This window comes from Phodopus roborovskii, unplaced genomic scaffold (assembly GCF_943737965.1).
Source record: "Phodopus roborovskii unplaced genomic scaffold, PHOROB, whole genome shotgun sequence".
Classification (NCBI taxonomy): Eukaryota; Metazoa; Chordata; class Mammalia; order Rodentia; family Cricetidae; genus Phodopus; species Phodopus roborovskii.
The window spans coordinates 12,149-300,506 of NW_026126424.1; the positions used below are offsets into that span (position 1 = coordinate 12,149).

General features: G+C 40.0%; 3 protein-coding genes and 1 non-coding gene across 4 annotated transcripts; 2 read left to right on the top strand and 2 right to left on the bottom strand.

Moving 5' to 3' along the window:
• Positions 1–40,359: 40,359 nt before the first annotated feature.
• On the bottom strand, positions 40,360–171,712 carry Tbck (TBC1 domain containing kinase). The gene is made up of 25 exons (XM_051185487.1): positions 171,507–171,712; positions 163,480–163,552; positions 147,367–147,481; positions 144,849–144,922; positions 139,422–139,563; positions 137,803–137,863; positions 135,505–135,566; positions 134,325–134,386; positions 133,408–133,556; positions 130,051–130,192; positions 127,951–128,050; positions 127,058–127,107; positions 126,776–126,905; positions 123,619–123,717; positions 121,488–121,550; positions 121,053–121,179; positions 119,902–119,952; positions 118,032–118,115; positions 112,527–112,612; positions 96,906–96,942; positions 95,566–95,727; positions 85,243–85,418; positions 67,189–67,364; positions 54,657–54,816; positions 40,360–40,886 (listed from the first exon to the last, which is right to left on the bottom strand). Exons 1-25 carry the CDS (start codon positions 171,697–171,699, stop codon positions 40,776–40,778), a joined length of 2,685 nt encoding a protein of 894 aa, XP_051041444.1. The 5' UTR covers positions 171,700–171,712; the 3' UTR covers positions 40,360–40,775.
• On the top strand, positions 66,212–66,284 carry Trnav-uac (transfer RNA valine (anticodon UAC)). Its single transcript has one exon. It is a non-coding gene; the product is annotated as a tRNA-Val (tRNA).
• A 4,611-nt stretch (positions 171,713–176,323) lies between the features above and the next one.
• Aimp1 (aminoacyl tRNA synthetase complex interacting multifunctional protein 1) lies at positions 176,324–202,685 on the top strand. The gene is made up of 7 exons (XM_051185488.1): positions 176,324–176,402; positions 184,332–184,465; positions 187,567–187,680; positions 188,960–189,124; positions 193,739–193,950; positions 198,311–198,479; positions 202,449–202,685. Coding segments are annotated over exons 1-7 (963 nt in total). The 5' UTR covers positions 176,324–176,400; the 3' UTR covers positions 202,616–202,685.
• Positions 202,686–215,802: 13,117 nt separating this feature from the next.
• Gimd1 (GIMAP family P-loop NTPase domain containing 1) lies at positions 215,803–228,731 on the bottom strand. The gene is made up of 3 exons (XM_051185478.1): positions 228,634–228,731; positions 226,136–226,530; positions 215,803–216,072 (listed from the first exon to the last, which is right to left on the bottom strand). Exons 2-3 carry the CDS (start codon positions 226,526–226,528, stop codon positions 215,812–215,814), a joined length of 654 nt encoding a protein of 217 aa, XP_051041435.1. The 5' UTR covers positions 226,529–226,530; positions 228,634–228,731; the 3' UTR covers positions 215,803–215,811.
• Positions 228,732–288,358: the final 59,627 nt, after the last annotated feature.

Genomic DNA, 288,358 nt, shown 5'->3' on the forward strand with positions numbered 1-288,358 from the left:
CTGAGTGAGGTAACCCAGTCACAAAAAGACAAACATGGTATGTACTCACTCATATATGGATTTTAGACACAGAGCAAAGGATCACCATCCCACAATCCAAACCGCCAGAAAAACTAAGAGAGACACACATGGTCCACTGGAAGGGTAAAGGGACAAGATCTCCCAAAAAAATTGGGAGCATGGGAGGGCGAGAGGGAGTTAGGAGGAAGAGGAAGGGAGAGGTGGGCATGAGGGAGCAGGAAGATTGAGTCAGGGAAAGAATAGAGGAGAGCAAGAAAAGAGATACCATAATTGAGGGAGCCATATAGATTTTAAGAGAAATCTGTCACTAGGGAAATGTCCAGAGACCTACAAGAATGACCCCAACTAACAATCTAAGCAATAGTGGAGAGGCTACCTTAAATGCCTTTCCCTGATAATGAAATTGATGACTACCTTATATGCCATCCTAGAGCCTCATCTAGTAGCTGATGGAAGCAGAAGCAGACCCCCACAGCTAAATACTGAGCCGAACTCTTGAAATCCAGTTGCAGACATGGAGGAGTGATAAGCAAAGGGGTCAAGACCAGGCTGGAGGAAATCCACAGAAACTGCTGACCTGAGGAGCTCATGGACTCCAGTCTGGAGCTCCAGTCTGGAGTCCAGCATAGGACCGACCCAGACCCCCTGAATGTGGGTGTAAGTTAGGAGGACTGGGCAGTCTATGGAGCCTCTGGCAGTGGATCAGTGTTTATTGCTAGTATAAGAATGGACTGTGGGAGCCCATTCCACATAGAGAGATACTCCCTCGGCCTAGACACATGGGGGGAGGGCCTGGGTCCTGCTCCAAATGATGAGACAGACTTTGAAGACTCCCCATGGAAAGCCTCTCCCTCCCTGAGGAGCAGAGAGGGGATGGGATGGGGGTCTGCACCCTCTCATCCTCCTCTGTTCTCCCCACCAACCCTCATCTTTTAAAACAAGCTTGTTTCAAATTTAAAAGAAAAAAGTACAAGACCTTAGCATGAAGATAGCATTTCAGTGTTAAGCATACAGATTCCTACCTTATAGGCTGCAGTTCACCTTTCCCCACATTTCCAGATCACACCCCTCAGTGTCTTGCAGAGTTTCCCCCATGTGCATTATATTAACCTAAAGCAGTGTATGCTAATGACCTTCGACATTCAATGATGCTGGTGAACAGTTTTGGTTATCACATCTTTGGGGACTACTGGTGTCTAATGGACAGAAATCTGGTCTGTTACTAATATCCTGTAAAGTGCAGGACAAATGCCACATAGTAACAGGTTATCTGGCCTCAAACAGCAATGGTGCAGAGTTGGGAAAACCTGATCTAAATCAGTGATTTACGAAGCACTGTGGTTTGCATTTAGACTGGCTCCTGGGGGCTTGGTTTCCTTGGTGCTGTTGGTGTTGGGGAAACTAAGCCACAGGGCCAGAAGTCGGTAACATCACTTGGGGTGTGTCTTGGGGGGTGGTGGAAAACCCAACCTTGCTTGTCTCTCTCCTTCAGTATCTCCTCTGCCGTAAAGTGAAAAGCTTTACTCACTTCTTGGCCCCTGCCCCTCTGCAGGCAAAAAACAAACCCACCGACAGAATCGTGGACTGAAATTGGAGCCCAGATGTTTTTACTTTGTAAGCTGATTATCTCAAATCCTGATTGACTCCAAACTGTAGTCTCCTATCCGCATCAGAACAGGAATGTGTCAGAAGTGCAACTTCTCCACCTCCATATCAGGTCTACAGGAAGCAGAGCTTGAGATGGGCGTAAGTTCTATAGGCACTCCTGACACAGGTTAGCCTGAGATTAAATTTACTTGCCATCTCTCCACCACCCATGAAGGTGACGGCCATGACACCTACTCCCAACCCCTGGTTCCTACTACAGCATGACTCGTCTCCTTAAATGCAGTCTCCAGCCACACCTAGCAGGGGCATTTGGTAGTTGTGATCTGTACTTCATAATCCTTGTAGCCTCTTCTCCCATGGCATTGATGAGCCAGACTCCCATAGACTGTGAAGTCAATGTAGCTCGAACTGTATTAGTCACCTGTTAGTTATCTTCCCCAAGCCTCTGTCCCTCTCCTAATTGCTTCCTTCTCTGAATGAAAATACTATTTCATTAATTTCACTGATCCTTAAATCTGCCTATTTTCTACTTTCCTTATTTTTAATCTACTTATGTCTATGACAAATTCTGGAAGTGTTGCCTCCCCCAAATGAAAATGCATAATATTGTCACTATTTTTCATTCCAGAGTTGAAAGAATGAACTCTTCCATGATGATTTAAGTCATAGCTATTTTACATAAAGGAGCAAGTGCCATCACATTCATGCAGACTAGAGTTTTCCTGTTACCTTCTGTAAGGAGTGTATTTCAGCACATGGTTTCAAATCTCTTGTTAAATAAGATAATTTTGGTTTTTTTGTTTGTTTTATAAAATACTGGTGACATATTATTTATGATTTAATAAAGCTTGCCTGAAGATCAGAATGCAAAGCTAGCCACAGCCACAGAAGCTGAACAGTGGTGGCCACACCTTTAATCCCAGGACTCAAGAGACAGAGGCAGACGGACACCTCTGTGAGTTCAAGGCCTCCCAGGGTTACATGAGAGTGAACAGATGAACGAGGAGGTGGGAAGCTTGAGATTTCACAGTCATCAGAGAACCATTGCATGCCTCTGTGTCCCCAGTTACAGTGATCGACGACATGAGCCCCACCTGTGATGTGCAGCCCACCTCGGGCTGGTTGAAGGGAAATTTCCATAACAAGGCTCCTCAGGTGATATCCATGCCCAAGGAGGTCTTTGAAAGTCTCTCATTAGCACATATGGCTTTTCTACGGAGCGGGCTCAACCCTCTCCCACCTGGTTGGGCCCCGTGGAACAAGCATAACCATCCTTACCAAGCCAGTGTCTGTATCTGAAGCCTCAGCAGCACCTAGAGATGTGTTAGAAGATCCTCAAGCTCAGCCTGGACCTCCAGAGTCAAAGCCTAGAGCTGAGCAACATTCTGGCTTTAACAGCCTATCGGTGAGCCTGATGCTGAGGATCATGTCGCCTAAAGCTTGAGACCCATACTTTGAAAATGGCCGCTCTAGAGTACACACATGCAAATGCTCCCTACCACCTTCCTCAGTTGGTGGAGCACCTTCCCCAGTCAGCCCTGCACCCACGCACCATGAATGACCTGAAAGTGTGAGATTCATCACCATGATGGGACCATCTCTGAATCTGTAGACCTGGGATTGTTTTGCCATTGGTGTGACTCTCAGCATTTGAGATAGTCTTTGATTTAGTGCTGACTATAATCAAGGACATAGAGACTATTGCTTCCCATAACAGACGAGATGGAGTGGCTTGTAAGAACATGTTGACATGAAAGGTGGAGTGCTTCTAGACCCTAAGGGACCCCATACTAAGTTCTACCGGATGTTTCAAAGGTAAGTGGAGGTGATATTTCTGGCATCAGGGTGTTTTTAGATCTTTGGGTAAATTAATTGGAAACATGTATATTAATCATTACTCAAGTGTAAAGAGTAAGGATTTTCCTCCCGCCACTGGTCTTTTCCCACTGCCATGCCAGCCCCAATTAACACACTAAGATTCTGTATTTGATATAATGCTGTTGGCCAGTTACTAGTTTCTTATCAGCTAGATTTGTCTTAAGTATTAACCCATTTCTGTTATCTATGTATTCCCATGTGGTCTCATCTTATTGGGGAGTGGGGCAGGCATCTTGTCTACCCAGTCTCTCCATGCTGACTCCTCCTTACCACTTCCTCTTTCCTCCTTGTCTCCTAGTCCCTCCTATCGTGCTTTCCTATTGGCCAACAGTGCTTTATTCATTAACCAGTATGAGAAACATATTTACAGAATGACATCTCCCCATCACTCAAATAAATTGCAATCTACAACTTTATAGGCTCCGTATTAACACCAATGAGGGCAACAGTCACAAATAAGGATTTGGGAGTTTCGTTGCAAAATACCAGCAACTTCAGTTTGAATAACAAAAACCCAAGGAATGACCACCATTTATCTGCATACCCAATGCAATCAGACCCTGTGCTTTTTCTACATCTTCCTGCATGTTTTCAAATCTTTGGCGAAGCAACTGGTAAATGTAAAAGAACAGTAAAAGAACCATCTACACCTACAATGTGACCAAGACACATACCTTCCCCTTTGTCCTTGGCTCTCCCATTTATGCTAATGTTCCTCAAGGAGTCTGTTGTTCATGGTCACAAGGGCAGCCGTGAGTTTGTTTTTATTAACATGCCCGGGTTCGTTTGACGGTGGCCTCAGACCACCAGTCTTGTGGGGGCAATCCTGGGAATTGCAGAGAATCTGGCTTTCATTTGCTGCTGTACTCAGCTATAATTCTTAAGCACTGTGACCGGTGACCACATTTGGCTATAGCTCAGGGCACTTTATAAACTGTTCCTTCATCTTTTATACCGCTTTCCTCAGATGTGGTAGCTAATGCTTTAGTTAAACAGTGTGTGGTAGAGGGATAACTAGAAAGAACATTCGTGAGGCAACTAGGGAAATCCAATTTGGACACCAGCCTCTCTGTCAAGAATGAATGATCATGCCTGTCAGATGCCATCCCGACATGCTGGGCTTTAGCTTTTGGCTAAAGCTTTTGTCCTGTGTGGATAACAAGGAAATTGGAAGCCAGCTATAAGAGATTATTTCAAAGTTTGCAAGTGGTTTTCAGTAACACCTCATTTAAAAGTAAAACTTGGTCACTTGACTGTAGTGCTTAAATATAGATAGTCTTAAGCCCTTTATATCATAGACAAGAAATCAGCATCATGGGGTTAACTGAATCCACAAAGGTCAAGTAGACAGTGTGAACTAGTAAACTATGGGTTAAATCAAGGCCTGTTTTTTTTTTTTTTTAGTTTCTTCCCCATGGCAGAGCCAACAAGGCAAGTCCTCAGAGCCCTGGGAAAGAGGCCTCATGTCTAAATATGCACATGTTTATACTCAGAAAACCTAGTTTCTATCTTAGCAAATGCAAAAAAAAAATGATAAATACTTATTATGGAATGGTGAACAATTCAGAAAGAAGGGGAACTCATACCTTAGCCTGGTAATCTTGGCTAGCACCTGGGTGGACACCCATCTGAGAATTTTTCTTCTCTTAGTTCCTATGCTATCTAAACTCACTGGGCATAAGTACACCTACAGAATCCATCTCCTTGAAGTTGAACCTGGGTCTACTACTTCATGTTAACAGCAGCATAGAAATCTCTGGAAAGGATACAGCACAAACGTGACTTCTTTTCTCGGGGGACTTTGGCCTATCTCTGTAGACAAGCCCTGTTAAATTCCAGAAACCTAATGATGCTTTGGGACATGGTTCACAACCCCATTGTAATTGCTGGCCTCTTTTCTTTCCTGGTCTTGCTCCAGTGACCCAGGAAACATTCCCTGGAGGCCCCTGGGATGTAGCGCAGTAGGTCAGACCTGAGAGATCCTTGTCCTTTAGGAACAGAAATGGGAGGGGGCAGATGTCTAATGGCATCCACCCAAAAGCATTTCATTATCCCACCCCCCCACACACAGACACAAGATAAAGAACTTCAACACTCCCATCTGCTCAGTGATCCACAGAGGGGAGTCAGCAAAAGGGCAGCTATGGGGTGGGTTTCCTGACTCCATCTAAGCTTGATGCACTATTCTCTAAGCTGTTGCTAATTAACACATTACAGCACTGAGGCTAAAGTCAATGTTTAGATGCCCTTGCAAAGCTTCGTTCTGGAAGACTGAAAGCAGGACACCTGGGAGGCTAACCAGAGAAATCAGCTGCATCTCTGACCCATCCCAATCCTGGAAAATCACTCATACTTGCATCTCAAATGCCGTGGCGCGCTCCCGATAGCCAAAATTCAGCAGACTGGATTTGCTTGAAAATAGCATTTTATTCCAACAAGTTGCTGGATATCAGAAACCCCACAACAAAAACCAAAACCAAACAAACAAATAAAAGAGAAGAAAAAAGTGGCACATGATCAGATGCTGAGAATTCTTTAAAAAGATCAGGAAAATGGACAGGAGCTTCAGGTTTATATCTGAAAACGATAGCAAAGACAAGCCAACCCTTGCCTTATTCCTGGATGTGGATTGGTTTCTAGCTGAGGAGGTTTGCACAGGGAATTAGAGGGGCTAGGGAGGCAGCTGGCTCCTTCCTGAGCCACTTCTGTGCATTCTGCAGCGAGAGCACCAACAGGATGAACTGACACCCACAGCATTAAAGCTGGAGTTGGTACTTTAGCCCCCAAACAATGCAAACTCTAGAGCAGTGGTTCTCACCCTCCCTAGTGCCCCAACCTCTTCACAAATTAAAACATGGCCTTTTCATGTTGTGGTGACCCCCAACCATAAATTATTTTTGTTGCTACTTCATAACTGTCATTTTGCTGCTGTTATGAATCGTACCGTGACTATACTTCTGGAGATAGAGGGGTGCTAAAGGGGTCGCAACCCACAGGTTGAGAACTATCATCTTTTGCAAAAATACTTTCTCCAAGGTTGGGGGAAGCTTAGCTGTCTTCTCCGCAGAGGACCGAGAGAACTGGGTCTTTGGAGACTCGGATGCCGGTTCCCTTACCCCTCTGTGTGTCTCTTTCACTGTCTGGGCCAGGCAGAACGTTTGGCAGCATTGCTACTGGATTGTTCTGTCTCTCAGGGCTTGAACCCAGCAGAGGCCACACTGGAGAGAGAGAAAACAAACCATGTGTAGTTAATCAGATAAGCCGCTGCAAAGGAAGCAAAGTAAATCCCCTGTGAGCATTGCAGGGAATGGGAATATAGACACTGCTTTTGTATTCATTTTATGGTGTGTGTGTGTGTGTGTGTGTGTGTGTGTGTGTGTGTGTGTGAGAGAGAGAGACTGGTCATCTTTCAATGTGCTTTTGAATGGGGGTTTAAGAGTACGGATGTTGGAATAAGATAGGTAGATGAGGTTCCAGATCCAGCCAGCATGTGGCAGAGAACTTGCTGGAGTCCCTTCTCTCTCCACAGTGTGAGCTCCTGGGAATTGAACTTGGGTCTTTAGTCTTGCCAGCAGATGCCTCTACCCAATGAGCCTTTTCACAGGCCCGGTGTGAAAGGAGTAACTAGAAAAGAGAGGTGAAGTGGGTACCTTTTGGCCGGCCCTGCCGAGGTGTGCCACTATCGAACACACCATGCACAACAAAGTTAGTATGCGAGGTTTCGTGGGGAGGGGGAGGGGGAGAGCAGAGGGTGGGAGCAAAAGAGTGAGGGCATGTCCGAGTGGCGACACAAGGGAGGCAAGAAAGGAGAGAGGATGCAAGAGAGAGGAGTAAGAGGCAAGAGAGACAAGAGGCAAAGGAGCAAGCTGTGCTCTGGTGGTCTCTTGCTCATGTAGCAGAGCTGATGGCGGAAAGGCACCTGGCATCAGGTAACAATGTAACTGCTTTGGCAGCTGAGGCAGGCTGATGCTGCAGTGGAAACCAACATCATGGTTAACTTTCTGTTTGTGATCCTGTCTCTGTATTCCTGGCTAGCCTAGAACTCGTGCATAAAGCACTCTAGCCTCAAACTTCGTGGAGATAACCTGCCCTGGCCTCCCAGGTACCACTGTGAAAGGCAGATGCCACTGCACTCAGCATAAATACTTCTTAGCATCTTTGTTTTTCTTTTGGGTTTTGATTTTTTGAGACAGTCTCACTATGAAACCTTGGCTTTGAACTCACTTGTAGACCAGGGCATCATAGAGATGTCTCTGCCTCGTGGGGGGCTGAGTTAAAGATGGACAATATTTCCACAAATGTCAGCTTCACACAACACATGTTAATTATCTTTCTTTGTCGAAGCATGCTGTAATTGGCTTCTCCATTCCAGGGTCTTTGTTTTCTTTGTAAGATCTTACAAGGCCACCAATATAGGCACAGACAGGGCTGTGGCCCCATATAAGACTCGATTGTACCAAAGAATGGCTTCTAAGCTCAGCAGGGCTGACAGGATTTAGTTTCCTGCTCACCTGTATTTTCCTTGTCTTGTCAAAAATGGCTGTTAACTCAAAGCTTCCCAAGTTTCTGCCACAGGGTTCCATGCTTGCTTCCTTAGTCAGCCAAAGAAGAAAAGACCCAGGAATATGGGCACTAATATCTTGTGTTACATACATACATACATACATACATACATACATACATACATACATATGCCACATACATATAAGCACCCAGTTGTTCTTTAAATAGGCCAGATTTATAACACAAAGACCTTCCCCAGTTCTGCCCTAAACAAGCTCAAGTGGATCCCTGGACTGTGAATTCTCCATTCCCTTTAAGATCCGGACAGACTTTGTATGCAGTGAATTTCCAAAGGGCTCTGGTGATCCTGGGAGAAAACTGCAAGCTAATGTTTCTCCTTTGCTATGCTAGTGTCCCTCCACATTCAAAGGCAAACGTCTCTCATTCATGCTTTTATGAAATCACTAAGGAATAAGCTGCCATGACTGTCTCCTTAAGTGGGTCACACTTACATGCCGGGAGTATCAGGTTATTTTTCTGAAATTTAAATCTCTGGATATTTTTAAAACTGCTACTAACGGTGCTTTCTACCCACTGTGGCCTGCTATTCTTAACAAGAGTGCATCTTGTCAAGTTGATTCCATCTTGACTAATCCAGGAAGATTAGCCAGCTGTTCTAAACAAGTTCCATTTTTGCTTCCAAGTTTGTGTGACCTCATCAGAACACTGCTAGGGAGGAGGACACAGTGTTGAGTGCTGGCTTGATCCCAGCCTTCTGTTCACCTACTATAGAAACCCTGTGGTTTCCTGGGCATGAAGGATATCCTCACATTGAAGGGAGTGGTTGGCAGCTCCCGATGTGAGGTCACTGGCTATTTTGTCCCAACTATAAGAGTTCCATTTCCAGACTCCCAACATTTTTAAAGGCTATTAAAAGTTCCATATTGAGACTGGTGTCTAGTTATATTTAAAACTGATATGTAAATGAATAATGAAGACACAGTTCTTAGTTTATATTCCATAAAGCTCTTTGCTGTTTCAATAAATAGTGTTAGTGATTTCTTTCTAAGTTGCCATCTTAATGGAGCTTCTAAAAGATGTTGTGAGCAACCATTTCTTGTTTAGAAATGCCAGCCGCTCGGCTCTTGCTCCTTCCTTTACACAGTGAGTATGTTTGGGTTGTAGTGCATATGTTTGTTCATTTAAAAACCTGAAGAGACAGTGAGCACTTAACTTCTCTAAATTGTCCCTTCACTCTGTTTAGTATTTCTCCAAGAATGTTTGTGGTGTTGTGGTGCACATGAGTGTGTGTGTGTGGAAGCCAGAAGACAATCTCAAGTGTCTCTACTCGGGCACTGTCTACCTTGAAACAGGGTCTCTCACTGACCTGGAATTCACCAAGTAGACTAGGATGTCTGGCCTGTGAACCTCAGGGATCTGCCTGTCTGCTTCCTGGTACTGGGATTATAAGCATATGCTACCATGTTTCCTGCCATCCTTACAACACACACACACACACACACACACACACACACACACACACACACACGTTCTCACTTGCCTCTGGACTCTTCCTTTTCATGTAAGACTTTATATGTGTAGAAATGGTGGTGGGGTTGTAACTGGTTATTTTCCTGCCTGGATTTCCATCAGCCTGCAAATTTAGCAAATTCTTTTTTGGGGATCTGGCTGCATCCCCCATCTCGTTTCTCTCTGCCCCTATAAGGATAGACCAGTGACTGTTAATGTCTCTGCCCATGTGTGGTCTATGGTTCCCTGTCCAGTGAGACTAATGAAGCCTCTTCTGCCTCCCCATGAAGTCTCCACATGGTTTTGGTTTATGCCCAAACTCTTAAGGCCCCAGAAAGGACTGCCCAGGGAAGAGGACAGTCTTGGTGTCTATAATTGCCTAGCTGTTCTGGCCAAGAGTATGTCTGAGGAGGAAGCTGTTGTGGTTGTAGATCCAAGTTGCATTCTTAAATCACTGATGTAACTAGAGAGTTGGGCTCTGATTTACCCTTTTTCATTTTATTCCTTATACATAGGAAAGGGGTTCTATTAACTGAGATCCCCAAATACCCACTACTGTCTCCTTTCCCTCCCAGGGAGCCTGATGAAATGGAATAAGGAATTCTGTAGGCAACAGCATTTGTGACTTCCTAGGACCTCGTCAGGAAGGCAGACAAAAAGCCGGATGTCCTGTGAAATGAGGGCACTTGGCATGTGGGCCACCAAGCCAAGATTAGTTCTTCCTGCTTCCAGCCAAATTGCAGAAACCCAAGCCAAAGGAGCTTTGGGCAGGAAGCCAAGCATGAGAAGCCAACTAAAACCATGGCTGGAGGGTGCCCAGGCTGACATTGTCTGTGACTCATGCTGTTGAAGGTCAACTGGTCATGACCTGAGAGAATCTGAGCTGACTCAGCCATAGTTCTCTGGGCTCCAGGGTCTCAAAGGAGGATCCAAGGAGAGAACCTAGACCTCTGTTAGGGAAACCAAGAATCACAACTTTGAGCCAGGTATGGTGGTTCACACCTTTAATCCTAGCACTCAGAAGACAGAGGCAGGCTTGTAAGTTCAAGGCCAGCCTGGTCTACATGGTGAGTTCCAGGATAGCCAGCACTACATAGTGAGACTCTGTCTTAAAAGAAAAACCAAGAAACAAAGAAACAAACAAAAAGAATCACAACTTTGACAAATAGACTCCCTTGAGGTGACCACATTCCTTTTCACCGGAGCTCAGAGAGTCCGCTAAAGGATTGGGGTGGCCTATTTCATAAGGAGAGTGGTGTGGATAATGGGTGACATTGAGACCTGGCATCTTGTGCCACCCAATGAGCATTTAGAAGAGTGCCCTCCAACCTCTTGTTCCATTTATTAGGTTGGCTCCTCTGTACACTTGAGGTTTGGGGACATACAGAGGGGGCCAGCAAGTGTTCGTTGTTCCTCCCAGGCAATGCGACAGGCACGATGAGAAGGCAGTGTGTGTCTTCAGAGGCTTCGGGGAAGCCTCTACCAGCTCTCAGCAACGGCAGAATCCGTGGCCATAGCAATGCCAACACTATAACTGCTACAAATGAACGGAACCTCCATTTCGGCTCTCTGCAGGCCCTGCGTCTTCTCTTAGAGGTCTGTATGCGGAAGGGGTGGTGTCTGGGAAGTTCAGTATGGCTTCCCACCTCTGGTGTTTCATTTTCGTCTTGTCACTCTTGCCCTATTAGATCAGGGAACTCAAGAAGCCTGTTCTTACCCGTCTTTACAGCCGGGAATCCCCAGCTGTAGGACCTGGGCAGCTGATTTGGCCTCTCTGCTTAGTTCCCTACTTGCTGTACTTCTCTGCAGAGTTTATATGCAGACCAGTTTGAGCATTAATGTGTGTGTGTGGCACTTAGCACGGTACAAGGAAGTTATTTGTCTTATTACTAACACTGTGGTCATCAGACACTGATTTAGATTGTATTTACTACATATTTGGAGGAAATACACGTGTATATATCCCTACATTTACATTCCAGTTTCTGGCTCAAAACACATCTCTAAATGACTCGTTGACACCAAGAGGCAAAGAATACCTACATGATGACTGGAAAGCACCTGTCACTTTTATTAGAGCAAGAGCATCATACAATGCCCATCAACCCCTAAGCCTAGTCTGATGATGAAATCACTTGCTTCTGTAGTACAATTGTATGAGGAACAAGATGAATGGGACCATTCAGCCATCACTCACTGATCTACAGGTCAGTCCAGTAGGGCTTTGGCGATTCTCCAGGGCAGGGGACAGAATGTTCAACGAAAATAACATTATATGGCACATTTGTGGCAAAGAATCCTATTTAGGAAACAGATTCGGGGCAAGGAAATCCACTGGTGATCATGAGACCATGAATGCTTGCTCATCTTTGAAGTAAGAGGGCCTTGGAATAGCTGTGAGTCAAAAGGCATGGGGAATCCAAAACCCGTCTAGGGTTATGGGGCTCAGATTCCTAAAGAGAATAAACCTTTGGCATCTAAACTAGATAAATGATTAATTAACCAATAGGGCAAAGCACAGTTTTTGAAATGAGTTAGATATTTCTCCTGCTTAAACCTAGAAAGGGTGGCATGCACAAAGCCAGTGTACCTACCACTTGCTAAAAGCCAGAACAAAATATGAAAACCACACTGGTTCAGAAACTATGACTACTTACAACTATTCATTGAGAGCTCACGATGTTTCTTTCAGTATCCCATTTTAGGAAGATATGTTATTTCCTGTATTCTATAGATGAGAGATGGAGACCTAAGTGTTTGGCCGAACCGCACTGTTGGTAAAATCAGGTGGACTCTGGTGTCCACTCTTTCCAGCATGGCACATGCTGGATGCTTTTCCTCTACCCACTTCCGGGTGGCTCAGAGTAGTGTGGTCAGCCAGAGTGTGGGTGGGAGGTGAAGGGGGTGGGTCTCCAGACAGCTTTCCATGCTCTCCCAAGAGTCCTGCCCACTGGAACCCTGCAATTGATGCATTTACGACCTTGAGACCCATGTTTCAAAGCCATCCCCGGGCCCCTCAGTTAGATGACTTTGAAAAGCATAAACTCTAAATACTTTCATTTTATTAGACATTTCATGCCTTAAAAGACAGTATCATTTTCCAGGCCCAAATTTCAAACTCAAGTAATGAAAATGGCACCAACAAATGAAGTCATCATCCACTAGTCTGATGTGCCAAGAATGAAATGCGTCTCATTGAATGTAGTCCTGGGCTTACCTGGCCACAGTGTCATTACCCTCACAGCCTTCTCGAGCGAAGATGTTAACCTGCATGAAGTTGCATTAGGGGCAGGGGGCGTGTTACAAACAGATGTCAAATTCAACCCAGGGGTTCTACAGGACAGTAAAGGACTATGTGAGGTAACAGCTGCATTCATACCCAGAACCAGGGACCCCTATGGGACTGGCAAGCCTGGAGTTCAGGGAGGTTTCTCCTGCTCATTGTTTGAAAATTTCCTCGCTGCTTTTGCTCCATACAAAGGTTTCTGCCTTTTACACTTTAGAAACAGGGCTATTCAGGAAGCAGGAAACCTTTAAACCACAGTAGATACCATCGCCAGCACTGGATGGTGGCCAGCCAGTCTCCAGGGAACAGCAGAGCTGCAAGGTCATGAGTAAGGGGGGTTGGGGGGTGGGGTGGCCTCTGGTTCTTCCATGCACAGTAACAATAAGGATTGCTATGTTGTTTTATAGAAAAGAGAAGCTAAGGCTACAAACATTAGCCCAGGTCTCCCAAGCTCCCTGGGTTAGCGATGTGTGAAGCACCCAATGGTAACATTGCCTATGTAACATCTAAGGAATAGTGATTCCTATCTCCAGCCATGCTTCAGTTACTATAGTCCTTCCCCCTAGCGACCTTACCTCACCTCCTGATGCATCTCTGTGTCCGTATGTCACAGTTGTGTCCAGAAGGACCTCAGCCACTGTGGGTGCTACAGGACTGAAGATTCTGGGTCAGGCAATAACCTCCACTTTGATTTCCCTAGATTTCACAGCTCCAGCTTGCTTTTCAATTCTTTGACTCTCTCAGTTTTCTTAGAGCAGTGGTTCTCACCCCTATGGGTCATGACCCCTCTGGGCTCATGTATCAGATAGCCTGGATAGCAGATATTTACATTACAATTTGTAACAGTAGAGAAATTATAGAGTAGCGCTGAGATAATTTTATGGTCGGGGGTCACCACAAAAGGAGGAACTGTATTAAAGGTTCCCGGCATTAAAGGTTCCCGGATAAGAGCTGCTGGCCTAGGGTGAACCACACCCTGAGTGGCACAGGAATCTGCTGAAGGAGAGCTCCGGCTGGGCATGAGGTCTCTGTGAAAAGTCAGTGCCTGCTGGTTCAGACCACTTGCTGGTCTTGCAGGGGACCTGCGTGGCTTATTATCATCTCTAACTCTAGTTGTAGGGGAATCAAGCATTGCTTTCTAGTCTTCCGTGGTACTAGGCACACATAGTGTACATGCGTTCATGCAATTGAAACACTTCTAAAGTAAAAACAAATATTTTTAAAAGAAAAAGAGAGAAAACAGGGACTGGAGATGGCAAGTGCTTGCTGTATAAGATACATATTGACATTCAGATTCCTGGACATAGAAACAGGGATTTCTGGGGCTTGTGGGGACTGGGGACATGGAAACAGGGATGATTTCTGGGGCTTGTTGGTCAGCTTCAATAGGAGCTCCTGTCTGAAAACAGGACACAAGAAGAAAGACCTCCTTTGACTTCCAGGAATGTACATACCGATGCACATATCTACATACTTGTACAGAGCATACCCCCACCACACACACACCAAATTTTATTTTGAAAAGAAGACCTGAGACATGAGTGTGCCCATGAGTGGACCGGCCACATACAGCAGAAGGAGTCATGAGATGGCTGCTTTTGCTCTCTGTAAATATGCCCATCACCAGGCCTTCAGAACAGCCTGCCCCAAAGCCACCTTCGAAACAGGAACTGACCACAAAAACACTCACTAACTATGATTAACAACAGGATGCCTGAATCAAATGTAGTCAGTATGAAGGCTGAACGAAACGGTAAAGACGACGACAGACTCTGAGGAGGACCTGAAGCTTGGCTCACATTAACTACCTTGGTCCCGTGGGAGAGCAGCTTCTCAGTTCTTCCCTTTGTTAAGTGTGTTAGAACCAGCACCCACACCGTGAAGGATGAATTGGTGTAGTACAGCCCAGGCACTTGCCCAGCGGTGAGTGTCGAGTAAAGGTTAACTGGGACTATTACAAATCCATAGGCAAAGTATAAAGTACGGAACTACACCATGGTATCCAATCCTTTGTAACATGCGCATCAGCTGTAGCTTCGTGTCTTCACCTAGAGATAGAAAAGTTAAAGAAATATACTTCTTGTGTCTTAGGCAAAAAGATGATATATGCGATTAAGAATGAATGTGACTGGTCTGTAAAACTTTTTAATCGTATACATCTTTCCCAAATGAATAAAAAGTTAAACGTTTCACCTGCATTTTAAAAAAGCCAGTGCCTGCGTTGTGCCACCCGCCATTCCTGAGTGTGCAGGGACAGCATCGTTCTAGAAGTGTCACTTTCAGCACTCGCTCCGGGGACATTTTCTGGTTGCGTCCTTATGTTCCATTCCAGCTCTCTAGATGATGGCGGCTCTGGTCTAACCTGGTGAGACCCTTTTCTCTCGTGTGCTTTGGGTGGAGCTGTCCACATTTTACTTGGCTTAGGGACGCAGGCTCCTCAGAGCACTCTCTTGCCATTCTCTACTGGTAGAGGTGTGAGCATTTACTACTCATGCTGCTTCTAACCAAGCAGGGCTCCCATCAACTCCTAAGAAAACCCAGAGACCCCCCCTGCTTCCCTGGACTGCGTGGGGTGAAGGTGACTCTCACACACTGGTGGCAGCATCTGAAGGGGAACTATCTGGACCTGTTGAAGAGAGAGAACTTGGTCAATGTGGCTGAACCTCTCGATCAAGCCTAACTTAGAGCCTGACTTCCCTGTCCTTTTCCTTATACCAGTCTGAAGCGTTTATTTAATTATTCTTCATCAATAAAGAGTCGGAAGTCAGATATAAGGGTAAGAACCTGAAGCTGTAGAGAAGCCACCAGTGCTCTATGTCTTCCCACTCCTCCATCCAAGAGGGCAGAGATCCTCTCTAAGCCCTGATGCGCTACTCCTGTCTCTCTATCTGTCCTCAGTCCTCCAATACCTCTCTGCCCTCTGACTCAAAACAAACTTTATTGTCAGAATGCAGCCAACATATCGCACAACACCAGTCAGTTGTGTTTGAGTTCTAAGCCCATTTTTCTTCCCTGTACCACTGGGGCCTCACTCCGTCTTATAAGCCGATTCCATGTCTGCCAACCGTGTGCTTTGCTTACACTAAGGCTCAGTTAATGTGTTTTGAATGAATAACCCAAACACGCTTTGCAAAATAAAAAAAAAAATTTAATTAACTCAGTGCAGCTGTGAAATCATCCTGTGTTGATATTGCTCATATAATTTCCTTTGGTGCACAAAATGTTTTCATGCCTAGACACATGACAGTAGCCTGCCAGGATGAAGCTGCAATGCTTGCCATTTTCTGATGCCCACTAAATGCTGTAGGTAGAGGCTGCATGATACAGGGGAGGTTTGTTGTCTGCATCATATTGTCCCCAGGAGGGACTATTGTGGTTCACCTAGCAAGCACTTCGATGACCAGAGAAGGGATTAAGTGATTTTTAAATTTTAGTTTGTAGATATAAAAAAAAAAATCCCTGGAAAATTCTTAAGGTTTTTCCATATAATCTATTACTGTGATGAATCTTGACACCCAATTTTAGTGAACAATGCAGATAATGTGGTGTCTGTCACTGAGGAATACTTGTAGCTTTTTATATAAAAGGACTGAAATTTTGTTGCATTTAAAAACCCATGTCACCTTGAACAGCACACAGCATTTCTGGGCAAGTACTTCTGTAAGAGGATAGTTAGTCCCCATAGCCCGCTAATTGTCATCATCACAGGTCACTGGTGTTATGAAGATTCTGGATGTGAATCTAACCATAGCTTGGAATTTTGGGGACATGTAGTCTGTGGCATTCACTGAGAAGCAGTCAAAGAAGACAGAAGGCAGCAGCTCTGACTTTTGCATCTTCTTTGTCCTTTGGAGCAGCTCTGCTTCCATTGTGTAGCCATCATTCAGTCCGTATTTACTGAGGTGCCTGCCATGGGTCCAGGGATCAGCACCAGTGACTGTGGAGTTAAGATGTATGCTGTGGAGGTCAGATTTAACTACCCTAGAGAGCCATTTCTTCTCTGCCTGGTGGATGAATAGTGTAGAGTGGTTTGGAAGCTGGACATAGACAATGAATAACCCTTCCTCAGGAGAATAGCAGCTAGGGTGGTCTCTGCGATCACAGTCACCAGCACATGTTATATCAAGGCCTAGATGAGTCACGTCTACTTAACTATACCATAGCAGCAGCCATGACTTTCTTTTTTATTCCATCACAACTTGCTGGAATGGGTGAATGTTGCAGATGCTCAAACCAGAATTCTCCAGCCCCATCTTCTATCAACTATGCTTCACATGGTATTTCACATCTACTCTGTGGAAGGGCACCCCTAAATACCTGGAGAGAGGACAAGAATGACAGAAAGTGACACAGTGTACATTAGATATCATCAATGGTGTTTTCTTCCCCATTCAGCAGTCTTGGTGGAGACCCAACATAACCTCACTCATAGAGTGGTCTATGCTTTACTTGAGCTAAATTTTCTGGAGTCAGAAGTGTATATGACCCTCGCCTCAAGGATCTTGGTCTCCTCAGGTAGCTCACCTCAGAGAGCTCACCTCAGAGACCTCAACTCAGGGAGCTCAGTCTCCTCAGGGAGCTCACCTCAGAGAGCTCACCTCAGGGACCTCAACTCAGGGAGCTCAGTCTCCTCAGAGGGCTCACCTCAGGGAGCTCACCTCAGAGAGCTCACCTCAAGGACCTCAACCCAGGGAGCTCAGTCTCCTCAGAGGGCTCACCTCAGGGAGCTCAGTCTCCTCAGGAGCTCACCTCAGAGAGCTCACCTCAGGGACCTCAACTCAGGGAGCTCAGTCTCCTCAGAGGGCTCACCCCAGGGAGCTCAGTCTCCTCAGGGAGCTCACCTCAGGGAGCTCAGTCTCCCCAGAGATCTCACCTCAGGGAGCTCAGTCACCTCAGAGAGCTCATCTCAGGGAGCTCAGTCTCCTCAGAGGGCTCACCTCAGGGAGCTCAGTCACCTCAGGGAGCTCATCTCAGGGAGCTCAGTCTCCCCAGAGACCTCACCTCAGGGAGCTCAGTCTCCTCAGAGGGCTCACCTCAGGGAGCTCAGTCTCCCCAGAGATCTCACCTCAGGGAGCTTATTCTCCTTAGAAAGCTCACCCCAGGGAGCTCAGTCACCTCAGAGAGCTCACCTGTACAAACACAAGAAGCAACAGTAAACTAAGCAGGTCATAACTAAGTGTAAAAGTTTGTGTTACAACAATTTAACATGGCATTGAGAAGGTAGAAAAGGACAAATGCCATGACCTTCACAGCTATGGAATTGCTCTGACTGGAAATTAAGGCGTGCCAGATAAATGTAAAGGAAATCTGGGATCTAATGGGTTGTGTGTTCTGATGGATACACACTAGAAGTCCAGGAATCTTGTCACATTATTCTATAATGCTGGCTGAGGAGGTGGGTCTATTGTATCGAACACAACCAGGAGACAGCTTAGCTAATTGGTGGAGGGAGGGTCTTTGTAGGGACAGTCTCAGGCTGCAGTCACCAGGGAGGAGAAAGCCGCACACAATATCAACATCTGTGCCCTGAGGAAGTATTTGTCATCCCCATGGGGCTGAGGCATTGGGCCCTTAACCTGGCTGTGTTCATGTTATGCACACTCACTTAGGACTTCATCTGCTCCCCACAGACTAGGGAGATTTGCAAAAGGACACGAGGTGGCTTCTAAAGGATGACTTTTGGAAGGCATGTGTGGTAGGGTAGTAAAGGTGAACCCTGTGTTAGAGGCTGCACTCTGCCTCCCTGCTGACAGAACACTAGGGCTCCTGCCTCCATCGTATCTTCAAAGCTTTTGGCTGCTGTGGAAAATCACCACTCACTACAGTCACAGTATCAAAGCCCCAACTTAAGCCTCAGCTCCAAGAATGTGTGTATTTCCTGCATGTCAGGGCATCATCATGGCTGGTTACTTAACTCTGTCCATTAGGGAGCTTGTAAATAAATAAACCCTTACATTCCAGATCAATCCATCCAGCCTCTGACAAAACTTATGGCTTGTACTGCAAGGTTAAAAATTATCCAAGGGCACCCAGTGAGCTTGCTCGATGGACCATCACCAGCCATGAGCATGGCTGTGGACAGCCCCTGGATGGACTCTTAGACCTGAGACCAGAAAGTCTGGGAGGAAACAAAGCGATAAAGCTGCTTGGGAGTCACAGCAACCTGTTCCCCGGGATGAAGTGGGGATCAGTCCATCTTGGTCTGCTGTGATCATGGGGAATCCCTGTTTTAATTTGCATTCGGGTAACTGCTCCGACAAGCAGTCATCATAAGCCTGCTCCATTTCTAGGATGCCTTCTAGGATGTCTGTGACATTGCCTCGCTGATATTAAGTTTATGGGGCTGGGGGCATGACCCATTTCCTTTCAAGCTGAGGAAAACAAATGTTAAGGGAAATGTTCTTTATTCAGTCATACAGATGAATACATGCCTATTCACTCAGGGAGCTGGAAAAACAAGTCTGAGAATGTGTCCGTATAGCCATCAACAAGACACTGTTTATCCTGACTAAACGCTTCCTGTGCCTGAGGCTTTCCAAACGGCATCATGGCAAACCACAGACTGCAATTATAATATTAGCATCTATGAGGAAGCGCATCTATGGACTGAAGAAGAATCCATGTTGCATTGCTTAGGCGGGGAAACAGTTCCCTAGCCGAGAATTCCAGGGCCTCCTCATCAGTGTAAGATGGAGATGGAGGCTAGTTTTTGCTTGTTTGCCTTTTTTTTTTTTTTTTTTTTTTTTTTTTTTTTAAGACAGGGTTTCTCTGCACAACAGTCCTGGCTGTCCTGGAACTCGCAGGCCTTGAAGGTTGTTTTTTACTTACCTATTTTTATTGGATTGGGGGAGTCTTCCAAGTTCTCCTGTTTGAGATTTTGTGTTTGAAGAGCTAAGAAAAAAAACAAAGGTGACTGGGTAGTGGTAGGCCACCCCTTTAATTCCGCCACTCAGGAGGCAGAGGCAGGTAGAGCTCTGTGAGCTCGAGGCCAGCCTAGTTGGTCTACAGAGTGAGTTCCAGGTCAGCCAGGGATACACAGAGAAACCCTGTCTCAAAAACCAAACAAACAAAGACACACAAGAAAAAGGAACTCTATCAAAATTGTGCTTTATTTTTGCTGAAATGTTAATCTCCCTGAGTTGTCTCAGTGACCAAAATTTCTACTGCTATCAATTTTTCATGTGTAAACCATTTAAAGAGACGTGAGCTCCAGGGAAACACTATTAATCTACATCCCTGCAGCTCAGACATTCAGACTGTCTGACTTCTGCCTCAGGCCTGCAGAATAGCATCAAGCCAGAAATCGGTTGGGACTATGGAGGGAGTCAGGCGCTGGCCAGGACAGGTTGTCCCAGGTAAGACCCGAGAGCCAGAGGATCTGAGGAGGGGGGCAAAAGTAGGCAGACCCAACAGAGAGACTGACACTTCTGAAGGTTGGCTCCCCGTGCGTGGAGTGGGAAATGAGATAGACAGAATGGTGGCTTCAAAGGGCCTTGCAGAGTCTCAGCTGCTCTCAGATCAGATTCCAGTGTTCCACTGTAAATGGCAGTAGTTTGGGTATGTAAAAACATCTTTTCTGGCTTCCGGTAACATCAGATTTTGGATTAAAGTCTGGAAGCATTCAGAGATTGTCTAGAGGAAACTATACTTGGAGGTGCATGAGGGGCGTGGGGAAGACCACAGATGTGGGAGGTATCAAGGTTCAGCTCTGTCCAGGGACAGAGAATTCGCCGTGGAGTCCCTGGGCGATGTTTCCCTGACCCCTAGAGGACTTGCTGCTGTGGAGCACGTTGGCGTTGAATCGCGATTTTCCACAGCTGGCAACAAAAGCATCATGGGGGATCTACCCATATTTAATGAGCTTGCATGTGTGCCAGACACTTTGACTCTGTGCATGTTACTTCATCCAGTCCTCACACAACCCCAGACAGACACACCATTGTCACACCTGATTGCAAAATGAGGCTCAGAGGCCAAGGAAGGTTAGAAAACCTGCCTGGGTTACACACGTGCTTGGTGTGTTTGTATGAAGGCAGAGCTTCTGACTCCAGGGCAGCTCCTTACATGTTTTCAGTGTAATATCAGGTAACATGTATGATTGCTTGGATGATACCTTTGTCCCAAGAAATATTAACAGATGGCCAGAAAGTATCTGATGGTAATTCTAGTTGTGACTGGGCATTGTGTTCCGTACTCTGCACCTACCGGTCTCTGCAGAGGCTAACTGTGGGGAGAGGATTACAGTAGAGCAGAAGGTAGGAGATGGACAAGACAGCCCTGAAAGCTCTGCTCCTGGGCCTGGGCTTTGTGGTGTGAGACATGGAACCATACAGAATCACCCTCAGCACGGGTTCTGAGTGTAGGGCAGGCGCTAAAGAAACCTCCAAGGTGAACCTCATATCGTGAGTGGATGGGAGCCAGATGAGAGACAGTACAGGGGAGTGGAGAGGGGAGGTGCAGGGCAGGCCCAAGTCAATTAGCAACATGAAATCTGTTCATGAATTGCTTAACATCAGGTCTGTCAGTGTGCGCCTGCTTGACGAGTGACAATGCTGTCCTTACTATAGAGCATTTGAAATACAGTACTTGCTTGTTCAAGTGCAGGGTCAGTGCTCTCTGTGAACTCTCAAATGGTCTCCTGAATGTCCCCCAGCTCTCTTTATGCACATCTGAAGAACCCCCGTCACACTCCAGTCCTGTTCTTTGGCATTGTGGCAGAAATGCCAGCAGTCTCGTGTCACCGTGGATGGCCAGTGGCAGGTTGCTTTTCCTAGGGAATCTGGTGATGTTTCTGGGCCTCAAACACTCATGGATCCTCAAGGGGTCTCGTGACTTTTTAGATTATGTGACACGAGGAAGAGGAATGGAAGAATTTAACAGCTGAGTGTCCTGTCCACAGGCATCTTCCTGACGAAGATGTGTGGTGCTCTACCAGCCGTCTATGTTTCTTGGTGATAGTGGGTACCTTGCTATGCATCGATGATAATTCAACACAGTTTCTGAGTCTGATTCTATGCACCCACAGACTCCTGGGACTTTGTTCTCAGAACAGCACTCAGAGGAGCAGAGAAGAACACACAGCAGCATTCCTCAGATGGTACAGCTCACTACGCCAAAGGAAGCCAATGGCTGCTTCGCCACGTGTAGTGAAAGGACAGCGGAGCTGTTCCAGCTGTGTTAGAGGGGCTGCTTGCTCTGAGAAGCTGTGAGTTGGGCCAGATAATGAGTACACTACGCCAGCTTTATAATCATGCTTCATCAGGTCAGTGAGTGGCTCTGTGGGGAAAGGTAGTTGCTGCCAAGTCCGAAGGCCTGAGTTTAATCTCCAGGGTCTATATGGTGGAAGGAGAGGACTGACTCCCGGAAGTTATCCCATTACCTACACACACACACACACACACACACACACACACACACACACACACACTCACACACACACACTCACACACTCATGCACACTCACACACATATACACTCACACACACTCACACACACATACACTCACACACATACACACACACTCATGCACATTCACACACACACTCACACACATACACATACTCACACACACTCACACACATATACTCACACACACTCACACTCACACACATACACTCACACACACACACTCACACACACACACACTCACACACACACACACATACACATACTCACACACACTCACACACGCACACTCACACACATACTCACACATACACACTCATACACACATACACACACTCACACACCCTCACACACACACTCACACACACTCACACACTCATACACACACTCACACTCATACATACACACTCACACACACTCACACGCACACTCACACACACTCATGCACACACATACACGCACACGCACACTCACACACACATACATACACACACTCACACACATACACACACACTCACACACACACACACACACACACACTCACACACACACACACACACAGTGACATACCTAAAGCCATACATAAGTAAGCACAAATGTAAGTACATAAATGTACTGTAGGATGACTGCTAGTCACCAATGCCTGAAACAGCCTGGTAGTCCTGCAACAGAGAAGGGACCCACTGTGCCACATAGTTCATATGTAGTGCATTTTCATAGTTCATACCGACCCCAGACGTAATGAGAAAGGTCTGTTATGCTACAGCCAATGCTGTGGACTTCTTGTTGTACTATACATGTTGGGCCAACTTCGTGAAGACAAACAGTGTGATTTAATTCATATAAAGTTCAAAATCAAGTACAATTTTATAGGTGTGCTCACAGACATTGTGAGTCAGGACACTGCGGGGGAACCTGGAAACTTTTGGAATCTAGTAGTCTCCTGTGGCTTGACCTGTGACATGTTACCTGTGTGTTTTGTAATTTATTATTTGTTCATTTAAATTTTCTTCACGTTTTCAGCATGTGATTTTACAGGAGAAGAATGTGTTATAAAAGCTATGAATCTTTGGACAAACAGTGGCTGGTAGAGCAAATCATTAATAAGATTATTGTCTAGTGGACTTCCAGTGAGAAAATGTTTCTTAGTGTCTCTCTGGTAGATGCCTAACTTATTTCTAATCCAAGCCCTCCATCCCCTGCTGGTTTTACTATAACCAGGGAAGACTTCTTCCAAATAACTAGCTCTGCTCCCCGGAATACTTCCGCACGGCACTGGAAGGAAGGGTTTCCCTCTAGGATAACCTGTTGCTTATGTACAGATAACTGGCGTGATCTGGTGTGGGCGAGAAGCCAACAGGTCTCTGCAATAAGGGTACTTATTTCTAGAGAAACCAGAAACATTCACCAGACTTCCCAGGGACAGGCTGCCTGACTGAGACTTTATACCTGAGACAGATTAGAGGCAAACTCTGAGACATGCCTATAGGTGTTTATTCTCTTCTAGCTTTCAAAATACATTAAATGAAATCAAATTAAAAGCTGAACTAGACAAATTTTCATGCCGTTGCCTTTAGCCGTGTGCACTATGGATGGGCCTTGCACTTGTTAGGACTATATGGGAAAAAATAATAAAGGCTGTGGAGATGGTTCAGAGGGTAAAGGCACTTGCTGTGCCAGCATGAGGGCCTGAGTTCAGAGCCCTAGACTATGTCTAAAAAGCTGTGTATGTCCATGCACATCGATAACTCCCATGTTGTCAAGGGGTTGAGACAGGAGGATTGCTGGGGCAGGCTGACTAGCCATCCCAAAATAAAAAGTAGTGAGTTTTCTTCTGTGTGAGACCCTGGCTCAAGGCAATAAGACAGGGTATTGGAGTAACAGTCAGTGCTGTCTTTTGATCTCTGTGCATGAAGGTGCTTGTGTATTTCATAGCCTTGCTATTGGAAATGAACAAAAATTTTGAGGCACAGGGTATTGGATACCTGGATTGTTTCACTAATACAAGGCCATGAAACACAAAGAATAGTCTTTAAACATACATATCATTAAAAATATTACACTTTAAAATTGAATTGTTGATGTACACATTTAATATTGCCAAGGACAAAAAGCAGAGAGTGACAGTCACAGCAACTGCACAATGAGTGCAGTCAATAGAGGGGCTGCCCAGTTCTCTGCCTTCCCATCAGAGAAGCCAGTGGGGATGTACTCTCACAGGAGGACTTTTAGAAGCCTCTGTGCAGTTCCTTACACCCCTGGGTTCTATAGAACCAACGGGACTCCACTGTGTCTTCCACCACACAATACCCCTGTGAAGATGGTGTTAACACTCAATAGCCAACAGTCCAGTGGCATCTGCGAGGTGATGAGGACCTGGAAACAATAATTCACCAGGGACTCTAGGGATGGGATAGGGCTGTGATGAAGCAGCTGGCTCAGAAGATCTGACCGAGTCCTCAGTGTGCAGAGGGGAGGGCGGGAGTTATGTAGATGCAGGGAGAGACGCCCCAGCATAGCAGCAAGGCCCTGAGTTTGGAATATTCTTGGTAACTTTGAGCCAGGACTCCAGTCAGCTGGAACCCAGTTTGGTATGCTGAGGGCCAGAACAAAATAGGACTGCTTGTTATAACTTTGATTTCTTATTGTGAGTCAACTGGGAAGCTGTTTGGAGTGTAATTTATACCATCAGGCTTCTTTGCCTGTGGTTGTGAGGAGAAATGGGCACGGAAACGTGAGAGAAGCTACCGGGAGCAATGGTAGATGGTTCAGGGGGATGAACATGATGGCATTAGACATTGGTTTGCAAATGTGTGTGGTTTATGCGCGCTGGTAAGGGCTGAGCCAACGGGATCGGCTGGCTGATTGCACATAGAACGTCTAAGGTCAGGCCTGAGCAGTGGAGAGAACTCTTCATTGCTGCTGAAGTAGATGAGAAGGGGCATGCTATGGGAAGATGGGACCTTCTGTGATACGGTAGTTTGAGATGCCAACTAGACATCTAGCTGAGAAGCTACTAGAATTGCATGGTACATTGGATTGAGTGTTAGGAGGAGGGGTCTGGCTTGGACACAGTCAGGGGCCAGCTGCCACAGTTGGAAAGAAACATCATTACTATCAAATTCAGGAAGGAGTCCAACCCTCTCTTCACCTGAGGGTTATATGGAAACTCTTCCTAATCACTAAGAGTCCTGCTCTTTCATTGTTCATTGACAAAGTTGGAGTTAAAATAACAACAGAGAATTGAATAGTATAGAGTAGAAAAACAGACTGGATAAAGTCCAGGAAAGGCAATGGCTGGTGAATGCCTGGAATTTAATGCAAAATAGGTGATCAAATCCTTACAAGATGACTATCATCGCCTCCAGTTTAGGGACAGAAAAGTGACTTCCAAACCCAGTCAGTGAACTGTGGCACCAGAGCCCACATGCTTTCTGTCAAACAGCAGGTTTAGGAACAATAATCATAGAAAGTTCTGGGATGGGCGTTCACTCCTTTATTCACAAAGTCAAGCTTCACATCCCCAGAACTGGTCTAGACTAGTTTCTGTGAAATGGAGCCTAGGCCTGCAACTGGAAATGCCCATCACTCCAGAGCAATCCCATTGGGCCCAAAGCAGAGGGTGCTGTATATCTCAGCACCAGGGTTACCCCAGATCACAGATGAGCTAAGTGTGGTTCAGATTAACGAGGGAAGCATGGGCAGGGAACCCAGCTCATTACCTCACGTTATCATTGGCATCGCGCTAAAAAATCCCTTTCATTTAAGGACACCATGTTAGCCAGTGTACACGGTGACCTAATGTGAAGGACTCAGCTTACCCCCTCTCCGCCCCGTGCTCCTTTCCTGGAGGTCATGAAAAACATCATGATGTTGGGTCACCTTTCTGGGAGGCAACTATGGACACTGTCAGCAATGGCTCTGTATATCTCCATTATCTTTTCTCCCAAGGAAATTCTCCCCCTACCCCTCTCTTTCTCTGTGTTTGTGTGTGTCTTTAAAAAAAAAAAAGAAATCACTGTTGGAGTAGTTCAGAGTCAAGTGTCAGTGACATAGATATGGGGGACAAGAGAACTCATTCAAGGTGTAACGGATGATACTGTGTGGTCTGCTTATCACACAGTACAAGGAAGGGAAGGAAGGAGGCAAGTAAGATCCCGGGGCAATGTCCCTCAGTAGGGAGATGGGCAAGCTGTGCCAACAGCTTTCCCTTTCCAGAACGCCAAAGAAGCCTTTGTTACCTGCCCTGTATTTTGGCCTAAACAGGAAACACCTGATCCTGGTTTAAAAGCTTGAGAGCTAAAGCAGTCTGCCCTAGGTGAAAGGAGCTGGAAGGCATACACACTTTACCCACTCACAGGGGAGTGGCTGTATACGTGAATACGGCAGGCTGCCTGGGCAGGGGCCTCCTGTACACACCGCAGCTCTGGATTCTTTGCATTTGGTGATGGCCAAGGCCCCTTCATTGTCCCCACTGGCTCTGTTCCCGCGAGTCCCCTTTCTGGCACCACTCGCCAGACACCTGAAGGCTCCCTGCTGTGAAAGGGCTGCCTAGAGTGAAATCAGGCCCGTGGGACATTGCTCCAGGAAGATGATGACACTGGAAAATAGTTTCGTCCTTTGACTTTCTTCCTCCGTGTCACAGGAAACTCAGCTACAAAAAGATAGCAAGCAAGACAAGGCTTGTCTTCCAGGACCCGGCCAGCACAAAGCCAAGACGGACAAGGAAGAGTAGGCTTGGAGCCATTGATAAGAATTGTGGCATCCTTGTCTCTCAAGGGCTGATCTCTTGATGCCCTGGGGAATTGATGCTCTCCCGAGAGACTTGTGCCAATGAGTGCTTCCATCCTAATTTTGCCAGGGGTGAATTAATAGAAGACCATCCAAAGTAAATCTGAATAATAATGTGAATTTTAATGTGACTTATCAAAAGTTATTTTTAGAAACATGTTTTAGAAAATGCCTAGATACCCCGCAGCTTAAAGAGCCCTCACATGGGGGCTGACCTGTCCTCCGGAGGTGGAGACGGCTTTACAGAGAGAGCAAAGGTTGAGTGTGAGCACTAGCCATACCTGCCATGTCAGCATAAAATCTGCTTGCTGGAAGCCTGCCCAAGAGCCAGCCCACCTCTTTGTTCAGAAGTTCAAGAGGGTGACTAGTATCTACGACTCAGGCTTAAGAGTCTTTAAGTTTCCTGGGGCTAAACAAGGAGGAAAGAAAATGGCGATGCCAGTGTTCAGAAATTACCATCTTCAAAGAGATGGCCTAGCCCAACCACAGGAAGGCTGGCCAGAAATGTGATCTCTTTTGGTGATAGCACAGGGAAACCCCAAATTGCCAGAACACTGTATATGAGGTGGTCCTGGCTAGGAGGACTGCTTCTAGAAGCTTTTGCGTGGCTTGTTTATTTTCCTGGGGCTGAAGCTGATGGGATAATTGGGAGGGGAGGCTGTGGGTTTGATTGATGCTTGGACAGCATGCTTTCATGGTCAGCCAGGAAGCCTTCAGCGTTGCCCACAACAGTGTGCCAAGGAGGACCGTGTGTGTGTGTGTGTGTGTGTGTGTGTGTGTGTGTGGTGTGTGTGTGTGTGTATGTGTAGGGGGCTGTAGCTCTCTTGCTTTTAAGTATAAGCCAAAACATTTCTCGGCATGGTGTGGACACCACAAAGTCATCAAGGGCATGAATCAACATTTTCTGTGCTGAGCCCACACAAAGATGCATTTCCTTTTCTCCCAGAGCCCAGGCTTCCTCAGGCTAACAGGGTTACACAAATGGCAGCAGCCTAAACGTCCCCAGTCCCTGCCCTACTGCAAGCATGCAGGTCTAGAAAGCCCAGTCCCATCAGTGTCTTATCCAGGCTTGGTTACTTCCTCTGTGAGGTCTCATGTGTTTGGAAGAACAGATTATTTTTTTTAATGCTGTCCTTTTTAGGATTCCTAGCAGGGGGGCAAGAGGCCCCCTGATGGGATTGTACCCTCTTTCCTGAGAGGCTCATGGTCTTTGCAGCAGTCTAGATGTCGAGGCCATAAATGGCGTTCGCAGTGGTCTAGATTAGTGGCAGAGAAGGTGGCAGGGAGCTGCTTCTTCTTCCGGACTCTCACTGGAATGAAGCCATGCCATCTCCTCCATGGCGGCACCTTTGCCCCCAAGCCACCATCATGCTGCCATGTTATGAGCACTCTGTGGAAGCATGCCCCTTCTGTCCTGCCCCTCTTAATGCGTACAGATAAAACACAGTGCTCTACAACAGTGCTTATCATCCTGTCACAGGAGTTTGGGTGCCACTGTCAAACCTCCTGATTTAGTAAATCTGTGTAGAACTCAAGGTTTCATACTCACAAAATAGCCTGCAGCTACCGTTGTGGGAAACATGCTCAGAACAAGAGTTATGAACTCGAATCCTGCTGCCCCATGGTGTCTGTCCCATTGGCTTGGTGCTTTTGCCCACATGACTAGGTGCATTTATTCAGAGCTTAGGAGAAGGCCCAGGTTATGTGTGGGCTAGTGCCCCAGTCACTGCCTGTATGGTCATCAAAACATATTGGTATCCCTAGGCTTGGCTTTCAAAGCAGATTTTTCTTCCCAGCATTAAGACGATGGAGACTTTAACTCATAAACTACAAACTAAGTTCTATATATGAGTTACTGACAAAAAAAAAATATTACGGGCATGAGGGTGAGTTTTCCTTAAATGCTGAAGAATGACCACTGTGAGCCTTCTCTCCGATTGCAAGTATTATATTTTAGGGATGGAAAATTCTCCCTCCTTTTGGTGGGGAGGGGTGACTGGCATGTCAAGTAAGATTGACAGGTAACATCCAGGATGCCCAGCCAAATTCAAATATCAAGTAGGCAACAAATAATCTTTTAATACAAAATATGTTTCGTGCAATCTTCTGAACAGACATTAAAAAATTCTCGCTGAATCCAGGCAATGCACACAAGTTATGAAAGAGGACATAAAGCTAATTGTTTTCTAGTTCTAACTCTGTCATGATTTTGTTTGTTTGTTTGGGGGAGTGAATAAGTACATAAAATATATTCTATGTTTAAAAAACAAAGTGTAAAATCCCAAGTGAACCGCCACAGCTTCACAATGGCTGTCAGTATAGAAGGTCACTGTGGTGCACATTCTTCGGGTACGGTTAATTTCAGTGTGTGATATTTTTTATTTGCAAGTTGTTTTACGATAAGGCTCAGAATTCGTAGTTCATCTGAAATCTTGGTTTAATGAGGAAGACTGTATTTTTTATTTGTTAAATCTGATATGCTAACTGTGAGAACCTTTGGTACAGCTGACCCGGATATCTGAGCAGGAAATGGCATGAAAAGCCTCAGATGCCAGGTCGCTTGGCCTCTGCACAAGAACAAGGGACAGTGTTGCTTCCAACAGTTGCTGACCCAGCAGAGAGCCCGGGTTTCTACTATACAAGATGAGGGGCTCAGACAGCAGAGGCCAGTGCCTGCTTCCCCTTTGGAGAACCACAGGCCAAGCTTAGTTGTGAACACTGAGCAGTGTTACTGTCATTTTAATGGACAGAAATGCCAAATAATCTGTTAGGTGTGGGCCAGTTCACAGACCTCCACCCCACCTTCTTTTTGGGGGCTCTCACTTGCATGTTCTTATGTTATCACAGCCCCCCCTCAATGTAGACATGTTCTTTCTTCATGGGACAGCCTCAGGAGGTTCTGTAATGTCACCCACTGGTGCACCATGAAACATGGCTCTATGATGATTTCCTTTCTTTTAATGTATCACCTTCACCGTTGCTGACAATATGTGTGTTTAATCTTCATCGCCGACAGGGAATGTTTGTGATTTCATCTTAGGAGAATCAAAGGCACGTTACAAAATGTTTATAATTAGAGTGGGAGAAGTGTTTGGTAGAAATAGAAACGCTGACTCAGACACAATGTTTTCCTTGGCTATTCTAAAAACCTGGGGTTCTGCTCTCTTCCTCTGCATTGGTCATGCTAGTCGGGATTAGGTCTGTTTGGGATGGAGAAACAAAGGTTGACAGAACCATGGCTTCAACAACGCAAACCACTCCTTTCCAGAAGTCAGCCCCCTTCCTGGGGAGGCCAACCGGCTTCATGAAGAGGCCTCGTTGGGAGAACTCAGGGACACAGCCAATAACCTCCGATGAGTTCTCAAGTACACTTGGGGCTGTTTTAGCTCCACCTTCCAGAGCATTCCAGCATCCCAGCTTCTACTCTGAAAACTCTCTGGTCTATCTACTAGGAACGATCTGGTCACACATAGAAATGTGGTAATCACCATGTTAGCTTGTTTTAAACCACATTCTCCTCCCCTCTCTTTCCACTACCATTTTTGCACTGGGGGCCACCATTACACAGTGCAGAACATTCCATTCCTTTCTACATTCACAGTGAGTCAGGTGCTAAGGTGGGGCTGAGGATTCCAGAGAGAAAGAGCCCCTCCCCTCTAGTCATCTCTCTTCCCATTCCTAGCCAGAAAACCCAAAGCTTCATTGTTCCTTTTAAGCCAGTCCCAGCTTCCATCCCTCTCAAGTTACACAGAAAGCGGAGACTAGTATTTATTCCTTACCGTGCCACATTGCCAAGTATATGCGGCACCCCCATGCTACCTCCCACAGTACCCACCTTGTTTTCTGGCCATTGGCCAGGTCCTAGTTTCTGCCTTGCCTCTCATCGGGGCTATGAGCTTCACTTTTCCTGCTACAGACACAAATCTCTTCATTTCCATGAGATAACAAACCACACAAGCCCTCTTTGCCCAGACATCCTCTCTCTGGCTTCTAAGCCCTCTTGTGACCTTCACAGTCAAGCTTCTAGGTTGTGTTTTCTAACTTCCAGTTTGCACCTCAATCCGCCGCAGCCTGGCTCCTGCTCCAGTAAACTCACTCATGACCACGGGAATCTGAGAACCTGCTTTTGTACCAGTGCCACACGGAGAGCTAACCCTTAAGATGTGGAGGGGCCATGGCCATCCCAGCACCCATTGTAGCTTACGGTCTATTTGGAGAGGCAGTTCTGAAGCAACTTAACTTGGAGACAGATACGCAGTTATAAAAGGGATGGAAAAGGGGCTGTCGATTTTAACTGGCCCCCAGACAAGGAGCCTCTCCAAGAGGAGGTGACATTCAAGATGATAAAATGTCACTTCTTAGTCCCTTATATGGCTTAGCCTTTCTGCAGTTTGCTACTTCCCTTGCACTGAATCCCTGGCTCTCCTTGCTCTGGTTTCTTGGTTCATCACCTCTAACTGGTGCCGTCACTTGGTGCTGTTTGTGACTCTGCTATTAGCTTCTTGTCTCACTTAATGTCCTCTCCAGCCAGCCTCAAACCATCCGTAGATTCAGGCTCTCCCCAGGTACAGAGGGTCTCCTCTCACGTTTGGGGGCCCTTCACAGGTGATCCTCCAAGCACTTGGCCTTTATCCATCGGCCTTCTGGGCAGTTCCACATGGGTTTGCACCAATCAGGTGGAGTCAGAGTGTAACAGAGTCTGCCCCTTCCTACTCCGCATCATAGTCACTGAAGCTTCCTGTCGTAGCTTAGAACAAAGGCCAACTGCATTCTATCCCGCACCCTCACCCATGCTCATTAAAGACACGGCTGAGAGTGGCGGACTCTATGCTCCGAAGGTCTTGGCTCCTCTGCTTTTACTTATAGCCCCATCATTTATCTGCTGGCCCAACTGAGGACAAAAGCCACTGGCTGCCCTTTTAGCTGCTCCATTCCACTGTCAGATGGATGGAACTGCTGCTCGGAATCCTCAAACGCCTTCCGTTTAGGTCCTGCTCAGATCTGTCCCCGACACCCTGTCTCCCCTTGACCATGACTTGGGGCAGGAGGCTCTACCCGACCCCAGGCATGTGGAAGCTCGCGTTCCTGTCCTGTGCTCACAGGCAGAAGGGCTACCATGTTCTTGGTCAGACAGTTAGGAGCGGGTGGTCCATTTCCTCATAGCTGCTGGGGACTTTGCTTCTGTCTGCAGTGTCCTCCTTTTGTACAGATCAGATTAAAGCTCCTAGCCCTAAGTAGCTATCAGTGAAAGTCTCTTCAGTGGCTGTAGCAGCCGGGCATGCTTTCTGCAGCTCGGACACGCCCAGCATGGGCGTCAGCTGGCACCTTCTCCATTTTCCTTGAATTTCTTAGCCCATCCTGCCATTTAGACACCCAATAAAGGGAGTCATCTCTACAAGCCAACACGCGTATCTTGCTTGCTACTTTCACCGTGGCTTGGCTTGCTCTTCCCTGGCGAGAGCATTTAGAAGCGACTCAGCCCAGGTATTGTCAGCATTGACTACTAATTCTTGCCTCTGTGACAGTTACTGTGATCTTCGCTGTAACCTGTGAGGTAAAATAATTAAACCAACATCCCAGAAGTGGACATGGGGGTTAACTGGGATAAATTATATGCCTGAGAACATATAACCAGCAAAGGACAAGCCAATGCCCCTAATGACTGGATTAGAGTTTTCTTTCAACTTCATGCTACAGCAGAGCCACCTATCTGTGTGGAATGTATACTCAACCCTCTTTCCAACTATTACCGTGCATAAACAAAGAAAGAAAAAATCCAGAAGGCCAAGCATGGTGGTGCATGTCTTTAATCTTAGCACCCAGAAGCAGAAGTGGGCTGATCTCTAGGAGTTTTTAGGTGAGCCTGGTCTACATAGCAAGTTCCAAGCCAGCCTGGGCTAGAGGGGAAAAGAAGAAGAAAATAAACTGAGAAGTGCTTTTGGGGGAGCAAATGCCATTAAGAGAAGGTCTGAAGTCTGAAGAAACATTGTAGATAAACAATTGTCCCACTGGATTTCAGTTCTAATTTTATTTAGTGTATTTGTAATAACACATATGTTTACAGTAGTTTTAAAATGGAACGCTCAAGTGGAAAACTTGTTCTAAGGAATTGGTTTCTTTTGTTTTGGTTTAGGTTCTTTGTTATGGTTCCTTCCAAGAAAGGAAGGATTGTTACCATTGTGATGGAGAACGACATAAAAAGACAAAACAAAACAAAATAAACAAACAAAAAACCAAAAAACAAAAAAAAAAACCTTAAGCTTATGAATCCTCAGTTAGAATAACTAACTGATTACTACTAGCAATAATTAGGTAGCAAGGGAAAGACTTATCTGTGCTCAGTGGCACGAAAATTGTTTTCTAACTTTTGCGTTATGACGGAACTATTGCTGAGCCTGAGGCTCCTGGAAGACACATGGTGGCCATCCCCTGTAGTAGGGCTGGCTGTGGCTTAGGAAGCAGATGCATGTAAAGGACAAAATGCCCTTTGAGATAGCAAGGCAAAGTGCTGACAACCGGCAGCCGCTGCAAGGGATTTAGGCTGGCAGCTCCAAACAGGACCCGCGCTCACCCTTTCCCGGCTGAATCCCATGGCTCTTTGCAGAAGCCTGGCAGAGTGTTTCATTCAGACAGTGGCAGAGCTGCAGCAGCTGGCCAGAGCCCGGCAGCTGTCAGGATATCTGGCAAATAACCCCAGCAATGAGGTGCGATTTCCTAAGTGTTCAGCAAGAATCGCACAGGATTGCACAGTGCCCACCCCGCTAGCGTTTCCCCTGCCCGGCAGCCTGGATTTGGAGCCAGCGGTGGGAAGGAAGGGCAGTTTCCTTTTTTCTGGCTTGTCACATGCCTGCTGTGAATCGGTGCCTTTCTGCTTTAGTTGGTTAACTACTTAATAGGTGGAAAAAGACCCGAAGCGTGGAGAGTTAGGAGATTTACTGTGCTTTTAAGGGCGAGCCAATAATTAGGTGAAAAGCTCTCCTCCGGGAGGGTAGTTATACACAGCACAAAAATAGCTCGCTTGACTAGGATACAAGGTGGAGTCTAAGAGATTCATATAAGGTCCCTCACAGAAGGAGGAAGGGACAAGCTCTCCAGAGCACATGGGGATTGAGGGGGGCAGTGAGTGGAGAGGGAACTAGAAGAAAGGGAGGGGGAGGAGAGGAAAGCACATGGGACTAGGAAGATTGAGTCAGGGGAGGAATAGAAGACAGGGGGAGAGAGAGAGAGAGAGAGAGAGAGAGAGAGAGAGAGAGAGAGAGAGAGAGAGAGAGAGAGAGAACATAAAAGAGGGAGCCATTATAGGACTGAAGAGAAAACTGAACTTAAAGGTCCAGAGACCTACAAGACTGACTCCAACTAACAATCTGAGCAACCGTGGAAAGGCTACCATAAATGCCCTTCCCTGATAATGAGATCAACAACTAATTTATCCACCATCCTGGAGCCCTCATCTAGTACCTGTTGGAAACAGAAGCAGACGCCCACAACTAAACAGTGAGCCGAGCTAGAACCCAGATGCAGAGAGGGAGAGGACAAAACCAGGCTGCAGAAACACATAGAGACAGCTGACCTGAACAAGGAGGAGCTAATGGGCCCCCAGACTGATGGCTGGGAATCCAGCACGGGACTGACTCAGACCCCCTGAACATGGGTCTCAGCCAGAAGGACTGAGCAGTCTAAGGGATCTCAGACAGTGGAACCAGGATGTATCCCTGGAGCACAAAAGGACTTTGCAGACACATCCCCCATGGAGGGACAACTCCCTTAACCTAGAGACAGGAGAGAAGCCCTAGCCCCTACTGCAAATGACCTGACAGATGTACATGACTTCTCCTGGAGGGCATCACCCTACATGTGGAGTGGGGGGGGATGGGAGGGGAGGGTGGTCAGGGCGCATGTAAGGGGGGGGGGAGAGAGGGAAAGAGAGAGGGAGGAAGAGGGAACTGGGATCGATATGTAAAATAAAAATAAAAAAAGAAAATAGCTCTTTTCTGTCCCTCCTTGTGGGTTCTCCAGTTGCCTCCCAAACATTTTCTCCCATAGACCTCATACCAAACCCACAAAGCAGGCATTAATCATCCCCATTCAAGAGGTAAGGAAACTGAGGCTGAAGGAGACAGAGCAACCCGCTTGCCCTTGAGAAGCCCCCATAGGAACAGCCTCGGTCCTCAGCTTCTCTTGTCTGTGTAGACTTAATTACCATCCACACTGGTCTTTACCCTTGTCAGCCGTCCAGCTAAAGCCCACTCAATTCAAATAACATCGCAGGGCCTGTTAGACTGTGCTCTCAACGTGCAATTCTGTCAGTTATGACCAGTGCAGAGGGAGGTTTGCTTTTATTATTGTTTTTAAAAATGATCGCTTTTAATAGCATTTTGCTTTACACATCAGATATTAGTACTTTGATAAGCTACTGAGTAATAAATGTTTGTATCTTGATGTGTTTTACCCCTTTACAATAGACAGCCCTGTTCTGGATTATGCATACACGATTTTTCTCTCTCATTCCCTCCTGTCCTATTCTACCTCACCCCCTCTAATTCTTCCCCCTGCTCCAACTCCCCCTCCCTTGATCCAACTCACCCCTTTCTGCGCTCACCCCCACTCTAACACAATCTGGGTGTGTCCTTTCAATACATCTTTTACAATAGTAGTAACTCGAGAGTTTGTCTGACTTGAGGGACTTAGAAAGCAATCGCCATACTGAAGCCATCTCATAACAAGATCAGCACCATGCAGAAGCTATTTTCTATAAAAAAGAAAACAAAACCAACTGTGTGACTTTCTGAAATGGGTTAAATTTGTCCTTCTTGATTAGGTGAAACTATATCAAAATATACATTAAAGTTAATTGCCAGCCAAATTCTGTTAAATTTGAGTTAATGAAGATATTAGTTTCTGAAATTATTTAGCCACTTTAAGAATTACATTTATTTATTGTACAGGGGTTGGCAGCGAACGTGCCACCATGGGCAGGTGGATGTCAGAGGGCAACTTGGACTCTTCATGCTGATTTTCATAGTGACTGGACTAATGAACAGTCCTTACCCTGTCATATTGTCATACTTAAGAATAACTCCTGATTACAAGGAATTTTAAAAACAAACAAACCTCCACTACTATTATAGTGGTTTGGATGAGAAATGGCCCCCTTAGTCTCACATACTGGGATACGTTGTCCTTGCTTGGTGGCACTGCTTGGGGAGATTTTTGAGCCTTTAGATGGAAGAGCATTGCTGGAGGAAGAATGTTGCTGGGGGAAGTCATTGAGAGTGTAGCACCTTGCCCTGGATACACTTCACTCTTTGCTGTGTTCGTGGTTACAGCCATGATCTCTTGACTTCTTGCTCTGGCCACCTGCTGCCTTGCTTCCTCACCATTGTGGATTCTCCCTCGGAAACCGTAAGCCAAATGAGCCCTGTCTTCTTAATTGTTTTTGATCATGGTGTTCTATCACAGCAGAAAAGGAACCAGTAACTGTAAAAAGTAACCAACAAAAGTAACTGAAAAGTTTGCTTTTGGATGTGCATCACTCTATAAATCATCCTTCTGACATATGGCATTGAGACAGTACCATCAATCTTTCTTTCCAGTAATCAATGACTCTAAATGGGGGGCATGGTACGAATGTAAACTGTATGGGTTTATTAATGACTTTAAATGACCATGCAGAAAGTATCTCTCCATGGGGAATGGGCTCCCAAAGTCCATTTGTGCACTAGGGATGGTTACTGGTTCCACTGTCAGAGGCCCCATAGACTGCCTAGGCCTTCTGAGACCCACATTCAGAAGGCTTGGTTTGGCCCAATGCTGGTTCCCCAGTTTTATGACTGGGGTCCGTGAGCTTCCACTTGCTCAGGTCAGCTATTTCTGTGAGTTTCTCCAGCATGGTCTTGACCCCTTTGCTTATCCCTCCTCCCTCTCTACAACTGGATTCCAGGAGTTCAGCTCAGTGCTTAGCCACACTTTGTCTTTTTAAGGAAGCTATATCCACATGGTAATATTTTCAAATGTTGACCACCTTAGTGTCAGAAGTAATATTTAGAATCTGATCTAATGCTTTAAATGCTTTTATTGTGGTTCCAATACCAGTTTGAAGCCAAGATAGGGTGGGGTTTTAACTCCACCAACCAGAGGATTAATGTATAAGTCCTGGAAAGTTGGCAGTATAGTGCCTGGTACCCATCCATGCTGTTTGTTGACTACAGTGAACATTAGAACAGAACAGCATTATTGAAATGCTGTAGACAGTGCCAGCTAAAAATATACTGTCTTAAAGGGATGTGAAATTAACACTTAATCCAGGAGGAGACGTTAGGTCTAATTGCTACAGTAGGAGCTATGTATGCCATGGTCTACTGACAGAACCCATAATTTGCCAAGTTCTAAGTTTAACCTTCATGTGACAAATATCTGTCACAGGGCTTCAGCAAGGAAAACACCCAGGGATACAATAATGTTTAATTTTTACAATTTTCAGTGTGCCTTATTTGTAATATATGAGATGAAGTTGTATTATAGGCAAATGAGAGTTGGTAGGTCACCAACTGTGTATGCTGTGAAATGTCAACCATGAGATGGGAAGGTTTGTGACTCTTCCACACAAAACCCAAATACTTGTAAAGGGCTTTTTGGTCTTCAGATTGAATATCCAAACACAAATATATAATACGAATTAGCTTGTTTCTCCCCTTTACACTAATATTTGTCAAGAAAAAGGGCAGGGTTTGATTAATGGTAGATGTGTTTTGAGGTTGCATATACAGCTGTGGGATTGGATTGCTGCTTGTGACAGAAGTATATAGCCAGCCCTGTGGTGGCAAGGCAGTAGCCATCTTACCTTCGTGAGTTCCAGTGCAGAAACAACTTAGAAACTCTTCTGGGGATGTTGGAGAACACTCAATATAAAGTTGGAAGAGGAAAAGAGATGGGTCATACAAAGGTCTGGAACTATATTTTCTGAGTTTTATGTAATGTATAATCCTCAGTTTTAATAGTCAATAAACGCATGCCCTAGTGCCCATTCTGAATCCATCTGTCTACAGTGGGCTTATCCTCCTACACTGAGAACTTCAATGTCAGTCTCTTCTGTAGTTTCTCTCTTTGGCAGACAGTTCTTTCTAATCAGGGCATGGAGCAGAATTCTGTGAGTCTGTCACTTCTTCACACGAACTCCCTTTCAAGAGGATCAAGGCTACGCTTTGTGTCTCTGTGTATGCTACAACTCAGCTCCTGCATTCTCTGCTGGAACCTGGTATGACAGGGATCTCTTGATATTCTCCTGGTTCTTTTTCACTTCTTCCCCCCCCCACTATGTGTACATTTTTATTCTGCATATACTCAATTTCATAATAAAACAAAACAAACAAAAACTCCACAATACACAATACCCATCCCTGCTATTCTGTGAGAGGGGATTTTCTTGCCTTACAGCACAAGGACAGAATAGAAGAGACCTTTTATACATGAACAGAGAGCCAGGAGGATCAGGACCAGTTAAGGCTGCTGGGGGAGCCACAGGAAAACTATGCTCAGGGCATTAGAGACCAGGGGTCTCTAATCAATTTCTTCCATGCAAAGGCATACTTATGACTCTTAAGTGAGGGCAGGAACAGCAGCCCTGGTCTCCTTTGCTGTCAGCTCATCTTCATCAATGCCCAGGCCTAGTTTGCCCATGCAGTAGATGCAGTTAGACTGGGTCTGGGGATCCTCAGGTGAGAAAACCAAATAAGATAAGAGGTGTAAGGTGTATAGTTTTTTCTGCTGGCTGCCGCTGGTCTTGTCCTGCCGCCGCGCCAGAAGGGTAAAGATGATGACACCGTATGCACAGGTACCAGCACCCACACACGTATGCACACACACACAAATGAAATAAAGGCAGTAACAGTAAGAATGACATTATGGCCCAGAAACTTGAGGTTCTAGTATACAGGTTCAGAGTGGATGATCTTCACACTGAAGAGGAATTGAAGTTACACAGAGTTTAGTACTAAAGGATGTATTTCACCAATTATGATGTATTCCCATTTCAGAGAGCTGGAAAACATCTTTCTTTTATAAATTATGAAATGTCTTAGTTTTTCTGATTATATATTTGAGGCATATACAATTCTGGTCTCCTAGATTCAGTAAAGCTCAGGATTTAACTTTTCAGGCTCCTGGCTGGCTCTCAGTACATGGGTTTCGGAGCTGGGGAGATGGCTCTCAGCCAGAGGCTGTAATCTCAGCTTCCCTTGCCATTCCTTGGGTGCAGCCATATGCATACAGTCTGGCCACCGCTGTGACAACAGAAGGAGAAAGAAATGCCCTCTTCCTTCCTTGCTCATGTCCCCTCCTTTCTCTCCTGTCTCTGCCCTCTCTGTCTCCCCCCATTCCTTTCCTTTTACACTGCAGACAAACATGGGAGGTTTTTTTTTTTTTTCTTAATTAAAAATATTTTTTTTCTTCATACACGATTTTCTGACTATGGTTTCCCCTACCTTATCCCCTCCCAGATCTGCCCTACCCTTCCAACTCTATGCCTTCTTTTTCCTCCATATAGAAAAAAAAAAGGCAAATAAAAACAAACAAGATTAAAACAAATAGCGCAAAGAAACACACACACACACCCATATATACCCATATACACATAAATGAAACCTATAAAAACACAAAATCAGAAACAGTAATATATGTAAGAAAAAAAGTTAGGTAAGAAATGTCCAAAAGAAACAACATCAGACAAAACTAAACCAAAACACACCCCCATCAAAAAAACCAAAAAAAAAACCCAAAAAACAAAACAAAAAAAAAAAAAAAACAACAAACTCCAAAAATACAATTGAGGGTTGTGTTAGCAGTCTACTGGTGGGCCTGGGGCCTGACCTTACGTGTGTGATTTGTATCCCCAGTGAGACTCTCCTTTGGAGAAACTAATTTTGCCTTGTGAGTGGTTATTAACCAGGGATGGCTTCTTGCTAGGGATGGCGACTTGTGTCCACTTGTGCTTTCAGTGCTAGGACCCACCTGGCTTATACCTGAGCATACTACCAGTCTGAGGAGCTTTAGTTACAAAAAAGAATGCTGTTCTGTGGCGTAAAGGAGTAGGAGATGCCGATTCTGCATCATGGTGAAGGTAAGATTATAGTCTCTGCCTGTGCAGACTTGTATGTACTAGACCAGCTGTTGGGGTCTCTCTGAGTTCCCTGCTACAGAAGTGGACAAATAGGTTATCAAATATGGTTGCTTTCTGAAATCCCATTCTCTGAGCGTGCTGCTACCATTTCTCACAATGGACTAAACACACACACACACACACACACACACACACCCCTTGTTTGTGAGTTACCAAATGCCATATTTATTATGAAGAGCTTTCTAATTTCTGCTGTCATGAAGAGGTGGCGATTTCATACAATAGTTCTGAACAGTCTGCTCGGTCCCATGGACGTGGCTTTCTCAGAGCATCTTGGATTCTTGATAATGCTAAATATGCCCTGTCAGCTGAATTCCTCTGGCTTTCTGTGGCACCGTGGTAAAAATACATGATCAGATTTCACTATTATGAACACTCTTTCAGCAATACATGTACAGTCAAGTTTCCTGCCTAGACAGGTGAACATTTGACTCATGGGATTTACAAAAGTATCTCATGACAAAACTTGGCATTGCAGTTGTCTGGATGGCCACTTGGGTCTCGGTGTGACAGACTGTGAAGAGCTGTGCCTCAGGGGGCGATGCCACTCTGTCCTTTGTCAGCCATGCACCTGGTCCTTCATATCTGAGGAGAAGGGACAGTGAGGAGTCCTGTTGGCTTAATCTTATTAATGCCACCGTCTAGAATGCAGACTCTTGGATATTTCATCTTCACAAGATGAGCTGCGAACTGAAAAGAGAAAGTATCACAGAGATCATTCCAGGATCTCTTCACCATCCCAGTCTTTATCAGGCTGTGGGAGACAAAGGTGTTTTTATACCAGTAGTTGCTATTGTCACTTTTGTATAAGTCACTTGCCTTTTAATATATACTAAATCACCTATTTATTGCCAAGAAAGCTTCTTTGTGCAATGGGATACATGGATAGCTCTGTTCCTTTGTGCTTCAATGAATAACTTTTACGGGGAGATATAACCCTATAGGTTACAGGGAGAGTAAGCTCCTCCTAGTCCATTAGTCTTTTGCCCAGGGACTTACCACCACACCTTTCTGTTGTTGTTACTTTGTAACCTTCCTTGACAGCTAAAGCAGCCCCAAATCTAATCTGAACAAGTTTTGATATTATGGCAAAATTATAGCTTACAGCAGTTCTGTGTAAAATGTCTCAGCGAGGATCACACTCTGGTTATGCATGTTTTTGAAGCAACCAAATGAACATTTTGAGATCGTCAACTTGAACTACAAAAGGCCTCATCCAGGAGACCTTCTAGATGCCTGGCTCTCAGGACTCTGTAGACAACCTCTCCTGGGTTCCTGATCACCTTTGCCCATTCACTGTACTCCCAAATAAGGCAGGGCTGGCCTGGTTTCTGGTCACCATCTGAGATTGGTTCCCCTATTAGGGTTGCTTTTAGCTCTCAAAGATTCTTAGTTGATATCAGTCTTGCCAAATGTATTCAAATGACTCATCTTCATAGCGTCTTTACCAGAGTGTGACCGCCTTGAGGGAAGTGGCTTAGTTCTACTTCCTTTTGTTCATAGTGTCTGGCACAGGCCTGAGGTCAATAGACATTTGCTAAGTTGAACTAAATGATGACAAATAACTACTACACCTGAGGAAAAAATATTGGAGGGAGGGTTTGCTTTGGCTTCCCAACTCGTCTGCCTCTCCATTCCTTCTTCCTGGTTGGACCCCTTCCTTCTCCTAGGCCACTTATAGCCTACACTTTTCTCATCAGAAAATCCCGACCTCAGGTACTTCCACAAAGGTGGTTAGTGTCTGCTCGTGGGGCTACTGCTTCCTGTGGACATTTGAAGTTTAATAGCTGAAACCTAAATAAAGCACAGTGGTCTAAACACAGGAATCAAAAAAGCAAACTGAGTTGTTTGGTCAGGATATATTCTAGGCTTCAGTCCCAGAGACTAAGCTCTATTGACCTGAGATTCCAGGATGTACACTTTAAAAGGTAGCTCCCCTATGGTTCACAAGCCCACAAAGACACACAAAACAAACAGGTGAATATAAAAGATAAATAAAAACCCCCAGACACCTCCTTAAATTATTTCGGGGACAGTTGTACATAACACTGTCTTAAGACTAAAGGATAGTAGGTGGTGGTGTGGCGGCGGCGGCACATGCCTTTAATCCCAGCACTCAGTAGGGGGAGTGCAGAGGCAGGTGGATCTCTGTGAGTCCCAGGATAGCCTGGTCTACAGAGCTAGTTCTAGGACAGCCAGGGCTACACACAGAAACCCTGTCTCTGAAAAACAAAGACAAAAGGACAGTGGTGTCAGCGTGTAGTCAGAGTATATATTGCTGGGATATGATTGCAGCATTCCACATAGTGAGTCACATAAATGGATGCCAATAGTGCCGACCACATCCCTTTCTCTATCATTCTCCAGTCCCTAGACTCACGTGGCCATTTACATTTCAAATCCTGTGCTCCTTTAAGGTAGGTACCAGCTGGAAATCTTTCTTTAGTCATAACTGACGTTGGAGAAAGTGGGCTACTGTGTGTTAACGTGTCACACAGGCCACAGTGAGCGCATCTTCTCCCTGCCCTCCTTGTCTTCAGATGCTAGTCCTCAAGGACAGTGGCACCAGATCCATCCACCTGAATGTACAGGCAGCAGTGTCCCACAGTATATGATTACAGACACAGCTGCGTTTTCCCACACGCAGCAGTACAATTACCATGGAGGCTGGAAATCCTAGATAAACATAGCATTGCCGAAAGGCCCCATGGGGAAGCACTCGGCTTTCAGCACTTAAAAAACACCTCAGAAGTAAGAAAATGAGCAGGGAAGGACTACTGCACATTTAACTAATCTCTTAACTGATGTTGCAAAGCTGTAAAGAGTTCCTATTATAGCTGGACGTAACAACTAGGTTGCTGTAAAGCTGGAAAATTGGAATGGCAGATAGGTGTAGGGAAGCAATCAGAAACAACTGTGTGGGTGGTCTGAAAAGGGAAGCGGAAACAGGAGATAGAAAATGTAGATTGCCTTGAGAGGACCCAAACTACATTTCAGTAAAGAAAAAAAAAAAAGAAACAAAAAGCAACTGTGACCAGACTGGGAGCTCTGCTCTGACTCATTGTGGCTCCAATCACCCATGTTAAATACTGCTCCCACTGCAGAACCATGGCTACATCTTTTCATCTTTCCCACTCCAGCCTTTCTTCTGTCCCAGCTGCTCATTTCCCTGAGCATCTGGTCAGTAGGTATTTATGAGTGGAGGAGATGGTAGTCAAACTATTGACACAAAGCAGTATGGGATTGCATAAGCAGTTGTCAGGGCACTTAGTAGCCATTCTGACTTTAAAAGATGTTGAAAAAGCTGTCCTCCCCCCTCCCCACCCCACCCACCCCATTACCCTCTCATTACTGACCCCTGGAGTGAATAGAGGCTCAAATTACATGATAAAAGTTGCTACACTGATCAGACAGTATTTTGATAGGTTAGGGGATAGAAAAGGTTTTGAATATGCTGGCTGAGGCTTTCAATGTGATAAGAAGTCAAGTCACATATGGAGAGTAGCCGGGCTGGAGAACCTCCTATGGTGGCATTCATTGGTTCTAGCCTCCCCTCTTCAGGGGGCAGACCTTCAGCAGCCTCAGCAAATGCTGGGGGCACTCTGCACGGAGGGAAGGCATGGGAAAAGCACACGCCTGGACACACTGAGCAGTTACCCTTGGTAGAAGTTCAGGGTGCTCCAGAGGGCTGTGGTAAAGCCAGCAGAACTGGTGGGTGCTTTTAGGAAGCAGCAGTAACATGGTCCATTCCAGACCAGAAATGAGTTTCTGAGGCTGTGCTCCAACACCATTTTATTTATTTATTTGTTCCAGCCCACCCTAGCTGATGCCAATGTCAGCCAGTAGTATTGGATACTGGGATTCACTGCAGGGCAGTTAGAGTCTGAGGCCCAAAGCTGTAATTCTCACAGTGTAGTCCAGTGGCAGAAGAATGGGGCTGTACAGCCAAGGTCTATAGCAAAGAATCCCTAGCGACCTGGAAATTGCTGGGAGGTTTAGGGATGTTTAGACTGCATTTCATGTGAGCTCTATATCCATGCAAAGAGGATGAAGGTCTTGTGTTTTTATCACCGATCTGGTCAGTACTCTCTGGTCATGGTATGCGTGTCTAGAGCTGGGTAAGCACACCTCAAACCACAGCACATGGCAGGGTTTTGTAGGTGCCATTCCATTTTGTTTTCTTTATCTGGCATATTTGCTTGGGCTAAGAGATGACATGTTTGTTCAAAGGAAACCAAGTTCTGTGTAGCAGGAAAATGAGTGAAGTGGGATTTTTGGGTAGCCACACAGTACTGGAGGTTAAATAAGGCCAGGAAACGATACGCTGAGAGTAACTACAGTGTAAGGGGAGCACTGAATGGGGTCATGCAGAAAGCTAAATGATAACGAGCAAGCAGAACAAGTAAACAGAAAGCCCAGAGTTCAGCAAGACTCAGGGGAGAACAGAGAGACCATTCTCATTCGAGCTACCACAGGACAACTAAATTGCTCAATTTAACCTTTGACTTTATAAGTCTGAAGTTCATACAGGAGACAGGACAACTAATAAACAAACTTCTCAGACCCAGAGAAGTCTTATGATCTTAACTTCCTCAATAATGCTACATTTTGTAGACGACAATATTATTTCTGGATGGGCATGGTACTGAGTGGGGGAACTTGAAAGAATACTATAATGCGTAGCTGTAGTTATACACTTATTTGAGTTGTGGCCTGTGCTGTGTTAACCTCATGAATCCTCTTGGTATTCTGGAATGCTGAAAATATGGCCCACAATTGGTAATGCTTACAAATTGTTTAACCATTTTGTAAGAATTGAGTTATACAAGTTTGAGGAAAGAAAAAGATTTCTCTGTGTTGACTTGGAACAACATTCTGTGACCATGAATCCTATGGTCCTGATGGTTAAACACATTCTGGGTGTGTCCACAAGGGAACTTCCATAGATGACCGAGAAGGGTGGAGCTGCCCTGAAATTGGCCAGCAGTATCCTACAGGCTGAGGGGCCCAGAAGTAGAAGAGGGTATCTGTCCTCGGCTCCCTGGGCTCTATGCTGGGAACGGTGCTGCTCAGTCAATGCCTTCATCACACACCTCTAAATCAAATAAGGAATTTGCCCTTTGATGTTCTCAAGTGTTCACAACAATGTTTCTCAAGTCTTTGCCTAGAACAATGTTATTTTGCCTGGATTACTGGAGACACTTGTGGGACTGCTCCTGAGGGTGTGGTCAGCAGCACAGGATAGCTTACTAACAGCAATGGAAGCATGTGAGATCTGACAGTGATCAGAGTAAGAGACTGGAATACCAAATACTATCTGGACCTCTCACCATTGGTTTTTAGCCTCTTCTATCTTAACTTCCTTCATCTTAGGAAATGGCACCTCATTCTTCCAGCTAGTTAGGTAATAAAGCTGATATTCTCATATATGTGCCCCCATACAGTTTAAACCCTCAAAAACATATTCAGAGTGTAATCATTCCTTATCATCTACTACCCTGGAGTAGCCCAAGTGGCCTATTATTTGATCCCTAGATTGTAGCCATTCAACACTCATACTCATTTTCCAGCTTCTATCCCTGCCTTCCATGGTCTAATTCCTATACAATGGGAGTAAGCCTTTTTTTTCCCCTCAAGATTGTTTTCATTGTCCTGGTCTATAGAAACCCCAGAACCAAATAGTTTCCTTCCTCTTCCCTTATTTACTTTCCTAAATAGAATTTACAGTTCCAAAATTCAGCAATTATACACATTCAGATTTTCAAAGCAAACAAATGAGATAGAAGGTAGTATTTGGTGAATACCTGGATGCCCCATGATGAGGGCTACACCCCATGAGTCTTAATAGTTATTACGTTACATATCCCTTTGCCAATCATAGGATAACTCTCTTTTCCTCAAAAATAGCATACATATTTTTTCAACAGGTTCAAAGACCTCTCCAACTCACAGCGCACTTTAGATAAAAATTTATTTTATAATAATTTCATTTACAAATTTAAGACACTCACTTAACACTTAGCTTTTTTTTTTTTTTTTTTTTGTATGATGGTTCTCTATACAACCCTAACTTATTGCTTAAAAATAGTTTATACAGTCAAAGAACTCCCATCAGTCTTGTATATAGAGAAAAAAATTAAAAAGTAAATATGATAGCAATGTTATTTGAAATAGTTCTTATTCCTAAGAAAATGTATACTGGCTCATGTCAGAGAACAGCATTTCTGATAAAATTCCATCATGTAATAACACTGTGTGTCAGGAGACCTACAGACTCTCCTGCTATATTTCCTTTAGATCTGTATATTTTGGTAGTGAATTCAGCAATAATCATCTATCATTTTGTTTACACTAGACAATTGAGAACAGTAGGCCCCTGGTCATATTACACGATGTTCTGAGAAGAATGTGTATGATAAAAACTCAGATTCAAACATTCAGGGCTGTGATGGACTACAGCCAAGCTCCATCCTCTGCAGGTCAGGAAAGAGGGCTCCTGTGCTTAGTTCCTTGTTCAGCCACACACATTCCTGTGGTCAGGAGTAATTAAGTGGTGGGAGGGCAGGGGAGGTAGGGAGAATAACACAGACTGGGACAAGATAACTTTTCTTCTTAGCAAGACATGGATGTAAGTGTCCAAAGGATGACTTGGCAGTTGCTCTGGAAAATGGCAATGAGCTCGCTCTAGGGGCTGACAGTACCTTAGACAGAACATACTTCTAGTAAACATGGTAAGTAAAATGGTCAAAGTCTGGACCAGGGATTATGGTTTCCATCTGTGTACACGATGAGGATGCTTTACTCCATAAAGCTTCTGGAAAGCTATGAGGATAGTAGCTTCTGAGTAGCTACAGGACAGTTTTCAGTTCACAGGTCTACTGACATAAATTACTGCCCGTCATTCAGTTAACCAGGATTATATAGAAGAGTTTTCACTGTCAGCTTTTATTCAGTGTTCAAGCTGCATTAATATTTAAAACTTTCCTTCTTATCTGGTATAAATCCACAGGCTGAAATATTTAGTGACAAGCATGGCATGGAAAAAGTCAAGTCCAAGGCTAACCACAGCTAACGTATACACAGGTTGATTGAGTGGGAAGGAATGATCTGGAAATGATAAGAGTTTTGCTTCCCACTCTTTATCTAGAGGTTTGAGAACAACTATAAAGGCATGTATTATATTTTCTAAAAACACCAAAGACCACATAGAAATTATGTTAAAATATATGAATTTGAAGAACTACATGGTGATTATCTGGAATTACAGAGGTTTCTATAGAGAAAATCTGTATGCTCAATTGGCTTTAGTGCTTTAAGAGTCATTTAGTTTTCTGAGCACACAGGTGTAGTAGGATAATCTCTTAAAGACTAGGAGGAAGAGTTTGAACAAAAGGAGACAGTGCTAATAAGAATATAATAGTCTGGGTCTGCATTGTTAATTTGTTCACATTTTCATAGATGTAGTGAACACATTATGAGGAAAGGCCTAGGGTAGGTGATGATAACCTAGGGTAGAACTCTTAAAATCAACTGCCTGCATGTCTGTCTGTCCATCTGTCCGTCCGTCCATCCATCCATCATCTCCACCCACCTCCATCCTAGGAAATGATCTCAGGACTTCATGGACACTAGGCAAGAGCTCTACCATTAAGCTATACCCCCTAGCTTTGGTGCTCTTATGAAACAGAGTTTCCTTACTTCTTTTTACACTGTGAGAAGAGGACCATCTATGACTAGTAAGCAGGCCCTCACTAGACACTGGATCTGCAGGGTACTGGACTTTTCATCTTTGGAAGCTATTTAATTTGGAAAGCCTGGCTGTTCTGGAACTCACTCTGTAGACCAGCCAAGGCAGCCTCAAATTTGGAGATCTGCCTGCCTCTGCCTCCCAACTGCTGGGATTGAAGGCATGCACCCAGAGTAAATCTCTGCTTTTAAAGCCTTCCTACTCAATATTTTGTTATAATATACTGAGTACAATTATGTAACTTTCCTCATTTACTGCTCTAGTTAGTGGTATAACCCTGGGAAAGAAGGGCCTTAAAATGAGGTGGACTAAAGTCTCACACAATAGCCAACTTCACTCAGAGCATCAGACAATTTATACTCTGAGGGTTCACGCCAGTCTCCTGAGCAAAGTATACAATCACAGGGACAAGCATCGTGTGACCAAAACATGCTTTTCCATAGAGACACATGAATAACAACAGCTGAAGTAAACTTACTCCTATTGGCTACACATTCCAAGAACAATTCCATGTTTTAAAGAAACTGAGGTCACAAAACTCTTGTCTTGAGCATTCAGAATTCTCACAAGACCCAATTCTTGGACTGTGTTCTGATATTTCCTTAAAGTAGAATAATTTTGTTCATAGCTAAACAGCAATTTTATGCTTACATGTTTTCTTCAGGACACGGTACAGTAGACTGACTAGAATCCATGTTGGGGCTTTCATTTTCTTCTGGTGTATGGTGCTGGTCAGTTTTCCAGTGTGAGACCCATTACTGTCTCTAGAGTTCTATCCCACAGCATTATTCCCACACAGCAGGGAAAGAACCCCCAAACAAGTTCCAGTATTATACTAAGTTGTCATTCTCACTAAGCAACAGCTTCTTTAAGGAAAGATGGATTCACTGTGGGGCCTGTCAAGAGATTTGAGACTTGGGTTGAGAGTAGGATAGTATGAATAAATAGCTGCCATGGATATTGAAAAGCAAACTTCCTTTGTAAAGTGTCTAGTGTCAAAAATAAATTCCTTTGAGCAATTTGGGTCAAGGATGTAAGACTTTCCCTTTAAAACATTTAGTCAATTATAGCATGACACAGATGACAGGCTGTATAAACTATTGCTGTATCAGATGCACACTTGTCTGGAACCAACTGAACACTTTCAGTTATATAGGAGATATCTGTGCTTTCTAAGATACATTTTATTTTCATTGTGTGTGTATGTGTCTGTACATGCATTCATCAGGCTTTATGTCCAGGGAATGGACTGCAAGTTTAGCAACTGCGAGTTTTCCCTGTGAGTTTTGGAAAATATGCTTATTTTTTCAATGGCACAAATGACAGGAAAGTGGAACTTTGCTGCAATTTTCATTTTAAATATAATGCCACTTTGGTTGACTTTAAGCCTTTTGGTACAACGATCTTCCTAATCTTATAAGTTTGACCAATATAGATGCAATCTATACTGAATATATTTAGTATATGGTAATATTGATACCCCTATACTTATAATACACAAAAGTCCTAGCTTGTATGTCAGATGGGCAGTTTTAATGTTGCCAAATACTATGGAGGTAGTTTACTTAGTCTTCTTTGAATTATTTAAAAAATACTGTGCTACTTGTTAAATTCAAGTTTTTTTTTTCCTATATTGTTTTGGCCATTCTGGTATCTAGAAATTTCGTATGAATTATAGGATTTTTTTTTTTTTTTTTACTTCTACAAAGTGCCATCAGAATCATGACATTATCATGCTAGCATTTTCATCAAAGCAATAGGAGATCTTCCAGGCTATGAACATTTAAAGAATTAGGCTGGGCCTGGTGGTGCACACCTTTAATTCCAGAACTTGGGAGGCGAAGGTGGGTGGATCTCTGTGAATTTGACATCAGCCTGGTCTACAAAGCAAGTTCCAGGACAGACGACAGACACAGAGAAACCCTGCCGTGAAAAACAAGCCCCCCCCCCTTAAAAAAAAAAAAAGAAAAAGAAAAAGTTAGAAAAATTCTCTCTTGATTTCTTCATTAATCCATCAATTGTACTGTATTAGAAAATATATATATCTCACTTTTGTAAATTTTGTTGAGAATAATTTGTTGCTTATTACATACTCTATGTAAGTCCGTGTGGCCTAGTGGTCTAGGGTGTAATTTAACTTCACTGTTTATTTCTTAACATTATTTGGTGCTCTGAGGTGCTCTGATATTGGGGACCACGCATACATACATATGATTGTCATTTTGTCTTTGAGTTGACACTTTTATCATCTGTTGAATGTACTTATTTCCTCAGACTGGTCTGATAAGAATATGTGGGTGGGGGAATGGGTTAGGGTCACCTCATCCGTCTATGGCCAAACCACCCTGACCACAGTGGATCTTGTCTGAGCTCTGAAGCAGAGCAGGGCTGAGACAGTCCATACCTGTTTTGCTGCTATGCTCCTTAACTCCAGAACTTTTATAATACTCATATGTAAAGGTAGTGTAGTGGGCGATATTATTAGGTTCCTTAATTAACTTGACGTATCTTGTCTAAAAGCTTTACATTCATGCTGAGGTTGAAATGTTATTTTCATTTTAGATTCGAACAAATGGGGACTTGAATAGGTCAAATACTTGCCCAAGTTAACTCAGCTGGTAAGAAACTGAGCATAGACTGAAGCTACGCTTACAAAGCTCACATCCTTTACATATTATCATCCTTCGACAGCTGGGATCCTAACCTAACCTTAGCATGAACTAAGGTGGTGATTAATTACAGAGAGCTACAGTGGACAGTGCTGACCAATCTAGCTTGGCAGATTTGTTACCATTCCTGGGAAAAAAAGAAGCCAGGGGTTCATGTGAGAACTGTGGGGAGAGGCCATCCTGGAGAATCACTGTTTTCAGCAGTGACACAGCTGGCCTGAGGTCACTATTGGTAAAGATGCAGGAGGAAAAATATGCTGCTCCCTTCTCAACCCATAATTTATCGGAACGCCTCACTTGATGAACTAGGACTCAGAACTCACAGGCATTTTCCTTTGTGGGTTGGAAAGAAGTGTGAGGAAGAGTAGAGGATTGATCTGCAATGGCAGTGGAGAATAGAGAAGATATTCAGTACAAACACAGACAGTGGAATTCCAATCCCTCTAGCTGACATGCATTTAATTCAGTGCATGTGGGGGGAGCATCTGTATGGCTGTACATATCCGGGCAGCAGAGGGAAATAGGAAACCATACAAATAAGTATCTGAAATAGTCTTTTGACCTTTCATGAGAAAGCACTATTAAAGATAGATCGGATTCCCAATTTAAAACTATCACAAATGAGTTACTGTTATTAGATTGGAGCACTAGTAGCTGTGCATATGATTTGTTTAGTCATTATTGTCTATAAGTGAGTCAGCAAAAAGGATGTGAAGAAAAAAAGTAATTGACAGTACCTGACTTCTAGTAAGCATGACACTAGTTTAGACTACAATGGTTCAGTACTGCTAAATATCCTATACTGCATGTGGGCATTCATTTGTTCTATATTTCCTTCATATTCTGAGATCATAGACATTGGCTTGTACACAGTAGACTTTTAAGTTAATGGCCTAATCAAAGACATAATCTATGTATTGATAGATAGGTTTTACCTGTATATTAAAATTAGATAAATGACATTGATTAGTATGATTTTAGGATGTTCGGAAGCAGTTAGAAGTTTAAAGAGTTTTAACCTCTAAGGTCTACTTATTAAAAATTTTCTTTCAAGTGGTGAATGTTTTATGAAAATAGAGCCATCATCTGGTAAAGTTGGTTTCAGGTTTTGGCTTCATGCACTATGTTGTGTGTGAAGTCATAATAAGCATGTTTTAAAGGCAGAGCACATGGCAGCGTTCAGACTCCAAAGCCTCCTGAGGGGAGCTAATGGCAGAGTTTACAGAGTCATACAGCATATGTTCCTACTGTGGCTATGGGCAGGCACATTAGGTAGACTGAATCCATGTTTGAGATGGGTAGGATGATTCTCCCTTGTTTAGCTACCTTCCCTGTTGCGGTGATAAGCACCTTGACAGAAGCAATGAAGGAAGAAAGGATTTTAGTTTTGACTCACCACAGTTGAAGGGAGTATAGTCTATCATGTCAAGGTGGCAGGAGATGGAAGCAGCTAGCCACATGTGTCTGCAGCCAGGAACAGACACCCGTGAATGCAGGATGCTCAGCTTCCTTTCTCCATTCACACAGTCCAGGAGTAGCATATCTAGTGGGTGGGCCTTCCTATCTCAATGCAGAAAACACACACACACACACACACACACACACACACCCCTATACACTCCCTTACAGACGTTATAAAAAACAAGAGCAGATAACACATGTAATGTACTTATCCCAGCACCTCTCATGTAAAGGCTAGCCCATAACTTGGATTACTGTCACTGTTGGGATTCCTTCCTAAGGCTGTATACTACCTGGAGCCTACAGGTACGTGTTCTAAATAGTGGGGATGTATAGAATGACATAGCACCTCTAACTAATGTAGTAGCAGTCATAAAATGATATTTACATCACGATAATACAGCTACAATGGCTGCAATTATGTATGTTGTCACTGTTCTGGATTATGGATTTAAGTGACCAATTACTTACTCTACTAACTTTCTTGAAAAGGGTACATTCTGTTACACATTATATATTGTCACAGTTTATATTAAAGGTGTGATTTATGACATAATTCAAAGGTAAGTACTCTTCTTAGCCCTGCATTTCTAAAATAACTTGTATTTATTTTAAATGTTTTTGTGTATTGGTCATTGTGTGTGTGTGTGTGTGTGTGTGGGGGGCAAACACATACACATACATGTAGAGGTTGGAGAGCCATCTATGGAAGTTGTGTTTCTTCGCCCACCATGTGGGTTCCAGGGATTGAACTCAGCTTATCAGGCTTGAAGAAAGTACCTTTACCCACTGAACCATCTTGCCTACCAAGTTTTGGAAACTTAAAATGTCCTATAATCAAAAATCTTCAAGACCTCACATGACTACAATTTTAATACCCACATTTATGGTTTGTCCATTTTACAGAGACATAAAGGAAACTGGATGGGAATACTTAACCTCTATTCCTAATTTTCTCAGTGAGAAAAATTTCCTAACACATTGCTGGCCCTTCTTCGGTCTCCTTTCTCATTCTGCCCTAAAAGCCATGGGATTCATCTAATTGGCTAATCTGGGAAAGCCCAGCCTGTGTCCCCAAGAAGCTAGTAACTGCTCTTCCAAGGTATGGCTCCTCCCAACTTTAGGGAAAGGGCTTGGATGGGATGGGTTCTGCATTTGCTCAACACACAAATGTTCTCTACTGGCTCTGGGGATGTCCTTTGTGACCACACTTGGCTCTCATATGCTGTAGTCTCTGGTCCTTTTCTTTATCTCTCTCTCTTTCTTTGAGACAGGATTTGTCTACATAGCCCTGGCCCTTGCTATACTTGCCTTTGAATTCAGAGCTCCATCTGCCCCTGCCTCCTGAGTGCTGGGATTAAAGGTGTGCGCTGCCACACCAGGCTCCATTTTCTTTTTATGGTGGTGATTTTTATCAGTCATATCTACTCTTTATTTTTCAGTTCCCTTAGACTATAGCAATTCTTCTCTCAATCTGGAGTTCAACTTTTTGTTTCACACACCCAACTCTTGAGTTTCTAGGTAAACAAATCTTATCAAAGCCCAACAATGCCACCCAGGCAGCTTCCAGAGTCTATGATCGAGCCCTGATTCTCTGACAGAAGTTCAGCCTATATTTTTGAAATGTCAAAAAACAGCTAAAAAAAAAAATCTCTGGAAACCTATGCTGTCATATTAAGTTATCTCTCATTATTATGGTAGATAATTTTAAGGTGCGTTACCTTTGTTTATGTTGGGTTTGCTTAACTCTGTGAAGCTGTGTTACTGTGCCTGTCTAAAACACCTGATGGTCCTAGTCCTAATAAAGAGCTGAACAGCCAATAATGAGGCAGGAGCAAGGATAGGAGGGGCTGACAGGAAAAGAAAAATAGAAGGAGGACATCAGGGGTCAGTTACCCAGCTATGCAGCAATCCAGGAAGTAAGACAAAAAGCCCAGCAAAAGGCAGATGGGGATAATTTAAAGGTAAGAAAAGCTGGCTAGTACAAGCCAAGGCAGGGCATTTACAACTAAGAATATGCCTCCATGTGTGATTTACTTGGGAGCTGGTGGCAGGCCCCCAAAAGAGTCGAAACCTCAAAAAGAGAACAAAATAATGCAGGCATCTAACTTCATAAAGAAAGGAGGCTTAGTTAGCTCACAGTTGCAAAGGGAAGAAGCCCAAAGGCCTACAGTCAGTGCCCACTGTGGACGGAGGTTTCCTATGTGGAGGAAGAGAGCAAATCTTGGCATCAGAAGTCAGCACCTCAGTCCTACAGTCCCTTCCAGAGGCACCTCTACTGGCCACATGACTTCCCATGAGGGCCGCCTCTTAAAGGTCCCACCTTTCAGTACCATCAAACTTAAGTTCCTGACAGACTTTTGACGAACAACATCAGCAGCTACCATCTGGGGTTTCCAAGCCTCCTGATGCTGAAAACTAGAGGTGGGGTAGCAGAAGGAAGGAGGCGTCCATAAGAGACAAATCTAGAAAAGAATACAGACAGCTGGGTTTTCCTCTGACTCTGAAGAAACGTTTTTGACAATCTGGACAGTAGGCAGGAACAGTTCAGAACACGTGAAGGACATTTCTGAGGACACTTACCTCGGCGGTGTGCTTTGCCACGTGCCCCACGATCACAATGACCTTGCCCTTGAAGTTCTGAAGCATCGTGGTGTAAGGGCCCTGGCTGAGCTCTCCCTCCGCTGTGAAAGCAGCGCTGAACGGGACGTTGATGCTGCCTGCAATGTGACCTCGAAGAAAGCTGACAAGGGAGTTAAGGAAAAGTGCTTTCCTTTTCTCTTTTCTTTTTTGTGGAGCCTTGAGTGTCTGAGAGAAACAGAGGAAACTCATTCCTAGACAACAGTACTAAACGTTCCCGTGTACACCTGAGTATTTTATCTAAAAGAGTAATGACCTCTAAGAAGGAAGCGAATTAAACCTGAAGATGAAAAGAAGGAAGGGCAGCTTGAGATGTAATCATCAGTAGAGACTGAAAGTGACCCTGGCCCACAGAGGCCAGTCACCAGCTGGCTGCCAGCTGTGTGCCATCAAGTTCACCAGCATAACCAGGCTTTTTAAAAGCACTGGCAAGTGGCGTTCTCAGGGCAAATTTGATACTTGATGCTAAGTCCGACTCCACCAGGAAATGTTAGAGAGCCTCAGCCCCAGCTGGAAACTGTTCTGCAGGTTAAGGTGTCCAGAAAACCTGGGCAGCAGATCCATTATTCTGCCTTTATAACCCCCCCCCAAAGGGGCCATGTCTGATGGTCTGACTATTATTGTTAGTTTAGAAAATAAAGCTATCCATTAACCTCCAATATTTAGCAATGACATAAGATCTTAAACATATATGTTCTAAGTTATTAAAAGCATGATTGGGTGAACAAAATTAGAACTTTGGAAATGAAAAAGACAAGGCTACATGCAGAAAACCATAAGAGAGATGTGTGAGATGTTGTTGTAACAGACGGCATCCAGTTGGGAGGACGGGCCGGGGTTTTCACCGGTGAAGTGATGGCAAGATCAAATCCTGAAGAAAACAGTTAAGACAAAGGAATAGAATGGAGGAGGGGATGAAAAGTTTAACAGGGGGCAAGCATATGCCCAATTAAGGGCCAGGAAGGGCAATACTGTGGAATTTAGAGCACAGGATAAAAAAGGAGGTGGAGGCTAGACTGTGCTGGTGTTGTTTATGATAACGATCTTTATTCTGCTAATAAAGTGGAAATATTTTAAGCAATGCTGATTTGCATTGGGGCACCACTGTGGGGAAAAGCTCAAAGGAAAGTAAATGTTCACCCAGTTAAGTTTAGGTTGTATCTCCACTCCTTTATACTCACCGATGAAGACCACAAAAGGCTGTTTATGCATTCAACAGAGCCCCTCCCCAAACTTCCACTTGAGAGACTTAAAAGTGATAGTTTTAAAGGTCATGACGTGAGCAGCTTATGTTTTCACTCAAACATCTGGCTACAGAAGCGAATACATTCTAACTACACATTGAAACGGCAGTTGCCACTGCTTATTCTGTACACTGAAAGGACAGTTGTCACAACTCATTCTGTAGCTCGTCAGCTGTTGCACTTCCTCCTCTGTCCAGCTCATTAGTGGGAAGAGGAGAGATCCCAGGCTCAGTGTTTCTAGAACAAGTGGGTAGCAGGAGGAAGAAAACATTCAACACTAATAATAAAATAATTAAATATATTCTGAAAAAACTATGAAAGGTAAAATCTACACTGGGATTTCAGGAGACATTGTTTAGAGAACTCTAGAATGAGGACACTATTTGTAAACACAGGTAAAGAACCCTTAAACTTTTCCCATGTGCCATCACTGATGGGAGATGTCATTCTGTAAATGTTTCTCATATTGGTTAATGAATAAAGCACTGTTGGCCAATAGGAAAGCAAGATAGGTGGGGCTAGGAGACAAGGAGGAGAGAGGAAGTAGTGAGGAGGAGTCAGCATGTAGAGACTGGAGAACAGAGGTCCGGGCCCGCTCTCTGGTAAGATGAGACCATGTGGAAGTACCTAGATTAATAGAAATGGGTTAATATTTAAGACAGAGCTAGCCGATAAGAAACTAGTAACTGGCCAACAGAATTATATCTAACACAGGGTCTCTGTGTGTTATTTGGGGCTGGCACCGCGGTGGGACCAGCGGCGGGGGAAAAACTACTCACAACACATCACCACTCGGCTGACATTAGTTTCTCAAACATCATTATTCAGTAGTCTCGGTGAGAGTCTTCATGAGCAATGGGGACTTTAAGAATAAGAACCTTGAAAATACTTGAAAATATTTAAGCAATTTTGTTTTCAGTAAAGAGGCCTTAAAAGTGATATTATTACTACCAACCAGGAGTCCAACTGCTCATTTCTCAGCAGGCCTGAATTGGCTACCAGAAAGAACTTCAGACAGCACGTCTGGGCTGTGAACAGCTTTGCTTTTAGTGGTTTTATAGCAACAAATGCAGTGCAAATCTATCCTAGTCAAGTGCTGGGATGGACAGGTCCATACAGCACACCTGTTCTTTGTTAGGACTGTCTCAGACACTGCCCTTGGTGTTTGCTATGGTGTTTGCAGTAGATAAGCCATGGCTGGTGGAGAGGAGGACATGGAAGGCAGAGCTACATGCCTGATGCAAACTGGGCCAATCTTATTTCCTCTCTCAAAAACGAGAAACAAAAAATAATGCACACATGGGTTAAGTTTTTGAACATAAAATCCCATTTGAATGCCTCTATATAGAATGTTAACCACATACCAGAAAAATCACAATCACCTACTCTAGAAGAAAAACTGCTTAAAGTTACATTCTGTGAATTCTTGGTTTTAGAAAGTAAGACATCTGAATATAAATGTCCAATAACATTACTTAAAATCACAGAAACACCTGGACAATTTTTATACTGCTACTTAGAATGTATTCTTAAAGGAGATTTGTCTATACTGCTTTTATTAACTTGCTATTTTTCCAGAATTTTCTGTTTTGCTTTATGGTTTAATTTTTTTAAAATGGAGATTGAACATTAAAATGCTTGACAAAATATGATGAATATAAGAGTTTTGGAGAGGAGGAAAGTTCTGCCCAAACCCCCAAATACATCAAGTCTTCTGATTGTACTCTGGAAGACAAATCATGAGGGAGCAGAGCCTTAGACCACAGTTCCCTATGGTGCAGGCCTGGAAAGCATCTAAGAACACCCTCCCCGGAACACTCTGTCAAGAAGCAGAGACTGAGTAAGTACAGATGTTTGAACACACAATGCTGTCAAGTCTCTACATCTTCCACCCATAACTGCATCACTGGCAAACGAGGAGAATGAACCTGGCCTCCTTAGAGATCCGTGCATTCACAAGCAGTCTCTCTTGTTTTTGTACACTTGACAATGAAGAAAACAATTTTACTTACTGAAGGACCTTTTGTCCTTGGTGATGATGTTTCATTGTTCACAGCACAAATCCTTATATGGCTGACATTAAGATGAAGTAGAATGACTCTCCATTCCATCAGGCAGACCTAACCACAAGCCACCAGAGACCAGGGAGATTGCTCACCTGTCCTCTATTTGATGCCCTGCCCCCACACTATCTTCAATCCCCTCTTCCAAATGGATCTAACAGATAACTATAGAGCACTTCACCCAAACATGAAAGAATATACCGTCTTCTCAGTACCTCATGGAGCTTTCTCCAAAGTTGAACTTATACTTGGTCAAAAAGCAAGTCTCAACAAATACAAGAAAAGTGAGATACCCCCCCATGCACTCTGCATCGTATCAAACCACCATGTATCAAAGCTGGATTTGAACAAGTGAAACAACAGGAAGTCTATAAACTCATGAAAACTGAAAAACACTCTACTGAATCATTACTGGGTCAAGGCAGAAAAAAGAAAAAACAAATTAACTTCCTATAATACAATCACAATGAATTCACAACACACCCAAACTTATGGAACACAATGAAAGTGGTCCTAAGAGGAAGAGGAAAATTCAATGCACTAAGCACCTGCTTAAAAGACTTGAGGTTTTCGGCAATTTAACAGCACATGTGAAAGCTATAGACCAAAAAAAAAAAAAAAAAAAAAAAAAAAAAAAACACAAAACCAAACCAAAAACAAAACAAAACAAAAAAAAAGCAAAAAAAAGCAAGCCAAGCATACCCAAGAGAGGAGGAGATGGCAGGACATAACCAGAAGGCTGAAATCAATGAAATAGAAAGGAAGAGAACAGTATGTAGAATCAATGAAACAAAAACGTGGGTTCTTTGAGAAAATTGACAAGCTAGACAAATCCAAACTAAACTAAGTAAAAGACAGAGAATATCCAAATTAACAAAATCAGAAATGAAAAGGGGACCTAACAACAGAGAGCAAGGAAATACAAAGAATCATTAGGTCATACTTTAAAATCCTGCATCCCACAAAATTGGAAAATCCAAAAGAAATTGACAGTTTTCTCAATAGATATGACTTACCAATGTTAAATCAAGATCAGACAAACACATTAAATAGGCCTATAAGCCCTAAGGAAATAAAAGCAGTCATTAAAAGTCTTGCAACCAAAAAAAAAAAAAAAAAAAAAAAAAACAACCCATGGTCAGACCATTTTAGCACAGAATTCAACCAGATTTTCAAAGAAGAGTGAACACCAATACTACTCACATTATTCTACAAAATATAAATAAAAGGAATTGCCAAATACATTTTAGGAGACCACAGTCACTCTGATACCCAAACTACACAAAGAATCAACAAAGAAAATTACAGACCAGTTTCCTGCATGAACATACAAAAATACTCAACAAAACACTCACAAACCAAATTTAAGAACACATAAAAAAGACCATTCACCATGATCAAGTAGGTTTTATCCCAGAGATGCAGGGATGATTCAACACACAGACATTTGTCTGTCATCCATCATGTAAACAAACTGAAAGAAGAAGGAGAAGAAGAATCCACATGATCATCTTATTAGAGAGATTAGAGATACAAGGGCCATACCTAAACATGAGAAACACAATTTACAGCAAGCCTATAGCCAACATCAAATTAAATGGAGAGAAACTCAAAACAATTCCACTAAACTCAGGAACAAAGCAAGGCTGTTCTCTTTCCGTATTTATCCACTACACTACTTGAAGTTCTAGCTAGAGCAAAAAGACAACTGAAGGGAGTCAAGGGCACACAAATTAGAAGTAAGTCAAACCTTCACTACTTGCAGATGATATGATCTTACACAAATGCAACCTCCACCCGCCAAACTCTAGCAGGAACTCCTAAGGCTGATAAACACCTTCAGTAAAGTGGCTGGATTCAAGATTAACTAAAAAAATTCAGTAGCCCCCTTATATACAAATGACAAATGGACTAAGAAAGAATTCAGGAAAACAACACCCTTCACATTAGCTACAAACAATATAAAATATCTTGGAGTAACCCTAACCAAGTAAGTGAAAGACAAACTTCAAATCTTTGAAGAAAGAAATGGAGGAAGATATCAGGAGATGGAAAGATCTCCCATGTTCATGGACCCGCAGGAGTCACATAGTAAAAATGGCCATCCTATCAAAAGCAATCTACAGATTCAACATGATCTCCATCAAAATTCCAACACAGTTCTTTCCAGACCTTGAAACGACAATACTCAATTTCATATGGAAAACAACAACAAAACAAATCCAGGTTAGCTAAAACAATCTTGAACAATAGCACAACTTCCAAAGATACCACCATCCCTGATTTCAAGTTCTACTACAGAGAAATAGTAATACAATCCACATGAAATTGGCATAAAAACAGACACACTGATCAACAGAATCAATCGACTCAAAGACGCAAACATACATCCACACACCTATGGACACTTTTTTTTTTTTTTTTTAAATAAAGAAGCCAGAAATACACAATGGAAAAAAGAAAGCACCGTCAACAAATAGTGCTGGTCTAACTGGATGTCTGTATGCAGAAGAGTGCTAATAGATCCATATATACCATCCTAATAGATCCATATATACCAACAAAACTCAAGTCCAAGTGGATCAAAGACCTCAAAAGAAAAGCAGATACAGTGAACCTGACAGATGAGAAAGTAGGGAATAGCCTTGAACATACTGGCACAGCAGGCAACTTCCTAAACAGAACACTGATAGCACAGACACTAAGATCAACAACTAATAAATGGGACCTCATGAAACCAAAGTACTTTTGTGAAGACAAAGGACCCTATCAATGGGACAAGACAGCAGCTTACAGAATGGGAAAAGATTCCCCCAATAGCTAAATATATAAAGAACTTAAAGTAGACATCAACAAATCAAATAATCCAATTAAAAAAATGGGTACAGACCTAAACAGAATTCTCAAAGAGGAATCTCAAATGGCTTAGAAACCTTTAAAGAAATGTTCAACATCCTTAACCACCAGGGGAATGAAAATGAACACTACTTTGAGATTCCATCTTAACCCTGTCAGGATGGCTAAGATCAAAAGAACAAGGGCCAGCCCATGCTGGTGAGGATGTAAAAGCAAGGGGGACACTCCTTCATTGGTGGCGGGAGTGCAAATTGTACAGCTACTTTGGAAGCCAATATGGTGGTTTCTCAGAAAACTGGAAACTGATCTACCTCAAGAATCAGCTATACTACCCTTGGGCATATCCCCAACCGGTCCTCCATTCTACCACAAGGACACTTTCTCAACAATGTTCATAGCATTTACTCATAATAGCTAGAAACTGGAAACAACCCAGATGTTCAACTGAAAAACAGATAAATTATGGTACATTTACACAATGGAGTATTACTCAACAGTTAAAAAAACAAAACAAAAACAAAACAACATGAAATTTGCTGGTAAATGGACAGAAATAGAAAAGATCATTCTGAATGAGGTAACCCAGACTCAGAAAGACATGTCCTCACTCATAAGTGGATATTAGCTGTAAAATAAAGGACAGTTATGCTATAATGTATAGAACCAAAGAGGCTAAGTGACAAAACAGGGCTCAAGGGGAGACATAGATGACCCTGGGAAAGTGAACAGATTATGTGGGTGGACTGAAGGCTGGTGGGGATGAGAAGAGAAGGGATCATGGTGGGGATGGAGGGATGGGGGGAGAGAGTACAGGGAGAGAAGACTGGAATTGGGGCCTTTGGGGGAGACGTGGAAACGTGGTGCAGTGGAAACTTCCTAGAACCTATGTGGGTGACCCTAGAAAAGACTCCCAGTAATGGAGGCTATAGAGACTGAACTAGATAGACATCTATGACCAGGCAAGGCTTCCCATGCCCAACACTGCCTGGATGGGCAGGAACCAGAAGCTGGATAGCCCAGAGGCCTATGGTAGAACCAAAAGGACTGGAGAAATACAGAGTCCACAGCCAGGCGACAGTGAGTGCCCTGCCCACAGCCAGGTATCCTTCCTTTAAGTTGCTTCTTGTCAGGTACTAGGTCACAGTGAGGAGGAGTGTAGCTAACACAGTATACACAACAGTATACTAAGTAGTTAAAGTGGATAGAAAATTTAAAAACATATTCTGGGCATAATGCAATTACATCATATAGGTAAATGAGTGTTTATATCACAGGAAATGCTCTTATCACATGTCTTTACTTCACAAAAATATCAGTTCCTTTCAAACACATGGTCAAAATTCAACGCAGGGTGATCTCATACTTCTGAATCCTGACAGACACAGTAATTTTGTTGAGCACTGTAGTAAGTGGTACTAAAGCCTCATTATCAGACCATATCAACCTCACCAAATATGAAATCCTACACATCTCTGTGCTGGCCTGCTTTCTGTGTTGACTAGTTTAGATAATGCAACAACATCTCTTCAAAACCCATTTGAAGGCAGGACCTTTACTAATAGCCCCAAAGGAAACAGAACTAAGTCTATGGTTTCGCCATATATAACTGACAGCATTAATTGAAATAAAAATATGTTCAGACATCATTTTCCTTAGAACTGCTATTACATATCTGAAGTGATATCAGCAGGACCCCCATCATCCAAGTTTAAAACCTTACTTTTAACACCTCACCAGTGGCCAGGGCTAGCAGCTTCCACTTTGGTGAATCTCATCTTCCCGGAACTATCCCTGCAAAGGCCTGCCAATGTAAGACAGCACTTACCTTGAGCTCAGAGTATTCCAGAAGTAGCTGTCTAAAACTGTTGCTTTTTTTTTTTTTCTCCTGAGAAATCCATTTTATTCAAACTTTTCAACCAAGGAAGTGTCTAAACAAAGTGGCCAGATGACAACATTACTGTTGTTCAGTGGCCCAGATCTCTCATTACAGCCCTCAAGAAGCAGAATCTGATAGTTCCCATTTCAAACAGAACCATTTGGCTGCTTTTCTGCCCGGTTCATGCAATTTTTCTCTGCCTAAACACTTTAATTACTTAGACAGGGCCTCTGCATCCTTGTCCTCCCTTGCCAGCTTCCTGGGCTAGCACTAAGGTTACAGGCCTGAGCTGCTGGTTCCTTTGTATCTCCGTGTAATCTCTTAAATGTGTCCTTGACCTCTCTGGACCTGATCCTGGAAGGACTGTGTTCTTACTCTCAGATGTCTTCTATCCCTTTCCTCACCCAATCTACGTGAACTTTAGAAGCCACCACGTGGTTCAGGTTCTCCTCCTTGTATTTCTATGACATGTGACTCATTTCAGTGTGATGCCATTTTCTATTTATTTAAAAAGTCCATTCGACTGGAGAACAGGGGCTTGGATTTAACTTTGTATCCCTGTTGCCTAGCAGATGTCTTTAAACAGAACCAACTGGTTTGGATACAGGGCTAAAACAGCAAATGGCACCAACTGCTAAAATGCAACTCTAACAACTATTAGTCCAAGCAGTGGAGATATTCCTCAGCAGTAGCTACCATACGCCCCACATTACGGGAGACCCGTTCAGACATGGATGGAATGTTTGGTTTAGATGGACTGAATACAAACTTACATGGGATGAGCAAAATCTCGAAGAACCTTATCTCCTTCTTCTTATCACAGCTTCTCCATAGGACTTTGAAAATATTTTTAGAAATAAATTCTTAAGGAATATTGAATAAAATATATTACTAGCATTCATTGAATATGGTGAATAATGAAAACAGCTGGGGCTGGTTTTAGAGTGAGTGTAAGCCTGAAGTTGTGTTTCCCATTTTTCTTTTACTCTCCTTTTTCTTCCATCTTCCCCTCCCTCCTCCCTTCCCTGCTTCTTTCCTAAGAGCCTTAGGAATAAAGTTGTAAAACTCAGCCTTTACTTGAAGCAACTTGAGATTAACATTCCTTCAAAGTATTTCTGTTTACAGATGACGTCAGTTGGGCCCACACTTGCATGACTAAGGCCACCTTTAACATGGACTACAGAGAAGTTGAAACTCTAAATATTTATAGCTACCAAGTCAACAACTGAGCTGGGTATTACCTGTGAAACCATTAACATTACTCATAAAGTTTATGCGCTACACAAGAAACATTTTCTATTGCCTTTCTCCAAAATTTCCATGGATATACTGAAAAAAGCTCTACCTAGAAACACTTCATGTTTCTTCCTTATAGAAACAGACAGAAGTAAAATATTATTTCAGCAGAAAACAATGCTGTTTACCTCTATGGAGGCTCTGGCAGTCATGTCAAAGCTTTTGTGGGTATTTCTATGTGTTTGGGGTTGTGCTTTACTGCCTAGTGTGTGCAGTCTGGCTACAGCCTTCAGCATTTTGTGCACCCCCTACTGTTTGCCTTTGCCATCCTCAGACACAGGCAGGGGCAACTGATGCTGGTTTGCTAATGCACTTCTCTTTACATGTAATCACAACTCTTTACATGTAACCACAACGCGGACAATAGCTGTGACTGCAGCATCCATGGACTCCCAACAGCCGTCCTAGGCGATTTGGAAAGGCAGCTCCTGGAATCTACTGGCACACAGTTCGTTTGCCTAAGAGTGCCTCCCCGACTTCACATCCAAGTGTCTCAATTATTTTACATAGGGAAAAAAAAGATGAGACTGAAATGTAATTTTAGAAATGTATTATCCCTAAAACACAAATGAGGAAAAATGTTTACGTATTTGGGTAAGACTTTTGTTTGATAATCTCTCACTTAGTTGGCTTATAAAACAAAGCAGAAAGCAGACATTGTGGGATCCCAGCACAGGAAGGTACAGGCAGTTTTAGTTCTAGGCCAGCCTGGTGCTCTGCAGCCACTTAGAGGCTGGCATGGGAGACCTTATCTTCCAAATTAAACAGAAATAGAAGCTAGGACAATATGTGGAGAAATATCACTATTTCAAAACTACCTTTTGTTTGGTCATTAATTTGACAGACTTTGAAGACTCCCTGTGGAAGGCCTCACACACTATGGGGAGCAGAAAGGGGATGGGATGGGGGGTTGGTGGGGGAACAGGGGAGGAAGGAAAGATGCAGGAAATTGGAATTGACATGTAAAACAAGCTTGTTTCAAATTTAAATAAAAGAAAAATAAAAATTTTAATAAAAGAAAAAAAACCTACGCATATCATGTTTTTACCTTCTCTAAACTCAGGCTTGTATGACTTGGAGAAAATAAAAGGGAACATTTTGAAAAAAGATTGAGTGGTGTGCTAGGTGTGGTGGCAAAGTGCTTTCCCTCCCTCAGGAGGCAGAGGCAGGAGGATCTCTGTGAGTCAAAGCCAGCCTGGCCTACAGAGTGAGTTCCAGGACAGTCAGAGCTAACATGTGAGTCTGTCTTAAAAAATGAAATCAAACAAATAAAAAATTGAATTATATTTGAAATCGTGAGCTTTCAAATTGTATTGTTAAGTCACCTAAGATTTTCACACTGCTTTTTAAATTCTGAGAAAGCATGGTTTGAATTTTATTTAAAAAATAGACTGAAGATATGCACTTGAAAATATGCAGACTTTGACATGTAAGATTGCATCAATAGGGTATCCCTAATTTATTGCTTTTATACTTACTACATGCTGTAAATGTGAAAATTTAAAGGGACTATATGAACAAGGGACAGAGAGTCAGGATCATGATGGAGAACTCTACAAAGAGAGCTGAACCAAGCTGGTAGGAGCTCATGAACTCTAGACAGAGAGCTGTGGAACCTGCATGGGTCCGAACTAGGCCCTCTGCATGTGGGTGACAGTTGTATAGCTTGATCTTTCTAAGGGACCCCAGATCCCTGGGAGTGGGACCAGGATCCATCCCTGGTGCACGAACTGATTCTTTGGAGTCCATTCCCTATGGTGGGATACCTGCTCAGCCTTGATGGGGGTTTGGGGGGAAAGGAAGGTTGGTCCTGCCTCAACTGAACGTGCCAGGCTTTGTTGACTCCCATAGGAGGCCCTACCCTTTCTGAGTGGTGGATGGGGGTGGGTGGGTTGGTGAGGGAGTGGGAGGGGAATCTATGGTTGGTATGTAAAATGCAAGCCTGCCTACAAAAAGGTAACCAAAAAAGTTACAAAATTCTTCATTTCCTACACCTTTTCTTAAAAGAAAAATCCTGTTTAAGAAGGGGCTGGTCTGTTAAGAAAAAGTATGGGGCTGGCGAGTGCCTCACAAGTGTCTGAAAGTCCAGTCCCACTCACATGCATTTGGGCAAAATGCTCATATACACAAAATTAAAATATTAAAACTAAAAGTGTGAGTGTGGGTTCCACAGTGTAGTGGTTATCACATCTGCTTTACACACAGAAGGTCCTGGGTTCAAGCCCCAGTGGAACCATGACAGAAATAAAAGTATGATGGCTGTATCTGTAGATCAGTGTCTGTAGAGAGTGTCATAGGACAGTTAATGTCCTGGCTTTGATCCCCTGTATTTTTTTTTTTTTTTTAATAAGAAGGTAGGATAGCCATTTAGCTAGACACTAGGGAATAATCAGTGTATGCATCATGGGATTCTGACAAGATGAAAACATATGGAGAAATTCATATATTCATAATGACTCATACCTTATACCTTAATTCAAAAACAAAAAAAAATCACAGAGTAAGTTATAGTAAAATCTTCCTAAAAACATTTGTATTCCATTTAAGCACATACTCTCTATAAGCCAATGTTTTCACCATTTTAGTAAATATGAATTCAATGTTGCGATCTGGTCACTCTGGTTCTGAGGTAGGCAAAATATATAAAAAAAATACATACTCTGTCTTTGCTCAAATTCCAATCGAAACACTCATATACACAAAAGGAAAACAGATATTAAAAGAAAAAGTGTGGGGTTACTGACATAGGCCAGTGGTAGAGTGCTTCCTAAGATCATCAGTACCCTGGCTCTCTAGCTTTGATCCCCAGCATCGCTTTTTAGAAGAAGAAACCAAATGATATATGGAAGCACATTATATATCAGAGAAACACACACACACACACACATACACACACACACACACACAGAGAGAGAGAGAGAGAGAAAGAGCACATATCCTACTGTTTGGAAAACATTTTTATAACTTTGGTCTAGTTAATATGCACGGCCATTCATTGCACATAGTTTCAGAGTTACTTAGCTATTCAAGTCCAGAGGCATCCCAGAAATGTTCACTACTCTCACCACACACCCTGTATAAAGAAAGAAAAACACAGGAGAAGGACAAATCCGCCCTTTCAAAGCACTAGGCAAGGATACTCTTCACTGTTTCGGATGTCGACCACCAGGAGCTTTGGCTTACTAGACTTTGTTTTCTTGGTGGGGGTCTTGAAGTGGCCTGTCATGGTGAGCTCACACAAATCAATCAAGTCCTCTGCTGAAATCCGTGGTGATACTTCTGATTTTAGGTCATTCAAAGTGATGGATTCTCTTGACTGAAAAAAAAAAAAAAGAGTACAAAGAACAAAAATATTGACAATTTTACAGAGACAAACTACAGGCATTTTATACCATTAGTATAACCCAAGGGGAAGAGGACTCGAACTCATTTTGGTAATCTACAGTGTAACTGTGATTCTTACTAAATAGCCATTATACTGTCAAACTAGGAAACTGGCCTCATCTTTAACCTGTTATATGGTACATGACTAATCGACACCAACGACATCAGCAGTCATTCTGTGTTATTTAGTAGAGAAAAGAATTATTCCCTCCCATGCATGAGGGTGCATGTGTGAGTGTGACATCCAGAAGCCAACTTCAGGGGTCACTCCTCAGGATCTAATGCCTTGTTTTCTGAAAGAGTCTCATTGCTCTGGAGATAGAGAATACATGAGGTTGGCTGGCTAGTGAGCTCTAGGGAATCCATCTGTTTCTGCGTCTTCAGAGCTGGGACTCCACGGGCACAGCACCATGCCTGACTCTTTAACTTGTACCCTGAGGACTGAGTTTAGGTCCTCATGTTTGCACACCAGCCACTGTATGGACTGGGGTATTTTCTCAGCCCCTTTCTTCGTGTTGTGATATGCTATTGCTATGCTGCTCAGCTTTCTACCCCACCTCACTTCGAGCTCACTAATGCACCTCACTGGTGTGACTGAAACAGGAATTTTATTAAGGGTCTTATTTGAGATATTTACCCTCCAAGTTCAATTCACAAGTGTCTAATCAGTGTCTTGGCCTCAAATTCCCTGCTCTGTGAGTCACTGACACAGAGATCTCAGGAGTCAGTAGGTGCTCTCTCAGATGAGTCTGTATACTTGGTTTTTGCATCTCACAAACTACCAGAAAGTTGAGACCTAGTAGCTACTAAGGAAAACTGGGTGAATTAATGGAAAAGTAAAGGAAGACATATGAGATGAAACACAAGAAAACAGGTCAGGGGAAAATATGATGAGCATATCTTGGCTCTAAGTTTTAAACATGAGGCTTGGGAAAAGATAGTTACAGACAGTGGGTAAGAAAAAGGTAAATTCTGATTTAGACATGTGAAATATAGCATGACAGAGTAAACCACACTGAAAGTATTAAGAATATAGCTAGAGATGGACACAGAAATTTGTGAGAAATCACAGGTGGAGGTTCATATTAGATATCAGCATAGAACTGTAGTTAAGTTCTTAAGAAAAGTGAACTAATTTAAAAAAAAAAAAAGAAAAATTGGCAAAAACATTGATTTTGGTAGTCATAGCTCTATACTGCTGAGACAGTTTTAAATGCTGTAGTATTAGAAGAGAGAGCTGAAATGTTTTCAGAAAAAAATTCAATTCTTATTTTTCTCCCTGTAATTACCAAATAGTCTCTGAAGGGCTCAGTAGTTCAAGTGCATGTATGAAGGACACGTAGTTCAAGTGCATGTATGAAGGACACATATTTCAAGTGCATGTATGAAGGACTGCCTTTTGCAAAAGCTTCAGACATAAACTACCCTGTTTGAGCTTTCAGAGAAAAGTCACTGTAAGAATATTACTCTGAAAAGCCCCACCATCTGCAAAGGTATTTTTTTTCTGTACATTTAAAACAATATATTGCTCCAGTAGCACCTTTTAAGTTTATCTTTCTTATTTTTAGAGGAACAGAGGTTACTGTTTCTAAGATTCAAAAACGGCATCTGCAATAGAGGTTGAAATAGCTGTTCTGCTCTAGAGGCTGCATAATGCATTTTTCACACTGGAGAGGTTTTGTTCCCCTAAATAGAAGAGAGATAATGTATGTGAGTATGAAATACAAAGAGACAGAAATTTTTTTCAGTGATTTAGGATTTCATGCTAAAAATTTCACAGATGTGCTGTATAAAAACTAAGTGCGAACTAAATTTCTTCAAAGGTAGTAATTTTCCCTTTGATTTACAATATCAGCTCGGGAATAGTTCATCCTTTGGGCCTCAGTTTTTTCCTGAATAATTGAAGAAAGAAAGGCTAAATGACACCATTATTTATTTTAACTCCAGTGTTCTGTGACTTCATTTCTGATAAGCAGGAATACACTCCCAAATTCCTCCTTCCTCCCTTGAACAAAGGTGAGAAACCTGCTTAGTACTGCTCTGTTATTTGACTTTTGCTTCAAGAAGCCTGGTGATCACTGTAGGCCTCCTCATAAGCAGGACACACCCACACAGGTAGATCAGTGCAAACCTAGCATCCAGAACTAGGTCACACACACCCAGTTAAAGTTGTCTGCAGTGAAGAGAGGAGAGATGGAGGTTTTAGTATGAACAGCTTTAGTGTCAGTGTTTTCTAAGGTAAAGACAAGGGCAAGGAGACAAAGTAGGTGGGCATGGGTGCTGCTTGCTTACTTGGAATGACTTTCGAATAGGAGGAGAACCCGGTCCATTTCTGATGTGACATGTAAAGAATGAAAAGGGTAGCATGGCTCTACTCACCCCGGGGTGGAGCCTCTGACTCCCGCCAGGTGCTACTTCCTGCTGCTCCACACAGCAGGGGCATGGCTGGCCTCCCCTGCATCCTGAATAGAACCAAAGGTGACTCTGGGGCCAAGTCGCCGAATGAAATTGATGACTTCATCTCAAACGCTAACCCCACAAGGTGCGGGCATTACTGAAGTGGGGCTCTGGCCTCAATAGTTGTCTCTCTCACTCTTTTCTTACATGTCAAAGTGCTTAGCAAAACAACACATTTGTTAGGCTGTTCCTTGTTATTCTGAATATTTTTCATCACTCTGCTCACTATGTAATCCAAGAGTACCAAGTAAATGGTCTAAACAGTCTCTAATTAGAAGCTGTGGTATATGCTTGAGAAGAGAGTCTGTAGTTCTACCCATTCGTTCTTATGACCACACCAAGAACAAGGTGGTCAGTGAGGTCAATAAAAGGCTTGCATTGTTATTACCATGACTAATTTCTGGTGAAACATTAGCTGGCTAGTTTTTTGTCATCTGTGAAACTGAGAATACCTTTGTCAGACTGGCCTCCAGGCAAGCCTGTGGGCGATCTCTTGACTGAAGATAGATGTGTCAGGGCTCATCCCATTGTGGGTGGTGTAGCCCTGGTTGGTGGTCCTTGGTTGTATAAGAAAGCAGACTGAGTAAACCACAGGGAGCAAGCCAGTGAGCAGCACTCCTCCATGGCTTCTGATTTAGTTCCTGTCCCCAGTCCTTGTACTGACTTCCCTTGATGAGGAACTGTAAGCTGAAATAAGCCTGTCTTCCTCAAGACACTTGTGGTCACGGTGTTTACCACAGCAATGGGAAGTGAAGTAGGACACGATGTTTACTCAACGTCATATCAGCCAACCATTTATAGCTGCATATAACAAGTACAACTCAAGTGAAAAGAAACTCGGGGTTTCAGCAGAGAACACAGGAAGCAAACCAAGTGGGGATACTCCGCTGTTTTTAATAACTAAGTGCTTATTTGAATGCACTATAAAGAAAGGCCAGGCGATTCTCATGAGGACATTGAGTACGGAAGCATCAAAGTCCATCATGTACCTAGCTGTATTTCTAACATCTTTCAAATACGTGAAGGCATTTTGATTTTAATGAGCTCAGCAAGGCTACACATATCACACCCAACCCTAAAACCAGAGAACATGGAGATGTACCTTGAGTTTGTAACATAACAAAGCATATTCCAGAACATGAGATAACAAATCTGAAGTCCTCCTTTCAGTAAAGCTAAATTGGCCCTCATGTTTCATATTTTCTCATTGAAGATAAAAGAATTTAAGAGGTAACCTAATTTTACAGTTCATTTAATCTCTGAATCACAAATTGAGAATAAACAAATATAGTTGTTGTGGAACAAAGGAAAATCTGTATCGGGGGCAGGGGATGAGAGACTGGAAACCAGCTAGGAGGTGGCACAGCTCTAGAAAGCACTGAGTCAGAAAGGCAACCCAGATAACAGCAACACAATCCGCAACCCCCACCATCTCCCTGGTTCGAAGCCTTCAATGCTAAGGAAAGGTATACACGAAATTGCAGTCCTCACACTCAGCATCAGACCCATGGTCCCAGAACAGAAGTCTACAGTTCTTAGAGGCTCTATGTCTAGTCTGGGGAGCTGGCTGGTCTGAGTGTCTTTTCTGTCCCAAAGAAGGACTCCTCTATAATGGTACTGTTTGATATCACCTTGCCTGGCTCTGCCAGCAGCTTTGGAGCAGTGGATGTCTCACTGGACCCTCTCAGCATCTTGTAGTTTCGGCACAAGAGGATGCCTTTGCTACATGCCCAGGTCCAATATGAGCTGGACCTGCAGGTATTAGGGAAGTGTCTTCCACAGCTCGAGACTGGAACACCTAATGCAAAGTTCCAGCTTCACCTACAACTGTCATTTTAGCGTGGGGAAAGGCACAGCTGCACTCTGCAACAGTAGTAATTTGACTAGCAGAGGTCCAGTCAATCCTTGGCACCAGCAGAACCCACTCAGTGGGGAATATGGAAGGTTTCTGTTCTACTCTACAGCCTGAAGATTAAAGCTAGTACAGAAAGGCTTGTCTGTCTCCAAAGTGGGGACATGTGCCACCATGCTGAGTGACTACCTTGCCGGGTGACCACCAGGCCCGGTGAAAGTCTGTGGTTTTTGAAGAGGCAAACAAGATGACACATTCTCTGCTAGATTAACAGGGGAGACAAGGAAGACTCAAGGTCTGAGGTGAACACGAGGGTTTTCACAGCACAGAAATGCAAAGAGCCACAAGAAGCTGCTACTAGAAATTATTAATAAAAATGTGGAATGCCCAGAAAAAATGGATAGATTTCTGAATGCATGCTGTCAAAAGTGAATTGAAATTAAGTGGAAATCTAAATATACAAATAATGAACTACAACACTGAAACAATAATTAAAATCTTACATCTGAAAAAAGCCTCAAGAACATGAGCATTTGTTGCTAAATTATATGTCACACTAAAATGACTTATTCCAATTCCTCTTAAGCTTCTGCTCTAACTGGGAAGAACGCTGCCAAACTATTCTTCTGGAGCCAGCATTACCTGAGTATCAGGACCATACAAAGGTCTCACAAAAAGAAAAACTAAAAACACATACCTCTAGTGACTGTAAGTGCAAATGTTCTCCCCAAAATAGCAGCAAACCAAATTCAGTAGCACCTTACAAACACCAGACAACATGCTCAAGCATGACCCATCACAGGGATGAAGAAATGATTCTAAACCCACAAACTGATTAATGACACAACACCCTTCAGAATGGAGATCTTCTCAATAGATACAGAAAAGGCACTCAGTAAGATTTAGCATTCCTTTATAATAAAAATTGTCAGTGAGACTCGGTGGTATACACTTTTAATTCCAACACTCAAGAGGTAGGTAGATCTCTGAGTTTGACATCAACCTGATTTACAAAGTGAGTTTCAAGGCAACCAGGGCTACATATTGAGACCTTGTCTCCAAAATAAAGCAAAGCAAAGCACAACACTGCCAAGACATTAGGACTAAAAAGACTGTACCTCAAAGCATTAAAGGTCAAAGATGAAAAAAAACTATAGTTATTCCTGTAGCATCCCAAAAGAGAGTTACTCATTTTCATTTCTCTTAAGATAGAAATGTCTTTAAAAGTTCAATTATCAAAACAAAGAAATATAGGTCATTAAATTATAAAGCATAAGGTTAATTTGTTCATTTTTGAAGATGACATGATGTCATAAATAAAAATCAAAATCCCCCATCAAAAAGTTAGTTGAATTAATTTAGTGAAGTTGGACAGAAAAATCATTTTTCAAAAAGATATCAGGAATACAATCCCACTCATGACAATTACAAAATAAATAAAATATTTTCAAGTAAGCAAGAAACTGAAAAAGCTGTAAAATGAGAGTTAGGAAGTACTGATGTGAAAAGGCTAAAAAGAGAAAGGCAGCCAATATTCATGTTGTCCTATGTTTATGGATTAGAAAGCTTACTGTTGCTCAGATGACCATAGTACTCTGTTGTTCAAAGCAATTCTCATGAAAATACTGACGACTTTTTACCACAGAAATAAAAAACAGCCCTAATATTTACAGAAAGGACCAAGACAAGGTACAAAAATCTAGGAGATGGGAAAAAGGCATCACAATATTTGACTTAAAAACATTTTACAAAACTATTGCAACCAAACAGTATGGTACTGTTATGCTTTGTACACATATACATGAACAAAACAGAAAAGATTTAAATTAATTTACTTTCATATAGCCAAATAATTTTTAATAAAGACACCAAGAATATCCAGTAAAGATACAATAAATGCTCAGTCTCACAAAAACCATGGAAAAGCAAATTAAAAGCTGGGAAAGCATTGGAGCATTGGTGAGTTTTAAGCAGGCAGGTGTGAGTTCAAAAGTCCCTTGGGTTACACAGTGGGACTCCATCTACCTCAAAAAACAACAATAACACAAACCACCAATACATGTCATCCAATGCCAATTAGAGAGGCTGTTATCAAAAAGGCAAAATTAGCAAAAGACAATACAGATGTGGAGGAAGGATGGTGAGAATATAAATTAGTACAGATTTATGGAATACTGTATAGTATTCCTTAGAAAACTGAAAGTAGATGTACTATAATGACAGTGATTTTACCACAGGAACATATTCAAATGAGATAAAATCTTCGTCCATCCCTATGTTCATTGTAGTGCTGCTTACAATACCTAAGATGTGGACTCTGTCGAAATGCTCTGAGTAGATGAATCAGTAAAGATAGTGTGTATATAAATGCAATAAACTATTGCAGTTAAATGAGAATCAGGATAAACAAATAGGCCGAATAGATGTTTATTCAGGGAGAAATAACTTACAACCTAGACAGATGAACACCAGGGAATTCCACCCGATGCTCTCCTGTCCGAGTCACGCCAGAAAGAGAGCTTTTCCCGGCTCTCTCTCCAACCTCCTTCCCCAGGTCACTTCCGCCCATGGCTCTACCCCCCAATGGGTGTGGTCAGTGCCACAGAAGGACTATCTCACTACAATAAACTGTTGTTTACTGAGCCATAAAGAATGAAATTATTTGTGGCAACATGGATAGAACTAGCTAAGTTAGAGTCAGACATCACGAATTCTCATTTCTGTACATTTCTGTAGGTCAGTGTCATAGAGAAACGGAATGGGACTGTGGTCATTGGAGACTTGGATGGGCATTAGAGAAAGTGAACCAGAAATTCTGTAAAAAGACACTACACCACAGCTGGGGGGCAAGAATTAGTTCTGGGTTCTCTATTACACAGAAGGGTAAGTGTAGGTTCAAATAATCAATGCTATATATCAAAATGACCAAAAGAGTATGAAACTCCAACATATGAAGATGGTTAGTGCTTGAAGAAATGGAAATTATTATCCTGATTGTATTACTATACATTATATACATGTATTTAATTACTAAAAATGTACTGTATAAACACACTACAAACACTGGCCCAATAAAGGGAAAACTCAATAAACTATTTCATATACCAAAGTCTATCAAACAGAACAGAAATTCTAATTTAAATTATCAACTATAATGTAATGAGTGAATTAAATCAGTACTTACCTTACATAGTCAGTTTTAAAGCTATTAAACTAAAGATCTTCATATCCCCTTTGGTTTAAAGCTTAAAATATCATAACATGCAATCCAAGACAGGAAAATATTTGCTGAAAGTAACAGGTAATCATTTTTTTTTGTAATGAAGTAAATCTTTAAGACACTATATTGCTTATAAAATGTCAACATACATTTGATACATATATCCCAATAATTTAAAAAATTTTGCAAAATTATGAGTTGCTTAAGTGTGTTTGTATTTTACTTATAGAAATAGCTACTCTGTTTTAAAAGCAGGCAGTAATTCATTGGTTAACATGCACTAAGAAGGACAGAAATCACATGATAACCTCTATCAGGTGATGCAGAAAAGGCATGCAACAAAATCCTTGCCAAGTGTTTATTTTGTTTGATTCCTATAGGAATTCTGAACCATAACTCATCAGACACACACACACACACACACACACACACACACACACACACACACACACACGCGCGCGCGCGCACACACGCGCACACACACACACGAGAACGAGTCAGGTGAACTTTATTTGGGCTTGAAAGAAGGAGAAACCCTCACAGCAGTTGTGAGGGAGAGCTGTAGATGAAGCCCTGGTCTCAGGTCTCATTACTGTGTTAATCTGTGGGCAAAACAGGCTAAAAGTCAAATTTAAATTTTTACACATAGGTCTAAATGTGACTTTTGCACTCATGCCACAGAACTTGTTTCTTTGCTTTGCATACCTTATAGGTAGTGCTTAGGGGTTGAATAAACGGGACATTTATGGCCGAAAGTTTGAAAATCGTTAAACTTCCTGAATCCTGTGTATAACGGTGTCTCTCGTTGCCACACTGTCTGTAGAATCGTGCCAGGATCCATTTCTCTTTAAATGTCACAGAATGCCAGTGATTCATGAAATGACATCCCTGAACTTTGAGCTTGTGTGAGGAACATGTCTGTGCAAGACCCCAGATATTCATTAGCTAGCTGGAGTCAGGCGGCTGTGCCCATCACTCTCCATGAAGAAAATGTATTCTGTAGACTCGCTGGTGGAAAACACTGCTAGAGGATCTGTGTCAGATCGATACTGAATTAAATCAGGCTGCACAGGAAAGCTGTCACCACTGCAGCCTTCCTAGCAACTGCATGCGGGTATGCTGATTAGGTTCTGTGAAAACAGCACTGCTGCCTGGGAGAAATGTGCCACTGGCTCCCATCAGCTCAGCTGCCAGTCTGGACCACCCAACTTTGGACAGTCTACCCTATATCATGTCAATTGTTACTTTCACCAAAAATAAACTAGCTCTTATTTTCTTCTGTTTCCCTTTAAAAACTCTCCTAACTCTGCTTCTATCACCCCTTGCCAATCTTCATCAACTGTTTATTCTATAATTCTCTCTGTCTGGCCATGGGCATATTTTCTATGTTCATTTCACTTGTTGCACTTACAGGACACTGCTATTTTTAGAACATACTCGCACAAAGTAAAGGCAGAGGGATGGTGTTGACAATGTGATGAGTCAGAATGACAAGGGTCAAGGGTTTCTGCACCTAGGGAGGAAACATTTGCCATGCCATTACAAATTCTGTTTTCTCCAACATAATTTCACAAATAGATAAAAGTAAATGTTTAAAAAGGCAGGGACAAAACACCAACTATAATTTCTAAGGTTTAGATGGATGCAGGGAAACCATTAGATCTATTAAAAATGAGGAGAATATGGAGGTTCACTGGGAAAAGCAATGATGACCAAACACTGCTAATTTACAGTTCGTTGACCTGGAAAGAGGGGCTCATTCTTCAGTTATTTGGTTACAATATTTACTTAAACTAGTCTCATTTCACAAAGGCTTTGTGATAACTTTTAGTTCAACTTACAATCCAATACATGTTTGTATTTTTATCCCTTGCTGATACATCATTTCCATCTGCCAAAATAGTTTTCTGGTGCACTGAATTAAGTGATATCCCAAATCTGGAACTGATATTGGGAGAAAGGAAGTTTATTTAAAATGATAAAAATCTTGCTAACTCTAGATTGAGGAGCTCTGTTTTAAATAATAACTGGGTTCAGAAAAGGAAGAACACAGTTGTGAACGAGGCATGGCGGGCACGGCAGGTCGTCCAGTCCACACTGACACTATATTCCAAACCACCTTCCTTCATGTCCACGTATTTACCAAGGTAACTGGAACAGATACCGTCCACATGAACGTGAAATGAATCAAATGCCTAGCATGCGCGCAGCTACTTCTCCAGGTCCAAGCTAGACTAAAAGACTCCTGCCAGGAAATTTACAAAACTCGAGCTATAGGCCCTCTCTCAGTGGTCCCAACAGGAAAAGGTGGGAACTAAACACAAACACTAATCCATCCGTGTGCTTTGCGCATCACACAGCCAACCACTCCTGACCACGTCCGGTCTCATCAACCACAGTGGGGCGGAGTTTGCCTTGGCTATCCACAGCCCATAAAACAGTTAAGACAACCCCACATGCAAAGGTTCTGGGAGCCCCAGAGAAGAAAGAGCATCCTTTAAAAGCACAGCTAGACCAGGACCATAGAGAATAAGGCAGACAGGGCTGGAAAAGAAACTCTTTGCATCATTATTAGTGAAAGCACCACACACACACACACACACACACACACACACACACACACACACACACACACACACACACACACACACACACACACACACACACACACGATAAACAATACACCAAAAACCAGAAAAAAAGTCAAGTCACAGAGACAAGCACAACAGAATAACAGCAGACTTTTCCATCTGACCATGGAAGCAAGGGCTTGGACATGTATTTCAAACTTTGAAAGAAAGCAAGAGTATAGGAATTTATAATCATGAAGCTAGTCCGATAGAGGATACTTCCCTGGGAGGAGTACTTCAGCCAGAAAGAGAAATGCATCCAAGAAACTACAGAATATAGGAGGAAAAATAAATGATTCTATGACGCTCTCTAAACTAAACTAAACTAAACTAAACTAAACTACAAAACAAAGGGAGCAATATACACATTTCAATAATTACCATGAACATCACCAGTCTCAGTTTACCCACAAAAAAGGATGTAGACTAGTAGACCGAATTAGAATCCTACTTTTGGCTATCTCTGAGAAACACATCTTAATTTAATGATAAGGACATCTATTCCAAGTAAAGAAACGAGAAGACACTGTTATTCTAATATCTGACAAAACAATTTAAACCCATTCTTGTCAAAAGAGATAAGGATGGTCAGTTGATACCGATCAAGAAAACAACCCACTTAGAAGACATTCAATCTTAAATATATATGCATCACATAATAGGCTCATCAGATGATAGATTTTTCTTTTTTCATAAAATTAAGGATTTCCCATTTTTACTTTTAAAATTATTCCTTATTTCAAAGAGTTAAGTGGTCTTATTTTTTGTTTTATTGCTTCCCTGTTTCAACCAAATAATATATAAAATTTATGAATCATTCATTGCTTAGAAAGAGAGTCTTGTAGGTTCTGGGGTATCAAGAGCTCACACCTAATATTTAAAACCACACACTTAGACTGTAAACAATTTTATATTAAAATTGCAGCATCTCTATGTCAGGGCCTTGGTAGTAAAAACTATATCCAAATCTCCAAAGCTCCTATTGGGTTATTTTTTTGGTTTAAATGAAGCCTACAGTCCGGAGTCACTTGAGTTGTGAGCTAATGTCTGATTTTGAACTCATCTAGAGGCCATAAAGCCCTGTATATTCCCATCTTTGGGATTCCTTAGATATTATGCTGACATATAGGAAATGCATAGACACCTTGTGAACCCACCCTGGCCCAGATGAGGGACTGACCCGGGATATTGGGTAAGCAGCACTGTAGGAGATAACTACTGAGATACAGAGGGAATGGAGGGCATCACTATTGAGAAGCAGCAGGTTAGAGAACTCTGGTTGTGAGCCCAAGGTTCTGGCTAGCTTCCTGTGAACTAATGTCAGTGTCAGGACCACAAGCCAAGTACCCAGTGGTTTCTTGTTGTCCCATTCTACAACTGTACCATGCTGCAATGGCTGTTATAGAAAAGGTGGAGAGGTAATCCTGTACTTTCTACTGATAACTGGTTTGCAGGGCCTTAGGCAGGCCTTGGACAACTCTAGAGCCAACCATTAACTTACAGCAGTAAACACTGCTGCTAAAGGAAGAAAACTTTTGTTTTCAAACCAATAACAACAAAAACCTTTGATCCACAGCCCTGGGTGCACAAGGAAATTCACGCATACCAGTCAAGACAAGACCCTTGACAAATGCTATTGCCAGCAAAGAGTAACACTATGGCTTCTGTGTGCCTTCTCATTTATACAGCTTCCATTCCTATACTTGGTCTAACAATGCATTGAAGTTAGGACTGGATATGAGCACCACAGAGGTAGGGGCATGGTTTTTATCAATGACTCTTTAGCATCTGGACCCGAGCCACTGTCTGACCGAAGGGCAAGTGCTTTAGGACTCCCAGCACTGCTAGGGCTGTCAGCATCAGAGGGCCTTGCTAGGAGCACAGTAGAACCAACAGGGCTTGATGAAATTCTGGTTACCTGATAGGGCCCGCTATTCCCACTGCATGAGTAAACATACAGTGAGAACCACACAGCCATGGCCATCAGCACCACATCTGCTGGACCTGCAAGGGTCCCCATTTTTGTGTGGCTCTTAGGACAGTGTGGGTTTCTGAGTCAATCTCAATCTGCATTGTGCCCAAAGTCTTTAATCATAGCCAAGGAAGCTATAGGGGAACTACACTGTGGTGCCAATTTAGAAATGCAGCTAGAATTGTATTCAGATTAGCCAATCTGACAGAAAAATCTCTGTGCAGGAGCACAAGAAATATGAAAACTCAAGGCAACATGCCTCTAAAAGCATTCAGCAAAAATTTGTTGGTAATAGATTTCACACCTGTACAGAAGAAATATACCATGAAGAATATTTTTAAATGGTTATTTAAAAGTTTGATGAAATTCAAGAGAAAACAAACTATTCAATGACATTAGAAAGATAACTGGGATATGAACTAGAAATTCAGCAAAGAAACATATTTTGAAATTCTTGGATATTAAGAGATAAATACTTCAACTAAAATAAATTTTGTTAAAAGCCCCCTTAATAGACTAGATTATGTAGAAAAGAGAACATTTGCACTGAAGCCAAGTCTTCTGAAATACCTCTAACCCCAAAGAAAAGATGAGAAAGAATGAAGTATGCATCAAAGACCTTATGACACCATTAAATAAACAGATATTCACATTTTTTTTTGTTTTTCTTTTTGTTTGTTTGTTTTTGGAATAGGAAGGCAAAGAGAAGTTAATGGCAAAGGGAGTAGAATGTTCTCCAAACTCTGGGAAAGACATGATAGCCACATATAAGAGACATACAGAACACCAAATAGACAAGACCAGAAAAGGTCTCCATATAGCATGTTATATTCAAACTGTCAAAAGTTCAGAAAAAAAAAACCTTCAAAAGTTGTAAGAGAAGGCACCAAATTGTTTCAAAACAAAACAAAAACAAACAAACAAACAAAAACCCATAAAAACTGTATTCCAGGAGGAAATGGAAAAGCATATTTCAGTTCTGAAAAAGAGAAATAAATTGTCACCGATAATACTACACTCAGCAGAGATATCTTTCAGAACTGAAGGAGAAATAGAGCCTTTCTAAGAAAAGTGAAACAGATTTATGACTTTTTGATCAGTCTTATAAATCAAAGATAGGTATCATTGATTCTTGGCCTTTTGGCTAAGATCAGTTGTAAAACAGGTACCATCATGGAAGAATATAAAAACCATGAGAAGAACAGATACACAAAAAGGAATGAAAAGACTCAAGCATTATCAAACCACAAAGATGAACAGGGAAGGAATTAAAGAAAAAACATCTCAAACCAAGATAACTACAGACAAGAGTAAGTTCTTATCTATCAATAATAATAAATGAAAATGGACTGAATTCTTCAATGAAAAGAAACAGACTGGTTCAAGATATTTAAAAATATAACTTAAACCCAACAACACACATTCAGGAATTTTACATCACCTCTATAGGCACAGAGATGGAAAGGAAGGAAAATGATATTCAAAGCAAAGGAACCCTGAAGCGAGCAGGAGTAGCTATACTCACACTTCAGGGTAAAAAATTGAATATGAGTCCCAAAGTGCACCATCCAATAATCAAGGAATCAACTCATCAAGACGACATGGTGAGTTACACCTCTGGTCTGAGCATCAAGGTAAAGACAGCCTACAGAGTGGGAGGAAACATTTCCCACAATTCACTTGACAAAGGACTGATAGCTGGAAAACACACACAGTAAAGAGAATGGGTGAAAAGCTTCTCTAACAAAGTTCAGTCAGACTTTAGGTCAATATTTTACTCTTGATATTATGTTAGCAATATGTATATTGTATCACATATTGTGCTTTTCTGTGCACTTCACTGTGAACCATGCATCTTGTTTAAGAGTATACAACTGACATCTGTAAATGTCAGTGTTCACCTAGTGAAACTGAAAAAATAATGGAATCTTGAGAAATTATGACTTTACAGTACTAAATGAGATAGATTATATATATACACATATGTATACATACATACATACATACATACATACATTTTTAGAGATTAGTTTAGGGGAAGAAAATATACCCAAATACCTGCAAACTACAAAGCCCTGTGAGACTATTTTTTTTAATTGTTCAAATTATATAAAGTTTATTATTGAGGTTAAAATTTTCACACTAGTGTTTATATTTGATGTTTAGAAATTATTTCATAATAAAATATAAGCATTTAGTTAACATATAAAGCATTCCTAATAAAGTTGAAGACCACTCAGTGAATGTTCTGTTTTACTCATGACAATAGTATGTGTACATAGTTACCACTGCATGTGTTCTTAATCAGGCTATCTTGAAAAAGAACAATAATTCTTACTTTTTCACAGATTGCATATAATTAAATTATACTGTTCATAAACAAATTCGTATGCTGATCAAATTTGTCAAAGAGATACAAAAATATCCAAAGTTAACTACCATCTTTTCCTAAAAAGCACATTCAGTTAAAATCCATTTCAGCCAATGGCTGGGAAAGTGCAGTTGGCAAAGGCTTAGGCTCGCAAACTGAAGGACGGAACCATCCCGGGCACCTTAAGAGCTAGGCTGGGGCACAGGGGGTGTGGACTCAGGAGGACATCTGGCCAGCTAGCTTGGGGTAAACTGGTGAACTCCAGGCCCCATCAAAAGAGTTTGTCTCAAAATGAGATGGAACAGCACCCAAGGTTGACCTCTGATTTCTGCATTCACACCCTCCCCTCCCCAAATGAAACTGTTTCATCCTTCATCAAAGTTCATACCTTTACTCACTGTTCTCTTCAATTAGTAAACGATGACCCAAATTCTCTAGCAGACTTCTCCCTCCTCCCCTTTTTTTGCTATTTAAGGAAAAAACTGGATGGGAGAGATCTTGGCAGGAGATGAAATAATTCTTTTGGCAATTCTTTAGTGGCTTGAAAATCAAAACGGCATTAAAACTAAGAAGTAAAGGTCAAAGTGAAATTTTAAACTGAAATTACTAGGGTAAAACTGCCAGAAAGATTCGTTCTCTTGAAAACCAGCCTCCAACTCGTCCCCTGCCTGGCTGTTTGAGCCCTTGGAACATAAAGTAACAGTGCTGCTGCGGACACAGCGGAGAGATGGAATTCCAGAACACCACCTCATCATACAAATGATTTAGACTGAAAAGACCACCGTCATAAAGTTCTATATAGCTTACAGTGTTGACATTTCTATTCCAGAATTACTAAGCATGTAAAATTAATTGCTACTAGTTTAGTCTTACTATATATATCATGTACTGAGTGGATACTTCACACATTATTTGTAAAACGACTTTGCTAAGCATAGGTATCATGGCGTGTTAATCTCGTCAAATTGACTCGACTAAGAAATGCATAGAAGAGACTGAGGCATGCTGCTTGGCATGTTTGTGACATTTCCAGAGGTGAGTAGATAAGAGCTTCCTGAATTAAGCCACTGGTGGGCCCTGAATTAGTGAATGAATTAAACCACTGGTGGGTTAAAACATACTGCCATTGTGAAGGGTGGTGACAGCGGCTGGCAGGGCCAAGGGGGAAGAGGTAAGTCACCTGGGCTGTGTCCCCGGGCGGTGCCTTGACTGACCTCTTTCTGTAGCCCTCTCTCCCTGCTGCCTGGCTTAGCACATGGACTACTCTGTTCCACTGCATAGCTCCCGACGTAACAGTAACACCTTTGAAATTGCAAGCCAAAATACATTTTCATTCTTGAGTGTCTCTGTATTTAGTCACAGAAACAAGGTATATAACACATGTGTTAGCACTTATAAACAGGTAAGTGGAGACCCTGTGGATTATTCAATGTTATGCAACACAAGGAGGGCCGAAGCCAACTCTATGAAACAGTGTACATGTCGTTTTGCTACTATAAGAGAATTTTAAAGCATCTAACACAAGTTAGGGATGGAGCTTTAGGACTTTAATCCTAGTACCTGGGAGGTAGAGGCAGGACAATCTCTGTGAATTTTAAGCCAGCCTGATCTACATAACAGTTCTACATCAGCTGGGGACACATAGGAAAACTTTATCTCAACAACATCAGCAACAACGAAAAAAATGAAAAAGAAAGGGAAAAAGTAATACAACAGTATGGCATTATATGGATCTAAATTGTGACTACCCTAATTTTAGTGAATAGTGAGCAAACATACTTTTTGTATCTACTTTACATTAACATTTAAATTTGAACTTTCCAAAACATAGAAAAGAGGACAAACATTTTATATGGGGGCTGAAGAGATGGCTCAGCAGTTTGGAGCACTTGCTCTTTCATATAATTGGGGCTCAATTCCCAGCATCCACCTGGTGGCTCAGTCATCACCCATAATCCTAGCTCCAAGGGATCAGACATACTCTTCTGACCTGTGAGGTATGAGGCACACATGTGGTACACATACATACCAGCACGTGAAACATTTATGCATATAAACAAATTTAAACATTATTTTTGAAATAAATATTCACCTTTTATCACAATAAATGCCAATTCTCTGGTGAGGCCTACTCTACTTTTGGAAGATTTATTTCCTAGTATAGGTTCTTAACCTTATCAGAAACACATAGAGATAGCTGATCTGAACAAGGAGGAGCTAACGGACCCCCCAGACTGATAGCTGGGAATCCAGCATGGGACTGACTCAGGCCCCCCTGAATATGGGTCTCAGATAGAAGGACTGAGCTGTCTAAGGGACCTCTGACAGTGGAACCAGGATGTATCTCTGATGCACAAAAGGACTTTGGGAGCATGTACCCCATAGAGGGATACTCCTTTAACCTAGAGACAGGAGAGAAGCCCTAGTCCCTACTTCAAATGACTTGACAGATTTACATGACCCCACCTGGATGGCATTGCCCTACATGTGGAATTGGGGTGGGGGGATTGGTCAGGGTGCATGTGAGGGGGCAGAGAGGGTAAGAGGGAGGGAGGAAAGAAGAGAGATACAGGGAACTGGGATCGACATGTAAAAAAAAAAAGATCCTTTACTAACTTCTTATAACTGGTTCTCACATATACTCATGGGGTTGTCACCTCTTTATCATCCAGGTTCCTGTCTGTTGTTAATAAATACAATTTGGCTGCAATTGGAAATGTGAAAACGTTTCTTTTCACACATTAAAGTCTACCCTATTAAATGTACTTGATTATCACTAAAACAATGCATGCATATTAACTAGAATTTAACCTCATGAAAGTTATTAAGATAATATAAAATTGGAATCTTCAGAACACGTAAGTTGTAAATAACAAGTAGGTTGAACACATTTTTAAATTTATTTGATAAGAAGGTCAATATTGAAAAACGTAATGGGATAGTTTTCCAAATATCATTTCCTTTGTTATGAACAAGTAAATCCTATTATACCAACAACTCAACACTGCTGTATTAAAATGTTTTTCTTTTGCTTCTGTAATCTCATATAACAAGTTGATGTATTACTATTTAGTATGCTATATGAAAAATAAAATAATGTTTGTCAGAGGAATGTGCCCAAGCAATCTTCCTCAATATAACATCAAAGGAGACTGAGGTCTCCTGAAATAACCATGTGAACACAATCCTATATTGGGAAATAGCAACATTAAAAGAACATAAGCGACACTATTATGAGCAATAATGATGCAAGGACACACCAACAATCCATACTTTAGGATTTGTAACTGGTATCTGCTAATACCTACCAGGTCTGTCTTTGGAGGATCTGTACAGTCAACAGAGAAGTAGGGCGCTGAGCTTCGAACTCCACTGCTCTCAGGAGTCGGTTTTGGAGGCTGAGCATGCTGTCTGTATGTAGCACTTTTAGGAGTCCAACAAAACAGATTGACTGACTCTCGTACACAGCGTTCAATGTCAATTTCTAGACAGAAAATAAGAAAATGAAAAATCTATAGACTTTGGAGTGCATTGTTAGATTAAAATATTTCTAAGTTTGTACATGAATAAGATAAAAAATAAGTAGGAAAGTCTCCAACAAAAAACAAGGTAGACATTAATGAGCATATTCATGATTGGAAGGCTATGAAATATTGTTTATTATTATATGCATATCTGTATTTAAATATATACACCTGTCATTATGTGTGGGTTTTATTTGACATTATTTATGTATGCATGAACATACTTGTGTGTTTTAGTAGATCATCTAAATACCATAAAATATGTTTCATTTAATAATCTTATAGATTTACTTGGATAAATGTTTCTCCTTTGCAAAGTAAAATAGGGGCTTAGATGTAAGAACAGGTAAACAAAAGACTCAGATATTGATTTACCACAGCTTGCAGTAAAATATAATAAAAGTTTCAGAGCTATTTAGTAAATAAAACATAATAAATTCAGAAAAATATTGATCAAACCTCAGTGAAGGCACACTCCCATCATATTTTGTGAGTTAAATGAGGTTTTACATAGAGGTCAAATGCACTCTATTAAAATGACTTTTAAAGGAAAAGTTTTCATCAGTTTCCTTTTTCTTCCCCCTCAATGCAGAGGCAGTGCACATATGTGGTCATCACTACTACAAACCACTGTTTTTGACTGGACTGTCACCAGGAGGCTAACAATTTTAACAAAGAATCAACCACTTCTATGAGGAAGGGAGAGCAAGGCAGTAGGAATTCCAGATAACTGTGATGGAGTGTATGTAGCATTGGCTAATTTTGCTTACTCTTCATCCCTAAAGTCAGGAAATAGAACCATTCTCACATTGTCTGCAGAACTTCAGTCATGTCAGTTCAGATAAACAACGGATAAAAATATGTGTGTAGAATTCAAACAGGTAAGTTTTCTATTTCTCTTTAAGGAGAAGAGGAAACAGTCATGAAACAGATTTGGTGGATGGGGATGGGGAAACACCTTAACTGATAAAACACACTTCTGATGGAGGCTAGTTGGCGAAAGGTGGTCTGGCAAGTCTGGAAGGACATTTAATCCCTGCCCTTCCCCTTGCTCTCCTTTGCTATTTCCTCTGCTATATATTTCCTGTCATTGATGCCCAACAGGCCCAAAGACAGCAGAATCAAGTAACCACAGACCAAAAGCTCAGAATCTGTGAGCCAAAACAAAGACTATCTCTTTAAGTAATATATGTCAAGTATTTTGTCATAGAAGCAGGAAGCTACCATTCATACATTCATGCCTCATGAATTTAGAACTACTTGTCATCATGAAGTAGAGAATCTCCGGGGAAGGGAAAATAGCCCTTATTGGGTCCCTACCATCTAACACGGGTTTATATTATATGTTCTTGGTCTGTTTAATTTTTTTCCAATGTAAGTCAGGCCATTCCCACTCCAACCATTTCTGTAGGGAGAATGAGCTAAGACACTTGGGAGCAAAATGACTGTTAGGGGTGTTGGTTGGGTAGGATGTCTGAACTACTAAAGGATTATGGGCATCCTGATTCATTTATATTTGGAATACAAACAGCAGTTCTGAAAAGATCAGCTACTCAATTAACCATTACTTTATCTGCCCTTAGAAATTTTTGTCAGCTTCACGGATGGTTATTTCCATGGCTACACAAAGACGTCAGATTTTAGATTTCACCGCTCCACATGTTATTACTACCATAAAATACTATAAAGAAGATTTAAAACATAAGTGAATTTATTTGAATATGATGCTGATATAGTGAAATGTGTTTTTTAAAAAAATTCTACCATTATCAACCTGAAGACAAACATCAACTAGAAGAAAAATAAAGTTTTAAGAGCTGTATTCATATATTTACAAAGAAAGATGAACATTTTAGAAAACTCAACTAAAATGATTGAGATTACACTTATTAGCTAACGAGAAGAAACGATCAGTTATATAAATTTTATTTGCTACTATGTAGTCCACGAACAAAGAGATGCAGCCCATAGGTTTTTGTCTCTCCAGTCTTCCAATCAGTTTCAAACATCTGTCATCCAGCAAAAGCTTCAAACTAAGTCAGTGATCCATATCGGTGGCACAGTTCCACCTGTCACTGGCAAAGGAAAATGCCAACCTGCATCTGATTCCACAGAATGCTCCTAGCTCTGCATAAGGTGTACAGAGAGCCCTCAACATCTGTGGAGGGCCCATCCGCTATGACTGTTTGTCAGAACTGGTAGATGCCCCATTCTCCATTCACCTAACTTGTCCATATTTAAGTCTTCCCAGAGCATTTTCCCACATTAAAATAAAATGCAGACAGATCTTAAACACTGCAAGATATGCATTTTTATAGAGCAATCTCTCCTCTACAGCACTGGTATTTTTTTTTAAACCTTACATTTGTAAATTAAGCATGAATCCTGGTTAGGGTCTGTCAGGTTTGAATCAAGACTCCAAGGTTTTTTGACTGAGTGAAATAATTTTTCTAACTCTCAAGTTTCTTCATCCTCAACCATCAGTATCATTATCTCTCAGAGAAACTGAAATATTTTTACTATGATAAAAGCACATTTCATTTTTTTAAAAAAATTGATTCATTCTCTTTTTATATTTGTTTTCTAAAGTCGAGATAGAAAGCTACCTCTCTTTAAGCTCTCACCTCTTTTGTCTGATGGTAATGAACTGTTTCTTAGTTCTACTGAATCCCTGCTTCCCTGACACTGTACTATTATCTAAGACTTTCCTGCTCTCTTCTATATGTAATTCTCTCTCTCTCTCTGACACTGGAACAGGGGTAAGACATTAATTTTATTGTTTCCTTCATCTTGATAGACCTCACTTTCTAGGAGTCTCTCTGTGAACACACAGAAGGTAACATACCATGGTATCTATTTTGCCTCTGAGGATGGCTTCACTAGCCACAGCACTTCAGGGTTGGATCCTTTTCCGTCCGAGTCATGAAGGACTCTTAACGTGTTCTTTAAGAAGCAGGTGAGACTTCAATTTGAGAAAATTTGCAGGTGACTTATTCTTTTTTGTATGCTTTCAAGATCTCTGCTGTCTCAAATTTCATAATGATTAAAAAAAAAATCTCCTTCACAGAGTATGAGTTTTATGTGCATAAACTTTAAAAATGATTTAAAGTTGGCAGAAGTAGAGAATCCCTACATTGCCAAGAATTTTGATTCCCACCATGGTTTCTGAAGAAAGGAGAATTAATGTTATATATGTTTGGGTGCAAGTCTAAATGCTATTTCTCCAGGTACACAGGAAAAGGTCACCTTACTGCTTATTTAGTGAGTTTGTATAGTATCCAATGTGTATTACTAGTCCTTATGAAGAGGACTAATGGCTCAGAAATTGGAGAATTTGATCCAGATTTGAAGTGAGCCTCTTAGTTTGATCTACAATGCTACATTCTTGGTCTAAGTTTTAAAAACTTTAAACCAGACACATACTAGTAAAGAATAAAAGCAAATAAAGACAGAAAAACGGCCCATTAGGTATTTAATACCCTGGAATAAAGACCAAGCTCTTTAAAGGGAAATGATAAAAGCCAGACTATGATTTATGTCTATCAATACCAACTATAAAATCAACAATGATACACAAAGCAGAAAATGTAATATTTGTTTCTTATAATTGAGAAACAAAGAGAAACAGAACAAAAATTATCTAGATATTGGTCTTGACATAAAAGAGTACTAATGTAATTGTAAATACATCCAGGGCTTAAAAGGAAAATACTCAAGGCAAATGGATAAATCTAAAACAAAACAAAGACTTAAACCACTGCACATTTACCTGAAGTAAATGAAGGGACTTGAAGGAAAATGAAAGGACTTCAGTGAGGGACAACAGTCAAACTACCGTAGGCCACAGACACAGCAGCCCTGAACCTACTAGAGACAAGGAGGAAAGAGGAAGTAGCAGGGAGGAGTCAACATAGAGAGACTGGAGAGAGCAGAACCACCGGCCCCCTCTCTCCAGTAAGATAAGACCACGTGGAAGTACTTAGATTTAATAGAAATGGGTTAATAATTAAGACAGAGCTAGCCGATAAGAAACTAGTAACTGGCCAACAGCATTTATATCTAATATAGAGTCTCTGTGTGTTAATTGGGGCTGGAGTGGCGGTGGGACCAGACTGGCGGGGAAAAACCTTACTTGTAACACTGAACCATCTCTGGTCCCACAGCTTCAGTTCTAATACAAAAATATGTTAGGCTATTAAAACATGTAATAACCTACTAGATTCAACAACTGTTTTTTCCATTTTTAGTATTTTTATTTTTTGAAGATTTCATACAGTATATTTTGATCATATTCTTTTCCCTCTCCTAACTCTTTCCAGATCCTACCCTGACTACCTACACACCAACTTCATGAATTTTCTTAGAAAAAAAAAAAGGAACAAAGCAAACACAAATCTACATGGAGTTCATTCTGTTTTGGCCAATTCCAACTGAGCATGAGGCAGGCAGTGAGTGTGCTTGCTATTATACTGGTGTCATCCCACTGAAGAAAACTGATTTTCCCTCTCCTACCCTCAAATTGCAAATCCCTTGTTGGCTAGAGGTGGGACTCTGTGTCCACCTCCCCTGATCCTTATTGGGATTTTGTCTGGCTTGAACTTGTACCTGCTTTGTCACAGTCTCTGTATGTTCATATGGGCACCAGTCCCTCAACAATTAACATTTGAAACACAGGATTTGTAAAAAGATAGTACAAACTCTAAGTGCTGATATCTTAAGACATGAAAACATTACAAAAATACAACAGGACTCTGAACTATATATATATATATATATATATATATATATATATATATATATATATAATCTATCTATCTATATATATATATACATACATATATATATATATATATATATATATATATATATATCAGGCTTAACTTACTAGAAGAGAACGCAATGAACAGAATAAAATATGCACACCAGAAGATACCCTCCACACAGAAAAGTGCATGATACTGAGGTTGATAACACCTTTGCCATCCTTTAATGTCTTCAGATGAAGAATAACTAAAATGAATAGTTATAGTACGATAGAGATTCAAAGAAAGAATAACCTGCAGGAGCCCAGCTATCTATGTTGAAGGACTGCTTATAAGGTCTGTCCAGTGAGGAGAATGAGCAAGGACAGAACATCACATTAGGGAAAGAGCATCTCCAAGGCACTGTAAATCACTCAAGTAAGATCTATTTGCCTCCAGGCAACCTAAGATAGGTAACACACGACAGAATGTGTTTTCCAATGATATCTAAGGCTGGAAGGTGAAAGAAAATAACCTAAGACAGACAGTCATCTGTCTTGTGTTCAGAAATAGAGGTATTAACTAATTAAATTTAGAAGGGGGAATTGTCAGGACTCACAGAAATGGCCCAGCTTCATCTTGACTTAAGATCATAGAGTTAAAAACTATCTTTACCTTTCAAGGTTAAAGTAATAAGACCTAAAGTTCTAAGGTGTGGCTACTAAAAGATGTTTGGTCTACCTAGTATTCGTATCCCACTTCTGACACAAGATATTGTGGAATTATAAGGATCTGGAAAAACAGATAGGCTGAATAGATGTTTATTTAGGGAAAAATAACTTACAACAAAGACAGATAAATGCCAACAGGTTCCTGTCCCAAGGATAACTCCAGATGTTCTGTCTCCATCCAACAAATCAGAAAGTGCTCCGGGGTCCCCTACCTCAGACCTAGTTACCCCCAGGTCACATCTGCACCTGTCTCCACCCCCATTGGGTGTGGTCAGAGCAACAGGTGGGGACAGAGTAAATATCTCACTACAGGTCTAGGGTGTGGATATCTTATCTAAATAGCAAGGATGTTTGGTCTGAGGTGTGGTTATTAAATGTTTGGGGAATTAAGGAAGAAACTCTGATCCTTGTGTCATGGTAAAGAAATCTTTTGTCCTTTTTCCCTTTTTAGTTGGCGTATAGAAGAATTTTGACCAGTATTCACTGGAATGCTCTTCCAACTCTATTCTGTGTCTGTCTTTTCCTTAGTATCTTTAATTTTCTACCTGCTGCTTCTCAGTCCACACTCTCCCATCTCAGGTATGAACCAAGCAAATCAGCTGGATCTGACCGAAGCACCCCAAAGACAGGTAACCACAGACTAACAGACCTTACCATATGATGAGTTAAAGTTATGGAAATTTCTATACTAACTACAGTGGTCCAATCTAGTTTCACCTGATGCTGTGAAATGCTCAGTATTTCTCTCACAACACCCTGCCATTTACACTGTATGAGAAACGCCAAAGACTGATTTCATGATTTCTGCTAGTGCTGACATGGTATACATACAAAAGTCAACGAAGTTCAGGGGGAAAAATTATTTGTACTTAATTAGGAATATAAAATGACACTACTTCATAAACTACAAGGCAATAGAAGTTTAAGAACATTTCTAGACAAGACAAATTAAGACTTTCTGCTGAGCTTTTCATGCAAGACAAAGTATTAGCAAAACGTGATGTAAGGAACTGAAAAAGGAGCACTTGGTGTTTTAAATTCTTTATATATTCAAAACATTAAGTGATGCATGTATTTAGAAAAACTACCTGGGCATACTTCCCTTTGAGGTTTATGCCAACTACTTTTTGTATATTATTTTAGTAGTCACCATAACATTATAGCACGTTATCAGCACTTCAATGAAAGCTTCCTTTTGTGTAGGCTTCTCTTTCCAGTGAGATTAAATAAGTTTTCATAGTTCACATAGTGTCTTAGGGTTACTATTACTATGATGAAACACCATGACCAAAGCAACTCGGAGAGGAAATATTTACTCAGTTTATGCTTCCACTTCACTGTTCATTATCAAAGGAAGTCAGGACAGGAACTCAAACAATGGAAGAATCTGGAGGCAGGAGCTGATGCAGAGGCCATAGAGGAGTGCCATGTACTGGCTCACTTCCCATGGCCCACTCAGTCTGCTTTCTTATAGAACTCTGGAATATCAGCCCAGGGATAGCACCAACCACAATGGGCTGTGCTCTCCCGCCTCAATCACTAAGTAAGAAAATGCCCTACAGGCTTGTCTATGGCATGGTCTTATGGAGGCATTTTCTCCACTGAGGTTCCCACCTCTCCCATTATGCTAGCATGTGTCAGGTTAACATAAAACTAGCCAGTACACATGGCTAATATGTTGTGATATGAACATAGCTGCATGTCACTCTGCAGACCATGCTTTTTCACAAGCAGCATCATACTACAAGTTTCCTCAACACAGGTTGACGATGATGGAACTAGACTTAAACTCAGGCAGGTCTTGAGTTCTATTGAAGGTTTAATATTAAAGGTAATTTCTCATTAGCATTCTGTACCAATGGATTCTTATGAATGATATTCACTTTCAAGAACTTCTAGAAAAAGCTAAGAAGGGAGATTACTGCATTTATATTATTAAGAAGAAGGCACATTATGACTGAATAAAAAGCAAGAAGCATAATAATAATAATAATAATAGTGTTAATAACATTCACAATTCATATTGTTTGTTCCCTGCTGCTTTAAGTTCTTCACCTGTATTGACTTAGCACCATGGTCTACAGGCAGGAAATATTGTCATCCTCAGAGTCAGGGATGAGGAAACAGCCACAGAGATTGTGCTGCTTTTCTAAGGGTGCCATTACCCAGGTGGTGATGGTGAATCTCAGGGCCAAACCAGGTGACCCCGCTGCACTGCATGTTCCACACTCTTAACCACTTGGCTGTTGGGGAATTCTTTGTAGAAGGAGCTAAAACTGATGACTTTTCTGTTCACAACTTACCAATGAATAGTTCTCTACTACTATGGATAAGCTCTAGAATGATGAAATTTAATTCACGAGTCTGTAGTTAATTTATTTTGCTCACTTATTTAAATTCTGTAGGATTTCCCTGCAACACAATGTAATTAGTGAGTTAAAAATCAATGTTGACCCTCGCCTTAAAATTAGAAAGAGTACAATATAGTTAACCTATCTATCCTTTGTAGGTGGACTAGAACAACAAATTGTTCTAAAAAAGTGTTCAACACTTGTATCATCTAACACTTTGTGTGTGTATGTTGGTCTTGGTCTTCATTCATACTTTAGGGCTGTCCATGTCTGCTTCCAAAGTTCTTAAGGGACAGATGATAAACCCAGTGTGCTGAAAAACGAAATCTCTCTAAATCTACATGAGAAAAACATCCTGCCCAAGTAAAGTATGGTTAAAAACAAAACATGGGTTATTAAGGGTAAATTTTGTACCAACTTTTTATGCTTCTTTAGAAAGGTCATCTAATTGTTCCTAGCTCTTCTCTGTAAGAAGAATCACATACAGTGACTAACAGCGTGCATCAGGGCAGTTCACACAGTAGAAAGCATCTCGTTTTCAAAGGTCAAGAGAATTTTACCTTTTCAACTACTTAGCTCTAACAAATGTAAATGCCAACTTTCCAACTTCAGAGATTGTAGTTGTGCTAGCACTGGTTACTATATGCCCACAAAACACTATCAAAGACACGTTCACCAGCATTTATAGGAACACTTATGCTTTGAAGGAACTAAATTCACTTGCTTTGAAAATGCACAATCATCATTTCCAATATACACATTTTTATAACTGACCAGAAATATTCCTTTAATCCTAATCAATCATCCCCTGTTTACTTTGGCAAGCTGGGGATGACAAGAAAACATCTGTGGAGCACAGACAGCTTCTGGGTTTGTGAAATTTTCTTCCTTGTTTCTATTCAGACCAATTCCCCAAACTCCATAAAACCTTGATTTCCACCATGTCCCAGAAAAAAAAAACCCAGAACTATTATTTGTTAATATAAGAAATAACTTATTTTAATTAAATTTCATGAATTGGATGACATTTTAATTTGTGAAGAAAGGGTGAGTTTTAAATTATTCCAAGGCATTTTACTTATTTTTTTCCCTCAAAGATGAGAACCTTTAACAGAAAGATAGTAGAGTAGAAAATACTCGTTACATACAAGCGAAGGAAGATGGCAGATTCCTTAATTGTCTTGGAAGTACCTAATCAATACATAATCTCAAAGTATGTATGATCATTAGTCTTTTGCGTGGTGTTCAGGGGCTTCAACCTGGACAGTTTTAAGTGTGATTACTATTACATCCTTGTGCCTGCCTGAAAACATGGAGGGCAGCAGTAGAACCAGCAAAAAGCATGGTACCAGAAATTTGCTGTGAAAAAGTAAAATTTGCATATTTTTAAAGGTTTATTTATTGTTATTTTATATTTTCTGTTTATGAGTGTCTGTTTGTATGTATGTATGTGTGCCACATGCATGCTAGGTGCCCACAGAGGCACAAGGAGGGCATTAGATCCTTTAGAACTGGAGTTACAGATGGATGTTAGCCACATCCGGATCCTCTGCAAGATCAACAAGTGTTCCGTTCTTCTGAGTCTTCTCTTCAGCCCAAGTTTGTATCTTAAAAACATTTATTTCTTCACAAAGTAGCTCTCCCCACTTTATAGCTAATATTACACCTTAAGCAGTCACACAAGCTTTATCTTTTCAGCATCAAGAATCAAACCATAGTTGCTTCTGTGGTTTTTCGTTGAAACATTCTGCCCAAAGAGTTTCAAACTTCCCTTGTGAATACCTTACACAGCCTAGCCAATATCTTCTATTACATAATATATTTCTATAGTATTTGACTTGTTTTCCTAAAAGGACAGTGTTTCCTTTTCTTAAACTGTCAAGCTGTTACCAAGCAGCTGTGGCTGGAAGGGAGCAAAGTTCCATGTGAATACCATCCTCACATAAACACATTCTCAAACACCTTCCTGAGTTGCCTTTATTTACTCTCCATCAGCTGAAGACAAATGGCTGAGTCCTAAGCAAAGGGTAAATATGTTGCTCCCCCACAGCCATGGCCTTTTACCCTTTTGGTGGTATTACTGTGATGGAAATAATCCACAGTGGCTTAGTATGACCCACATTATGTCTGCATTCCTGGGCTAGCAAAGAGCACTGATAATCCTAACAGTGAACACAGGGTCCCGGCAGAAGAGATTCTTAAGCTGAACGATTCTCTCAAATGGCTGAGACAGCACATTACAGTCAAAATTGCTTTCAGTGATTTCTTTATTTAGCCACATACCTGGTAAGTCAGAGAAGAGAAGGATGCATTCATTGAAGCCATTAGCCAAAAGCCGGTCCCGCAGCTGCTGAAGGATGGCTACTCCAATGCAGAATGGGAAAGAGGAATTTCCAAGTAGTAATGTATCCCAGAGGTGGAAAATTTTGTGCAGTGGAAATACATCTGTAGAAAGAGTTTTTAAAATGTACTTAAACAAAAACCAAATTTATTAGAAAATATAATAGCTGCATTATTAAATATATGACCATTGTTACCTCGAGGTCAAGATTGTTACTTAAGAGCTAATGTGTTAAACTGTGCTGATGAAATGCTTGACTGTAATGTTTTTTAAAGATTTTTATTTGTGCATGCAGGCATGCGTGCCTGTGTGTGTGTTTGGGTGAATATGCACGTGCACATGCATGTAAGTGTCTATGGAGAACGTCAGACTCCCTCAAGCTTGAATTACAGGTAGCTGTGAGCCACCCAAAATGGATATTGGGAACCAAACTGGTTCTCTTCAAGAGCAGCAATTTCTGGTAACTACTCAGTCAACTCTCTAGCCCCTGACTCAAATTTATAGGCTCCTAAAGTCCTTTAATAAACTGTTATCCAACTGGTCAGGCATTACATTTTCTGACTCCCATTAACAATTGGTATATTTATCCAAGTCAGAATTTCTCCCAGAACTTTTAGTAACAATGTCTACACAAGTTTCTATCTGTAGATGAACTTTAGATTTGCTTTACGAACAATAAGCTAATAGTTCCATTGGGCATCATAAACAACTGCTTTATTAAATTCCCATCAAAATTCTATTAGTTAAAAAAGTGTAACTTCTTCCTCACTTAATAGTACTGTGAATATCTTTCTTGGCCAACGCAGATAGACTATTTCAGATTTTTCCCACTTATCTGTGTACTGCATTTCAGCATGGCTGTCCACTTCCATTATAGTCACACGATAACTGACTAAAGCGTTACACAGTCATATCACACAGTTAATTACTAGAAGATGCCCAGTCTAGGAAACGAAACCATGAGTAAATAGAGAACGACTGGAAAAAAAGTCAATTCAGTTGAAAACTGGCCTCAAAAAGTCAATGTAAATGCTATAGTTGATGTTGAATTCTCTTCTTAAGGAGCAAAGCTATACATGACATGCAAAATATATTTTAGTTCTTTCCAACAGTCTTTTTAATTTTAATGGCAAGAACTCTTGAAATTATTGTTTATAAAGTACATGATTTTAGAATTTTATAAAGATGTACATTGCATTTACTTAATATTCTCATAAATTTAAAACTCTGAGAAGAATGAGGTGGTGCTTTAGCTAACACTGAAGGAGGAAATGGTACTTACGCGTGAACATCGTAAGAAACCAGGGGATGGCGTAGAGCTGTGAGCACACCAGGAGCACAGGGCATGCACAGAGAGAAAGTAAAAGGCCTCATTAGAATGATCACCATCAAGATTAATGGTTTTAAACACTGTTTTGTTCTATTCCACTGAAGAAAATATGAAAGAATGCATGTAACTATAGTTATTATCACAAGAACATTATTATATTTAGTAATAAGTATGCTTATGACCATGGCCAAAGCAACTGCAATAATACACACATTTTAAGTGCATAGTTTATAGCTGTAGAAAAATTATTTTTCAAGTTTTAATGTTCTTTATGACAGTCAAACTTTTGTTTTAAATTGACAGAATTCAACACAAATTCTAGTTGTCCTCAATAATAAAAGCCTAGAGACATGTATTGGGGTTAAAGCTAAAGATCAGAGAAGCAAAGCAGCCAGCCATTAGAGAGTTCTTACCTCTACCAAGGCTCAGATTACATCTCCAGATTGCATCTGTTTCCACCAAACCTCAGACTGCAATGAGCTCCTGACTCCTCCCACCTTATATTCCTCTCTCTGTCCAGCCATACCACTCCTGTCTCCAATTCCCTAGTGCAGGGATTAAGGGTGTGAGCTCTGCTTCTCTTGTAGACCGATTCCCTCCCATGTAGCCCCGTGTGGCCTTGGGTTCACAGAGATAAATCTAGCTCTGTCTCCTGAGCGCTGGAATTACAGGTGTGTAGCACCACTGCCTGACCTCTATGGCTGTGGCTAGCTTTGCACTCTCATCTTCAGGCAAGCTTTATTAGATCATAAACAAAGTATCACCCCATTAGGATGCTCAGATAAGTGAATACACATTGTTCTGGAATGCACTGCTGAGCATGTTTTCAGGTGGAACTGAGTTTTGAAACAGGGCTTAGTGGACTGTTTACCCAGGGTGAGTAGGGATCACCCAGGCCACTGAATACCCTGTAGAGAAGGAGGGTGCATTAAGAATAAATCCCCCTTCATGTTCTGCCTCTCTGCTTGAACTGAACATTCATTTGATTTGCCCCCGTTCTTGGACTGGGGCTGTTAATTGCAAGTCTTAAAAATCAAGGTAATTTGTGAGTGAATACAGGTTACACTGAAACATAGGCTTAGACCACCCATATAAACACCCTTTTAGTGCTTATCAATTATAAATTATGAGGGGAGAAGCATGCCGTCTTGGCATTATATACACAAGAGTACGTATGCTATCAAAATAAAAGTAAAAGCACGGAGATCATTAAAATATAAATACTATAGCAAAACAATGCACATAGATTTCCACATCATCACTGGCTTAAGATGACAGGCTGATGATCCTTTCCAGATATGTTACAGATGAAAAAAATAAAACAAACAAAAAACCTCAGATGGTATGTGGTTCATAACAACTAGTGTGCATTATACAAAATAATAAAATCTGGAGCAGAGTAAATCTTAATTTAAATTTTAAAATGAGAGGGAGGACAAGACCAGGCTACAGAAACACATAGACAGCTGACCTGAACAAGGAGGAGCTAACAGACCCCCAGACTGATAGCTGGGAATCCAGCATGGGACTGACTCAGACCTCCTGAACATGAGTGTCAGCTAGAAGGCCTGAGCAGTCTAAGGGACCTCAGAGAGAGGAACCAGGATGTATCCCTGATGCACAAAAGAACCTTGCGGGCACATCCCCCATGGAGGGATAACTGCCTTAACCTAGAGACAGGAGAGAAGTCCTAGTCCCTACTCCAAATGACTTGACAGATTTAGATGACCCCACCTGGAAGGCATCACCATACATATGGTGTGGGTGAGTTTGGAAGGGTGGGTGGTCGGGGGGCATGGGAGGGAGGGAGAGAGGTAAAGAGAACTGGGATTGATATGTAAAAAAAAGTAAAAAATAAAAACAAATAAAAAAACTTAAATAAGGTGGACTGATAGACATGAAGGAACAAAACTGGCTCTCTCCACATGAACATTAAAATATTCCTAGATTGATGTGTCTGTCTATATAGTCATCTACCCATAGAGATATCTATCATTTTATTGCTGGTTAAGGGCCATATTCTTTAGACAATCATCTTAAACTTTAAGTAAAATTTCATTCCTCCAAATGTTAGACAAGAAATGAGAAAGATTTGGAATAAGTGCACATAAAATGTGGCAGCCAGACACAACCCCCTATCGTGGTTAAATAAGGATCAGGATAAATAAATAGGCTGAATAGATGTTTATTCAGGGAGAAATAACTTACAACCTAGACAGATGAACACCAGGAAATTCAACCCGATCCTCTCCTATCGTCTCCTATCCTCGTCACGCCAGCAAGAGAGCCAGCAAGAGAGCCCCCCCCCCCCCCCCCCGCTCTCCCTCCGACTTCCTTCCACAGGTCACTTCCGCCCATGGCTCCACCCCCAATGGGCGTGGTCAGTGCCACAGAAGGACTATCTCACTACAACCCCCCCTTAAAACACATATTTTGAGATATATGATTTTTCAATTTTAGGTTTGATGTTTATTCAAGTACATCTTGAATAATGTACTTTATTCTAGCTTCTGTGGACCATCAGGTACACATAACATTCTCAATATAAAATGTATTCAATGGTAGAATGTTTTTTAAATAATTTTAATCACACAAGTATATAGGGATGATATCAACAGAGGTACTGTTTTCTGTTACTACTACTAAGAAACTTTGTCATTATATTTAGACTTTTTTTCTTTCTGTTAACTAATGAAGTCTTCAAATAAAAAAAAACATGAGGGTGATTTAATCACATTAGTTGACCTTTAAGGACATAATATTAATTATATTACCACTGACCATTTCAATGAGAGCCAACAATTTGTCATTAAGAATCTTTGGTCAAATTTTAATAGTGCAACTATGCTTTGTATAATTCATTCTGAGTACTGTCATTCACTCACCCAACGTGAAATGTTTTGTGCTATATACAAAGGAACCAGACATATTTCAAGAGACTGAAATGCTTTGTAGTACTGAAATGCTATGTGGTACATCAACAGAGGTACTGGCCAGGGTGGTAATGGCAAAGCTGCAGAAATCGACGGCCTCTTTTACTAAAGACGGTAACTTTCTTTGGGTAAAGGTTACTTTTTTATCATTCATTCAACAAATATGGACTGAACACTTACTACATGCCAAGACTGTTAGCAAACACAGCGGATGCGGCAGTGACCACAGAAGTCCTAATTCTAAGACCTATGGAGCTGAGAGCGAAGTGCAACATTTATTTATGTCATAGTTTCTCATTTCATTCCAATCAGGTCTGGGGCTGTGCCCACCAAAGAAACAGCTGTCCTGGCCATTGCTGGCTTCCATGTTGCCAAATCTATTAACCCTTTTTAAAAAAAATCACTCAGTAAGGTCAGAGAATATATTTTCTCTTTACTTGGCTTCTAGATAACATATTCATCTAATTTTCTTCTAACTTTTTTTTAACTGCTGCTTATCCATTTTTTTTTTGTTTGTTTGTTTTCTGCATCTCCCCTCCCCCAATTTTCTCTTCCTTTTTTTCCTGGTTTTTAAATGCAGGACTACTAGTTCAGTTCCTAGAGACTACTTTTTTTTCTGCTTTTCTTCAAATACTAATTGTACTATGAAAAGTGACATATTTTCAACTCTAGTCCAAGCCCTCTGCCATAAATTCCAAACATACATTTTAAAATGCCTATTTATATTTCAGGATATATGTCAAAATCCATCCATCCATGCATCCATGCATCCATCCACCCATCCGTCCATCCATCCATCCATCCACCCATCCATCCATCCATCCATCCATCCATCCATCCATCCATCCATCCATCCATGCAACCATCCATCCATCCATCCATCCATCCATGCATCCACCCATCCATCTTCACTTGAACTCTTGAGGCTTCCTCCAAACTGTAGCTCCACGCACACATCTCTACATCCAGTGAAGAGCCTCTTTTCTTTCCACTTGCTAAGATAAAAACAATTCCGCAAATGTTCTTGACTGTCTTCTTAAACACCATGTACCTGCTACCCGCAGTCTTGCTGTTCGACCCCCTCATCTGTGAGTAGTGAAAACTTCTCATTACCTCTACTGCTAATATCCAGATTGGAGCCACCGCCATCTCATGCCCCGCTTACTCCATAGCTATGACAAACCTACTACATTTTATCCTTCCCTGTTCTTGGATTTCAGCCAGCAAGGTGCCAGAATGATTTTGTTATGTCACGAAATTATCTTGTTTTTGTGGTGCTGAAATAAAGCCAGTGATGATGATGTTATCTGTAAGACATGGAGCCCTCTCCCTTCCATTCCAGTGATGATGATGATGTATCTGTAAGACACGGAGCCCTTTCCCTTCCATTCCCTGCCATGTGGCTGCATGTTTACTCATTATGCCCCATTTACAGTGACTGGATAGTCATTTAACATCTCTTGTATACATTAAAATGTTTTATGCATGAAAATTTTGCCAGGATGTGTCATATGCACCATGCAAGTACCTGGAGGCCGGAGGAGAGGGTCAGATCCCCTGAATCTGGAGTTACACAGGATTGTAAGTCACCATATGGGTGCTGGAAAATGAATGTGGGTCCTCTGCAAGAGCTAACTGCCAAGCCATCTCTCCAGCCCTCTTATTTATCTCTTTATGTTTTCACAAAAATATGAAGGCACAGGTTTTTTTTCTTTACCCCTTTAATGTATGCAGGGTATAGACTAATACATAGTGTATAATAGGCCACAAATATTTGTTTAAACAATGAAAGAAACACAAAGTGGAGAGATCCAAATGACAGAACCAACTGCTCCTGAGAAGTCTGCAAACAAGCATGCGAGAACAAGGGAAGGGCCCAGACTCACTGCTCTATTGGGAAGAATACCTTCACACTAAATAGCAGGAGTACCAGAAACATCATCAAATCGCCTTTTATGGACACACACTTCATTAGCAGTTACTTTTGAAGGGTTTACAATTAGGAGTGTGAAGCTTATTCCAATGCTATTAGAAAAGTAAATACAGATTCAATTACCGTACTTAAGAAACTCAGAGACCCTGAGGTATAGTTACTCGCACCAATACTTCTTACCAATAAAATTAAGACCAGGGAAATAGATAATACGAGAGACAGAATTCCTCTATCCTTTCTATATTTTCCCATTTTAAAATCCTTAGTTTTTAATTTTTCTTTTCTGAGGCTGGTGTCTGGACTTAGGGACTGAATCCAAGGCCAGGAAAGCACTGTGCCATACGCATATTCTTAGCCTTCTTTTAACCTTTTATTTCTCAGACTTGCCTCACTAAGTTGTCTAGGCTGCTCCTAGTCCCAAGGTCCTCTGTAACGAAGGGAAATCTTTTAACTTTTGAATCTTTCCCCTCAAGCTCCCAAGTATCTGGGATAACAGATTTGTTCTATGATTCTGAGCTTAATTCATATCTTTTGTCTTAAACAATTTCTCAAGCTATTAGTATAGTTTAAAATAGCATCTGATATTCACAAGGATGCTGGAATACGGTTATTTTGAACAACAGATTTTATTTTCTAATAATTCTAAGTGTTGAGATACTTCATTATAAATACAAAAATACATGTAGTCTCAGCTATTTCCCAGTTTCAAAAGTGAGAATAATAAATGTTGGACATGTTTAGAATAGTCTCAGGATCACAAAATTGAGCCTGACTTGGTAATGAACTTGTCTGTAGCTGTCAGCTAAGCAAATGCTGCCCCCTAGCCACAGCAAGCAAGAACTGGGAACAGCTAGCCATGGTACTGTGCAATGCTGGCAAAAACAGGAGCAAGTGGGCTCATAAATATTTTTCTATATTATCAATTATTTAAAAATGAATATAATTCCTTCTACCTTGCAATCATAGATATGGCACCGTCTATAAATTTGTAAGTACTTTCTTAAAATATTAGTGATCTAATTAAAACTATGTTGTGAAATATTTCATTTTAGTCACATTGGAATTATTTTATCACCACCGATAAGTTATTTGCAATTGTGATTAAAAACATAGAGTAACAAGAAAACAGGAAATGAAGTTTCTTTGTTATTCTAAAATTGTCTTGGTCCATTTTATGTTCCCATGACGTAATTCCACAGGCTAGGTAAGCAAGCACAATCTTGGGAGCAGCAAGGTTGAGAATCAGGTGCAGCTGGCTAGGAACTTTCCTTGTGCCCTAACACCTGGGAGAAATGCTGGCAGTAGTTCTAGTCGCTGTTTCTACTGGGTTGGCATTTATGCTAACAGTGCAAGGGCTCACGTGGATAAAACAGCAGAAATGAAGACAGTGGCCCCCAAGCATAAGTTATGCTTGTAGATGGGTAAAAGTATGACTCTTTAAAGTTCTTCGCGAACTTTTGGTGAGATGATGTGGGAGAAGCCGTGCTCTGCTCTGGACTGTGAGGAGAAGCTAGAGGACCACACGGTGCTTTCTTTAAGAGACACAGTTTTTACTGAAAGAATGACAGGAAAATAATGCTTTAAAGCTTGGATATTTTGGTCAACATTTATCAAAAAATGAGTAAAATAAACCCATCACCTCGAGAAACATTTGAGCTGAGACGAGGACTGTAATGTTACAAAAAGGGCTGGACAGACAGGTTAACAGTTAAGAGGATGTTGTCCTTCCAGGGGCCCTGAATTCAGTTTCCAGGACCATAACCCCAGTTCCAGGGGATCCAACACCTCTGACCTCCATAAGGACCTGCACAGCCAGTCTGTGGTGGAGCACACCTTTAATCCCAGGACTCAGGAGGCAGAGGCAATCAATCTCTGAGAGTTCAAGGGCAGCCTGGTCTACAGAGCGAGTTCCAGGACAGTCAAGGCTACACAGTGAAACTCTATTGCAAAAAACAGGAAAAAAAAAAAAAAAGACACTCCCCCAATGCACATATCACTCTCTACAGACAAACATACTAAAAATAAAATCAATTCAAAAGAATACTACAAGACTGTTTTCCAGTACTTATGTGACTCTGTGTGTGTGTGTAAGTTTGTGATGCACATGCATGTGGGGGCTAGAGGTTGACTCTGTTACCTTTTCTTTGTTTTTTGAGACAGAGTTTCTCTGTGTAGCCCTGGCTGTCCTGGAACTTACTGTGTACACCAGGCTGCTCTCAACTCAAAGACATCCACCTGTTCCTGCCTCCCTAGTTCTGGGATTAAAGGCGAGATCCATCACTGCCTGGTTGATACTGGCATCTTGATGCAGGCTTTCCCACTTGGATCCAGAGCTTGTGGGTGTGGTTAGTGTAGGATGCCCGGTATCTGCTTCCTACACAACTGAAATCACAGAAGGATCACCATGCCCAGCTGTCAGCTAAGTGAGGGTTTGATATCTAAACTCTGGTCTTTTTGGTAGCACACCCAATGCTGTACCCTCTGAGCTACCTCCCTAACCGTTTAGTGACTTGTTATATGATCAGTGATGACATTAACAAATATGATTATTTTGGAATTTGTGCAATGAAATGTTTCATAGTTGGTAGATATGAAAACTCAGTGAACCAATATTTTTCAAATTGCTGACACACAATATTACAACATCATTCATGGGTGAAAAAGATATTGAAAATGCAAGGCAGACTAATGGACTGTAATGGAACACAGGATGAAAAATTCACTGATACAGTTTTAGACTGTACATTTCAAGTCAGCTTAAGATGTGCTTTGGTACACTTGCAACCAAACCAGTGAGCGACAACAAACTGAAGGCGGAAGTAGATGTGGGGATCCTGCTGTTTTAATTTAGAAACTTGAAAAATTAAACAACAGCACTCTTCTATTTTGGGGGAAACAGTTATTTATATACAATTTTACTTAGCAAGTTATTATTATTGTTTTACTTTTGTTTTTTATTTGTTTTTAATGTGTATATGTGAGATACTGTCTTGCTATAAAGCTCAGATCTTGGCCTTGAACTCCTCAGACGTCCAGGAACTTGAGCCACCATGCCTAGCTGGTTATCAGTCTACATGACTCAATAGTTACTGATCAATGAAATACACACACAAAACTTCTGCAGCTTCTCGTTAATTTTAAGAAGACACAGTGACCATGTGTTGTGATTAGCTGTGGAAAAACCATATTCTGTTTCCTTTTATTTGCCCATTAACAGTATGATTAGATCAGAAACACTACACACCTGAGGATTCAATAAGGATTTACTGAACAGCACTTGCTAGATATTTAAATTACAAGTAATTCTTTTAAACAAAAAGTTACTAAACTATTATTTTCTTTTATATATATATATATATATATATATATATATATATATATATATTCTTTTCTGGTAGGTATAATAAACCTTTGGTGTCTAAGGCTTGCGTTCTTGCTCTAAGGTGGTAGTCAAGCTTTCCTATGAAATACAGCCTAGTAAGTTATTTGCATTCAAAGGATACAAGCATTAGAGCTAAAGCAGGCTCATCCCAGCAGGTAGACAAAACCAAACCAAACCAAACCAAGCCAACCAACCAAACAAACCAAAAACAAACAAAAAACTCGTCCTTTAGGACTGCAGATATTCCTCTTTGGGGTGTCCTAAATAAGGTATTATCTTCATGGTTTTTCTGCAGTATATTTTGATAAAAAGTCAAAAGCTCATTTTCAGTAGTCTCTTTGAATAAAAGCTAAAACTTGTTAAAGGCCAGAAATAAATGAAGAAACTAAAAACATTCTGGGCTTTCTGTTGACATATATAAACCCTGACAAAGATGATAGCAAAAGCTTTTAAAGAGGGAGAAAATTAGTAGCAATGTGAGCATCTTTTATCACCTGCAATTAAGTGACGATGCTTAACCACTGTACCAAGGACTGTGTTAGTGTTATCTTCAGCTAGTAGAGTCAGAGGATATGTGCTACTGAGAGTTAGCCAGTGTCATTACTGTTAATGGCCACTGGACAACTGTTCATAAGAGGCTAACTTAATGCTATTCTGAATATTTTAGAAAAAAAATCTGTTCCCTTAAGAATGAGGAAGCATACTTTTCTCATTTTTAAGGACCTAGTATATTTACAGAAGCAGAAATGCATCAAGAAAGAATGATAAAAATCACCCTGGCCTCGACTTCTTCAAATACATATTACCTACTCTATTTATATGTAAATCACATAACTACCGAGACTTAGATAATCTAGGCATCACATCAGTGCACAATATCCCAAGCTACTTAAGCTTCAGCCCTGCTCTGTGCTCAGAGTTCTGTGACCCACAGCAAATGGGAAGGGAGCCAGAAATCACAATCTCGCCTGCAACAGGAGCCTGCATTTCAACAGTGGTGGAGGATTAATGAAGGCTTGCTTTGATAGGATTAGTTCTTGAGTGGGAACTCAGTTTGGGATCTCATTATCACTGAATCCACTCTTCCTTTAGATGAATCCTAGCCCACAATATTGTTAGAGGCATAGTCACAATTTTCTCAAAGTAATATTAAAGGAAAAATATTGAAGATAATAAATTGAAGAGAAAAAAATAAAAGAATGCTGCACACACATGCTGATGAAATGCAAATAAGATATTAAATAAGAAATGTCAGAAAAAAAAACTCCCCATTTCATTGCCATGCACAACTAGTCACTGTCAAAGATCTTTACTAAAACTTCAAATATGGTTACAAGGTTAAGTTTTGTTCTTTAAAAAGCTAGTTTACTTCCATGGGAGGCCCCACCCACCATCTCTAAGCCTCTAAGGAGTGGGTGGAGGTGGGGTGTGGAAGGTGTGGGGAGTGAGAGGAGGGGAGAGAGGGAGAACTGGGAGTGGTATGTAAGATAATAATAATAATAAAAAAAGATTGTTTTAAAAAATGTTAAAAAAAGAAAAAATTTAAATTTCATATACAGTCTATTTACAGTATTTCCCTTCATCCACCTCTTATGGATTAATACATACACACAACCTGCTGAATTCATTCATTATTGTTACGCTTTAGGTCTGACCAACATGTTGGATAACAATCAGGGGCTCATCCATGAGGAAGACCCATTTGTCCTCTCTCAGCAACCACTAATTTGCCAGTTCTTCAAATTAAAAGACAGGAGTTGCTGCTGTTTTAAAAACCATGCAGCTATCATTTCCTCTTTATTTTGTAAAAAGTTTCATTTGCTCACTTTCTATGACAAGAACAGTCATGGGTGGGGTTTCTCTAAGGGTTAAGATACAGTCAAAAAAACAGTGAGAAGCCACTACCCAGAGGGCACTTGGAAACAGATGTAGAGTAAGTTCCTAGAAATGGCATGCAGAAGCATGATTAGAGGGTGGTGGCTATTGGAAATGTCCAGAGTTTGCCCTGTATACTGTAGACTACTTCAAAGAGTGCCATATTCCATCCACAGGGTTCATGAGGGTCTTACTAGAGGAGTCACATTTGTTAATATTATTTCACTTATACTCCACTATTATACATTTCAAAAATATGTGAAAATGTCTTACTAATAAGGAGGTCATCAATGGAAAGAACATAAGAATGTATTATATAAAAACTACTGAGCTAGTGAATAGATGCTCACTGTGCAAAGACAAACAGGACGAGACTATCAAAGGACTTCTCAGATTTAACAAGATTCAACATTTTGCCACTTTTCAAAAATATTTTAAGTCACAACAATAAATGATCCATACCATGTAAGTCCCTTGTAGGACTCCTCACTTCTAATTCTTCCTTCAAAACTTTTAATGTACTTCCATAACTGTAGTCATTTTTCATAGACATATTCTAACCATGACATCTCACATTTAGGCCTTTTAGAAGATCAATAATTAACTATGTATGGTGAGGTAATGCTTTTACACTCCATCCTTAGAGTTAACCATTGTACTGGGGTCATTTACTCACTGGTTCTGGTGAACCTTGCTAAGGCAGGGTAAGACAGTCTTTTGAATATTCCTGCAGGTATTCTAGGCCTATAGCCAAAGTTGATTGTCCCAACACTAAAGAGAGACTTTGGGTAACTGTCCAGGTACCAGTTGTTTCTGTCACTTCTTGCATTTTTTGGAAGTTGCCTGCTTGTATTTCCTGTTTACTCAGGTAAAATTATTTTCCTCCTCAGTTCTTTGATGGGGTTGAAGACTACATGGTCACAGCTACTATCCTCTCCTATCTTAACTCAGAGCATATCAGGTACTAAATTCATATTCTTCAGGACAGAACAGCTATTAGAATAATTTCTATAATTTATCATTCACCTATGATCTGGACATTTAGTATGTGTTTCTCACTGTTCTTGTTGGTTGTAATTCAATTTTTGTTTGTTATTACCTTGTATTTCTTCCTCCTGGGCAATATTTGATAATTGTGGTGATATCTTTCTTGCACAAATAAAGTCTGTCTGGGGGTCAGAGAATGGAGCTTGCCACTAACTCTGGCCTTTTAGTATCTAGACCAATTAAGAACTCCATTTGCAGATAATTATCCTTATTGTGCATAGTTTTGCATTAGGTTTAGAACCTTTTTATTTAGACAAAAAAGGAGAGGTATAGCGGGTATTCACTCTTCCCATGACCTTGGGCTATCTGGCCTGATAGAGGCGGTGCTTCTTGCCTGTCAACGTGACTTCATAAAAAGAAAGGAGGGAAGGGGTCATACTCTTTTTGGTGGTGAAGACCAGGTCAGGTAGCATGAAGCAGCATGTGATCGGTCCCCAGCTTTCCAAGGAATCTACAACTGGACTTACCACATCCTGTAATCACGAGTGTATTTTTTTCCTTTTTCATATCTTAATAAGTCATTGTTACCCCTTAAACAGATGCATGTGGACTTCTCACTACAACTATTGGATTCAAAGCCTATTCCAAGAGATAGAACTAATGCCTGGAACTGTTCAGGTGACCAAGAACCCCAGAATAGATAATGGGCCTAATGGAAAACCAAAACTATTGTTGTGCTAAAGAAATGCGGCAATGTATGGGCTCCAAATGAAATTCTGCATTGTGATCAACATCAGAAAAAACTTCTGCCTGCAGTATATGGAAATATATATGCAGTATATGGGAGTATGTATGCAGTATACGGGAGAGTATATATATATATATATATATATATATATATTCAGTATACAGGAATATATATATATATATATATATATATATATATATATATATATTTGGCAGTAAGGGAAAACAAACACATAGTCTGAGGCCCATGCTGCTAACCCTGAGTGGGAGACTCTTCACCTGATGTATGAGTCTTGAGTGTTCTGGTTGTGTCAAGGAAACAGTAATAGGATAATTTATAAACTTGAAAGTAGGGTCAGATCAAGTTCTAAACATGAAAGGATTCCTGACTCAATGTCAAAAAATATAATGTCTATTTTAGCTTTCCCTTAAAATAATAAGAACAACATTACTTAACATTTTAAAAGTGGATTCTCACTAATCTTTCATCAAATATTCTTATTGTTGTCTAAAGTCTTATTTCCATGTTACTAATGTTAGTGTTCGGGCATCTGTACTGGCCTGTCTCTGGGGTTCTGACAGGAAACACCCTCAGCTGCAGCCACTAAGAGCACCACCGGTGCACATTCACTACGTTCCCTTTTAAAAGGGCCCTGCCCACCTCCCATCCTTTTTTCTTTCCTTCTCTCCGTCTGTCTGCTGTTTCACCCTCTGTTTTCTCTCTCTCCCCCATTTCCTCTCTCCTGCTGCTCCCATCCCTGGAGGCCAGTCTCCTCCCTCTCCTTTCCCCTTTTTATGATCCCTTTCTCTAATAAAAAACCCCTCTGCTTGAACCTTGTCACATGGCATCTTTCTCTCATGTGTCACTCTTCTTAAATTACAACAACTAATCCTTCCCAAACTGGCATACAAAATAAACATTTAAGTTATTGTTTATAAAGTTGGTGGTTTTGATGAGTCATTGTATTTAAGAGGAAAACAGTACTAGTATACAGTAAATAAATACTATATTCATATTATGCTTTAACAGTGTTTTGTTTGTTGATTGGTTTTCCACTTGTTAAATCACTTTGAATTCAGTTTTTTATTTTACTAAAACAAAGCTAAATATTCTTCCTTTGATGTTTCCCTAGTAACACCTATATTCATGATTATGCTTAAGAGTTTTGATCAAACTACATGTATAATTTCATTCAAATTAGTCTACAGATTTTCTATAGACTATAGAATATAACTTTGGGGTAATATAATTTTTACTTTTACTTGTGAGTATATCTTAGCCAATTTAAGTGAATTTTTTGAAAATAATTATTCTGTTTCAACCTGAATTTTTAGTCACTCGTAGCCTTTATCCTTTCTGAAGCAGATCACCACCACTAATGTAGCAGTTACTTCCTTTATAATTTCTACAGTTCACCTAATCTAGGATTATCTCTCAAACTTATAAAATGTAGGGCAAGACAGTCATATAAAATTTATAGCAATGAAATTTAATAAAATGAATACTTAATATGTGCACTGGTTAGATTGCTTCCCAGAGGGATTTTGTTTGTCTTGCTCAGTGATTATAGCTGTCTTTGTATTGTTTGAATTGCATGTATTCTTTTTAGCCTTTAGTGAGTTAAGTTTCACACTCAAAAGCTGTTTCTCTGCAAATCTAGTAACACCTGCCATTGGTAGTGGGGGATGATATGGTGGGCTTCCAGAATCTAATACAAAGCAATAGAATTGGAGAAGATATACTGTTTTTATTTTCCCAATAGAAGAGGTACCAGACTGGATGCTGAGGACTGGGACCAAGTGATAAGACACAAGACACACAAACAGAGATACAGATATACACACACAGATACATAAATAAACAGACACATGCAGTACATTAACGATTCTCAATTTTTTGTGTCTTGAGTCTCAATATAAAACACAATTTTCCTATATTATGGCAACGTGACTTACTAAATAGTATTACATGCTTTAAAATTTTGTATTATAAATATTGTGACATTTGAAATGATAGTAATTTTAAGCTATACTTACTCCTCCAAAAATAACCACCTTAAACTTCCTTAACCAAAGATAATCAAAATTAGTATTATACAGTATAACTTTCAACTGTTTCTATATATACCTTCACATATATTTCACTTTATAAAAATAACATTAATACCATGCCACCTTATAAAGCCTTTTTCCTTTTTTAGCAATATACAGCCTCAACATTAGATCTCCTTACCAATAACTTTTCAATAGAACAAATCTCTGAAAACATACTTGCAGAAAAACCATGCTTTATCATTTTAAGTATTAAATGAGACATTCAGATTATTAAAAATAAGTTATAAAATAAAATGAGCCCCTATTTTGCTATTATTTAAATGCCCTTGGTAAATGTAACATGTTATTAGCTTTTAAAAGTTGAACTAGAATCCAGATGCAGAGGGAGAGGACAAGACCAGGTTGCAGAAACACATAGAGACAGCTGACCTGAACAAGGAGGAGCTAACAGGCCACCAGACTGATAGCTGGGAAGCCAGCAGGGGACTGACTCAGGCCCCCTGAACATGGGTCTCAGCTAGAAGGACTGAGCAGTCTAAGGGACCTCAGACAGTGGAGCCAGGATGTATCCCTGGTGCACAAAAGGACTTTGCAAACATATCCCCCATGGAGGGATAACTGCCTTAAACTAGAGACAGGAGAGAAGCCCTAGTCCCTACTTCACAGGACCTGTCAGATCTACATGACCCCAACTGGATGGCATTCCCCTACATATGGAATTAGGGTGGGGGTATGGGAGGGGAGGGTGGTTAGAGTGCATGGGAGAGGGCAGAGGGTAAAAGGGAGGGAAGGAGGGAGGGGGAACTGGGATCAACATGTAAAAAATAAATTAAATAAAAAAAAGTAAAAAAAAGAAAAGGAAAGGAAAAAGTGCCTGACATCCATGACTCTAAAAGTTAGAAATGATTTTAATGCTGAAGTAAACAAAGGAAAAACCAGAGCAAAGATCAGACCTGGTACGCTAAGCCACATCTTAATTAACTCTTGAATGCTACCTTTGAATTTTACTTGATGTGTACTACAGAGTAAACTAAGAAAGCCAAAATCGGGCAAAGCTTCCAAGGTAATACACCAAGCCAAACACCAAAAGTATTCAGGAGGAAATGTTTAATTTCTCAAAATCTAGCCAAAAATCTTAAAAGTCAAGGTGAAAGCCCTACCAAGCACAATGTAATGAAACACCTTTCTCTTGTAGGCTGACCTGCTCCACCCTCAAGGTTATGTGGATGGCACAAACCGGACTTGATGAATTCAGAGAGGAGAGGAGGAGGGAGAGGAAGTGACCAATAGTGCACACACAGAGTTGGATAGGTAGGGAGAGAGAGAGATGCACCTGGTAGGAGATGGGAGAGGGCGTTAATATGTCCAAAATGCATTGCATGAAAGTTGTGAAGAATTCATAAAAATATTAGTTTAACCCAATCTTCAATGGGTTTTAAACAAACTGTTAATGGGAAGTATGCCTAAGAAAGTGAAACTACCTTCTTTTACATGATAACATGGGAAGCAACTGAACAAACACAAAGCTATAGTTAGTTTCAGGAAGTTGTGCAGGCATCTTATGATCAGCAACAATTTGAGAGTACCATCTTTTATTCTGCCATTTCTGCCTGGCTTTATCACGTTCAGCTCCTATGTTGCTATGCACCAGGTGTACTCACATCAGGAATGAAGCCAATCTCGTTGAGATGATTACTCAGCTCTGGATCGTGGAACGCAATCATCTGAGAGAACACAGTCAGGTACTCTGAAAGGACAAGGAAGACCATCACTGTCCTCACCACCACCTCAAAGACTTAAGTGAGCGAGCCATAAGCTTATGCTGAGTGAAAATCTAACTGCTCCCCCAGGCAAGGCACTTTAACGTTTTTCCCATTCTGTTACTACTTGAATCACAATGCTAAGGATTAAGCAAACACACCAATAAACTATGTCACAGTTTACTTTCAGAGCTATGTTATTTCTTCAGCCACAAATCAAACACAGGATGACTGATGACTTCCAACCAAATTGTACAAATACACTTTCTCTGGCAACAGTAAACCTGTTTCTCATTGCCTGAATGTTAAGAAGATGGAAAGGACCCAGAAGTATGGAACAGTGAAAGGCAAGCAGTCACAGGGAAGTAGACCCCAAACTTGTTTTTATATTCAAATTTCAGCATCTTATCTAGCTGCAAATTTCTTCCTACTTACAATTTGATGTTTGGCATATGTAGAAATATGAACTTAATTAACTATAATTAATGGAAAGTAGGTAAACAGTAAGCAATTGAATTTTTGTTGTTCCAGAGAGAAAGCTTTGTGGGTAAACAGATGGTTCAGTGAGAGACCCTGTCTCAAAAGATAAGGTAGAGAGTGATTCAGGAAGACACCTAACTTCTCTCAGTATCCACCGGCACGTACATGGTTTAACATACCTGCATGCACATGTGCATACACCACACATACACACACTAGTGGGTAAAAAGGTCCTTGTGCACACAGATAAGTCTGGAGATGCCAGGAGAAGTTAAACACTTAGATTTATCTCTTCAAAGGAAAGATATATTTACCAGTCTTCTTCCCTGATCACCAGGAAAGGTAGTTTACAACCTGGTGATCCTTTGCTATCTGTAGGGCCAGGCTTTACCTGAATCCCCAGAATATTATGCTTGTTTACTCCAGACTTTCCCTACTAAATCTTGAGCATTGCTGCTGAGTTCATAAGACCATCCTTATGAGAGATGTCACTTATGTTTCACAACAGCCTAAGTGACTTCTGTGCTATCACAGGCCAGGCCAATCTTGATTCCTCACTCATTCTCCCAAGACCCTATCGTGAACATTGTTTCTTAGTGATTGAAAATCATCTTTATGGAAGAAGCCATATGTACTCTGTAAAGAGTTCTAAAGTAGACACACCTTTAACTGTGTTGTACATATAGGACTGAGTTAGTAGTTGTCATCAGAAAATATTTTTGTCAAACTATTCTGTGTTTAAACATGGCTAAAATAAATGATCTGATATCAGACTTCTTAAGTTTGAACCAGTAATGGCTAACTAAGTTGAATTGAACTGAGTTTCATTCTTGTCTATGTGGATAGTTTTGCTGCTAGCTGTTGAGCTTGCAGGAAGCCCCCCTCCCCACTACAACAGAACACACACACACACACACACACACACACACACACACACACACACACACCTTATTTATTTTAATCCTATTACAAACTGGTTCAGTATGAAGAATATATTCACAATTTCCCTATTGTTTCAATAGTTCACTATTTTCAACAATTTATTCATGCCATACTAATGGACCTAAGTAAGATTGTGGTGGCAAGTGTTCCCAATACTGAAGTCTGTGATCTCAACACTTTGGCAGTAAAGGGAAGAAGACTGTGAAATCTTAGACATTGTGCTGCAAAGGAAAGGAAGGAAAATACAGCAAGACAAGTGAGCTCAAGTTCTTTTTTAAAATTGAAATCACAATAACTTAATAGTACAAAAAAAAATCTTTGATAATTTCAATTTTCCCCCAAAACACCAAATTTTAAAAATGAATTATTTGTGAAATAATCTCTAAAAATGATGTCTCCTTGCTTTATCAGTTTATACAAACACTTGTGTTATTTCAAGAAATAGTAATTAAAAGTTACATATTTTTTTCTTAACTAAAACTGTTTCTAGTACTTGCTTATAAACACTGAGTGTGCTTTTAATAGGCAGTATCAAGTCAAGCAAAGGAAATGTCAATGCATAATCAATTCAAAGGTATAACTGAATCACATCACTGACCTACCATGAACATTATCTACTCATTCTAGATAAAGAATGGGATGCTCAATTAACACTTTTCTTGATTTACTCTACATTCTAGTACAACAGATTTCAATTTATCTAGTACCCCGCCTTTTTTTCCCCTCTCAGAACAAAATGGTATAATTTCAATTAGCTTCTAAAGTTACAAATCAAATTGAAGCTCTGGGACATGTTGGAAGGCACTAGGAGTCTTTGACATTTACCTTTTTTATAACTGCTGTCCCGCCTTCCTTTATGTATGGTTTATCTATAGTTTCAATTTGCCCAGAAGCTAGAAGTATGAACATCAGTCCCACAAGTACTCAATTGTATATTGATATGCTATAGTTACTAACTTCCAGCATCTAAAAAGCATGTCTCAATTTAAAGCAGAAATTCATGCCTCAGGCAATTTTCCACAGCTATGCTTGGGTTTATTAAACATCATTCATATTTAAGCCTGATAAACTTAATTACTATGAGATTTACACAGCTAATTAAGGACTTACTGAAGAAACCTCACCCATATTTTCCTGGTGTTCTGCCAAACACCAACGACTGGATTTATACCAGCATGCACATACTTACATACAGAGATATACAAATACACCATTTAGGTATTATTGTATTGACTGCAACTTCACATAGCTAAATATAAGTTATAAAGCTGGCAAAGTTTGGGCTATGGAGAATAGCTTTCAAATGAGGCTCAGTGTGAGCTCTTTATTTTAAGGGGAATATGAAAGAACATGTGTAAACATGTTTAAGCATATCATGTTACATGTTCTCTCCTAATAGAATTTAAAACTCCCCAAAGTAACCAAAAAAAAAAAAAATCCAATTGCAGGTATCCTTTGATTTGCTTTGAGAAGAAAGATAATGGTAGTTATAAAGAAATAGAACGATGGCTAGATTAAAATAGAAGATTCTATACATTTAATATCACTGATTCTTTTTAAATATGTATATTTTAATGTCTATGGATATTTTGACCGCATAGTGTCTGTATAGCACACTCATGCCTTGTGTCTAAGGAGGTGAGAAGAGGACGTTGTTTCCTGTTGAGCTGGAGTCATATGGGTGCTGGGGGCTGAAGCCAGGTCTTCTGGGCAAGCAGTGCTCTTAACTATTGAGCCATCGCAGTGCTCTTAACTATTGAGCCATCTCTCCAGGCCCTACTAACCCATTTTAAAGGGATAATAAAATGCTAAAGCGCTATAGTTATGAGATACAAAAATGATAACAACATGGATCATGGTTCTTAAAATCGTCTCAAAGACAGCATTTTCTAAAGGTGAATAAGTATTACTCAGTTTTTAAAAATGAAGATATACAATCATCCCTACAACCTAGTGTAGTTTCTATACTAGTCCATAAAACCACATATAAACTTCCTATATTTTAATAAGAAACCTTACATTTTCAGATTTTCCAGTGAGGAATGTAATGATAATGAATTGTGCTTTCTAATTCCTATGTGTTAAAAATTACTGCCTTCTTTTACTTATTATATGCTCTGCAATTACAATCCCCAATGTAACTGATGTAAGAATTTTACCTGATAATATCATAACTTTTTATTGCTGTTTATAAATAAGTTATATTCATTTTTTAAAGAAAGCTTCATGGAGTGCATGAGAGATAACTCCCATGTCTCCACATAAGTGTCGCCTTGGCTTCCTCTCTGCCTAGCTTCTCAGTATTGAGTCTCTCAGCTGGGGGAAGCAGAAATGAAGGACACTGGTGACAGGTTCAAAGCAAATGGCTGTGTTTGCTTGCCATTCAGAAAGGACACTCAACTTGCTAACCGTTATCTTCCATAAGACTGCCAGTTTATCCTGAAGATGATGGCAGCATCAGCGGGCAGAGAGATGTGGCCAGTGGTCCTGTGTACTTCCAACTCCAGCATGCCAGAGGTAGGAGGAACAAAGCCTGCTTGAGAGCTACAAACCAAGTTTCAGCCTATAGACTCAAAACCCAACCCAAACAAACAAAACGGATACAAGGCATGTGGAGTCCAGCACTCAAGAAGCAAAGTTATTTCCACGAACAAGGTGGCAGTAAAGCCTTTTCCTCCTTACTAACGTCAAAGAACAAGCACAAATCTTTATAACTAAATGGAATGAGGGGAATCAAAAGAGGAGAAAGATAAAAATGATTTTTAAAAAATGTTGTGTTGGGAATTGAAACTGGGCCTCACACATGCTAGGCAGGCACTTGACCACTAAGTTATCTCCTCAGCCCAAGAGAAGTAATCTTGATTTAGGGTTAAATATGTGAACCTTTTTTTTTTTTTTTTTTTTTAAGTAGTAAGCAAGCTTATCTAGTAGCCTTTCTAGTTAAAACAGAACAGTTTCAATATTGGGGGGGGGGGGAGGAGGAATCTTAGTCACGTGATACAAGACATTCTTGCCAGAATCAACACTTCATACGTTCCTTGCTTTCTCCATATATCCTACCATTAAAGCTAAATATCATGGATGTTCATTAAACTGGCTTTTCTAAATCATGACCATCAAAGTGATTTGACAATCCCCAGCACACCTTGTGTACAGGAGAAAGGGGACTTGCTTACATCATACTTGACAGTTACAGTTTTTATGTCTTTCTTACCCCCTTTCTCTACATCAAGGACTCGCTGAATGTCTGTGTGATGGGATCATACATCCTAGTTTGCATTGGTCTGGCACACAGAATCTGGAGTAGTTACTGCCATATTTAGCTTTCAAAACCATCTGAATTTAGTCATCTACTAACCTAAAGCAACATGGCATTGCTATAAATGACAGGAACATCACTGTGAAAACAGTATTTTCCTTTCCCATAAAGGACTTGGAAAAATATACACCTAAACAGAAAACTGGGGAAATGTTATACCCTAGGCTTAGATGGCATGCATCTTTTCTATGCTGTCTTTTTAACAGCCTTATCTTTAAGGTGAGAATACACCTCAATCTCATAAAACAACAATTCAGAAATGATTTATGTGCAAATGTCATTGGCTAACATATGCCCATACTGTAAATTATAAAAGACTCCTCCAAAATAGCTTGCTTTTGTTTTAACTGGTAGAGATAAAAAGCAAACTCCATATTCTTAGACTAACATTCTGCATCTGAACTGAACTGAGAGCAGATATTAAATAGTCATTAAGGATAGTCATAGGAAGGACAAGAATCCTTTGTGAATTTGGAGGAAAATAATTCCTCATCTTTTTTCCTGGGTTTTGGTAATGAACCATCATCATATGCTGCTGGGCCGAAACTATTACCCTGAAGATTGGTTAGTTTTGATAAAAATGTGTTCCTATATGAAGACAAGACTGGGTTATTATTTTGATAGAAATTTGTCCTACACGAAGACAAGAAATGCAATTTGCTTACCTTGTATTACATGTGAGTTGTCTTTCAAGAAGAAGTTATACAAGTATTTGGGAATGAAAGCAGACATGCATGCATAAGCTAAGGCTAAGAAAGAATAAAGCAAACACAAAATCAGTTAATAGGGCAATGGCCAGCTGTTATTCACTCAGTACCAATTTTTTGAGTCTATATTTAAACAACAGATATGGTAATAAGTGCTGGAAAAACAAAATTACAGGGGGAAAAGCCTATGCTATTTAAAAAAATTGAGACAATAAAAGATAAACATTCTAGTAATTTCAATTTCAAACTGCTATAGCAATCATTATCCCATAGAAGTAAAATCTTAAATGCCTGAAGTTCATTTATTTTAATTTCTTAGCACTCATTACTAACAAGGGAACATGAACCTCAGAATTAATTAATACTAGTACAGGTAAGATTTCTGGAGTTAGGACTACTAGTCATAACCTGTACTTTCCAATACAGATCTTTTATCATTCTTGGATCAGTGTCTAATGATTGGATATACCTAAGTAAACACAGTGAAAGCTGAGGTCTACACTAATGACTGAGTACATCAGACCTGTAAACTGTAAAATCATTCAGAGACAGAAACATATTCAGAATTTTCTGTTGCTTACATTATGATTACATGACAAATGCAGATTCTGAGGTGGGATACCTATATATTAAAGTAATATAGGATAGTGTACTCCATGTGTGATGTAATTCAGAATTCTAAATTTGATTCTTTTGAAGCCACCAAGTACTATTCTACAAATCTACTATAAAAGGTCCTAAAACACAGGGACAGAAAACAAAAAACCTGCCATTAACAAAAATACCATCAAACAAAGTTTGTCAGAACTAGCTGTATGAGAACAGAGCTGGAAGCACTAAAAAAATGGGTACCAGTCTATGAGAACCAAACAGACACAGACCTAGTTCAGAAAGGGAACTAAGAGGTCTTCATTAAACAAGTACAATTGCTAGAACGTGTGCGGGATACATAATGAGGGAGAAACCTTGCTGATATTGTTTAGTTTATAAATTATTTAGAAAATATATTCAGTTTCTAGAAAAGTCAAAAATCTTTTCCCAACATCTATAAAAACGCTTATCAAAGTAGGCAAATTAATTTAGAAGAATTAGCCTAATTTCCACCAAACTTTTAGATATGGCCTGGTGACAAGGGATACACTTCTATACTCAATTATTTTCATTGTCTGAGAGAAATTAACTACATCCAGTAGCTGTTGGAAACAGAAGCAGACACCCACAGCTAAACACTGAGCTTATCTCCTGGAATCCACTTGCAAAGAGGGAGGAGTGATAAGCGAAGGCTACAGAAACCCACAGAGACAGCTGACCTGAACAAGGTGGAGCTCATGGACCCCCAGACTGATAGTGGGAATCCAGCATTGGACTGACTCAGACCCCATGAACATGGGTCTCAGCTAGAAGGCCTGGGCAGTCTAGAAGGACCTCAGACAGTGGAATCAGGATGTATCCCTGGTGCACAAAAGGACTTCAGGAGCACATCCCCCATGGAGGGATACTCCCTTAGCCTAGAGACAGGAGGGAGGGTGTAGACCCTACTCCAAATGACTTGGCAGATTTTGGTGATTCCTCCTGGAAGGTCTCACCCTCCCTGTGGAGTGGGTGGGGGATGGGATGGGAGGAGGGGTTGTGGGGGCATGGGAGGATGAGGGAACTGGGATATATAAAATAAGAAAAAATAATAAATAAATGAAAGAGAAACTAACATTATTTCACAATATTTTATGATACAAGGTAAAAATAAAAGAACTTTAAGACAAGAACTACTTTTGAACCTGATATTTAAGAATAATATGCATAATGATTTCTGAGTGATAAAAAGGCTTACCTTCATTGTTGAAATTCAGATATAGGAATGGAGCGCAGAGTGAGTCAAGACCTAATGCAGACGAGTTGAAGCAAAAGAGAAAAATGAACACATCCAGTCGAACCGTAGACATCTTACCCTATTTCATCCCTCCCAATTGTAGTAAACATTGTAAGTACATCTGCGTGGATGCATGTTCTGTCAGTACTTACTATACAGAATAAAAAATAGTATCTGACATATCATCAGTGTCCAAAACAAGTCAGTTAGTATCAATCATCTACATGACTATGAAGCAAAGAGCAACACAGCAGCAGTGGCACAGAAGTATGTCAGAGGCTTTAATCACAGTTCTGACTCAAACCATATGTGAGTTTGGCAAGTACTTGGCCTCTTCAGGTATGCTCTTATTTAAGAGATGTATCTTTGCCCTATAAGCTGCTTTTCTTCAGAATTATGAAAACACCTGTATAACTAGTGAAAAAATATACAAACACATTTATTTTATTGATAATAGTGCTATTCTGTTATCATGCTGAAAGAATTCACAAAATATACCTATAATGGGTTCAGAGTATATAGAACATTTCTGAAATGCATTGGGTAAAAAAAATAATCACAACTTTACCAGTAGCAAGTAAGCAATATGGTACTCAAAATCAAAAACCGCTGCTCATAACAAAACACTGAAAAATAGGGTTGGATTGAATAGGTTTCTCATTTATGAATTAATGGTCATAAAGATACTAATGGCAAATGCTAAAAATCCAGGATTAGAGACATTAAAGATACTAGGGAGAAAAAGGAAACAAATAAAATGAGCAATTTTTAAGGTGACATTCCATTCCTAATAATTACAATAATTATGTATTAGGAATACTTAAATAGTAACATTCTCAAACAGCCTAAAGTCTTTTATGGTATAAGTTATTTCACTACTTTGATAAGATTAAAATTGTTTCCACGAAGATTAGACTGCTTTTCTAAAGTCTCTGCAAGCTGCTTATCTTTAAATATCATATAAAATGTTATCTTCAAAGCATTTAGACCAAGTTTGTTTGATCATTTATGTAACATTAACATCTTCAAATTGCACTGGAATTTTAGGTTTCTTTCCTCTCCAAATGAAAGACTAAAGACTTGAAGAAAAGTACTAATATCTAAAAAGTTACCTTGCCAGTACACAAGATCAGGATGAGAAACTACCCAAGCTTTCAGTACACGTCGGAACTTTGCATGACCTTCTGGGGATGATAACAGTTCATCATACTGATGACAGCGAGGGATATCCACTTCAATCTGTAACCCGCAAACATTAAGGCACACTGTAACAGATGATCCCTACAGACTTCTAGTCCTTGCTTCTTCAACACATGAGAGAAGGAATATGCTATAGAATATTTCACCTTTATAATCTCCTGATAAAAGTTTTTTGAGTTTTTAAATTAATCTTTGGAAATATCACACATTAGTTTCTCAGCATAATAACTCCTTCTCTAGCACCACATATATCAGGCAGTGGCAGAACAGTCATAATGAAAGAAGAGGATTTTCTCACTCCTTTTAGCATTAAAAGAACTGGCAGAACTGCCTTAGGAAAACCTTACTTGTCTATCTGTGGGAATTGGAGTGTCTTTGTCAATTGCATCATACTTGGCATGAATAGCTCCCTGCAAAAAAATAACACATTAATTTAGTATATCCTTAATAAAATGGCACTACACATTAATATGCTAGGATCTTAAGTATTTCAACTTTATAGTTTTTCTAATTTTGGAATATTTGCATAAAATTTACTGGTACAGTAAGTATCTCTAATCTAAAACAATGTAAAATCCATTAGTTTTTCAGCAAGATGTCAATACTCAAAACTTTTAAACTTCAAATGCTTGTGTTAGAGATGCTTAGCAGGAGAAACTTGTTTCACGTATATACTTATTTTTCAAGACCTACCCAACTATGGTAAACTCAAATCAGTCTGCAACTTAGAAATTCTCTACCTTTTGACCATGTGTATGATGGTGGTCTACAGTAAGTGACATTTGCCATTTTGGTGAGGTAGACCTTCACCTAGTGTGTTGGTGCACACCTTTAACATTCAAGGGGTACAAGCAGATAGACAGCATGACAAAAGCCTGAGACCTCACCTCAAAAAGAAACAAGAACAACCAGAGGTGTCCCTCTGGATTATATATACCAAAAGATAAATGACATAAGTCACTTAGCTAGAGAGCACACCAAAACGTTGTTTTTCTATGCATTAGTAAATTATAAATTAAAAATTTCATAAAGAAGGTATTACTTTAGAGTGAGATTTGTCTTTAACAGAGATTTTTCTGTTAATGTTGGCGAGGCAAATAAAATAATTTTCTTTCAGAAGAATGATAGTACTAGGAATGTTTGGGGTAGGGTGGAAACTCTGTAATTATAGAAACATTAGGTGTGTTAACATTTCTTAGGTACAAAATGATATTTAAATACAGCACTTTTGTTCATGTTCTATAGGATCACACATGAAAAACTTACTTTTATGACTTACTATAGTAGTAGGAAAAGCCAAGGATTTAGTAAAATTATTTCCTGGATCAATTTCTTTGGGCTACCCATTAATAACAGGCTTGGAAAATCTGATGTAAGTCTTTCTGGACTACAGTACCAATTAGTACTATGGAGGTAAGGAACAATAGGCAGTCTTGTGAAGTAACAAATTCAAAGTAATTTAGATGCTCATTAAGAAAATCAAGAATAAAGAAAAATACTCTGCCAACAGGAGCCTGTAAAGATTAAAAGTACTTGAGGCTACACTATAGGGTAGGGCAGGCCCACATCTAGGAGCACTAGGCCAACATAAAAGGACTCCATTGTTTTTGGCACTTGTTTTGTTATTATTATTACTTTTTTGCCTTACTGACTTTTGTTTGATCATTTGATAGCCTGTTCTGAGGTGGTTTTATTTATTTATTTATTTAGACAGAGAGCACATTCTCAAGAATGAACAGAAAGTAGGTAGGTGGGGAGGATCTTGGAGAAGTTGGAGTAGGAGGAAGAAAATGATATAAATATGAAATAAATTTAAATAAAAATTAAAAATGTTTGCGGGAACGAAAGTGGTGACATGTATCTATGAGAGAATACAGGAGGACAGAATGAAAAAGAAATTGTTAGGAAATGGAACACTGTGGCAAGGATCCTTCACCATCTTGATATGTCATGAGCAGCCCCGTGACAATGCCCTCTACCTCATGACCACAGATCAGGTGTAGCAAACAAGGCCAGTTATTTCTCTTAGCAGCTTGGACTAACTCAAGCAGCTATGTTAAAAGCCACTAAATTACATTCATGATTTTAACAAGACATAATTGGAATAAAACATTTATCTATTTGCAATAACTTATACATTGAAGTTATATTCAAAAAGGGGTATACTTCATAAGGAGGATCACATACTTATAATTTTCATATATTCACTAAAAACATGTTCATGTATTTTTCTATTTAAAATTGTCAAATATTCTGATGTTAATATTTCAACATAAAATTTTCTACCAATAGTGTAAAAATTAGATGGATATTATAGTTTTGCTGAGACTGGGTTACTCCATGTATTCCATACTGGTCTTGAACTCATAATCTGCTGCCACAGCTTCCCAAGCATTTGAAAGGTAAATATGAATCCCTATACTATCCATTTTATATTCTTATGCATTACTCATCAATTTATAACCTTTGCCTTCTTACCTCTACTCCCAGAAGAGCAGCCCAGGTTAAACCCCTCATAAGTGGAGGGATGTCAACTCTTGCTTCTTTCCAGATTTGATTTTTTTTATATGGATAAGCCTATGATAAGATAAAAATAGTCAAAAAGGGTCCGGGTGGTAGCTGAGCTGGGCAGTCTGTGCCCTCAGGGTCATTGGTTCACCCTCTCTTGTGGTGAAGGGTAGGGCCATCTCTCCTGAGTGCAGGGGTCAGTTCTCCTGTGAAGATCAGGGCTAGCTCTCTTGCGGTAGTATCCAGCAAGAGGCAAGGCCAGTTTACCCTGAACCAGCAAAGGGTGGGCGGGCGCAACGTGGCCTTCTGAATTTCATCTTCCTAAGGTCCTCTGAGGTGACACAGGCCTTCAATTGGCCCATGCTAACATCAACCTCATTTGGACTTGCTGGAGTTCATGAAGGGACTGGTCCTGTGGAATCATACCCTCAGGACTGGCAAGACTTGGGGCAGCCACAGGCCATCCCAGAGGAGATCCAGTAAGGATCCAGTGATGGTAGTGTGCCAGAAACCAGAGGCCTTGAACCAGACCAGTGACTCACGGCAATGAACATTTGCCAGTAAACTGACAAAGAGGTGCACATACTATAAGGCACACTGAAGTCTCCATCGCCACCAGGATGAATGACGAGTTGTTGGAGGGTTGGGAAAGAAGGAGAAGCAACGAGGTTTTGTTGTTGTCTTCTGTTTTATTTTTAGTTTTTGTCCTTGTTTTTGTTTGCTTGCTTGCTTACTTTATTTTGTTTTCTTTTGTGTGTGGGGGTGCTCCAGGGTTGAGGGGAGGATATGGGGGGACCAGATGTGAAACTCCCAAAGAATCAATAAAGAAATTAAATAAAAAGTAAAATCATATCATGCATATTTATCAACCACAATAAAGTAAAACTAGAAATCAGTGAGCAGACAAAGTTTGAAAATAATAGACACATAGGAACTCAACAGGATGGAATTTCTTCACAATCTTAAAGACAGACCTGTCTGACTGTTACTAGTTACTTTGCTTGTCACTGACAGAATGCTTCACAGAAACAACCCAAGAGAAGTGAGGTTTGTCTGGCCCACGGGTTGGGATGATGCCACCCATTACAGTGGGAAAGGCATGTGATGTTTCAGTGCACAGCAGCTACTTGTTCCTTGGTGCCAGCAGGAAGCAGAGGTGGGGGCCAGAATCAGGGCTGACCTATAAACTTCAGAGTCTACTGCTAGCTCTCATGGCCATCAGGGAGGTTATACCTTTCACGGGTTCCACAACACCCTAAAACAGAGTGACCAAGTGTTCACAGACACAAGCCTGTGAGGACATTCTATATTCAACCTGTAAAACTTACTATGATCCACAAATTACAATTCTGGGAATGAATTCAAATGAAATGGAATCACTATGTCCACAAGACAACTGGACTGACATCTCTATTAAACTACCATGATTCATAATATGCAATAAATAGAACAAAATTTTGTCCATCAATGATAAGTAGAAACATGGCATATGTTGTAAATGGAGTGTTATTCAGCTCCAAAACATGAAATACTATAATTTTTGAGAGCATGAATAAAACAAGAAGATACTATGTTAAATCAAATAAGCCAAGCACAGAAGACAAATACATATGGTCTCCCGCATATGTGAATCAGAGAAGAGAAACAATTTACAAGTTCAAAGTAGAGTTCAGTGTAGCTAGTTGAAGCTGGAGAGGAGAGTGGTGAAGGAAGGAAGGAAGGAAAAGTTGCTCAATGTGTGCAGTTAGGCCAATGAAGTAAATTCTAGTGTTCTGTTGCACAGAAGCGTGACTATACATAATAGTACAATGTATCTTACAATAAAGTCACAAAAGTGATAACTATTTTGCCACAAATAAATGTTAATGTTTGAAGAAATAGATAAGCTTATTTTGACTTGAGGATTGTACTTTGCACATTGGTACCTCATAAATATGTACAGCTATATATGTCAGTTATGTATCTGACATATGACTAAAAGGGAGTCAGAGAAATGCACTAGCCTGATGATCTGAGTTTGATGTCTGGGATCCATGTAAAAACAAGAGGAGAGAATGAACCCCACAAAGTTGGTTTCTACATGCACAATGTCACAGGTGCTCACACATATATAATATATACATAATAAATAAGTAACATATCATATACATACAATAATAATTTTAAAATAATAATTAAAAGGAAAATAGCATCAAGGCAAGAAATAGGAAATGTTTCAAATCACCAGATGTCATCTTCTAGTATGGACATGTTGAAATATATATTGGTGACAGAGCTGAAGTGTCCTTTAATACATTTCTAAGATTAATATCCACTAGGTCTGGCTTTATTTATATAAATAAACAAATGAATCAACCCCTAACCATTTCTAAAAGTTGAGTAACAAGATTAAAACAGGAGCTAATTCTACCTGTTTTTAATCATTTCTATCTGTTTTGTGCTCTGGGCAGATTGTAAGTGACTGAAAATGAGGATTCTAGCATTATAGGATCAAAAATATATGCAAGAACCTTGTAAAATTCTTGTGGTGTAGAAAGTATGCACTGAGCATAAGCAACTGTGACTTCTTGTATATCTAGTACATTTGTCCTTCTATAAATCCATAATTTGAAGTGATTTCTAGAAGATTATTATTAGAGCACACAGGATATGTACATGTCTTAGGTAATTGATAAACACCTTAAAATTGCTTTGCAAAAATGTTTCCAATCTGCTCTAAAAAGAGAAGACCAGTCTTTACAAGCCCATGCTAGTCTTGTTAATGACATGGGACATTCTAATGACATACACATTGTAATTGTGTATTATCATTTCTTGTAAAGGTCAGTTCAGTTTATTTGTTGCCTAATTGGATTTATATTTTATCCTTTATTTCTCTCTATCAATATTGGTACTTTCCCCCATAGACTTTTGTGCCTTATTTTAAAATTATGTTAATTCTTTATCTAAGATGATCTTGCACATATTGTCATCTTCGGAATGGCTATCAATGCTAGAAATTTGAGAAGTTCATTAGAAAATAGATCATAAGAATTATTTTCTCAAAATTTCAAGATGTAAGACCTGACAGCATTAAAGGAAAACTCCCATGGACTGTCACTAACACTTGATATGCTAGAATTCCTACCTTCAGCAGCCTGTCGAAGAGAACAATTCTGTTTAGTTGATATTCTGTATCCCTCTCTCTGATGATTAAAGGCAGGGTAGCAGCTGCAGATAACTCATTGTTGCTGTTTGAATGAGGTAAGTTTGACTGGCTGTAAAGGAACAAAAAGTAAAAATAAAAACAAAGACAATATTCTAATAAATTAAAGCACTGCTTCCTAAATGTTCTATTTAAAAATCTACAAACTTTTTATTACTCTAATAGAAACAGGAAGAAGAGTCAAATAAAGCAACATAGACTCACTCATCTTCAAGCAATGGATAAAATGCTTCTCCTCCAACATCTTTTAATCTCTGTAAATTTAAAAAATGAAATACTTATAAGTCATTGTATTTGGTGGCAAGAGTAATATCTACTTAAAAAGAATAGCAATGTAAACGTTATGAATTCAAAACAGTCCAAATAAGTAAGAAAATATAATCTAAATATTAGTTTCTTTCATGAACATGCAAACACACCACACTTCTGACATGGGTTAAGCACAAGCAAGATCTTCCCTTTCCTCCTCTACCACAGGTGCCATTCCTACCACTTCCTTACGCACAACACCAAATCACTAACATCAATATGAAATATACATGTGAAAATATCTCAAAATGAATATTAAAAGAGGTACTTTTACATATTCATGTATTAAAGATTATTTAAAAGAGGTTCTTTCCCATATATTCATTAAAGATATTTGTGTGGATCATCATGACATCTGTAACATATTTGTAAAAGTTCTTAAACAAGAACTCATTCAGAAATACTGATGAAATATATGAAGTTGTAATGTACAGAGCAGGTGTGTAAACAGCTGAACCTCACAGCTGCACTATAATGAGGGGATTGTGGTATTAATGTACTTTAAGACATTAGAATCTGGTCAACTAGAATTATTTAAAATTCAATATCATGCATTATCAAATAGAGGAATAGGCAGACTCAGCTGATGCTGATGGAGAGATAAACAGCGTTGTGAGCAGTCAGTGTGTGTGATGGCTGAAGTCACACAATCTCTCACAGTTCTACTCACTACAGACGCTCTCTTGTGTATCAGGAAATGAGGCACAAACACAAAGTGTCTTTTGCTATCTTTGAGGCTTTAATATTTTAAAAACTATGAAGCGTGTCTGATAAATTTTCATCCTTACGTTTCTTAACTGGCATAACGACAATGTCACAGTGGTATCATCTAAGAGTGAGCTTCTATCTCGATCTTGCCCAAAACTTTCACCATCTTCAAAGAGAAAACTAAGATTTAAAAAAGGAAAGAGTTGTTATAATGATCACAGAAAATCCATTTCATATTTTCTACAAATAAAATTTTCCTATCAAATCCCATTATTAAGAAGAAATAAAATTCAGACTAGACAGTTAATTTTAAAAACAAAGCCCAGCATGGTTGGTGCACAAGCCTGGATCCCAGTGTTTGGAAGGTAGAGGCAGAGGCATCAGGAGTTTGGAGATAGACAGGGATACGGTGAGTTCAATTCTAACATGGGGTACATGAGATCTTGTCCTAAAAAAACAAACTTTTCAAAAACTAACTACTAGTTGAAGTTTCTCCAAACAATTCTCCAAACAAGGTGAAGTGAGTGAGTATGTGTGTGTGTGTGTGTATGTATGTATGTATGTATGTATGTATGTATGTATGTATGTATATCTCTGATTAGTTATAATCTGGTATATGCTGTCCTGGTCAGTTTTAACATTCACTTTGACACAGTCTAGAATCATCTAAAAACCCCAGTTAGGGAATTGCCTAGATTGGCACGTGCATATGTCTGTGGCAGACTTTCTTGGTTGGTAATTGATGCAGAACTGCCTAGTCCAGAATGGGAGGCACACTAGGCAGGTGCAAGAAAGCTAGCTGAATATAAGCTAGACTTTGAGTCAGCGGGGAAGTGTCATGTTTCCTGTTTCCCTCTGTATGTCTTGGCTGTCACGTGAGTTTACTAGTCAGAGGTGATGCTGTCCCTTCTATTTCCTGCCCTGAGTTCCTGCCTTGACTTCCTCAGAGATGCCCTGTGACTGCTCTTGGTCAGGGTATCTGTCATAGGAACAGAGATGAAGCTAGAACACACACACAGCACTGCAGGACACAAGTGTGATTTACAGTCTCTCTTCATGCAACTGCAGCAGTAAAAGGCTGTCTTAACAGTATTGTGTTCTTGAGAAAGTGTGTGCCGGTGGAAACTAGAAGGGAGGGAGAAAAAGCACACTGGCTGATAGGCTCTCAGAGCGAGCACAACAGATCCTTGGAACTTGGTTTAGAATTTCAAAAGCCTACTTTTCAGAATCTATTATTCAAATAATTCTTAATTTTCTATAATTTATTTCTGATTTTACATTTAACTCAATGTGTGAGTGGCTTAATAGAAATTAATGTCTAAAACACTGCTTTAAAAGGGGCAGAAACAGATAATAATGCAGTTTAGTAGCAGAATACTTCCCTTGCCCCAAGTGCAAAGTCCTGGGTTTGAAAACCAGTACAAAAATGAAAAGGAAAAAAAGAAAAAAGAAAAGAAAAATTTAAAACAGGGAAAGCAGAAAACTTATAGTCTAAGCTAGATAAATCATCATTTAACAAAAATAGTGACTGTCAGATAATTTCTATCTCTCTTATGGTGGTTTGAATGAGAAATGTCCCTCATAGGCTCCTGTATTTGAACCCCTGGTCTTCAGTGGAGCTGTTTGGGAAGGTTAGGGCACTTTTAGGAGTTGCAGACTCTTTGGAGGAAGTGCATCACTGGGGGCTCTGAGGTCTTACAGCACTTCCTGCTCCCCCCCTTCTTTCTCCCTGTTTCCTGTGTGCACATGAGAATGTGGCCTCTGTTTCCTGTTATCATTCCTTCCAGACATTAGGGACTCTCCCTCTGGAACTGTAAATCCTATATTATGGGACTGAAATTTTAACAGTCAAGAAATATACACTGATGTTTCTACATGAACCGTGATGCTATCATCGTTTGGAAAATCACTGATAATATATATTTTTATTAATATTGTATGGTTTTCAAATAGATAACAAAGTCAATTACCTCTTACAAAACCATTTTTTATAAGAAATAATAATTATTGATGGAAACTCTGCAATTACAAATTGTAGCTCATCCAACAAGGTGCAGAGTTCTAACTGCTTTATTAGAACATCTACTAAAATTAATTAAAAATATAAAGTTCAAGAAAAATTAAAAATCAACAAAAATTTAAATTGTTATTATCAGAATTTTTTTTTTTATTTTACTTACTTGGGGAGTGTGCAGATAGGTGGTTTGGATCGAATAATTTCCTTGTTTGTAAGCTCCTTCTCTAGGTCCCCTCCAGCCAAACACCACAGGTAGTAAACCTCCTCAATAGATCTCTCGGCCAGGTGATCACTGTCTGTATCCACTAATGGGAAAATATTTAAAATTACCATTGCAGCTTCTGTCTGTAGTAATTGCTGATAGCAAAAAGTATCTGGAGGAAAGGTCATCACTTCTGTATGTAAGGACTTTGCAAGTTGCCAATGCACCTAACGATATAACAGAAGAGACTGAAAATCAGTGGTGTGGAGGCAAAGTACTACCCACAAGACAGAGAAGGGGACGGGGAATGCAAGGAGCCACAGAACAGAAAGAAGTCTCAGGAGCCACAGCTGGAATAGCGAAAGCTGAAACTATAATTGAAAAGTTGCTGCAGGCTCAGTGTGGACAAGTCAGAGTTTAACACCCTGGTGGTAGACTAAGGGGACATACTGGCACTTTTACTAGCTTTATCACTAGGAGGCTGACCAGTTCCTTACAGTAAATACTGGAGAAAACTGGCCTGTGCCAATGTGAAATGTGGTCAGAGGACCCCTTTCTTCCTTACATGGCTAGTCCTCAGAAGTCAGTCAGCGCCCAAGTGACCTGGGAAGAGGGAACACCTCTAGGTAAGAAGGAAGGAAAGCATCTTGCAGTCCGACAGGCAGGTCACATAATTTAATGAGCTGTGCCTCTGGACAGTGCTGGTCACACAGTCTCCCTGCCCAGAGTGAAACTGGAAGGCGAGGAAAGACTGCAGTTGGGTGCTTCAGCTCTCAGCAGTGCTCACCACTAGCAGCTTTTGGTTCTTCTTTGTAAGGTGGAATTCCTCCTAACCGTGGCTTATGCATAATGACAGCTGAGGGGCCTGGGCTTCACAAAATTCTGGATGTACTTTCTACACTCAGAATGGAAGGAGAAAGGGTATTGTAGGATCTTTTTGTCAATAAAGCATTCTCCCCATAAGAGAAACTCACATCCAAAATAAATGTCCACTGTGATCCTATTAATCAAGTTTAGTCACAAGCCTGCTTCTTATACCAACAGAAGCTAGAAAAAATTGGAAAGCTGACTTCCCATGATAGAGGTGCAGAACCTGAATTATTTATTTATTTTTTATTTTACATGTCGATCTCAGTTCCCTCTCCCTCCCTCCCTCTTACCCTTTCTGCCCCCTCACATGCACCCTAACCACCCTCCCATCCCATCCCCCCACCCCAATTTCACATGTAGGGCAATGCCATCCAGGTAGGGTCATCTAAATCTGTCAAGTCATTTGAAGTAGGTACTAGGACTTCTCTCCTGTTTCTAGGTTAAGGGAGTATCCCTCCATGGGGGATGTGACCACAAGGTCCTTTTGTGCACCAGGGATACATCCTGGCTCCACTGTCTGAGGTCCCTTAGACTGCTCAGTCCTTCTGGCTGAGACCCATATTCAGGGGGTCTGAGTCAGTCCCATGCTGCCTTCCCAGCTATCAGTCTGGGGACACATTAGCTCCTCCTTGTTCAGGTCAGCTGTCTCTATGTGTTTCTGCAACCTGGTCTTGTCCTCTCCCTCTGCATCTGGATTCTAGTTCGACTCAGTGTTTAGATATGGGTGTTTGCTTCTGTTTCCAACAGGTACTAGATGAGGGCTCCATGATGGTGGATAAGTTAATTGTTGATCTCACTATCCGGGAAGGGCATTTATGGTAGCCTTTCCACAGTTGTTCAAATTGTTAGTTGGCAGCAGTCTAATAGGTCTCTAGACCTTTCTTTAGGTTCAGTTTTCTCTTCAAACAATGGCTCCCTCTTTTATGTCTCTCTCTCTCTCTCTCCTTCTCTCTCTCTCCCTCTCTCTCTCTCTTCTGTCTTCTATTCCTACCCTGGCTCAATCTTCCTAGTTGCATGTGCTTTCCTCTCCTCCCCTTCTCTCCTACTTATCTCTCCATTCACTGCCCCCCCCACTTCTCATGTGCTCTGGGGGGACTTGTCCCTTCCCCCTTCTGTGAGGGACTTTATATGAATCTCTTACCATCTTACTCCTGCCAGAATGGCTAAAATTAGAAACACCAATGACAACTTCTGCTGGAGAGGATGTGGAGAAAAGGGAACACTCCTCCACTGCTGGAGGGAGTGCAAACTCACACAGCCATTTTGGAGATCAGTATGGCAGTTCCTCAGGAAAATGGGAATTAGTTTATTATAGGACCCTGCAATCCCCCTCTTAGGCATATACCCAAATGATCCACACCCATGCAACAAAGACATGTGCTCAACTATGTTCATAGCAGCATTATTTGTAATAGCAAGAACCTGGAAGCAACCTAGATGACCCTCAACTGAAGAATGGATAAAGAAGATGTGGCACATCTACACAATGGAATACTACTCTGCAGAAAAAATAATGGAATCTTGAAATTCGCAGGCAAGTGGATGGCACTTGAAGAAACCATCCTGGATGAGGTAACCCAGTCACAAAAACAGAACAGGAATTTTTATACTCTGCAGCAAGAAAGGAACATGGGCAGGAAATCCCACATATCAACATCAACAAAGTGTTCCTTTTCATGTTTCAAGGCAGAATATGATGGTATGGACTTCCTACTGATAATAAAATTTTAACATCACTTAAAATACATTATATGGAATATTAATTTACAGTCTAAAATCTGACTTATATTTCGAATATTCTAGAATCTGTTGTGGAAAATTAGTTTAAGATATGTTACCTTTGTTTATGCTGTGGAATATTAGTTTAATGATATAAAGATATGTTGGATTCTTTTATGTTACATTTGTTTAACTCTGTAAAGCTGTGTTACTTTGCTTGTCTAAAACAACTGATTGCTGTAATAAAGAGCTGAAAGGTCAATAGCTAATCAGAGAAACAGTTGGGGCTGCCAGGCAGAGATAATAAATAAAAGGAGAAAAAGAGAGGGAGAAAAAGGGGACGAGGAGGACACTGGAGGCCAGCCACCCAGCAACACAGCCAGCCAGGAAGCAAGAAGAAAGGTATAGAGAATAAAGAAAGGTAAAAGCCCTGAGCCTAAAGATAATTTAAGAAAAGCTGGCTAGAAGTAAGCTAGGCTAAGGCCAGGAATTCATAAGTAAGAATAAGCCCTGTGGATTTACTTGGGAGCTGGGTGGCCAGCCCTCAAAGAGTAAAAAAACAAAACAAAACAAAAAAACAAACAACTACAAGAATCACCATTTAATTCCCTGGCTATTATCCACCGAACTCCATTAATGTAATACTGTTACTAATGAATTCAAAAGTAAACAGGTTAAGGGTCTTCTTTTGGAAACAAGGCTCATATCACACGCTTTATTCATCTTTACCTTTACACAAGTCATCGATATCCTCAGGCAGTGTTAAGTCAGCACATCGCAGAGAAGATGAAAACAGACTGGCAGGTTTGATGAAGGGAGTGTATAAAGGTGACACGTCACTGAACACCTGGTCCTTCATTAATTCATCAGGGGTTGGCCTTGAGAAAAACAATTTAAAATACTCAGCATGGATAAGGGTCACAAAAATTTCCCTACAAAACATAATACACCCCAAGGTGAGAGTTAAAAGTCTTAGATAATTCCTCAGCACAGAGACTAGCAAAGGAGCTCCTTTCAGCAGAGTCTAGCTCTTGTGAGTAAATAACTGCATTATTCTCATGTGATACTGTTTGTGCCTTATGTTCTAACAAAAAATCATTTCATAAACACCCCAAGTTCTACATATAGTGCTATCCTTTGCCCCTACCATGGCTTGATAAAGTGCCTTTTCTAATGACAAATTAGAATATATTCTTTTCTAGCATTATACTCAGGAGGCTTAGGGATAGCTAGGTAATTAAAAGTGATCATGAAAAGAAAACAAAATGTCAAGGAAATGCATCTCAATTTTTTTTTATCAGCAACTAAAAACTTAACATTCTGTCAAGCTCAGTATATAATACATAATGGCAACAGACTTTGTTACTGTTCAAATATCATTACAGCTAAGAGAACTGACATTCCTGATTTTTCTCCTTGAGGCAGAGAGATCAATTACAAACTTTTTTGTTATATGCCAGTTTTCTGAACATGATTTGACTTCTTTTATAGAAAAAAAAACTCTGAATAACATTTTTAATACTAGTATCAATTCTGTACTGCTATATATGCAGCTATTGTCCCTTACTCATCAGTCTCCTACCAAATACTAAATCAACTCTACATTAAAAGGATCTTGGGAGAAGCCAAAAGTCTTAAGGAATCACCTCTTAGAAGGATGGAAGGTGAGGCACTTCTTCAAAACATTTATCACATTTTCAGGAAGTTCCTGGTAAATAAAGATTAAAAAATAGACAAATGATCAATTCTATGAATATATTTTACCAGAATATTTAAATCTCATGTGTTAATTTTTAAAAATCTTTATTTGGACTTTAAAAATATAGTAATTCATCATTCTCTGGAGGAAAAAAAGCCGCATCTGTAGAGAAATAAGTACAGCTTTAATAGCTTGTAACTGTATCCTGGTGTGAAAATAAACTTCCATAAACAGACTGTTCTGGTTTGACTCTGCCCCTTCCTAAATTTGGGGCTTTAAACTTAATGCCAGGCAGATGACATTAGGAGATGGGTTGCTGGAGTGAACCTGCTACTATTATTCTGCTAAATGGGCCCAGAATCATATGGACCTCTAAATTCTTCTCTCTCTACTGAAAGATTAGTGTAATTCTCAGACTACATCAGAAAAGTTTCTTTGTGCAGCAAGTGATGGTTTAGGCAGAAATTCACAATCGGTTAAAGTGCAGAGTGTAAGCCATACGGCATAAACCCTCTGCAAGGCTCGATGTCCACCATGGAAATGTGGGTGGAAAGACTTACAGAGACAGAGCTTGAGAAGCTAATGACAGTGAATGGCTCCCAGTGAAGGGAGAGTCAGTTATTTGTAAGGGTTTGGCTCTTGGTAGATAGACCATGCTCTAGTGGACAAATGCACACTGAGGAGCATATGGGCCACAGGACTGGACTAGATGGGCTGTGAAGAGATAGGGCATTAATCTGGAGGGTAGGGAGACTAGGGTTGATCTAAGAGGCGTTACAGAAAGGAACTGGGGTGCATATCATCACAACCTTGTAAGGGATTTATAAAAATAAAAACAAGCAATAGTAAGAGAGGTGGGCCTATAAAGATGGTTATGTCACAAGGGCCCCCATCTTGGGAATGGGATTCTTACTTACCAAACACACTTCACACATCCACCACATCCTCCACCAGCTTGCTTTTCGGCTCTTGAGGACAGGGTCCCCCCCCCCCCCATCACAAAACTGGGCCTCTGGGCACCTTTACCTTGACGTTTCCAACCTCAAAACTGTGAGATGGTACGTTTTGTTTTTTGAATGTGACCAGTCTCAGACTGTCAGAACGGTACAGACAGACACACAACGAACCTTAATAATGTCCAGACAACCGTGTTCCTCAGCCAGAACTATTATAGTGTCATCTACACAGCCTAAGAAAAAGGAAAGAAAGTCAGATCAGTATGCACTGCTGTATAATCTATCCTCACAACCAGGAAAAAGAAAGAAAGAAAGAAAACTACAATAAAACATTTCCAAATATCATAATAAATATCATAATGTAGTTTTGGTGCTTAAGTTACTAAAACTTTTTAAATTAACTTTCCTTACATGTTTTGAAAAAACAGAGCTTACCCACTCAATTTAATTAAGCACAGGTTCTAAAATATAGTAACTTAAACACAGATACAGAAGAATTCTAAAGGAACTCTTCAAGGCACTTGATGGGAGAGGTTATTGTATAAATATGTTTCTCGTATTGGTTAATGAATAAAGCACTGTTGGCCAATAGGAAAGCAAGATAGGCGGGACTAAGAGGAGAGAGGAAGTAGTAGGGAGATCCAAGATGGAGGATAGAGAGAAGAATGCCAGCCCCTCTCTCCGGTAAGATGAGACCATGTGGAAGTACTTAGATGAATAGAAATAGGTTAATAATTAAGACAGAGCTAGCCGATAAGAAACTAGTAACTGGCCAACAGCATTATATCAAATGCAGAGTCTCTGTGTGTTATCTGGAGCTGGCTTGGCGGTGGGACCAGACTGGCCAGCAGGAAAAACCTTACTGCTAACAGGCACTGTTGTTTATTAAGGAATATTTGTACACTATGTGAAAATGTGTTTTTTTGTGACTGGTGTAATAGAAAGCTGAATGGTCAATATTTAGGCAGGAGAGGATAGGTGGGAATTCCAGTCAGAGAGAGAGAAACTGGGAGGAGAAACCGAGGTGTGAGATTTCACCAGCAAAAACAGAGCAAGTCAGATGCGCCTTACTAAGAGGAGGTAACTGAGTCACGTAGGTTAATAGAAACAGGTTAATTTGAGTGGTAGCTATCTGGAGACAAGCCTAAGCTAAGGCCAAGCATTCATAATTAATAATAAGTCTCTGGGTCATTATTTGCAGGCTGGTAGTTCAAAGTCAGTCTGATAAGAAAGCTTGCTGTAGTCGTTTTTTCATGAGGACAAGAATAATTTATTTTTATTATATGAAGTTTGAAGAATGAGAAGAATGCACTCGCATACCTCTGGGTGGGGATATAAAGTATAAATTTAACTTAAAAAATGTTTCAAATTCCTTGACAGCTATAGTATCTATTCTTTGTAAAGAATCTGTGGTAGAATATTACTTCAAGGTGTGTGACTGTAATTTATACCGCATTTGTTTAACTCTGTGAAACTGTGAGTGTCTAAAACACCTGATGGTCCTGAACAGCCAATAGAGAGGCAGGAGCCACAATAGGCGGGGCTGGCAGGCAGAGTGTAAATAAGAGAAGAAATAAGGGAGACAGGAGCAAGGAGAGGAGGTGGTCAGGGGCCAGCCGGCCAGCCACCCAGCCATCCAGCCATGGGGTAAAAGGCAAACAACATACAGAAGTAAGAAAGATAAAAGCCCAGGGAGAAAAAAAATGTAGATGGGTCAATTTATGATAAAACCTTGCTAGAAACAGACCCAGAGAAGGCCAGGTATTTATAAGTAATGATAAGATTCTGTGTGTAATTTATTTGGGAGCTGGAAGGTAGACCCGCCAAAAGAGTAAAAGAGCAAAAACATTTCAAATAACAGAATCCATGAATCAGATAAAATTTCATGCAATTTAGTTAAAATCCGTACTTAGCTCTTTCCACAAGTTTTATTATTTGTGAACTCTATTGCTGTTGTTGAAGTGTCATTGCTTTACATGAAATTGACTATCAGGTTTTCTCTTATTACCACACATTTAACTTATTTCACTCTAAATTGGATTACATATTTGTTTTTATAAATTTCAAATGTAATATACATAAGCCAATTATAAAGAAAAAAGTGCATTTTTCCAAAATTGTTATTCATATACAACTAGTCACATAGGAAGGTAGCTCAAAATTTATATATTATTATGTTGGAAATACAATTTTAAATCCTATTAGTTTGATTACACAGAATAATTTACTTGGCTAAATCATGAAACTAAGATTTCTTTTTATGCAAGTTCAAGTCCCTTTATGAATAAAAAAACTGCTACCCATTTAAAAAAAAAAACAAAACACTTTTAATGATGCCTTGTGATGCTCACCTCATCATCAACCTGAAGACAGACATTTCACTGTTCTAGGAGAGTACTTCAACACAGATAAAAGCTGTTTTTAGAGATTATATTACAGTTGAAAGATAATCAAATGCATGAAACTTACCCAAAGTAAGTAAAAATTTTAGTCTTTCAGAAATATCCAAGCTCTGAAACAATTTTCTTCCCTAAATAACAGGAAAATAAATTCTTATTAATATTTAGAATTTTCTCTCCCCAGGTATCTTTTTGTACCATAACCAAAGACTTCGGTTTTACTGGAGGTCAGACCCAAGGTCCCCTAAATCCCAGAGAAGAGAGACACCCTACTGGACCTGCAGACTCACCAGTCACAAGAACCTTTGGCTACTTAGGCAAGAAGAACAGAGAAGAAACAGAAACCAAAGGACAACACAGCCATCCAACAAAGACAAACATTAATCAATACCTAGACCTATCATCATCCCAATTCCAGATGCCTTAAATGCCAGTGTAAGAACAGAATCAGTAACAGAAAGGGAGGGCTCACAACCATCTGTAATAGAATATGAGCCATCATGTGGTTGCTGGGAATTGAACTTAGGACCTCTGAAAGAGCAGCCTGTGCTCTTAACCACTGAGCCATCTCTCCAGAAGGAAGGTTGGAATTTTAATTGTGAGTAGTGGCATGTAACTATAATTCTAGCACCTGGAAGAGAAAAAAAAAAAGTGTTTGGAATTCAAGATCAGCTTCAGTCATGAAAAATGTTTGAAGCCAATCTGAAATACCATGAAACCCCCCTTTTTTTTTAAAAAAAAAACAAAACAAACTAACATCACACCACACAGCTATGACTTAACCCAGAGTTGCAGATTTTCTTATTTCTATCTAATTAGATCTCAAATATACAAAATGAAAATAAAGTCAAACTAGTTCTTAGCAATGATAAGGATAAATAAATGAGTTACCTATTATTTTCAAAATATCTGGGAAATCCCTTAGGTGACAGAAACAAAACAGATGGGTGTTTTATGAGTTTCTCAGTGCTATGACAAAGTATCTGTGACAGCAATATGGAAGTAGAGAAGATTTAGTTTTGGTCAGTTTCTGAGATTTCAGTTGTTGCTTGGCTTGTCCCAAGGCTTTGGGCCTGAGGTAAGACAAAATATCATGGCAGCAGGAGCATGCAATAGAGGAGGATGCTCTTACCTCATGGCAGCCAGGAAGCAATGCAGGGCAGGGGTGGGGTGGGAGACCCCAGAGGGAAGATTCCCTCAAAGGCCTGCAACCAGTTACTTAGTTTATACAATTAGTAAAAGTCTGAAAATATTGAGATAAAAATTAAGAAAGGATCTGGAATGGGAAACTGGAGAGATGGTTTAACAGTGAAACTCACTGATGCTCTTGTAGAGGACCCAGGTTTGGTTCCTAGCACTCACATGGAAGCTGACCGCCAACTATAGCTCCAGTTTCAGAGGATTTAATGCACCCTTCTGGCCTCTCTGGGCACCAGGCACACATAATAATCACATAGGAATACTTATACATCCAATCTATCTATCTATCTATCTATCTATCTATCTATCTATCTATCTATCTATCTATTATCTATCTGATCAAATAGAAATAAAGTCAAATTGAGAAATAAGGCTTTTCCATTTATATCTAGTCATTTTGTACAGAAAAATAATTCATTATATAAACTTTCTCTCTTAAGTAAATTCCAATGAATTTCTTTTATCAGTTTAATATTTCTTTATACATACCACACAAAGCTCAAATAAAATTATCCCAAGAGACCATACATCTGATTTGGGGCTGGAAGGCAATGGCTTTTCACTTGGCACGTGATCAGTAGTTTTGCAAATTCCTTGTGCAATTACCTCAGGTGCCAGATATGAGGGATATCTGTAACACACGTGAAAATAACAAATAATTATGATGAGTGACCATGGTGATAGGAACAGTAACACATTCTTACATTTAGTGCATAAGATGTAAAGACCCCACTCAATTAAATCCAGGGATTACTAGAAAGGATCTTGAACAAATTATAGAAATATATGTCTTTATGTCTAGGAATTGAAACATGCAAGAGTCCTAAATTATTTTAAAAAACATACATCTCTGTGACATTAGTTTGTTTTCTTGCTCTTCTCTGTAAGTATATCATATTGCCATTACAGTAAGTCTCTAGAATTTCAAGTGCTTTCCTTCCTCCTACTATTGACCTTCTTTTAATGGTGGATTGTTTCATCGTTTGACCCTTGAAATAGGTATTATTTTCAGCAGTGTCTTAATTTGCTTTGCTGTTGCTAGGATAAAACACTACTGAAAGCAACTCTGGCAGGAAAAGGTTCATGCATTTTACTATTATACTCCAGCAGTGAGGGAGCCAGAGAAGTTGTTCAAGCATGAACTGAAGTGGAGTTCATGGAGTAAAGCTGCCTTCTGGTTTGCTCAGCTTGCTTTTCTATAGCAAGACTGATAGTGTTCAGGCATCTGTACTGGTCTGTCTTGGGGTTCTGACAGGATACGCCCTCAGCTGCAGCCACTAAGAGCAACACCTGTGCAATTCACCACATTCCCTTTTAAAAGGGTCCTGGCCACGTCCCATCCCTCTTTTTCTCTCTCCCTTTCTCTGTCTCTTCCCCCTCCTTTTTCTCTCTCCCCCCCTTTCCTTTCTCCTGCTACTCCCACCCCTGGAGGCCTGTCTCCCTCATTCCCTTCCCCCTTTTTATGATCCCTTTCTCTATTAAAAAACAAAAACAAAACCCTCTGCTTGAACCCCGTTGCATGGTGTCTTTCTCTTTTGTGTTGCTTTCCTTAAGTTACAGCAAAGGCTCAGGAGTGGTGCTACCCATAATGAGCTGGGCCTTCCCACACCACTTGTTGAGAAAGTGACCTACAGAATTGCCTACAGGCAATCTTCAATTAAGGTTTCCTTTTCTCAGACGTCTCTAGCTTGTGTCAAGTTGATAAAAGTACAAATGACCCCTTGTCAACTTGACACATAAAAATATCATTACTAAGCTATAACCTTTCCTTTCTTGTGTATCCCCAAGATCTCATTTTAATAATGCAATATAAAAACAGTATAATTTTAAACGATCCATAGTCTTTAAAACATTCCAAACACTTGTATGTACATATTTTCAGGGATGTGCACTTAGTGCTGGATAACCAATTGGTGCTCTCTTCTCTGGGGAAGACTAAGCCTGCTTCCAGCATTTCTTAGCTGTTTATAGTTCTGTGTTTAGGGTTCAGACCTCATGAGTTTTCCTCCTTCCCTGACAGCATGTCTATTGGCATTATCCTTGTTCAAGCCATCTTGAGACAGCCCTGTTGGTGAAACTTCATGTGTAGAGGATACAGACTGATCAGGCTATATTTATGCATTTAGGAACTGATACATACACAAACACAAAAACACATACATATGTAGCAAAAATTAAAGAACAAGAGGCTGTGATTTTGAAAACATGGGTTGGTAGTACATGAGAAAGTTTGGAGGGAGAAAAGGGAAGGGAAAATATTGTAAACATATAATCTCAAAAATAAAAATTAAAGGTCTTTAAAAGTTCACTCTCTTAAAAATCCAACATCATTTTAAAATTCAAAGTCTCTCACTCTGGGTTTCTATAAAATAATAATTAAGTTATATATATTTCTTATTCCATGGGGGAAGAATCAGGGCATAATTATAATCATATCCAAGCAAAACCAAAATTCAACATTATAAACATTTCAGTATTGATACTATGAATCAAGAGTTGAATTATCAGGACAGACTGTAGGCGTTTTTCACTTTAGTAGCGTGTGTATATGTGTGTTTGCGTGTGTGTTTCTCAAATTTAGTCATGAGCACCATAATCTGGAGTATTCATTTCATTTACATTATTTTACAACAATAACTGTAGGCAAAACATGTCCAACTATATGTGACATCCCATCCTCATACTATCATTACCAGATGACATATACATTTATATGCAAAATATAACTCATTCAAATCTGGATATATAACAAATAAAACTAGTTCATTAAATTGCTAAATCATTCAACAGAATGACGAATACTCTTTTAATTTACTTATTTATTCCTCTTATATATAAACTTGTAGGTGATATTTTACCCACAAGTGATAATAATTAATAATAATAATAACCACAACACTGCTTTTCTAACTAAATGTGTGGAGTCTGTCGAAGTAGCTGAGGTCTAATGAAAGAGCCCCAGATGTAATGGTCTCTTTGAACCGTGCTGTTTTGTTTGGAGGCACCAGAGATGTGTGCACGCTCTGTGATTGTTCTGCCCCTGAACTTTAACCCCAACAAAACCAGTGCTTTAATTTCAGTAAAATCTGACTTGGCTTTCTTCTCCTGTAGAAAGGAATGATAATGCCCACCACACAAAACTGTTGTAAATATTAATAAAGTTGCTCTGTAAAAACACATGATACAAAGTCAATGTACTTTTATTATTGTCAACCTCATGCTATATCTAAAAGGTAAATTATTCATTTCTACTTCTGACTTCCAACATATTAATTCAAAATCATAGTACAGTTAGTAAAAAGCTAAGCAAATCCATAATTAAATTAGTATGACAAAACTTTGGACAGAAGCACAGAAGTAATCCTGTACTAAAAATTAACCAGACAGAAATTCATAAAAAAAAAAAACTTAAATTGCTCTTTAATGGAGGGCATCATCTTCCAGCAACTTTCTCTTAAGTTTCTCTAACACTCAAGAAAAATTACCAGAACTTTGCTTTGAACGTGGCTGGTAAGGTAAATGCAAGTGGCTTTCATCATCCGAAGTTTGAACAGGGCATTAAGCTACTGTCCAATCAAAATGAATGCCCAATTTCTAATTCTTTCCAATATTTTGAAGCAGATGGTAACACTTACATTCTTTAATATCTGTCACTGGAATCAGCTCAGAGCCCCCTCTGATGTAAAGGCTCTTTCTGGCCTTACTGTTTGATCCCTTATTTTATTTTTCCTGGCTAGCGTTTCACGCTTTGTGTTTTATACCTTCCAGTAAGATCCTTTGAAACTCAGACTTCAAAGCAAGTTGTACTGAATGCTAACATAAGCTCATGTCTACAAAAGGAGATATGCGTTAAAAAACTCTCTTCTATTTATCAACAGAACCTAATGTAATCTTAAGTATAAGTCAGAAACTTAAAGTAACTTTTGTGTTGATTTTAGTTTTCTTTCATAGAAATTGATTTAGACAAATGCAGATGTAATAGTAGTCATGTCTACCATAACTCTTTACAGCAAATGGTAACAATCACATAGGAAGAAGCATGAACTTAACCAAGACCTTATAATAAAAAGGGATGTTTTCTTCCACAAGAACTTGTTAACTATTGTTATAACATTTTTATCTTTATGAATAAAACTGTGCCCTACCATTGAACTTAGGTGAAATGTTAAGACTATGAATTTGTACATATTAATTTTAAAAAGCTGTCAGTACAGAAAATTCATCCATTGAAGAATGAGTTGCTTGAGGTCAAGAATTAATATTAGCTTTGTGCATAAAACAGGCAGAGCAGAAAGAGCTCAATAAATGTTTCATTACTAAGTCTCAATAGCCTGGACTATACAGTAGTTCTGGGCCAGCTTCGGACAATGGTACAAACGGACAAAACAAACAAACAAACAAACAAAAAGAAACCTATGGGTCAGGCATAGTGGAATACACCTTTAATCCCACCTCTGTGGAAGCAGAAGCAGGTGGATCTATGTGAATTGGAGACCAGCTTGGTCTACACAATGAGTTCTAGGACAGCCAGGGCTATGTAGAAATAAGATCCTGTCTGAAAAAGCCAATAGAAAAAAAAAAAAAAAAAAAAAAAAAAAAAAAAGAAAAGAAAAAGAAAAGAAAAAGAGAAAAGAAATCTACAATATATGTTTTAGAAAAGGGGGAAATCTTTAAAACATCAAAAAATTTAAGCAATATTCTACCTTGAACGTCTTCCCCATGACTGTCTATCATGACTCCTGGGTACTATGTGGTAGAACTAATTTTTGAGAGCCCAAGGAACAAACATAAATGCATGCTACTAAAAACAGCCACACTGCTGGGCAGTAGTGGTGCATGCCTTTAATCCCAGCACTTCCGAGGCAGAGGCAGGAGGATCTCTGTGATTTCGAGACCAGCCTAGTCTACAAGGCTAGTTCCAGAACAGGCTCCAAAGCCACGGAGAAACCTTGTCTCAAAAATCCAAAAACAAAAAAACAGCCACACCATAGCTGAATAAATATGATGAAGATTTCTAGGTTAGATAAATTTGGTATGCTCGCTTTTATCAATATTTTGAACTTATATAGGAAAAGTCCCTACTATAAAATATAAGCTTAAGTTTTAGGAATAAAAAGTCAATGTCTACTCTTAGACAGCCACAAAAATATCAGACATGCACAAATTCAATCGCAGAAAATGAGAGACAATCTAAATACACTAAAATGTTATTAGAAGCTGAAGAACATTCACTAATTATTTTTCTTACTTTTGTCGAAAATAATGTAAACTTAAGGAAAATAATTACATTATGAAATGGTTCAGAGAAACCACACAATAATATAGCAATCTCTATCAGAAACCTATTTAAATATAGCATGAAATAAAGTTCCATTCATTTCTTGGAAGGCAATGTAGATATGAATTTCACACTAGAGGCAACTAAATACATAAATTTCTTTACTACACTTCTCCATATAGAATTTGTCCTATTACCTCCAATATCCACAGTGAATCAACTTGAATTTAAAAATACAATTCTATTTTAGAGAATAAGGAACAAAACAAACAAAATATTAAAAGTACAACAAATGATATTTTCTAGTTTATAAATGAACACACAGTATAATTAAGAGTCTGGTCATATTTCTTATTTTAAGCTACTTAATTATAGTTAAATGCAATTAATTAAGGAATATCATAATGTAAACACAGCCAATGCTTTGTGACTTTGTATCTGTTCTGTTCAAAAATCAATTCAGGAATCTTTGTGATACTGGGAAAATACTCACTGTCTACTTGTCAATGAAGTATATAGAAAATGAAGATGTTTAAATCAAGAAAGCTGTCTTCATGTCAAAAATCACTAACCAAATATAGATTATCAAAGTTCATCAAGGTTAAGATAGAATTCAAAATAGAGAAAACAACTCTTACCCTATTGGGAAATCGACATCATCACCATGAGCTGTCATGTGATAAAGTCCAAACTTAGCCAGTTTAACATGACCCTACAATGAGAAAGGCGAAATCACTATTAAGCATCTTAAAACAATGGCCAATGAAAATTATCAATATATGTTTTATAAATGAATGAGAAAAAGAATAAAACGGAAACGGCATGACTGGTTCTAGGTATGGTAGAGGAGAAGGTCTATTGCAAATAAAAAGGAGAGCATGGTCAGAGGCAGAGACGTCTGGGCGAATCCAGAGTGGACATGACCAGACTGAGCTGGGCCATATAGTGGGGAAGGTGGGGGGAAGAAGGTGCAGCAGCCAGGAGGCCTGGAGGAGATGAAGACAGGTAACCAAAATCTTAATTATATCAGGAAGGACAGCAGGGGGAAGGGCAGCCCAGCCGCTGGGTTGGAGAAGTTTAGGGTACAGGTCTGGGTATGCCAGCCAGGAGGCCCTGTAACAGGTAGGGACTGAGGGATAAAGGGAGACCCTGATGGCCAGTGTACTTTGATATATTAAACAGGCCCCTTAGCCATTTGTCCTAGTTTGAAATCTATCAATAAATGTTATGTAATTCAATATAATATTTTTAAAGATTTACTTTTACACACACATACACACACACACACACACACACACACACACACACACACACACACAGAAGAAGGCATCAGATTCCTTGGAACTATAGTTAGAGGGAGTCATGTGAGCTGCCTGATGCTGGCTGAGGGAACTGAACTCATCCTGTGGACAAGGAGCAGTGTTCTTAACCACCAAGCCATCTCTCCAGCCACATACATATAATATTTTACCAACATACTACTATTTAAGATTTCATAAAACACCATAACTCCAGGCAGAATCATCTGTCAAAATTTAGTATGCTTTACTCTCATTACACGTGCATGAATGCTTGTGGGTACATGTATACATATATAGTAAGATATATCAAAATGTCTAGAGGTGACTCAGGGCTGAAAAGCACTTGTTCTTCTTACAGAGGATCCAGTTACCAGCACTCCCATGACAGCACATCTATAATTTGAGTTCCACAAGGCCTGATGCCTTCTTTTTGTCTCTGTGAGCATGAGGCCTGTGCACGGTACACAGACACACATGCAGGCAAAACACCAGTATGCATAAAAGTAAAATTAAAGTCTTTTTATAATAACAAATCAAAATTGTCTTTGCCATTTTTGTTATTCACATTATCAAGGCACCAAGACTTTTTCTCTTTTCTTTTTCTTTCTTTTGCTTGAAAAGACATTTGTTGTGAAATGGTTATTCTTCCCGTGAAAAATTCACAGTTAAAAAAAAAAAATCAAGATTTTGATACATTTCTTAGATTCCTAAGTATCTTTCTGTTGTTTAAGAATAACAATAATAGTCACTAATGCGAGCTCAATAAAAGGCAAGCATAATTTTTATGTCTCTTAAAATGTTCCTTTTTAGACATGGATTTCTTTTTTGTGAAGTTGATTTTAGACATGGTTTGTCCACTCAAGAATTGTTCAACATCGCCTGGCATTGGTGCACACACCTTTAATCCCAGCACTTGGGAGGCAGAGGCAGATGTGAGTTTGAGGCCAGCCTGGGCTACAGAGAGTTCCAGGACAGGCTCCAAAGCTACACAGAGAAACCATTAAAAAAAAAAAAACAAAAAAAAAAACAAAAACAACAACAACAAAAACTGCTTAATATTACAAACTGTGCTTTAAAATGACCATGCTTGGTTATGGTAATGATATGTCACTGCTATGAACAAGAGATTAATGAGTGCTGCTTTTTCCTTCATGATTTTTAATCCCACAGGTTAGCCATATGAAACTTTAAGACTCAGGGAATAATTATATAGGAACAACTGTCCCCCAAGTTTCCCAGAAGCTCTTTTTACACTTATGGGAAAAATAAATTATAATTACCCACGAAAATATGCCACTTGGCTACCCATTAGCGTAGGGGGAGAGGGGGTTACTACATTATTAATCTTCTGTAAGATTTGTAAAAAGAGAAGAAGTAATCCTTCAGAAAAGGGGGCTAGGTATGAGTAGACAGCAAATAAGATCTATGAAACAGAGTAAGGAAAGGCCATGAGGTAAGATGATACATCTGTGTAGGTGATAACAGCATTCCCCATGAATGGCCAGCACTGTGATCTTAGGATGTAAGTAACTGAAGAGCAGGGACACCCTGGGAAGCCATGAGATATATCCTTAGTGGTTTCTGTCAGGTATGGGATATCACAATTCATGTAAGACATAGCACTTTGGAGAAACAAAACAAAACAGTAAGCTAGGAAATGAGCTGGGTGTAGTAGAGAATAATCCATCAATATAATTTTAAAAGTGTTTTGTTTGTCTGCCACAAATACATCATTTTCATGCAGTCATTACAAATATTCTGAAAACATTAGTCTGTATTCCTCTGATTAATGGAGGATTTCAGTAGCTTTCATTCTCAAGCAACATAAAAATATCTGTTATTAGTTGAAAATTACCTTTCGATCCAACAGGATGTTGTGAGGAGACAGTGCCCGGTGTACTATGCCATGCTTGTTCAAGTACTGTAAGCCCTGAAGTACCTCAAATGCTATGCACAGAACCTTTGTATAACTACAAAGCAAACAAAGAGTCAGAGATCAATTACAGGGAAAATACAGTCTGTTTTAAGGAGAAAATTGAGACAAAATAAAAGCATTCAGTAATTCTTTGTTGCACCTCTTCCATCCAGAGAAAGTAGAACATGCATATCTTCAAAATATGTTTGCTTGGAGGTGGTGCACACCTTTAATCCCAGCCCTTGGGAGTCAGAGGCAGGCGGATCTCTGTGAGTTTGCAGCCAGCCTGGTCTACAAAGTAAGTTTCAGGACAGCCAGGGATACACAGAGAAACCCCATCTCAAAAGCAAAGCAAAGCAAAGCAAAACAAAACAAAAACAAATAGAGAAACCCAGTCTTGAAAAACCAAAACCAAACAAACAAAATACCAAATGTGTGGTGTGTATACATATATTTATGTATGTATATGTGACATATGTATACACACACACACACACACACACACACACACACACACACACATATATATATATTTACTTCTATATATTTTGGATTTCCTGATTATAGCAAAACTGATGAGCTATGGAATCTTACAGTTTGGGCTACAATAAAAACTGTTTTTATTTTTTCCCAGGGAAAGATTTTAATTTGGGTGGTATACACTATTTCTAGCAGAAAAAGATTTATTTGCCACTGACTGGTTTGGTGTTTTACCAAATACCAGTAATATTTAAAATATCTGGACCAAATCAATGAAAACTACTAATTCTGTCAAAATAAAAATAAAACCACTAAGTCCATGAAAATGTAATATATTTTATAAACTATATAGACATTACATATTTTTATATGAACTCAAAATACAGCTTCTAGCAATTCGTGATGTATCACTCACGTTAGTTCTTAGCCTGTCCTCTCTAAGCCAGTCACAGAGATGCCCATTTCCTTTACCATTTTTCCTGTCTTTCTCCCATTGCTCTTCCCTGAGTTTCTTTAATATGTACAGAAAAGTGCAGAGAAATCATTCAGTTCAACCTTCCAACTACCAATACTTTTTATTAGTTTTCTTCTAGCCATATTTTATTTTTAAAATTAATGTAAGGATGCAACCACAAAAAGTAAACTTTCATAAAGCTATAGATACCAAGATTAAGTGAAAATTTGAGACAGCTTCTGTGTGTTACTATCCTGGATGTCCTGGAACTTTGTAGTCCAGGCTGGCCTCCAATTCACAGAGATCTGTCTGCTCCTGCCTCCTGAGTGCTAGAATTAAGGGCCTTCAAAATTATTAAGAATTTTTAAATAGGAAACATGAGAAAATTAAAGAAGAGCAAATAGCAAGTAATGAATGATGATGTACACACACCAATTACTAACTTAAATGCTAATGGTGCTATTCAAGCAACTAAAAGAATGAACTTGTTAAGCCAGATAAGAATTGAGGAAACACTGGAAAAGATTTAGGTTATAGGACAATGAGTGATTAACAGATCATTAGTTACCATGGACTTTGGGGAGTACAAAGGAGCATAGGGAAAGCTTGAGGGTATTGAAATGGCTCTATTTATAGTTGATGACACTTTGTTTATCAAACAGCTTAGGCTAAATTCTATGATATGAGAATTAAGCCTCAATAAAATGTATTTTAAAATAGTAAAGTGAATACTTTTTTTTAAAAAAATGATTACTGAAACTTGACTCTCTGAAAGTAAAAGAACAAGAAAGAAAAAGAGATAAAGAAGCTGAAATATTCTCTTACATCCCTTCAGATCATGATGTCCCCGACAGGAATCACAGGCTCACAAACCTTCACAGGCAGGAGAACCCTTCCATGCTGCTGGTGAGGGCAGTCCAGCTCCCCAAACAACATAGGCTATCGTTTCCCTGGAATACCTCTCAGTAGCTGAAGGTAAACCCCTATTGCTCAAGAAACAGCACACTTAGAACATAGGACTCAGTTCATTCGAGCTGGATCTAACATGAAAGTCTCCCCCCTGTCAGGGTCCAGCTTTCACAGTACCAGGAAGTACTGTGTAAGGTGCCAAGGGAGGAACACAACTAATAGTTCTGCCAGCTGTGGCACCCCGACCATAATGATTAATAATAGCAAGATATACGTAAAGGCGCAAATCTTGATGGTAATCGACAGCTGTCTAAGTGAAGCACTCAACAGGAGAATAATGTCTAGTACTGAAACCTAAGGCAACTACCCAGGCCTAGTGACCCTGGATCCTAGAAGAGAATCTACCACCACCACTTTACTAGACCAGCACAATTCCTTAACCACACTCTAAAAGTTATCCTCATACCAAGACATACATGTAGCTCTCACTCCTCATAAACAAAACAAACAAACAAGAAACCTCCTCTCTACAGACAATGGAGCCCATTACAGAAACTGGATACAATGCAGCGATCAATGGATTGGGGCAGTCTCATCTCCAGTGAACGTGGCTACAGCACTGCTCCTGAGTGTAGATGACCCAGGAATGATTATTAAAGAAGGGGATGGATTTTGAGGCCAACTCAAATGGGCTGCATGAATAAGACCTGAAAATTGACAGTACCAGTAGATATGCTAATGAGGAAGGGGGAAATTTCATGGGGTCCCAGCCGTAGACAGAGAATGACAGGTGAGTGACTGCCGAGAGAGGAAGATTTAGCCTCTCTCAGAGATGACTGCCCTTACTAGTATCTAATATAACTTAGTCCACCCTGAAATCATATACACAGAATAATAATAATAAAACAGCAGCTGTATTTATTAATTGTCCATATATTTATATGTAAAAATAATAACTTAAAAAGAGGCTGTCAATTTCAAAATGGGGAAGACAAGATGGTCTGAAGGTAAGAAAGGAAAAGGGAAAGAGATGTAAATACATTTTAATTAAAAAGTTAAAATAAGAAAGTACTTTTAAATTGAAAAATTAAGCAACCCATTTGGCTCTATAAATTAACTTTAGCTTCTCTTATTCTCTCTCCGCTCCCTCCCCTTCTCTCACACACCACAGTCTCTCTCTCTCTCTCTCTCTCTCTCTCTCTCTCTCTCTCACACACACACACACACACACACACACACACACACACACACACACACACACTAACATAAATCAATGCTATATTCAGCAGCAACACTAGAGGTCCTCAGCTGCATAGGATTTCAATAGCGATTTCTTATGGAGTTGTACTCAAATCTTTAAAGTGATTGTTTTCATTAAACCAATTTTTAAACAGCCGAATACAGAACTCGGTCTACTTTCTGAGTGTTTTTAATAAATTGTTATTAGGTTTATATGTCAAAAATACAGTCCCGTTAAAATGAAGGGGTATGTATCTAAATAAATTGTATTCATAAATGTTTAAAAATTAAAGTTTGTGAGCTCGGTTAGCTATCTCTTGGCTACTGCTTGAGACTATAGGGAATCAGTTAATGGGCTCCATGTCTTCAAACAGAACCAAACTAAACCAACCTAAGTCACATTTGCTTTTTTGCTTCTTTATCCACTTAGGGTTTAATTTTTAAAATTTATTTTGAAACAAAAAAAAAAATCAAAGGGAAAGAAAGTATTACTGTGTTAAACACTGAGGACAATGGTGCATGTTAATTTTGGAACTTGGTATACTTGTTTTGTTTTGAGGGATTCTGGGGGGAGGTTATTTGTTTTTGAGACAGGGTCTCACTATAAGGTCCTTGCAGTCCTGGAACGTCCTCTGTAGACCACTCTGATACTGAACTCAAGAGATCCATCTGCTTTTGCATCCTGAGTGCTGGGAGTAACGGCATGTACTACCCTTACTTGTTTTAAACCCGTTTTTATTAATATGATAATGAAATACTTTTTAAAGCAATGTAATTATACTGTAACAGTAACATAAAAATAGCTAATAATTAACAAACTACTCTGTTCACTTGTGTGCCCTGGCACATGGACTCCCTCACCCCCAACAAACACACACACAGTGTAAGGCCTTATCCAAATCACACAACTCAAGTCAGAATCTTGTAAGTAACTAACATTGAGCATCAGTTTAAGTCAGTAAATTTTAGTTTCTGTGGTATGGTTTGCAGTGATGTCTTACATATATGTTTGGATCATTGGTTCCCTCAAATGGTAACAATGTTGTGTGTCAATGGGGCACACAAGGCAGTAAGATAGGTTGACAGCATTACTTCCCAGTTTGAAAGCTCCCAATAACAAATCCTCCTCGTGATGGATTATACCTCCTGACTCATCAATCAAAAGAAACTCTTTTTTCACTTAAGTCATTTGCCAGACATTCTGTTAGGGTAACTAGAAAATAACTAATACTGAACATCAGTACCAAGAAGAGGAGTCTCCATGATAAGCCTGGCCGTGTGTTTCCAGGCCTCTCGAATTTGTTCGTGGAAAGAATTTGTAAGTTTGGAATTACATGCTAGAGAAGCCTGAGAACGCTGGATGGACAGCTTAACAGATGACTCTGATGGGAGTGCGAAGGACCAGAATGTTCACAGAAATGAGTCCCATCAAGTTTCAAAGAGAACACACATTCAGCCTAGAGGCCATTCATGTTACACTGGCAAATCATCTGGGCGCATGCTTGTCTGTGTTGAGGATTTGAGTGTGGCTGGATTAAAATATAAGGGGCTATTTAATTGGATGTCTCTGTCCCACCTGCCAGTTCCCAAGATACCACACAGAGACTTACAGTTGGTGTAAATGCTCAGCTGGTAGTTCAGGCTTATTACCAACTAGCTCTAACACTTAAATTAGCCCATTTCTATTAATCTATATTTTGCCATATGGCTCATGACTTTACCTACTATCCGCTAGCGTGTCTTGCTCCTCTCTGGCGACTGTCCTATCTCCCCTGATGCCATGCTTCTTCCCTTCCTTAGTTTGGTTTTTCTGCCTATTATCCTGCCTGGCTGTTGGTCAGTAGGCTTCTTTTTTAAACCAACCAGAGCATAATTCACACAGTGTACAGGAATATTCCACAGCAGGACTATTTGTTTAGAAGAAGAAATTTCAAGACAAGACAGCATTCGGGCTGTGGTGTTGCTATATCCACTGCATTTAGGCAGATTTACAGTCACAGCAAGTTTAGAAAGTAAAGCAGAAAGAGGGGCCAATGACGCCTGAAATGTGCAGTTTGGTGTAGACGGGAACATGAACCAACTTAAAGCCACACACAAGGTGAGCATGGACACACAGCTACAGTTGTTACAGTTCCATTAATAAGAACCCATGTACTTTCTTTACACTTTGCATGGGGAAACCTGTAAAGGTTCCTTGAGACTAAGATGTCACCCTTGTACAGATCTGGCGTATAAAACAGAGCCCCCAAACAAGTGTTTTTTCATGGTGAACTAGTAGAAAATAATTGCCTAGGGAATATTTTCTGAGATTCAGCCATGAAGGCATGCAGATGGCATTGCAGCAATGATCTAAGGGGCTAGACTACATCTTTTTTTTTTTTTTTTAAGATTTATTTACTGTGTACAATGTTCTGTCTGCATCTATGCCCACATGCCAGAAGAGGGCGCCAGATCTCATTATAGAGATCTGGTTGTGAGTCACCATGTGGTTGCTGGGAATTGAACTCAGGACATCTGGAAGAACAGACACTGCTCTTAACCACTGAGCCACCTCTCCAGCCCCTAGACTACATCTTAAGCAGCAGCAGCAGCAGCAGCAGCAGCAGCAGCAGCAGCAGCAGCAGCAGCAGCAGCAGCAGCAGCAGCAGCAGCAGCAGCAGCAGCAGGATTTACCCCCATCCTACTCCGTACTTTGTATAGGCGTACAGAACGCAACAGAGGAGTCATGGAGGCTTGTTCCAAGGTTCCAAAAGAAATGCTGGTGATACCAGGTAATGTGTGGCAGGGTCCTATTTCTTACAGGGCAGCCCTGAAAGGCTACTACCATGTAAAGCTATGAAGGTCAACCTTGTGTTGCTATGTAGACCTCAGCAAGATGCTAAAGATGATACGCCTTCAAAGGAGAGCTCCAGGTACCAGTTAAAGCAAATCCTAGAGGAAGTGCATGCCTGCTGCTGGTGGGAAGACCAGGGACAGCAAGCAAGTCTACTGGCCTCTGATGACCGGCACAAGGGGCCCTGGTGCCAGGGGGAGCTGCAGAGTAACACGGTGTCCTGCTCTGCTGCAGTCTTGGAATGGGTTTGTTTACTCTGTGCCATTTTATGGAAGTAACTTAAAAATATGTCTTGGATGGAGCCCACAGGCTGGAGTCTCAGAAGAGACTGAACAGTAAAACTTTTATTTTTGAAGTTGAAATCAACGTATTTTGCATTAGGAGACACCTATTGGTTTAAACACTTGGTAATTAGCTGCTATAACTATTGGTTTTTTTTTTTTTTGGACACTGTAGGAATAGTTAGTGGTATAATGACTAGTCTATAACCCTGTAGTACTTGGGTAAATTGTAAATTAGATTGTTTTTGAAGAGAACCTTAGTTTCATTTTATCCGGATGCTGTGATACAATATTCTTGACAAAGCATTCTCCAAAGAGAAAGTCTACCTGACTCCCAATTCCAGTCTTTATTCCATCATGACAGGAAAGTCACAGCGACAGAGCCTGAGAACTGGCTATGTTATATCCACAGTCTAAAGCAGAGAGCAGAGAATTAATGCATGCATGCTAGAACTTAGCTTGCTTTCACCTCTCTTACGCACTCCAGGACCACAAACCCAGGTAATGGTGTCACCCACAGTGAGTGTGTCCTCCTGCATCAATTAGCATAATTAAGATAATCCCACACAGACATTCTCAGAGGCCCTTGTCTCAGGTGATTTTAGATTCTGTTAACTTGACAAATAAGCCACCAGTTCCCTCAGGTATTTGCAATGTTTCCAAGAAGAGATTCTATCCGAGTGTAAGAAATGGAGGCCAGGGAAAAGAACCAGAGGTCAGGGCTGCTGAAATAGATTTGGAACTCACTCATGTAGAAGTGTTAACTAAAACCACACATGCTATTTCCTAAAATCAGTGATCCATGACATTTCTAAAGGCCACTGCATAAGCCAAAACACACATACTGTCAGCAAACCAAGGGGGAAACAACTCAAGACTGTAGAAGTTCAACATGTTTTTTCACCTTATAAAAATCCTAATCCTTTCCATATACATTTACCTTTGGTAAAATTTTCTTGGTATCAGCCAAAGGTAAAAAGTTACGAAAGAGAAAACAGAAGAAGTATATTTAGCTATTATATGATGTAAAAAGTGGAGAGAGAAAAATACTGCTGACTAATGTAGTGGGATATTTATTTTGTATCCTTCTGTGGCATTGACCACATCTATTGGGGGTGGAGCCAGCGGCGGAAGTGACCTGGGGACTAAGTCCTAAGAGGCGCAGGTGATCTCTTGCAAGCCATATGGGGACAGGAGGACTTTTGGAGGAATTCTTGGAAGCAGGAACCTGTTGGTGTTCACCTGTCTATGTTATGAGTTATTTCTCCCTGAATAAACATCTGTTCGGCCTAATTGTTTATCCTGATCCTTATTAAACCACGATAGATTAATACTCAAATAATATTGTATAAAATTGTATAGTATAAAATTCTATTTAAAGAATCTCTCACATACTTTTAAGATTTAAAAAAATCCTCTTAATATTTATTAGCTTATAAATTCAGTATTAGAGGACAGGGTGTTTTCAATGGTATGCTAATATATTTGGAAATTTTAATTGGAAAATATCATGTATTTAACAGCATTTTAAAAGAAATTATTTTAAGATTTATTTTTAAAACGTTATGTGATGTGTGTGTAACTGTCTTGGGTATGTAGATATGTGACCATTGGTGTCCACAGTGTCCAGAAGATGGTGACTGTGGAGCTGGAGTTGTTGGTAGTTGTAAGCTACCAATGTGGGTACTAGGGACTGATCTTCTGTCCTCTGCAAGAGCAGAACCTGTTTCTAACCACTGAGCCACCTCTACAACCCCAGAGGAAAGAGTTTCAAAATTTGAAGAACTTCTTTGGCTTCTGAGCTTATGTATTTTATGCTAAATTAAGTAACTCAGTTTTTATTTTAAAATAACTGAAGTTGAATATTGTAATCTAGAATGCTATCAATTGGCAATGAGATACAAATGGAAAATCATCTTTCCAACCTAAACACTGGGTTGTAACGCGTACGGTTTTTCCGCCTACCGCCGCCCGGTCTTGTCCCGCCGCCACGCCGCCAGCCCCAAATAACACACAGAGACTCTGTATTTGATACAATACTGTTGGCCCGGTTACTTGTTTTTTATCGGCTAGCTCTGCCTTTAATTATTAACCCATATCTGTTGATTTATGTATTTCTCTTACTGGGAAGCCGGCGGCATACTGCTTTCTCCAGACTCTCCATCTTGACTCCTCCTCCCTACTTCCTATTTCCTCCTTGTCTCCTAGTCCCTTCTATCTTCCTTTCCTATTGGCCAACAGTGCTTTATTATTAACCAGTATGAGAAACATATATACATAATTGCATCTCCCATCACTGGGTAAAAGTTTTCTTCTCAACAAACAATTAACTTCCTAAGATCAAAACACATGTGTAAAACATGGTTTGGTTTGATAACAGAAGACTCCAAAATTGACTTGCTATACTTCCAAATGTTCTAAATCTAGCTCGCTTCACTGCACAAGTTTACAAGGTGAGGAATATGCAGTAAACAGGAGCCAATGATCAGTGGTCTCCTGGCAGATCACAAGCCTCACTGTCTTAAGAGTAAAGCAAAGCACAAGATCCATTCCTCCTGTAAACTCCTGGGGTCTGTAAAAACAATGTAACACTATGTTGTTCCATTAAAGTCAGTACATTATAAATTAACAACTATGTCTGTATTCCTCAGTTTTCCTGATGTAAAATGATCAGCAAAATAGTGTTCTCATACTTCCATGAGAATAAAGTCATCATTCAATAAGTATGGGTATTTTTGTCATAGAATAAAAAATAAAATGTTGTCAGACATTTTTGTCTTTGAAATAATTTTATTATCATGACACAGACACACTAAAATTTTATTCTGCTATAAACATTTTAATCTTATAAAAAGGCATCTATGAGAACATTATTGCAAATACCAAACATAATAGTAACATGCTGAATATTCTTCCTTAATATTTGAAACCAAGGAAATATGACTACCAGTGTTTGCATTCAGTTATCTAGCAACAGTCCAATTTTGTGAAACAGATTAAAAAAAAAAAAAGCCAGAATGACTATTTTTTTAAAATGACTTTTTTTTTTTAAATAAAGGAGTGTAAGCATATTTTAGTTAGTGATAATATGGTCACCTACATTAAAAAAAAAAACTCTTAAGGAAATGTGCAAGAGAACTATTGGAACTAACACTAAATTCAGTTCTGTACGGTCATAAGAAAGAAAACCATACTTGAAAAAAATCCACTTCTATTGTGGAAAAAAAGGAAAATAAAATAATTTCATACATACTCATTGAAAACAAAATATTTAGGACTGAATTTAGCAACAGGAAAAAACATAATATTATAAACTACAAAACACTGCAAGGAGAAATAAAGCTTTATAAATTTAGAGAGTCTACTGGATGACTAGAGATCATTAAGATGCCATCTCTGCCCAAACTGGCCTATCAGTATAAACAAACCTCAATTATAATATCAAATAGAGACTTCTGAAAACTAAAAAGCTTATTATAAAATTTATGTAAATATAATTCAAAGAACCAATTATAGCTAAAGAAATCTTGAAAGATGCCAATATTGGAAACTTGCATTGGCAGCTTTTAAAATGTACTGTGAAGCTACAGTAATCTACATAGTATATGTTGGGCCTAAAAAGGCCTGGACTTGAGGCCTAGTGGAACTTCCTGAGCCTGGTTAAAGTTTGACAGCCTGTCTTCAGCCTGTAATCTCCATGTGAGAGTGACTCAGCAAGACCTGACATAAGACTGCCCCACCCCACCCCATCCCGGCCTCGCTTGGTGGAATATTATTGACCTTTACTCCTCATATACATTACCCCATCCAAGGGTTCCTACCTCCTACCTCAACCCTATGTAAGTCCCTGCTTGGAGATTCTGCTTCCACAGTCTCTCAGCTCAGCACATTTTTCTCCCTAGTATATAGACATGGGAGGTCTGAGTCGTCCACACCCACCATCCTGCTCAGCCCTGGGAGGAGACTGGCTGGACCAGCCCTTCCCCAGCCCTACTGGCTGGAGGATCTGGCAAGTATACAGCCATCATATATATGGAAAAATAGGTAAATGAAACAAAATAGAAATCCAAAAAAATAAATAAACCTATAACTTAAATGGCCATTTGCTTTACAATAAAAGCAACAAAACAATACAAATAAAGTCTCCTACTACAGCCGAAACAACCAGCTATCTATATGATAAAAACTGCCCTGATCATCACATACAAATAATAAATGAAACAGACCACAGATCCAATCATATCTAAGGCTTTAAAATTTTTTATCCATAATGTACAACAAGACTCATCTCTCAGCATCTAGTTTTAATTCCCTTACTCACTGTCAGATAAATTTTATCTGAATTTAAATTTTCTTCAACATTATCTATCAAATTAGTTATGTCCTGAGTGATGTAATTACTTGTAGAAAGTGAACTACAAATGACTACCAGACAAGTAGCAGCTTACAGTGGCAGGTTGTATATGAGGAGACAAGTGAACATAACTCTCAAATAAAACCCACGAAGAGATTTCTTTCTTATGAGTTCAGAGCATGGAAAACTAGTTTACAAGCCTTAAGAATATTATCTCACATTTCATAAAGAAGCTACAGAGTGATTAAAATGGCAGCACATGAAATGTCTTCTGTTACTAGAGACAAATGTAATCTCAACAAGCAGAAGCCAAGCAGTTCTTAACAAAATGAACTTAAATGTGTCAGGAACAACTTGGAACTGAGGCTGGCTGACTTTTACCAGAAGGCAGGAAGTAATGCTATATTCCACAGTTTACATGGAAAATACTAACTTATAGCCTTGACTTAGTATTTTTTCTCTTGCTGTGACCAAGTACCATGAACAAGGTAACTTAGAAAAGTTTATTGCAATGTCTTCATGAGAACTGTATTTAAACACCCGTGTAAATAAAGTCTTGTTTTTAATCATCCTTGTAACAAGCCTGTGTGGTTTGAATACTTGGCTCCCAGTTGGTAGAGCTTTTAGGGGGTGTGACCATCTTGGAAGAGGTGTGTCACTAGGACTGTGTTAGGAGTAGACCTAACCCCAGATTGCAGCCAAGCCTCACTAGCCACTGAAGACCTGTAACTGGACTCTCTCAGACACCAAGGGTCTCTATAACCTAGGCCCAAGATCTTCAATACCCTCTGTGAGAGGAACTTCAGAGTCCAACATATGAGGCCAGGCAGAAACTCCAACGGTAGGTGTTTACTGCTGCTGTTGCTACAGCCCAGGTTTTCACTATTTTTTAAGCACCAGGCTGCCAGCAATCAGAACAGAGAGCAGGCCACCTCTCCCTGAGCACCTAGAACCTCTCTCTCTCCCTTCTGTTATCTTGCTGCAGCACTCTGTAAGCAAGTTCCTAAAAGATGCTTCAGGTTGACCACCTTGGTAGTGACCTTGACCTCAGAATAGTTTGGAGCTATAGTGAGATAGTCCTTCTGTGGCACTGACCATGCCCATTGGGGAGTAGAGCCATGGCGGAAGTGACCTGTGGAAGGAGGTCAGAGAAAGCCGGGAAAAGTTTTCTTGCTGGCAGGACTCGGACAGGAGAGCATCGGGTGGAATTTCCTGGTGTTCATCTGTCTAGGTTGTAAGTTATTTTTCCCTGAATAAACATCTATTTGGCCTATTTGTTTATTCTGATCCTTATTTAACCGTGATATCTGGTGTCAGAAGTGGGATTAGGATTTTCACGGGACCTGGGTTTCACCCAGGCGGCAGACGCCGCTCCCCTCCCCCACCTTCCCCAACAGGCAAGGTTTAACCAGGTGGACTCACCACAGCTTTGGGACCTGAGCCAAAGCAGACCTGAGAAGGCACTCACCGCTTCTCATTTTTTGCCCATTCCGCACTGCACTTTGCATTCGCGCAGAGCTGCTCGGCACCCGCCCTGCTTGCACGTTTTCCCGCCCTTAGTCTTGTGTTCCAACAATCCCACAAGTCTCCTTTTAACAAAGTTTCACTTGCCATAGTTTGTTAAGAGCTATTCTACAGGGACCAGGGACAATATTTGGCGGTACACTTCCGGGCAGAACCGGGATCAGACAGGCCTTGGCGGCTAGGCACTATTTGGTGGTACACCTCCAGGCGTAACTACCACAAGCTGAGATCTACAACTAAAAGCATCAAAAGGTAATTGTAACATCCTTTGTAATTTAAGCTGACATAATATCTGAGATCAATTGTTCCATAACTATGGCAGATAATTTTACAATGCAGGACTTTAGGAATTATTTTACTTCATATATAAAAGGGATTTTAGCAGAAGAAACTTATGACTGGACCAATATATACTTTTATTTTGTAATAGCAATGGATTTCATCATTAACATGATATTCTTAAAGAAATGGTTTGAGATTACAACAAACAATAAGGAACTTGTACAAACCATAGGAGACTTAGTAACAAGGATTCGAAACATTAAAAATGATAGAATTCAAAGCATAGAAACAAGGATTCAAAACATTAAAAATAATAGAATTCAAAACATAGAAACAAGGATCCGAAACATTGAAAATGATAGAATTCAAAGCATAGAAAGTATAAAAAAAAAAAAAGGTTCAGAATATAGAAGATGGCGTTGGAGAGCTGACAGGTAAAATACAAACTGTGGAACATAAAAATGACCAAGTAAAAAACAGAATTTGTTTCATGCCAGATACCTCAATAACCAGAACAAAAACAATACAATGTATTGACACGTTAGCAGAAACAGCTCGTTCATTCCTGGTCGGAGGAAGCTACTAATAAGTTTAAAAAACTGGACCATCAGATAAAAAGACTAGATGATAGAATCTCTTCCATGTCTGAGGATAATGACAAGCTAACAGATAGAACATTGTTTCTGGAAGGCAGTTTACATGCCATTCAGATAATAACTAAGGATGAGAAGATTAAAAACATGGAATCATTTGTAGTTGGAGAAAGTAAGAAACTGACTGATGCAATGAAGTCTCTAGAAAGTTATTTGATTCAAGAAGTTCAGACACTCAAAGAAACAATGGTGAATAGATTTCAGGCTTTAAAAGACCTTCAGTCTAATACATCAGAAAAAGAACTACAGGTAACAGGGCATGAAAAAGACTTAAAATTTTCCACACCATATAGGGTCAGGGGAACTTTCCCTGTATCTATTAATGAAAAACCAGCAATGAAAAAACACCCAAAGGGTGTCGTTGCAGAAACCTCAGAGTTTCATAAGAAAACCTATCATCAAACAGCCAAAAGACACTGAACATGTAGGTACCTACAGAAGAGAAGACAGCTCTTCAGAAACAATCACTTAATGAAGCAGAATCTGATATATGATTAAAAAAATATTTAATTGTAGTAAACTATTTCTATACAGAAATCTATTTCTCTTTACTATCTAGTATTCCTGAAGTCCCAATTCATGTAAACCAATGCTGGCTTTGGATTTGGATTTGGCTTTCCTTCTCTAAATTCAAGCATGTTGTTAAGATTAAATTCATGGTTTCTGCCTTAAATCAAGAAGCCAATTAGTGTAAGGCAGAAGGTGATGCTTACACTCGGGTTTATCTTTTAGACAGTAATAGGGAGTGGTTGGGAAAGGTATGGTTTAGATGGGATATAGGTAGATTAGCCTATTTTCTGGTGAATTTGAGTTAAGAATGAGATAGTATTTTACAGCTTACATTGTTATATATTCTTATATGTGGTAAACTATGTAAAATTAAGTTTATATTTTGTTATATTGTGTGAAATCTTTCCACTTACGATGTTTTATGCACATTATTTTTTACCATATTCTATGTATGTATACTTTTCTTGTATTCAAGACATTTTGTATATTGATACAATTTGGGATATTTATCATACTGCCCTTTATAGTTCTACCTCTTGTCTTGACATTTCTACTCTACCTCTATTTTAGGGACTTATATGTATGTATATGTATATAGTTATATTGTTTAAGTATTTGTTCCTGCTTTACTCAAGGAAGTTTTAATCAGTTTTTTAGGTAAGTTCCTGAGTATTACAGATTATCTTCATTCATGTTTCCTGTACCTATGAGATTAGTCAGATATAGATGCTTAATCTTCAATCACTTCATAGACATGCAGAACATGGCATTTAAATGTTTAATATTAGTACTCCGTTGACATGAGACACTGTTGCTCCTGACAGCACCGTGCACTTTCCAGAAAATATGTTGGATACTGTTGTTGCTCCTGCTGGAGTTCATTCTCGCCTCAGCTATGGCCTGTTGGGCAAAGAATTGCCCCCACCTTGACCACTGATTTGGACATGCAGTCCTATGTGCTTGCAGGAGACAAATATAGAAGACTGCTTGACCTTGCCAAGTCAGGGTAAGACAGCCATTCTACCTCCCTGCTGTTGTTGTGCTGCTGTTGTGTCAAGTTCTCTTGGCCTTAGCCAAAACTGGGTGTACCAACGTTGCTGTGAGACCTAGGGTGACTGTCCAGGTGGCTTGCTGTTTCTGTCCTTGCTGCACTTTTTGGAAGTTGTCCATCCGCACTTCCTGTCTACTCTAGTATCGTTATTTTCCTTCTCAGGTCTTGATGAGGTTGGAAATCAAACTATCACAACTATTATTCTCTCTTCCTAGTTATATATATTAGGTACTAGACTTAACGTTTTCCAGCTTAGGACAACTCTACTGTAAACTCCATTATGCCTTCACCCTAGGACTAGATATGTAGGTCATTTTGTTCTCGATTTTCCTTAGAGCACACTTGTTATTCACTGTTTTGTATATAGTTTTTTATTAAGCCTAAATCTTTTCTTTAGACTAAAAGGGGAATTGTAGTGAGATAGTCCTTCTGTGGCACGCCCATTGAGGGGTGGAGCCATGGGCAGAAGTGACCTATGGAAGGAGGTCGGAGAGAGAGCCGGGAAAAGCTCTTGCTGGTAGGACTCGGACAGGAGAGCATCAGGTGGAATTTCCTGGTGTTCATCTGTCTAGGTTGTAAGTTATTTCCCTCTGAATAAACATCTATTCGGCCTATTTGTTTATCCTGATCCTTATTTAACCGCGATATGGAGCTTTTCCTTGTGTCTCTTGACATTACGTTTGAGACCTCCAATCATAGATAGGTTCAGGGAATGAAGTACATAATTACAATGTTACAAAGACTCAGGGTAAGCAATTTTTGTTGACTTAATATATTTATACATTTAATCTTTTATTATTTAAAATAATTTTGAGCCAGGCATTGGTGGCAGATGCCTTTAACTCCAGCACTCAGGAGGCAGAGGCAGACAGATCTCTGTGAGTTCGAGGCCAGCCTGGTCTACAGAGCTAGTTCTAGGACAGGTCCCAAAGCCACACAGAGAAACCCTGTCTTGAAAAACAAAAACAAACAAATTTTTTTTTGAGTAAATTCGTGAAAAATTGTTTTATACTTGTAATAAAAAAATCAGATAACACACTATTCTGGCTAAGAAAACATACATTTCTTGAGTCACTGAAATAACTGACTTAAGTTCTATCATTAAGTTCTACCCCAGTCATGATTACTACTTCTGCCTATTCTTCAACCTGCCCTTTATGTAAAGTTCACTGTTCACCTGGGACTATTGGTGTACACCAAGAAGCTACCATGGCCCCTTTCAGGAAAATAATCTTGGCTAGTGGAAAAAATTACCAGAACCAAGATGCCAAATATTTCATATACGTACATGCTACTGAGGAATTTTTTTCAACTGTGTAGAATGTTAACACTGAATTTTTATGTAGTAAGTGAATTAAAGTTCTTAAAGTAAAAACTTACATTGAATTTTATCATTACACAATAGCAAAAGAAATCAATGCCCTTTTCAGTGTCCAGTTACAATGCTCCTTTGTTTGCCAACCTGTCACGTGTTCTACAGTACCTCACAGGCGTCCTTTCCCGAAGCAGGTCTTCCACACTCCGTTCACAGTGCTCAGCCACCACCACCAATCGTTCTGAGAGGAACAAAGCAAACCCACTCTACATTAATGCACTTTAACAAGGTCACATAGCCCTCAAAGTTGTTAACACCTAACACAACTGACAGTATTTGAAAGCATTATGTATTTTCACCCTGTGCACGCATGATCACTCTTCCTTCTGACTATTGATCAGCACCCCATCTACTCAAACTGAAATGCTACCCATCATTCATTGGTCTTCTCACTGTGCTTTCTCCTCGTCTACTTCTTTCTGAAAAATGATTATATTTTACACCAACCCTGGAACCTTGAACCACGGGCATTTAGAGCCCACCTTGGGCTTCAGTAGAAAACTCACTGTCCGGCTGGATTGGCAGCTCAGCTGGTAGAGAACTTTCCCAGAATGCACAGAGCCCTGCACTGAATCACCAGCACTTCATGAACCAGGGTGGTGCCGCATGCCTGGAATTCCACTACTGAAAGGTGGAAGGAGAGACTAGGACTTACAGGGCCATCCTTAGCGATGCAGCTAGTTAAGAGGCCAGCCTGGGATAGACCGAAACTTTGTCCAAGAAAACAAACTGGAAATGAATGTCACTAGCAACTCAAGAGAAACAAAACAACATATAATTTTTCCCTTTCTCAAACCCACACAGAGTACTGCTATTTCTATTTCCCAGGTGCTTCCAGAGCCTACAGAGTGTATTCTACCTACTGCAATCAGGATCTAAGCCAGCATTAGCTCATTGTTTCCATGGCAATCTCTTAACTGTTCTTTTAACCTGAATTAAGATCCTCCTCCCACATGTTTTCACACTAAAGCCCAAGTGATAGGACAATGGTTAAGGAATTCCTTCTCTAGTTTCCAGTATAGATTTATCTCATCGGCTTCTGAGCACTCTCATCCTTTGGGGAACCAACTTGGGCTCCCATGTCTGAAATGATTTACAGCTTAACCTTTTACAAGAACCTTACAAGACCGTCTGTATTGCCTTTATTTAGTGTGCTCATGCCACTGTGTATGCATGGAGGTCAGACGAACTCGCAGGAGTCCGTTTTTTCCTTCCATCATGTGGGTCCTAGGGATCAAATTCAGGCTGTCGGGTTTGGTGGCAAATGCTTCATCTGTTGAGTAATCTTGATGGCCCTTTTTAACAAAGAATGTATTTCATGTATTCTGTGTATAAGCAGTTCACAGGCATGTGTGCCGGTGTACACATGCCAAGTGTGTGTTTGGAGGTCACAGAACAACTTGTGCAAGTTGGCTCTCCACTTCTATCATGTGGGTTCCAGGGATCAAACTCAGGTTGTCACATTTTTCCACTCAGCCATTTTCCCAGTCCCTTTCATTTCAAACTTTTATTTCCTGTCATATTACATGGTGCTTAAAAACAGACTACTTTTCCCAATCTCAAATGATAATTTTACCATTCATTAGCATAAGACCTTAGGATCTCTCTGCCAGTTTCTTCTGCAGAGCAAGAAAATAATATCCACATAACACTACGATAAGGGTGACATGAATTCACATATAAGTAGGACTGAGAATAGCTCATGGCACAGGGCCAGCACTGTTAGCTTTTACTATTATTCCAGTTAGACCTCAGTAAACATGAATTCCTCAGGGCTTTTATGATCTCCCAGAACTGACTCACTAGTCTTAGAATGTATTCTACACAGTATTTTTCTTTTATATCACTTATTTAACTCTAAAAATGTACATACATTTTTATCTAGTGCCATTCTTCTCTACTTAGATAATACATCTCGTGAATGCAGGAACCATGTTGGTCTTGTTTGGACTGTAATACAAGTATCTACCATTAAGTTGAAACACATAGGTACATACTAAAATTATATATGTTAAACTATGACAGGACAAGACAGGGAAAAGGTTCCTCCAGTCTGTATTCTTGCTGAGGCCATTTCAGGTTTAATTAGAATTTGATCTCCTTGATGGAGAATTACCCAACTCTATTTTAGGAGCCCAAGATCTGGATGTCCCAGCTAATTTAGCTTCTGTTAAACTGCCTGCTTGTGCAAGCCTCCTCCAGTTCGCTGTTCATCTTAGCTTCTGCCAAATTGCTTGCTTAAACGAACCCCCTACTTCACGCACCCTCCCCTCCACCCTGAACACCAAGCTGAATGCCAGGATGGTCACAGTTTTCTCAGGGGTACACCTAGGTCCCTGAATTCCTGGGTTTAGTCCCAGAAGGATGGAATAGAGACTTTCAATTGGCTATAAACTGTGACTGAGTGGTCATCTCTGGCAGGATCCCCATAACAAAACAATTAATTACAGCAAAGGCATACTGGGACATCAGATATGATGACAGCCATCTAAACAGATTTGTTCTGTGTTCAAAGTACACAGAACTAGATATAACTAGATATATCTAACTAGATATAATACTTTAGTACAGAAATTAATGCACAACCTGTCAGAATTTATTAAAATACACACATTTAATTAACCACCCATCTACAGGTAGATATGCGTATGTCTATCTGTAAGAGACTAGTATACCATGTGGCATTAGGCTGAAAATTTTCAGGTTTCCTCACGAAACACCTTCAGTGTCTCTCAAGGCTTTAAGATTCTATGGAATTTTAAACACTGTTTTAGTAAGGTAGAGCCATACCCTTGACAGAAAAAAACAGCATTAAATCAGCATTTCTCCCAGAGGTAAAGAAGTATATACTGAAGGAATATTTCCATTGTGAATCTCTCGTTTTTTTTTTTTCAAGAACTCATTAGAAATATTCATTCCAAAATTGTGTATCTGCTTCAAAACAGTTTGTTTGTTATAGAAACAGTCTGGCTGAACAGAATAAACTGTTGGTTTTGGAATTATAATGTGCCAAATAAAAATCAGCAACGCAGTGGCATTATTTATAAATAACAAATATGCAAGGCTGGAGGCACGGCTCAGTACTTAAGAGTGCACATTGCTCTTCCAGAGGAACCAAGCCAGGTTCCAATCACCCACACCCAACATTTCACACCTGCCCATCATTGCAGCTCCAGGGAGACTGGAGGTCATCTACACTAATGTATGTGTGTATCCCTTTTCATACATGTATTATCATACACACATACTCATGCTCATAGAATAATTAAAAAGTTCAAAACAAAGTTTTAAGATCTTTAACAAAAATGAATTATAAATGCCTTGTAATATGGCGTTATCAACATATAGTTCCTGCATGATTTCTGTTAGTCAAAGTAAAAACTAGCTCATTAGAAGACTAGCTCATCATTTTAAAATGTGATATTTAAATAAATGTTTAAACAGTAATGCCGACAAAGATCACAAGTCAGTTTTAAAAGTCACCTATAGCCCTCAGGTATTCAAACAAACTCTAGTCTAGTCAAATCCATGAGGAAATTATATGAACAACTGGGTTTCTAACCAGGGCCCTTAAGAAAGGTTATCCTAAATAACATGGGTGGATCCTGACTCACAAGCTGAATATCCTTGAGACAGACTGAGGATTCCCCCAAAAGGCAGCAGTCTCAATTCCTGCCTAAATTTAGTGTCTCCATGATGGCATGCCCTATGGTTTGGGCTGGACTCACAAGAATCATGCATTCCAGTTCTTACCACATAATCTCTTCACACACACAAACCCTACAGGTTCTTTTCTGTGATATAACCCTGACAGATTCATACATTTAGACTGAAATGTATAGGGTATACAGACAGAATAAATTATACTATGTCTTTAGAAATGTTATTTATTCTGACTTAAATTTCAAATCTATGCAGCAAAATAATTTTTCCTCCGTTCCCTCTCACTAGCAATCACAGAAGCATTTCTAGATAATCAATACCAACCACAAAGGGCCAAAGTACCACTTAAAATCTTCACTGCAATTCTAAACTCTGCTAATATTTCAACTCAATAGAAAAAGGTTAAAGTTGATAAAAAATCTGTATATTCAAGCTTTATTGGCTTCGTTTAAATATATTTCATTAGCTTTTAAAAAATAAATCGTGCTTCAATTTCTAATAAGATGTCTATATTCTTTAAAAACACCACCCTGCTGATTTACCAAGAAATAGCATCTCCAACCAATTTGGAATGAACTCCAGAAAGCACTGAAGGTGTGGGAAACTATCTGTGAAAGTATGATGTAAGAAAACAGACCACATGTCACAGCTCCAAGTACAAGGAAAGGGAGTAGTCATGGAAGAACCACAAATAACAAAATGTGTGCACAGCAAGAATGAAGAAAAGGAAAAGCATAGATCCAAAATCAAAATTCATCAGGATTCTCCATGAAACAATGAAATGCTCTTAAACCATGGTCATGTGCTGTTCACTAAGGAGATTACCAAATACAAACGTCAATTCTCCAATTAGACGCAACCAGAATAAATGAAATTCCTCAGAATAAGTGTATTTTTAAATAATCACTTCTTGTAATCAGTTATGAATGCACACATTTTTCAGGCACTGAACACTGCCAATATAAACAAGAAATCAAATTCTCTAGTTTGACAGTCATTGATACTGTCAGTCCAGGCAGGCAGGCTTATGATATAGGAATCTTTAGTGTTCCCATCTCCTCTGGGACCCTCTGAGAGAACTGCTGAGATCTTGGAGCTGGGAATTCAGGGAAAATAGAGTGACTACTGATAATAACGTTCAGGGCAGGAGACTAAGCACACTGCTGGGCTGCCTTCAAGACCAGGGTGGTTCATAAGGGGACCCTGCACTGTCTGGCACTGACAATCAAAAGAGGTTCACGAGTGAGAGTGATCCTCACAAAGGGTTCTGTTTGGTTACAGCCCAATTTTCACGCTGATAGAGGTCATTTGGTTAGAGGAAATAAAACTGGAGCAGGTTAGAGGCACTAGAGAAAGATACTGGGGTAATGAATTTACTTTTTGATGGGTAATGAATTTACTTTTTGATGGAAGGAAGCGCATGAAAATTAGTCAGAGAGCAAGGCCTGTATATATAGTTTTTCAGATGCAATAAGAAGAAACTAAAGTCACTTTAGGAAACAAGAATGAAGTTCTAGGAACTAAATAGGGTGGTAAGGGTCTGAGGAGAATGTCCTACTCATTATGATCACCGGCCCAGGATAACAATATACTACACTGCTCAGATTTCCTTGGAGTGATTTGAACTGAGAAATCTTGAGATTGCAAGGTCTTGTTTAGATGCTCTACTGAATTGCACGGGACTGTAAAAGGATAACTATTGGAACATGCAGGGGAGGACAGTTATCTATTCATTGTTGGATGATATAAAACACCCTAAATGATTCTCACAATTTTCCAACATCAGTATTATTGAAGTAATACAACACATAAGAATACTGGGCACAAGTTAATTTTAACAATTAAAAAACTTGTTCTGAGTTCCTTATTGAGCATTTTGCAAATGGCTGGAAGTGTCCACTCCCTATTAGAAGGATAGTTACCATTAGTTTCATTGTTGTCTTTAAGCCAATTGGAATCAAAGTGCCCTTTCTTCCAGAACTCATCACATAACACTCATATCACATTAGCCCAATGTAGTGAGATATTCACTTCTGAACAAGGCAGCCTTGCTGACTACAGCCAGGATTTCTTCATCTTCTTAGGATCCCCCATGACAGCGCCCCCTACCAGCAGGAAGCACTTTGGAAAGAATGACACCTAAATTCCCATATATTGTTTATAAATGTTTGTTTTCATTTAAATGGGGTTGGTTATAAATGGTTAATGACAACAACCAATCTCTTTTTAAAGGTGAGAAGGGGATTATAGTATAAATATGAATACTTTGTTTTAGAATGGATTTTCATTTATTGATACAATTTAAGATCAATTTTCTGATATGTATATTTCTCCTTTTGTTTAGGTATTGTGTAGAAATGTAATGTATAATTCAATACAGATTATAGATAGTACCTATGATAGTCAGATCTTATAGTTAAGTTAGTTAAGATTTCTAGATATACAGACATGTATTTGAGATGGATAGGCATTCTTCAAACCTTTCAAAGACCTACAGAATATGGCATTTAAAATGGTTTAGGGTTTTTCTTGACAGTGATACATAAATGCTACTGGCAACACCACCAGCGTCAGAAAGGAAGATGGACATTGAAGAAACGTGTAATTAAGTTTGCTTTCAATATGGCAAGACTAGTCATCTGGGCAAGATACTGCTCTTGCCTGGACTGTTTCACTTTATGCTGTATAAACTGGACATGCAGGACCCACAGGAAAGTGACTGCTAATACAAGAAGGACATTGCTACAGAGTTCCTGCTTCATGGAACAGTCTGACAGACAGTCTGCTGCACACAGAGAAAAGTGACTGACAAACTGCCAATACAGGTGGACAGTTTTAGTTTCTTCCTTTGCTGAGGAGTCTGCCAGACACACTATGGCCTATGGGCTGAAGACAGAACATTACAGAAGAACTTCAGGTGACTGACCAGGCAAGATGTCTTTGTCATTTCTAGAGTTTATATATTATCCTTCTATGGTCTTTGAAGGAGTTGAAGACTGATAGTTATGGTCATAGTTTTCCTTAGTTAGGATTAAAGATAAGTTACAATAGGACTTTAGACTCACAAAGACAGGATAGATGATGAAATATTTTCTTTAAATGTTGCTAAATGTTAATGGACTAAATATTGTGATTCTTACTTGATAAGTGTTGTGTGATATATTTTGCTATGTTAATATTAAAACCCTCCTTTTTATTTTAGACAGAAAAGAGGAGATTATGGGAGATGTCATTCTGTAAATATGTTTCTCTTATTGGTTAATGAATAAAGCACTGTTGGCCAATAAGAAAGGAAAATAAGAGGGACTAGGAGACAAGGAGGAGAGAGGAAGTGGTAGGGAGGAGTCAGCATGTAGAGACTGGAGAGAACAGAGGTCCGGACCCACTCTCCGGTAAGATGAGACAACATGGAAATACTTAGATTAATAGAAATGGGTTAATATTTAAGACAGAGCTAGCCGACAAGAAACTAGTAATTGGCCAACAGAAGTATATCTAATACAGGGTCTCTGTGTGTTATTTGGGGCTGGTGCAGCAGTGGGACAAGACCAGGCTGGCGGAAAATCTACTCATAACAAGATACTGTTGTAATTATAAAAAAGCAGTGTGAGAAAGATGCCACACAACAGAGTTCAAGAGGAGGGGATTTTTATTAGGGAAAGGGTCATTAAACAAAGGGAAAGGGGAGGGGAAAGACCAGCCTCCAGAGAGACAGGAGCATCGGAAGAAAGGAAAGAAGCAGGGAGAGGCAGAGAGGGAGAGGGAGGCAGAGAGAGAAAGAAAGAGAAAAAGAATGGAGGATGGGAGGCGGGCAGGGCCCTTTTAAAAGGGAACATACAGAATGTGCACAGATGGTGATCTTAGTGGCTACAGCTGAGGGCGTGTCCTGTCAGAACTTCAAGGACAGGCCAGTACAGATGCCTGAATACTAATAAATATTTTATAGAAAAAAATGGCTGAATGTCAGAAAGCATAAAGGTTTGACTTTGATGCATTTTTATATCTCCAAATTATTTCATGTTAGAAAATCAGGCACATTTTACTAAAGGGCATTTAAGATAAGCCCAAGACATAGAACTTCAGCATGCCATTAAGATTCCTAAGCAATTCTAGTATAAGCACTGTCATCATCAGCCACTTCAGGTGTGGAGGAACGTAATTATATGATCACAATGGCAGCTGTCAAGCATTGGCCTTCAACCAACTACTTTAGTGTGTGTGTGTGTGTGTGTGTGTGTGTGTGTGTGTGTGTGTGTGTGTGTGTGTGTGTGTGTGTCAACTGCAACAGTAAGAAAATAATGACTCCCTTTTAATTTTAAAAGTCAAGTTTACTTTGAAACATAAAAGAAAGTTCATGACTGCATGTCAACATATATTAATTCTGTATTTAAAATTGCATCTTGAATTGAGGCAGTAAACATAAAAACAAACAAACAAAATAGAACACCAAACAAACCAAAAACCAAACTTACCATGCTTTCCTCTAGAAATATCCACATATTGGCAGAGTCTGGGATGGGTAATGGTCTTAAGGATTTGAAAGCGTCCTAAAATTTTGATGGAATTTGGTGTGAGAGGAAGTCCGTTGCTTCCGCAAACATCATGAGGAAGAGCTGAAGCGAAGAACGTAAAAGCACCCATGTCAGCATCCTTCAAAGGAAACATATCTGGAGGCCTGTGTCCTAGGAAACAAGATAATTGCTCATGACAGACTGACCCAACATTAACCCAGCATTTTCTCACTTGAAAATTAATACACAACTCAGAAAAAAAATGCCACTCTGAACTATAAAAAAAAAAAAAATGTAAGAAAAAGACATCTAAGCCTAAGTTTATATTACAGCTCAAAATCGAATTCAAAGATTTTCAATAATGGAAGAGATGACTGGACTTGGGGGGCATTTCCGGGGCGAGACAGAAACCCTGTGCACTGGAAACTCCCGGGAATCCACAGGGTGACATCAGTCTGAAGCAGCTTCTCCTATACCCAGGGAAGCCTCCCCTGGAGGAATCCGGGCACTAACCCAACCTACAATTTGTCCTGCCTGCAAAGGTGTGCTCAGAACTTGTGGGAGTGGCCTTCCCGTGACTTCCAACTTGAGACCCATGTGTAGTTGGTTGTTTTTTACTCTTTGGGGACTCCCCGCCTGGCCTTAGCTTGGCTTGTTTCTAGCAAGCTTTTCTTACTTCAAATAATCTGTTTCTCTTCTTCTACATTTCACCTCCAGGCTTTTTAACCTTTCTTTATTGCATGTCATGTCTTCCCTCCCTTCTCACTCCCTGGCGGGCTGGGCAGCTGGCCCCTGGTGTCCTCTCTTCCTTTTCTTACTCCTCCTCTTCCCTAAATAGCTCCTCCTATTTATTCTCTCTGCCACCCAGCCCCACATATCCCTCTCACTGCCTAGCTATTGGCTGTTCAGTTCTTTATTAGACCAGTCAGATGTTTCAGACAGGCAAACACAGCTTTACAGAGTTAAACAAGTGTAGCATAAAAGAATGCAACACATCTTTGCATCATTAAACAAATACTCCACAGCATAAATGAATGTAACACATCTTAAACTAATACTCTATAACACCATCATCAGGAGAGTGATTCCATGCCTGACACTGCCTGGATGGCCAGTTAACAGAGACTGGACAGTCCAGAGACTTAGGATAGAACCAAACATGACTGGCAAAAAAGTTAATGAAATAATTTCTAATGACTCTCTGCTATACTTGTAGACTGGAGCCTAGCACAGTCATCATCAGAGAAGCTTCCTCCAGCAAGTGGGTGAGTAAGGATTAGAGTTCGTGCGGTCAAGGACACCACTCGAAAATGACCCAACTAGCCAGGGCTCACAAAGACTGAACCAATGATCAGGGAGTCTGTACGGGTCTGAAGTAGGACCTCTGCATATATGTTATGGTTGTGTAAATTGGTGTTCTTGTGGGTCTCCTAACAGTGGGAGCTGGGGCTAACTCTGATCTTTTGCCTGCTCTTGGGGCTCTTTTCCTTCTATTAGGTTGCCTCATCCAGCCTCAATGAGGGGATGTGCTTGACATGCAGTTTTGGTTGATATACCTGGGAGGCCTGCCCTTTTCTGAATAGAAAGGAGGAAGAGAGCAGGGACTGGGAGGAGAGGCAAGAGGGGAAACCATGGTCAGGAGTGTAATATATGAGAGAAGAATAAACAATAAAGAAAAGGAAACAAGGAAACAAAAAGATAGAAGATTTCCAAATTATATACCTGCAATTGAGGAGGGGTGTGTTTTGTTTTCTTGCTTTGTTGTTGTTGTTGTTTTGTTTTGGATACAGGATTCTCATCTATCCCAGGCTGGCCTCTCCTCACTACCCTTGAACTTCTAATGTGCCTGCCTTTACCTCCCCAGTACTTACATACAGCCGTGTGCATAGCAACATCCTTGACTTTTAAGGGTAGAGGAAATCAGGTTCTACATTTTCGAATTAGTGAAGTTCCTCTTTTCCCTAAAGCTTCACTAACCTACTATCCTACTAGTGTAAGGACTTCAGGAAATGATGACAAAGTAAAGTGTGTACAAAAGCACCACCACAAAGACAGAAGCAAGGACAGTGTGGAACAGTTAGAGGTCAGCTTGGCCTCTTCAGATTTGGGGCTTTGCCTTTGAGAGCCTGAACAATGCTAAGCAGCAGTCAAAAGAAAGGCTGAACTGGAACGGTGATGAGAAATACTGAAATATTAGAGCAGTCAGTTTGGCTATCAGCTCCGCAGTAGACACAGAGAGCCATTTATTTTCTATGTAAAAGAAAAACAGATAAGAAAGTGGGGGGGGGAGGAAAGGGAAATGGAAGTTAAGTCAAGTAAATGAAATGAAACTAAAGTCTACCTGCCATACACACTGGGAAGAGAGGGATAACGCTAGGAAAGAGAAAAAAGGGGGATTCTCCATTCTGGAATTTTTAACACCCCATTCAGTCAACAATCTTCTGCATACACATGAAACACCAGATAGCCAACCTTAACTCCTAAACACTGAACTTATGAGAATCATTGGGTAGTTTAGAAGAGACTACAGGATAAAAACAAAGAAATGAGTGAGAAATGAAACAAATTTCAAATATATCTAGAGAGATTTGAGAACATTACATCCATTAAGAAATGCAAGAGAACAGAAAATAACACTTCATAGAAAAATGGCCAACAGATTCATAAACAGATTTCTTGGTAATCAAGAAATTATGCAGTAATGTTGCACTAGACTTTATAGCTATAATATAGTAAAAATCAATAACTTACACTCATGTAGCTATTTAAAAATATCATCCACACAAAGGCACTACCAAACAGTTCAAGTTGCCATACAAGAAGCATCACCTACACACCTATTACAAGCACATTTTTCTAGGATGTAATTTAATAAAACAGAGGGAACAAACAACATATGTATACAAGACAATTTACACAGGACTTTAGTAAGAATAAACCCAAAATGGATAGTGTCCAGAAATAGTAAGGCACTATTTGCTTAAGCAAAAAACCATTGAATTCTAAGAGAAATACCTTCAAGCAGAAGTATGGAATGGGACCTCTATATATGCCATAGAAAAGATTAGAAAACTTGCTGAAGAAAGGGCATGTACCCTTTCTCCAAAGAGAAACTGAAAGGCAAACAATAAAGTAAGGGAGCTTATAGGTGCTGGGTGGCTGTGGCGCACACCTTTAATCTCAGCACACAGGAGGCAGGCAGGATCTCTGTGAGTTCGAAGCCAGCCTGGTTTACAGAGCTAGTTCCAGGACAGGCTCCAAAGCAATACAGAGAAACCCTGTCTCAAAAAACAAAACAAAACAAAAGGCAAAGGTTAAAAGTATGTCCAAACGTGCTACAAAGTATGCTACAAAATCAAGCACACTTAACTATTGGAAAGAAAGAACTGAATTAGGTTCGGTATTACAAAAATGCTCATGGAGCCAGAGCCATGGTATTAAAACAAAAGGAAAATGTGATCTGGCACACTGCATGGGTCTGTACTGAGAAATAATGATAAATCCCTTCTCCTGTGAACATTTGCTTTCAACACATAAGACAAACTATCCACTTAGGGTCTATAATCAACCGTGGGAAGTATAAGTAAAGGTGCAACAGAGGGAAATGCAGGTGTCTCTAGACTACACCAGGTATTGTGATAGCTCTATTTGCCAGACCACACCAGCTAATTAGTGATAGCTGTTTGCATACAGATGCCATTCACACTCAAGACTTAAAAGCCAGGTACCCATAGCCACAAGTACCCGATGGCCAACCAGGAGAGAAACTCCAGATTGCCTCAATCTGGTTTGGGCACCATTTTGACAATTCAAGTGAATCTGTGCTCTCTATGACAAAAAGGTTACACCATTAGTGCCACCACGGATACAATTATGTCCAAACGAGGGAAGGAACTTGAAACTCCCCGGCTAAGTCTGATGAGTCTGTAGCTGCTTGAGGACCACAAACAAGTCACACAGTTTCAACGAGCAAGGCACAAGACAAACTCCGAAAGGGCTCGGAGATAGATGGAACGGGCTTAAGTGGGCGGGAAGTGTCAAAAACTGGGAGGAGCGGGGCTCGTTTTACGTGCAGTCACATCGCATTTGCATGGCAAAGCAAGCGAGCGCGTGCTTCCGCGGGGAAGGAATTTCGGAGAGGCGGGCAGCAGCGCCGGCCCGCTCCGTGCACCCGGCCGTCCTGCGTCCCACCGGCCCCACCCGCTGCCAGGCAGAAGGCGGGGACCCCGGAGTACCTGCCTGCGCCTGGGGGCGCAGAGAGTAGGGGGCTGAGCTCCTACGCGCGCCGTGGCTGTGCCCGGCGGCGCTACTTAGTGGCCCGCGTCCTGCATTTCAAGCGCGTCTGCAAGGGGCGGCTGACGGGAGGTGACAGCCGGGGAGAGCGGCCGCCCGGCCCCGGGTTCGCAGCTCAGAACCTGGCCCCGAGCGCGCGCCGCGCGCCCCCGTCAGCGCCCAGCAGCCCCTCCCCGTCCGCCGCCTCGGGTTTCGGCCACTACTCATGACGTCACGGCCTCGAGACGCAAGCCCGAGGAAAGGACCCCCCACCCCCCCACCCCCGGCAACTTCCGGCCGCCTGTCCTTTGCCCAAACAGACAGCGAAATGTAGCGAGCGAGAGAGAGATGAGGGGGGGCTTGGAGGGGGGAATGGAAAATGAGAGCGTGGTGTGGCCCGAGGAGAGGACGGGCGCAGGAAGCGGACGGCTGACGTGGGGGAGGAGCTGGGAAATTTTCCGGCATTCGTCAGGGACAGCCCCTGGGTCCTTCTCCCCCCCCTCACTTCCCCCGCCACGGACTGCGGATTCCGTCTCTTCCTGTGCCCGGCTGAGGCTGCTCGGAAGCTGCGCTTCGCCGCTTCATGTGAGTGTCACCACAGGGCCTGGGGTAGATTGGGTGCGATCTGAAGTTGTGCTTCCCTTTCCTACCGGGGAAGGAGAACCTGCCCTTCCGAGTACTAGGAGGAAGCGTGGCCATACCCTCACCCGCGTGCACGACAAAGCAGGACAAGCTTGGCCTCTTCTGACTCACCTAAGTTTGGGAAGTGAATAGATAATACCTGGCTGAGGGAAAGCATGCTACAGGAGGCAGGGATGGATTCATGGGCTTGTTTACTTTTAAGTGAGTGTGCAAAGGATTTCCAGTGTTTGTTCGTGGCGAGATGTTACAGAAATTGATGGATTCAGCAAGTACTAGAAACGCCAGCTATCACCACACTCCAGGCAACGTTTTAGTCATTAGGTAAAAATTCATAAACAGAGTACAAAGAAAAACCAACAGAACGGATAGCAGGTCCAGTTACTGCCTTTCAGCTTAGGTTTTATTGTTGAAGTACAGCCTTAAAGGTAAGTTATTAATATTGACTTAGTTAATGGGTGTGTGTGCCTGCTTGACTAAGTTTCTGTGCAGGTGACCATGGAGGCTAGACAGCACCAGATCCCCTGGAACTGGGTTACCAGTAATTGAGAGTCCCTGATGTGAGTGCTGGGAACTGAGCCTGGGTTCCCAGCAACAGCAGTAAGCGCCTTTAACTCCAGCCCCCATACCATATTTCAGATTGTAAGTGCTGATCAGTGCTGTACTGACAGCAAAGAAAGGTTCGTTATTTGGCACTAATGTGGCCAAAGAAGAAGGTATTCAAGGAAAAGACGGCTTTCTAGGAAGAGGATGAGGAAATGCCATCAGTCAGAAGGCCCAGCCATCCCAAAGTCCATGAAATAGAAACTTAGCAAAATATCAGGGAAGGTTCGGGGCTCCGAATTGAGAGAAGGAATCAAAGATGCAAACAGTATGAGAGACATCAGGCTGATTATCGGGTGAAGTGGGTGGGGGGGCACTGGAAGGATTCTAGTAGCCCAATGAGAAGTAAGAAAGGAAATTAGGAGGCTTTTGTTTATCCTCAAAGGAAACTAACTTCAAGACAGGTACTAAGATGTGTCCAGTTATATTTTGGGGGTATCCAGGGAACATACACAAAGGAACTATGAATGGCGGTTTACTTTCACTAAGTAGGCTTTCGGAAACACTTTAAATGAACTGTAAATTTCAGAATGATGACCGTAAGTTAAGATCGTGGTTTTGCCATTTGATACTTGAAGGAATCTAGACAAGGCATGCGATTTCTCCCAAGTGTATAAAGTCAAGATGATGTCTTCACAAGGTAAAGATTGAATATCAGATGTAGGTGATGTCTTCCATTAAAGTAGTGTCTTACTGCACTCTTGAATTAGAAGTAGATGAGATGGTGTGGTTGAAGCTTGGTGTGGTGGCTCACACCTTAATCCCAGCACTCAGGAGGCAGAGCCAGGTGGACCAGGCCATCCTGTTCTACAGAGTGTGTTCCAGGACAGGCTCCAAAGCTACACAGAGAAACCTTGTCTCAAAAAAGGAACAAAACAAAAATTACCTGTGGGATTGATGCTAATTGCTGAATATAGTTTGTTTCTGAAGTATATTGTTCTCATTATATTTAATTGTAGTACTTATCTTTAAATTCTGACTTTTGATACATTGTGTTAATACGAGAAATTTCAAAATCTATAGGTACTGTACCATGTTTCTGTCAGAGTCCAATAACTTTGCAATTAGATTATGAAGCAACTGGCGGATGGAAGGTATAATTAAGGCTAAAGTGAACAAAAGAAAATAACATACTGCTATGATTGTATGATTACTATTAGTATTGAAACACTTTTTTCCTCACATTATGTATCTTTAATTGGGATGTATTTTAATCTTATTAACATCTTAAGATCACTAACTGGTGACATAGTTTTCATTGTGTCCTTTATGAATAATTCATCATAAGTGTTATTGTTGACATTAGTTCTGTTGTGTGTCATGTTGGTATGTAGCTACTGTACATAATTTTTTTTAAAGATTTATTATGTGGTGTTCTGCTTGCATGTACCCTTCCTTGCACACCAGAAGACGGCACCAGATCTCATTACAGATGGTTGTGAGCCACTATGTGGTTGCTGGGAATTAAACTCAGGACCTCTGCAAGAGCAAACAGGGCTCTTAACCTCTGAGCCATCTCTCCAGCCTTGCATAATTTCTATTTTATGTATATTTTTGGTGATTATGATTCAGAATTAAAATGAAGTTACTGTGTATTCAGAAATACAAGAAAACTAAGTAGTAATATAAAGTAAGAATGTTTTTCAGTAAATATAAATTCATTTGAAACATATTAGAATGGCTTACAGACGGTGGCCAATGGAGGGTCCAAGAATCTAGTAGTTGTTCGGTGCATGATGCTGAATGTTTCAGCTGACCTTAAGTGTACAACAGAATTCCAAAGAAAAACAGGCTCTAATGCCAATGAGGGAATGGATTTGCCTAGTGAGAACAATCAGACAGAGAGAGCAAGCTTCCTTCTTCTATGTCCTAACGTAGGCTGCCAGCAGGTGTGACCCAAATTAAAGGTGGATCTTCCCACTTCTGATGATTTCATTAAAAAAAATTCTTCACAAGTTTACCCAGCTGATTATAATTAATTCCAGATGTGGTCAGGTTGAGATCCAACATTAACCATCAAAATGTGTCTAAGGAAGGGATAAAGAACATTGGAACCTACCATCTATGTGTAAAGGGATTTCACCTGTGTATGCTGTTGCTGTATGTATAAGTGAAATCACAACAATAGAGCATCTTATGGAGCCATTTTATACTTGACGGCATTTGTAGATGTGTGGAATTGAGTACTGAGAAGTAATATATCTAAGAAAGTTGTGTGTGGTTTTACATCACTGTGAGTCTGAAATAATGAAATTAGGAATTGGAGAGAATTAGAGGGGCATTTCCAGATTTGTGTACAACTCTTATGCTATAAAGTAAAATTAAAAGTGCACATAAATCTTTCATTTCCATTAACTTTTGTTTAAAAAAAAATGGTTTTCTAACTTTTAGAACTTGATGCCAGAGTAGTTGGTAGTTAAAAGAAATCACAGGCAGCTTGGGTGAAGTATGAATTTCAACTAAGGAGATGCCCAGGTGATGAAAAATACAGCAAAGATAGGAATCTCTAAAAGTCATAGCTTATGTTGTGTTTTCTCTTCTCTTTGATGTGTGCTGTAAAGTCATGTGTTTGGTATTGTGTAAGGAGCATCATATGTTTAATTGCTAACTGTGTTTCATGAAATGTGATCACAGGTTAGGACAAAATTAATGTCATGAAACAATTTACATAATGCCTTTCCAATTTTTTTATTATTAGTAAAAAAAAAAACAGGTCTTTGTTTTCATCAGTAAAGTACAAAAATATATTTGATGCTTTGCCTTCTCTGCCCTTTTTCTCCACAAAGTTCTTATGTGTGTGTGGATTGTTCATACAGTTAAGTGTTAAATATATCTTAAGCTCATATTTTTTAACAAATTGCCATAGAGAATAAGTGTCTCTCAAACCATCTAGACAATACAACTTCCAATAAATGCTAGTGGATGCTGTTCCCTTCAGGTTCCATCATTAATTAGGTTGGAAAATGCTTGATAATTATGCTTGGAGATATTACAGACATTGCAGTATGCTCATTAAAAGAGTTAGCTCCAGCATCAGCCAACTTGGGGTTTCAATCCTCATTTCCTAAATAACTATACTACCTGGGCAAATAATTGTAAGTCTAGTTGTTTTCTGTACTAAATCCTCTATAGGTATTATCATCTGTGAGGAAGGTAGTACATATTAGCATATTAAAAGCTCTAAACACACTTTTTGGAAAGTATACCGAACTGATCCACGGTGTTCAGGCAGCAGGTGAAGAAAAGGCCCCATGTAGGGGCAAGAAAGCAGGTGAAAGGATCCTAATATAAGTTAATAAAGTGAGACAGGGAGAAGTTGGACACATAGTCTGTTAAGTGTATTTTTCGCTTAAGGTTTGTGGACTGTGGCCACCTTTTCTAAGAATTGTATTTTTCTTTCGATGCTGCATATTGCTAGTAAACACTAACGGGAAACACTATCTGGCTGTGACAAAACATTGACCAAAAGCAGCCTGGACAAGGAAGGTTTGTTTTTGCTCCCCTTTCAAGTAGCAGTGAAGTCAGAGATAGACCTCCCGTTAGGAACTATAGGAATGGTAGGAACAGGAGGCAGAGACTTGGGAGGACTAATACCTCACTAGCTCCTCCCCTGTTCTTCATTGAGCTGGTTTTCTTACACAGCTCAGGACCACCTACCCAGGGATAGCATCTTGCTACACAAGTTCAGATTGCAGTCTCTTCTGTTTGATTCAGTCCAGTTTCCCCTCTCCAGTAGTTTGCTCGGTAAGTTCAGATCTTTCTAGTCTCCACAGTCAAAAGGCAATTCCTGTTTGCAGTTAAGTATGCAAAGGTTTTCAAGTGGCTTCCTTGTATTACTAAGGCCAGGACAACTCAGGTAAGTTAAGCTCCCTGCCTGAACTAGTGCAGGGATAACTTAACAGATTGACAAGGGCAGAGGCAAATTCTATCAGTCTGGAAGTTACATTTTCACTATTTTTGACCTGAACTCTTCAGAAAAACATATTAACAGTAACTAGAGGACTAGAAAAAAAAATAACACTAAGCAGCCCACTGTGTCCTAGTTTTCGTGAAGGTGTAGATTGTCTGGAGGGCTGGAGAGATGGCTCAGCGGGTAAAGGCTAGGCTGACAACAAAAAATATAAAAGATTGTCTGGATACCTTTTTTTGGTGTGTTCTAGGAAATTTTCTCTGTGCCCTACATATGGTGGGTTTAGCCACCATTTTTCTTCCATGCACCAAAAATCTTAATTAGTATTATTTATGCCATTTTGCCTTTTATCAGCATGATGATACACACATGCAGACACACACACACCTCTCTTATAATGGCGAACCTCAGTGGTTAAACAAATTGTTCAAGATCACTCAGCTGTTGTGTGTCACAGGGGCAAAGAATAGGCTTGTCTGTTACTGTCGCAGTACATTTTTATTATGTGTGAGGAGTGACAATAGCACACTATCCCTGTGCTCAAGTGCTCATTGCTATGTGTTAGCAGCTTGAAGGCTGCGTTTACTGAGTTATATTATTTGATTGTTATGGTCAGTGTGGTTTGAATAGGAATGCCCCCATAGACGCTTGTATTTCAGTGTGTGGTCACAGGGAGTGGCGGTACTATGTGTGCCCTCGTTGGAGGGAGGGTGTCACTGGGGATGGGTTTCAAATGCTCTTGCCAGGTCGGTGTCTCTTGCTGCCTGCTGACCCAGGTGTAGAACTTAAATGTTTTCTTTACGAGTTTCCCTGATCACCGTGTCTCCTCACAGTAGGACAGTAGACTAAAGTGGAAAAGTAAAAGATTGTCGTAAATTAATAAACTGAACTTGAGAGTATTATCACTTCCCCTCAACTTCATATATCCATTTCCTTTTTCCTCTGAGACCCCAACTCTGCAAATATTTGAGAAATGACCTTGTATTGTGTTTATTTTTCTTAAAATGGAAGAATGAAAGGGCTATCCTTATTTTGAATTTATGTACATTTTTGTCTGTTTTTAATGGCTAAAATAAGAGCTTGTAGAGAACATTCTGATTACTGTTGCTTTTCCATATTAAATTCTTGTTTGTATATTTTGTTATTATCAACTTGTTTTATAGCATCTTATTTTGGGTTTTTCATTGCCCCATCATATATTGTTAATCTTAGGGTATTCGGGAGGTTGATTTTTCTTATAAAAATGTAAACATTTTGAACATTTATAATGTAGGGTTGGTATTTAATGGTCATTTGACATTTTAAAGCAGTCATGTGTTACTTGTTGAACAGTTTTTATTATAAAATCATTTAGTGTGGTTTCATTCATTGAAAATCAGGATTATTTCTGTAATGCTTTTGTCGTTTTATTTTTTAACTAGAAATTAGAAGTGAATCAGGTAAATAAGGATAACTTACTGTTAATAGTGCTTAGTTCTGAGTGCATGCATCTTAACAGCAGCCAGTTTAACACTGAGTTCATCTTAGAATGCTCTGTTACATGCATTTTACTGCACTAAACAGAATTATTTTTCTTTGCATTTATTTGTAATTGTATTTGTAGATTACAAATAAATAAAAAAATGTAAAATAATTGTAAAAATTCTAAATATGTTACAAAGGTCATTGTTAGGTCTCAGTAGGGTAGTCCATATATCAAGTGAGCTCAAGTTAGTCTATAGGAGGATCTCTGGCGTAATAAAGAAATGTTGGGTAAAAGCCTGTATTCTTCAGGAACTTGTGAAGTGTCCCATCTGCCACAAGTTGTCATTTTGCTCAACTTCTTGCAAAAGGAACATATGGCTACCTGTGGAGTCTATCAGTGTATTAAAGTGCATGCTGGCCTCCAGGTTCCCTCAGTGTCAAAGTCCATGCTAGCATTGCCCTTCGCTCTGCTCAGCTCCTTGTAAGGAGTATGGTTTTTCCTCCTGCCGCCGGTCTTGTCCCGCCGCAGCGCCAGCCCCAATTAACACACTGAGACTCTGTATTTGATATAATTCTGTTGGCCAGGTACTAGTTTCTTATCGGCTAACTCTGTCTTAAGTATTAACCCATTTCTGCTGATCTATGTATTTCTCTTACCGAGGAGCCGGCCCGCATTCTGCTTTCTCCAGACTCTCCATCCTGACTCCTCCTCACTACTTCCTCCAATCCTCCTTGTCTCCTAGCCCCGCCTATCTTGCTTTCCTATTGGCCAACAGTGCTTTATTCATTAACCAGTATGAAAAACATATACAGAATGACATCTCCCATCAGCTCCTAATCCTGTTTATAATCTACATTATTTGTCCACCCCCAGGCACACACGCTTCATCTTTTGCTGTCTGTCCTCTTTCTCTCTCAGTATGCTTTATTCTCTATCTTTTGCTATCTCGATGTCAACCTTACTCTCCCCTTTTCTCTCCTGCTTCCTTGACCCTGGCCAGTCTACTCTCCCTCTACTCTGGACTCCTCCAGGTGCTCCCAGATACTTTGTCTCATATTCTTAGTAAAATCCTTCCCCATGGTAATGGAGTGGTCATGACCCTCAAATTCTATCTACCTATCTATCTATCTCTGGTTGATATTTTCCCTAACTTTTGAGTTTTACCATTTAATAATTAATTTTTCTTTTTCACACTTGTCTGGAAAATTTTTTAGTGCACACAACTCGACAAATAGTGAACATATCCAGTATAGGAAAAGTGCAGCTAGAGGAGGGAGGAAATTGGCAGTCGGATTGCTTTAGAACACAGGCGTGTACTCACTAGCTCAGCGAATGTTACTGTGTCCTCTTCCTATAGTATAGGGGACCGAGCTCATTTTATGGTACTGTACAGCATTTAAGGCTCTAAAATTTTCCAGCCTTAAATCTGGTTAAATTGCATTTATTTTCTGCACTGAAGGACAAAGTACATTTTAAAGTACATTACTCTTCCAAACAGATATAGGCATTAGCTTAACATTTCTGTCCTTTTTTTTTTTTTTTCTTCCTGTTTTTGTGTGTGTAAATGTGGTGTATGAGCATGTGAGTACATGTGATTCTACAGGTAAGGCTTGTGCGGGACAGATTTCCTAGGGTATCTCCTGCCTCTTTACAAGGCTAGGATTACAGGTGGCTGCTCTGTCTACAAGCTTGTACATGGGTCCTCTTGTTTGTGTGACTGTCACTTTGACCACTGAACCATCTCCCAGGCCCTGCTGCTTTTGTTCTCCATAGGAAGCGTGATGAAGGTACCGATTATAGGAGAAAATGTTTCCCCTCGGTTGCTTCCTCCGTCTCCTGTAAAATAAGTGTGTGCTTTCCTTCCACAGTATGTTCATTACTGTCGTTTTTGATTTAGGATTTTCTGCCGATTCTGGGCAAAGATGGCAACCAACGATGCTGTTCTGAAGAGGCTAGAGCAGAAGGGCGCAGAGGCGGACCAGATCATTGAGTATCTCAAGCAGCAGGTGGCTCTTCTCAAGGAGAAAGCAGGTAAGAACATTTACATCTTCTAGGGAAATACCTAAATTCTAATAATGACAGTTAAATGTTTACTATGTAAATTGTAACTTGATCATTCTTATTATGGCTTTTAGCATCCTTTAATTTTGACTTTAAAAGTATTCTAGGATTATGATAAATTAGAGTTGATATATAGTAAATGTCATGATTTGCTTTGTTATGATAAAACACCAAAAGTGACTTGATTAGGAAAGGGTTTATGTCCGTTTGCAGCTAGTATCTCCTCTATCAGGAAGGGAGGAGGCAGGATCCGAAGCAGAGGCCATGAGAACACTGCTTATTGACTTGATTTCCATCACTTGCTTAATTGTTTTCTTGAACAACCAGGACCATCTGCCCAGGGGAGGCACCACCCTTGGTCAGGCGTTTGGCTCTCCCACACTAATCATTAGTCCAGAAAATTCCCACAGTCCAGTCAGAGGAGGCTTTTCTCAATTGAAGTTCCATTTTTAAAAGTTATTCTTTCCTGCTTTTTGTTTGTTTGTTTGTTTGTTTGTTTTGACACAGGGTTTCTCTTTGTAACAACCCTGGCTGTCCTGGAACTCACTCTATAGATCAGGCGGGCCACAGACTCAAAGAGATCGACCTGCCTGTGCCTCCTGAGTGCTGGGATAAAAGGCATTTGTTGCCAACACCTGGCTTAACTTGTGTCAAGTTTAGACAAAAAACTAACCGAGGCAGTAACTGTAATTCCCTATAAAATCAAAAAGCAAATCACTTCTAATGGCACAGGAAATTACCATTCCAAAAGGAGCATAATAAGGCAGTACTGGACCAAAGCAAGATCAAAACCCTGCTGGGCACACTTTAAACTCTGCATCATCATGTCTGATATCAAAACACTTGTCACCTCTCCAAGTCCTTTTAAGTTTTGTTGACTGCAACACAATTCTGTCATTTGGGATGGTTCAATTCCCTGTTAGCAGCTTTCCTTAGTAGGTATAGTTAGCATCCAGGCACAGCTTAGCCCCGCTCCTTAGGAATCTGACACAATGCATCACCCCTCTGCACATGGCAAGCAGTACCCTTGCTCTTCGAAGCATGTCATGTCCAGACCGGCGGGAAAACCTTACTCATAACAACCATGATCATGGCAGTTCTTATAAAGAAGAACGGCTAATTGGGGCTGGCTTACAGTTTGAGAGATTTAGTCCGTTATCATCATGGTGGCAGGCAGGCAGTGATGCTAGAGAAGGAACTGTGGGTTCTGTAGGAGTAGATTGTCACACTAGGCCTAACTTGCCTGATAGCCTGCCTCCACATGACACATTTCCTCTACCAAGATCACACCTACTCCAACAGTGCTGTTGGTGCTGTTCTCTATGGGTCAAGCAAGAGTCTATGGGGAACATTTCTATTCTGCATCACAGTGGCATTTCATGCCAGATGGTGGTGCATGCCTTAATCCCAGCAGTCAGGAGGCAGAGGCAGTATGACAGGTCAGCCTTCTGCTACAGAGTGAGTTCTAGGACAGCCAGGGCTACACAGAAACCTTGTATCAAAAACAAACAAACAAACAAATCAAGACTATTTCCTAGAGACTTGACAACATTTCAGTGTTTCTAATTAAAAAGTAAAGAATCATTCTCGTTATGTACTTTCATTTTTCTTTGTACTCTAATCCTGTCATTCCTAGCTTATACCCCACGTTATAATACTTTATAAAATTTTCTTTTAAATTTCTTAAAGAAACATTTTTAATAATATAGCCATCTTTAACTTAAAGGTTTAAGTCATAACAAGCATATATGTAAGAGAAAAGGAATTTCTAAGTAATGTATATTTCAATGAAAAGTATCTCAGCATCATATCGCGTACTCGCAGGGCGGGGCACCGTGTGCTGCATGGTTAACACACATAGAACCCCCAGAATGGTGTCAGCTAATTTGAGGTATATATTTAGTCTGCCTTTGCTTAATATCTCGTGCCAGATGTGGTTTTGTATTTGATTTACTCTAAAAATAAAGAATATAGGCTAGGGTGTGACTGGGTGGTAGCCCGTATAATACATATTTGGGGCCTTGAATTTGATCCTACCATAAAAGAGGAAAAGGATGAATGGATGAGTCTTTACATCAAGCCTTCAGTGAAAGAGAAAGCACAGTGTACATTTTCTGGTACTTGAGTCCTAAAAATTCAAGATGTAACAAAAATGTTTTAAAATACATTGTTTGTATATGTGGTAGCTAGGGTCCAGCCTAAAATAACTATTTATGTGGTTTACATGTATAAATATACAATTGCATACAGCAAAGTCCAACTGGAGTTGGGCGGTGGTGGTGCATGCCTTTGATCCCAGAACTCAGGAGGCAGAGGCAGGCAGATCTCTGAGGTCAAGGGCAGCTTGGTCTACAGAGTAAGTTCTAGGACAGCCAGAACTATTACATAGAGAACCCCTGTTTTGAAAAACAAAAAAGGGGTGGGGGAAGAAAGTCTGCTTGAACCTCTCAAATCCTTAGCTCCTGCCTAATAAATTACAGAAATAATTTCCATTATTGTGGCAACCCAAAATAATCCCATGTAGGGGATAGTTCTACTTCTGCTAAGAACATACATACACACATGTATGCACATGCATACACACATATATGCACGCACATGCATACACACATTTATATACATGTACACACACGCATACACACATATATATACACGCACTCACGCGCGCGCACACATGCATACATACACACACATATATACACATGCGTACCCACACACATGCATACACATACATACACGCACACACATATGCAGGTAACTTTCTGTCCCACTTTTTATACATTTTTTTCTCTTCAGTTAATGAATGCGAATCAGATATATGAATGGGGGAGGAAGTGTGCACTAAATGTATAGATTAGAGATTAAATTCTGTAGGACTCTTACACCAATTTCCCAGTGATTACTAGGAGATTGTTAATAATATAAGTAAATAGTAAATCTTCATAAAGCAACTGGCCAAATATTTGTTCCTATTGTTGCATGGCTATAATTATACTTAACTATGCTCTTTTCAAATAATATTCAAATACAACATTTGAAAATAATGTTTAAATGAATTTTCTTAATTCTAGTTTTGCAGGCAACTTTGAGAGAAGAAAAGAAACTTCGAGTTGAAAATGCTAAACTGAAAAAAGAGATAGAAGAACTAAAGCAGGAGCTAATCCAGGCAGAGATTCAGAATGGAGGTGAGCATAGAAATTCTAGGATGCTTGATTTATGATTGCAGAATTTATTAAGTTTTCTCTTTATCTTCTTATCCTCATATCACACCCACCATACATTCCCCCTCCTCTGCAGGGGAAAAAATAGTAGACGAAGAAAAGGCAGTTGATCTTACCTGAGGTCACAGAAGGTGGTAAAGCTAGTATTCAGCTAACAGTGCCACTTCCTATGGGCCAAGCCTTCAAACACATGAGTCTGTGGGGGCCGTTCCTATTCAAGCCAATACATACATTTATATGCTTGTACAGCGGTCAGCTATGTATCATTTGTCAGTGGAAAATGTGAGATTGGTTGTTATTTTCTAAGACTGGTAGATTTGGAATGCAGCTAAAGAAGTAAGAATACAGCCACAGAATTAAACAGATAAGGTTTTATAAGTCTAAAACTGCTTTTCATTTCTCTCAATGCTAGAAAATTACTCCAGCCCACTTTACAACCCCTCGTGAAAGTGAAATATACTTTTCCATGTTCTCTGGTGATACATATGTTGTTCTTAATATTTTAAAGAATTGCTAATGTGCTTTGCCTCTATAAATAATGCTCTTAACTATTGAGCCATCTCTCTAGCCCTGTCTATAAACAGTTGTCTTTTTTCCTTTTACATAGAAATATATACACAGATAATGCTGTGTCTCTGTTCACTGCCAGTGAACAGATTATTGATTTGTAGATGGCTCAGATTTATTATCAGTAAAAGAGTGATGTGGAATAAAATCTACTTAGGAAGTCTAGGAGAATCACAGGAGGTGTGGACAGTATTTAATATATAGTATGTGCATGATGAATGTTAGGTGCCAATGTTATCTGCATTCTTTAGTTGCTAATGAATAAATTGAAATGAAAATTTTTGTGGCCTTAGTAATTGTTAAAGTATATTTAATTTTTGATATCCTTTCTATAGCCTCAGATAATGGATACTTGATAGCCTTCTGTATTAGATTTTCCTCTTAAAAATGGTTCATATTTGTGAGCCAGGCATTTGTGGCGCATGCCTTTAATCCCAGCACTCAGGAGGCAGAGGCAGGACGATCTCTGTGAGTTCAAGGCCAGCCTGGTCTACAGATCGAGTTCCAGGACAGGCTCCAAAGCAATACAGAGAAACCCTGGCTCCAAAAACCAATAAATAAACAAACAAACAAATAAGTAGATAAAATGGTTCATATTTGTGACTTACAAACCTATTGTTCCACCTTGTTTATAAGTTGAACCTGAGAGACACTCTTTTCTTTTTCTGTATGTCAGTGAAGCAAATTCCAGTCCCATCTGATACTCCCCTGCAAGCTACCTCCGCAGATTCTACAAGTGTAACACAGTCTACATCTGTATCAACCATCTCTTCTAGTGTAAAAGAACAGATTAAAGGAGGGGAAGAAGAAAAGAAGGTCAAAGAGAAAACTGATAAGAAAGGTATTTTCCATTATTAATCTTGTTTGACCTTTAACTGTTTTATTAGACAATATTAATATTTATGATAATAATGGTATCAAAAAGAAAGTCCAAACTTTTAGGGGCTAAGACAAAATTGAGAACAGTCTCACTAGGATATAGAAATTGAATCCCAAAGAGTGTGTGAATGTTGACAACATTGATGGGGTAAAAGTGACTTAAGTTATGTAGAGGGATCAGCATAAATAAAAACATCAAAAGATAGATGACTAAAACTTCAGTGTATATTTGGACCTTTGTTCCAAAGAAGTCAGAGGTTAAAGTTGGTTTACAGTCATTTAGGAAAAATGGACGTGACATCTAGTCGTCTGCACTGAGGCATGGGGATGTTAAGGGACTGATAAAAAGAACATGGCAAAGAAATCTGTCTGTTGGGCAGTGTGCTAAAACAGTGCGGGCGGCCATACCTATCCCTTTCCTTCAGTCTTCAGATCCAGTCAGCCAACGAATTCTGTAATTCTGTCACTAAGTACGTACGTCCAGCTTTAGCTATGCTCCTGGTCTGTGAGGTGCTACATTGGTTCAGGTTTTTAAGATTCCTTCTTTTACCCTTATAAGTTGCTATCGAAGCAACTTTTCTAGTAAGCATCTGACTTCATTCCCTAGCTTTGTCTATAAATATGCTTTATGATCCATTCCTTTATATGCTTACAGCGTACTTAACACTCATTTACAGTTTTTTGGAAAATTCAAAATGTCTAAGGGCTTTTGACCTGACATAAAAGCATCTTCACATCCAATACTTTTTTGGTTCCTTTGGCAGATACCATTAGGCTTTGTCAGAAGTCTGAAGGGCCAGTGAAAGCCAGTCAGCACAGAGATATAAAATAATCCTATGGCTTCTTGACCTTACAGATTTTGTTTACTTATTACTTTATCATCTAACTATTAATCTAATACTATGACTAACCAACTTTTAGTCAGTTTAGGCAGCAGTCCTAGAGACAAGAACACAAAACTCAGTTGTACTGTGTCCAGTAAATCGTTCTGTGTAAGGAGTACGGTTTTTCCACCTGCTGCCTGATCTTGTCCCACCGCCGCACCAGCCCCAATTAATGCACAGAGACTCTGTATTTGATATTATGCTGTTGGCCTGTTTCTTGTTTCTTATCGGCTAGCTCTGTCTTAATTATTAACTCATTTCTATGTATTTCCACGTGGTCTTACTGAAAGTGGAGGAATGGCGTTTCTCTTTTCTCCATTCTTTCCATCTTGACTCCTTACTTACTACTTCCTCTTTCCTCCTCATCTCCTAGTCCCACCTATCTTGCTTTCCTATTGGCCAACAGTGCTTTATTCATTAAACCAGTATGAGAAACATTTACAGAATCACATCTCCCATCATCTCCTCTTTTCTGTCTAAATAAAAAGAAGGGTTTTAACCTTAACATAGCAAAATATATACACAACAGTTATCAAATAAGAATCACAGTTAACACTATTTAGTCCATTAACATTTAGCAAGATTAAAAGAAACTATTCTATCATCTCTCCTATATTTGTGAGCCTAAAGTCCTATATGTAACTTATCTTTAAGCCTAACTAAGGAAAACTATAACCATAACTATCTGTCTTCAACTCCTTCAAAGACCACAGAAGGATAGTATATAAACTCTAGAAATGACAGAGACATCTTGCCTTGTCAGTCACCTGAAGTTCTTCTGTAATCTTCCATCTTCAGCCCATAGGCCGTAGTGTGTCTGGCAGACTCTCCAGTAAAGCAGGAAACTTTAAACTGTCTTCTTGTATTGGCAGTTTGTCAGTCACTTTTCTCTGTGTGCAGCAGACTGTCTGGCAGACTCTTCCGTGAAGCAGGAACTCTGTAACAATGTCCATCTTGAATCAGAGTCACTTCTCTGTGGGTCCTGCATGTCCAGTTTATACAGCACAAAGTCAAACAGTCAAGACAAGAGCAGTATCTTGTCCAAATGGCTAGTCTTGCCATATTGGGAGCAAACTTCATAACAGGTTTCTTCAATGTCCATGTTCCTTTCTGACTCAGGTGGTGTTGCCAAGAGCAATTATGTCTCACTGTCACGAACACCCTAAACCATTTTAAATGCCATATTCTGTAGGTCTTTGAAAGGTTTGAAGAATGCCTATTAATCTCAAATACATCTCTGTATATCTAGAAAACCTAACTAACTTATCTATAAGTTTTGACTATTATAGGTAACTATCTATAGTCTGCATTAAATTATACATTACATTTTTAAATGAGCTATATAAATACAATACCTAAACAAGAGAAATATAGATATCACAAAATTGACCTTATATTGTATCAATAAATGAAAATCCATTCCAAAACAAAGTATTCATATCTATACCATAATCCCCTTTTTACCTTTAAAAAGATTGGTTGTGGTCATTAACCAACCCCATTTAAATGAAAACAAACATTTATAAACAATATTTGGGAATTTGGGCGTTGTTCTTTCCAAACTACTTCCTGCTGGTAAGGGGCGCTGTCATGGGGATCCTAAGAAGACGAAGAAATCCTGGCTGTAGTCAGCAAGGCTGCTTAGTCCAAGCCGTTTTGAATGTTGGATCACCAGGAACGCCGTTTCAGGGGGTCTGGCTTGATCAAACCACATTAGTCTGGAAGGAATCCACAGCTTTTCATTTTCTATGGAAACAAAAATAGAAATCCTTTTCCCCAGTAACTTGTCCTTAGACTTAAATTTTGGAGTCAAAGATTTTTAAAATATATAAATTGCATTGATCCAGCAGCGTTTGTTTTAACAGTTGTTGTTATTTCCTCAGCAGTCAAAAGATACACAGACAATATAACACCATACAGTAACCAGATTCTCTCTAAGCTTTTCATCTTTAGGTGGCTTTATTATTACTCTGTTTCTTTTAGTTTTTATTTTTTGGGACAGGTTTTCTCAGTGTAACTCTTATCTGTCCTGGAATTTACTCTGCATACCAGGTTTACTTTGAAATCACAAGATCTGCTTGCCTCTATCTCCCGAGCACTGGGATTAAAGGCGTGTGCCACCACACCCAGCTCCTCTTTGTCTTTTTAAAACCATTTTTTTATTCTCTCCCAAGCCTACGTATTTTTTAAAACACACTGTAAACTTTTAGAGGTTTTTCTTAATATGAATCTGTCTTTACTATAAATCTTTATCTTTTTCTGGCCACGAGTCTTTTATCTGGTAAACAACAACATTGCTAAAATGAAATTCATAGTTGTTTCTGCAGCTGTTTATCAAACATGGTGGCAGCTATATTACCACCGCACTGAGAGCTGTGGTCACCACCTTTGTCTGCGCTGCCATCCAGCAAGGATGCTGCCAGCTTGGAGATGTGGTCACTGCCATTGCCATCTCTCATACACACCAATACATTGTTAGCAGAGTTATTTAAAAGCCTTAAGGTATTTGCAGCTTATGCTGATTCAGGAATCCTCCCTTAAAGGAGCTGTGCGAATATCTGCTTGTCTCTCACAATGCAGAGTTCAACCAAGAAAAACGCTGCTACCAAGAAACCTTGCTTGTCTCTGTTCTTTTGTTTCTAAAACTCTTTTTAAGCTTTTGTTAAATTTTAAGTGGAAGTTCTTATTAGCCACGTGGGCGCCATATGTAAGGAGTATGGGTTTTTCCACCCGCTGCCTGGTCTTGTCCCACCGCTGCTCCGGCCCCAGTTAACACACCGAGACTCTGTATTTGATATTATGCTATTGGCCAGTTACTAGTTTCTTATCGGCTAGCTCTGTCTTAATTATTAACCCATTTCTATATATTTCCACGTGGTCTTACCAGCGAGAGGCGGCTGGCGGTTCTATTCTCTCCAGATTCTCCATCTTGACTCCTTCCTTACTACTTCCTCTTTCCTCCTCATCTCCTTTATCTTGCTTTCCTATTGGCCAACAGTGCTTCTCCCATCAGTTCTGTGATGGCAGTTATATACTATATGTTGTTCCTCAGGGTAACCAAAATCTAAATATGGCTATTGAGCATTAAAATTAAATTTGTGGATATAGGCACATTGTTATAGTTTATAATGCAGTATAGTGAATTGTGTGTAAAGAACATGATTTTGGTGTTTTTTAAATATGTATCTGTTCATTTTATTATAAAAATCTTTGATCCATAATTGAAAAAGTGAGACTAAAAATGATCCATATTTAAACTACTGTATCTTTTTTTGTAAACAACCTGCATAAATGGTGAACATCTTTTCACTGGATCCTCCTTTCCTGTGTCATGCAGGATCATTTTTCATGCCTCTGTTCCTTGTATATCTAATGTTAACACATGTTTGTTATACAGTGGTACTAACCCTCTATCCATAGCTGATCTTAGAGATTTGGCAGCATAAGAGATTAGCAGTGATGATAATAAAATAGAATGATCAAAATAATGTGCTAATGTTTTGTTTTAGAATACAGTATTTAGAGAAATGGCTGGTTATGTGGGTTGTATGACTTGAGTATCCTTTTGATGGAAAGGAAGTTTTTTTTTTATTATTATTATTCTTGAACTCATTGGCACTGGTCCCAGAGGTTCTCCTGGTGCTTTTGTTTGTCTGTCTTATTTCTGATGCTTACATATTCTTAATCCTTAGGAGAGAAAAAGGAGAAGAAGCAGCAGCCAGCAGCAGCAAATACTGACTCGAAGCCAATAGATGTTTCTCGTCTAGATCTTCGAGTTGGTTGTATCATTACTGCCAAAAAGCACCCGGATGCCGACTCGCTGTATGTAGAGGAGGTGGATGTGGGAGAAGCCACCCCAAGGACGGTCATCAGTGGACTGGTGAATCATGTTCCTCTAGAGCAGGTGATCTGTCGCCCTGAAGTGCACACTGCTTACATGTGTCCCCTTACGTGATCTACTCATATGTGATGCTTTCAGTGATTAGTGGATGAGTTTCAGAGTGATTAGTGAGGTGAGAGCGGTGGCTCGGGGGTTAGGAGCACTCACTGCTCTTGGGGAGTACCAGAGTTGGGTTTCCAGCACCCACATAACAGATATGAAGCCACCCCAGACTTAAAGGCCTGTAAGATAAAATAAATTCAGTAGCACAGAAAGGAAGTCATTTTCCCCTTGCGTGTTCCTGTATATTGAGTGTGGAGGTCAGGGACAGTCAGGGGGGGGGGCCCGGGTTTTTGTGGGGGGGGGGGGGGGGGGTGGGGGGGGGGGGGGGGGGTTGGACAGTCTAGGGTGTGAGCCCCTGCTATTGAGTGTGGAGGTCAGGGACAGTCTAGGGTGTGAGCCCCTGCTATTGAGTGTGGAGGTCAGGGGACGCGGGGGGGCCCCCGGACGCCCCGGAGGCCAGGGACAGTCTGGGGTGTGAGCCCCTGCGGTGTGGAGGCAGGGCGCTGTTCACCTTTTGTCAGCGTAGTACCTTTCGGGGTTTCTTGTTTGCCACTCCATACATATGGAAGGACGATGCTGGAACATTTAATTATCTTCCATAATGTTTAAAATAACTGTGTGGAATTACCTGTGAAAATATGGGTACTTAATTATTTAGAACTTGGAGCTGAGTTTTTCCAGCATTCACTGCTTTCTTGAGGCAGAATTGACAAATCTTAGTATCTCCTCTGCAAAGCAGTTACTCAGTGTACAGTTTCAACCTTGGTATCATTGAGGTGGAGGGTCAGCTGAGTGGGAAGTCAGCTGTAGCTGGGACTTATTGCAATGCTTGTAGTGTTGGATGCTTAAGATGACAGCAAATTATGTATAGTGTATTATGTGCTAGTCAAGCAAGGATGCTACTATTCTACCTAGCCGCATCATTTCTTTTATCCTGCGGGTAATGGGTTAGCTCTAATCTGAGTTGTTGTGCACTACTAAGTTTAGAACTGCTAGAACTTTGTACAATCCCCTAACCTGTCAGCAAGAATGGAAGGACATAATCTTCACTTCCAATGGCACACACTCATTCCTTTAAAATTTTAGTATAATTATCTGAGACAGTGAAGATTGAGTTTTGAATACTGCATGGAAGAAATTTAGTTATGAGGAAGGTCATATTTTGACATTCCAACATTTTCTCTGTTCTTATAATTGTTTCACTCAGTAATGTGCTTTTGACATAGCGTAGCTACAATTTCTATTAGTCCATATTCAGATGTTAATTATACTCCAGTAGAAGTAGAGCTGGTTATTTAGAATATGTGAAAGTAATTACAGTATGTTTTATGAAGTGTTCTTTCATGATAACCATTTTTAAATCTGATTCATGCTCTATGCTGATGGCCTTCAGAGCAGGGTTTCCTCCCTGCTGGGTTTTCTGGCCAGGTACTCTTAAGCTCTTAACAGTTTATTTCCTTGGTTTTCTCCCTTCATTTTTGAATACCACATTCTGAAAAGTTAGGAGTTGGTTTTAAATCTCTGTAATAGCAGCAGAAAGAATCAGGGCAGCATCCAGTTTGGTCTTTCCAGATGTCTCCGTAGTGATGTGAGTCGTCTGCTGATTTCGTTAGTTCCTGCTGCTTCAGAGCCATTGCAAAGGCTGTGGGCTCAGCATTGATTTGCATTCTTCTGCCCCTGTCTGTTTTACCCTGAATAAAATTATACCATGTGTTCATATTTCTAGATGCAAATATGTATTGGACACCTAGTGTGTGCAAACACTGTTCATGTGAAAGATCAGCAACAAGTTAAAAAAGATTAGTAGAGAGATAGGTTACTTTTAAAGGAAAAAAAATCCTACCTGTAAGAAATCTACTTTTTTAAGTGAAATTTGCTTTATTATGAGGGTATCAAAAATATCAACATATAAGGGAGTCAGTAGCATATTAAGTAGAGATAAACACCAAGAAGAAATTAGGAAAGACTGTAGGCTAAATTAAGGTTACAAGGTTATTACCATTTCTACAAAATATCCAGATAATAATAGTTCATGAAGTGTATTTGAGTAAAGATGGGAGAAAGTGGAATAATGAAGTCAAGTGTTCTCTGTCAAGCATGTGGGGCATCCCAGTGCCAGGGAGACTAGAGTAGAGGTCACAGTGAGGAGTTGTGGGAGATGAGATATAGGTGCTAGATGACAAGGTCTTCACAGATATGAATAAGCTAAGGGCCTTTGTTGGCATTTTGACCAAAGTTATAAGGCACTGCCTTACACTTTAATAGGATTGTTCTTACTACTTTATTGAGGGATGGATGTGTGGCAACGAAGTATTTTTGTTCTTTTAAAAAGTAATTAATTTGACTCATTCATTTGCCTTTTGTTTTGTTTTTGTTTTTTTTCTTGTTCTTGTTTTTGTTTTTCAAAACACAGGGTTTCTCTGTGTAAGCAGCCCTGGCTGCCTGGAACTCTTTTTCTAGAACAGGCTGGTCTTGAACTCAAAGAGCTCCTCCTTCCTCCACCTTCCAAATTCAGGGTTTAAAGGCATGTGCCACCATGCCCTGTGAGATGGGGTTTCTTTATGTAACTGTCTGAGCATGTACTCCCAAAGATCTTCCTGCCTCTGCCTCCTGAGTGTTGGGAGAATGCACCAGCACAAGCAGCTTTCCTTTGTAAGTCTTTATAAAGTAATTTTTTTTTTTTTTTACCCTTAGACAATTTCTCTGTATCCTTGGCTGTCCTTGTAGACCAGTTTGGCCTTGAACTCAGATCCTCCTGCCTCTGCTTTCCAGTACCTGGGATTAAAGGCTTTCACCACCAACACATGGCTTCAGTTCTCCCCTCTAACATCTGAGCCATTTCTGTACTACAAAAAGTAGTCTCTTAAGAGTCTTAAAAAAAGGAACCTTCTAGTCTTAACAAGTTCATATTGGAAAAACTTTACGTAAGGGTTTCGTCTGCTCTCTGGAGTTAGAGGTTTTCATAGCCATTAAGCAGGGCTGTTTATATGAACATCTGTCTAAACCACAAATTCAAGACAGTTCTAGTAAGCATTCTGTAAGGCAGGACCACAGTCTGTAACGTGCTGGCACCCATTTGTCTGTTTTATTTTTCTAAAGAGAATGACTACAGTTACATTTGATCATGCAAAGACTGCATTTAACTATTTCGCATACTGTTTTTACTAGGTTTGGTTTCTATAAATTGTTATAATGTGTTATTTTCAAGTGCTGAAGGAGTAGCATTATCCATGAAGGGTGTATTCAAGTCATGGTTTAGTTGTTGAATCTAGAAATAAATTTGCATCGAATTTGCCTTCTTTTTATCTAGGATTCATCTTTTATTTTCTCCCTGAAGCAGTTGTCTTTTGTTTTAATTAAGCCTGGAGAGGATGGGCATAATTGGGAGAAAAGTTAAGGCATTTCAGCTCCGGAAGATTGACAGAGTTTCTCTACAACGAGCTGTGGCAATAGCCCCAAATGTTGATGGTGATGTGTACAGTGCTTGGATTATTGAGCTGTTAGTTTCTTTTGAAGAATGGCCTGATGCTGCTGCTGAGGAAGGGAGCACCAGTCAGTTCTGTGCACATAGGTTCAGTCTCCAGAATTGCAAGAGGAAAGGAGAAATGTTGTGTAGTGTTAGAAGTGGCTAGGTGGTACTGAAAAAAAGTTTATGGAAGTTGGTTCATTTACTTTAGTTGTAATACTGACCCAGATAATATGCATGCTTATTGTAATTTGATCGTGTGACAGCTCCCGAGTTCCCTGATTTTTCACTAGTTCAAGGAAATGGAGGATCAACTTTATATATTTGTAGTTGGTTGTAACTGAAATTTTCCACCAAGCTGGTTCACTCAGTTATTTATTCTTTATGTAAATATTTAACTGAAATTTCTTCCGGTCTGGGCAGATGGCCTGGTGGATAGGAACATACATAGGCTGTTTTTTGCAGAGGTCCCAGGTCCTCTTCCCAGTGCCCCTATGGAGATTCATGACCATATACAACGCCAGTTCCAGGGATTTGACACTTTCTCCATAGACACTGGGCACAGAAGTGATTGCAGGCAAAACACCTACATACCTTTGGAAAAAACAAAATACCCATATACATTTGAAAAAAGCTTCTACTGTTGTGCTCATGCTTTGCCGATTTGAGGGATTTTCTTTTCCTATGTATACAGGGTATCAGCCTTCATTTTTATATAGGACTTCCTAGTTAAATATATTTTAGCTACACAGTAGTTAACATCCACAAAGGTAACATGTTTGGTAAGTAATGTGTCAGTGTGCCTGGAATATCCTACATGTGATTATTCTAAATCGCTCCGTTTGTTCTGCACAGATGCAAAATCGGATGGCGATTTTACTTTGTAACCTGAAGCCTGCCAAAATGCGGGGAATAACCTCTCAAGCAATGGTAATGTGTGCTAGCTCACCAGAGAAAGTGGAAATTCTGGCCCCTCCCAATGGGTCTGTACCTGGAGACAGAATTATTTTTGATACTTTCCCTGGTAAGTATTAATAGTTATTTAAGTAGATTAGGAATCAGTTAAGTGATGCTTATAAAGCCTAGAGGTTAAAACCAGTCTCGTGTGTATCGGGTTTTTCACGAAATTTGCTTATGATAGCACAGTGAACATAACATAACCTTCCTGTCCATAAAGTCACATATTACACGATGTACTGGAGAGGTTTTTTTCCCATATAAATTGCTCATATTCATACCTATAGAACAATATGACATAAATATGAATCAAATTGCTGTGCAGTAAAATCACTTAAATTGCAGATGACAAGACAAAGGCTAGTGATGGAAAGTGAGTTCCTTTTAAGTAGTTTGTTTTCTTCAGTGTAAGTGTTCCTGAGACAACTGAAGCATCATCCTACAGGAAGAATAGAAAGGATTTCTTGCCTTGTTCTGTTACATTTTGAGATAGTACCTTGTGGAGTTCCATTTGTAATGAGACATTTTTCTCCACCCACCAGTTCCCAAATACCCAGCAGCTGCTTCCCAGATTACCACACAGAGGCTTATATTAATTATAAATGTTCAGCCAATAGCTCAAGCTTATTCCTAACTAGCTCTTACATTTTAAAATTATTCCATATTTACACTTTGCCATGTGGCAGCACCTATATTATCATGACACAGTCATCTCCTGCTTCCTCTGCGTCTGGCTGGCAACTCCTCCCTCCAGCCTTCTATTTCCTGTCATCCTTAGTTGTGTTGCCCCATGTCTACTTCCTGCCTGGCTACTGGCCAAACAGCATTTTATTAACCCAACTTGAGTGACAATTTTTACAGTGTACGGGAGGATTTTTCACAGCACTCCTTTTTCCATGAAGTCTATTGGCCACAAAGAGCTAGGGTAATTTACTTAATTATACAGCAGAAATAGTGTTCCAGGAGCAGTTTTAGCGAGACAGAGAGAGGAGAGATAGGAAGGTTGGTGCAGAGGCTGGGCTATCACCTAATTTACACCATGCTCCTATCATAATAGCTAGATTAATGGCAGCATCCCTATGAAAATGGCTAGAATAATTCACTTAATTACCATATGGGCATCAGTGAAGGGCTTTTTGCAGGGAACTGTCAAGGGTCATCCTTGAGATAAGTCAGGCATCCAGGCCTAGAGACATCTTCCAGATAAGGCTAGGTAAAAAGCAGGAAGCTCCCACTAGGAGGGAGTCTTCCATACTGTCAAACTCAGACCTTGGTAGAGTGCAACCTCTGACCGCCAGGTCCTTCCAACAGTATCTCATCTATAAGCCAAGCCATCCTCCTGCTTTCTCATCCAAAGGGTTGGGATTATAGGCATGAACCATCATACCTAACTTAAGAAATAGATCTTTGAAGCAGAAAAAAGAATGCCTGCCAGATATAGAAAATGTTTGTAAAAGTAAGAGACTGATTAGCAAATCTTATCTCAGGAGGAATGGTCTGGAAGAGGCTACCATGGCTGTTTTCTACACATACTGTCAGTATCCATACTTAAGTAAGTTTTCCCTTTAAGATTTAGCATCCATTAAGAAAAATATAAATAATCCTGATTGACCTTTCCATATTAATAGTTAACCTATTTATTATTTGAAGATAAGAATTAAACTGGATGGGATACAGTATACTGTGTAATTCCAGGACTTCTTTGCTTACATGTGCTTACATGTCCCAGGGTAGAACAAGTGTTCCCATCTTCTTTAAAGATTAATTATTTTGTGTGTGTGAGAGAGGCATCATCATATTTTTTGATACCTATACAAAAAAGGAAAAGGTTAGGAAAATACTAGAATGACATCACATAAAAATGAGAATAGACTTCTTTGTAGGATACAGTTTAAGGCACTTGAAGTATGTTTTCTTACATTGTAGTGCATGTGCGCACACACATGTGCAAGTATGTCTGTACTCATACCATGGGTGTGCACATGGACATCCAAGAGCTACTGGTAGTCACTCCTTCCGCCATGTGGGTTCTGAGAATCAGTCTCAGATTCTGGGTGTGAGTTTACCTGATGAGTCAACAAGATGTCTCAAGGTTTATTCCACTTTTGTTTCCAACTAGCCTTGTTATCTGTTGACTAGTGCATTATTAGGAGACACTTTTGGTAAAGCAGAAAAATTAACACTGAAATCAAGACTTTTTTAGCCTTCAGGGTTCCTAATGCAAAAGGTTTTCATATTAACATTTTTTGTGGTATGAAAATTTTCAAAGAATAAGTGAATGAACCAAGATACTCAGATTTGGTTCTAGACCATACCCATAGGATGAATATCTGTCCCATGAACCTTTTGGTTTTCTGTTACGTAGAAAAGTTATGTTTGGGGACCGGACTTTATGTTGTGGTTGCATGGGATTTTAAGTACTTGGAAGGCAGAGACAGGCAAATCTCTGCATTCAAGGCCAGCCTGATCTATAGAATAAGTTTCAGGCCAGTCAGGGCTATATGTTGAGATCCTGTTGGAAACGAAAGAAAAAGGTTACGTTTACACTGTGAGTAGCATTATGTGTAAGATGGAATGCAACACACTTGAGCTAAAAATAACATAGTGCTAAAATATTCTGATGATTGCTGAGCCTTTACATGGTACCATTGTGCTGCTGTAATATGTCATACTGTTGGAGGCTTCTGATTGATGAGGGTAGTCGTTGGCAGAAGCTGAAGTGGCTGTGATGGTTTCTTAAAATAAGATGGTGAAGTTCACACGATAGCCATTTCTATTTTCATTACTTGTCTCATGGTGTCTGGACACGAGCAGCTTCTTACCCAGCAGTTTTGTGTGAAATTGGCATGGTTTGAGCTCCTCCTCAGTCTCCACTTGTATTCCTTGTCCAGAGTCTGCAGTTTCTTCCTCTACCGATGTCTCTTCAGAGCCATCTGTGGGGTTGGAACCTCCCTCTTCCAAATCTGTTTGTGTTGCTGTTTCAGCTCACTCCATTACACAGTTGCGTGGTCTGCTAGAAGTGTGATATTCATTAACTATTCTGGTATTTCAGAAAAATGTATTTATATTTGTAGACAGAGTTTTACTTTATTTTTGTTTTTCTTAAATTTTTAGTCACTGAAGAGCTATAAAAAAGAACAGACATCAGAACCAGAACATTCTGCATTTTGTTATTTGCATGCATATGAATCTGTGGGGGGAGAGTACGGAGCATAAACTATTACCAGTAATCAGATAGTCTGCTTCCCTGTTAGGTAGAAGAGTAATTCGGACTCTTGCTTATCTTTACACTTACAACAGAGGTCCTTCACTCCTTGTCTTCTGTTGACTATAAAGCACACACTGCCCTTACTGAAAACAGGGAGCAGGGATAGTGTCCACTGATCCTAGGGACATCTGTTCCTGTTATAAGCCACAGTGTGTCATCTCAGGAGGCCAGGTGCTGTCCCAGAAGTATCAGGCTGTGACGTCATATCCTGCCTGTGCCTGCAGCTTATCGTCTCTCTCCTTGTATTTCTCCGTGTGTCTTATTAGAATCAAGGTTGCTGTATGCATTTCAGGCAACAACATGTGTTTCTGGTGTTTAGAAAGTGCTCCCCCACGTTCTTACTGATCCTCATAAACTAAAAGTCCAACAAATCTGAATGGGCTCCTGTCTTCCTCTATTTTCTTTACAATTTTCTTTGAGTAATTTGGGGCTGGGGATTTAGCTTAAATGATAACATGCTTGCATAGCAGTCATAAAGCCTTGGGTTTAATCCCCAGTACTTCGGTAATAACAACAATGATGATAACCTATTATTAACCTATATTATCTGTAGAAATACTTGAAATATATGTTTAGTGTTCCTAAGGAAATGATAACTGTTTTATTTTACCAATCAAGAAAGAATATACACTGCTGATGTAAAGTAAGGTTAAATGAAAGGCGTCCGATTAAAGCTAAGGATCAAGCGCTGTAAAAATGCATGGGAACATTTCAGTGTCTGCATGTCCACATGTTGCTTATGTAACTTGCTGGTTTTTCTCCGAACAGGAGAGCCTGACAAGGAGCTGAACCCTAAGAAGAAGATTTGGGAGCAGGTCCAGCCTGACCTGCACACCAATGCTGACTGTGTGGCCACATACAAGGGGGTTCCCTTTGAGGTGAAGGGGAAGGGAGTTTGCAGGGCCCAAACCATGGCCAATAGCGGGATTAAATAAGTGCTCTGTTACTGAGGGGTATGGAGAAACCGTAGTAACAATAAAGAGGAGTATATTTGTCACACACAAATATGTGAGGTGCTCTTTTGTGTGTGTGTGTGTGTGTGTGTGGACTTTTTTTTCAAATCCTGCTTTAAGTTTGTTTTCTCGGATACTTTGTCACAGCAACAGAAAACTAATTAACAGAAACATGGTACCCAGAACTAGGGTCACTACTATAATTATGTCTGACAATGTGGTTTAGAAGCCTTTTGAACTGGTATTAAAATATATGTTTATGCCACTTAGAGAAAGCCTAAAATGAAAAAAGGGAGGGGAAAAACAAAAAAAACAAAAAAAAACAAAGATGCTTCTGCTGGGACCTCAGAAGATCATTCATGCTGGTCAGAATGCAGACAGTAAAGACTGCTAACAGGTCTCCGACAGGAGCAAGAACTGTTTTGGAGTAGGACTAGAGGCCATTCTGTTAAGGCCCTGAGATTTTATGTAAAGCAGAGTTTAAAGGTGACAGGCTAATGTGGAGAAATGGTCAGGTCAGCACAGCACTCTGGGTGAGGCCTGGGATAGCTGCTTGGTTTGGCTGGATTGACAGCAGAAATCATAAAGCTCAACTGCTAAAAGAATTTTAGTTGAATTTTTCAGGTTGACCAGAAAAGAAATCTGGGGTCATGGAAGGTGTGGCTATTGGAGAGATTCAGGCCATTCAAAGATGCTGAGAAGTAGGAAAGGTTCCTCCTGGAGGGTATCTCTGGAGCTGCTCAGGTTGGAGGATGTAAACCATTAAACTTTTTAGAGGGTGCCTTGCTGTACAGAACCCCCTAGGCCATCAGTTCTTAACCTGTGGGTCAGATATCATACCCTACATATCAGTTTTTACATTATGATTAATAACAGCAAAATTACAGTTATGAAGTAGCATTGAGATAATTTTATGGTTGGGAGTCACCACAACTGTATTAAAGGATTGTAGCATTAGGAAGGTTAAGAATCACTGACCTAGGCAGTTGTTTCTCCCAGAATTTCTTCACCCTATTGAGCTATCCAAGTACTTTGAAGCCACTGGAGCCATGCATAGTCCCAGATAACTGATCCTGCTATCAACAGACGTTGGCATTGTCCCTTTGATGCTGATTCTGCAGAGATGCAGAATGCAAGGGTTGTAGGACCACAGAGGCTTCCAAAAAGAAGGCTTGTGAGAATCGGTACTGTGTAGTGTAGCAGGGCCAAGATCTCACAGCACCTAGCCCTAAGAGGTCCGTGGAGGGAAAGGTGATGGAGACCCAGGATGTTAGAGGTGACAGAGTTGTGGAATGTCCACTGAGGAAGCATGAGGCAGCTCAAGGAAGCATGTTGGCTGCTGCTGGAAAGACCATAGAGTAGAAGCTGCTCAAGCACAGTGGCGTTTAAACCACACCATCATATGTACCTATGAGGAGCAGAACTGCTGAGCCGTGAGAACCTTGGGAATGAAGATGTCCACATGAGGTTTGCCTTTGGAATGTGCTCACTTTATTCACACCATGCTGTTATAAAGGTTACAGGAGTCTCATGTAAACAGGTATCTCACCAGCTGGGGATGGGCAGGAAATAACTGCAGGCTTCTACTGGGAGCCCTCTGGTGGGCCCATGTCTGCGGTGGCAGGGTGACAGCCATGTGTGAACTCAGCCAGAGCAACACAGTGGCCAGTCTGTAGTCCCATTGCAGACAGTATCAGCACAGAGGCTAGAGATGCCATATCCCAGTTGCTCTTGGGACCACTCCTAGGTTCCGGTTTTGTAACTGTCCAGTGGGCCTTAAAGCTTTGTGACCATCACCCACGGCTTAGGGCATTTTGTCACTGCAGTTGGCTCATGCATGCAGTTTCCTGGGCAGTTGTATTAAGGTCTCTAGTGGAACAGAATTGGTATAATTAATCTATATATTAAAAGGGTAGGTATTGGAGTGGATTACAGGCTGTGGTCTGGCCAACCCAAGGATGGCTGTCTCCTTATGGAATGACCAAGAATGTGAGACTTGATCAGTTCATGAGGCTGGGTTTCTCATGCAGTCTTCACTCTATGTTGGAATCCTGAGGAATTAGATTCTACTATCAGTGAAGTAATGGCTAGCAGCAGGATGGGCTAACAGAGTAAGGGCAAGCCGGCAAAAAGACAAAGCTTCCTTCTCCCATGACTTTGTATGCTCTGCCACCAGGTGTGGCTCATGTTAGGGTGGTTATTCGTGCTTTGAGCCAATCAAGACAAACCTCACAGCTTTGCCCAGGTGCTTTGCGCTTTAGTTAATTTCAGATGTAGTCAAGTTGACAATCAAGGTTAGCGATCGTAGCAGGCATTATTGGTTATATAAGAATCAAGCTGAGTCATAAGCAAGACAGGAAGGTGTGTTCTCCCCTGGTCCTTGCCTCAGTTCCTGCCTTGTCCCACCCCTACCTCCTGTAATCTGTAAACCAAACAAACCCTTCCCAGGTTGCTTTTGGTCTTTTGTTGCAGAAATCAATAAGAAGCAAACAGGGGAAACTAATACCAGGATCTGGGCTATTGCTGTCACAGAACTCACCATGCTGTGGGAGATTGTCGGGGTTTGGGGGTTGGCAGAACAATTGAGTCCTCAGTTTAATGAGCTGTTGTGGGAACTTGAAAGATGAAGCTGAGGGAGGGAGATGGTGGCCTGGCTTGTGAAGTTTTAAAGGGAAGCAAAGACTATTAAAGTAATTCATGTACTGTTTTGTATTGAGAATCTGTGGCTCTGGTCAGCTGGAGTTGGATCAGCTGTGGTTAACAAGAGACCAGAACTACCGTGCTGGCCAGCTGGTGCTAAGAAATTGGTAATTAAGACAAGATCAACATCATTGAAGTGAAATTTTCTGGTGGTGTTTCCTTGAGGTCTCCCCTCAGAAGATGTGGTCCATGGGGGCTTTATGGCTGCTAGCTACTAGCTGGATTTGGTGATGTGTAAAACTCACCCAGCTGGTACTGGTTTTGAAGACCAGAGACTCAGTCATGGAGGACAGCTGAGACTTGGTACTGTGTGGCCTAAAAAGCAGCCAGGGGAGGCCACTGGTGAGGGTGCAGCCTCACTCACTGTGGAGATGCCAGCATATTGGAAATGCTAGGTGTTGTAATTTTTTAAAAAGCAGCACCCGAGAGAAAGATGCTGTGTGAGAGGGTTTGTTTTGTTTTGTTTTGTTTGGTGGGGGATGTTACCATAGAAACCAGCCTCCTGGGACATGAGCAGCAGGGGAGAGCAAAGAGGCAGAATGGGAGAGGAGAGAAGAGAAGGTTAGAAGAGGGGAGGGAGACAGAGGTAGGGAAAGAGGGTGGGAGGTACACAAGGCCCTTTTAAAAGGGAACTTAGTGAATGTGCACAGGCTGCAGCTGAGAGCATATCCTGTTGGAACCCCAAAGACAAGCCAGTACAGATGCCTGAATACTAACACTAGCACTGCCACAATCGCCATGGACGGCAGCTGCTGTGGTGTGTGTGTGTGTGTGTGTGTGTGTGTGTGTGTGTGTGTTCAGGCTTATGTTAGATGGAAGGATGAAGAAGTGCGTCTTCTGGGTCAGATGATCCTAAGTGGGTGGGAGCTGTCAGGCACTAACTATATACACTGTTGAGTTGTGGTGTTACTTTGATTTCATTGTGACTGTACTCTGCTTCTTCCTGCTTGGACTAAGAAAGTATACACCTTAATTTTGATGTTTTTCTTTTTTTCAGGAGCCCACAGTTGGGAAATTTTGGCCTTCTAAATAGATAATTAGATATTTTATAGGCTGAGCTTTTTGAAGTGTTTAGATTTTTTAAAAATCTGTGGGATTAATTATGTTTTATATTGTGATATTAATATGAAATGTTGGGGATAAACAAGAAAGGAAGGTGTGGTGACTTGAATGAGAATGGCTCCATAGGCTCATATATTTGAATGTTTGGTTCCCAGTTAGTGGAATTGTTTGGGAAGGGTAAGGAGGTGTGGCCTTGTTAGAGGAGGTGTGTCACTTGGAATGGGTTTTGATATTTCAAAAGTCCATGCCAGGCCTAGTGTCTGTCCCTCTCCACCTACTGCCAGAAAACCAGTGTGTAAAGCACCCAGCCACTGCTCCAGAGCCATACCTGTCAGTTCCCCGATAATGGTCGTGGACTCACCCTCTGAAACTGTAAGCAAGCCCCCAATTAAATGCCTTCCTTTATCAGTTGCCTTGGTCATGATGCCCCTTCACAGCAATACAAAAGTAACTAAGACAAAAATTGGTACCTGGAGTTGGGCTTCACTGTGACAGGTCTGGCCATGCTGTTGTTTGCAGGACTTTGGAACTTTGGACTAGGAAAGCCATTGAAAGTTTTAAGTGGGACTTAAAGGGTCATCTTTTGGGTAAGAAAACCTAGCTCAAAAAGTTTTAGAAGGGAATAACATTAACATGAGCAGCAGGATTGCAGACCATTCTTGTGATATTTGAACAAAGAGTGTAGCTACTGTCCCAAAAATGTGCCTGGAGCCAAACTAAAATGATTTGGATTAAGGTTATTGATAGAGGAGCTTCCAAGACAGCCTCGTAGTGACTATCATGTGGTTATTATATCTTAACCAGATCTGCAATACAAAGGAGAAAACAGGGCAAATGGAAATAGTAAGTGTACATTTTGAGAAAGGGACACCAGGCAATGTAATGTTGAGCTAAGTCCTGTGCTCAAGGGAATGGAAGGTTTAAAGAAAGGCCTGATTCAAAATTAATAAAAGGAGTGGTGCCCTCAGGGCAAGATCCCACCAGTTAAGCTTCCAGTTTATAAAAATGAATAAAAGGAAAATTTAAAGCAGCAAAGGAAACCATCAACAATAGAAAGTTTATGCAAATATGATTCAAGGAATGGGCCTGGTCCCACCCCCAGTAAGCAGAAGTTGGCAGCTTTGGCTGGCCCTGTGATTCCAGCTGTAGAGTTAAGAAGGATATAGGAAAGGAGTTATAGAATCTTTCTCCAAGATTATAAAAGCTGCCAAGGCCAGCCGTGTCACGGGGGAGTGGAGGCCTGGAGAGGTCACTGCATTGCAGGAAGCTGTGAAGGTGAACCCTGGTTTGCTTTGGAAACCCGAGTTGTTGGAGATGCAGCACCACGGGATATACCTGCCAAGGAGAGCTGCTAATAGGACCTGGATTGTTGTCAGCAAAGCAGAGTTTGGAGTTTTCCCTGCTGGGTTACAATATTGTTTTGGTCTAGTATTTCCTCGCTTTTCTCTCTCTCCTCTGTTTTGGAATGGAATGGTAATGTATACTCTGTGCCACTGAATGTTAGAAGTATGTGATCTGCTTTTTGCTGTTGCTTTTATATGGGGTTACAGTTAAGAGATTACCTTGAGTCTCAGAGGAAATGGACTGAGTGTATTGTGCATTATCATATGGCTTGAAGCCTGTGGGGACCAGGGAATGGAATGTGGTACTTTGAATGAGAATGAGCCCCATTAGCTCATTATTTGAATGCCTGGCCCTCAGTTAATGGAACTGTTTGAGAAGGGTTAGGAGATGTGGCCTTACTGGAAGAGGTGTGGCATTGCTGGAGGGGTGGGCTTTGAGGATTCAAAAATCCAAGCCAGGCCCAGTCTCTCCCTGTGGTTCTGTGTCTCTGCCCCTCCCTCCTTCCCTCTCTTCCTCCCTAATGCCTGATGATCAGGATATAAAACTAACTGCCATGATGGCCATGGATTGACTCTGTGAAACTATAAGAAGTGTATAATTAAATGCCTTTTTAAGTTGCCTTGGTCATGGTGTTTCTTCATAGCAGTAGAACAATAACTAAGACAGAGGGTTATGGTTTAATAGTAATGTATTGCTGTGTCAAGTTGACAAATGGTCACTTGGCCTGTTTGTTTTTATGTCGATTTATCACAAGCTATAGTTATCTGGGAAGAGGAACCTCAATTGAGAAAATGTGTCTGTCTGATTGCCTGTAGGCAAATCTGTAGAGCATTTCTCTATCAATGATTGATGTAGGACATCCCAGCCATGAGGAGAAAGCCAGTTGGCAACATTCTTTCATGGTCTCTGCTTCAGTTCAGCCCCCAGGTTCTTGTGAGCCTGTCCCACAGAAAGTTAATGATTTCTCTCCTAAACTTGTATGCCTTATGGCCCTTTTCTCATAGTTTTCTATCAATTGTATGAAGACTGCCACACACTTGACAGGGAAAAACCATTGTTTTCTCTCCCTAATTTGGTCAAACTTAATAATTTCTGTTTACAATTTTTTTTTTTTTAGAATATTCTGTTTTCCAATTTCCCTTGGAAAGTAAAGGAATGGATTTTGACCCTAAGTGACTGATAACAGAGTCACTAGGTTTAAGATAGATGGATGCATGGATAGATAGATAGATAGATAGATAGATAGATAGATAGATAGATAGATAAATAGATAGATAGATAGATAGATGACTTTTAAATAGGAACAGCTCCTTTGGGGTATGCCCAATCATAGCTGGTTCTTAGTTTTTCAACAGGAAATCTCTGCAGAGCATGTTGAGGTGCCAGCTGATTGGAACAGGGTGGAACAGCTTGCTCACACTTGTTTCCTGTACTGTAAAGTTGTGGGTTTTCCTCTGAATAAGTCTTGGCAGTGATGATTTGTAGGAGTTAACTCCAAAAATATTTGGAAGAAAAACCTGGAACAATGAAATAATTACTGATTTGAAAGCAAGCCATCTGGATTTTCAGAATGTGAGTTAATTAGGAATATTGTATGTATTCCCTTGTTTGTATTTTCTCCTTTTATCCCTAGCTTCTACTCCCCCTCCTCCAGAGACTCTATTCCCAGGTCTCTAGATCACATGTGAAGTGTTATTTTTTTGTCTTCATCATCATCATTTACTATCTGGTGAGCGATTGTCATTAGCAACAAGAGCAAAACAAGCCTGAGGCTCAATAATCACAATGAATAGTCCTCTTTGATGAGGGGTGACTAGTCTTGCTCTCTCATGCTATACAATAACCACGGAATTGTCCAAATATCAGTTCATGTTTGCTCATCTGCCTTCGGGGCCTTTCTGGCAAGGCCACTCCGTACAAAGTGTCACATTTGTTTTTGTAAATTGCCTCATTAGAATATTATACATCCCCATAGAGAAATACTTTTGATATATACACCCCCTTAAGATTTTAGCCTTAAGATTACATAGTTGGCTGATACTAGTTCATTAAAACCCTCTCAGATTTTCACACCTGGGAAATTTGGAAAGAGCAGGGAAGAGACATCCAAAATCAACATCACAACTGAGTTCCTCTTTTTAAAGACTGATGAAAATGCAAGCTAAAAGCCACTTTCAATAAGTTGACAAAAGAATAATTGTGGTTGAAATAACTTCTTCCTATAACCTTCATTTGTTATATGAAAAGATAACATTTTCTCCCCAAAGATGAGCATACTAAAAAACAAACAAAGCATGTGAAAGAAAATTTACTTTAAAAAATAAATTTGGAAGTAGCAAATTTTATTGGTGCCTGTCCATCCTACTACCAGATGCCTCTATAAAAACAAACAGGAAGGCAGAGATGGTCTGACTCTTCTGCCCACTGTCCCGGGATGTACATCCTGCATCCCTATTACTACACTAAAAGGTACAGGAAGGCTGTCCCATCTAAGTGAGAGCACCAAGTGTGAGTGAGTAATGGTGACTAATGCATCTTCCAGAGATGTGTTTACTTTTGTATCTACCTCAGTTAAGGAAAAATGTTGCTTCCTAATAAGGTTCCTCTCCTTTATTAATTAATTTTCATTTTTCCTCTAATTTTTAGTTTGTCCTCTTATAATAATGCTTGAAATTTTTAGCCTTATGTGAAAACAAAATATGGTCCAAAAGCTAGTAGGCTGGTAAAAGGAAGACAAAAGGCTGTGGAGACTGAAGAGATGGCTCAGTGGTTAAGAGCACTTGGCTGCTCTTCCAGAGGTCCTAAGTTCAATTCCCAACAACCACTTGGAGGCTCACAACTTTCTGTAATTCCAGTCCCAGAGGGCCCAACACCCTTTTCTAGCCTCTGAGGGCATTGCATGTATATTGTGCATAAACATACACGCAAGCAAATACACATCCATACACATGAAATAGAAATAACATCTCAAAACAAATAAATAAAAGCCAGAGTGAAACAAAATTTATGTAAAGAACCTCACCTTCTACTGACCCTTCTGCAAGGCTGATGAACTGGATAGAACTTAAGTGATGTGAAGAAGTTGGAATGTTGCAAGTCCAGAGCCAAGTTGGGTCACCTTTAGCCCACTTCTGAATCATTAACTTTCCTCCTGACCCGTAGGTAAATCCTTTGGAATGAAGAAGCAGATTCCTAGTTTGAAACCAACTAGTGACTAAGGTTGTTGTGGGCTAAGGACCTACAGAAGAGGTCCTTCTTTTCTGTGACCACCTACCTGTTGCCTCCACTATCTTATTGAAAGTGCTCTGAATTATGACATCCTTTGTTCTGTTACCATAAAGACATCATCAAACTGTTACCACCTTGGAACATGGCATTTGGGGTATGAAGTTTGTTTCTGGGCCATTGTCACTCTTAGTGAGCTCCATGATTAAGTATCTCTAAGGGATGCACTTTGAGGAGGGAATGGTAAGCTTTTTGCATCTACAATAACTTAAAAAGGAAAAATACAAAAAAACAGAAATCAAGTCAGAGATTATTCCTTGAGGTTTTATATCGAGACAAATTGGCCCAGTAAGCTTTAGAGCTGGTTGGTTTGGATCACTAAGTTCCCAAAGAGCACACACTAATCAGGCTCTGACCCCAGTCTCTCAAAAGCACCCAGTGCACTATGCTTTGAGCTTAGAATTTCAAGTATACTGTTCTGTGAGTTTCAAAATGTTCAAAGAACAAGACAAAATGGCTCCCTACACAATGGGGAAAGGTCTTCACCAATCCCACATCTGACAGAGCGTTGTTGTCCAAAATATAAAAAGAACTCAAGAAACTAGAAATCAAACTACCAAATAATCCAATTAAAAAATGGGGTACAGATCTAAACAGAGAATTCTCAACAGAACAATCTCAAATGGCAGAAAGATACTTAAGGAAATGCTCAACATCCTTATACATGAGGGAAATGCAAATCAAAACTACTCTGAGATTCCATCCTACACTAATCAGAATGGCTAAAGTCAAAAACACCAATGACAATTTATATCCTGGAGAGGATGTGGAGAAAGAGGAATACTGCTCCATTGCTGGTGGGAGTGCAAACTTGTACAGCTGCTGTGGAAATTGATCTACCTCAAGACCCTGTAATAGCACTGTTCTCTATTCACACCACAAGGACATTTGTGCAACTATGTTCATAGCAGCATTATTTGTAATGGCCAGATCTAAGAAACAACCTAGATATTCCTCAACTAAAGAATGGATGAAAAAATATGGTACATTTACACAATAGCACTACTCAGTGGTAAGGAACAATGGCATCCTAAAATTCACAGGCAAATGGTCAGAACTAGAAAAAAAAAATCATGAGTGAGGTAACCCAAAATCAGAAATACAAATATAGTATGTACTCACTCATAAGTGAATACCAGACATAGAACAAAAGATACCCAGCCTACAATCATAGAGAAGCTAGAACCATCTTCTAGAAACATATGGAAGTAGATGCAGAAATCCACATCTAACCAATGGGCCAAACTCCTGGAGTATAATTGGCATGAGGAAGGAGTAATAATATGAACAAAGGAGTCAAGACCATGATGGGGAAACCCACAGAATCAGCTGACTAAAGCTAGTGAGACATCACTGACTCCGGTCTGACAAATGGGGAACCTACACAAGACCGAAGTAGACACCCTTAATAAAGGTGACAATGGTGTGACTGGGACAATATATGAGGCCACTGTCAGTGGGTCCAAGATCTAACACTAATGCACAAACTTTGTGGAGTCCATTCTATATGAAAAGATACCTTGCCCAGCCTAGACACAGGGCTGCAGTGGTGGGAAGGTACCTTAGTCCTGCCTCCAGGAGCTAGGGGAGGTCTTACCCTCTCTGTGGAGCAGATGGGAGGAGGGGTAGGGGAATGGGAGGAAAGGAGTGAGGGAGAACTGTGATTGGAGTGTAAAAAATAAATTACTAATAAAAATCTATATATAAGCGAAAAAATGTTCAAAGAACTCTCCAGTCTAAAATTTAGCAGAAATTTGTGGTTATCCAGAGGAGGCTAGCATCCAGACTGGATATCTGAAGAACACAAGGGAAGGCTGCAAATAACAATAACGGGCTCCACTAGAAAAGGCAGCAGGACTGCTGTCAGATTGCCATTTATTTTGGCTAGAGCTAATTCTTCTTCTCACATGGTTCTCTTGCTAGTTGCAATTATGTGGACACATTTTTTTCCTATGTTCTTTATAGTGATTATTATGAAGACCAGGGTTGCTATTGCTTAGTACTGCATACAAGGATGTGCTTGAGATTTAATGTTGAATATGCAGGAATGCAGGGTATGTTAGAGGAAGCATTCACTTGAGACATTGAAGAAGATGAAGACAAGAGGAAAAGTGATGAAGATTAGAGTTTCTAGTATTGAGGGGAGTCAAGAGTGGAGGGAAAAAGGAAGAGTCAAACCAACAAACACAAGTTTTATTTGAAAACATAAGGGCATTTAGTATTGTGCATCCTGAAAAATAATTTTTAAAAAGAATGATAAACTATTAGGAGTGTGCAGGTTAAGTGATATAACCTGCTATTGAACCAAAGGGACAGCTCACAAGAGGAAGTCTTGAATTAGTTGCCCCTGCAGAATCCAATTATGAGGGGAAAGAACATTCCTAAGCTATCTTCTACGGGAGTATGGCAAAAGAGAAAAGAGGCAGAAGATGAAGGTATCCTGTAGGTGTTAGTTTCACAGGGATGGAGGCACCCTTAGTTGAAGGAATGACTAGTGCGGTATTTCTTGGTTGAATAGTTGTTATTCTGTTATCAAACAATGGTAGGAAACATATACCTGATTCCTTTTACACATATAAATTCTAAAGGAACTTCCAAAACATCACAGACATAATAACACTATCAAGTTAGGAAAATTAGAGAAAATAGTGGGAACATACAAGAAATAACAGAACCATAAATCAACAACGGCAAAATAAGGAGAAGCATCCTGTGTGCTTTAAAAAAGGACATGATTTAGTAATGGGATGTTATTTGACAAAACACTTGTACACCCAAACTACAAAATAAATGTAGGAAGTGTTAGAAAAGTCAATCTGATAATACCAGGGAATCTTGTAAAAAAAGAAAAATAACCCTGAAAACTTGAATTTTTGGGAATCAAGGAGTGAAGCAAATCAGTTTGGGAAATCCTTTATGTTCCTCATCTAGTGCAAGATAACAACATTATAAATTATGACACATTCCCTTCCCGCCCTTTACTAAAGCTGCTGTGTGCCACACATACATGAAATGCATGCCCATCACCTTCAGTCCACCCCTTCCACCACCACTGTCAACCCCCTCTTCCCAAAATTCATTCCATTTTGTTGTTTTGATTTTTGCCTCGACAGGAGTGCATCGAGGGCCTCGTGCAAGCTAGACAAGCACTCCACTATTAGGTTACATTGCTAGTTTATCTGCGATATATTTAAAGTTGATTTGAGAAAGTCAAATGTTTATTGTCCTGATTTTATCATTACATATTCTATAACATGCATCGAATTCCCACAATACATTGTAAAGACATTCAAATGTTATCTATCAACATCCATTATAATTAAGCCATTCTGGTGCCCTATAATAAAGACAACAATTTGTTTTAAAAAAATGGGAGAGAATTTTAAGGGTGAGTCTCTGACACTGTCTGTCTTTAGCTGTCTCCCTAACAAGTAGGACGTTTATTTAATAAATGCCATCTGAGCTAGAGTTCAAATAATAGTGAGCATAAAAGTAGCCTTTTGAGAACTGCTATTGGAGAAAACCCATCAGTTATCATCCTCTTTCTAATGGAAATTACTAGCTGGCTACAGGCTATCACAGTAAGAAAAAAAAACATGATTTAACTTTATGAAAACAGTTTATGAATTAGTGGTGTTCTGGAAAGATTTGTATATGATCACATATGAAGGTGATATGATTCTGCCTTGGTGGTAGACTTGGCTCTTGATAACCAGAATTGCTTTCTTTTCACTATCACTGTTGTATGAAAGCCACCCTGGAGATTGCTCTCAAATGGCAAACCATCCTGAAGCTTTGTAGCAATACAAACAAATGACTCAAGTCCTTAGTCAAGACTGCATTTCTAGTCAACCATGATAACTATTGATTTGATGAAGAGCTAGCTCTGAGTTTTTCTTAATCTTTCTAAACCTTCATAGGGCCATGAGGCCTCACTAAGGCAGACAGGAATGGTAACACCTAGTCTCTATCATACTCCGATTCACACAATTGTTGCCATGACTACGGAGTATGTGTTCCAAGAGAGGAAAAATACCCAGGAAAGGTTTTACAATTTTCTGCATTTTGTGTCGAATAAGCAGTGAGGTTTATTTCTTAGAAATGAAGATTTATTTATTTTAACATGTATTCAGATATAGTAAGGGGCTCGTAAACTATAAGAAACTTTGCTCCACTTTCCTCACAAGGTACACACCCTATGAAACTGTGTCCAAACCAAGAAATGGCATTATCAAAATCTCTGAAGCTCCAGAGCATTCTTTTGCTCCTCTGGTCCCCATCACTTCCACACTCAGAGTAGTTAGATATCATTAGTTTTGACTGTTTCTGACTTTTATATAAATGGGATCATAACACATATTTCATGTCTGGCTTCTTTCTCTTGACATTGTAGTTAAACAGTTGTTTCTACTGTTACAGACAATTGACTTTGCTCATTTCCATTACTGCAATGTGCTAATATACTACAATTTTCACATCATTCCATTAATGAACATTTGGTAGTTTTCAGTTTTTTTTAGCTATTATGAACAATGACACCATGAGCTTTCTTGTATATGCATATTTCTTAATGCACAGATGTATGCTTTCTGTTGGATAAATAACTATAATTCTGATATTATATACTTGCATTAGAAACCTTAAATCCTTGCTATTAGTTTTTATTTATAATTTTCCAAAATGGCTGTAGAGCAGTACAGGGAATTCTCATCCTCAATATTCATGTGAACAAAGGTTTATTTTAAAAACAGATTTCTGACCCTAATTGATACCTAATCACTTAAGTTTTATGTAAAACTAAGAACTTGATAATGATTTTCTTTTATAAATTCGATGATTCTTTCTAAGATTTTAATTCTTTGTTCATTGCACGAGTTTCCTGTTTCATGCAGGAAAGCATACCTCTGCTGAATGGAATTTAGCAGAGTTAACAGGGTATCAGAAGCCTCATGCAAATATTCATCTTCACTGATCCCTGCTTCTTCTATTTTTTCTGAATGGGTAAAAAGAACAGCAGTGTGATTCTTCCAAGAATCTCCCAGAAGTTCCTGAAAGAGAGAGAAGTTAAATGACTATTTGCCTTGGACTCTATTCCTCAAAAAATGAGCAAAGCCATCATTAAAGTCCAGTGTCATTAGCCAACAGATCCATGTGTCATGATATTTCTGAAAGCTGATACATGTAATAGGAAGTGGCCATGAGCTCAAGGGTTGTTAGCACATCAAGGAAGATGGATGGAGTTTCTGAACAACAAAAGGCTTTGGTTTGCTGTTTTACTCTGCTGTTATAATTGATTTGCAAAACTTAACACTGCAGAGCATCTGGTACACTGAATGTAATATGGCCAGCACTCAGTGGTCGCGTATACTTACTCCACAGCCAGACCCTGTTAATACCACTCAGTTCCTTTAATTCCTGGTACCTTGAGCAAGGCAGTTGTTACAGCATGTATTCTTTTTTTAATGTTATGTTATCACCACTAAAGTATCTACTAAGGGATTAAAATGACATAATCTGGTTATGTTCTGTTGATTAACTAGATGACAAGTAATGGAAAGGCTAAGATCAAAATCCATTTGGTGAGTTGGAACCACTACACAAGATTACTGTAACCCTCATGTTCCTCTTGCCACATTCCTGGAATCAAAGGCAATTTATCAAATGGCTTCTTCTAATTTGCTTGAAAAGCACTCAAGACTGTTGTCCCTTTGTTTAGTGATATGTGTGGGTTGGTTGTGCAATAATTCTTGTTTGATTAGTGAAAACTAGCTGATATAAAGCAGAAACCACGGCATGTGTCATATTGTCCATCCAATGCAAAAGGCATCTAGGAATAACCATTTAACTTTTGAATGTTTCCAAACTTACATGAAATTGTAACCACGTGATAGTAAAGTAACATTTTCTCCCTTCTATATGCTCCCATGATTGAGATATTTATCAGTTTATAACACTTTTTTTTAGAAAAATGCAAAATGTCTGTAAATGAATATAGCAAGGGATAGCAAGAACTTCTATCTAGAAGAAAGCAAACAAAAAAATGAAGAATTAGTAGAAGGTATTATGCTATGCTTTTTTAAATGGGCACTCTCTCTTAGTCATCTGCCTCCTCTCTCAATCCCCTCTCTCTCTCATTTCAGGTTAGTTTGGTGCGGTTTGAGTTTTTTGGAACAGAGTCTTACTCTATTCCCTCAGGCTGACCTCAAACATACCAACCCTGCTTTTGCCTGCCCAGTGCCTGCCCAGTGCCACCATCATGCTTTGCCATGCATAACTTTTTGATGCTCAACACAAAGCTTTGCCATCGTACTATTACTATTCCTGTTGTGGCATCAAAAACCAACATGCGAAGAGGTTGAACTATGCGTTAGTAATGTTTTCACTGAAACAGTCTGAGAAGCCATGTCTCAGTGTATGTAACAAATACATGGTTGGTATTTATGGTATAGTAAAATGAAGGGAAGAGTGGGAGGGAAAGAATACGGAAAAGAGGAAGTAAAGGAAGGAACCAGGACAAGTGGGTCTAATATGAAACCACTTATGAAAACTCTGAGACAGGGGTTTCAGAGATATCTGTGTCTTTGAATATTAATTACAAATCCTGGGAACAGTCTAGCTTTTATCAGAGCCATTTATTTATACCTGCGTTACTGAAACTTGGCAGTGACCTCTCTGAAGGCACATTCTGTATCTGATTGTCAGTCATCCTAGGGTTCCAGCGTGCTGTAAAGTCTCAGCAATATCTGCAGACGATTTTGGATTTGGATCCTCTTGACTGAGTCAAATTGCAGACTTAGTGTGCTTTTGAGGGTTCAGTTCTGAATTTTATTCTCTGGGACACAATCCTGCACTTCTGAGTTTTATAGCTCACTGTGGTGGATTTCTTACAGTCTGTGCTTTCACTCCACAATCAGAGCAAATTTCTGTAGGGATGAGTCTGCCTGTTTGCTCTTACCTAACAGAATGTGTCTACCTTCACCGCAGGCTTACAGGTTCCCCTAACATCCTCTACCTCATCAGAATGTGTCTACCTCCACCACAGGCTTGCAGGTTCCCCTAAAACATCCAGTTTCAAGAAAAGAGCTGACTTTTGGAAAACAGTGTACCAGACGACATGTCTTAACAGTAAATGCACAAGGGTTGTCCAAAGCACTGCTTCAGTTATAACATTCACATGTGCTTTTAAATCCCAATGCATTTGAAAACTCAGGTTTGCTCAACCATTAAAGGTCATAGCTCTATAGATCTAAGTATCCATATGATGCATAAGACCCATGGCATGGCAAAGACATTTGTAGGACTGTGTGCTGGCCGTGTGTTGTACATATCTCTGGTAGAGAGGAGACACGTGCTGCAGTGTGAATGAACAGTGTTATTAGGGTTGAACTGTGTCCTCCCGTAATTCATATGCCAAGTCCTAATCCTCAGTCCCTCAGACTGTGACCTTATTTGGAAAGAGTGTCATAAAGATGTGATTAATTTAAGGAAAAGTCGTTAGGTTAGCTCACGGTCTAAAGTTATTAATGCCCTTATAAACTAGGAAAATTTGAACAGAGACACAAATATAAGGAAAAGGTCATGGACCCTCCAAATAGTCATGTGCAGGAGAAAATAGTTCAGGAGAAGGCCTGGAACACATCATTTGCTCACGGCCCTCAGAAGAAACAAACCTTGCCAATTCTGTGACTTCAGACTTCTGACCTCAAGAACTAAGAGACAATAAATACCTATTCCTTGCTGCAAAGGAATTAGCATGGGCCTCCAAGATGGCTCTGGGGTAACAGTATTTAGAGTTTGAGCCTATATGTCTGAGGCTCACTGGAAGAAAGCTTGTTCTCATCAAAAGAACAGGCTCTTTTGCCTGTGTAGACACACAGTGTCCCAGCTAGGCCAGGCCATGGCACCACCTCTTTGGAAGGCATGCTAAAGCAATAGGTGGAATCAGTTTCTCTTTAATGAACTCCTGAGCCTTTCCTCCCCAGTCCCCAACTCACTAAGATGTTGCGCTTCCACAGCATCTGGGAATTCTCCTACTCTTTCTCTAAAGCATCCCTCCTGCCAATGGCTGCTTTCCCACCCTGTGTCTGACTTCTACACCAGCTTTAAGAGCCTGTTTGTTGTTGTTGTTGTTTTGTTTTCCGTCTCTCCTCCATAATGCTCCTTCAAGTAGCTGCTAAGATTGGTAGCTTACCTACTCTGATTTTTTTTTTTAACTCTAATAAAAATATCCTTGAGCATTCTTATATTATTGAGACTAGGAAGAAGGGACCGAGATTTCCTCTGTATCATCAGACAACCACGAAAAGCGTCCCCAAAATTCAAGTAACATGATGACCTGAGGTAGATCCTTAGAGTCCACATAAAAGCCAATCCCAGCTGTCTTCTGACCTCCATACTCATGCTGTGGCCCCTGTGCATGCGCACACCCCCCCCACAGTCTAATAATGATGATAATAGGTAGTAATGAAATTCAAAAAGAACATAAGAGTAGGAAGACCAAGTCAGGGGAGGAATACACAAGAGAGAGAGAGAGAGAGAGAGAGAGAGAGAGAGAGAGAGAGAGAGAGAGAGAGAGAGAGAGAGAGATTATATAAGAGGGAGCCATTATAGGTTTGAAGAGAAAACTGACTCTAGAGAAATGTCCAGAGACCTACAAGACTGACTCCAACTAACAATTTGAGCAACCGTGGAAAGGCTACCACAAATGCCCTTCCCTGATAATGAAATTGATGACTAACTTATCCACCATCATGGAGCCCTCATCTAGTAGCTGATGGAAACAGAAGCAAACACCCACAACTAAACACTGACCCAAACTGGAATCCAGATACAGAGAGGGAGGACAAGACCAGGCTACAGAAACCCACTGAGACAGCTGACCTAAACGAGGAGCTAACGGGCCCCCAGACTGATAGCTGGGAATCCAGCATGGGACTGACTCAGATGCCCTGGACATGGGCCTCAGTTAGAAGGCCTGGGCAGTCTAAGGGACCTCCAACAGTGGAACCAGGATGTATTCCTGGTACACAAAAGGACCTTGTGGACACACCCCCCATGGAGGGATACTGCCTTAACCTAGAGACAGGAGAGAAGTCCTACTCCAAATGACTTGACTGATTTAGATGACCCCTCCAGGAAGGCATCACCCTACATGTGGAGTGGGGGTGGGGTGGGATGGGAGGGTGGTCAGCGACATGGGAGGGTGGAAGAGAGGGAGGGACAGAGAGGGAACTGGGATTGATATGTAATATAAGAAAAAATTTTTAAAAGTATGGATTGTATGATATTAGGATTTTATTTTCACTCAGATCCAAGTATCAATCCTTGACCACACTCATATCTGAATATTTCTGACATTTGGAGCCTACGTGTATATTCCTGTGCCTTACTGATTGTCATACTACTAAGATGTTTATGTACAAGTTAGTAAGTAACTGATGCTGTTAGTCCTTGAACACCAGCAAACTAACCAGCCTGGTGGTTTTAGCTGGTACCTAGACTATACTTGCCATGAAATATTTCTGAGTTATCATCATAATAAAAGGACATGCTAAAATACTATTTTGTACAACATCCCTTTCTAGAGGTATGTATCATAGCATAATTCTTTTCTTACTAAGTTAATCCTTAAAAAAGTAAGTAGCATAACTCTCTTTATTTCCGGTTTTCTGTAATGAGCTCCCCCTTTTTATTTTCCTTCCTGTAGTTTTTATACTTCAAAGTTATGTCCCTCAGGATAGATTAGTGGAAGCACTGAACGCCAGGACACTCACAAGCCCACGTGTTCAGCCACAGGGAAGTCTTTTAAGACTTTTTATTTTTTTAATGAAAGGATACTTATATCTTCAACTGTGAGAGAAAATGCACTTTTGAGTTACTGCCCAAACCAGAAAAGTATGGCTGATTTACTTTCTAATCTTTAGATTGGTCTTTGTCCAGAAAATATGTTTGAAAATAGTGTCACTTGGTGATAGTCATCATTTCAGTGGCCAAACATGTTCTCTGTGGACTTAAAGAATGAACAATCATAGTTGATTGATGTCTCAAAAGAAATTTAAGAGCAAAATAAGTAGAAGTAATTTCTCTAGTGTTAATAATTTAAATATAGTATTAAGCTGAATGGAAATGCTACAACCACAGATTGTTTGGGTTCACAATACACAGGGGTGTGAGTCCATCTAGTCCTTTTGGGACAGCTAGCTAGAATATAAACTTGTTTGCCAGGAATGGTTCATTTTCTCAGGACCTCACCAGCCCTGCCCCATTTGTTTGTGGTTGATGAAATCATAGCATCTGGACATTTTAGGGGGAAACTTTAGAAAAAAAGCCAATAATTACATCAGCTGAGAAAAAAGTTATCATAGAACAGGAGGATCATACGTGTGTGTGTGTGAGTGTGTGTATGTGTGCATGCATGTGTGTCCATGCATGTGCGTGCATGTGTGTGTGAGTGTGTGTGCATGCGTGTGTGCGTGCGTGCATGTGTGTCTATGCTATTTCCTTACTCTCATCCCGCTTTGAAGTGCCACATTTTCCTTCTCAGACTGTCAAAGATGAATGACAACACCTCAAGTCAGGTTCATGGAATATTCAACACTAGAAAGCATCTATTCAAATCTCCTAATTTTAAACATGAGAGTGTTGAGGCTTTGTGATGGTAAGTGGCTTGATGGAAATCACATGATCACAGGGCCACTACTGATTATCAGTAGAAAAAAAAGTTCCCTGAGTGTCAGAGCCTAGACTAATAATAATATAAAATAGTTCCCACAGCTAAACATTTATGTTGCATTTATATGCCAGTGTTTCGGTTAAAGGATTTACTACTGCCAAGACCATGTTGCAATCCAAAAGGAAACCAGGTAAGTAGATCACTTGCTGCTAACCAATGAAGTTCATAGAAGTTACTTGCCTAGGGTCATGGAGCAAACAGGTAGCTCAGAATGAGCTTGGACATGGGTATGTATAACGTACTCTGGAGTTGTGTTCTTCACCTCTGTAATAAGCCACCCCTTTCTGTGGATCACGTGAATGAATGCTCCTTGGTCATAACAATGCTGTTTTGCCATCTTCAACTGCTCCCCTTTGTAAACTGAACTTAGTGCTAAGCATGTCAGATTTACTAACACTAGTGTGTAGAAGTCTTTAATGTCAATAAAATCATTATCCACTGTGACTGAGACTCCAAAACCAAGGCTAGTAACATTAGGCTTGTCTTTGAGCATGTTTGTCTGGTATGTGAAGGTCCATTACTGGCCTTGTGAGCCTTGTGAGCACCCACCAGCAACATCAACCAATAGCTGAGTGGTTGGTACTATGACAAAAATACATCTTCACAATAGTAATACTGTCCGTTGTTTTACAAAAGAATATAGATTCTACAGTCAGCTCATGGGTTCAGTTCCTAGAGTGATTTTGTTTCTATCATTCTGGCTCTTTAGTGGAGGAGATGTATTATGTCTTCTCTAATATATTTGTGGATTTTCTTTTTAACATTCAAATAATATTTCCCCTAACACTCACATGAGTCATTCCTTTTCTTTCCCAATTTGGAGGATACAACTCACTGACATCTCTAGTATGGACCTAATACAAATAAAGAGAAAGATCTTTAGAGGAATGCTTTAATCATCACAGCTGGCAGCTTATGGCAAGTATTAAATCACAATATTAAAACACAAAACAGGAGACAACAGAAAGGCACAGGAGAGACGAGGCCAGTCCTTTGGTGCCAGGACTCTTCCCTTACCCAGAAAGGAAAAGGATGGTTACTCCATTCTCCTTGTTTATCAGCCAAGGAGGAAATGATATCCAGGGAATGCCTGGAACCCATGAACCATACTAGTCCCTTAAACAACTGCTCTTGGTCCTGTCAGACATCAAGACGTCTGGCAGCTGCTCCTGATGTGGCAGCACATACATCTGACTGCCATGGGTATCTGAGGCACCTTCAGGAGAAAGCCATAAGCATCCAATTGTGCCTCAGAGAGAATCAATGGAAGACCAAGAGGGGTCCCAAACATGTCTGCAATAACTTCCAATACTCATGGGCTGCTCTGGGGACTGCTAAGTCTTGTCTGCTAATATTCAAGAAAAAAAAAGTTATGTATTTTAGGGAAAAAAAATAGGATCTGAGCTTTGCTCAAACTTATCTCCTGATGGTCTTCAACTCCTGACATAGGCAACGACTTTAAGAAGACAGCTGTTGGAGGAAGCTAAGCAGGTATCATTTCAAAAGGAAAGAGGCAAATATTAATTAAATTGCTTTGTACCAATAGTGTTCTGTATATTAACACTAGAAGAATCTACTTTCAAAATGTATAACATTGAAATCATTTGGGCCTCAACATAGTGTGCCATAGGGAAGAATAGTGAGATACATGGAGAGAGTCAAGGTGTTTTTGAGAAATGGTTGTTTGTGAGTCTACCGAGTTTACACATAGCAGCCTTAAGTGAATGTTAAATTTGTTCTTAAAATTATCCTGATGTTTGGGGAAGATTGAGTCAGGAAAAGAATAGAGGAGAGCAAGAAAAGAGATATCACAACCATTATAGGTTTTAAGAGAAATCTGGCACTAAGGAAATACCCAGAGATATCTAACAATCTAAAAAATAGTGGAGAAGCTACCTTAAATGCCCTTCCCCTATAATGAGATTGATGACTACCTTATATGCTATCCTAGAGCCTTCATCTAGTAGCTGATGGAAGCAGAAGCAGATACCCAGAGCTAAACACTGAACCCAACTCCTGTAATCCAGTTACAGACAGGGAGGTATGATGAGCTAAGGGGTCAAGACCAGGCTGGAGAAACCCACAGAAACTGCTGACCTGAACAAGGGGGAGCTCATGGATTTCAGTCAGATAGTTGGGAAACCAGCAAAGGACTGACCCAGACCACTCTGAATGTGGGTGTCAGTTAGGAGGACTTGGCAGTCTACGGGGCCTCTGGTAGTGGATCAATATTTATTCCTAGTACAAATGGACTTTGGGAGCCCATTCCACATAGAGGGACACTCCCTTAGCCTAGGCATATGGGGGGAGGGCCTGGGCCCTGCTCCAAATGATATGACAGACTTTGAGGACTCTGCATGGAAGACCTCACCCTCCCTGGGGAGCAGAAACGGGATGGGATATCAATTAAAAACATCTTGTTTACTGTTGACATGACTTGAGCCTTCAAGTTGGAAAATGAATGTTTTGCTCTTGTCATTTTAAATTTTCCACTACTACTTTTCCCCCAAACTTTTACAAACACGTATAACCATCGAGAAGCAAAAAGTGTATTTGCCATTTGGGTCAATCTTTTGTCTTTGCTTGTTAAGGGAGTGTCCTTCATCTGAACACAGTGACTAGGCTCAGCAGTTAGATTAGGTGAATCCTCTCTAGAGAATCAAGAGCTTGGCTGGAATGGACCAGGTCAGTGAGTAATTTCTAGGAATCATTAAGTGACAGTATACATGGGCCTTTTTCCTACACTATTCTTGGTGTTGTTCACATGTGCAGTCTTTATTCCTCCAAAACCCTTCTCCTTATCTAGCTCCTTTGCTGGACTGTCTAATGAATGAAGCCCCCCAACTTAGCAACTAATGATAAATGAATGATGTATGAATGGGTATAAACACATGCAGCATGTGCCATTTAGCTTCTGCCTAAAGTCTTTTTAGTTCATGACTGGAATGGAGAATTTTCTATAGGTGCTGTGGCTAGAAAACATTGGAAATTGCAGATTTCTTTCTTGTATTTACAAAACGTGTATCTGCCATTTGGGTCAGCCTTTGCCATTTCCTGTTAAATGGGGAAAGCTCTTCATCTGAACACCTGTCATATCTGTGGGTAAACAAAGGCACCACAAAGAGGGCTAAGTAGGCTTCCTGCGACATTTGGCTTGATGCTAATAAGTCTTACATCACTCCTCTTACACATTACACTTCATTGTTATTTCCTACATTTATTTGCCTCTTCTAGATTATAATCTTTTTGTAGCCAACTGATGGTTATCCCAAATAGTTCTGAGCACTGTGTATTGATGAATTATAACAAATTGTCCCCTTGATGTTGTATGGTATATAATGAGGGATACCCCTCTGTATGCCATGAGTAGTTTTATTACCATTGGTTAGTAAAGAAACTGATTTGGCCAATGGCCAGGCAGAACAGAGCCAGGCAGGAAATCCAAACAGAGATATGGAGAGAGAGAAGGTGGAGTCGGGGAGATGCTCTGTAGCCACCAGAGGAGTAAGATGCCAGAGCTTTACCAGTAAGCCACAGCCACGTGACAATAAATAGATTAATAGAAATGGGTTAATTTAAATGTAAGAGCTAGTTAGTAAAAGCCTGATACACTGGCCAAATATTTATATTTAATATAAGCCTCTGAGTGGTTATTTGGGAACTGGTGGATAGGAGAGGAACTTCCAGCTACAATGGTGTGTGGGTATTTCAATTGGTATTTTTGAACCCACCTTGTTCTAATAAACGTATATAAAAACATAAAAATGCAGATGTGTAAGTCTCACTCTTGAGATGCTGTTTCATAGTCTCGGGTGAATCTGCATTTTTAATAAGTCACCCAGCTGATTCTGGTGCATTCAAGGATTACATATTGTACAAACTGACTCAAGTTCACGGTTCTTAGGATGTAAGGCTTAACTTCTGAAATTAGTGTCTAGAAATTTCTGTCTATGACAGTGGTTTCCAACTTGTGGGTTGTGACTCCTTTTGTGTCTCTTGTCAGATATCCAATGTATCAGATATTTACATTATGATTCACAGCAGTAGCAATTTACAGTTATGATATATAAATGAAATAATTTTATGGTTGGGAGTCACCACAACATGAGGAATTTCATTAAAGGGTCACAGCATTAGGAAAGTTGAGAAACACAGCTCTGCATGAAATTAAAAAATAGAACCAGCAGAAAATCAAGTCACCTTTTTTTTTTCTGACTATTGCTACATGGCTAACACTTTGTAATTCAAGTATCTTTTGAGTCAGTGTGTTCCTGCCTATGCAGATATGCCCACAGCTGGGAATACTGGTGCCAGTATAATTGCATCTTTGTATTACCCAAATCTATAATGGTGCTAGTATAATTGCACCTTTGTATTACCTGAATCAACTGGACTGGGTGAGATGCTTCCTGTCCGAAGAAAGGGACATCCGCTCTCTGGACCAGCAGAGCAAGATGGAGACCCTCTTGCCCAAAGTGATGTGCCAGGGCCTTCTTGACTTCCCGTTTTACATGTTCCATGCTCAGCTTGCTGTGTGGATACCCTGGAGTGTCCAAAACCTGTATCTGCAGGGTTATTTCTTGTCCCCCTCGACGCATGAAGCTGTGAAGGTAACAACTGCGGCCCAGGCTGCACTCTTTGGTTATAGAGCCTGGAGAGAGACTACTGTAGAAGTCAGTACTTCCCAAAAGAATATTCCCAGCAGAACTTTTCCCACTCTGAGTCCTGCCAAAGACAGCCAGATTGACGATCATCTTGTTGGTGTCTGTCATAGCTGTGGGTAAACAAGGACACCACAAAGAGAATTAGGTATCTATATTTAACCAATATATAGCCTCTGACCTGGCCTATTATACTCCATGTATAGTTGTCCCTCAGTGTCTATGGGGAAATGACTCACTGCCTCAACATTTACAAAAACCTGTTCGTTCTCAAGTTACTCATATAAAATGGCATGGCATTCATATTAACTATGCTCAGCACCCTTTATAATACTCTAAATGATATCTAGATTATCCTTAGTATAATTCTAACAGTACAATGTAAGGACTGCCCTACTCTATTGGTGGGGGGGGCAATGACAAAGAAAAGGAGGGTCTGCGCATGACCAATGCAGACTTTTTTTTTTTTTTTTCTAAATAGTTTCAGCCTGTGATTGGGTGAGGCTACAGACTCAGCATCCATGCATGGAGCACTTCCTGTCCTGCCAGTGGTGTGCTGCCTCCTCCTCTGCAATGACCTAAGCAGGACCATGTGCTCCATGACATCCATTAGAGTTGTCACACAGACCGAGTGGGGATTGAAATAGTAGCAGCTGATAGTGGGGACGCACATAGAAGACAGGAAGGGATAGCTGTAGGAAAAGGAGAAGCCAGGTACCATGAAGATAAACTCAGTTAGGAAGGACATTTTGGTGCCTCAGTGTGGTGAAACAGAGAGTTCGGGATTGAGATCATTGAGTTCAGGAACCCACGGTGAAGAAGTAGAAATAAATACAACAGTGTAAGAAGAAGCCTTTTTTTTTTTTTTTGGCTATTTTCTTTTGTCTTAATTTTTCTTTTCAATTTATCTATCTATCTATATCTATATATCTATATATATGTGTGTGTGTGTGTGTATCTTGCCTACATGCATGTATGTGTATTAATTACATGTCCAGTGCCTATTGAGGCCAGGATACGGATGTTGGATCCTTTGGAAGTGGATTTAACGAAGGTTGTGAACTATACAATATGAGTTCTGGATCTCAAAACATGGCCTACTAGAAGAACAGCCAGTTCTCTTAGCCTCTGAACTATCTCTACAGCACCTACCCCCCTAATTGAGCCAAGAGTCTCACTCTGTAGCTCAGATGGGCAGGCTGGCCTGAAACTTACTATGTAGCTTGGACTGATCTCAAACTTATAGGCTGTTCACCTGAATTCACCTGCCTGCAGGGCAGGTATTACAGGTATGAGCCACCATGACCAGTTGCATTCAGCATTGTATTATTTAATTTAAAAACTCAGAATTAAAAGTGATTCTAACATAGCTTTAAAGCATAATCCTTAAGATAAGGAGAGAAACTTAGGAACAAGGTAAGGCCATCCTAAGAGCATGGATGTGTGTTTCTCAATAGAGAATCGCTTGTTGGACATTTGAATGGTGTCAGCCACCTGCTCATCTCCCCACTCCCTGGATATGCACGTGCCAACTGAAAAAACCCCTCTTCCCTGCTTTCTAAATGCCTTTCTCCTAGGAAACATAAATATTGCAAAAGATGGCTATTACTTCTTCTTATGAAACATTGTTTTACAACCAGAAAACAGTCTAATAAAAATGAAAGCTACTTGTAATTTTTGTTAGGAAATTATTTCCTGCAGAGTTGATCATTGCAAAGTGTGAACTCTTTGATGAAACCCAGCAATCCATTTAGGAAGCACAAGAATTTCCATTTAAAGAACCTGTACAGTGTTCTCAATTCTCGTGCAGCGCCTAAGCCTTAGAGTATTTTAAGGTTATTGGTCATTTTCATTGTTTGATAACCAAAACTACTGGCAAACTGTCAAATGACCTCAGTTTGCTGAATCACAAATAAAGAAACTTTAATAGGTAATAGAGATCATTTTGCTTGCGATTTACAATTCTATTATATGTTGTTAAGTATCCTACTAGTTTTCTAAGGTCCCTCACTCCAGTTTTTCCAGATCTTATCACTAGTAACTTCAAGGCGCCACACAACTGAACAAAATATCGCTGACTCCAGCAGCCCCTCAGGCAGCTATCAACTCACACCTAGTTCATTTATTTGTGTCACCTGTGTTGAGTTGCCATTTATTTCTGTCTAGTCCTGAATCACATATCTAATATATTTAAAAACCAGCTGTGTGCCACTTACCTTTTTTAGTCTTGCAAATATATTCTTCACAGACCTCCTTGGAACTGGTTCAGTTTATTCTTTGAAGTGAACTTTGGTCCCCTGACTGCGTGGTACCAGCAGGCGACTGATACTGTAGTATTTTGCTTAGTTAATCTGTTACCAGACAACCTTTTTATATGTGATTAGTTGTCTTCTAATCAGAGCCTATTGACATTACCTGACAGGTTTGTTGTTTTAACAGATACTTCCTGGAATCTCTGCCTCCAGGATTAGACTTTTTGAGTGTGTTTCTAACAAATAAGATTCCCACAGCAAAAGTATGAAACATTCTTAGTGGTAGTTACAAGTTTCCCATTTTAATTGATAAACACTACATCACCACTTCATGAAAAACAGCAACAAAAGTGTATAATTACAGAAAATGTAACAGTATTTAATTCACAAAATTTTTATACGAAAAATTCTCTAGGTTATTTCCATATACTTGAAATGTGTCATCTTAACCTGTTAAAAATCTCCTGTGTGCTTTTCTGAGGTCATGCAATTTTCATAATCAAATAATCATCATTAAATAGGATGACATATTTAAAACACACAATTAACTAAGTTACCATTAAATAGTTTTCTTTTAAAATTGGTTTTGTTTTGAAATTAAAAGTTCAGATTTGACTTCCTCCACTTCTTAGTATATAGCCCATACTTCTCCAAAGTCTTTCCTATCACGTTAGACGTAGAAGCCTCTTTCTGGTTATATTCTAGTCCTCTCTTATATCTCCCAAGAAATCTATTGGATAGTGCTTCTATGAAGGGAATCTGGAGACAGCTGGAACTTCTTCCTTAGCGGATATGACAAGGAATGTGTGGACGGGACCCCTCCTTCTTCAGAGCATCAGTTGTCTTGAAGGAAGCAGGAAAGAGCTTCCCCCAGGTGGCAGTAGCAGCATGTTCCCTCAGAAGAAATTTTCAACCAGAATTTAATTTGCTTCCTCCAAGTGTAAACTGACATGCAACCATCTACAGTAGCATGTAGTCCCTGAAAAGTGGCTTTTTAAAAAGTGGGAGCAAACCGGCCTCTGTTTCTGTATTCCTCCTATGGAAAGCAGCACATATACGCAGGCTATAATTTTTCACTTGCCTTTGAGGTCCTAGCGTAGGTCATTGACTGAATGCAACAGCCCAGCCAACTTGTTATAAAAGGAGGACAGTTCACAATGACATATACATGTCCTTGGATATGCAGATTTTTAGACACATTGTCTAATGCAATACCAGTTTTGAGCCAATTTCATGGATTCATAGAAGGAAAATTTGCTAATATTAAACAATCTGATCAATTTTCTTTCTGTTCGTTTTAAGTCAGCATAAAGGAAAATTATAGTTTCACTGACTCTTCTAAATATGCTTTACTGGACTTAATCAGATGGTTCCAGGATTTGTGTTAGAAAGCAAATATTAACTAATTCAGGTTAAAAAAAGAATTACAGTGAATCCCCAGATCCCGTAAGAAATAACAAAAAAGCAAAAGCCAGCCTGCTGATGGTCGAAGGGGAAGAGCCAAGAAAACAGAGTATAATTGCAGAGGATAAAGGCCTGTGGCCCAGGGATAGGGACTTCAGTATTAATGCCTGGCAGAATCTCCCAAAGTGGGAGACACGAAGGACTCAAGGACTATGTCAGAACAGAAATGGCCTATGTTCGATTTTCAGTCCTTTGCATTTCTGGGACACAAAACTACCCACTTTCCTAGTTTCCTTTTGTGGTGGATTTTCATTTTTGTTTGAGTTTTGGCTTTTATTTCATTTTCTCTGGTCAAAGCGGAAAGGTTTCAGGTCTGTCTGTATACTAGCGTAGGGTAAGGGACACACACGTTGGAGATGACAGTACGACATCTGGGGACAAGTCAGCTGGAGGAGAGCTGGTTCCCAGGGACTTGTAGGCATCAGTAAGAGGATGTTTCCCTTTCCACAATCCATGAACTTGGGTGCTATGATATTAAATACTCTAGCTGGTGAATATTGTTCTTCAAACTTATATTGCATTCAGTCATACTTACACATACACACGTAAGCATATATCTCCGTGTTTGTGTGTATATGCACCTGTGAATAAAGCTTATAACTTGTCTGTACATTCAGTAAAATCTCATATCTTTAATCAAATGAGTTTTGTCATAAGTAGTTCTTTCCAGGTAGCAATTTGGTTGATGAGTGTGCTTATGTTTTAATGACTATTTTATTTGGTTCAAATTTTGAACTTTTTGCTCTGGTTATATTTTTTATAATAAAGAATACCCATAGAGCACAGACCAGATTTTCTATGATGACCTATGGCTTTGGCCTAGGCTGTCCCTACACAAATTTGAACTTTCTCTCAGCTCACAAGAGGGTTGAGGTTGATGGTGTCTCTGGTGACTTGGCCCAAGCTGGTTTTAGAGGTAGGATTCGGATCTCACCTTTATTGAGACATTGATCAGACTAATGATCTTAATTTGAATGTTGTTTTTTATTTGTTTGCTTATTTTTATTCTGAATATTTGTTTTTTTTTTTCAAGCTACTTTTTAAAGCATCAAGTACAGAAAGAAAAATTAAAATACAGGGAGGAATGAATTCCTTTTGAATATTAATTTCTGGGAGACCATGAGATATTGACTCCTTTGGGGACATTTCTTGTTTCTCCCTCTTGCCATTTATTCCTCCTCTTTCAGAATCACTTTTGCAATGAGAGCCACCAATGAAGGAAGCGCCCTTGACACGTCAACTCCGTGGGCGCAAAAGCAGTCATCAGCAATCACTTAAGCCGCTTTTCAATATGCTACTGCATTCAGTTTTATAGCGCCCACAATTTTAGAAACTTGATTAACAATGAGATTGTTTCACAGCATTCTATTTTAAAGGGTCTATGATTTTATATGTTTGTGGTGTGTATGTGTGTGTGCATGTATGTGCACACATATATCTACATGAAGACCAAAGGCTGATTTTGCTTTCCACCTTTCCTTTGAAATCAGATCTCTGTTATTGAACCTGGGGCTCACCAGTTCAGCTAGGTTGGCTGGCTAGCAATGCTGGGGATCCCCCTATCTCTACCACTGGGGTTGCAGGCATGCGCCACCATACCTTGCTTTTATGTGTGTGTTGGGAACCTGACTACGTCCTTATGCTTACATAGCAAGCTCTTTTCTCACTATACCATCTCTCCAGTCCATTTGACAGTCTATTTGTCATGTTTTCTGTTTGGAAATATGCTGCCTTCTTCAAACATATTAGGAAAAATACTCTGTTGTGTGGGGTTTTGCGATAATTTTTATCATGTATCCCCTAAAGACTTGGAAAACTCCCAGCAGATAGCTGAACAGAAAAAAGTAGCGGTCGTGAGTCTTGAACAACTTAAAAGTTCTGCCACAATGACTTGACCCTTTTTGTGTACATTTTGGTGATTTGTGGTATATCCCTATTTTACATCTAAATTTTTAAAATGTTTAATCACCTTCCTTTCTAGAAATAGTTTCCCGTTTTTGTTCTGAAGTGGCTAATATGTGAGTTAGGTTAATGTGTTCTTAATATGTACTTAACAAGAAGTGCTTTCTCTCTGTGTAAACACAGTTAATTTTGTACCTTTAAAGTTTGAAATGGATTTCCAGGAAAACATATTAAATTTACAACTTTGCTCCTTAACACATGTGGGCGTGTGCGCATGTGACTTATTTATCTTTCTAATGACATCATGCAATCTGCAGGCAAATGGAGGGAACTAGAAAAAGTCATCCTGAGTGAGGTGACCCAGACCCAGAAATACAAACATGGTTTGCACTCACTTATAAGGTGACATTAGCTGTAAAGGAAGAATAGCTACAGAATTGCCCTGAGAAGGGGAAATAGAGATTTCATGGGTAGACTGGAGGGCTGGTGGGGACAGGGACAAGAGAGATCAGGTAAGGGGTGGGGAAGAGGGAATGGGGTCAGGTAGAAACCTTTTAGAAGCGAAACTTCCAGGAATCTACAAGGATGATCCTTGCTAAGACAGCTAGCAACAGTGGATGTGTAGCCTGAACTGGCCAGCTCCTGTGACCAGGCAAGACTTCCAGTGGAGGGATTAGAACACCAACACAGCCACAAAACCTTCAACCTACAGTCTGTCCTGCCTAAGGGTGGCACAGAGATTGTGGAAGTGGCCAATCAGTGACCGGTCTAGCCTGAGACCCATGTCATGAGAGTGAGCTCACTCCTGACACTGCCTTGAGCATCAGGACCCAGATGCTGGATGACTCAGAGACCTAGGATAGAACCAACTAAGATTAGAGAAAAAAAGTCAATGTATCGATGTCTAATGATATTCCGCTATACTCACAGATTGGTGCCTAGCCCAATAGTCATCAGAGAGGCTTCATCCAGAAACGGATGGAAACAGATGCAGGGACTCACAGCCAAACATTAGGCTGAGCTCAGGGAATCTTGCTGAAGAGAAGGAGGAAGGATTGTAGGAGCCAGAGGGTTCAAGGACATCACACAAAAACCCACAGAATCAACTAATGTGGGCTCACAGGAGCTTACAGAGACTAAACTAACAACCTGCAAGGGAGTGTGGCCGTCTGCATATAAGTGACAGCTGTGTAGCTTGGTCTTCTTGTGGGACTCTTAACAGTTCCAGGGGTTGCTCTGACTCTTGCTGGCTTTTGGGACTCTATTCCTCATACGTGTTGCCTTGCCCAGCCTTAATACAAGGAGGGGTGCTTAGTCTTACTACAATGTGATATGCTATGTTTTGTTGATATGCATGGGAGACCTGCCCTTTGTGAGTAGAAGAGTGGGTTGGGGGAAGGAGGTGTCAGGAGGGACTGGGAAGAGAGGAGGGAGGGGGAAATGAGGCTGAGATATTATATCTATATCTATATCTATATCTATATCTATATCTATATCTATATCTATCTATCTATCTATCTATATCTATATATATATATATATATATATCTTTTGGGGCTTCTTTCTCTAGAACTGTTTTGAGGGAACACAGAAAAGCAGAAAATCAAGAAACTGGAGTTTTGTAAAGAGTTAAAAGTTGTCCAAAGATATTTTAAGTTTGACAATAATATGCTTCACTTTTATTTGGGTCTCACCCTGTTGATCTCAGTTTTTATAGTCATATACTCCCCCAATCTACAAACAGTCACAGCAACAACAATAACAATAACAACAAAAATAAGCTTTATGGGACGATCACCATGAGGCAGACAGACATGTGACACATGCTTTATAGGTAAGTTTTTCTGAACATAGAATAACAAATTTGTGTTGTGGGCACAATTGTTATTTCCAGATGGAGATCTCAGAGTCAGGAAAAGCCTCCTTTCCAAGTCACAACTTGGCAGTAGAGCAGGACTTGAACCCAGATCATCCTTAATTCAGAGACCATCTGCTTATTCATTACACTACAGTGTGGAGACACATACAGGATTAAATGCTATATACTCAGCCAAAGTCTTTTGCCTATGCTTGGCTTTATTCGGGTCATACCCCCAAACTATTATAAATGACTCTATTCTTAAAATCCCACCCTGATTTGATACTGTACTTCTGTGATCACAGCCCATACAGTTCATCACATCCTGCTTGTCAGCCAAGACTCCATAGAATTTAGTTAAATGTGATTTACATCTCAGAGGCAGAGCAGGTCAGAGAGTGGGTGGTAAGTTTCATGAATGGTTTTCAGGCGCTTGTCGCATGAGCTAAGCAAAAAGAGACAAATGTTAAGGCTGATGTGTTGTGTGGTCTGTGAGAGATGAGGTCAGTATGTAACAATGGTGGGGTAAATCTTGAAAAGAGACATATGATATTTACATAATTCCTAAAAGGTGAAACAAAATAGGTCTGGATAAGAGCCACTATCTGTGCCAAGCGTGATTATATGAAATTGAAGTCATTGCTTTACAATAATACTATAAAATTGCTGGGCTATAAACAAACCGTAGGCCCATCGTATTTGGGGAAAGTCATCTAAAACATATTTTTGTTGCAGATGCAGTGGAAGAGTTGAATTTCACCTTCTAGCCAAATGGGGAAGGTATACAGGATATTACAAAATGGAATAAAGATCATGTCTTTATAGCTTGATAGGAAGCTTAACTTGGCCAAAAAATGGTGAGAAACAGATTGCGTATGTTAGAACATAACAGCTTCACAGCCCACGGTGGTCCTTTGTATGATGGTAATTTTATCTTCAGTCCTTGGTTATGAATTTCTTCTTATGGGCTATTCTTTGGAGCTATTTCTAAAATTCAGTGATGTACATAAGTTTACATTATAGTCACAGAATAAGGAATAATCCTTAGAGTTGTTATCCTAAATAAATACATAAGTGGCTTTATAACCTGGTATGATAATTAGGTATCATGAACTATATTCACAGTAGACATTGTGAAAGAATACATTTTTTCCTTTGTATGCATTAAAAAATAATAAAATAAATAACACTGTTACTTAAGTGAATATGTTTCTTGAAATACTTTTGTTTGAAAAGTGAAACATGATACAAATGTTTTATTACAGCTTATATAAAACTGGACATACCGGACAAGATCTGATGCCTCTTCAGCCCCAGCATCTAGACAGAGAATTAATTAATAAATATAATATTGAGGTACTTTGGGTGTATTATTTATTTTCTGAAAATCAAATGTGAAGTAACTTAAATTATACAGTGTCCATTTGTCAAATTTTATTCCCAATCTTGTATGTGTTTCATAAGGCAAAAAGTTTTATCAAAACTAAAATGAAACACACTCAGGTTCAAGATAATTTTTTTAAATCACTCAGTAGATAAAGATATCTGTTGGAAGGCATGATGATTTCAATTTATCCCTGGAATTTACATTGTGGAAGTTATAAAGTAATTCCTCTGATCTCTACATAGGTCTTCTCACCAACCCCAACAGAATAAAATGAAAAAAAAAAAACCATCCAAAGGCTCTATTGCCTTGTTTCATTCCTTTATTACTACTTATAAGCAGAATTAGTCACTTAAATAAATCATGGTCTGCGAGAGCCTAGAGAAAGACAGAACTCAACAGCTTGCTGGCCAATGGGAAAAGTGGAAGGTGGCTCTACAATACAAGGGATTCTCTTTGGGGAGCTTTGCCCAATTGTCAACTAAGGAGACTTGGGGAGGGACAGAAGAGAGACTTGAAGGGAGAGGGAAGAGGAAGCTTTTCTTTTCCCTAGCAGCAGTAGAATGGAAGCCTACAATGGACTTCACTGAGCTAATCAGGGCCCTTTCTTCTCACAAAAGGACCTTGTGGACACATCCCCCATGGAGGGATAACTGCCTTAACCTAGAGACAGGAGAGAAGCCCTAGTCCCTACTTCACATGACCTGTTAGATCTACATGACTCCACCTGGATGGCATTGCCCTACATATGGAATTGGGGTGGGGGATGGGAGGGGAGGGTGGTCAGGGTGCATGTGAGGGGGCAGAGAGGGTAAAAGGGAGGGAGGGCAGGCAGGAGGGAGGAAGAGGGAATTTGGATCGACATGTAAAATAATAAATTAAATAAAAAAAAGAAAGGAAACAAGGAATGATTCACCATACAGGACTGCTGTAGGCAAGGGCAGTGACCTGAAAATGTGTTCTACAAAAAGGCTCTCTGAAGTAGATTCAAGGGATGGATTTGGTTTTGTTCCCGAAAAGGCTCATAGTAAAGTCTGGTCCCTCCCCAGTAGTGGCATGAGGAATCTGGGTCACAGGTGAATCATCCTTGTAGAAGTGAGTTCTCATCTTGTGGGATGGGGTTAGTTATGGTGAAACAATGTGGTAAACCAATGTTGGTCCCTTGCTTCTATTCTACAGGTGCGAGCTTGTGCCCTCTCACCTTTCCTCCTCCAAAGGATGAAGCCAAGGTCCTCATTATCCTGACTGTGGATTGCAAACTCATGAGCTAAAACTAAGATTTAACCATTAGCCAGATTCAAGTATTCTGTTTTAGGAGGGGGAGAGATGAAGGAGGAGAACAAGAACAGTACATGTTTAATACAGAGCGGTTGAATTTGAATTTATCTTTATAATAAGACATTTTTAAAACCAAATTCTTTTCCAGTCTTAAACCCATTCTAAGCTATTATGTATGTGTGTTCACATATTAGACCATCATAAAAACTGTAGTGGAGAGGGATGGAGAGATGGAAAAACTGGCTAGATTTCACATTTTGAGATTATATGTAGTTTACATCTTATACAATAACCCTTTTGAAATAAATATAGTTGGAAAAGTTACCTGTTTATTTAAAATTTACAGACATGGCTATAATACTGACTGTCTATATGGCTTTCTTATCTTGCCATAAAATTGTATTCAGTACAACTTCATGGGACTAATCAAATAACACATATACAAGAACTGAACTACTGAATGTAAAACCAGTGTCATACCACTTAATGCATAGAGAGAATAAGTACAAATTCACCTGGAATGATTAATTTTGCTTCAGTCCTCCACCTTTTGCTACTTGGGTGACCACCATACTTCTAATGACACCTGGTCATGAGTAGAAGTCTTCACAGGCTGTGTGTCAGAGGTCTTGAACCAGACCAATGCCTCACTGCAACGAACACTTGCAAGTAAAGATGTATGGACCAAAGGGTATACTGTGTGACTATGTCACACTACAGCTTCCGTGATGAGATATTTCCTTTCTTTTCTTATAACTTATATTTTGTTTTATCTTTGAAGGAACGTTTCAAGGGCAAAGGATGGATGCTAAGGGTTGGGGGGGGGTGAGTGGGATCAAGATACATGATGTGAAATTCATAAAGAATTAATAAAAAACTTACAAAAAAGGGGAGGATCACTCCCCTTTGTAACCCATACCTAATAAAATAATTAAATATAAAATCAGGGATTAATAATTATAACTCAATGGCAAAAATTCGATTGGAGCAAAGAATTTGAATACTTACTCAATGATGAGATATAAATGACTTATAAAGGCATGAAGGGATGCCCAATGTTACTACTGATGAGTAAGTGCCAATAAAACCCAAATGCAATACTAGCCAATCTCCCCAAATTGGCAATAAAAAGAAACAAAGGATGGAAAATGTTATTAGTTATATAGAAAAATCCAAGCCCTCATATATTGCTCATGCTGCTAGAGCCAATTTGGTAAGCAATTTTATGTTTTCACAAACTGCTAAATTCAGGGCTACAATATAATTCAGTAATCCCTCTTTGATATATATTCAATAAAAACTAAAATACATGCTCATGCAAACCATTGTACCTGAATATTTATAACAACCTTATTCATTGCATCCCCAAAGTGGAAACAACCTAAATGCCCATCACACATGAAGGGAGATGTGCTTTGTGATTTGTGACAATGGGATGTTTGTCAACAACAAAACCCAGAACACCAATACAATACTACAACACAAATGAGTCTGTGTAATACTATTCTACATGAAGCAAGGCTTCACCTTCTTCACTTCTTCACTTACATGAAATATCCAGAATAAACTAATCTACAAAGATAAAGGTTAGACATTTCTTGGAGTGGTGATGGGAAGCAGGTAGTCAACGAATAAAGAGTTTCTTGTAGAATGATGAAAATATTCTACTGCTAGATAGTGGTGATGTTTGCACGACAGTAGGGATATAATAAAGTACATGGAACTGTACACCTACAATGTGTGCTTTTTAAATTTTGGATGAACTCATATACCAATAAGTCTGCTATTAGTAAATGGATAAACTTTAGGGGGAAATAAATGATTTTTCTTATTTGTCGCAATACTCCCCTGTAGTTACCTCCTCAATGGAAACTTTCTCATCTGTCTCTCAGGGTTTTGTCAATATTTTAATGATAATTTATATGTGCAACCACCACATTTAGTAAGACTTTTTATACTTTTGCAATAACACATGGCAGTTATTTATATACATCGGCATTTTTGTCTGATTTTAACATATTCAAAAGCAGGGTTGAAAGCCAGAGGAGATGGATGACACCAAGGAAACTGTCTTCCAGACCCAGCAGTACTGACACACACGTGAACTCAGAGAAACTGTGGCAGCATGCACAGGGCCTGCACAGACAGGATCAAGTCAGACAGGATCCCATCTCTGAGAGGGGGAAGTGAATGCAGAATTCCATTCTCAGCCAAGAAGCTATCGCCAGTTGACATCTGCTTACATAGGAAAAGTTAGTTTTTCCCAATGGAGTCTCACTGGGAATAATAACTCCACTTAATGAAAGGACCCATACCCAGCAGTAGGTGGCCAACACAAAATGAACTTGGTGCTATTTTTGTGGACTTCTTGTCTTATATTGCTTTGTTTGAGCATTTTTATTATCTTACTGTTCTTTTGCTTTATATTATGATTTTCAGTTTTGTGTTTCCATAGGTTTTATTTTGTGTGTTTGTGAGTCTCTCTCTCTCTGTGTATGTGTGTGTGTGTGTGTGTGTGTGTGTGTTTCTTGAGCTTCCTCTTTACTATTTTTTTTGTTCAAATTCTGTTTTGTTTGCCTGTTTGATTGTTTTCCAAAGAGAGGGAAGGGGAGGAAAAAGGCATGGAGGTAAGAGGGAAAATTCTGGGAGGTGTTGTGGGATGGAAAATATAATCAGAATATATTGTATGAAAAAACTATTTTCAGTAAAAACCCCACAAAAACCAGGGTTAGTGCATTATGGATTTTCTTTTACTTTAACAGCATAACCATTTTAGTTTTGATAGCTATGAACTGTATATATCAAGGGAGTTGAACATGCTATCCCAACACATGCGTATAGCATTGGGTTGAGTTCATGACACCTTGAAGGGATCTGGTAAATGTTTTCCACATCAGTGAAAATATTATAACTAATTCTCGTGATTCCTTTTTCCTTTCATCTAAACCTGAGATAGTACTTTCTTTTGTGTTCATGGATATACCTAGTATTTATTATTACAAGCATTAACTAACTTCATTACTGTTCTCTTCTCACTATGAGTAATGAACATTTATTGATATGAGAAAGTGATAATTTTTAAAAAGCATTAACTACCAAAGGGAGACCTACACCTGAGAGATATTTGACCCCACTTAAGCTCTGGGACTTTGGAAAATTTAGATATCATTAGACCTTAATTTTTATCTCTAAAATGGAAATAGAAAATATATAACTTATGAATTATGACACAGTGGTTGAATTCTTTTAGTTTGACACAATGACTTTATACATTTCATAATTGTTATACAATATTCTAATGCATATACTGTAGAGCCACACACATATCCACACATGTTAAACATACTGGTCATTTTTTTTTCGTTTATAAGCAAGGAAATATGTCTGCAATTTTATATGACAGTCCAACATTTTGAAATCTTTTCTTTATACTATGTCACTTATAAACTGTGTAAACCATATTATTCACAGTATTATTTTCTTTTTGTCTTGGAGGTTACTTGGGAAAAGTGAAGATTCAGGTGCTGTAACTATATCTCCTGTGTAGGACAAGGGACAAAGCAATGGGTGAAGAGAAGATGGAGTTAACTGAGTGAGCGCTGCATTTCTGACCTTGGAAGTAGCTCTTGGACCTGCAGAAAACTGGTGCCCTTATAACCAACTGATTCTAATTCAGAAATTGTGAGGAACAGTTAGAGTGGAGTGGCCAGGAAAGAGACTCGCATGTTCATTAAGTATCTGTTATGAAGCATGCACTGATAATCTTCTTCATATTTAACCTTTACAATAACCTGAGCAAGCAGATATTATTATCCCATCTGCAAACTTACAGCATTCTAATCCTAGTTTATTTAGCTAGTAAGCATGTATTTGAACCCCACTTTACTGTAACCTTTTTTTATACTTGATTATGTTAAAATAGCAACAGATGTCACATATACATGAGGTGGATGAGGAGAGTTAAGAAAGGCATTCTCTAGAGAAGCCTAGGCAGAGACCAGAGGACATGGCATAAAACTGCTGTGGTGCCACAGAGTTGGCCGGAGAAGGAAGCCATGTCACTGGACATGTGAAGGAAATAGTTATGGGTGCCAAGAGTAGTTGCTCCAACTGACAGCTGTTCTCAGCAGAAGACTGAGGATATTTCTAATCCAAAAGTTTATCTCGTCATTTACAAACCAAGAGAGGCTAGATAAGCCAACAGCCAGACAATCTGAAGGTCAACATCTGCAGACTTTTCTAGTTAACTATCTCAGATGCAAGACAAATAAATTCTTAGCAATTACCCACTCCCTGAGATTGAGGGAGTTTCATTACACAGCATTATTATAGCATTAGATAGCTAATACACCTCTTCTCTTCCCAAATTTGCATGACAATCAAACAGTTGTAAATGCTTAATAAAACAGAACCTGTGTATATGAGTAACTTTCTTGAATTGTGCTATCAGTGTAATTTAGTATCATAGTTTTAATTGAACATCAAAGTTCTAGATATGAATATTCAGCAAATGGTTTCTCAGATGATGTGGAACTACAGAGTACTTTGGGCAAAAGATGGCTTATAGATAAGACTTAGAAGCTGTCTTCATAAAAGTGAAGCCAAAAAACTAACTATAACAACATTTATTTAGTACATATTTCATGTCTGGCACAATATAGAAACTTGGAATGGAACAATAAACAACACATACATGGTTGTTTTTCCTTGTGCAAGATATACAAAACTGGTGAAGAATGAATAAAAGAAAGAACTATAAATTGTAATTGGTGGCACAAAAGACGAGAGCAAATGACTGAATCACAGGGTTGGTGGATGATGAAGGACTTATTCTGGGTTTGCTGGTCAGAGAAACCCTTCTCAAATGAGAAACATGATGATTAAAAAGGCAAGTCATCCTGCAATAGAGCTATGTCCCATACAAAGGTTCCAGAAGTGTCAAAAGCTTGAATTCGAAGAAGTCATCAAAAGTAATTCTTTATAAAGGAGTACATGAAACATAATAAGGATGGAAAATTGGACAGTGTTCATACTGTTGGGTGAACAAAGAAGTTTAGATTTAGATTCTAGGCCTAACTTAGGTATAGATGGAGTTTCTGTCACTTCAGGTGTTGCAGCTGTTTGGCCCCAAATAAACACACAGAGACATATTAATTGTAAACTGTTTGGCATATGACTCAGGCTTCTTATTGGCTAGCTCTCTCTTAATTACTAACCCATTTCTATTAATCTATGTATTTCCATGTGCTCTTGGCTTACGTGGTAATGACCTGGCATGTTACTCCTGCTGCTACATGGCATCCCCATTCAGCATCTCTCTACCTCCTTTACCCAGCATTCTCCTTGTCTGGTAGCCCTGCCAATACTTTCTGCCTGGCTACTGGCCAATTGGTGTTTTACTCATCAACCAATAAGAGAAACATATATACAGAAGGGCATCCCCCATCACTTAGGGTTTTAAGCAAGACTATGTCAAGACACAATTTATCAGTTACATTTGAGGGTTATTTTAGGTAGGGTTATTGTCTACATGTATCTAGGGTTGTGAGAACTTTACAGTTGATTTCCACTGAGTTACACTGCACCTCCTGTTTCCACCTACTATGGTCACTAATATTGGATGAGAAAGTTCCGCATCTTTCTGATGAGGGAAGTTAGGAAGGCAGTGGGCTGTACCAGGCTTTGTCTTTTGGGTTGCCACACAACCAGCTCCCAAATCATGACATGGAACTTATTATTAGTTTTGAATGCTTGGCCTATCTTAGGCTTGTTTCTGGCTAGGTCTTTTAACTTAAATTAACCTGTTTCTCTTCTTCTACCTTTTGTCTCAGGGCTTTTTTACCATTTTTACTTTCTTGCCATGTCTGGCTGGCGGATGGCTGCCGGGTTTCTTGCCCTGGGAGTGTCTTTTTTTCCCCCTTTCCTCTCATTCCTCTTTCTTCTCTTCTTGAGCATAGATGTCTGCTCTTATTTATTCTCTCTGCCTGGTAGCTCTGTCTATCTATTTCCTAGCTATTAGGCACCCAGCTTTTTATTAGAACAATCAGGTATTTAGGCATGCCATGGTGGGACAGATGCAACACATCTTTACGTAATTAAACACACATCTTTACATCATTAAACAAATGCAGCATAAACAAAAGTAACACACCTTCACACAGCTAGAGTGATATTCCACAGCATAAACAAATGTAACACATCTCAGCCATATGTAGCAGTTGGGTTAGTCCACTAATACTTAGTGGCATATTGGCACTCATGGAAGATGGGCCAGCACCACCTTTCATTGTCATCCTTGGGACTCAACGATAATAGGAAATCATCATTCCGTGACACAAGATTCAAACATGAAACCACAGCTCTGAAATGTAGCATGTTATCCAGAGTCACGTGACTTGTAATCAAGAGTCAGAGTCTCAACTATACAGGTTTCTATGAACCTTTTCTCTTCAGACCACAAGATTCTCCCACAACCAATTGCCTCGTTCACTCTCAACTGTGCTCCTTGCTCTTGAGAAACATTCATTCTATCTGTTCCAGGACGCACCCACATCTGTCTTTCTGGAAACCATGCTTTGTATGCCCTAATTTGAAGAACTCATTAAGAAGAAAAGAAATTGTAAGAACTGATTATAGTCAACATTCCCATAATTTGTAAGGTCTTAGTTTTTAATCCTACTGTAGAAGAAAACAGTATTCTCTGTTTCAAATTTGGATAATTGAATAGTGACTTACGTGCAAATTGACAGTGGTTGTCGGAAAAATTTCCATTGGATTGATGATTAAAGCAGCGAGAGTTGATTTTCTTTTAATTTAATCTCTCCTTTCCATGCTTTGTCAATCACAGCAGCTTTTTGTTTGTTTGTTTGATTGATTTCCCCAGAAATAGGTGGGAAAGCTTTTGTTCAATGCCTTCCATTGTGGAAAGTCAGTTTTTGTAGTTTTGGGGACAGCTTTTTAAACTTAATAAAATGTGTCATGATATAGGTTCAGACGTGTCTATCACTCCTGCTATTTTGATGATATCTTCACTATGTAGATTCATTTTTACTTTTTTTTGTTTTTTTGAGGATTTATTTTTATTTTTAAGATAGGTGTTTCATTACGTGGCTCACACTGCTAGTCTTGAACTTGCAATCCTCCTGTCTCAGCCTCCCAAGTGTTGGGGTGACTAGCACAGTCATTGACTCGCTTGCATTCTAAGCCTCACTATTGAATCAGTTAGTTCATTTACTTCAATTCTGTCCTGAAATGAATGCCAGAGTCTTAAATTCTAGCTTTGGGGTTGCTGCTGATCCGCTGTGTAAGCTGAAGCAAATCACCTGCCTTTTCTGGATTTTGGCTTTCCCCACTAGAGAACTTCAGAGCCAAAGACTAGATATTTCTAAGGTTATTTCAAGTTCAGAATTTAAGTTGCAATATTATAGAAAAGTGACCATTGCAGGCCAAGCTCACACATTACCAGAGTTTGGCAGGTGTTCGCCATACAAAATTGCAGTGTCTAATGAACATGCATAGAGGATTGCTACATCATGGAAAGCCTGACATTCACCAGGATCTGTGACCCTATGTCTGACCCCGTACCAGTACTTAAGTATCTGACAAGCAAAGGAAGCCACTTTTCTCTATGTTCCGAAATGATAGAGGAGAAAGGACCTATAACCATTCCTTGGGTTTTACTCCTTCTCTTCCCCATCTTCTTGGCCTCCTCTTCCCTGCCCACAGCCCATCAGCACCACACTGATGAAGGAGAACTGTCAGCTGCTGGGAGTTAGTGGCCAGGCTGGGGTTTTGCAAATGACCTCACCTTGTTTTGAATTTCTGTTTTCCATCTGCTTTTGGCAAACATTGCTGCATTTTTAATAAGTCAATCCACTTTTAATATAATTGATGAGCATTCCATTCTCTTTCCAGTTCAATACGGAGTTTGTTTTGTATTGAGGAACACGGACCGCTGGCTTCTTTCCCCATTAGGTCCCACTGGTCCCTGCTGCCATTCATAACAATAACTGCTCCGCTCCTTTCTCCAGTGAGGGGGTTGAAATGGTTAGCTTTAGTCATCTTGAATTTCCTCATTTATTTACTGACATTTAGCTCCCCACCACTTTCTCTCCTCTAGTATTAACACCTAGCTTTTCAGAATAGAAGGCACACAGAGTTATGGGCTGGCTCTCATGTGCTGGGTATACAGGCACAGTGAGGCGGGTCAGGGCTTAGCAAGAAGAATTCTGGAATCTTTCAGAGCAGCAGAAGGGGCGGTATTTTGTTAGTCTTGCTGTCATAACCAGCAGGGGTCCTCTCTTCCCTGCATCATAACTGTTTGAATCGTGCCACCCTGTTTCCCCTGAGCTTGCTTTTGTGTAAAGCCTGCTTGTACTCTGTCCTTTCTCAAAGCTCCACTGCCAAAGAGCTTGAAGATTTTGTCTGACACTTAGCTAAGTCTTCTTCCCTCACCCCCATCCCTGGCATCTGATCTGAAAGTGCAGTTTTATTTTCTAATGGTGCTTACATCTTCCCATACTTCTCACTGCCAGGATGTTTTCCTTGCCCTCTCCTTTTCCTCTACAATAAAATGTATCCTTCAGGTGACCTCTACTGAAGTGGTTTCATTGACTATTTCACCTTACTCCAAGCCAGATTTATGGCCTCTTCTGAGTGCTTCTAACTAGTGTCGGGACACAGACCTCATAGAGCATTTAACTATTTTATTCTCCTGTCTTTGGTTTTTTTTGCCCAGCTTTCTTGCAATCATGAGCACCCTGAAGGCAGAAGAGGAGTACTTGGCAATATAGTAGACAATAAATGGATTTTGGATGAGTGAATAATATTATTATATCTGTAAGGAAGTGCCAAACTCAGTTGCTGTATTTCTCAAAGTACATCCAAGGCTAAGTTTTGTTATACGCTAAAAGAATGTATGGTCTTGACAGTTCATTAGACAATGTTTTCTACTTAAGATGTTTCTGCAGACATGGGTCTCAGGGTTTGATTGCCTCATGTCTGAGTTTCATTGTCACTCCTGTCTTCATGGAGAAAGGCCAGTGAGCATTCACTGAGTGGCTTCCTTTGCTCTGACAAACTTACAGATGACAGAAAGAAATTGTCTAGAAGTTCAAGGCCTAGAATGAGAGTTTCAAAACTCCAGGGATAAAATGAACACGGCAGATTTCTATGTCCTCACTCCTTTCAAACTCTAAAGAAGACTCTCAGTGACAATAATTTTCTGTTAAGTCACATGGGTAGAGATAGAGTAGAAAACACACGCAGGAAGAGTAAAACAGAAGACCCCCAACACTTTCTCTGCTTTACTCACTTCTCCCAAGAAACTTCGTCTCCACACGATTGTATTTTATTTTGATTTTATTCTGGAAATTACTCATTTGAATGACGCATTTAAAGACAAAACATATGCCGGAGAAAGAGAAAACAATTTTCTGTATGTGTTCTCACTTTTTTCTGTTGTTAAGCGAGCGTATGAAACCATTTGAGAAAATAGAAAGGGGAAACGAAAAAGGATACAAAGTTTGAGCTGTCTTGTGTGGTTCATAGGGTGTTCTCATGGTTTCTCCTTTTCTCCTTAATTAGGCTCAGACTTAAAATAAACTGGGCATTTCAAAAATAACAACAATAGTATTGGCAGGACCTGTAGACACACCACACACACACACACACACACACACACACACACACACACACACACTCACTCATGGGATCGTTTGCATGCCCTTGCCTTTTCCTTTCCCTGCTTCATGTTTGTCTAAAGGAAATAAAAATAATAATGCTACAAATTTACATTTTTGCATAATATAAATGTGACTTTAAATCTCAAATGCAGAGTTATTTTAGGCATTTTCCAGGTTCCATTTTGCCACTCCCTCAAATGAATACCAATATAGTACAGGCTTTATTGTGGCTTGACTTTTATTTTTGTTTACATTCAAAGGCTAATTAATCAGATGCTTCATAAAATAATCTTCGCTGTTAAAATATCTTTGCATCAATCTTTCTTTAATTTTTCAAGTTGTGGTAATGCACACCTACAACTTAACCATCTTCCTTTCATATGTGCAGTGAGTATTATACTTATTCACCATCCATTCATCTCTATACCAGTTAAGCAATACTACTTCATTACCCTGGCCTCCCATTCTTGTTTCTGTTTTTCTTTTTATCTCTTTGCTTTTGGCTATTTTTAAGTTGCTGCATAAGTTAGTGCAGCATATATCTTTCTCTGACTGGCTTATTCCACTTAGTCTAACATCATTAAATGTGTGTCACTCCCCCACCCCCACCCCCAGTTTTAAGGCTGATTAGTATCTTATTGTATATGTACCCTGCTTTTTTTTCTTATCCACTCATCTGCTGGTACATAATGAGGTTGCTTCTGTGTTTTATCTATCAAAGCTGTTTTATACTCTTTTTCTACCTAGGTAGTTTTTTCTTGTTGGTGGTTTTGTTTTGTCCTTTGTTTTGAGTAACATAATTATTATGGGAATTTCTCTGATTGGGGAAGAAGCTGATGTAGCAATGGCTGCCTGTCTCTGCTTCTGTGTTTCTCTCGGAAGCAGCAGCAAGCAGAGGTCAGAATAGAGATCTCAGTATGTGCACTATAGGATCTTATTACCCAACCTGTTTTCCACAACTGTTTGTAAGCTTTTCTGGGAACACTTGCAAAGTTACCTGCTTTTGCCGGTAGGGAGTGAGCAGAAGCTGTGAAATAACCCATCACTCACAGTTTATTCTAAATCTTCTGAAAGCTTTAGCGTGTGTGTGTGTGTGTGTGTGTGTGTGTGTGTGTGTGTGTGTGTGTGTGTGTGTGTGTGTGTGTTCATGGGTGCATGGGAATGCCAGAATGCAACATTTTGTCCTATTTCTCAGCCCCTCCCATTCCTTCTCCTCCTGCCAGGGGAAGTCTCTTACTGACCTCACACTCACCTTGTAGACTAGGCTGGCTGTCCAGCAAGCCCCAGGTATCCACAAACAAACAAACAGAAAACAAAGCTAAACAAAAATAGATGTTTTAAGGCAGCACATTTTAAGAAAGAGCTGGCCTTTCATGCAGATCAGAGCACTAGTTATTTTCTTAGTTGAAGCACAGAGTGGTTAAGAACACAGGTGTCAAGGACAGGAGGAACGGGGAAGCAGAAGGAACCAGGAACTCAAGTTGCTTTTGTGAGGAAGAGGTGCAGGAAGGAGAGGCTTGAGACCAGGGTGTGGGATCTGGATGTGATGTGTTGTACAGATCAAGCTAACGTGTTTGATTTGGTTTTCATAGTTGAAAACTGCTCAGTAGTTAAAGTTGGATATTTTTGTCTTGGAAGGATAATCAGAGCAAAATTAGAGTTGGAATGACTCTAGTTATCCCCAGTAGGCAATTGGAATATTTAGTGCCAGATTTGATCACAAATACTGTTGAATACATAAACCCAGACATGTAGATCTCATTTCTGGCTATATTGTAATTTTTCTCATACACGCTTGTGATATTCCTTCTTCAGGAGAGAAGCCTGGGAAAAGCAGAGGATGGAGTGTGTTTAAATGTAATTAAATGCAGAGAACATTTCCAGCATGTTATGCCACATGCAAGAAATGCAACCAAGGTTTGACATATCAGTAAATATCTTGACTTAAGCACAAATCTTATGGAACCATACATTTCATTCTCATAGGCCAGCAGAGACTAATTGATTTGGAATACCATTGTCAATCAAATGTTAATATATTTTTAAAGCATTTATTTATTTATTTATTTTCGTGTTTTGCCTGGTCATACGTCTGTGCACCACCTGTGTACATGCCTGTGGAGACCACTAGATGGCATCCACATGTTCAGGAACTGGAGTTACAAATGGTTGTTAGCCATCTTGGGATGCTAGGAACTGAACCCAGATTCTCTTCTAGAGCAACAAGTCCTATTGACCACTGAACTAGCTCTTCATCTCTCAAATGTATTTCTTCCTTAAAAAATTGATTACCTTTTGCTGGGTGGTGGTGGCACACACTTTTAACCCCAGTACTCTAGAGGCAGAGGTAGATCTAGAGTTAGAGGCCAACCTGTCTACAGAGCAAGTTCCTGGACAGCCAAGGCTGTTACACAGAGAAACCCTGTCTCAAAAATTAAAAGAAAATTTTAATTGAAAAAAATTTCACATAAAATATTTTTATAAGTCTTTCCCCTTCCCCAAGTTGTCACAGAGCATCCTCATCTCCTTATCACCCAACTTTATCTGTTTTCTTTTAATTCTCTCCATCTATCCAAAAATAAGGAAAAAAACTACCCCTAAAATGAAAATAAAATCAAACTTAAAAAAGATAAAAACAAGACAAAACAATACAAAAAGTACACACACACACACACACACACACACACACACACACACACACACACACGGCCAATCACTCCTGCCATGGGGCCTGGCTGAAAGTATGGTAGACAAATCCGATGACACTCCATTGGACAAACTGATTTTGTTTTCTTTTCTCAGAAAGTATCAATTTCAAATCACTTTTTGGTTACGAGTGGAATGCCATATTGACTTCCCCTCCTCCCCTGGGGGTTTGTCTCCTTTTGAACTTGTTCAGGTTCTTTTCATGCTGGCACTCTCTCTGTGAGTTCAGTCCTGTTGTGTCTGGAGGATACTATTTCCTTGGAGTCATCTCTTATCTCTGGCACTTGCAATCTTTCTGCCTCTACATTTTATAGCTCCTTAAGCCTTGAGGGGGGAAGTTTGATAAAGACATCCCATTTATGGCTGAGTGCTCCAAAATCTCTTCTTGAATATTGTCTACTTGTGAGTATCTATGTTAATTACCATCTACTGCAGGAAGAAGCATCTCTGATGTGTGCTGAGCAGTTCTCTGATCTATGGATATTGCAGTATGTCATTAAGAGTCATTTTAGCTATTTTCCTTTAGCAGAATATTAGTGTTAGGCTTTCCCTTAGGGCCCATGACCCACCTAGTTTCTGCTTCTTGGCTGCTTTAGCAGTTCCAGGTATGGGTTCCATCTGATGGAGTAGGCCTGAATCTAATTTACAAAGTGGTTGTGGCTACCCCCATAACATTTGTGTTATGATTGTATCAGTATTTCTTGTAGGAAGGTTGATATTGTTGGTCCTAAGTTTTGTAGCTGGGTGACATTGATGATTATTTTCTTCTCTAGTAGCATGCAAAGGACCTTCCAGCATCATGATTTTTCCATGTTTAATAATATGAGTAATGTTATTATCCATAATCTTACAACCAGGTTATAATAATCAATAGCCTTGGAAATAGCCTGTGATGTTTGGGGGTTTTCTATGGACACCTTTTGGTCAATGAGTCAATAAGATGTAACATGTTCTTGCTACTGGAGGTTTTACTTGGTGGCATAAGATGTGTAGTTGGGTCATTCGCTCCCCTTTATGTGGTAACTCCATTTAAATTCTTATCCTATGTGTATTTTGTGAAGTTTCTACAGTTGTAGGTCTGTATGTGATTTTTCAAATGGCATTTTTACTGTTAGTTGACTCTCCCCATATTCCCTCCTTTGCTGTTCTTTCCCATCTCCTCCCTACTTAACTCTCCTATTCTCATTTTCCCCTTGTCTCTCAAAAACACTATATCCTATTTCCCTTTCCTTGGATGATTCCCTCCTCCCATTCTGTCCTTTACCAGCTAACTAACTTCTGTGTTATTATATTAAAATGCTCCCTGAATTTGATAAAAGAGAAAGCAGGGGATAGGCAAGAGTTCACTGGCACAGGAAAGGAGTTTCTGAACAGGACACAGTTAGTACAGACACTAAGATCAACAACAAATAGGACTTCGTGAAATAGAAAGCCTTCTCTACAGCAAAGGACACCATCTTTTGGGAAAAGTGGCAACCTATGAAAATATCTTTATTGCATATTCATCTGATACATGGTTATTATCCATATTATACAGTAAACTAAAAATGAATATCAAGAAAAAGATAACCCAATTAAAATGGAGTATAAAATCAAGCAGAATTCTCAAAAGATTAAACACATGGCTGAGAAATGCTGAAAATTTTTCAACATCCTTACCCACCAGGAAAATGCAAATTAAAACTATTTTGAGATTTCATCTTATCCAAGTCAGATCAATAAACAAATTAAAATGTATGCTGGAGAAGATGTGAGGAAAGGGAAACACTTATTCATTGTTGGTGGGGATCAAACTGGAACAGGCACTATTTAATCACTGTGGTGGTTTCTCAGGAAGCTGGGAATCAATCTTCAAGATTTGGCTATTCCACTCTTGGGCATATATCCAAAGGACTCTACATCCTACTACAGACATACTTGCTCATCCATGGTCATTGCTGCCCTATTCATAATAATCAGAAACCAGAAACATCATAGATGTCCATCATTTGAGTGCATAATGAAAACAGTAATACATTAAAAAAAAAAAAAAAAAAGATGTACTTATTATGTATACAATGTTCTGTCTGCAGGTATCCCTGCAGGCCAGAAGAGGGCATCATATCTCATTACAGATGATTGTAAGCCAACATGTGGTTGCCGGGAATTGAACTCAGAACTTCTGGAAGACCAGCTAGTGTTCTTAACCACTGAGCCATCTAAACGTGACATATTTTACACAATGGGATATTATTCAGCCATTCTGGAAAGTGAAATTATGAAATTTGTAGGTAAGTGGGTAACTAGAAAGAATCAGCCTGAATGAGATAACCCAGACCCCAAAAGACAAATACTGATGCTTTCTATTATATGTAGATATGATCTTTTAAGCTTTAGATATGTCTGTTTAAATGTCAGTAACAGATAATCTTCTCATAGAAGGAGTATCCTATATCCTTTACCAGGAGCCAAGTATAGGACAGGTCAATGTTTATAAACATATGGATAAGTATTTTAAACTTGTTAAATTTTTGAGAAATTATAAGACTATTTTTAAACATTATTTTTTCTTATTTTACATATTGATCCCAGTGCCCTCTTCCTCCCATCCTCCCATAACCCCCAACCCCCCACTCCCATCCCATTCCCCATCCACTTCACAGAAAGAGTGAAACCTTCCAGGAGAGATGATAAAAATCTGTCAAGTCATTTGGAGTAGTTCGTAGGCCCTCCCGCCTGTCTCTAGCTTAAGGCAGTGTCCATCCATGGGAAATGACCTTTTTATACATTTAAACAAAAATATTCAAGTGTGACTATAAGGTATTTTATAAAATATATTTATGGCAAGACTAGCCATTTGGACAAGATACTACTCTTGTCTGGACTGTTCAACTTTATGCTATATAGACTGGACATGCAGGACTCACAGAAAAGTGACTGCTAATTCAAGATGGATATTGCTATAGAGTTCCTGCTTCATGGAAGAGTCTGCCAGACAGTCTGTAGGACACAGAGAAAAGTGACTGACAAACTGCCAATACAAGTGGACAGTTGCCTGCTTTGCTGAAGAGTCTGCCAGACACACTATGCTCTATGGGCTAAAGATGGAAGATTACAGAAGAACTTTGGGTGACTGACCAGGCAGTGAGTTGTCTCTGTCATTTCTAGAGTTTATATATTATCCTTCTGTGGTCTCTGAAGGAATTGAAGACAGATAATTACGATTATAGTTTTCCTTAGTTAGGATTAAAGATAAGTTACATAGACTTTAGACACACAAAGGTAGGATAGATGATGGAATATTTTCTTAAAGGTTGCTAAATGTTAATGGACTAAATATTGTTAACTATGATTCTTATTTGATAACTGTTGTGTGATATATTTTGTTATGTTAAGGTTAAAACCCTCCTTTTTATTTAGACAGAAGAAAGGAGATGATGAGAGATGTCATTATGTAAATATGTTTCTCATACTAATGAATAAAGCACTGTTGGCCAATAGGAAAGCAAGATGGGTGGGACTAGGAGACAAGGAGGATTCTAAGAAGTAATAAGGAGGAGTCAGCATGTAGAAAATGGAGACAACAAAGGTCCGGGCCCACTCTCCGGTAAGATGAGACCATGTGGAAATACTTAGATTAATAGAAATGGGTTAATACTTAAGACAGAGCTAGCAGATATGAAACTAGTACCTGGCCAACAGCATTATATAAAATACAGAGTCTGTGTGTTATTTGGGGCTGGCGTGGCAGTGAGACCAGACTGGCGGGGGAAAAAACATACTCGTTACATATATTTGCCTTATCATATTCATGAGTAGCTTTGGTTTTAGGCATGGTTTATCGAAAAAATATGAACTACAGGCTGGAGAGATGGCCAAGCTGGTAAAAAGCTTGCTGCCGAGCCTGGGGACCTGAGTTCAATCTTTGGGACTCACATAATGAAAGGAGAACAGAGTCTTTAAAGTTATTTCCTGACTGCCACTGTGTGCCTGTTGCATGAACCCCCCTAAAATGCATAAGTAAAATATAATTTAAAATTTTAAATAAAGCGTATGAGCTATTGCAAATACTTCATTAAATTCTTTGAATAAATATTCCATTTCAACAGTAACTTGTATGTTAGAATGATGGTGTTTATGTTGTTTCAGATTTATGATTGAGGTCAAATATTTGTTGAATAATTATGCAAACAAGAGGTATAAATTTCTGTTCTTTGCAATAATAATTGAATCGAGGAGTTAAATATAGGATTAAAAACTCTGGGGGCATTGGTGGCGCATGCATTTAATCCCAGCACTCAGGAGGCAGAGGCAGGCAGATCTCTGTGAGTTCGAGGCCAGCCTGGTCTACAGAGAAAGTTCCATTACAGGCTCCAGAGAAACCCTGTCTCAAAAAAAAAAAAAAAAAAAAAAAAAAAGCAAAAATTAAAAAAAAAGAAGCATGTTTTTTAAAAATGGTGGGGAGGTGGCATGGGTGGATGGGAGGGAGAGGGAACTGGGATCAATATGTAAAATAAAAAAAATAATAAAAATACTGAATACACTGATGATTTTATCTTATTATAAAACTTCAAAGTACAAATTTAGTAGGTGGGAAACAAAGAAAAATAATATATCTGGAATAACTTTTAATTAATGTTTGGATCCAAGCTTTATTTATAAAAATATATTTTATATAAATAATGTACAATAAATAAATGCAATACAATAAATAAAACATATATAAGATGTAAATTTCATATTTATTTAAAAGAATTCAAGAAATTCTGAGACTCGCTCTCTAGATCAATTCAGTAAATATAGTCAAATTGATGATGTCTGCCATTTTGGGGAGATACCTGTGAGACTCATGTAATTGTATCAAAATGTGGGGTTATTAGTATTGAAAACCCAATACTAATAAGTATAAATCTTCCTATGCGGTGCAATGGTCCTTTTAAATTTTGGTAATTGCAGTTAGATCAATGTCTTTCCCTTTGGATTCTGAATCTACTTGTTCAAATATCTCTAAAACAAAGGGGAAAAAGTACTTGGCCTGGTGGTGCAGGTTTGTAATCCCAGCTACTCAGGAGGGTGAGACAGGGGCATTGCATTGTAAATTCAAGGGCTACCTGCAAAAGTAAGGCGACTCTACTTCAAAGTAAAGCATCAAGGGGCCAGGGATGTGGCGTCACATCCCTGTAAAGCATCAGTGGCAGAGCACTTGCCTTGCATATAAAAGAGCCTGGGTTAAAGTTAAGCAGAACTCATGACATAGTATGTAGCCACAGTGCATCACATCAATGAGATCGTGTTTGATGATCTAGCACTCTGAGCCATTTGGGCAGACTATCATATACGAGGTATGTTGAAGTGGTTGTTACTGAAACTCTTGACCTAGGCACCATAAGAGTAGGAGTCTGAGGGATTTTAGTTCATCACAGCCAGGAAGCCATGGTGGGAGGGTCTCCTACAGCAGGAGCAGCAGGAGACAGAGTTCTCTCCTCTTCCTGGAACTAGGGGAAGCTATACCCTTCACAGTCTGCCCGCTGATGGTCTACTTCCATACAAGCCATCACTCCGGAGGGATCCAAAGACTCCCCAGTAATGCCACAAGCTGGAGACTGAACATTCAGGTCTAGTAGGGGACATTTCAGATTCAAGTCCTAACACACAGCTCATTTAAAGAAATTTAGATTAATCACAGTGGCAGGTAAATCTGTGGTATTTATAAATATAGCTGCTCCCTGAATGAGGGAAAGAATTAGTATGTTAAATCTTTAATGTTAATGTTAGTTCTGTGAAGTACTCTTGCGGTTGATTAACGGGGTTTTTTTACCCCGTTGGTCAGTAGTGGCAATCTTCTTAAAGAGGGGTCTTCACCAAACTCCTCTCTTGCCTATATTTACTCCAGACTAACTATATTTTTATTTGTAGCACAAATTCTAATTGTTCTTAATAATTAAAATCCAGAGTCAGATATTGGGGTAAATGCTGAAGATCAGAGAGGCAAAGCAGCCAGCCACTAGAGAGTTCTTCCTCTGTCAATGCTCAGACCAAAGGGTCAATCCTGTCCTCAGATTGCATCCTCAGACTGCTTAGGCTGCACAGCTCCTCAGATTGCACTGTTCCTCAGACCTCATCTCTCTTTTGTCTCCTCCTGCCTTATATTCCTCTCTCTGCCTAGCCTTATCACTCCTGTCTCCACCTCCTTAGCTCTGGAATTAAAGGCTTGTCACTCCAAATGCTGGGATCACCTTTATGTGAGCTCTGTTTCTCTTTCAGACTGGATCAATTTTGTGTAGCTCAGGGTGGCCTTGAACTTAACAGAGATCCATCTGCATCTGTCTCCTGAGTGCTGGGATTAAAGGTGTGTGCAACTACTCTCTGGTCTCTGTGGCTAACTAGCGTGGCTAGCTTTGGACTCTGATCTTCAGGGAAGCTTTATTTGTTAGATCATAAACAAAGTATCATCACACAAGAGTTTGAAAGGAATTAATTATTTTCTGCCTGCTATGAACCAGGTTAAAAAAAAAATCACATCTGAAATTTGTCTTTATCTTCTCCTCCAAGAAGAGTTGTGACTGACAAGATGCTGGTATTACGAGGAGAGCTGGTGTCTGCCTTGGATGAAGTCGCAGGCGAAGGACAAACACTGCCCTAAGACCTGAGACTTCTCTGGGAGAATGTCTCTAGAAGGGCAGAGGTATTTCACACCCCGTCCCATTGCATTTATGGGTTGTCATGTCATGTTCCATTGTTGGGATGCATGTTGTACCCTGTACAAATCTCATCTTTGCTCTCACCCTTACAGAAACTTTTTGTGTTTCTGTCTTATAGTCCCCTGGCTTGTAAGTCATATTAAGCCAATTTCCTCCTGTTTGGTTCTCAAGAGGAAGAAGAGCTAATTAACTGTTTCGGTGCAGTAATTCATTAGATTTCTTTTTCCATGGTACATAATAAAGCATGTCTTTGCTTTCATTTATGTCTTGACCAATGCGAATTTCCTGTCTGTTTCTTAAAAATGTTGAAAGGATTCAATAATAAATGCAGATGAGTTTTTTAAGCATCATAGACAGAATTTCACTATGACTAGAAATGAAGATTTGAATGGCTGTTTACAAACATTATATTTTTTTTTTTTTGTGCTTCCACAGTTCATTGCAGATGCCGGAGCTGCCAGATTTGCTTTTATTTTTCAGTATGCCTTCTCTAGTCGTAGTGGGTTAAGCAGAGGAGACGAAGCCTGTAGTTTTCCATACCCTCAAAGGGTAATAGCTATGCTTATTTAAATGACACCTAGATAATACCTAGATTTTCTCCCCTTCAGACAGAACCAGGTCTTATTTTTGAACAGTGTAAGAAATGTTATCTCAGATACACAAAATCAGAAACATATGCTGCAGGACTAAAACTATTGCAGTCTTCAGAGGTCAGCTACGAACTCTCCATAAAGTTTGCTTAATTTAAAATGAAACAGAAACAGCTGTTGTACAGAATGCAGTGTATAAGCTCTCATTTGAGGTTATATTATATTTTTCTTATTAATTTTAATTGTATGTTTCAAGAGAAAGAACTTATTAAAGAAATAAAATAAAAATATTATTTTGAAAGTGTCCTGTAACCAGACTAAAATAGTACATACAATCGTAAAACCCAATTATGGTCTTTTTTTTTTTTTTTTTTTTTATTTTGCCTTCCTTTGAAAAAAACAGAGCATGATTGTTTTTCTGCAATGAGGGTATAAGTATGCAGGAAAACCAGGTTGTTTTTCTTAGTCTTTGCCTTTTCAGTCACTCAACACTCTTGACACCAGATGAAGAGGGGTTTCCCTTACATAGCAATCCCCTGGCTGATTTTCTAGAGGTCACCAGCTGAATGTCCCTGAAGTCAACTTTGACAGTCTCTACTTAGAGATAATGTGAGCTCCCACAGCTTGGGGCTCAGTGGTACAAGACTGCCTCCTGCGTTAGAAGTCTGTTATTGAGTACAAGTTGTAGCCTGTTTTTGAAGGTGTGAAATGAGGCGCCCACAATGCCCTTCTCTTTGAGTCTTGTTGACTAAGGTCCACTCTTTCTTTCTTTCCTGTCTTTTTCTTTGTTTCTTTCTTCCTCCCTCTCTCCCTGTGTACAACGTGGAAATCTGTACACATTCATGTGTGAGAAAACAGGTGTGTGGCGGTCCAGAGGACAATGTCAGGTGGTAATCCTTGCCTTTCTGTTTTATTTTTTCCCTTGTGCAGCAGTCTAGATAGCTTCTGAGTGTTCTCATTTTCCTGTCTCTGCCTCCTATCTCTCTGTAAGATTACTGAGAATTCAGATGCATGTATGGGTTTTTATGCAAATTCTTAGGATTTGAACCCAGGTCCTTACACGTGTACAACAGGCAATTTACCTACTAAGCAATCTCCCCAACCATGTCCTGTTAGTTTTTTTAGCGTAGTTCACATCACTCTAAATAAAACTGTGTGTGTATTTATCAATTTATTAATTTATGAAATAATAAAGAATTTGGGTGAATAGCCAAGTACAGAAACACACAGGTAAGGTCTGGAAGGGTCCTGTGTTGAGGAGGTTTGACTCTGTGAAGTTGAGACATACCGTTCTCTATGTACTCAAATGTGTTTACCACATCAGATGCACCTCAAAGCCCACAGTTCATGAATTTCTATGGAGGCTTTGTGTGAACATGGCTGATTAATAACTCTATTTTAGCTCTTTTCCTCTCTTTGGAGAGTGGGGATTGGGGCTAAAATATCTGAGATTATATTATTGGAGCTCCTGGCACCCAGTCCATGCAGGCACTCACCAAGAATCAGTCTTGCAGTGGAGAGAGAGAGAGAGCACGCACGAGAGAGAGGGGGGGAGGTCATTATCCAGAACATTTCAAGGAAGTCTGGAGATCTGTGTAGAAAGGAACATCAAAACACACACAGAGCAAAGACAATTCTAGCCCCACTGTGCTAGAGGATGCTAGCTCTAGCTCATGAGCTGTGGCAGAGAGCAACTCTGGAAGCAGAGAGTTGCTTGTCATTTCAATCCTCTGGGTTCCTGGGATCAGAAGTTTTGTAGCTAGGACTGGAGCAGAGACTAGTGGTATGTTTCCTATCATTGCACAGTAAGCTATTTAGGAGTGAATGATCCTCCAAAATAGATTAGTATGGTGGCTTGAATGAGAATAGCCCCCGTATGTTCATATATTTGAGTACATGGTTCCTAGTTGGTGGAACTGCTTGGGAAGGCAGAGGAGATGTGGTTATTTTGGAGAAAATACCCCTCTGGGGGAGAAGGGAGATGTTAATACAGTACATAGTTGTTTGTGTGAATCATTTAATTTTCTGAGGGCAGTGATTACTTAAGTACTAATTCTCATGTGGCTTAAACACGTACTTCCTTGTACATCTTTTGATTTTCTCTAATGAATTCCAACATAATCTCTACACTGATAAATCTATTGATCAGTTCTTGTCTTCTTTCTGAAACCTCCAGAAGCTTTGGATTCAGTTGAGCATTCTTCTTCCTTGATGTTTTCTTTATTTTAAATCTCAAATGTTAGTTCTCCTTCTGTATAACTCCAATTCAGACTACTTTGCCAACTGTTTTCTTCTTTTGTTTTCTTACTTCTTTTGAAGTTAAGATATAATTACATGATTTCCCTCTTCCCCTTTTCCTCCAATCCTTTCCACATCACCCCTTGTCTCAAATTCATTGCCTCATTTTTAAATTGTCTTCTTTTGGTGTATATTTATACATATACAAATATAACCTGTTCTGTCCTTATAAAGCTACTTGGTGTAAATGCTTATTTTTATTTTGGAGTGGCATTTGAAGTAAATCTCAGATCCAGGTTGAGTGGTCCAGTTTCATGAGTGGAAGGGCTGTCTCTGACAGTGAGCCTCTTGTGTGTTTTTATAATCCTCACTTGGCCCTGGAATTCCAGATTTATACATAAAACCCAATACTTAGTTTTTAGCTACCAAGAGACAGACACAAAATGAGAGTGCTCATTATTCAACTACAGCTATTTCCTTACCAACTGGCTTCCGTCCCAGTCACTCATTTCATACCCCACAATCAAGCAATTAGGAAATCCTGTTGTTTCTGCCTCCCAAATAGATCCAGACTATCAGGATATGACCATTTAAAACACTGCTTGATAGAATAACCTTGGCCTTAGTTGCCAGCTGCCCGCTGCATCAGTTGACAACCTCTCAAATAAATTCCTCACTTCCAGCTTATTCCATGTGTTTCTGTGTCACCTAGGTCTCCTCTGCTGGTCCCGACTCCTTCACTTACCCTTCTCTTTCATTCCACTGCTTTCTTTGATAACGTCTTAGCATTGTCAGTAAGCTCCAGACTGGACTTTTATTTATTTTTATTTTATGTGTTTAGATTTTTGCCTGCATGTATGTATGTGTACTGCATACATGCCTGGTACTTGTAGAGTCTAGAAGAGGGCATTGGATCCCCCGGAACTAGAGCTATGGATGGTTGCTTGTAAACAAACCACCATGTGGATGCCGAGAACTGAGCCTGGGTCCATGACTTGGACTTTTGCACAGGCTGACCCCTCCACCAGAAATCCCACATATACCTATGTGAACTCCATTTTTCAAGTTTACAGAAACGTGAGCTTCCCAGTGAGCCTCACGTCATTCTACTGAAAATCATACCTGTTTTCGAAACTTGCTTGCTTCTCTCCCATGGTCTTTTTCTTTTGGAAACAAGATTTCACTCTGTCACCCTGGCTGAGCTGGGAGTCTCTATCTAAACCAGGAGTTTCTGCCTCTGTTTCCAAAGTTCTGGGATTAAATGCATGTGCCATCCTGCCTGGTTCTTTACCATGCTCTTAACATTATCTTATTTCTGTTTTTTTTTTTTTTTTCTTATCTGAACGCTAGTCATGTAGTATGCAAGATCTACTTGGTCAGAGATTTTTTTTTTTGGCAATTTTGTTAAATTCTCCAATACAAAAATTCTCCACCAACAAAAAGATGATACACAGCCAAACACTACAATTTTGTATTAAAATTATTTAAGCTATTTTCAAGTATATTTTTGCATGAAATATGATTCTTGTCACCATTTTTTTAAAATAGAAAATGGCTTTAAACTTGAAACTCTTCTCATTTTCTTTTCTTTTTTTTAAAGGTTTATTTCATTATTATGTACACATACACAGTGCTCTGCTTGCACGTATGCCTGCAGGCCAGAAGAGGGCACCAGATCTCATTACAAATGGTTGTTATTGGGAATTGAACTCAGGACTTTGGGAAGAGCAGGCAGTGCTCTTAACTGCGGCATCATCTCTCCACTCCAGCCCCATAGTCACTGTCTTAATTGTATTTTTCTTAAAAAAAAAAATTCAATTTATTATTATTTTGTATGGGTGTCCATGCCACAGTGTGTGTGTGTGTGTGTCTGTGTGTGTGTGTGTGTGTGTGTGTGTGTGTGCTGACTCTTCTGCCTTTGTTTTGGTTCTTGGGATTAAACTCATGTTATCAAGCTTACCTGGCAAGCATCTTTACCTGCTAAGCTTCTTTACTGGCCCTGGATGCCATTTTTTTTTTTTTTTTTTTTTTTTTTTTAGTGAAGAATTCTCTACAACAATTATAAACTTATAAACTAAAAGCACACTCACAATGAACTGATTAAAAGCAGCCAGACATTGTAGTATATTCCACGTGATCCTATTACTTGGAGGCTAAGGCAGGAGGAATGTGAGTTCGAGACCAGCATGGGCTTCACAATAAGATTTTTTTCCCCTAATAAATTAACAAACTAACAAGCAGAAGGATGCAAATAAATAAAACAAAGCAATGGAGATCAGTACAAATGGTGACACACTTTCCAAGATTAGAAAGAGGTAAATGGAAGAGATGTGGCTGCAATTGCTCTCCTGACTAGCTCAAATCCAGGAATACATGTGCCTTAAATAACAAAGCAGAACAAGACCATGGAAGCTAAACTATTTATTGAACTTCAGTAATCATACTCTAATAGTCCAACCTGGCCCTTTTCAATCATTTCCTGAGTACTCTGTATCTCTACATGCCTGGTTCTCAGGAATGACAATTTACATGATCACTGTAATATATTCTATCTCATTCTCTTTGACATTTACTTCCAGAATTGTACCCATTTCCTTCTTCTGAACATTTGAATCATCTCAGACAAACCACAGGCCACCTCCCAGGTTGGATTATTTTTCTCTGTAAAACACATTAGGTAGAACAGGAACCATCTGTTTTCTAGTCATCCACTTAATTGAATGCTTGTAATCTTCAAAATACTATCTCAGGAGACAATAAGTTATTAACAAAAGTTAAGAATATCACAAACAATGCAATATATATGAAATACAATGGTGCTGTGAGTTGCAACACCTCTCTATTCCTAAGGTATGTCAAAACTTTAGAATCAATCATGAGTAAAGGAATAGTTCAATGGTTGTTCCTCTGCATGTTTGTAAAGTGGACTCCATATGTCTATATTGCAATCATATGACTGCATGGTTTTCCACTAATAAGAGAAATATATCCTGTTGCTAAAACCCTAACGAAAGCTTTGAGATAAATATCCAAGGGTTATATACTAATCCACTGTCAGATTTCAGGACTAAATGAAGATCATTTGTTGAAAAATAAAGGAAAAAAAAGAGAAAAGGAAAAATAATAATCAGAGGAAGTTGAATTAAAAGGACCTGTCTACATAAACATTCTCTTGCTGAAATAGTGTAGCAAATTATATCATGAAGCAGAACCCCAGAGGGAGATAGGACATTGGCAGTATTCTACAATGCCTTCTGTTTAACTGACTCAGTAGCTCTCAAGGCCATCTATAAATATTCTTTGTCTGTGATAAGTTAAAATAATAAGTGCTGTACCAGTAAATCAAGCAACTCAGCCAAGCATGATTAGATTAACAAAGAAAATAAACATAATCATGTTTATTCTGAGGCAGTTTAAAGATCTGGAAATTACCATGGAGGTCTATCTCCTAGAATTTAAAAGGCCAAATGGTCTCAGGAAGCGATTCATTCATGGGGATGACTTCGGAGATTTGGATTTTACCACACAGTGATTACCCACAGACAGGGCAAAAGGACAGTGACATTTCTTCATTTGGTAACTTGATAAGTCTAGTGAAAACTTAAGGGGGAAAAAATTTGCTGGGTGTCATCAATGGAAGTATCTGATGATGTATCTTGAAGCCGTCTCTCCAGCATCACCAGGGATCATTTGTATCATCACCATATTTATTTCAATTCTCTACAGATAGAAGTTTAAACACACATAAAGACTAGTCATTTGTAGCACATGGTTATAAACAGTGTAAAAATGTGGCCATTTAAGTGATCTTGTATTAATTAGACTACTTGTTGCTGTGACCTACTGGGTCCTGGGAACCTGATAAGGCAATGAACAAATGAACAACACATGCACAGACACCTTCTAACAGTCTTTAATAAGAAGACTGAATTTTAATGCTTGGGCTATCTCATTTCCTTGAGCACACAAGGCCTAACCCTGACTAAAATGTTAACCCAATCCCATTGAGAAGGCACCCACCAAAACGTTAGGTTAATCAATGAAAGGCTTTAGAAGTCCATGTAAGGCAGACATCCAGTAGGTCTAGACCCAGCTCAAAGGGACCTCCTGAAGTTGAAGGACATTGCAGAGCTCCAGCTGATTGAAGAAAAGGAACAAAGGGCTGCTAGAGGAAAGGCAAGACTCCTGGAAATGCAGAGGAACAAAGGACTAGAGGAGAGGGAGGTTCTGCCTGGGCAAGAAGACCGAAGCCAAAGCCCAGGATGCACTGAGAAAGTGCCGGAGTGTCCAGTGGAAAGGACCCTGCAGAGTCCACAGCAGAGAGCGAGGACTTCAGCAGTACCTGGAAACACACATATCCATGCCAAGCATGGTATTCCCCCAAAGTCAGCTCCATCAGGAAGCCTCACTGCTAGACTGTGGGGCAGCATCAGGGGAAGAAGGAAGCAAAGTCAGAGTTGCTTTGTCCTTCTGGCACTTTCTAGAAACCTTCTTCTTCATTATGGGTGCATCTTCTGTTGATTCAGTGCTGCTCAAAATTGTGTGCTTTCATTTAGTGACAATTAAGTAGGAAGAAGAGGATAAGGACAATGTCTTCTGATGCCACACATTTTCTTCATGTGGTGTAATTTCATTGTTCATTATGACCTAATAATATTCTATTATGTACATAGAACACATTTTTTCTGTCTTCATAGTTGTACATTATTTATTTTTAAATATTCTGAGAACTTCATACATGAGTACTGTATTTACATCATCCCGGCACCCTCCTTCCTTTCACCAATTCCTTCAGTGTTCACCCTCAAATTCTTTTTAAGTATTATTGCTGTGTACAATACATATGTGTGTATATACATATATGTGTATGTATAAAACCTACTGAGTCCATTTTATATTGCTTGCATATATTTGTGTTTAGAGCTGACTACTTGGGATTGGATAATTTATTAGTGGACATCTCTCTAAAGAAACTGAATTTTCTCTCTCAGCAGCCATTTTGCCTATAATTCTTTATCTTGGGGAGAGACCTTGTACTTTTTGGCATGTTAATTGTTATAATGATTATGCAGGTTTTGTTTGGGCAACCATATTATTGAGATGTACTAGGTACAACTTCCCTGTCTGCCACATTGAAAGGATACTACCAAGCAACAGGTGACCTGGTCCTCTGGCTCTTATAATCTTTTTACCTCCTCTTCCAAAATGTTCACCAAGTATTAGGTGTTGGGGTTGCATTGTAGATATGTTAATTGGGATTGGACACCACAGTCACTTACATTCTGCATTTGACCAGTTGTGTATCTCCACAATAATCTCCATCTTTTTTCTTTCTTTCTTGATTCTTCTCATGTAATACATCCTGACAGCAGCCTCTCCCCTTCACTCCTGCCAGTTACCCCAACTTCCTTCTCCCTTAGATCCACTGCTCCTCCATTTCCTGTCAGAAAAGAGCAGGCCTCCCATGGATACCAATGAAACACAGCATAAGAAGATGCTGTAAGACTAGGAACAAACCCTCATATCAAAGCTATAGAGGGAATCCCATATAATCTTCATCTTTGGCAGGAAGTAGCTTCTTTAATGAAGGATGCAAATCCCATTTATCTGTAGCATAAGGATAAGTATTAAAACACACTTAGAAATTATATTGGTTTAGGAAAATGGAGGTAGTGTGTTCTCCTCTGGGGTCTATGACTTTTCCATCCTTTGTAGTTAACTGGATTTGCAGTACCAGGCATGAATTGCCTTAAGTCCAAGTAGACAGCTATTGATTACCCCTAAGATGAAAGTGCCATTATTACATCATTGGCAGTATCTTTTTTATTCAAATATTTTATTTTTATTTTCTTTCATGGGTATGCAGGCTGTTTTGCCTGCATAACATGCATGCCTGGTGCTTTCAGAAGCCAGAAAGGGCATTGGATCACTCGGAACTGTTATTTATAGGTAGTTGTGTGTTGTCAGATGCATGCTGGGAATTGAATGCATGTCCTATGCTAGTGTTATTAACTGCTGAGCTATCTTCCCAGCCCTACTGGGGCTGTCTTGTTAGGCCAGTTGTTGTAGTTTTTACAGATGATAGGACTATTGATTACTTTCCTCCCTTGACAGCTTGCATAGCATCTTCCAATACAACAAGCGATAGTCCTCAGGGAGAAGGCTTTCAAGTATATTCCAGCTCCATTTCTCCAAGTCCTGTGCTGGAAGTGTGTGGTGTCTTTAGCAATAGGGGCTTGTCTTTAAGATCTGGAAGGGAACCAAGGGCAAAGGTAATAGACTGTATTCTTGAGGACTGTATTCTTGCATTTCACTTATCAGTGACTCAAGGGGAAGTTTTCCAGGCCTGGCACTGGGGTTTTTGTTACATAGTCTATGGCCTTTGAGGGGAACATTTTCCTCCCATGTGCATTACTCCATTTAATACACACATATTATATATAATATGTAATATTAAATATGCTCTACAATAATGTTTTCTTTAGCATATTCAAAGATTGTTAGTGTAGCAATTTATCCATTCATATGCTGATGATCACTTAGCTGCTTCAGTATCTTAGCTGTTGTAAATAATGTGCAACAAACATGCCAGTTTCTTTAGGAAGAAGACAGGATGAAGAGGAGAGCAAGTGTGTATGTGAAATATAGCAGATTGTGCTGTATCAGTTGCTGGCACATTTTATACTATGACATAGTCTTACTTTTATTTGTGTTATTATTTCCAATGCTGATGCTGAAGCTCAGGGCCCATGCATGTTAGATAAGTGCTCTGTCATTGAACTACATCCTTAGCCTTAGATGATTTTGATTAAATGGCAAAACTTTTGCCATTATCTGTCCCTTTCATCCCATATCATGCTACGAGGTGGCTCTTGTGCATACATTTGTCTTCTAAACAAGCCAGGTCCTAATGCTCAGGTACATGAGTAGGTACCTTTGAGATAAATACCAGGGATTTGAGTTTCAACAGTAAATAGAGAGAAATTGTTTGAAAAATCAAGGAGGAAAATAAGAAAGAGAAAAATTAATAAAAGAAAGCTGAATTGAAAGAATCTTTCTACAGAAACACTCTCTTGCTAACATAAGAATTTGTGACTGATAGTTTATTCTTCACTTTGGTTAAATGAAATTCCATTTTATGTGTATATATACATACATGTATATCTATCTACCTTTCTATCATCTATCATTTCTTTGTCCATTTATCTATTAGTGATAACCCATATTTTAACTATTGTGACTAGTTAATCAACAATGTTCTCTGGTTTTTAATCCAGAATCAGGAATGGGGTTGTTGTATTATATGGGATTCTATTCTTAGCATTAAAAATATTTTATTAATTCCTTAAGAATTTCATGCAATATATTTTTATCATATTTACTTACACTCCTTCCCTTAACTCATCCTAGATGCACTCCCACTTCTCTATCTCTTCTGTTTTTAACTTTTTAAAAGACAGGTTCTCACATGTAGTGCTGAATGTGCTGAAACTTACCATGTAAGTCAGGCTAGTCTTGAACTCACAAGAGATGTACCTGCCTGTAACTCCTAGGTATTAAGATTAAAGGCATGAGCCACCACTCCTGGCTATATTCTCTTTAAAAAAAATCTCTTTACTCAACCTGTACTGCCAATATACTTCTGGGTGAGGTCACGGCCACTGAACCCCTTAGGAGCTATACGCTTAAAGAAAACTGACTCTCCCTCTCCCATCAACTAACTACCCATAGTCCTCATTTAGGAGTAGAAGTTTGTGACCTTCCCCCACTCAAACTACATGTTAGATTTTTTTAGTTTGTTTTTCAAGAGAGGTGTTCTTATGAAACAGTACTGGCTATCCTGGAACTCACTCTGTAGACCAGGCTGACCTTGAACTCACAGAGATCCTCCTGTCTGTGCCTCCTGAGCAGTGCTGGGATTAAAGGCATGTGCCATCACAGCCTGGTTACATGGTAGAGTTGTGATAGGTTTGATCTTGTGCAGCTGTGCAGGTCTTGTGCAGGCAGCCACAACTGTTTTGAGTTTATGAGCACAGTGGTACATGTCCAAAAGATACTAGTCTTCCACAACTTCTAGATTTACAATCTTTCTCTACTTTACCAGTGGTTCCTGACCCTTGTATGCATGCATGGAGGGTGTGTGTGATGGGAGATGTCCTTCTGTGTTAATGTTTCTCATATTGGTAGATGAATAAAACAGTGTTTGGCTAATAGCCAGTAGAGGCAGGACTAGGAGACAAGGAGAATTCTGGGAAAGGTAGGTGGAGAGGTGCCACAGGGAGATGCTATGGAGTGACCAGGAGGATAGCACGGGCCAGTTATTCTCTGGTAAGGTAGGTTAGTAGTTATGGGTTAATAATTAAGGCAGAGCTAGCCAGTAAGAAGCCCTAGCCATTGGCCAACATTTTTATAATTAATATAGTGTTCATGTGTTTATTTGGGACCAAGCGCTGCTGGAATCTCTAGTTACATAGGTGTGATATGGATACAATTTGCATTTGACCATCAACAACACTCGTTCTATGTTCTTTTTTTGTTTTGTTTTGTCTTGTTTTCATTTTGTTTTTTCAAGGCAGGGTTTCTCTGTATTGTTTTGGAGCCTGTCTTGGAACTTGCTCTGTAGAACAGGCTGGACTCCAACTCACAGAGATCCACATGCCTCTGCCTCCTGAGTTCTGAGATTAAAGGTGTGAACCACCAACACCTGGCTATTCTCTGTTCTTTTGACATTTGACCAGTTGTTAGTTTCTGTATTAACCACCATCCACTACACAAAGAAACAATTGTGATACAATCTGGGAACCACATAATCTACAGGAGGAGAAATATGAATGTAGAAAGCAGATTGATACTGTGTCCATTCAGCGGAATAATAGTAGTTCTTGATCATATTTACAGTGCCAGGAATGTGTTTTTTTTTTTTTCCTGTGAAGCAGACTTTATATTTAATCAGAAAGTAGTTAGCTATCTCCATAACATTCATGCCATTATTGTGCTCATGCGTATGTCTTGCCATGTCAGTTAGCATTGCATTTCAAAAGATTTACAGATGAGTGTTTTTGGCATTTTGAAGAAATCCATTCCTCTTATATAGTATTCAGATGGTTTCCTTTTCCTCACATTCTTGCCAGTATTTTTAATGTGTACTTATTTTGGTAATACCTATTCTAACCAGGTAAGATGATTTCACTGTGGGTTTTGTTTACATTTGCCTGTATATCAGATTTTTTTCTAATTAAAAAAGATTTTAATTTTCACATAGTAAAACAGTTAAGAACTACAGTTACACTATCTAGTCCATTTGCATTTAGTGAAATTAGAGAAAATACTCTATTATCTCTCTTATCTGCGAGTCCAAAGTTTTGTGTCTAATTTATGTTCTATCATAACTAAGAAAAACTCTATCTAGTCTTCAAATCCGTCAAAGATCCCAGAAAAATATAGTACCTAAGTAATCAGAAAGTTCATTGTAAGTCACTTTCAAAACTATGGAAATGACAGAAACAGATGGCTGCTTGGATAGTCACTCATGCTTCCTCTATGTTATTGATACATCCATCTTTAGCCTATAAGCCTAGTATATCTGACAGACATTTTTTTTTTTTGTGACACAGGGAATTTTGAAGGACTGTCCCACCTTGTCTTGATAAAATTTGGCAGGTTTTACTTTTTTTTTTTTTTACTTCCTGCTGGTTCAGTTTGGATAGTATATCAACAGCAATTGAGGCAATGGTAGTTTCTTTGCTCAGATGGATAACTTTTACAATAAAGAAAGTAAACTCCATACAGAGTTTCTTTGATGCCCATCATCTTCTTTTGAAGTAAATTGGTGCTTTCGGGATCAGACATATCTCACTGTCATGAAAAGTCTTAGGTGATTAAAAAATTTTAAGTGGTATATTTTATAGGTCTATGGTCTATGAAGTGCTTGAATATTCTCTATCTAAATATGTCTGTTTAACCTTAAAAACATACCAATTATGACTGTAAGTTTGATTATTGTAAATGACTTTTTTCTTCTGTTAAATTTAAAAGTTTTTTTTTCCTATTTTTATTGAGCTATACAAGAAATTATTCAAAGTAGGTTTCTGGATGTGAACTGAAGCTTGTCAGTAGTAAGACTCAGGTCCAGAATCCTAATTTTCTTTGCATCCAGCTGGAAGACTGAATGAGAGTGTGTAAGGAAGATGTATAAAATGATAATAGACAAGAAAATGAGTGTTGGGTCAGAGCTCATTATCTGTTGAGAAGATGGGGAGGAGACAGAAGAGCAGCCTTGGAAGTTTTCAGCACAGAGAAAGGAGCAGGGGAGAGTTATCAGGGTGTAACACCCCAAGCCGAGAAATAGATGCTGTAAGGAACACTTGGCCAAATTCTTTTAATTATACTGATGACTAATATAACATAAACATATTTGGCTACCTAGGGGTATGAATAGATATTAATGAAACAATTTCTCTCATTTACCAAGCTTCCTGTGCAGATAGATATGACAGTATTACCTAGCTTGTTCTGATAGACCTCACCAATTGAACATACTACTTAGTATTATACAATTTGCCCAACTGCTGATCTTCCAGTTATATTTTTTCAAGTAAATTTATAAAAAGGAAGCATTAATATCTGAAAGTGACTAGGTACAATAAGTTTACTATACCTACTAGGTATAGTAAGTTTACTATGCCACTCACAGAAATGGTTTATTGCAAACAATGGTAAAAGTAAGGCATTCAAAATTTCTACTGTTGGATGTAACAACTGACTCTACAAATGCCTATTGATGTTCTACATATCCTTTTCCAATCTGATTCCAGAGTCTATCATTACTATCAAGTGGCCACTGATGAGGTTATCCTCTTATTTAGAGTATATTCGGCTTAACAAATAGTTTCACTATTATGATGACCTTATAAAGTATATTCTTGCTCATGAAATAGTCTAGAGCAAATGTTCTCAGACAATCTCTCTTGCATCCCTTTGTTTCAGAGATTCACAGACCCAAGACTAATCTATAGATTCCTAGAGTCCTTGACACCCATCTGGAAGATGAGAAAATAAACAATTGTATGTGGGTGAGAAGGAAGAATTTTTTCAACACATTTTCATGCAATAAAACTTGAAGGAAGATAAACCTTTTGTATTTCTTTCACTATAAAATGCATGTTTTCATATATTAACACAAACAAAATCAACGTGCATGACCTAGAGCGTAATTAATAATTTGCTTCAATTCAATTGGCATCAATGTTTTTTTCTCTTGTATTTAAAATAATGTTCTTATAAATAATTGAGGTCTACTGTTTTCTCTATTATTTGTACCTAAAATGATTGTCTATAGTCATCAGTTCATATTTCTTTACACCAAAAATGTGCTGTTGAATTTCACAGAGTGAAGACAAGTTGCTATGACTTTTCTTTTGTTGTTCGGTATTTCTGGGCCACAGCTGTAAAAATTTGGTGCTGTTTTACCTGAGCTTGGTCATATATGTTGGAAGACTCGCTGTCTCCTGCAATAGTGCATCCACTCCATGATTATAATGTAGCATCACTAGTATTGATGTTGGCATTTCTGGCTTCCACCTATGTCATCTTTATTTTAAAAATGTCTCACTCAAGTCCTCACCCAGACCATTTAATGTTTTCTCCAAAAAGAAACAGATTTCCCATTAATGTTTCCTAGAGAATTCATTCTGGCATTTGGCGATGTGATGATGTGACGGAAGAGAAAAGCAGTCTTTTCCAAGAGCTGGGACAGTGGATGTTAATCAGACATCTGTACAGTGGAATTTCAGACTCAAGGCTAGGTGAGGTGGCATGTTTCATTTTCCACATTCTCATGTGTTCCAGGATGACTTCTCAGTCCCCACGTTGGACCCATGTGGGGAAAAATGGTTAACTCACATGAATTCTTTCATTTTATGCTTCAGCCTTAACAACTGAGGCAATGAATTGTACTCATTTTCACAGGAGGAACAAGCACACTCTAGTTATAATGAACTGTGGGATACAATGGTACTTATATCACATCCGGTTTGAACTTAGGATAAATCACTTTACAAAGCAATAAGTCACATTTTTCCAAAATAATGTGATGGATAAGTAATAAAACAACATAAATAACTGGGTACATGATGATTATATAAATACTTATTATATTTACATATAATATATACAGTGTATAATCATATATATTATATTTATAATAAATATATAAATATGCATATTTAATTTCTCCATTTCAGCAATAACACATGCAAACCCTTGTCTTCCTCATCTGTGATAGAACTCAAGTAATCATTTATAATACCCATCCTCAGCTTTCTTCACTTAGGAAAGTCCAATTACAATAGTTCCAAAGAGACAAAAGAACAAAAAAATGTCTACTTTGTTGAGAAATCGCTGGTGAAATAATATTTTGGACAGCTGGTACATCTGACCAGGAAGAAAAGCATGGTGGGTGGCGCGACAAAGCAGTTTACAACACCGGTTGTAAATTGTGTTGGTAAAGGAGATGTTAACCTAAATATTTAGGCTAGCTACAAAACCCAAATAACCAAATACTCCAGTATATAGTAAATCTGTTAGACTCAGTATCAGCCTCGCGAGTATTAGAGAGGAAATATCACCATCATGTTTTCTGTTAGTTATGGTTTCTTTAAAATGTTTTAGAATGCTGGAAGATTAGTGTTTTTAAAAGTCTGTGGGTTTGCAAACTTTAGTAGAACAGGTCACGGGGAAGAGGAAAGAAACACAGGAAAAAGAGGAGACAGGATACAAAAATTAAACACATGTCTGTGCTTAATAGAATCAAGCAGATAGCACAAAGAGGACAGGGCACCAAAAGGGAGACAGCTTAGTGCCAGAAGTTTGGAAACTTAGTTCCGGATTACAGAGTTGAAATGTGTATTGACATGAAAATAGAATTTTGCACGACAGGGACTGTGTGTCACTGCCTAACAAGGGAACACAAGTTCACTTTGTCTGAAATGCTCAGTGATCACTTTAAATTAAAACGAAACGGAACACATTTTCATGCTGCCTAATGAATTATTTCTCATCACTGCTCAGCCAAGCGCATTTCCTCCTTTCAATAGAGGAGCTGGGAGCAAACATATTTAGGGCATGTGCTAGGGAAGGGCTGCAAACCTCAGCTCTGTAGTTGGGCCATTCTTTCTGTGGTAAACTCTGCTGTTCTAGGATCCTATATACAAGATTCCAGCATCAGCCTCCCCAGCAAAAAATGTCTCCCCATGGTGCCAAGTGTCCATTAAGTGAGAACAGGTACCCCTGATTGAGAACCCCTTTGCCAGAGGCAAGATGTCCCATGACATCTTCCCCGATGACAGGTGCTGAGGAGAGGAGACAGAGGTGGGTGAGGTGAGGGAGGAGACAGCAGCATTAAAATAACAGACGAGAAAAAATGTAGAAAAGGGAGAGTTTGCACACAAGTCCCAAGACTTCTGTAAAACACTGCCCTGATTCTGGATGGTTGAAAACAATGCTGGACAATGGTGGCTTACAGCAGCACTCGGGAGGCAGAGGCACGTGGGTCTCTGTGAGTTTGAGGCCAGCCTGGTCTGCAGAGTGAGCGCCAGGACAGCAAACAAACAAACAAACAAACAACAAAAAACAAAACAAAAAAACAAAACAAAACAACAACAACAAGAACTTTGCAATATTCCCTTTTTGAAGATCAAAATCAGGGTGCCAGAAGGAAATCTTGAGCAGAATTTAAAACAACAGCCCCCACTGCCACCACCAAACCAAAGCCAAAAGGTGCAGTCACTGTATAAGGAAATCAAAATAATGATGTGGAAGTTTGGAATTCGTAGCTGAAAAGGACTTAGCTACATTCACTTTTCGTTAGGAGAAGGAGTGATTATTGGCACAAGGGGCTTTAGAGGAAGGAGGCTCATAGTCTGTGGAGTTAGAACCCTAAAATGAGATCATAGCCAGTGGGTGCAGCTATCCTGTGGGACTGCTACATGGGGCAGCCCATAGGGGATAAACGTTTACTATCCCCTCCATCCTATTCAGTCAGTGAAATGCACCCCAAAGCTGGAAGGGAACCTAGTGTTGAGGTTTCTCCAAGTCAGTTCTTAACCACCAGCTGTGGTCTTCTGTACAAGCACCATGCACGTAGATAAGCAAGGTGAGGGTAGAGCTGAAAACCCTAACTAAGTGTAGCTAGAACACTTAAGAATTTTTAAAGGGACATTTTCTTCTCTATACTATGTTATCATTTAAAAGGTAAAATGTAATATTTGTTATTCTGGGCAAGATTGAACTTTTTATCTGAAGAGTATCACACGCTTGTTTAATTAACTGTATCAGTTCTTGAATTAAAAACAACAAAAATATTCCATAGTGGATCAGACTGCCGATCCATAGAAATATCTGTCTCAGATTTGGAAGTCTGGCACACGTTACAGGGTAACTGGCATTTCTTGTGCTGCAGTAACATTTGTGGACCGCTTCTCAAACATGAAGTTGAAGAGGAAAGAGTAATGTCGAAAGTCCATACAGGGCAGTTTTCATCCCAGCCTTCCTGACAGCTGGAAGGTAATGCTCAGGTAAGTTATTTTCCTTGTTTTTCAAGTGCGAAACTAGGGATCTTGGCTGATTGTTCTGTTTTGCATTTTTTCATTTGTTACCATTATATATCTCATTGTTATTCATTATACATCTGCCCTATGTTTTGGTTGCATTTATCGCCATTGGTAGAATATGTGGCAGAAGCTACTTAAGGGAGGAAGGGCCTATTTGGCTTAAGATTTCAGGTGACACCAGGGCGTCATAGCGGGGAAGGCACCGTGGCAGTAGCCTGTGTGTGATTTACTCAGTTCTTGGTGGGTGAGGAAGCAGACTGTTTGGCTGGCACTAGAAGCAGATAACACCTTTGAGGCTGGACCCCTGTGACTCCTGTTGCCCAGGCCACATATTGCAAAGGTTCTTTGATGCCCTGAAGCAGCACCACCCATTAGGGGCCCAGGGTTGAACACATGAATATAAGTAAGCTGAGAGACAAAAGGTGTTCTAAATTTGTAACGGCTGTGTAAGCTTCAGCTTGTTCTAACCTTTGGTTCTTATGTAGGCAATTCTCTCTTCCAAAAGCTTCCTAGCCCTCTTATCTCCCTTTTATGCCATAGCTTAGTGATCAGATGAGTCCCTTGCTCACTGATCAGCCCTGTAAATAGGGCTCCTTCAGTTATTTTCGTTCCTAGAATGCATTTCTTTTTATTTACTGAAAATATTGTAATTTATGATTATGCATTTATATGGATTTTGTGCTTACCTTCTGTCTTCTCTGACTGTAAAGTCCTAGTGGCCGAATTCATATTCAAATCTATTTATAATCTATGTCCCAGGGTTTAGTCCAATTGTACTTCCCATATTAGATAAGTTGTTTCAAATGAGTAATCGTATCAATCTTTCCCACCCAACTGTGTAAGTACACTACCACAAAGGAACAGTTGGGCTTATGAATTTTTCTATCTACTTTTTCTTTTTAGTATACATTTGTACAGATAGTGACTTTTGCATGTGGAATGGGCCTTGGTGTTTAATAGGCTGGGAGAGAGAACTGGGGTGACAGAAGGAGGAACCAGTCATTAAGCCAGAAACACTGGAAGAAATTCAGAGACACAAAGACAGACAGAAAATCCGACAGAAGAGATTCACTGACCCACCAAGCTGCATAGACAGAAGCCTAGGCAGACAGAGACAGACAGACACATGGACACACTGTGTGTCAAGAGGAAATGAGAAATAGAGGGTTAGCGGGAGAAGGGTGGAGAGACAGGAAAGGCTCCAGGGATGAAGGAAGTTGGTGAAGGTCAGGAGGTGATGGACTGATCACTCTGTGGGGTTTGGTTTGTCAGAAGCCAGATTTCAAGATGTCTCAGGCACTATGCAGCATGTTCAGGATCATTTCTCTCCTCTTGAAAAACAGAGCTGTTGTATACTGTACTGGAAGAAATCTCCCATTTGTTCTAATGACAACCCCTGGAGAGCACTGGACAGGAAAACCCTTGTTTTCCTCTCTCTCACCTTCTGTCCCCTTCTTAATTTCCCTCTGGCACTACAAATCCAAGTGCAGCTGACTTTATATGTGAAGAAATATTTGGAGCAGGGTAGGCAGGCTGCAACCAGCTGTGTGGAGCTGGGGTGGGGATGATGCAGCCTCGAATGCTGCTTTTGGGAGGACCTCAAAAGTTGTCTCCCCTAGGACTACTCTGACCATTCTAGACTTCTGACTTGAGGTACATAGCACCAAGGCAGCTACTATCCATTATAGCACCATAAAAACAGAGAAACCTGACTACACCAGGAATGGGGCTAGGTCTTGGTCCACATAGAATGTGATACCTCCCTGTGGATCAGAAGGCCCCAGTGTCAATATTCAGGACCCAGACTTCCTAACTGGCTTCTCAGATGATAGTCAGAGCAAGCCATAGTTTCAGACAGACTATGTGAATCTGACCGCAGAGCATAGAACAGATAACCTTCAGCTGACACTGAACAGAGAGGAAGTAGTTGTCATCATTTATGATGAGAATTCTATCTTAATCTATGGTTATGCCTTCTGTCTATCATGACGCTAAAATAAAAACATTGCAGAGGAACTGTCAGGAGCATGGTTGCCATTGGAGACAGAGATCCAAACCACATCATGACAGTCATGACACTGCTGTGTTCTTAAAGGGGCTGCATAGACCTGACTTTTGTGGCTTGCCAGTCAAATGTGGTTCTTCACTCCAGAGGACACCCAGGCTCATATAGGTTGAAACACTTGCATTATTTCCACATAGGTCACTTAAGTAAACAGTCATAATTAAAAGAGAAATTTCTGTGATGTTTTCTGACAGTTATGGGAATATCAACACACAGAGTGAATATTTAATATGCAGTAAAGCTGGGAATATCGCTTACTGGTAGATAACTTGCTGGGCATATATGAGCAACTAAGCTAAAGATCCACCACTGGGGCGGGGGGGGGGGAGAGCAATGAAAATCAGCCAGAGAACTCAAGAAGATGAATCTACTGTCCAGTCTAGTAGATGTGCAATGTATATTTGTTGAAGATATGAATGGGATGGAACAACTAGTACTAATTGTAAAGACATCACCATTATATGAGATAATCATAATGTTATCTCCCTTAGTAAAGGCTCACAATTCAAAAGCTATAATTTCAGAGGCCTGTTTTTTTTTTTTTTTTTTTTTTTTTTTTTTTTTTTTGTACCGTTAAAACCAATGAAAAGTCCTCTAAGCAGTGAAATGCAGAAGATATAAGGTACTCAAGAGATTAACAGATGCAAACCATATGTGACTACTTATGAGAGTACATTCTCAGCAAATGGGAAGTCCCCTGATGTCCCCATAGACTGAAGCAAGTCCTAGTTCCCAAGTTTCTTTATTTTGGATTTTCTCCTGAAGTAAGAGTTTCTCTTTCCTGTAAAATCCAACAGCATGGAACACAATGCCTGGATTTCAGAGGATTCTTATGTTGTTTGGAGCAAATTAACCTTGTCCAGCGTGTCACCTTTGAAAGAATATAATTGATCAAATTCTGCCACCAACAACATGGGGTAGGGAGCAATATTTCCTCTAGAAGTTGGGCTAGCATTGAGGTAGAATGGGCCAGACTGCATGCTGAAATTTTTAGATAACTAGATTCTTGGGGGAATAATGTGTGGTAAACATTTAATGGGTCCTCAATGACTCTCTCAGGCCTCTTGTATTTCATAGAATTCTGAGAGGAATCATGCAAAAGTTCATCAGAACAGCTAATTTCGCAGGATTTAAAAGCCTTTGTCGTTTGGCAGACTGAGTGTGATGATTTCTCCCGGCTCCGGGTCACCAGAGTATTTAGGAAGCTGTTCTGTTTACAGCTTCCCGAGTGTCTCCTTTCCTCAGAGGCTACATTACCCTGGCTGGCCCTTCGACATGTTGGAAGGACAGAGATTGTTTCGAAATAGCTCTCAGAGCATATCTATTTTGATTTAGAAATTGCTAAGCAAACACAGAAAGTCAAAGATCTTCTTTAACAATTACTCCCAGTGTTAACACAAGCCAAAATAAGACTTGCCAGGCTCACTTTTGCCTGCAATTTCATTCAATAAAATTTTAATATGCAAAAAGTTTATTGAAGCAGTTCAAAGGAACCATGAGGCATTAAGTTAAAAGGAGGGTGAACATGTTAATTTACTGATTAAAAGTTAAAGTTTGCTTAGGGAGTTCTGTAATATTTTGTAGTAATTTATAATATAAAATATATAATATTCATATACTTCAAATATCTCTTTATAAAATGGTTCTAAAATAATATTTCTTAAAGTATATGCATTTTTTTAGAGTTTATTTTTAAAAAAGCTATACCCTTTGTTCAGATAACATATAAACCACAATTTTACCAAGACTTTCCTAAGTTACCATGAGAAATTTATATAAAATTTAAAAAATACTGAGTGCAATAAGGGCCTGGTTTTACAGACCAACTTTGATCCATATTTAAGGGCCACAATCTCACATACTATTTATTTGACATTTATCTGTCTACAACTTACTGTTCTAATGTTTCATTATTGCCATTTTCTAGAAAATTCTCCCTCTAGTAGCCCATGTTCTGTATTGTTCTGGTTTTGTATAGAGGGTTCAGAATTACTTGGAGGCTTAGTGAGACCCAGCTGGCTTGGCTGCAGTACACTGTTTCTGTTTGAGCAGGTCTGGAGACCCTGTTGAACTCACACTTGGAGCCTGGCCCCTGGCTTTGGTGATGGTGGCAGCGCATTTAAAGGACACAGATTCTCGGCATTGCTGGTTATTTCAATGTTTTCAGTTTGCCATTTGACTCCAGGAAAGACAGAGAGATCTTTGAATAGCTCTCTCTTTCAGTTTCAATTAACCAAAATATTCAAGCTTTTATTTATTTATTATTTCTTTATTTTGCATCTAAGCAATGTCATAATCCAGTACAGCTGTAATAACTATTTTTAGAGGGAAGGCAGGTTTCTTCACTCCATTTAGAATAGAAGCTGTCTCCTACCAAGGTTTGTGTGCTGGGACACAAAAAGACATGAGAGGAGCCCTTCTATGAGGAACTGTTAACTATTAATGTGAGACACTGAGAAGTGAATGGGGGTTTTGGCCACACAGTTTAGCTTTTGTACATTCAGAAATACATGGTGATTTACTTCTGGTTTTCATGATAACCATAGAATGCTACACGGGGCCTGTTGGAATCACTGGAACGATTCCTCTTAGTGTCATTGCTTATAGTAATTTTGTCATATTGGAAACAGAGTGACAACTTCAAGACATTCAGCTACCCATGGAAGCAAAAAGAGCATGAAGTTATATGAGGATCGGACCGACGTTTATGGAGGTAGAGTTAGCATTAATGAAATGTCTAAAACCCTAGCCATGTGCTTTTTGGTTTTAGCCTTATTTGCGTTCACAGCCTTATTTGCGTTCACACGGAAAGGCCTATTGGACTCTGAATTTACAGTTTATCTTAAAGTGTGTACAAGCAGATCTTATTTTTTAAAAGTATTTTGTTTGACTCAGTTAACTGAAGATACGTCACACGCCAGCCTCGGCTCCCACCACCTGGAAATTTATGTAAAGTTCAGATACGGTAGTGTGATATCAAATCGTTTCTGTGTGATTAGAGCTACAAGGGGAAAATGGGTTTCATCACAGCCTGCCACAGGTTCCTTGGGCTGAAGACATTTATAAAAGAATTGAACTCTGACTCTGGAGTGCTTTTCTCCCCTGCCAGCTGTGTCTCTTACAAATGCTTTTTAGCTACTCGCTTCCTCATACCGTGAGATAACTACATTGGAACGGAGAACGCTTTGTCTGTCCCAAGTTTTTTTTTTTTTTTTTTCTTCCTATGAAACACCTGGTCACAAGAGGTTAGTTAATCTCATGAGTTTCTGTGGATGGCCACAGACTGTCAAAGAGGCAATCGGGGACCGTAATGCTGGGAAGGCAGACATCCTGACAAAGTGAATCAATAAAAATGGACAATTCCGTCTCGTAAGTCCCATTGCCATATTGTCAGCTGTATTCTCCATATACTGCTCTTTAAACACATTAATCATCACCGTGCTGACGGACGCCTTGGGATATTTACGCCCTGTAAACAGGTCTGGTATTCTTTGCAAACATTCTGTGAAGGACCCCTTGGGTTCTAATGCAGTGCTGTTCCTTACTGAACATTTGTTCTTTGCAAACCACAGACGTGGCCATTTTCCTGTAGCGTTCTCTTGTGAATGACAACAGTAAAGACATACAACTCTCAGGGACAATGAACGCGTATGCCTTCCCTTCATCCAGTACTGTTCCACTTTACTGGACAAATTATGTTCCTCTGTTGCCCCTTTGAGAGTCTTAATGTCACCCAGGAAGGGAAAAATCTTTGGGCTTACTGATTCCTCTCATTAATGTTGGATCTGCGAGGCATGTGTCCACTTCGGCCACCATTCCAGTCTTCGGCAGAGGGAAAGCCAGCTCTTGCCACCTGTACCATCATGGTGAGTTTTCTTCCGTGCCAAAGGCACCAGAAGCTGATGCTGTACTGGTCACAAGTGACCTGGAAGCGGAAGTTCAGGGAGACGCTAAGACATCGCATTTGTTAACGGGACTCTACTTCTGCTGGATGAGGGGAGCCTAATCCCATGGACGTATGCTTTCAATTTTTCGTTGAAATTACAATCAAACAAATTGCCAGCACACATTTTTCTCTGTCATATGTTTCCCTTATGGTGGATTTGGAGTACCCGTGGGCTGTCTTTTGAACCCCGCCCTCTGCCAGTGTTGCCACAGACTCTTCAGTTTCAAATTAATTTCATCTTTCCCCCCAAGAAGTGGATACATTTGATATACAGTAGTACCTGAAGGGAAATGTCTCTTCCACAATGACTTTGTGCAGGACCCTGATGGAAAAGATGACATGTTCCTGGCTCCTCTTCAGTTCTCTGTAGGGAACTCGGCATGATAAAAATCACAAAAGCCAAGAGCCTGCAATGTCCTGATTTTCTAGCACTTATTAAAGTCGTATTTATCAAGGTTGACTCTTGGCTGCCGCTTGAACTGGCTCTCTGGAAGGAATGACTTTTAGACGCTGCTTTGGGAGCAGGGGACCCTGTGAACACTGCTGGACAAAGTAGTATTGGGAACGGCTGCACTGTTTTTAGACTCACGAAACCACAAGCTCCTCAGGAGAGCTGATCCCAGCTTGGAAATATTCCTCTCCTTCCCTTTTAGCAGGCTGTGTCAGGGAGAGCTAGCAAACAGTAATAAAGACCAGTTGTTTTGATGTCTGGTTCCACTGCTGTGTCCCTACTGGGTGAGAATCTACATCAAAGAGGCTGCAAAGACCCCGGGAATCCACTGTGTTTTTGTTTCCAACCCATCTCCAAGCAAAGGTGTGATGGAATGGATTTGGCCTAAAGTTCTGGTCATGCAAATCTTCTGGAAACTGTCAATGTTTTATTATGGGGCCAAACCATGCCTTTGCAGGTGCTGTTTTCCAGAGTGACAGACCCTCTCTCTCCAAGTGACCATATCTGCATTGGATGAAGCAGGGGTGGGTCCTACAATCAAAATTAATTTAGCTATTGGTTCTGCCGTGGCAGGAAGGCTGTTCTGGTAATACCGTGTAGAACATAGAAAATGTTTGAGACAGAAATGAGATAGTAATAGCTATATATTTTGTAAGAGTGGACTAGAAAATAATCAAGGCTTAGGCTCTGTCTTAAGTCTAATACACATATAAGTATAATGGAAGCTAGATATCCCCACACCAATATTTCTTTTACAAATTCTACTCAGTGGCATAAAGCCACTGGATTGTTCAGTGGAAGATACTGCAGAATATCAGTAGCTCTACTTACTTAGTGCTGCTTTGTGGACCAAGGGAATATTCTTGAGTTTTGACTACTACTATGTGCCCAAACCACACAAGCTCATCACTTCACAGAGAGGCTCACTCTGTTCTACGTAGGCACCAAGAAATATTTCTTTTAAACGCTGGAGCAGATGGTGGAAAGACAAATATAAAAGACATAGGTTTTGTCTGTCTTTAAGGATTTTTAATTTTTACTAGTGAGATAGATGAGCAAATATTGAACAACTTGGATAAAATCTTGCAGAAAGACATCAGGGAGGCTTTTTAGTGAAATGGGAGTTAGTGTTTTAGACATAGTTAATACAAAAGGTGAGTGAAAGGGGGCATGAAACCATTAGGAGAGAGGAACAGCACTCAGGGAGAAGTGATTCTGAGAGGCTCTAGGCACATTTCTGAATGCCATGATGCCTAGGTAAAAATGAAAGGAGTTCTCCACAGTATTCATTGCAAGTTTGTTTTCATAGTCATAGAGTAGAGTTTCAGAACCCTGTGAAGAAGTTCCCCTTCACAGTTGAATGCTGGTTTCTGAAACTGACGGACACCGAAGATTCAACCACTGGCATATTAATAACAATGGCAGCAGATCTACCCCCACCACAACCACCACCATTACATACTATAATCGTTAGCATCACCACACAAGATAGCCACTAACCCATGGCCATCACTGTCCACATCTTCACCACTGGGGCAGGAGCTAGCTTTCTGCATTCAGCTAGGGAAAAAGGACCATGATGGAAACTGAACATTGCTAACAAAGGTTGCAGTGAGAGCAAGCTGGCATTGAAAGCAAGATTAAGGGTTATTGCAGTGAAGTCTGGACACTGAAGAAGATGAATACAAAGGCTTATAGCTGTGTTTGGGATAACCAAACTAGATAGATAAAAGAAGAGACAGAGCTCTGGGTCAGCCAAGGCAGGCCACCTCCCTCCTCTTACTCTAGAACCCTTGAAGGATCTATGTTAAACACTATTGTTCCTTTATATATTTTTGCTTCTAACATAGCTAATTGTGGCAGAATAAATTATAAAGATGTCTTCTAATATATAGCTCTTTCTAGGAAAATATCCCAGACTACTCTACAAAAAGGGGGGGGCAATCTGTGAGGTAAGAGGGTAATAATGGGGACTCACAGCATCAGAAATGGAGAGGCAGGCTTCAACTACCCCTAACTAAGTGGGTGGCTCATGGGTAATACATGGTCATCTCCCTGGTTGGCCCAGGGGTATATACCAAGAGTGTGTGGTCCCTTCATTGGCTTGACCGGTGATAGTCTAGAGGACTATCCAGTCTCAGCAGAGATTGCCTCAGCCTTTATCCAGTTTCTGCCATGGATTTATAATAATCCTTTTCCCTCTCTCCTGGAAATCCCCTCTAACTCTCAGGGTTTCTCCCAGTTAACTGCTCACTTTCCCCAACTGCTGACTTTTCTGTAATACAGAAGAGCATTCTACATTGCATACTCCCAGGAAAGAGTGTATCATTAGTCTTCTTGGTTGTGAGACAATGAACTTGCGGCCACTGTCCCAGCTTGATCTTTGATGACTGTCAGTGTTTGGAACCTCAGGTATTTGGATAATGCATAACTGGTCTATAAAAGTTTCTGTCACACCCCAAAGCACAGCAGCATCACCACAAGCATCACTATTATTACTACCAGCATCTAAGGACAATCATCAGTACCACGACCATCAACCCTATCACCACTACTGACCATCACCAATGTTTAGGTCACTGTGACCTCAACACCATCCCTTCCATCAACACTCAAACCACCATCATCACTCTTATTTTTAATTTTTAAGATTTATTTTATTTTATGTGTCTGAATGTTTTCCCTACATGTATGTCTGGATATCATGCACATGCCTGGTGCCTGTGGAGGTCAGAGAGAACAGGCCATCCGAGTCTCTGGAACTGGAATTACAGGTGGGTATAGTGACTCAAACCCCAGTCCTTTGTAAGAATAAGGAATGCCCTTATCTGCAGAGCCATCTCTATAGCCCCAAATAACTCTTATTTTTCCGTAGTGCTTCTGATACATCTTAATGTCTATTTATAGCCCACATTGAGCTTTCAAATGGGTGAATGAGAAATATTGGAGCCAGTTGTTATATGCCAACCAAAAGGAAGTGTTAGTGACAAACATATCCGAAGTGACTAAAGAGAATTATCCAGTTTCTAAAAAAAGAAACCTGTATTTTAAAGGAATTCTTTCCCAAAGGAACACACTGCTGCCTTTATTAAGGTATATGATCACACTAATCTTCAGTGTCTAGAAAACATTTGAAACGTCTTCTTTGGGGACATAAGGATAAGAGAACACAGTGTATACTGCAGAAATTATCTGACATGAGCCCACTACTCAGTTTTGCCCTAGGAAGTCTGTTCTTTCTGAAGACTTTTAAGTCAAGGCTGAGAAAAGCAAAAAGTAAGCAAGAGGTCTGTGGTTAAGGTATTTCCTGATTCTACCAGAAAGGAACTTGATTCCAATAGACTCTGCACCCAAAATCAATAACAGAGGCAAAGAACTCTGCATGCACAGTGGAGAGTTAAAAAAATATTTCTGGGATTGAATTTGAAGAAAAAAAATTGTCCTTTAGATTAAATCTGGAGCCTTTTTTTTTTTTTTTTTTTTGTGGAAGAATCACATAATTTGGGTGAGTATAAAATAATCACAACCGTTAAACCAAAATGATGTGTTATTTCAAATTCTATGTAGGGGTCACTTGCTGTTTCCCAAATTGTGCTGTCATCTGCTAGAACCCATTCATGTCCCTCAGTGAGTATCTCATGATTGGTGTCACACTGTTGAATGAATATGTGGATTCATCCTAAGGAACACTTGCATTCTTCCCATTGAAAACAAGAGCTAACTGGTCGCAAAATCACAGAAGGCCCGTGCGCTTGTAGATATATGCACCTGGGTCCATGAAAGCATCTGAGACAGATCCCTAACTGGTGGGAGGGGGGATTGAGAGGCGTGGCCAGAAAAGGATGCTGGGATTAAGCATCATCTATTTGTCACAATGTTTTGGGTACAATGAGAGTGAAAAGGCATGGATGTAAATCTTAAGCAATAGGAATAAATATTTATTGCAAAGTCAAAGGGATATAAAAGAAAATGTAGTTTGTTCTAGGAATTTCTGAAGAGATGAGGAAATAGGACAATTACAGTAAATAGTAGGCTCCAAAATTATATGACAAACTAAACATTAAAGAAATTGTACCCCCAGTGGTGCCCCTCCTAAACCATCATCTGAAACTCCCCCATCCCTAAACAACTAAACTTTCTGGGCTCCGTCCAGCAGACGAAATGCCGGAAGTTCACAGGAGCATAAATAACTTCAACTGCTAAGAGTTAAAAGGGTTATGTCTTGTCTTGGAACAAAGTCTGATGAAAATTTAAATCTATGACTGCACTTGAACTTGGAGTGGAGAATTGGAAGGATGCAGAGTGATGGGGCTGGGAATGTATTTGGGGGATTTGTTTGTGTTCTGAGGTGTGTCCTTTACTTCGATGGGACTCAGGTCCTCTCGGAACCAACAAAAAGTCAGAGAGTTGTGAGTGAAATTCTCCTAGAGAACAATGACAGAGCCATGGCCTGTAACATTTTATTCTTGTTCAACTACAAAAACAAGAAACCTGGAACGAGACTCAATGCCACTTGTAGAAAATAATTACAGAATCTCATGTTGAGAAAATGGGTCTCTAATAAATGAATTCTGATGATCCATATTTTAAAATAATATTTTTTAGTTTTTTTTTAACTCCTAAGCAAGCATGCCTCCATTTATACTAAGGAGAATTATAATTTTCGAGTCAGAATAATGATATATGATCCTTTGTAAAAATTAATAAAGGATCTAGGAAGATGTCAGGGGTTAAGAGTTTTTGCTGCTTTTGAAGTGAAGGAGGTGTTCTCAGCATCCACCTCAGGGGGCTTACAGCTGCCCACAACTCCAGCTCCCAGGGAATCTGATGTTCTCTTTTGTTATTTGTATACACTTACATACTCTTTACAAAATCCATCCTTCCTTCCTTCTCTGTCATTCCTTCCCTCCCTCCCTCCCTCCCTCCCTCCCTCCCTTCCTCTCTTCCTTCTTTTCTTTTGCTGTTACCTTCAAAGAGCTAAGGCCACCCGGGCAGGGCATGTTTAACCACCTAAGGGGATGGCTCAGAAGCCCAAAAGCTGTGTCTTTTTCAATTCTTTTTACTTCCCTTGGAATAGCAACTTCAAAACCCTCAAGTTTTCCGCTCAATTTGCCAAAATAAGGTCAAGAAATCCACAACACATCTATCGGGTGGATGTTATTACACCTCCTCTCCTTATTCCTTCCCCCTTCTCTCTCTCCTTCCCTCTGTGTTTCCTTATTTCTTCCACCGTCTCCTAATTCATCTGGATGTGTTAGTAGTAAAGTATAAATGTTTCCTGGCTACTCAGAAGTCAGTATTGGTAAAACGCACTGTATACTCAAGGGTCTGTAAAGTTAACAAGCTTTCCCTGTAACGCAAAAAGGCAAAGGTCAATAATTTTTGGCTCAAAGAACAGTTGTTAGTCATTTTTTATTACAGCCTTTTTATGCTTATAAAACAAAATGAATAAAACGTAAGTTCAAATTGGACAGACTTTTAAATGAGATTGGAAGCATGACAGTTGCTTTGAAAATCCAGTTGGTTTTCTTCTTGACATGTAAACCAAAATATTTGTCAGTTATTTTTACCAGAGTAGTAATAAAAGAATTGGTATTGGCTGTGTGGCAGTATTTCAGTCGATTTATGTCAAAACAAGTCAAGAAGCATGGCACATAGTGTATTTGTCCCTGTTTTAGCTGGTAACTGAATCCATTTCTGTTAATAATTTTCTTCCTGGGAAATTTAATTTTCTATACACCCATTTTTGTAACATTTTAAATGCTTCTATAATACTGAAGTATTGGGCTACCTGCCTCTTATATATTATCACATTGCTACAAAGCCCTATTATCCAATATATCATATTGATAAAGAAATAGAGGTTCAAATCATTTAAATAATTACTACCTTGAAATGAAGAGAAAATTAATGGTAACTTTCAGATCCGGAATAGGTTTGTAATGTAACTGCTTTTACTCCATTGACTGTGGTGTGTGTGTGTGTGTGTATGTGTCCATGTGCATTGACACATGGGTACAGGCACCTTAAGAAACTAGAAGAGGGTTTTTTATCTGCTGGAGCTGAAGTCACAAGGCAGTTGTGAGCTGTATGTGCTGGGAACTGGACTGTGGTCCTCTGTAAGAGCAGCAAGTGGTCTGAACTGCTGGGCCATCTCTCCAGTTCCTGTATTGATTTTCGACATAGTTATAAGCAAAAACAAAACAAAACAGTGACATATTTCTGCAGTTTAAAATATACTTTTTAAATGTAATATAATGGATATTTATTTTACTCTGCTCAAAATATTCATTTTACATGTATAAGTGTTTTTCCTACATGCATGTGATGCATTGTGCATTCCTGGTTCTCAAAGAGGCTGGAAGAAGGGGCTGGATCTCCTGAAATGGATGCTTCTAAGTTGCTGTGCGGGTGTTAGGAACTGAACCTGGATTCTCTGCTAGATCACCAAATGCTCTAAACCTTTGCAAGCCACTACTCCAACCCTGGAATGGATATTAAACCAATTAAAGTCTTAATTAATTCTGTCTTATAATGCTGTTTTTATTATTGAAAACGAGGAATTTAATAACTTTCCATCTGAGTTCTAACAGCCTTTGAGTTTTCAAAGAATGAGGCCTTAGAGTAAGTTTAAATAGCAGCCACCAGCTCTAACTTGATTCAGAGATTTATAAACAGGCCCTGAAGGAGCACTTGTAGAACTGGGTCAAGAAGAACTCTCAGGTCACATTCAGCTTCTGAAAGAAAATTATTTTTCTTCCTTTGTACTTTCCAATTAAAAGCATAGCTTTCATTGTTAGAACAGGGATTCTTGAAAGTAGTTAATTCATGCAATGGTCCTATGGTCCTATTATTTTACTGCATGTGTGAGCAATGTAGGCTAAGATGAAGGTGTTGTGTTATATTCCTCATTACAGAATGAGGTCGGTGATGGAGGGGAAGAGGTCAATTTGTTCATCCATCTGCATCCAACTGTGTGCTTGCACTGTGGGAGCCGTTGTAGAAAAGTAGATGACTTCTACCAAAGCACATCCTGTTTGTCATAGAAAAGAGCTACAAGAAAGCATGCAAGAAAAGTGTCCTATCTAGAGGTTGGCGAGAGGGGCTGGAGGGGACACTGGCTGCACCTGCAGAGGATTGGGACTCAATTCATAGCACCCACCTCAAGCATCTGAAACTCCAATGCCTAGAACTCTGTGGGCACCAGGCATGCACAGATGTATGACAAAACATCATACACATAAAATAGAAATAAAATGTAAACAACTTCATGAAGCAGACTTTCCTAATCCTTGATGCTTTTCTTCTAACCTTCTACCATAGTTTACTCAATAATTATTTCTTTAACTGGGAATAAAGACATGAAGACGAGATGATTACTAGCTAGGTAGGGCAGTTCACATCTGTCATCCCAGTACAAGGGAGGCTGCAGCCAGGGGATTGTGGAGTTGAGGCCAATCTTGACTACATGGTGACATCTCATGAAAACAACAGAACAAAACAAAAAGCAACTTAAATGAATAAACAATAAACCCAAGACTCTTCTCCCTGTAAAAGCCTGTTAGTTCAGTCTGGTAAAAAGATTATCTCTGTTTCTCGCTTCCCCCTTCCTCTTTCTTTCCCCCTTCCTGTCTTCCTTTTTCTCTCCTCCCCCTGCCCCCGTCTCTCTCTTTCTAACAAAACTTCTGTATCTCCAAAGTGGAGAAAACAGAGAGAGGCATGTGTACCCAGAGCTCAGAGAAGGCTTTCAAGAGGTGAAGCCTCGCGTATCCTGCACGTGAGTGTGTACCTGGTGTGGAGACAAAGAGCTAAGTGAATGGAGCCTCCGAGGACAGCTATGCAGTGAGAAACCTCGAGACTGGAAACGGAGGCTGGGTGTCAAGTTTTGTACCCAGAATTCATTTATCAAATTGACCGTAGGAAAACTCTTAGACCACGTGCATGTAAACCAAGTTATTCTTAATTCAAAAACCCCGGCAGACATTGGACAGCGGTGCATTAGAGGGCTTTCCTAAAGCTAATCATGATAAAACGCTGGGAATTTAGAGCAAAAGCAGGAGCGGAAACATAATCTGCTCCACGAGACAGCTTGCGTGTTGGGAACTTGAGAGTCTGTCCTAGCCTCATGCCTTCCAGGGGAAGAGGATGTGAGTTTCAGTCTTTTCAATCTATGCTCAATGAAGCCTTTTATCTTCCAGCTTGTGTCCAGCTGTCCTGGGGGAAGGAGGAAACTGGGCCATGCCTAGGTTAGAGGAAGAGTAGAATTCTCTGAGCCTAAGGGACAGGAGCCACTGCTACTGCTGTCTCAGACTTCCTGCAGAATGAATGGCCCTGTAGCTTGGGTGTTTTCCCGTTGGCCTTCACTGACCCAGGGCATCTCTTCTTTTTCTTTCTTTTCTTTTCAATGAAATTGAGAAGTTACTGTTCTCTAACCAATGTGGCCAAACCGAATAAACATTCCCTTTCTGTTTTTCACTATTAAAAAAGTGGTTAAAATATTTAACATTAAATTACTGTTTTAACCACTTTCAAAATTCCTAAAAATTTTGATAATTAATAAAACATTCTACCCCTGTGGTGTGTGCATGTGTGTGGGGGTGGGGGGAGGGAGACAGGGGAGGAGGGAGGGAGGCAGGAAGGGAGGGAGGAAAATTTTAAAAGTTCTGACATGAGAATTCTCCCACCTTTAATGTAGAATTACATCCCAGGAAATTCCTCTGCTTTGGGATAACTGAGATGATTTGTCACAAAACACTGGTGACAATATTGTACAGTGTTCTTTTATTAAACTAGTACTCATAAAAATCTGAAACCTTTTTTGGAACTTGGTAGTTA

Bases quoted from the DNA above. Each gene is read 5' to 3' on its own strand.
- Tbck (XM_051185487.1), bottom strand. From the start codon at position 171,699: ATGTTTCCTTTGAAGGATGCTGACATGGGTGCTTTTACGTTCTTCGCT. The intron at 119,953-121,052 runs GTAACTTTTTAG...CGTCTGCATTAG, and splicing joins TGATCTTGTGTACTGGCAAG to GTCTTGACTCACTCTGCGCT. The intron at 118,116-119,901 runs GTAAGCCTTTTT...ATTCTTTCTTAG, and splicing joins TCTGAATTTCAACAATGAAG to CCTTAGCTTATGCATGCATG.
- Aimp1 (XM_051185488.1), top strand. The intron at 187,681-188,959 runs GTGAGCATAGAA...TCTGTATGTCAG, and splicing joins GGCAGAGATTCAGAATGGAG to TGAAGCAAATTCCAGTCCCA. The intron at 198,480-202,448 runs GTAAGTATTAAT...TTCTCCGAACAG, and splicing joins TATTTTTGATACTTTCCCTG to GAGAGCCTGACAAGGAGCTG.
- Gimd1 (XM_051185478.1), bottom strand. From the start codon at position 226,528: ATGACAGACACCAACAAGATGATCGTCAATCTGGCTGTCTTTGGCAGG. The intron at 216,073-226,135 runs GTAATACAAAGG...TCTCTCTTTCAG, and splicing joins ACCCAGTCCAGTTGATTCAG to GAACTTCTGGGAGATTCTTG.